Raw genomic sequence first — 208478 nt, 5'->3', positions numbered from 1 at the left:
AGGTCAGGCAGCATCCAGGGAACAGGAGAATCGACGTTTCGGGCATAAGCCCTTCTTCAGGAATGAGGAAAGTGTGTCCAGCAGGCTAAGATAAAAGGTAGGGAGGAGGGACTTGGGGGAGGGGCGTTGGAAATGCGATAGGTGGAAAGAGGTCAAGGTGAGGGTGATAGGTCAGAGTGGGGTGGGGGTGGAGAGGTCAGGAAGAAGATTGCAGATTAGGAAGGCGGTGCTGAGTTCGAGGGATTTGACTGAGACAAGGTGGGGGGAGGGGAAATGAGGAAACTGGTGAAATCCGAGTTCATCCTTTGTGGTTGGAGGGTTCCTAGGCGGACGATGAGGCCATCAATTGTAATGTTTATTTCTGGATAATGAGTGACCTGTTGTTGAAGTGCAATTTGATGCCAGTGGTAAAAGATGGATAAATCCCCAGGACCTGATCAGGTGTACCCGAGAACTCTGCGGGAAGCTAGAGAAGTGATTGCTGGGCCTCTTGCTGAGATATTTGTATCATCGATAGTCACAGGTGAGGTGCCGGAAGACTGGAGGTTGGCAAACGTGGTGCCACTGTTTAAGAAGAGCGGTAAAGACAAGCCAGGGAACTATAGACCAGTGAGCCTGACCTCAGTGGTGGGCAAGTTGTTGGAGGGAATCCTGAGGGACAGAATGTACATGTATTTGGAAAGGCAAGGACTGATTAGGGATAGTCAACATGGCTTAGTGCGTGGGAAATCTTGTCTCACAAACTTGATTGAGTTTTTTGAAGATGTAACAAAGAAGATTGATGAAGGGAGAGATGTGATCTACATGGACTTCAGTAAGGCGTTCGACAAGGTTCCCCATGGGAGACTGATTAGCAAGGTTAGATCTCATGGAATACAGGGAGAACTAGCCATTTGGATACAGAACTGGCTCAAAGGGCGAAGACAGAGGGTGGTGGTGGAGGGTTGTTTTTCACACTGGAGGCTGGTGATCAGTGGAGTGCTACAAGGATCGGTGCTGGGCCCTCTACTTTTTGTCATTTACATAAATGATTTGGATATGAGCATAAGAGGTACAGTTAGTAAGTTTGCAGATGACACCAAAATTGGAGGTGTAGTGGACAGCGAAGAGGGTGACCTCAGATTACAATAGGATCTGGACCAGTTGGGCCAATGGGCTGAGAAATGGCAGATGGAGTTTAATTCAGAAAAATGCGAGGTGCTGCATTTTGGGAAAGCAAATCTTAACAGGACTTATGCACTTCATGGAAAGGTCCTCGGGAGTGTTGCTGAACAAAGAGACCTTGGAGTGCAGGTTCATAGCTCCTTGAAAGTGGAGTCGCAGGTAGATAGGATAGTGAAGAAGGCATTTGGTATGCTTTTCTTTATTGGAACAGAGTGGGGTTCTGGGTCTGGAGTACGGGAGTTGGGAGGTCATGTTGCGGCTGTACAGGACATTGGTGAGGTCACTGTTGGAATGTTGCATGCAATTCTGGTCTCCTTCCTATCAGAAAGATGTTGTGAAACTTGAAAGGGTTCAGAAAAGATTTACATGGATGTTGCCAGGGTTGGAGGATCTGAGCTACAGGGAGAGGCTGAACAGGCTGGGGCTGTTTTCACTGGAGCGTTGGAGGCTGAGGGGTGACCTTACAGAGGTTTACAAAATTATGAGGGGCATGGATAGGATAAATAGACAAAGTCTTTTTCCTGGGGTCGGAGAGGGGAAAGATTTAAAAGACACCTAAGGGGCAACATTTTACACAGAGAGTGGTGCGTGTATGGAATGAGCTGCCAGAGGATGTGGTGGAGGCTGGTACAATTGCAACATTTAAGAGGCATTTGGATAGGTATATGAATAGGAAGGGTTTGGAGGGATAAAGGCCGGGTGCTGACAGGTGGGACTAGATTGGGTTGGGATATCTGGTCAGCATGGACAGGTTGGACCAAAGGATCTGTTTCCATGCTGTACATCTCTATGACTCTATGGTAGGACTGAATCAGTGGATGCATGGTGGATGTAATTGCCCTGATGAGGTTTCAAATGCGTAGAATTTTACTCCCCCTCCCCTTCCCCATCCAAAATATGTATGACTGACTGCACCCCTACTCTGCAATTGGGTGCCTGTCATTTTACACAGTTATTGTGCAGCGACTGGGTCAGGATGGGTGAAGTGTCAACTGAGTGTTTTTGTGAGAAAAGCAGAAATAGCTGGAGAAACACATCAAGTCTGGCAGTGTCTGTGGAGCGAAAGCAGAGTCACTGTTTTGGGTCCGTTGACCATACTTCAGAACTATTAGTAGCTTTGATAAGGTGCTCCATATGCTGCAGACACAGGGATTGGGGTGTTTCTGTGAATTAACAGCCAACTCTACCTGTGATGCCTTCCTCTCTTTATTGTTGCTGTCCCTGTGGATCCAATGATCGTTTGTCACCTCACCATTTCTGTTCATTCTCTCTCTATAGCCATTATGTCCCTAACTTCCCATCAGAGCTATGTCTTTCAGAATTGCAAAGCCCTTACTGGCCCTAACCATCTCCAATTTATTTCAATGTAAGAGGCTTAACAGGGAAGGCAGATGAACTCAGGGCATGGTTAGGAACATGGGACTGGGATATCATAGCAATTACAGAAACGTGACTCAGGGATGGGCAGGACTGGCAGCTTAATGTTCCAGGATACAACTGCTACAGGAACGACAGAAACGGAGGCCAGAGAGGAGGGGGAGTGGCGTTTTTAATTAGGGATAGCATTACAGCTGTACTGAGGGAGGATATTCCAGGAAATACATCCAGGGATGTTATTTGGGTGGAACTGAGAAATAAGAAAGGGATGATCACTTTATTGGGATTGTATTACAGACCCCCTAATAGTCAGAGGGAAATTGAGAAAAAAATTTGTAAGGAGATCTCAGTTATCTGTAAGAATAATAGGTGGTTATGGTAGGGGATTTAAACTCTCCAAACGTAGACTGGGACTGCCATGGTGTCAAGGGGTTAGATGGAGAGGAATTTGTGAAGTGTATACAAGACAATTTTCTGATTCAGTGTGTGGATGTATCTACTAGAGAAGGTGCAAAACTTGACCTACTCTTGGGAAATAAGGCAGGGCAGGTGACTGAGGTGTCAGTGGGGGAGCACTTTGGGGCCAGTGATCATAATTCTATTAGTTTTAAAATAGTGATGGAAAAGGATAGACCAGATCTAAAAGTTGAAGTTCTAAGTTGGATAAAGGCTAATTTTGACGGTAGTAGGCAAGAACTTTCAAAAGCTGATTGGGGGCATATATTCGCAGGTAAAGGACGGTTGGAAAATGGGAAGCCTGAGGCTCAGTGGTTAGCACTGCTGCCTCACAGCACCATGGTTCCAGATTCGATTCCAGCCTTGGGCGACTGTCTGTGTGGAGTTTGCACATTCTCCCTGCATCTGCGTGGGTTTCCTCCGGGTGCTCTCGTTTCCTCCCACAGTCCAAAGATGTGCAGGTTCGGTGAATTGGCCATGCCAAATTGTCTCTAGTGTTAGGTGCATTAGTCAGGGGTAAATGTAGGAGAATGTGTCTGGGTGGGTTGCTCTTCAGAGGGTCGGTGTGGACTTGTTGGGTCGAAGGGCCTGTTTCCACACTGTAGGGAATCTAATCTAAATGAGATAACGAGAATCCAGAGAAAGTATATTCCTGTCAGGGTGAAAGGAAAGACTGGTAGGTATAGGGAATGCTGGATGACTAAAGAAATTAAGAGTTTTGTTAAAGAAAAGAAGGAAGCACATGTAAGGTAGAGACAGGATAGATCGAGTGAACCCTTAGAAGAATATAAAGGCTGTCGGAGTATACTCAAGAGGGAAATCAGGAGGGCAAAAAGGCGACATGAAATAGCTTTGGCAAATAGAGTTAAGAAGAATCCAAAGGGGTTTTTACAAATACATTAAGGACAAAAGGATAACTAGGGAGAGAATAGGGTCCCTCAAAGATCAGCAAGGCAGCCTTTATGTGGAGCTGCAGGAGATGCGGGAGGTACTAAATGGTATTTTGCATCTGTATTTACTGTGGAAAAGGACATGGAAGTTATAGATTGTAGGGAAACAGATGGTGACATCTTGGAAAATTCCATATTACCAAGAAGGAAGTGCTGGATGTCTTGAAACACCCAAAAGTGAATAAATTCCCAGGACCTGATCAGGTGTTGCCTAGAACTCTATGGGAAGCCAGGGAAGTGATTGCTGGGCCTCTTACTGAGATATCTGTACCTGGAGGTTGGCTAATATGGTGCCACTGTTTAAGAAAGGTGGTAAAGACAAGCCAGGGAACTATGGACCAGTTAGCCTGACACCGGTAGTGGGCAAGTTGTTGGAAGGAATCCTGAGGGACAGGATGTACATGTATTTGGAAAGGCAAGGACTGATTAGGGATCATCAACATGGGTTTGTGTGTGGGAAATCATGTCTCATAAACTTGACTGACATATTTGAAGAAGCAACAAAAAGGATTGATGAGGGCAGAGTGGTAGATGTCATCTATATGGACTTCAATAAGGCATTCGACAAGGTTCTCCATGGGACACTGGTTAGCAAGGTTAGATCTCACAGGATACAGGGAGAACTAGCCATTTGTATACAAATCTGGCTCAAAGGTAGAAGTCAAAGGGTGGTGGTGGAGAGTTGTTTTTCAGACTGGAGGCCTGTGACCAGTGGAGTGCCACAAGGATTGTAGCTGGGTCCACTACTTTTCATCATTTATCTCAATGATTTGGATATGAGCCTAAGAGGTATAGTTTATAATTTTGCAGATGGCGCCAAGATTGGAAGTGTAGTGGAGAGCGAAGAAGCTTATCTCAGATTACAACAGGATCTTGATCTGTTGGGCCAATGGGCCGAGAAGTGGCAGATGGAGTTTAATTTAGATAAATGTGAGGACCTGCATTTTGGGAAAGCAAATCAGAGCAGGACTTATACACTTAATAGTAAGGCCCATAGAGTGTTGCTGAACAAAGAGACCTTGGAGTACGGTTCATGGTTCCTTGAAAGTGGAGTCGCAGGTAGATAGGATAGTGAAGAAGGCGTTTGGTATGCTTTCCATTATTGGTCAGAGTATTGAGTACAGGAGTTGGGAGGTCATGTTGAGGCTGTACAGGACATTGGTTCAGCCACAGTTGGAATATTGCGTGCAATTCTGGTCTCCTTCCTATCAGAAAGATGTTGTGAATCTTGAAAGGGTTCAGAAAAAATTTACGAGGATGTTGCCAGGGTTGGAGGATTTGAGCTCTCGGGAGAGGTTGAATAGGTTAGGGCTGTTTTCCCTGGAGCATCGGAGGCTGAGGGTGACCTTATAGAGGTTTACACAATCATGAAGGGCATGGATGGGATAAATAGACAAGGTCTTTTCCCTGGGGTGGGGGAGTCCAGAACTAGATGGCATACGTTTAAGGTGAGAGGGAAAAGATTTAAAAGAGACCTAAGGGGCAACATTTTACACAGAGAGTGGTGCGTGTATGGAATGCGCTGCCAGAGGAAGTGGTGGAGGCTAGTACAATTGCAACATTTAAAAGGCACCTGGATGGTTATATGAATAGTAAGGGTTTGGAGGGATATAGGCCAGGTTCTGGCAGGTAGGACTAGATTGGGTTTGGATATCTGGTTGGCATGGACGAGTTGGACCGCGCTGTACTTCTCTGTACAGCGACCTTGAAATATGCCATTTCCTTTTGCTGTCTGGAGCCTCCTACGTTCTATGAGACTCCCAGAAAAGGTGATTTGATGCTGCATTTCCTCTTTAGATCAGACTCAGGTTTCTTTGTTTACATAATTTATTAATGTATGCACGGGAGCTGTACACGTTGAATAAAAGTTGAATAAATCAATTCTTTTGAATAACAACAAATGTATTTTATTATTTTAACAGATAACAAGGCTCCATTCAATCAAACTATTACACACTAATTCACTTGTCTCTCTGCCCAACAGCATTTACATTATCTTTGTCTTCATTCCAGATTAGGATACATGACTATATTATCCAATGAGATTTAAAAGAGGGCATGGACAGAGTGAACAGCCAAGATCCTTTTCCTATCTGGGGGTGTCCAGATCTAGAGGGCATAGGTTGAAGGTGAGAGGGAAAAGATTTCAAAATGACCTGAGGAGTAACTTTTTCACATAGAGGGTGGGTGTGTGTATGAAATGAGCTGCCAGAGGAAGTGGTGGAGGCTGGTCCAATGACAGCATTTAACAGCATGAGGTCATCATGGAGAGAGATGAGGCAGGACCAGAGTAGGCCATTCAGTCCCTCGAGGCTCCTTCAGCATTCACCTGGATCAGAGCAGATTTTCCATCTGAATACCATGTTTTCTTGCAATACCCCCCCATATGTCCCTCCATATCTTTATTACCCAGAACATTATCGATCTCTGTTTTGAATATACTCAAGGCTGGAGCCTCCAGAGCTCTCTGGTGCAGAGAATTCCAACAAACCATCACCCTCTGAGTGAAGAAATTCCTGCTCATCTCAGTCCCAAATGGTCAACCCATTCTTCTCAAACTGTGTCTCCTGCTTCGAAACCCCTCCACCCAGGGCCACCTCATTGATGGGGAACTTAGAGTGCTCAAAATCATTCGTGTAAAGGCCATGATGCTCACCTAATGTTTTCGTGTAAACATTGTGACTGAAACAGAACAAATCACCAGGAGAGTGAAGAGTACCCAGCGTATCACATCCCAGGCAACGTAACTGTGTAAATTAGAAGAAATACAAAATCATTTGAAGGAAACAAGACAGCTTGATGTTTTAAACATTTATCCCATGTTTACACTGCAGTATATTGTAGCAAAGTAATGCAGCACAGCTCAGGGAGTTATGTAGGAAAATTAAATAACAGTTTAATTTATGAATGACTGAAACAATATATAAAAGCCAAATGTAACAAGTTTCAGTCCTGTCATGCTCAGCATTTTGTTGTCAATGAGGATTATTAGATGTGGATGGATAGTTACAGGAGCACTGCAGTCTGGTGCGATATTCCAGTGGATGAGATGTCTCTTCAGTGAGTGAGGAACTCAGGATATCATCATCCCACACTGTTCCTGCACCTGCTAACAGGCAAGGCTTAACCAGCTGGAACCAGACAGCCTCCCACCCTCTCAGTTTGGGAATAATGTTTAACATGAGAGAGAACGGAGGAGGAGAAGATGACAGAGAATGTCGTGTCCCTGGCAGTGATACTCCAGATGCCCTGGCTCAACAACATGTCACTTCTTTGACATATACAACACCGTGAGCTTAGATGAATAATGAAGCATTTAAATTGGGATGTGGCAGACAGAGAATTGGCATTTCTTGTTATGAATGTCCAATAACGTAAATAACAACATTGTAAATGTTACGACCTGGAAATTGAACTCCTTTGCTAATTAAACCTAAAATTAAAACACTCAGAAAATCTCGCCTTCAGCTCACCAATAAGGAAGTGCACATAATGACATTGCATGAAATCAGTGACCATTGACATTCTGATAAGTTATCACCTCAAATTGAAACTTATTGCAAGCCTATGCTAAGTCACTTATTCTCACTGGAATCAATGCTAATGGAAACATTGACAATGAAATTTTTCTACCTTTTCCTGGCAGACTTGGGTCCTGCCGATGTTCCTGTTGCTGTTGGTGATATTGTTGGTGATATTGTTGGTGAAGTTGTTGGTGATATTGTTGTGGATGTTGTTGATGATTTTGTTGAGGATTTGTCACAAGTATATTCCCTTCCTATTGAGACATAAGGTAATATTCAGCTTCATCTGAGTCTCAGTTACAGACAACCAAGAGAGCACTCTTCACCAATGGAACCTCAGGACTTGTTGTGAATAATGGATTTTGTTGAATTCGTTTGTCTCTAACTCCCCCTGTCTGGAGAGATGTGGTAGTGACCGAGTTTGCATGTAATTTGGTATTTTGTTCCTCACCCGGACTTTGACGCTACTGTATTTTTATTAAAGCATTTGAAAGCCTGAGGTTGGGTGGGACTATATTACTAAGATCACCTTTCTCATCCTTGTCAAACATAAACGAAAGTTCCAGCCACTGCGCTGGTCACTGCTCCCGCTGGACAATGTATTCCTGGGGATCCAGCAGCCCCTGCTCTGTCCTGTAATATTCTGTGATTGCTGGGTGAGCTTCCACTGTAACTTTTGCCTCCACTATTGTATTTAGACTCAATGATGTAATCTTTACGTTAGCTCCTGTTACATGAGAACAAGGCGTGGATTTTGTAGTACTGACAAATCAACAGATATTTATATCAGCGTCTGGCGAAACATATCTCACAGCCACAGACACTTCAGGATCTGGGCTGAAACTGAGGTTTTCAATTACAAACAGTAACACCCGTCCATCAGTATGTCATGCCTGATGTGACCCTGACTAAGATGGAGTCTGACACCATTATCCCCTCAGGTCACATGCTACGATACAGTGATGACTTTATCTATTAAAGGTATAACACACACAAGCTGTGAGATGTAACACAAAGCTGGAGTGAAGCACGCATGCATTTTCTGAAGCTTTATTACAATCTTGTCCATTCTCATAAATAAGTTATCACCTTGTTCAAAATTGTTCAATATCATAGAGACATAATGTGATGAGGTACAGTTATTTGTCAGTATGAAAGAAACTTAACCAATGAGCAGTTTGATTAAACATTGAATGAATGTGTCAGCCTCAGTGTTTGTATAAAACTTACCGATGCTGCTGATTTATATCATGGAACTACAGCCCCTCTCTGCTACACTGGGAACTCAGACACAAACCATTTCACTGGGTTTTGTTCCCTGAGTATTTGAGGCTGTGCAGTAATATTGATGATGTTGCCGTATGAAGGATTGACAATGTCGAACCAGTTTATTGGTGTCAGAGATCTTTGAATCTTGAGATGGGGTCTTCTCAGACCATGTGTAATGAATGGGGAGGGATCCCTGGACAAACTCACAGGAGACTGTCACTGAACCCCCAGAAATGAGACATTTGATTGGGATTAAAATTGAAGTCCAGAAACAGAGATGGCTTCATTGGGAAATAAACATTTGTTACAAAACTGACTATAATTGAAAAACCAACAACCCACAACACTTTGCCCTTCACTATCCCATTCAGTGTCATAGACACATATGGCACAGAAATAGACCCTTCAGTTTAATATGTCTGTGCTGAAAAAGTTTCTCAAATAAACCAGTCCCACTTGCTTGCATTTGGCACATTTCCCTCCAAATCTTTCTTATTTATGTACTGATCCAAATGTCTTTTTGATGTTGCAACTGCCCCTTCATCTCCCATGTCTTCTGGCATTTCATTCCACATATAAAACACCCTCTGCTTGAAAATATTGTCCCTCAGATTCCTTTCAGATCTGTCTCCTCTCACCGAGAAAACATGACCCCTCACTTTGAACTCTCCCAGCCTAGTGAAAGAAACCTTTGCTAAACACCTTATCTAGACCCCTCATGATTTTATAAACCTCGATAAAGTCACCTCCCAACCTCCTCTGCTCCAGGGGAAAAAGTCCCAGCCTATCCTATCACTCAAACCCTCCAGTCACAGCAACATCTTAGTAGAACTTTTCTGAAACCTCTTCAATTTAATAATAACCTTCCTGAAGCAGGGTGACTCGAACTGTACACACGAAACCAAAAGTGGTCTCAGCATCATTCTGTACAAGCTCAACATGATGTTCCAACTCCTACACTCATTGGTCTGAGCAATGATAGTAAGCACGCTAAATACCTTCTTAACCACCCTCTTTACCTGTGATGCAAATGTCAAAGATCCCCAGGGTCACTCTGTTTGACAGCACTACCCCAGGCTGTACTTTTAATTGTGTAACTCCTGTCCTGTTTTGTTTTACCAAAAGGCTATACCCGACATTGAACAAAATAAACTCCATCTGCCAATCCTCAGCGCATTGACCCAATTGATCAAGATCCCTTTGTAATCATAGATAACTTTTGTCACTGTCAACGATACCACCAATTTTGGTGTCATTCATAAACTTACGAACCATGCCATCTAAATTGTCATCCATATTGTTTATATAATTTACACCGATCCCTGCAGAACACCACTGGTCACAGGCCTCCAGTCCAAAAAAATGATCCTCCACACCCTCTGTCTCCTGCCATCAAGCTAATTTTGTATTAAATTCACAAGCACACCCTGAATCCCATGTGATCTAACTTTACAAATTACTCCTGAATGTGGAACCTTGTTACAAAAGTCCATGGAGACAACAATTACTGTTCCCCCTCATCAAGCTTTTTGCTTACATCCTGAAAAAAATGGAACCAAGTTTGTGATGCACGACTTCCCACGCTCTGTCCCTAATTAGTTCTTGCCTCTCCAAATATATGTCAATCCAATCTTTAAAAACCCTCTGCAACAACAGTCCAAAGATGTGCAGGTTATGTGAATTGGACACAATAATGTACAGGTTAGGTGCGTTAGACAGGGGAAATGTTTCTGTGTAGGATGCTCGTCGGAGGGTTGGTGTGGAATTGTTGGGCCGAATGGCCTGTTTCACACTGTACGGAATCTGTCATTCTATGATTCTCACTTACCCACCACTGATATCAGACTCACAGATATGTAATTCCCAGGCTTCTCCACACAGCTTTTCCTACATAAAGGGATAACGTTAGCCACCCTCACTTCCTCCAGCACTTCACCTGTGACTGTGGATGATACAAATAGCGGCGCTAAGGGGACTCACACTTTCTTCCCTAATTTCCACTTGATCAGGTCCTAGAAATCTATCTGTTGTTATATCTTTTAAGATTTTCAGGACTTCCTCTTTCTGTAATGTGGACTGTTTTCATGGCATCGATGTTCATTTACCTGAATTCCCTTGCCTCCATGTCTTTCTCCACAGTAAAATATTCAAAATATTTATTGAGTATCTTTTCCATCTCCTGTGGTTCCCCACAATGACGATCCCGGTTACTTCCTTCCCTGAATCTGAGAGTTGGTGTGTTCCATTGGGGTTTATTAAAGGGTTTGGGCTGGTAACTACGACCCAGATATACCACTTGTTTAAAACCACGGGTTTCACATGGAGCTGTCGCTTGCTGATATTGGCAGTGGTCACTTCCATCCTCTTGAGATGGTTTTCTGATCTTGCAGGAATAATGGAAAACCTCATCTACAGACACATAAGCCACCGTAAGGAGCCATGAGGCAAACAGATGAGGTTCCCCATCTCCAAGGAGTACTCAGAAAACACAGCTTGGGTGTGTTTTGCGTGAGTAATGTCTGCAACAATTATCCTGTTAGTTCTTTATCTTTTAGTCTTTAATGGCCAGCGTCTGTTGCCCATTCCTAATTGCCCCTGACTGAGTGGCTTTCTAAACCTTTTGAAGAGGGCAGTTAAGAACAAACCACATTGCTGGAGTCCCATGTAGATCAGACGTGGAAAAGGCGGCAGATTTCCTTCCCTAAAGGACATTGATGAATCAGATGGGTTTTGGCACTTTAGAGAATCTGAGGAGATCCCAAAATACTCTCCACCCTTCAGGCACTCTGCCTGTATCCCTGATGAAGGGCTTTTGCCCGAAACATCGATTTTACTGCTCCTCGGATGCTGCCTGAACAGCTGTGCTTTCCCAGCACCACGAATCCAGAATCTGGTTTCCAGCATCTGCAGTCATTGTTTTTACCTCGATATTTCATTTGTACAACTGCTCTCCACTCTTTCCCCAATATCCGTCCGAAATCTGGTCACACTAGCTACGTATTGAACTTAGTAATTCCATATGTTAGAAAAATGCAAATTGTAAGACAATCAACCACTATTTTAACTTGTGGGGAGTTTTGGAGTTTTTGCAAAGTTTTTGCATGTTGTGGGCAGTATTTTATGTACCTGCTCATTTTCCAATTACCGTACAAACCATTGGCGTAGATCAGAACTGACAATGAAAACATACATTTTATCATTTGCAATTTTCAAGTGTGGAGATAATAAGAAAGCATTGTTTACATCACACTTACCAATGTTCGGCATTTTTATTCTATAACTGCAGTTCTTCTCTCTTACATTGTTGACTGACACATGAACAATTTCACTGGATTTTGTTCCCTGAGTATTTGAGGCTGTGCAGTAATATTGATGATGTTGCTGTGAGAAAGATTGACAATGTAGATCCAGTTTATTGGTGTCAGAGATCATTGAATCTTGAGATGGGGTCTTCTCAGACCATGTGTAGTGAATGGGGAGGGATCCCCGGGCAGACTCGCAGGAGACTGTCACTGAACCCCCAGAACATGAGGCAATTCGTTTGGATAAAAATCGAAGTCCAGGAACAGAGACGGCTTCTGTGGGAAAGAAACAATTATTCTGTGAGAAAAATCAAGTATTACACAACACTTTGTCACCTTTCTTCCTGACAAAACAGACAAATCAGAAGAGAGTAATTTAAAAATGCACTGAGACATTTACCGTCGGAGATGTGCAGCTTTATATTAAACATTGAGTCAAAGGCAAAAGCCTCAATCCCACAGCTGTACCATCCTGCATCTTCCCATTGAAGATTCTTGATTGTGACAAGAAACATTCCTCGTGTTTTGTCGTCAGTGATCGTTATTCTCCCATTTGGCCAATTTGTTTTTGCTCTAACAGAACACAGATGACTCCATCCTTGACACCAATATTTCACGTGTGACTGGTACTGCTGCGCTTCGTAATGACAAGATATTGTGATCGCTCTTCCCAAAATTCCCGTTACGTGTTCCTCTGCCCATAAAGCACCTGAAACTGAAGAGACAACATTTCAAAAATTTAACTGGAAAGAATTGCTTATTACAAACAGATACATTTTAATCAGCTACATTCCATCCAGTACATGATGAATGTAATCATTAATATAAACCCTTATCAGAGCCTCAGGTGTTCCAAATTCCCAGGGAATGATTGAAACAGTCGGGATATTTTCTTACCCCACTGGTCAAGCTTTGGGACAATCTTGAAATTGGGTTTGTGCTGCCTGCTGTGGGCTCTGACTCCACCGTGTGTGACATCATCGAAATGTTGTTTCCCCCCCCCCCCCCCCCACCCCCCAGGAGAGCAGCCTGAGTGACAGGCCTGGGTTGGAGTCGGCTGAGGATCAGTGTGAAGGAGGGTACAGGTGCTGAAGGGTCCTTACTCCGACCGGAGAAGGAGGGTTTCATCCAGGGAGGAGGGGTGGGGGTGTGTGTGGTGTAGACTCATGGTGGGCTCAGAGGCTGCATTTTCAGGGCTCAAGGGGCAGATATAACAGGTGACCCAGGAAAATGATGAGAGTCCTCAAGTTGGAGAGGAAGAGAACTGAAGTTTAGCAGGGGCTGGTTCACGATGGGAGAGAGAGAGATCAATGTGCAGGATCTTGACGGCAGTAAAGGCAGGATTATTTGCAATCACACATTGTTGTCAGTGTAAGGAGAGTAAAATAATATATGTAATTTACTGATCATTCCAGAGAGATGGTACCTGAGAAAATGTTAAAATTGCTGCCACATTGTGTCCTGGGTGGGGAAGAGGTGCAGCCTGTTGATGACTGGGTAAATTTACTTCAATAATTACTGAGAGAAATGTCTTTATTAAGCGTAAGTGAAGAGGTGGAGTGGAGGGAAGAAAGGAAAAAGACACGTGAATGATTTAAGGTGGTGAAGGGCAGGAAACAGAGACCTCATGGGAAAAAAGGAAGCCTTGAAAAAAAGAGAATTGCGAAAACAGAGAGATGAACACTTCAGGTTTCTGTCTGTGATGTTTTCTGCATGAAATTGGTGGGCAACAGCCAAAAAAAAGGTTTCAGAAAGTTTTCCTGGAACAGAATTCATGGAGTTGTAGCCGAGAGTACTGCAACGTTGAGAATTTTAACCATGAGTGTTTGAAAATGTCTTGATTATAAATGGAGAGATGACAATGATGGGCTGCAATTGTATTGCCGTGTTACATTGTAATGTGAGAATCAATGGGATTGAAAGAGAGTAAGCAACTTGATTCAAGTTAATGACTGAAAGATAAAAAGCTTTTTATGGGAAGGGAAATATAAACCAACCACCTACTTTTGTGACAGAGCCTCACAAGACATTTAATAATGAACAGCACTTCAAAAATAAAAAAAAGCAAGCTCAAGATGTTTAGTTTGAGGGCATATTACCCTCCAGTTTCAGTGTGTTATTAATATTCTAAACTTTGAATAACTTAAAATTATTATGCTGGTGTGTTCACTTAAAAGAAACATTATGTTGTCCTTTTTATTTCATTCATAATTAATAATGCCGCTCCAAAGTATTTGGGAACTCTGTCACATGAGATTATAATGTGTTCAGTAGAACATACAATATTTTGTGATGTATTTCATATATTTTTACATTTGTTCATTTAAACTTCAAAGACTTCCATACATAGGGACACATGGGGCAGGCAAAGCACATGCTGTGTCTGTTTTCTGCAGCCTGTCACTCTCCTGAAGCCAGTTGCTGTAATGTGAGGGGTGTCAAACTGCATTGGATATGGCTCACCTGGGATCTCACCCAGTCCTGCTCCCTGCCCTGGGCATGTTGGAAGGATTTGCAGGTTGATAATGAACCTGTTTGGCTTTGTAAGAATACACAATCCTTTGCAAAATGTGTTGGAGTGAGAATCGAACTGTGAGCATTTGTCACAGCAATAACAATGTTACCCACTGTGTCACACGATGTTCCTTTGGCCTTTTACATATCTCCAAATACTTACACATCTAGTCTGTATAAATTAGACCGTAGATTGTAATAGACATTGATTATCTGAATACACACCTCAGATGGTAACTCACCAGGAATGGAACAAATGAGGAGAATCAAAGTCCACATCGTTTTATTGTCAAAGATCAGTTCAGTTCTTGATGTCAGTCTCTCAGCGGTTGTTTCTCACATTGAAGTACGTGTGTAATGCAATGTCTACAAGAAGTTAAATAAGGAGGAGGGTATAGGAAGCCACCTTCTGACACCACAGTCAGCCAGATGACGAAATTTAACCCTGATGAAACTTATCTACTACCAGTCATGTTTAACAGAAGAATGAAATTACTTTTAATTTTAAGAATAGAAAAATCTGAAATCAAGACAGTTAAAGAGTCTGAATGTTAAGGATGATGTTAAGGATAATCTTGACTCAAGCTCAGTATTAATATTGAAATCTCAAATGATAACAACTGGCTTATTCACCTCTGTCAGAAAATTTTAATGAACATTTTTTGACAAGGGTTTCTTCAACAAAAATTAATCCTACAACTAAAAATAGATTTAACAAAGACTATTTGGAGTCTTAGGCAGAACATGTCTCCAGTTCACACTGAATAATTATTGTGTCAGGATCTGAGCTCCTGGATGTGCAGAAGAAGGATACCCTCTGCTCCAGTTCCACAAGATCCAAGTAAACAAGACATGGGGTCGATTTCAGGCAGAAAAAGGAACTCAACAACAGAGAGACAATTCAGGGAGAAGTGAGCTGTGATTGAGTAACTGGGAGTGAGCTTCAATTCCAAGGTGAGGATCCCTCTGGTGAACCGACTGACATGGGGCTTTGTATTCACCAGGACATGGTTGATGATGAGTGAGTCTGGTGAACCAAGCTGGGTTTCACCTTTGAGCAGGTCAAAGGGGCTGACATCCTTCATCAACCGTGCTCATCCCCAGCTACATTACCCAGAGACTGAACCGACGAGGACCATCGCAATGCTCTGTCGTTTACGTTGGGTAAACTCCTGGAGAACACTTGGAAACATTTGGTGGTTAATATCCCAATGGGGATGAAACCCCTCTACTGTCAGGTCACCAGTGTCTGAGGGTCAGAAACAGAGAGCAGAGATCCCCCAGCCCCTGAATGACATGGACACTGTAGAATCAGTTGGGAAAATAGGACCAGATTGAAAAATTAGATTCTGTGATGTAACAGTGAAGACAGCAGTTATTAACAAAGTGAAGAATATCTGATCTAATTGTCAGGGATCCTGTAAAGTGACTTGCTCAGTGTCAAAGCCATATCCTGGTAGACGGTCACTCAGCAGTTTTTAAAAGACCGTTCTTCTGAGACAAACAATTGCAGGACCTGGAGCTACCACAAAGCCCCTCCCCCATTCGGATGGATGTCCCATTTGCTCTGGAATGGTGCAGTGATCCACCCACAACACGGACATGAGCCTGTCCCAGGAGGTTTCCTTCCAGAGATTGTGATCAAAGGGCTGGGTCTGAAAACTCTCAGTACAGTCTTGAATGACCCAGAGTGTGCCACCCACAATATCCTGTTGATTAACACTGATGTGGGCTCTAAGAAAACTGCCCCCTCCCTGCCTTTCCAGAAAGCCTCTCCACTGAACATTTCCGTCAGTGGCTGCGCAAACGTGGCTGCAGACATATTGCTACAGGTGACACAGTTCTCCCTGTTTACTGAGCTGTAGGCAATGGGTGCCAGGAGGGTGTTACAGTGTCTGCAGGTATGGGTTGTGGTTTCACAATGGGCTTTCCCCACAGGCTCTGGGGTTTTACCAGTGACAGAGGAGGCCAATCCCAAGTGTCTAGCAAGCTTTTCGAAAGCCTTTGGAAGAGCTGTGTAATGTCCCTGCTATAACAGTTAGTGAAATATTCCTGTGGTCTCCTGAGCTATTTGTCACACAGTTCCTGGACAATATAAAATGTTCAGTACTGTAGGAACTTTATCTCTAGTTTACAGCACAGTTTAATTAATAACTCTTCTTCTGGTCCTTTGGAATCTCCCCTGTAGATTAATCGATAAAGCTTCTCTCCCCTTTCACCTGTCCTCTTTGTGATTCATAACCTACATCCCGCTCAGGCCGGACCCCGATACATCTGTCCACTGTTTGTTCCACCCACGTCCAACAATGTCCTTCAAATGGACCAGGATCCACAACATTAGCCTCCAGCAAGTGCTGTACCAGGGCAGCTCTCTCTCCAATTTGCAGACAAAAGCAACTAACACTTACTCTCTTTGTGCATCCATGGGTATCTAACACACATCCTCCTTGATAATATTCACACTTTTTTCTTATAGTGTCAAAAGACCATGAACATCAAAACATGCAACAACTGTGGAAGCTTGTTTTTTACATCTCAACTTCTCAAAAATGGACAGCACAGTGTCTCAGTGGTTAGCACTGCTGCCTCACAGCCCCAGTTATCTGGCTTCAACTCATGCCTTGGGTGACTGTCTGTGTGCAGTTTGCCTGTTCTGCCTCGGATTCCAGCAATGTACAGGTATTGTGGAATGGTCATGCTAATTGTCCGGAGTGTCCAGGGATGTACAGGCACAGTGGATTAGCCATGGGAAATTTGTGGCTATCGGAACAGAATGGGGTCTGGGTCTGGTGGGATGTTCTTCAGATGTCTAGTGTGGACCAGATGGGCCAAATGGCCTCTTTCAGCACTGTAGGGATTCTATAATTCTCAGTTACACTCCTCATTGACCATGCACCTGTTTGAGGGTTTAATGGAATGGGCCCAAACTGAATGTGTGTTCATTTACAATGAACCATTCACACACAGCTTGCTGCAGACAGAAACATTTTGGGCGGAAGACTATTTTACCAGATTTAAATTTTAATTTGATACAAGTTTATAATTATTCAATTCCTTTCAAATTAAGTTGGATTATAATGTTTGGGAAAAAACTTCAAATTGTTTCAGAATGATAGGGGAATTTGCAGTTCTCTAAGCACAGTGAGCTGAGAAGCACATTCACTTCTTTCAAAGCCTTGCCTTGTCAGTGTGTTTGCAAATATGGCAAGTACGTTTACATAGCACCTTATGAGCAGAGATATGGGTGATTGTCAGTTAGAAGATTCAAGGCCAGCTGGGATTGTGTTGGATTGGTTGAGTGTGGAGCTAACAACATTATGTATGAGTCCAACATGTTTATTTGAAAATACAAGCTTTTGGAGCACTGCTCCCTTGTCAGGTAGCTAGTGAGACAGGATACATAGGACACAGGATTTACAATTATAAGATGAAAGTGTCATACAACTGATGCAATGTATCAGAGAAACCTAGATTGCTGTTAAGTCTTTAATCACTTAGAATGGGGATGCAGGTTTCGATTGATTAATATGTATATCCCAGAATTTCTATCATGTCACCGCGCCGATATATCTGAAAATAAGTGACATCTCAGCTCAGACAATGCATTAAAGATATGAGGTTAGAGTCTCTGTCAGACTGGGTTTTTTCCAAAGTAGGAATTTATAAAATGTCACTTTGACTGACTGCCTGCAGATTGAGTGCTTTTTGAACAAAATAGAGTATATCTGCAAATACAAATTTGCAAACGCAAATTCACGCCACAGGGTGTGTGTGTGTGTGTGTGAAGGAGAGAGATTGAGAGTGTGTATGTGAGGGAGAGAGAGTGAGAGAGTGTGTGTGACAGAGAGTGAGTGTGTGAGGGAGAGTGTGTGACCTAAAGAGAGAGACTGTGTGAGGGAAAGCAAGTGAGAGAGTGTGTATGTGTGAGGGAGAGAGAGTGTGTGTGATGGGGAGAAAGTGAAAGAGTGTGTGTGAGGGGGAGAGTCAGCGTGTGAGGGAGAGAGAATGACGGGGTGTGTGTCTACGAGGGAGAGAGGGTGAGAGAGAACATGTGAGGGGGAGAGAGGGAGAGAGTGCATGTGTGAAGGGGAGAGAGTGAGAGAGTGTGTGTGAGGGAGAGAGAGTGAGAGAGAACATGGGTGAGTGGGAGAGAGGGAGAGAGTGTGTGTGTGAGGGAGAGAGAGGGAGAAAGTGTGTGTGTGAGGGAGAGAGAGTGAAAGTGCGTGTGTGAGGGGGAGAGAGTGAGAGAGTGTGTGTGTTAGGGAGAGAGAGTGAGAGTGTGTGTGGGAGGTAGATAGAGTGAATTGTGGGAACACAGAGATGCACGCTTCAGGTTTCTGTCCGTGAAGTATTCTACATGAAGTTGGTGGGCAAGAGCCACAAAATGTTTCAGGAAGTTTTCATGGAACAGAATTCATTGAGTTGTAGCCGAGAGTAATGCGACACTGGGAATTTTAATCTTGAGTGTTTGTAAATTTCTTGCTCATGAATGGAGAAATAGCAATGATGAGCAATAATTTTAGCGTTACATTGAAATGTTTAAATCAATGGGATTCAAAGTGAGTAAACAACTTGATTCATGTTAACGACTGAAAACAAAAAGGCTTTTTCTGCAAAGTAAAATATAAACCAATCATCTACTTTAGCAACAGACCCTCAGAAAACAATATTTAATGAACAGCACTTCAAATAGAAAAGAAATAAAAGCAAACTCAAGTTGTTTTGTTTGAGGACTCATTACTACTCCGGTTTTCAGTGTACATTCAACATTAAAAACATTGGCAAAATTAAAGTTATTGTGCTGCTTTTTTCACTTAAAAGAAATATTATGTTGACCTTTTCATTTAATTCATATTAATAATGCCGTTGTCAAGTATTTGGGAACTCTGTCACATAAGATTATAAAATGTTCAGTTGAAGATAAAACATTTCATAATGTTGTTTTTTATATATTTATTCCTTTAAACTTCAAAGACTTCCATATTTAGAGACACACGGGGCAGACAAAGTCCATGCTGTGTCAGTTTTCTGCAGCTTGTCACTCGCCTGAAGCCAGTTGTTGTAATGTGGGAGGTGTCATTCTGCATTGGATAAGGCAGACCTGGAATCTCACCCAGTCGTGCTCCCTGCCCTGGGTATGTTGGAAGGATTTGCAGGTTGATAATGAACCTGTTTCAACTTTGTGAGAATACACATTTCTTCACAAAATGTACTGGAGTGAGAATCGAACTCTGAGCATTGTAACAGTAATAATAATGTTACCCATTGTGTCACAAGCTCTCCATTTATCTAATTATGTATTTTCAAATATTCAAATATTTCTACTGTATAAACCACACAGTGGACTTCAACAAACATTGATTATCGGAATATACAACTCGGATGGTCACTCACCGGGAATGGAACAAATGAGGAGAATCAAAGTCCACATTGTTTTATTCAAAGATCAGTTCAGTTCTTGATGTCAGTCTCTCAGCTCTTGCTTCTCACATTGAAGTTAGTGTGTAATGCAACGTCTACAAGTAATTACATGAGGAAGAGGATGTAGGAAGCCAGCTTCTGAAACCACAATGAGCTAGACGGTGAAATTTAACCCTGAAGACATTTTTCTCCTATCAGTTTTGTTTAACAAAAAACCTGAATTAATTTTCTCTGAAAAAATAGAAAATTCTGAAATCAAAACAGGTGCTAAGAAAATTGTTGACCCAAGCTCAGTGTTTATAAAAAAATCGCAGTTGCCTGACAACTGGATGGTTCTCTAATACAGAATTATTTTGCAAATAATAATCATGCAGCTAAACATAAAATTGTTTTGAATATTTTGTCTGTTTGCAGAATGTACCTCCTGTTAGTGCTGAATAATTATTCCATCAGAATCTGCTCTCGTGAATGTGCAGGATGAGGGCAACATCTGCTCCATTTCCACAAGATCCGAGTGAATAAGTCATGGGGCCGATTTCAGGCAGAAAAACTGGGAGTGAGTTTCAGTTCCAAGGTGAGGATCCCTCTGGTGAACCGACTGACATGGGGCTTTGTATTCACCAGGACATGGTTGATGATGAGTGAGTCTGGTGAACCATGCTGGGTTTCACCTTTGAGAAGATCAAAGGGGCTGACACCCTTCACCAACCCTGCTCATCCACAGCCCCAATGCTAAAGGCAGTGGCCCCACCTTAACCCTTAATATGGAAGGAGTGTCACTGGAGTCATTACCCAGAGACTGAACCAACGAGGACCATCGCAATACTCTGTCTGGGAAACAGAAACAACACGTTGGGTAAACTTCTGGAGAACACTTGGAAACATTTAGGGGTTAATACCCCAATGGGGATGAAACCCCTCTGCTGTCAGGTCACCAGTGTCTGAGTGTCAGAAACAGAGAGCAGAGATCCCCCAGCCCCTGAATGACATGGACACTGTAGAATCAGCTGGAAAAATAGACCAGATTGAAAAATATAATTCTGTGAAGAAACAGTGAAGACAGCAGTTATTAACAAAGTGAAAAATATCTGATCAAGTTGTCAAGGATCCTGCAAAGTGACTTGTTCAGTGTCAAAGCCATATCCTGGTAGACGGTCACTAGCAGTTTTTAAAAGACCGTTCTGCTGAGACAAACAATTGCAGGACCTGGAGCTACCACAAAGCCCCTCCCCCATTCAGATGGATGTCCCATTTGCCCTGGAATGGTGCACTGATCCACCCACAACATGGACATGAGCCTGTCCCAGGAGGTTTCCTTCCCAGAGATTGTGATCAAAGGGCTGGGTCTGAAAACTCTCAGTATAGCCTTGACTGACTCAGAGTGTGCCACCCACAATATCCTGTTGATTAACACTGACGTGGGCTCTAAGAAAACTGCCCCCACCCTGTCTTTCCAGAAAGCCTCTCCACTGAGCATTTCTGTCAGTGGCTGTGCAAACGTGGCTGCAGACATATTGCAGGTGACACAGTTCTCCCTCTTTACTGAGCTGTAGGCAATGGGTGCCAGGAGGGTGTTACAGTGTCTGCAGGTATGGGTTGTGGTTTCACAATGGGCTTTTCCCACAGGCTCTGGGGTTTTACCAGTGATAGAGGAGGCCAATCTCAATGTTTAGCAAGTTTTTTGAAAACCTTTGAAAGAGTTGTGTAATGTCCCTGCTATAACAGTTAGTGAAATATTCCTGTGGTATTTGTCACACAGTTCCTGGACAATATAAAAAGGATCAGTGCTGTTGGGCCTTTTGGCCCAGTTTACAGCACAATTTAATTGATAACTCTTCTTCTGGTCCTTTGGAATCTCCCCTGTAGATTAATCGATAAAGCTTCTCTCCCCTTTCACCTGTCCTCTTTGTGATTCATAACCTACATCCCGCTCAGGCCGGACCCCGATACATCTGTCCACTGTTTGTTCCATCCACATCCAACAATGTCCTTCAAATGGACCAGGACCCACAACATTAGCCTCCAGCAAGTGCTGTGCCAGGACAGCTCTCTCCAATTTGCAGACAAACGTAACTCACACTGAGTCTCATTGTACATCCATGGCTATCTATTACACATCCCCCCTTGATAATATTCACACTTTTTTCTTATAGTGTCAAAACACAATGAACTTCAAACCATGCAACAAGTGTGGAAACTTGTTTTTTACATCTCACCATCTCAAAAATTGACAGCACAGTGGCTCAGTGGTTCGCACTGCTGCCTCACAGTCCCACTGATCTGGGTTCGGTTCAAACCTTGGGTAACTGTCTGTGTGCCTGGGTTTCCTCGAGGTGTTTTCTCCTGCTGTCCAGCAATGTGCAGGTTCGGTGGAATGGTCATGGTGCCCAGGAAAATACAGGCTAGTTGGGTTAGCGATGGGAAATGTGTGGCTATCGGAACAGAGTGGGGTTCTGGGTCTGGTGGGATGCTCTTCAGATGGGTGGTGCAGACCAGATGGGCCAAATGGCCTCTTTCTGCACTGTAGGGATTCTATAATTTTCAGTTACATTCCTCATTGACCATGAACCTGATTGAGGGTTTAATGGAATGGGCCCAAACTGAATGTGTGTTCATTTACAATGAGCCATTCACACACAGCATTCTGCAGACAGAAACATTTTTAGAAATAAAGTAATTTGGGGAGGAAAACTATTTTACCAGATTTACATTTTAATTTGATAAAATTTTAAAATTAATCAATTCCATTCAAATTAGTTGGGATTGTAATATTTGGGATAAGTGTTCAAATAGTTTCATAATGATAGGTGGATTTGCAGCTTTTGAAATACAATGAGCTGAGAAGCACATTCATTTCTTTCAATGTCTTGCCTTGTTTGTGTGTCTGTGAATATGGCAAGTTGCATTTATATAGCACCTTCTAAGATGTAAAGCTGGAGCAGAGATATAAATGAGTGTAAGTTGATGCATGGTGGAAGATTCAAGGCCAGTTGGAATGATGTTGGAATAGTTCAGTGTGGAGCTAACAACATCGTGGATGAGAGCTCTGCTGGACAGGGAGATGGAGGAGTCAGTGGCTAAGGAAAGGTGATTGTGCTGGGATAAAGACAATGGCTTCAATCTTCAGAATTGTCAGGTGTAATTTTATTGAAGTCGTGAAAATGCCCAGACAAGCACAAACACAGCAGGTCGGTATGTCAGAGACAGTCCTTAAACTGGATCAATGGCGATGGAGGCATCAACCATCACTATCAATCCTGAGCCGTACATCTAGCTGTCTCCTTGGAGAGGTGAACAACTGTCATTCAGACTCAGGCTCAGTACTCACTGTCTGCTGGATATGACCCATTGGCAAGAAGATTCAGGATGTGGGGGGGGCTGCTGTTGGACTGGGGTGGACAAAGCTGAAAATCACACGACGCCAGATTATACACCAACAGGTTTATTTGAAAATACAAGCTTTCAGAGCACTACTCCTTTGTCAGGTAGCCAGTGGGACAGGATACATAGGACACAGCATCTATAAGTAAAAGATCAAAGTGTCACACGATGGATGCAATATATTAGAGAACCCTAGATTGCTGTTAAGTCTGTAATCACGTAGAATGGGGATGCAGGTTTCGATTGATTAATATGTAAATCACAGAATTTCTCTCAAGTCACCACCCGAATATATCTTAAGGCTTTATCAGTAAAATAAAAAAGTGACATCTCAGCTCAGACCTTGTATTAAAGGTATGAGGTTAGAGTCTCATCTCTAGTCAGACTGGTTTTATTTTGAAAGTAAGAATTGATAAAATATCACATTAACTCACTGCCTATAGATTGTGTGCTTTTTGAACGGAATAGAAAGTATCTACAAATACAGATTTGCAAATGCAGTTCACCCCATAGACTTATATATGTGTGTGTGTGTAGCAGGGGAGGTTGGGGGAGAGATGGACAGGGATGATGTTTGTGAGGGAGAGAGAGAGTGTCTGAAAATTCAGGGGAAATGTTGTCCATATCATATCTCCATTAGGATGCCTCAAGTGTGTATCCTCATTCAAATGTCATCGACACCACCAAGCACTCTGCACATTGCAGACTATCTCCTCACAGTGTGTGAACCTGGCAGCTGAGAATTGCTGTCTTCCACTGTTTGCCATGCTGTGAATTACAGAAATACCAAACCCAAGTGGCACTTTAAAATTAGCTTGTCAGATTATATTCACGTCGTTAATGAGACACCGAGGGTGAACAATGTTGTAGTCAATGATTGCTTGAGGCCATCACCTGTAATGTTTATTTCTGGACAATGAGTGACCTGTTGTTGAAGTGTAATTTGATGCCAGTGATAGGACTGAATCAGTGGATGCATGGTGGATGCAATTGCCCCGAATAGGTTTCAAATTCATAGAGCTTTGCACTAGCCCTCTCCCCCTTATCATCCTAAAATATGTATAACTGACTCCACTCCCACTCTGCAATTGAGTGTCAGTCATTTTACACAGTTATTGTGCAGCAACTGGGTCAGGATGGGTGAAGTGTCAACTGAGTGCTTTTGTGACAAAAACATAAATTGCTGGAGAAACACAGCAGATCTGGGGACACCTGTGGAGAGAAAGCAGAGTCACTGATTCACGTCTGTTGACCATTCTTCGGAAGTGTTAGTAGGTTCGATAAGGTGCTCCACATGCTACAGACATGGGGAGTAGGGTGTTTCTGTGAATTAACACCAGACTCTACCTGTGATGCAGAATGATCCTTCTTCCTCTCTTTAATGTTGTTGTCCCTGTGGATCCAATGATCTTTTGTCACCTCACCATTTCTGTTCATTCTCTCTCTATAGCCAAATGTCCCTAATTTCCCACAAGAGCTCATGTCTTTGAGAATTACAAAGCCCTTATTGGTCCTAACCCTCCCCATGTGAAGGACAAAATGGCACTGACCTGGGAAAATATCATTTCCTTTTGTTCTCTGGTGCCTCCTATGTTCTATGAGAGCCCCAGAAAGAGGGATTTGATGCTGTATTTCTAATTTAGATCAGACAAGATTCAGGTTACTTTGTTTATATGTTTATTAATATCTGCATGGGAGCTGTACACATCAACAAATGCTGAACAGATCAATTCATTTGAACAGCAACAAATGTATTTTATTATTTTAACAGATAACAAGGTTTTGTCCAATCAAACTAATACACACTAACTCACTGATATCTCTACCCAAAGATAATTACATTGTCTTCATTCCAGATTAGGACACATGACTATATTATCCAATAAGGTTTAAACGAGAGCATGGACAAGGTGAACAGCCAAGGTCTTTTTCATCTCTGGGAGTGTCCAGAACTAGAGGGCATAGGTTGAAGGTGAGAGAGAAAAGATTTCAAAATGACCTGAGGAGTAACTTTTTCACACAGATGGTGGGTGCGTGTATGAAATGAGGTGCCAGAGGAAGTGATGGAGGCTGGTACAATGACAGCATTTAACAGCATGACGTCATCATGGAGAGAGATGACGTAAGACCAGAGTAGGCCATTCAGCTCCCTCGAGGCTCCTTCAGCATTCACCTGAATCAGAGCAGATCTTCCACCTGAATACCATTTTTCTTGCACTAATTCCATATCCCTCCCTATCTTTCTTACCCAGAACATTATTGATCTTGTTTTGAATATACTCAAGGCTGGAGCCTCCAGAGCTCTCTGGGGCAGAGAATTCCAACAAACCATCACCCTCTGAGTGAAGAAATTCCTGCTCATCTCAGTCCCAAATGGTCAACCCATTCTTCTCAAACTGTGTCACCTGCTTCGAAACCCCTCCACGCAGGGCCACCTCATTGATGGGGAACTTAGAGTGCTCAAAATCATTCGTGTAAAGGCCATGATGCTCACCTAATGTTTTCGTGTAAACATTGTGACTGAAACAGAACAAATCACCAGGAGAGTGAAGAGTACCCAGCGTATCACATCCCAGGCAACGTAACTGTGTAAAACAGAAAAAATACAAAATAATTTGAAGTAAACAAGACTGCTTCATATTTCAAGTACATATTCCCTTGTTAGATTAGATTCTGTACAGTATGGAAACAGGCCCTTCAGTGCAACAAGTCTGCACTGACCCTCTGAAGTGTAACCTACCTGGACTCACTCCCCTACATTTACCCCGGCTCTGGGCAATTTATGATGGCCAATTCACCTAACCTGCATATCATTGGATTGTGGATGGAAACTAGAGCAGACACGGGGAGAATGTGCAAACTCCACACAGACAGTCACCTGAGGTGGGAATCAAACCAGGGGTCCCTAGCGCTGTGAGGCAGCAGTGCTAACCACTGAGCCACCATGCCACCCCTGTTAACCTGTGACACTGCAGTATATTGTAGCAAATTAAAGCAGCAAAGCTAAAGGAATTATGTGGGAAAATTAAATTACAGTTTTTTTATTACTAACATGAACAACAGATAAAGTTCAAATGAAAGAATCCTCTGTAGTACGTCCTGTAATGGTATTTATATCTGATGAAGCAGTCTTTATGTTAGCTCCTGTCAGGTGCAGACAAGGCGTGGCTATTGTAGTCCTGACAAATCAACATATGGACAGAACAGTTTCTGGTCTAAATGTACCTTCCAGCCACAGAAATGAACAACAGATAAAGGTCAAATGAAACAAGTTGCAGTAACATGTCCTGGAATGGTCAGCCCAATGTTATACATGAGGATTATAAGGTTAAATGGGTGGACCTGGTGCAAGTGGCCCTGCAGTCTGGTGTAATATTCCAGTGGGTGAGGTGTCTCTTCAGTGAGTGAGGAACTCAGAATAACATCATCCTATACTGTTCCTGCACCTGCTAACAGGCCAGTATTATCCAGCTGAAACCAGACAGCCTTCCACCCTCTCAGTTTGGGAACAATGTATAACACGAGAGAATGGAGGAGGAGAAGATGACATGCAGCATCAATGTGGATTTCATCAGTTTGCTCATTTCCCCTCCCCCCACCTTATCCCAGATACAACCCCTTCAACTCAGCATCACCCTCATGACCTGTCCTACCAGTCCATCTTCCTTCCCACTTATCCACTCCTCCCTATTCTCTCTCCTATCACTGTGATCCCCAACTCTATCTACCTATCACACTCTCAGCTACCTTCTCCCCAGCCCCACCTCCCTCTCATCTATTTCTCAGTCACCTGGCCCACATTCCTGATAAAGGACTCTTGCCCGAAATGTCAACTCTCCTGCTCCTCGGATGCTGCTTGACCTGCTGTGCTTTTCCAGCACCACACCCTCGACTCTGATCTCCAGCATCTGCAGTCCTCACTTTCTACTCAAGAATGTAATGTCCCTGTCAGTGATTCTCCAGAACACTCTGGTTTAAAAAGCTATCGTTGTTGATCTTTAAAAAATACCGTGAGCCGAGATAAATAATGGAGCAGTGAATTTTAATGCTGAAAACAGCATCTCAATCTGGATTGTTCCAAACAGAAAGTTGGCACTTCCTGTTATGAATTTCCAATTACATAAATAGCGACATTGTAAGGAAGGTAACAGAATAGCACTGTATAAAATCAGCCATCATTTCGATTTTGTTAAATTGTCATTTGAAATTGAAAATTATTGTACACTTTATGTTAAATCAGCGACTCTCACTTGGAATCAATGAAATTTTGACCATGAAATTGTTCTATCTTTTCCTGACAGACTTGGATTCTGAAGATGATCTTGTAGTTGGTGACATTGTTGAAGAGACTGCACAAGTATATTCACTTCCTATTGAGACCTCAGAAAATATTTAGCTTCATCTGGGTCTCACTTCCAGACAACCAAGAGAGCTCTCCTCACCAATGGAACCTCACGGCTTGTTGTGAACAATAGATTTTGTTGAATTCATTTCTCTCTAACTCCCCCTGTCTGGAGCGATGTGGTAGCAACCTAGCTTGAACATAATTTGTGTTTGGATCCTCGCCTGGACATTGATGCTCCTGTATCCTTATTAAAGCATTTGAAAGGCTGAGGTTGGTGGGACTATATTCCTGAGATCCCCTTTCTCATCCTTGTCAAATGTAAAGGAATGTTCCAGACACTGAGCTGGTCACTGTCCCCTGCTGGACAATATATTCCTGGGGGATCCAGCAGCCCATGTTCTGTTCTGTAATATCCTTGATGTGGAGGTGCTGGTATTGGACTGGGGTGATATTGTTGGTGATGTTGTTGGTAATATTATTGGTGATATTGTTGGTGATATCGTTGGTGATATTGTTGGTGATGTTGTTCATATTATTGGTGAACTCGTTGGTGATATTGCTGTTGATGTTGGTGATATTGTTGGTGATATTGTTGGTGATGTTGTTGATATTGTTGGTGATATTGTTGGTGATATTGTTGTTGATATTGTTGATATTGTTGGTGATATTGTTGGTGATACTGTTGATATTGATGGTGATATTGTTGGTGATATTGTTGTTGATATTGTTGTTGATATTGTTGGTGATATTTGTTGTTGATATTGATGGTGATATTGTTGGTGACATTGTTGTTGATATTGTTTGATATTGTTTGTGATACTTTTGGTGATATTTGTTGGTAATATTGTTCGTGATATTGTTGTTGATATTGTTGGTGATATAGTTGGTGATATTGTTGTTGATATTGTTGGTGATATTGTTGTTGATATTGTTTGTGATATTTTTGGTGATATTTGTTGGTGATATTGTGGGTGATATTGTTGTTGATATTGTTGGTGATATTGTTGGTGATATTGTTGGTGATATTGTTCATATTGTTGCTAATATTGTTGGTGATATTGTTGTTGATATTGTTGTTGATATTGTTGATATTGTTGGTGATATTGTTGGGGATATTTGTTGGTGATAGTGTTGTTGATATTGTTGTTGATATTGTTAGTGATATAGTTGTTGATATTGTTGTTGATATTGTTGGTGAAATTTGTTGGTGGTATTTGTTGTTGATATTGTTATTGGTATTGTTGTTGATATTGTTGGTGATATTGTTGGTGATATTTGTTGGTGATATTTGTTGTTGATATTGTTATTGGTATTGTTGTTGATATTGTAGGTGATATTGTTGGTGATATTGGTGATATTGTTGTTGATATTGTTGGTGATATTGTTGATGATATTGTTGGTGATATTGTTGTTGATAATGTTGGTGATGTAGTTGTTGATATTGTTGTTGATATTGTTAGTGATATTGTTGTTGATATTGTTGGTGGCATTGGTGATATTGTTGGTGACAGTGTTGTTGATATTGTTGGTGATATTGGTGATATTGTTGGTGATATTGTTGTTGATATTGTTGGTGATATTGTTGTTGATATTGTTGTTGATCTTGTTGTTGATCTTGTTGTAGATATTGTTGTTGATATTATAGGTGATATTGTTGCTGATATTGTTGTTGGTATTGTTGTTGATATTGTTGGTGATATTTGTTGGTGATATTTGTTGTTGATATTGTTATTGGTATTGTTGTTGATATTGTTTGCGATATTGTTGTTGATATTGTTGGTGATATTTGTTGGTGATATTGTTGTTGATATTGTTGTTGATATTGTTGTTGATACTGTTGGTGATATTGTTGTTGATATTGTTGTTGATCTTGTTGTTGGTATTGTTGTTGACATTGTTGTTGATATTGTTGGTGATATTGTTGTTGATATTGTTGATATTGTTGCGAATATTGTTGGTGATATTGTTGTTGATATTGTTGGTGATATTGTTGGTGATATTGTTGGTTTTATTGTTGTTCATATTGTTGTTGATATTTGTTGGTGATACTTGTTGGTGATATTTGTTGTTGATGTTGTTGTTGATATTGTTGTTGATATTGTTGTTGATATTGTTGGTGATATTTCTTGGTGATATTTGTTGTTGATATTGTTATTGGTATTGTTGTTGGTGATATTGTTGTTCATATTGTTGTTGATATTGTTGGTGATATTTGTTGGTGATATTTGTTGTTGATATCGTTATTGGTATTGTTGTTGATATTATTGTTGATATTGTTGTTTATATTGTTGGTGATATTGGTGACATTGTTGGCGATATTGTTGTTGATATTGTTGGTGATATTGTTGGTGATATTGTTCTTGATATCATTGTTGATATTGTTGTTGATATTGTTGTTGATATTGTTGGTGATATTGTTGTTGATATTGTTGGTGATATTGTTATTGGTATTGTTGTTGATATTATTGGTGATGTTGTTGTTGATATTGTTGTTGGTATTGTTGTTGATATTGTTGGTGATATTGGTGATATTGTTGTTGATATTGTTGGTGATATTGTTGGTGATATTGTTGTTGATATTGTTGGTGATATTGTTGTTGATATTGTTGGTGATATTGTTGTTGATAATGTTGGTGATATAGTTGTTGATATTGTTGATGATATTGTTAGTGATATTGTTGTTGATATTGTTGGTGACATTGGTGATATTGTTGGTGATATTGTTGTTGATGTTGTTGCTGATATTGTTGCTGATATTGGAGATATTGTTGTTGATAATTTTGTTGATATTGTTGGTGATATTGTTGTTGGTATTTGTTGTTGATATTGTTGGTGATATTGTTGTTGATATTGTTGATGATATTGTTGGTGATATTGTTATTGGTATTGTTATTGGTATTGTTGTCGATATTATTGGTGATATTCGTGGTGATATTGTTGTTGGTATTGTTGTGATATTGTCTTTAGTATTGTTGTTGATATTGTTGGTGATATTGTTGTTGATATTGTTGGTGATATTCTTGTTGATATTGTTGTTGATATTGTTGGTGATATTGTTGGTGATATTGTTGTTGATATTGTTATTGGTATTGTTGCTGATATTGTTGATGATATTGTTGTTGATATTGTTATTGGTATTGTTATTGGTATTGTTGTTGATATTGTTGGTGATATTGTTGTTGATATTGTTGTTGGTATTGTTGTTGATATTGTTGGTGATATTGGTGATATTGTTGTTGATATTGTTGTTGATATTGTTGGTGATATTGTTGGTGATATTGTTGGTGATATTGTTGTTGATATTGTTGGTGATATTGTTGTTGATATTGTTATTGGTGTTGTTGTTGATATTGTTGGTGATATTGTTATTGGTATTGTTGATATTGTTGTTGATATTGTTGTTGGTATTGTTGTGATATTGTTGTTGGTATTGCTGTTGATATTGTTGGTGATATTGTTGTTGATATTGTTGGTGATATTGTTGGTGATATTGTTGATATTGTTGTTGATATTGTTGGTGATATTGTTGGTGATATTGTTGTTGATATTGTTGTTGATATTGTTGGTGATATTGTTGGTGATATTGTTGTTGATATTGTTATTGGTATTGTTGTTGATATTGTTGATGAAATTGTTGTTGATATTGTTGTTGATATTGTTATTGGTATTGTTGTTGATATTGTTGGTGATATTGTTGTTGATAATGTTGGTGATGTAGTTGTTGATATTGTTGTTGATATTGTTAGTGATATTGTTGTTGATATTGTTGGTGACATTGGTGATATTGTTGGTGACATTGTTGTTGATGTTGTTGGTGATATTGTTGGTGATATTGAAGATATTGTTGTTGATATTTATGTTGATATTGTTGGTGATATTGTTATTGGTATTTGTTGTTGATATTGTTGGTGATATTGTTGTTGATATTGTTGATGATATTGTTGGTGATATTGTTATTGGTATTGTTATTGGTGTTGTCGTTGATATTGTTGGTGATATTCGTGATGATATTGTTGTTGGTATTGTTGTGATATTGTTTTTAGTATTGTTGTTGATATTGTTGGTGATATTGTTGCTGATATTGTGGTGATATTGTTGGTGATATTGTTGTTGATATTGTTATTGGTATTGTTGTTGATATTGTTGGTGATACTGGTACTATTGTTGTTGATATTGTTGTTGATATTGTTGGTGATATTGTTGGTGATATTGTTGTTGATATTGTTATTGGTATTGTTGTTGATATTGTTGGTGATATTGTTGTTGATATTGTTGTTGATATTGTTATTGGTATTGTTGTTGATATTGTTGGTGATATTGTTGTTGATATTGTTGTTGGTATTGTTGTTGATATTGTTGGTGATATTGGTGATATTGTTGTTGATATTGTTGTTGATATTGTTGGTGATATTGTTGTTGATATTGTTGTTGGTATTGTTGTTGATATTGTTGGTGATATTGGTGATATTGTTGTTGATATTGTTGTTGATATTGTTGGTGATATTGTTGGTAATATTATTGGTGATATTGTTGGTGATATCGTTGGTGATATTGTTGGTGATGTTGTTCATATTATTGGTGAACTCGTTGGTGATATTGCTGTTGATGTTGGTGATATTGTTGGTGATGTTGTTGATATTGTTGGTGATATTGTTGGTGATATTGTTGTTGATATTGTTGATATTGTTGGTGATAATGTTGATATTGATGGTGATATTGTTGGTGATATTGTTGTTGATATTGTTGTTGATATTGTTGGTGATATTTGTTGTTGATATTGATGGTGATATTGTTGGTGACATTGTTGTTGATATTGTTTGATATTGTTTGTGATACTTTTGGTGATATTTGTTGGTAATATTGTTCGTGATATTGTTGTTGATATTGTTGGTGATATAGTTGGTGATATTGTTGTTGATATTGTTGGTGATATTGTTGTTGATATTGTTTGTGATATTTTTGGTGATATTTGTTGGTGATATTGTGGGTGATATTGTTGTTGATATTGTTGGTGATATTGTTGGTGATATTGTTGGTGATATTGTTCATATTGTTGCTAATATTGTTGGTGATATTGTTGTTGATATTGTTGTTGATATTGTTGATATTGTTGGTGATATTGTTGGGGATATTTGTTGGTGATAGTGTTGTTGATATTGTTGTTGATATTGTTAGTGATATAGTTGTTGATATTGTTGTTGATATTGTTGGTGAAATTTGTTGGTGGTATTTGTTGTTGATATTGTTATTGGTATTGTTGTTGATATTGTTGGTGATATTGTTGGTGATATTTGTTGGTGATATTTGTTGTTGATATTGTTATTGGTATTGTTGTTGATATTGTAGGTGATATTGTTGGTGATATTGGTGATATTGTTGTTGATATTGTTGGTGATATTGTTGATGATATTGTTGGTGATATTGTTGTTGATAATGTTGGTGATGTAGTTGTTGATATTGTTGTTGATATTGTTAGTGATATTGTTGTTGATATTGTTGGTGGCATTGGTGATATTGTTGGTGACAGTGTTGTTGATATTGTTGGTGATATTGGTGATATTGTTGGTGATATAGTTGTTGATATTGTTGGTGATATTGTTGTTGATATTGTTGTTGATCTTGTTGTTGATCTTGTTGTAGATATTGTTGTTGATATTATAGGTGATATTGTTGCTGATATTGTTGTTGGTATTGTTGTTGATATTGTTGGTGATATTTGTTGTTGATATTGTTATTGGTATTGTTGTTGATATTGTTTGCGATATTGTTGTTGATATTGTTGGTGATATTTGTTGGTGATATTGTTGTAGATATTGTTGTTGATATTGTTGTTGATACTGTTGGTGATATTGTTGTTGATATTGTTGTTGATCTTGTTGTTGGTATTGTTGTTGACATTGTTGTTGATATTGTTGGTGATATTGTTGTTGATATTGTTGATATTGTTGCGAATATTGTTGGTGATATTGTTGTTGATATTGTTGGTGATATTGTTGGTGATATTGTTGGTTTTATTGTTGTTCATATTGTTGTTGATATTTGTTGGTGATACTTGTTGGTGATATTTGTTGTTGATGTTGTTGTTGATATTGTTGTTGATATTGTTGTTGATATTGTTGGTGATATTTCTTGGTGATATTTGTTGTTGATATTGTTATTGGTATTGTTGTTGGTGATATTGTTGTTCATATTGTTGTTGATATTGTTGGTGATATTTGTTGGTGATATTTGTTGTTGATATCGTTATTGGTATTGTTGTTGATATTATTGTTGATATTGTAGTTTATATTGTTGGTGATATTGGTGATATTGTTGGCGATATTGTTGTTGATATTGTTGGTGATATTGTTGGTGATATTGTTCTTGATATCATTGTTGATATTGTTGTTGATATTGTTGTTGATATTGTTGGTGATATTGTTGTTGATATTGTTGGTGATATTGTTATTGGTATTGTTGTTGATATTATTGGTGATGTTGTTGTTGATATTGTTGTTGGTATTGTTGTTGATATTGCTGGTGATATTGGTGATATTGTTGTTGATATTGTTGGTGATATTGTTGGTGATATTGTTGTTGGTATTGTTGTGATATTGTCTTTAGTATTGTTGTTGATATTGTTGGTGATATTGTTGTTGATATTGTTGGTGATATTGTTGTTGATATTGTTGTTGATATTGTTGGTGATATTGTTGGTGATATTGTTGTTGATATTGTTATTGGTATTGTTGCTGATATTGTTGATGATATTGTTGTTGATATTGTTATTGGTATTGTTATTGGTATTGTTGTTGATATTGTTGTTGATATTGTTGTTGATATTGTTGTTGGTATTGTTGTTGATATTGTTGGTGATATTGGTGATATTGTTGTTGATATTGTTGTTGATATTGTTGGTGATATTGTTGGTGATATTGTTGTTGATATTGTTGGTGATATTGTTGTTGATATTGTTATTGGTGTTGTTGTTGATATTGTTGGTGATATTGTTGATATTGTTGTTGATATTGTTGTTGGTATTGTTGTGATATTGTTGTTGGTATTGCTGTTGATATTGTTGGTGATATTGTTGTTGATATTGTTGTTGATATTGTTGGTGATATTGTTGATATTGTTGTTGATATTGTTGGTGATATTGTTGGTGATATTGTTGTTGATATTGTTGTTGATATTGTTGGTGATATTGTTGGTGATATTGTTGTTGATATTGTTATTGGTATTGTTGTTGATATTGTTGATGAAATTGTTGTTGATATTGTTGTTGATATTGTTATTGGTATTGTTGTTGATATTGTTGGTGATATTGTTGTTGATAATGTTGGTGATGTAGTTGTTGATATTGTTGTTGATATTGTTAGTGATATTGTTGTTGATATTGTTGGTGACATTGGTGATATTGTTGGTGACATTGTTGTTGATGTTGTTGGTGATATTGTTGGTGATATTGGAGATATTGTTGTTGATATTTATGTTGATATTGTTGGTGATATTGTTATTGGTATTTGTTGTTGATATTGTTGGTGATATTGTTGTTGATATTGTTGATGATATTGTTGGTGATATTGTTATTGGTATTGTTATTGGTGTTGTTGTTGATATTGTTGGTGATATTCGTGATGATATTGTTGTTGGTATTGTTGTGATATTGTTTTTAGTATTGTTGTTGATATTGTTGGTGATATTGTTGCTGATATTGTGGTGATATTGTTGGTGATATTGTTGTTGATATTGTTATTGGTATTGTTGTTGATATTGTTGGTGATATTGGTACTATTGTTGTTGATATTGTTGTTGATATTGTTGGTGATATTGTTGGTGATATTGTTGTTGATATTGTTATTGGTATTGTTGTTTATATTGTTGGTGATATTGTCGTTGATATTGTTGTTGATATTGTTCTTGGTATTGTTGTTGATATTGTTGGTGATATTGTTGTTGATATTGTTGTTGGTATTGTTGTTGATATTGTTGGTGATATTGGTGATATTGTTGTTGATATTGTTGTTGATATTGTTGGTGATATTGTTGGTGATATTGTTGTTGATATTGTTGGTGATATTGTTGTTGATATTGTTATTGGTATTGTTGTTGATATTGTTGGTGATATTGTTGGTATTGTTGATATTGTTGTTGATATTGTTGTTCGTATTGTTGTGATATTGTTGTTGGTATTGCTGTTGATATTGTTGGTGATATTTTTGTTGATATTGTTGGTGATATTGTTGATATTGTTGTTGATATTGTTGCTGATATTGCTGTTGATATTGTTTGCGATATTGTTGGTGATATTGTTGTTGATATTGTTGGTGATACTGTTGTTGGTATTGTTGTTGATATTGTTGATGATATTGTTGGTGAAATTGTTGTTGATATTGTTGGTGATAATGTTGGTGATATTGTCATTGATATTATTATTGGTATTGTTGATATTGTTGGGGGTATTGTTGTTGATATTGTTTGCGATATTTGTTGGTGATATTGTTAGTGATTTTTTTGTTGATATTGTTGGTGATATTTGTTGTTGATATTTGTTGGTGATATTGTTGGTGATATTGTTGATTATATTGTTGGTGATATTGTTGGTGATGTTGTTGGTGATATTGTTGGTGATATCGTTGGTGATATTATTGGTGATGTTGTTGATATTATTGGTGAACTCGTTGGTGATATTGTTGGTGAGGTTGTTGATATTGTTGGTGATATTGTTGGTGATATTGTTGTTGATATTGTTGATATTTTTGGTGATATTGTTGGTGATACTGTTGATATTGATGGTGATATTGTTGGTGATATTGTTGTTGATATTGTTGTTGATATTGTTGGTGATATTTGTTGTTGATATTGTTGGTGATATTGTTGGTGATATTGTTGTTGATATTGTTTGTGATATGTTTGGTGATATTTGTTGGTGATATTGTTGGTGATATTGTTGTTGATATTGTTGTGATTGTTGGTGATATAGTTGGTGATATTGTTGTTGATATTGTTGGTGATATTGCTGTTGATATTGTTTGTGATATGTTTGGTGATATTTGTTGGTGATATTGTTGGTGATATTGTTGTTGATATTGTTGATATTGTTGGTGATATTGTTGGTGATACTGTTGATATTGTTGTTGATATTGTTGGTGATATTGTTGTTGATTTGGTTTGTGATATTTTTGGTGATATTTGTTGGTGATATTGTTGGTGATATTGTTGTTGGTATTGTTGTTGATATTGTTGTTGATATTGTTGGTGATATTGTTGGTGATATTGTTGGTGATATTTGTTGTTGATATTGTCATTGGTATTGTTGTTGATATTGTTGGTGATATTGTTGGTGATACTGGTGATATTGTTGTTGATATTGTTGGTGATATTGTTGTTGATATTGTTGGTGATATTGTTGTTGATAATGTTGGTGATATAGTTGTTGATATTGTTAGTGATATTGTTGTTGATATTGTTTGTGACATTGGTGATATTGTTGGTGATATTGTTGTTGATGTTGTTGGTGATATTTGTTGCTGATATTGGAGATATTGTTGTTGATATTTTTGTTGATATTGTTGGTGATATTGTTATTGGTATTTGTTGTTGATAATGTTAGTGATATTGTTGTTGATATTATTGGTGACATTGGTGATATTGTTGGTGACATTGTTGTTGATGTTGTTGGTGATATTGTTGGTGATATTGGAGATATTGTTGTTGATATTTTTGTTGATATTGTTGGTTATATTGTTATTGGTATTTGTTGTTGATATTGTTGGTGATATTGTTGTTGATATTGTTGATGATATTGTTGGTGATATTGTTATTGGTATTGTTATTGGTGTTGTTGTTGATATTGTTGGTGATATTCATGGTGATATTGTTGTTGGTATTGTTGTGATATTGTTTTTAGTATTGTTGTTGATATTGTTGGTGATATTGTTGCTGATATTGTTGGTGATATTGTTGGTGATATTGTTGATATTGTTATTCGTATTGTTGTTGATATTGTTGTTGATATTGTTGGTGATATTGTTGCTGGTATTGTTGTTGATATTGTTGGTGATATTGTTGTTGATATTGTTATTGGTATTGTTGTTGATATTGTTGGTGATATTGTTGTTGATATTGTTGTTGATATTGTTATTGGTATTGTTGTTGATCTTGTTGGTGATATTGTTGTTGATATTGTTGTTGGTATTGTTGTTGATATTGTTGGTGATATTGGTGATATTGTTGTTGATATTGTTGTTGATATTGTTGGTGATATTGTTGGTGATATTGTTGTTGAAATTGTTGGTGATATTGTTGTTGATATTGTTATTGGTATTGTTGTTGATATTGTTGGTGATATTGTTGTTGGTATTGTTGATATTGTTGTTGATTTTGTTGTTCGTATTGTTGTGATATTGTTGTTGGTATTGCTGTTGATATTGTTGGTGATATTGTTGTTGATATTGTTGTTGATATTGTTGTTGATATTGTTTGCGATATTGTTGTTGATATTGTTGTTGATATTGTTGTTGATATTGTTGTTGATATTGTTGGTGATATTGTTGTTGGTATTGTTGTTGATATTGTTGATGATATTGTTGGTGATATTGTTGTTGATATTGTTGGTGATAATGTTGGTGATATTGTCGTTGATATTGTTATTGGTATTGTTGTTGATATTGTTGGGGGTATTGTTGTTGATATTGTTTGCGATATTGTTGGTGATATTGTTAGTGATATTGTTGTTGATATTGTTGGTGATATTTGTTGGTGATATTTGTTGGTGATATTGTTGGTGATATTGTTGATTATATTGTTGGTGATATTGTTGGTGATGTTGTTGGTGATATTGTTGGTGATATCGTTGGTGATATTATTGGTGATGTTGTTGATATTACTGGTGAACTCGTTGGTGATATTGTTGTTGCTGTTTTTGGTGATATTGTTGGTGAGGTTGTTGATATTGTTGGTGATATTGTTGGTGATATTGTTGTTGATATTGTTGGTGATATTGTTGGTAATACTGTTGATATTGATGGTGATATTGTTGGTGATATTGTTGTTGATATTGTTGGTGATATTTGTTGTTGATATTGTTGGTGATATTGTTGGTGATATTGTTGTTGATATTGTTTGTGATATTTCTGGTGATATTTGTTGGTGATATTGTTGGTGATATTGTTGTAGATATTGGTGTTATTGTTGGTGATATAGTTGGTGATATTGTTGTTGATATTGTTGGTGATATTGCTGTTGATATTGATTGTGATATTTTTGGTGATATTTGTTGGTGATATTGTTGGTGATATTGTTGTTGATATTGTTGATATTGTTGGTGATATTGTTGGTGATACTGTTGATATTGTTGTTGATATTGTTGGTGATATTGTTGTTGATATAGTTTGTGATATTTTTGGTGATATTTGTTGGTGATATTGTTGGTGATATTGTTGTTGGTATTGTTGTTGATATTGTTGTTGATATTGTTGGTGATATTGTTGTTGATATTGTTGTTGATATTGTTGTTGATATTGTTGGTGATATTGTTGGTGATATTTGTTGGTGATATTTGTTGGTGATATTTGTTGTTGATATTGTTATTGGTATTGTTGTTGATATTGTTGGTGATATTGTTGGTGATATTGGTGATATTGTTGTTGATATTGTTAGTGATACTGTTGTTGATATTGTTGGTGATATTGTTGTTGATAATGTTGGTGATACAGTTGTTGATATTGTTGTTGATATTGTTAGTGATATTGTTGTTGATATTGTTTGTGACATTGGTGATATTGTTGGTGATATTGTTGTTGATGTTGTTGGTGATATCTGTTGCTGATTTTGGAGATGTTGTTGATATTTTTGTTGATATTGTTGGAGATATTGTTGTTGGTATTTGTTGTTGATATTGTTGGTGATATTGTTGTTGATATTGTTGATGATATTGTTGGTGATATTGTTATTGGTATTGTTATTGGTATTGTTGTTGATATTGTTGGTGATATTCGTGGTTATATTGTTGTTGGTATTGTTGATATTGTTGTTGATATTGTTGTTGGTATTGTTGTGATATTGTTGTTGGTATTGCTGTTGATATTGTTGGTGATATTATTGTTGACATTGTTGGAGATATTGTTGGTGATATTGTTGATATTGTTGTTGATATTGTTGGTGATATTGTTGGTGATATTGTTGTTGATATTGTTGGTGATATTGTTGGTGATATTGCTGTTGATATTGTTGTTGATATTGTTGGTGATATTGTTGATGATATTGTTGTTGATATTGTTATTGGTATTGTTGTTGATATTGTTGTTGATATTGTTGTTGATATCGTTGGTGACATTGGTGATATTGTTGGTGATATTGTTGTTGATGTTGTTGGTGATATTGTTGGTGATTTTGGAGATATTGTTGTTGATATGTTTGTTGATATTGTTGGTGATATTGTTGTTGGTATTTGTTGTTGATATTGTTGGTGATATTGTTGTTGATATTGTTGATGATATTGTTGGTGATATTGTTATTAGTCTTGTTATTGGTATTGTTGTTGATATTGTTGGTGTTATTCGTGGTGATATTGTTGTTGGTATTGCTGTGATATTGTTTTTGGTATTGTTGTTGATATTGTTGGTGATATTGTTGATGATATTGTTGGTGATATTGTTGTTGATATTGTTGGTGATATTGTTGGTGATATTGTTATTGGTATTGTTGTTGATATTGTTGGTGATATTGGTAATATTGTTGTTGATATTGTTGGTGATATTGTTGTTGATATTGTTATTGGTATTGTTGTTGATATTGTTGGTGATAGTGTTGTTGATATTGTTGTTGACATTGTTATTGGTATTGTTGTTGATATTGTTGGTGATATTGGTGATATTGTTGTTGATATTGTTGTTGATATTGTTGGTGATATTGTTGGTGATATTGTTGGTGATATTGTTGGTGATATTGTTGTTGATATTGTTCTTGGTATTGTTGTTGATATTGTTGGTGATATTGTTGTTGGTATTGTTGATATTGTTGTTGATATTGTTGTTCGTATTGTTGTGATATTGTTGTTGGTATTGCTGTTGATATTGTTGGTGATATTGTTGTTGATATTGTTGTTGATCTTGTTGGTGATATTGTTGATATTGTTGTTGATATTGTTGGTGATCTTGTTGTTGATATTGTTTGCGATATTGTTGGTGATATTGTTGTTGATATTGTTGGTGATATTGTTGTTGGTATTGTTGTTGATATTGTTGGTGATATTGTTGGTGATATTGTTGTTGATATTGTTGGTGATATTGTTGGTGATATTGTCGTTGATATTGTTATTGGTATTGTTGTTGATATTGTTGGGGGTATTGTTGTTGATATTGTTTGCGATATTGTTGGTGATATTGTTAGTGATATTGTTGTTGATATTGTTGGTGATATTTGTTGGTGATATTGTTGGTGATATTTGTTGTTGATATTGTTATTGGTATTGTTGTTGATATTGTTGGTGATATTGTTGGTGATATTGGTGATATTGTTGTTGATATTGTTGGTGATATTGTTGTTGATATTGTTGGTGATATTGTTGTTGATAATGTTGGTGATATAGTTGTTGATATTGTTGTTGATATTGTTAGTGATATTGTTGTTGATATTGTTTGTGACATTGGTGATATTGTTGGTGATATTGTTGGTGATGTTGATATTGTTGGTGATATTTGTTGCTGATATTGGAGATATTGTTGTTGATATTTTTGTTGATATTGTTGGTGATATTGTTATTGGTATTTGTTGTTGATAATGTTAGTGATATTGTTGTTGATATTGTTGGTGACATTGGTGATATTGTTGGTGACATTGTTGTTGATGTTGTTGGTGATATTGTTGGTGATATTGAAGATATTGTTGTTGATATTTTTGTTGATATTGTTGGTTATATTGTTATTGGTATTTGTTGTTGATATTGTTGGTGATATTGTTGTTGATATTGTTGATGATATTGTTGGTGATATTGTTATTGGTATTGTTATTGATGTTGTTGTTGATATTGTTGGTGATATTCATGGTGATATTGTTGTTGGTATTGTTGTGATATTGTTTTTAGTATTGTTGTTGATATTGTTGGTGATATTGTTGCTGATATTGTTGGTGATATTGTTGCTGATATTGTTGTTGATATTGTTATTGGTATTGTTGTTGATATTGTTGTTGATATTGTTGGTGATATTGTTGCTGGTATTGTTGTTGATATTGTTGGTGATATTGTTGTTGATATTGTTGGTGATATTGTTGGTGATATTGCTGTTGATATTGTTGTTGATATTTTTGGTGATATTGTTGATGATATTGTTGTTGATATTGTTATTGGTATTGTTGTTGATATTGTTGTTGATATTGTTGTTGATATCGTTGGTGACATTGGTGATATTGTTGGTGATATTGTTGTTGATGTTGTTGGTGATATTGTTGGTGATTTTGGAGATATTGTTGTTGATATGTTTGTTGATATTGTTGGTGATATTGTTGTTGGTATTTGTTGTTGATATTTTTGGTGATATTGTTGTTGATATTGTTGATGATATTGTTGGTGATATTGTTATTAGTATTGTTATTGGTATTGTTGTTGATATTGTTGGTGTTATTCGTGGTGATATTGTTGTTGGTATTGCTGTGATATTGTTTTTGGTATTGTTGTTGATATTGTTGGTGATATTGTTGATGATATTGTTGGTGATATTGTTGTTGATATTGTTGGTGATATTGTTGGTGATATTGTTATTGGTATTGTTGTTGATATTGTTGGTGATATTGGTAATATTGTTGTTGATATTGTTGGTGATATTGTTGTTGATATTGTTATTGATATTGTTGTTGATATTGTTGGTGATATTGTTGTTGATATTGTTGTTGACATTGTTATTGGTATTGTTGTTGATATTGTTGGTGATATTGGTGATATTGTTGTTGATATTGTTGTTGATATTGTTGGTGATATTGTTGGTGATATTGTTGGTGATATTGTTGGTGATATTGTTGTTGATATTGTTCTTGGTATTGTTGTTGATATTGTTGGTGATATTGTTGTTGGTATTGTTGATATTGTTGTTGATATTGTTGTTCGTATTGTTGTGATATTGTTGTTGGTATTGCTGTTGATATTGTTGGTGATATTGTTGTTGATATTGTTGTTGATCTTGTTGGTGATATTGTTGATATTGTTGTTGATATTGTTGGTGATCTTGTTGTTGATATTGTTTGCGATATTGTTGGTGATATTGTTGTTGATATTGTTGGTGATATTGTTGTTGGTATTGTTGTTGATATTGTTGGTGATATTGTTGGTGATATTGTTGTTGATATTGTTGGTGATATTGTTGGTGATATTGTCGTTGATATTGTTATTGGTATTGTTGTTGATATTGTTGGGGGTATTGTTGTTGATATTGTTTGCGATATTGTTGGTGATATTGTTAGTGATATTGTTGTTGATATTGTTGGTGATATTTGTTGGTGATATTGTTGGTGATATTTGTTGTTGATATTGTTATTGGTATTGTTGTTGATATTGTTGGTGATATTGTTGGTGATATTGGTGATATTGTTGTTGATATTGTTGGTGATATTGTTGTTGATATTGTTGGTGATATTGTTGTTGATAATGTTGGTGATATAGTTGTTGATATTGTTGTTGATATTGTTAGTGATATTGTTGTTGATATTGTTTGTGACATTGGTGATATTGTTGGTGATATTGTTGGTGATGTTGATATTGTTGGTGATATTTGTTGCTGATATTGGAGATATTGTTGTTGATATTTTTGTTGATATTGTTGGTGATATTGTTATTGGTATTTGTTGTTGATAATGTTAGTGATATTGTTGTTGATATTGTTGGTGACATTGGTGATATTGTTGGTGACATTGTTGTTGATGTTGTTGGTGATAATGTTGGTGATATTGAAGATATTGTTGTTGATATTTTTGTTGATATTGTTGGTTATATTGTTATTGGTATTTGTTGTTGATATTGTTGGTGATATTGTTGTTGATATTGTTGATGATATTGTTGGTGATATTGTTATTGGTATTGTTATTGATGTTGTTGTTGATATTGTTGGTGATATTCATGGTGATGTTGTTGGTATTGTTGTGATATTGTTTTTAGTATTGTTGTTGATATTGTTGGTGATATTGTTGCTGATATTGTTGGTGATATTGTTGGTGATATTGTTGTTGATATTGTTATTGGTATTGTTGTTGATATTGTTGGTGATATTGTTGGTGATATTGTTGCTGGTATTGTTGTTGATATTGTTGGAGATATTGTTGTTGATATTGTTATTGGTATTGTTGTTGATATTGTTGGTGATATTGTTGGTGATGTTGATATTGTTGGTGATATTTGTTGCTGATATTGGAGATATTGTTGTTGATATTTTTGTTGATATTGTTGGTGATATTGTTATTGGTATTTGTTGTTGATAATGTTAGTGATATTGTTGTTGATATTGTTGGTGACATTGGTGATATTGTTGGTGACATTGTTGTTGATGTTGTTGGTGATAATGTTGGTGATATTGAAGATATTGTTGTTGATATTTTTGTTGATATTGTTGGTTATATTGTTATTGGTATTTGTTGTTGATATTGTTGGTGATATTGTTGTTGATATTGTTGATGATATTGTTGGTGATATTGTTATTGGTATTGTTATTGATGTTGTTGTTGATATTGTTGGTGATATTCATGGTGATATTGTTGTTGGTATTGTTGTGATATTGTTTTTAGTATTGTTGTTGATATTGTTGGTGATATTGTTGCTGATATTGTTGGTGATATTGTTGGTGATATTGTTGTTGATATTGTTATTGGTATTGTTGTTGATATTGTTGTTGATATTGTTGGTGATATTGTTGCTGGTATTGTTGTTGATATTGTTGGTGATATTGTTGTTGATATTGTTATTGGTATTGTTGTTGATATTGTTGGTGATATTGTTGTTGATATTGTTGTTGGTATTGTTGTTGATATTGTTGGTGATATTGGTGATATTGTTGTTGATATTGTTGTTGATATTGTTGGTGATATTGTTGGTGATATTGTTGTTGAAATTGTTGGTGATATTGTTGTTGATATTGTTATTGGTATTGTTGTTGATATTGTTGGTGATATTGTTGATGATATTGTTGGTGATATTGTTGTTGATATTGTTGGTGATATTGTTGGTGATATTGTTATTGGTATTGTTGTTGATATTGTTGGTGATATTGGTAATATTGTTGTTGATATTGTTGGTGATATTGTTGTTGATATTGTTATTGGTATTGTTGTTGATATTGTTGGTGATATTGTTGTTGATATTGTTGTTGACATTGTTATTGGTATTGTTGTTGATATTGTTGGTGATATTGGTGATATTGTTGTTGATATTGTTGTTGATATTGTTGGTGATATTGTTGGTGATATTGTTGGTGATATTGTTGGTGATATTGTTGTTGATATTGTTCTTGGTATTGTTGTTGATATTGTTGGTGATATTGTTGTTGGTATTGTTGATATTGTTGTTGATATTGTTGTTCGTATTGTTGTGATATTGTTGTTGGTATTGCTGTTGATATTGTTGGTGATATTGTTGTTGATATTGTTGTTGATCTTGCTGGTGATATTGTTGATATTGTTGTTGATATTGTTGGTGATCTTGTTGTTGATATTGTTTGCGATATTGTTGGTGATATTGTTGTTGATATTGTTGGTGATATTGTTGTTGGTATTGTTGTTGATATTGTTGGTGATATTGTTGGTGATATTGTTGTTGATATTGTTGGTGATATTGTTGGTGATATTGTCGTTGATATTGTTATTGGTATTGTTGTTGATATTGTTGGGGGTATTGTTGTTGATATTGTTTGCGATATTGTTGGTGATATTGTTAGTGATATTGTTGTTGATATTGTTGGTGATATTTGTTGGTGATATTGTTGGTGATATTTGTTGTTGATATTGTTATTGGTATTGTTGTTGATATTGTTGGTGATATTGTTGGTGATATTGGTGATATTGTTGTTGATATTGTTGGTGATATTGTTGTTGATATTGTTGGTGATATTGTTGTTGATAATGTTGGTGATATAGTTGTTGATATTGTTGTTGATATTGTTAGTGATATTGTTGTTGATATTGTTTGTGACATTGGTGATATTGTTGGTGATATTGTTGGTGATGTTGATATTGTTGGTGATATTTGTTGCTGATATTGGAGATATTGTTGTTGATATTTTTGTTGATATTGTTGGTGATATTGTTATTGGTATTTGTTGTTGATAATGTTAGTGATATTGTTGTTGATATTGTTGGTGACATTGGTGATATTGTTGGTGACATTGTTGTTGATGTTGTTGGTGATATTGTTGGTGATATTGAAGATATTGTTGTTGATATTTTTGTTGATATTGTTGGTTATATTGTTATTGGTATTTGTTGTTGATATTGTTGGTGATATTGTTGTTGATATTGTTGATGATATTGTTGGTGATATTGTTATTGGTATTGTTATTGATGTTGTTGTTGATATTGTTGGTGATATTCATGGTGATATTGTTGTTGGTATTGTTGTGATATTGTTTTTAGTATTGTTGTTGATATTGTTGGTGATATTGTTGCTGATATTGTTGGTGATATTGTTGGTGATATTGTTGTTGATATTGTTATTGGTATTGTTGTTGATATTGTTGTTGATATTGTTGGTGATATTGTTGCTGGTATTGTTGTTGATATTGTTGGTGATATTGTTGTTGATATTGTTATTGGTATTGTTGTTGATATTGTTGGTGATATTGTTGTTGATATTGTTGTTGGTATTGTTGTTGATATTGTTGGTGATATTGGTGATATTGTTGTTGATATTGTTGTTGATATTGTTGGTGATATTGTTGGTGATATTGTTGTTGAAATTGTTGGTGATATTGTTGTTGATATTGTTATTGGTATTGTTGTTGATATTGTTGGTGATATTGTTGATGATATTGTTGGTGATATTGTTGTTGATATTGTTGGTGATATTGTTGGTGATATTGTTATTGGTATTGTTGTTGATATTGTTGGTGATATTGGTAATATTGTTGTTGATATTGTTGGTGATATTGTTGTTGATATTGTTATTGGTATTGTTGTTGATATTGTTGGTGATATTGTTGTTGATATTGTTGTTGACATTGTTATTGGTATTGTTGTTGATATTGTTGGTGATATTGGTGATATTGTTGTTGATATTGTTGTTGATATTGTTGGTGATATTGTTGGTGATATTGTTGGTGATATTGTTGGTGATATTGTTGTTGATATTGTTCTTGGTATTGTTGTTGATATTGTAGGTGATATTGTTGTTGGTATTGTTGATATTGTTGTTGATATTGTTGTTCGTATTGTTGTGATATTGTTGTTGGTATTGCTGTTGATATTGTTGGTGATATTGTTGTTGATATTGTTGATCTTGTTGGTGATATTGTTGATATTGTTGTTGATATTGTTGGTGATCTTGTTGTTGATATTGTTTGCGATATTGTTGGTGATATTGTTGTTGATATTGTTGGTGATATTGTTGTTGGTATTGTTGTTGATATTGTTGGTGATATTGTTGGTGATATTGTTGTTGATATTGTTGGTGATATTGTTGGTGATATTGTCGTTGATATTGTTATTGGTATTGTTGTTGATATTGTTGGGGGTATTGTTGTTGATATTGTTTGCGATATTGTTGGTGATATTGTTAGTGATATTGTTGTTGATATTGTTGGTGATATTTGTTGGTGATATTGTTGGTGATATTTGTTGTTGATATTGTTATTGGTATTGTTGTTGATATTGTTGGTGATATTGTTGGTGATATTGGTGATATTGTTTTTGATATTGTTGGTGATATTGTTGTTGATATTGTTGGTGATATTGTTGTTGATAATGTTGGTGATATAGTTGTTGATATTGTTGTTGATATTGTTAGTGATATTGTTGTTGATATTGTTTGTGACATTGGTGATATTGTTGGTGATATTGTTGTTGATGTTGTTGGTGATATTTGTTGCTGATATTGGAGATATTGTTGTTGATATGTTTGTTGATATTGTTGGTGATATTGTTATTGGTATTTGTTGTTGATAATGTTAGTGATATTGTTGTTGATATTGTTGGTGACATTGGTGATATTGTTGGTGACATTGTTGTTGATGTTGTTGGTGATATTGTTGGTGATATTGGAGATATTGTTGTTGATATTTTTGTTGATATTGTTGGTTATATTGTTATTGGTATTTGTTGTTGATATTGTTGGTGATATTGTTGTTGATATTGTTGATGATATTGTTGGTGATATTGTTATTGGTATTGTTATTGATGTTGTTGTTGATATTGTTGGTGATATTCATGGTGATATTGTTGTTGGTATTGTTGTGATATTGTTTTTAGTATTGTTGTTGATATTGTTGGTGATATTGTTGCTGATATTGTTGGTGATATTGTTGGTGATATTGTTGTTGATATTGTTATTGGTATTGTTGTTGATATTGTTGTTGATATTGTTGGTGATATTGTTGCTGGTATTGTTGTTGATATTGTTGGCGATATTGTTGTTGATATTGTTATTGGTATTGTTGTTGATATTGTTGGTGATATTGTTGTTGATATTGTTGTTGGTATTGTTGTTGATATTGTTGGTGATATTGGTGATATTGTTGTTGATATTGTTGGTGATATTTTTGGTGATATTGTTGTTGAAATTGTTGGTGATATTGTTGTTGATATTGTTATTGGTATTGTTGTTGATATTGTTGGTGATATTGTTGTTGGTATTGTTGATATTGTTGTTGATTTTGTTGTTCGTATTGTTGTGATATTGTTGTTGGTATTGCTGTTGATATTGTTGGTGATATTTGTTGGTGATATTGTTGGTGATATTTGTTGTTGATATTGTTATTGGTATTGTTGTTGATATTGTTGGTGATATTGTTGGTGATATTGGTGATATTGTTGTTGATATTGTTGGTGATATTGTTGTTGATATTGTTGGTGATATTGTTGTTGATAATGTTGGTGATATAGTTGTTGATATTGTTGTTGATATTGTTAGTGATATTGTTGTTGATATTGTTTGTGACATTGGTGATATTGTTGGTGATATTGTTGGTGATGTTGATATTGTTGGTGATATTTGTTGCTGATATTGGAGATATTGTTGTTGATATTTTTGTTGATATTGTTGGTGATATTGTTATTGGTATTTGTTGTTGATAATGTTAGTGATATTGTTGTTGATATTGTTGGTGACATTGGTGATATTGTTGGTGACATTGTTGTTGATGTTGTTGGTGATAATGTTGGTGATATTGAAGATATTGTTGTTGATATTTTTGTTGATATTGTTGGTTATATTGTTATTGGTATTTGTTGTTGATATTGTTGGTGATATTGTTGTTGATATTGTTGATGATATTGTTGGTGATATTGTTATTGGTATTGTTATTGATGTTGTTGTTGATATTGTTGGTGATATTCATGGTGATATTGTTGTTGGTATTGTTGTGATATTGTTTTTAGTATTGTTGTTGATATTGTTGGTGATATTGTTGCTGATATTGTTGGTGATATTGTTGGTGATATTGTTGTTGATATTGTTATTGGTATTGTTGTTGATATTGTTGTTGATATTGTTGGTGATATTGTTGCTGGTATTGTTGTTGATATTGTTGGTGATATTGTTGTTGATATTGTTATTGGTATTGTTGTTGATATTGTTGGTGATATTGTTGTTGATATTGTTGTTGGTATTGTTGTTGATATTGTTGGTGATATTGGTGATATTGTTGTTGATATTGTTGTTGATATTGTTGGTGATATTGTTGGTGATATTGTTGTTGAAATTGTTGGTGATATTGTTGTTGATATTGTTATTGGTATTGTTGTTGATATTGTTGGTGATATTGTTGATGATATTGTTGGTGATATTGTTGTTGATATTGTTGGTGATATTGTTGGTGATATTGTTATTGGTATTGTTGTTGATATTGTTGGTGATATTGGTAATATTGTTGTTGATATTGTTGGTGATATTGTTGTTGATATTGTTATTGGTATTGTTGTTGATATTGTTGGTGATATTGTTGTTGATATTGTTGTTGACATTGTTATTGGTATTGTTGTTGATATTGTTGGTGATATTGGTGATATTGTTGTTGATATTGTTGTTGATATTGTTGGTGATATTGTTGGTGATATTGTTGGTGATATTGTTGGTGATATTGTTGTTGATATTGTTCTTGGTATTGTTGTTGATATTGTTGGTGATATTGTTGTTGGTATTGTTGATATTGTTGTTGATATTGTTGTTCGTATTGTTGTGATATTGTTGTTGGTATTGCTGTTGATATTGTTGGTGATATTGTTGTTGATATTGTTGTTGATCTTGCTGGTGATATTGTTGATATTGTTGTTGATATTGTTGGTGATCTTGTTGTTGATATTGTTTGCGATATTGTTGGTGATATTGTTGTTGATATTGTTGGTGATATTGTTGTTGGTATTGTTGTTGATATTGTTGGTGATATTGTTGGTGATATTGTTGTTGATATTGTTGGTGATATTGTTGGTGATATTGTCGTTGATATTGTTATTGGTATTGTTGTTGATATTGTTGGGGGTATTGTTGTTGATATTGTTTGCGATATTGTTGGTGATATTGTTAGTGATATTGTTGTTGATATTGTTGGTGATATTTGTTGGTGATATTGTTGGTGATATTTGTTGTTGATATTGTTATTGGTATTGTTGTTGATATTGTTGGTGATATTGTTGGTGATATTGGTGATATTGTTGTTGATATTGTTGGTGATATTGTTGTTGATATTGTTGGTGATATTGTTGTTGATAATGTTGGTGATATAGTTGTTGATATTGTTGTTGATATTGTTAGTGATATTGTTGTTGATATTGTTTGTGACATTGGTGATATTGTTGGTGATATTGTTGGTGATGTTGATATTGTTGGTGATATTTGTTGCTGATATTGGAGATATTGTTGTTGATATTTTTGTTGATATTGTTGGTGATATTGTTATTGGTATTTGTTGTTGATAATGTTAGTGATATTGTTGTTGATATTGTTGGTGACATTGGTGATATTGTTGGTGACATTGTTGTTGATGTTGTTGGTGATATTGTTGGTGATATTGAAGATATTGTTGTTGATATTTTTGTTGATATTGTTGGTTATATTGTTATTGGTATTTGTTGTTGATATTGTTGGTGATATTGTTGTTGATATTGTTGATGATATTGTTGGTGATATTGTTATTGGTATTGTTATTGATGTTGTTGTTGATATTGTTGGTGATATTCATGGTGATATTGTTGTTGGTATTGTTGTGATATTGTTTTTAGTATTGTTGTTGATATTGTTGGTGATATTGTTGCTGATATTGTTGGTGATATTGTTGGTGATATTGTTGTTGATATTGTTATTGGTATTGTTGTTGATATTGTTGTTGATATTGTTGGTGATATTGTTGCTGGTATTGTTGTTGATATTGTTGGTGATATTGTTGTTGATATTGTTATTGGTATTGTTGTTGATATTGTTGGTGATATTGTTGTTGATATTGTTGTTGGTATTGTTGTTGATATTGTTGGTGATATTGGTGATATTGTTGTTGATATTGTTGTTGATATTGTTGGTGATATTGTTGGTGATATTGTTGTTGAAATTGTTGGTGATATTGTTGTTGATATTGTTATTGGTATTGTTGTTGATATTGTTGGTGATATTGTTGATGATATTGTTGGTGATATTGTTGTTGATATTGTTGGTGATATTGTTGGTGATATTGTTATTGGTATTGTTGTTGATATTGTTGGTGATATTGGTAATATTGTTGTTGATATTGTTGGTGATATTGTTGTTGATATTGTTATTGGTATTGTTGTTGATATTGTTGGTGATATTGTTGTTGATATTGTTGTTGACATTGTTATTGGTATTGTTGTTGATATTGTTGGTGATATTGGTGATATTGTTGTTGATATTGTTGTTGATATTGTTGGTGATATTGTTGGTGATATTGTTGGTGATATTGTTGGTGATATTGTTGTTGATATTGTTCTTGGTATTGTTGTTGATATTGTTGGTGATATTGTTGTTGGTATTGTTGATATTGTTGTTGATATTGTTGTTCGTATTGTTGTGATATTGTTGTTGGTATTGCTGTTGATATTGTTGGTGATATTGTTGTTGATATTGTTGATCTTGTTGGTGATATTGTTGATATTGTTGTTGATATTGTTGGTGATCTTGTTGTTGATATTGTTTGCGATATTGTTGGTGATATTGTTGTTGATATTGTTGGTGATATTGTTGTTGGTATTGTTGTTGATATTGTTGGTGATATTGTTGGTGATATTGTTGTTGATATTGTTGGTGATATTGTTGGTGATATTGTCGTTGATATTGTTATTGGTATTGTTGTTGATATTGTTGGGGGTATTGTTGTTGATATTGTTTGCGATATTGTTGGTGATATTGTTAGTGATATTGTTGTTGATATTGTTGGTGATATTTGTTGGTGATATTGTTGGTGATATTTGTTGTTGATATTGTTATTGGTATTGTTGTTGATATTGTTGGTGATATTGTTGGTGATATTGGTGATATTGTTTTTGATATTGTTGGTGATATTGTTGTTGATATTGTTGGTGATATTGTTGTTGATAATGTTGGTGATATAGTTGTTGATATTGTTGTTGATATTGTTAGTGATATTGTTGTTGATATTGTTTGTGACATTGGTGATATTGTTGGTGATATTGTTGTTGATGTTGTTGGTGATATTTGTTGCTGATATTGGAGATATTGTTGTTGATATGTTTGTTGATATTGTTGGTGATATTGTTATTGGTATTTGTTGTTGATAATGTTAGTGATATTGTTGTTGATATTGTTGGTGACATTGGTGATATTGTTGGTGACATTGTTGTTGATGTTGTTGGTGATATTGTTGGTGATATTGGAGATATTGTTGTTGATATTTTTGTTGATATTGTTGGTTATATTGTTATTGGTATTTGTTGTTGATATTGTTGGTGATATTGTTGTTGATATTGTTGATGATATTGTTGGTGATATTGTTATTGGTATTGTTATTGATGTTGTTGTTGATATTGTTGGTGATATTCATGGTGATATTGTTGTTGGTATTGTTGTGATATTGTTTTTAGTATTGTTGTTGATATTGTTGGTGATATTGTTGCTGATATTGTTGGTGATATTGTTGGTGATATTGTTGTTGATATTGTTATTGGTATTGTTGTTGATATTGTTGTTGATATTGTTGGTGATATTGTTGCTGGTATTGTTGTTGATATTGTTGGCGATATTGTTGTTGATATTGTTATTGGTATTGTTGTTGATATTGTTGGTGATATTGTTGTTGATATTGTTGTTGGTATTGTTGTTGATATTGTTGGTGATATTGGTGATATTGTTGTTGATATTGTTGTTGATATTGTTGGTGATATTTTTGGTGATATTGTTGTTGAAATTGTTGGTGATATTGTTGTTGATATTGTTATTGGTATTGTTGTTGATATTGTTGGTGATATTGTTGTTGGTATTGTTGATATTGTTGTTGATTTTGTTGTTCGTATTGTTGTGATATTGTTGTTGGTATTGCTGTTGATATTGTTGGTGATATTGTTGTTGATATTGTTGTTGATATTGTTGGTGATATTGTTGATATTGTTGTTGATATTGTTGTTGATATTGTTGTTGATATTGTTTGCGATATTGTTGGTGATATTGTTGTTGATATTGTTGGTGATATTGTTGTTGGTATTGTTGTTGATATTGTTGATGATATTGTTGGTGATGTTGTTGTTGATATTGTTGGTGATAATGTTGGTGATATTGTCGTTGATATTGTTATTGGTATTGTTGTTGATATTGTTGGGGGTATTGTTGTTGATATTGTTTCCGATATTGTTGGTGATATTGTTAGTGATATTGTTGTTGATATTGTTGGTGATATTTGTTGGTGATATTTGTTGGTGATATTGTTGGTGATATTGTTGATTATATTGTTGGTGATATTGTTGGTGATGTTGTTGGTGATATTGTTGGTGATATCGTTGGTGATATTATTGGTGATGTTGTTGATATTACTGGTGAACTCGTTGGTGATATTGTTGTTGATGTTTTTGGTGATATTGTTGGTGAGGTTGTTGATATTGTTGGTGATATTGTTGGTGATATTGATGTTGATATTGTTGATATTGTTGATGATATTGTTGGTGATACTGTTGATATTGATGGTGATATTGTTGGTGATATTGTTGGTGATATTGTTGGTGATATTGTTGTTGATATTGTTTGTGATATTTCTGGTGATATTTGTTGGTGATATTGTTGGTGATATTGTTGTTGATATTGTTTGTGATATTTCTGGTGATATTTGTTGGTGATATTGTTGGTGATATTGTTGTTGATATTGGTGTTATTGTTGGTGATATAGTTGGTGATATTGTTGTTGATATTGTTGGTGATATTGCTGTTGATATTGATTGTGATATTTTTGGTGATATTTGTTGGTGATATTGTTGGTGATATTGTTGTTGATATTGTTGATATTGTTGGTGATATTGTTGGTGATACTGTTGATATTGTTGTTGATATTGTTGGTGATATTGTTGTTGATATTGTTTGTGATATTTTTGGTGATATTGTTGGTGATATTGTTGTTGGTATTGTTGTTGGTATTGTTGTTGATATTGTTGTTGATATTGTTGGTGATATTGTTGTTGATATTGTTGTTGATATTGTTAGTGATATTGTTGGTGATATTGTTGGTGATATTTGTTGGTGATATTTGTTGTTGATATTGTTATTGGTATTGTTGTTGATATTGTTGGTGATATTGTTGGTGATATTGGTGATATTGTTGTTGATATTGTTAGTGATACTGTTGTTGATATTGTTGGTGATATTGTTGTTGATAATGTTGGTGATACAGTTGTTGATATTGTTGTTGATATTGTGAGTGATATTGTTGTTGATATTGTTTGTGACATTGGTGATATTGTTGGTGATATTGTTGTTGATGTTGTTGGTGATATTTGTTGCTGATTTTGGAGATGTTGTTGATATTTTTGTTGATATTGTTGGAGATATTGTTGTTGGTATTTGTTGTTGATATTGTTGGTGATATTGTTGTTGATATTGTTGATGATATTGTTGGTGATATTGTTATTGGTATTGTTATTCGTATTGTTGTTGATATTGTTGCTGATATTCGTGGTGATATTGTTGTTGGTATTGTTGATATTGTTGTTGATATTGTTGTTGGTATTGTTGTGATATTGTTGTTGGTATTGCTGTTGATATTGTTGGTGATATTATTGTTGATATTGTTGTAGATATTGTTGGTGATATTGTTGATATTGTTGTTGATATTGTTGGTGATATTGTTGGTGATATTGTTGTTGATATTGTTGGTGATATTGTTGGTGATATTGCTGTTGATATTGTTGTTGATATTGTTGGTGATATTGTTGATGATATTGTTGTTGATATTGTTATTGGTATTGTTGTTGATATTGTTGTTGATATTGTTGTTGATATCGTTGGTGACATTGGTGATATTGTTGGTGATATTGTTGTTGATGTTGTTGGTGATATTGTTGTTGATTTTGGAGATATTGTTGTTGATATGTTTGTTGATATTGTTGGTGATATTGTTGTTGGTATTTGTTGTTGATATTGTTGGTGATATTGTTGTTGATATTGTTGATGATATTGTTGGTGATATTGTTATTAGTATTGTTATTGGTATTGTTGTTGATATTGTTGGTGTTATTCGTGGTGATATTGTTGTTGGTATTGCTGTGATATTGTTTTTGGTATTGTTGTTGATATTGTTGGTGATATTGTTGATGATATTGTTGGTGATATTGTTGTTGATATTGTTGGTGATATTGTTGGTGATATTGTTCTTGGTATTGTTGTTGATATTGTTGGTGATATTGGTAATATTGTTGTTGATATTGTTGGTGATATTGTTGGTGATATTGTTGGTGATATTGTTGTTGATATTGTTATTGGTATTGTTGTTGATATTGTTGGTGATATTGTTGTTGATATTGTTGTTGATATTGTTATTGGTATTGTTGTTGATATTGTTGGTGATATTGTTGTTGATATTGTTGTTGACATTGTTATTGGTATTGTTGTTGATATTGTTGGTGATATTGGTGATATTGTTGTTGATATTGTTGTTGATATTGTTGGTGATATTGTTGGTGATATTGTTGTTGATATTGTTCTTGGTATTGTTGTTGATATTGTTGGTGATATTGTTGTTGGTATTGTTGATATTGTTGTTGATATTGTTGTTCGTATTGTTGTGATATTGTTGTTGGTATTGCTGTTGATATTGTTGGTGATATTGTTGTTGATATTGTTGTTGATCTTGTTGGTGATATTGATGATATTGTTGTTGATATTGTTGGTGATCTTGTTGTTGATATTGTTGGTGATATTGTTGGTGATATTGTTGTTGATATTGTTGGTGATATTGTTGTTGGTATTGTTGTTGATATTGTTGGTGATATTGTTGGTGATATTGTTGTTGATATTGTTGGTGATATTGTTGGTGATATTGTCGTTGATATTGTTATTGGTATTGTTGTTGATATTGTTGGGGGTATTGTTGTTGATATTGTTTGCGATATTGTTGGTGATATTGTTAGTGATATTGTTGTTGATATTGTTGGTGATATTTGTTGGTGATATTGTTGGTGATATTGTTGATTATATTGTTGGTGATATTGTTGGTAATGTTGTTGGTGATATTGTCGGTGATATTGTTGTTGATATTCTTGTTGATGATGTTGATATTATTGGTGAACTCGTTGGTGATATTGTTGGTGATGTTGTTGATATTGTTGGTGATATTGTTGGTGATATTGTTGTTGATATTGTTGATATTGTTGGTGATATTGTTGGTGATACTGTTGATATTGATGGTGATATTGTTGGTGATATTGTTGTTGATATTGTTGTTGATTTTGTTGGTGATATTGTTGTTGATTTTGTTGGTGATATTTGTTGTTGATATTGTTGGTGATATTGTTGGTGATATTGTTGTTGATATTGTTTGTGATATTTTTGGTGATATTTGTTGGTGATATTGTTGGTGATATTGTTGGTGATATTGTTGGTGATATTGTTGTTGATATTGTTCTTGGTATTGTTGTTGATATTGTTGGTGATATTGTTGTTGGTATTGTTGATATTGTTGTTGATATTGTTGTTCGTATTGTTGTGATATTGTTGTTGGTATTGCTGTTGATATTGTTGGTGATATTGTTGTTGATATTGTTGTTGATCTTGTTGGTGATATTGTTGATATTGTTGTTGATATTGTTGGTGATCTTGTTGTTGATATTGTTGGTGATATTGTTGGTGATATTGTTGTTGATATTGTTGGTGATATTGTTGTTGGTATTGTTGTTGATATTGTTGGTGATATTGTTGGTGATATTGTTGTTGATATTGTTGGTGATATTGTTGGTGATATTGTCGTTGATATTGTTATTGGTATTGTTGTTGATATTGTTGGGGGTATTGTTGTTGATATTGTTTGCGATATTGTTGGTGATATTGTTAGTGATATTGTTGTTGATATTGTTGGTGATATTTGTTGGTGATATTGTTGGTGATATTGTTGATTATATTGTTGGTGATATTGTTGGTAATGTTGTTGGTGATATTGTCGGTGATATTGTTGTTGATATTCTTGGTGATGATGTTGATATTATTGGTGAACTCGTTGGTGATATTGTTGGTGATGTTGTTGATATTGTTGTTGATATTGTTGGTGATATTGTTGTTGATATTGTTGATATTGTTGGTGATATTGTTGGTAATACTGTTGATATTGATGGTGATATTGTTGGTGATATTGTTGTTGATATTGTTGTTGATTTTGTTGGTGATATTGTTGTTGATTTTGTTGGTGATATTTGTTGTTGATATTGTTGGTGATATTGTTGGTGATATTGTTGTTGATATTGTTTGTGATATTTTTGGTGATATTTGTTGGTGATATTGTTGGTGATATTGTTGGTGATATTGTTGTTGATATTGTTGGTGATATTGTTGGTGATATTGCTGTTGATATTGTTGTTGATATTGTTGGTGATATTGTTGGTGATATTGTTGTTGCTATTGTTGGTGATATTGTTGTTGATATTGTTATTGGTATTGTTGTTGATATTGTTGATGATATTGTTGTTGATATTGTTGTTGATATTGTTATTGGTATTGTTGTTGATATTGTTGGTGATATTGTTGTTGATATCGTTGGTGACATTGGTGATATTGTTGGCGATATTGTTGTTGATGTTGTTGGTGATATTTTTGGTGATTATGGAGATATTGTTGTTGATATGTTTGTTGATATTGTTGGTGATATTGTTGTTGGTATTTATTGTTGATTTTGTTGGTGATATTGTTGTTGATATAGTTGATGATATTGTTGGTGATATTGTTATTGGTATTGTTATTGGTATTGTTGTTAATATTGTTGGTGATATTCGTGGTGATATTGTTGTTGGTATTGTTGTGTTATTGTTTTTGGTATTGTTGTTGATATTGTTGGTGATATTGTTGTTGATATTGTTGGTGATATTGTTGGTGATATTGTTGTTGGTATTGTTGATATTGTTGTTGATATTGTTGTTCGTATTGTTGTGATATTGTTGTTGGTATTGCTGTTGATATTGTTGGTGATATTGTTGTTGATATTGTTGTTGATCTTGTTGGTGATATTGTTGATATTGTTGTTGATATTGTTGGTGATCTTGTTGTTGATATTATTGGTGATATTGTTGGTGATATTGTTGTTGATATTGTTGGTGATATTGTTGTTGGTATTGTTGTTGATATTGTTGGTGATATTGTTGGTGATATTGTTGTTGATATTGTTGGTGATATTGTTGGTGATATTGTCGTTGATATTGTTATTGGTATTGTTGTTGATATTGTTGTTGATATTGTTGGTGATATTGTTGCTGGTATTGTTGTTGATATTGTTGGCGATATTGTTGTTGATATTGTTATTGGTATTGTTGTTGATATTGTTGGTGATATTGTTGTTGATATTGTTGTTGGTATTGTTGTTGATATTGTTGGTGATATTGGTGATATTGTTGTTGATATTGTTGTTGATATTGTTGGTGATATTTTTGGTGATATTGTTGTTGAAATTGTTGGTGATATTGTTGTTGATATTGTTATTGGTATTGTTGTTGATATTGTTGGTGATATTGTTGTTGGTATTGTTGATATTGTTGTTGATTTTGTTGTTCGTATTGTTGTGATATTGTTGTTGGTATTGCTGTTGATATTGTTGGTGATATTGTTGTTGATATTGTTGTTGATATTGTTGGTGATATTGTTGATATTGTTGTTGATATTGTTGTTGATATTGTTGTTGATATTGTTTGCGATATTGTTGGTGATATTGTTGTTGATATTGTTGGTGATATTGTTGTTGGTATTGTTGTTGATATTGTTGATGATATTGTTGGTGATGTTGTTGTTGATATTGTTGGTGATAATGTTGGTGATATTGTCGTTGATATTGTTATTGGTATTGTTGTTGATATTGTTGGGGGTATTGTTGTTGATATTGTTTCCGATATTGTTGGTGATATTGTTAGTGATATTGTTGTTGATATTGTTGGTGATATTTGTTGGTGATATTTGTTGGTGATATTGTTGGTGATATTGTTGATTATATTGTTGGTGATATTGTTGGTGATGTTGTTGGTGATATTGTTGGTGATATCGTTGGTGATATTATTGGTGATGTTGTTGATATTACTGGTGAACTCGTTGGTGATATTGTTGTTGATGTTTTTGGTGATATTGTTGGTGAGGTTGTTGATATTGTTGGTGATATTGTTGGTGATATTGATGTTGATATTGTTGATATTGTTGATGATATTGTTGGTGATACTGTTGATATTGATGGTGATATTGTTGGTGATATTGTTGGTGATATTGTTGGTGATATTGTTGTTGATATTGTTTGTGATATTTCTGGTGATATTTGTTGGTGATATTGTTGGTGATATTGTTGTTGATATTGTTTGTGATATTTCTGGTGATATTTGTTGGTGATATTGTTGGTGATATTGTTGTTGATATTGGTGTTATTGTTGGTGATATAGTTGGTGATATTGTTGTTGATATTGTTGGTGATATTGCTGTTGATATTGATTGTGATATTTTTGGTGATATTTGTTGGTGATATTGTTGGTGATATTGTTGTTGATATTGTTGATATTGTTGGTGATATTGTTGGTGATACTGTTGATATTGTTGTTGATATTGTTGGTGATATTGTTGTTGATATTGTTTGTGATATTTTTGGTGATATTGTTGGTGATATTGTTGTTGGTATTGTTGTTGGTATTGTTGTTGATATTGTTGTTGATATTGTTGGTGATATTGTTGTTGATATTGTTGTTGATATTGTTAGTGATATTGTTGGTGATATTGTTGGTGATATTTGTTGGTGATATTTGTTGTTGATATTGTTATTGGTATTGTTGTTGATATTGTTGGTGATATTGTTGGTGATATTGGTGATATTGTTGTTGATATTGTTAGTGATACTGTTGTTGATATTGTTGGTGATATTGTTGTTGATAATGTTGGTGATACAGTTGTTGATATTGTTGTTGATATTGTGAGTGATATTGTTGTTGATATTGTTTGTGACATTGGTGATATTGTTGGTGATATTGTTGTTGATGTTGTTGGTGATATTTGTTGCTGATTTTGGAGATGTTGTTGATATTTTTGTTGATATTGTTGGAGATATTGTTGTTGGTATTTGTTGTTGATATTGTTGGTGATATTGTTGTTGATATTGTTGATGATATTGTTGGTGATATTGTTATTGGTATTGTTATTCGTATTGTTGTTGATATTGTTGCTGATATTCGTGGTGATATTGTTGTTGGTATTGTTGATATTGTTGTTGATATTGTTGTTGGTATTGTTGTGATATTGTTGTTGGTATTGCTGTTGATATTGTTGGTGATATTATTGTTGATATTGTTGTAGATATTGTTGGTGATATTGTTGATATTGTTGTTGATATTGTTGGTGATATTGTTGGTGATATTGTTGTTGATATTGTTGGTGATATTGTTGGTGATATTGCTGTTGATATTGTTGTTGATATTGTTGGTGATATTGTTGATGATATTGTTGTTGATATTGTTATTGGTATTGTTGTTGATATTGTTGTTGATATTGTTGTTGATATCGTTGGTGACATTGGTGATATTGTTGGTGATATTGTTGTTGATGTTGTTGGTGATATTGTTGTTGATTTTGGAGATATTGTTGTTGATATGTTTGTTGATATTGTTGGTGATATTGTTGTTGGTATTTGTTGTTGATATTGTTGGTGATATTGTTGTTGATATTGTTGATGATATTGTTGGTGATATTGTTATTAGTATTGTTATTGGTATTGTTGTTGATATTGTTGGTGTTATTCGTGGTGATATTGTTGTTGGTATTGCTGTGATATTGTTTTTGGTATTGTTGTTGATATTGTTGGTGATATTGTTGATGATATTGTTGGTGATATTGTTGTTGATATTGTTGGTGATATTGTTGGTGATATTGTTCTTGGTATTGTTGTTGATATTGTTGGTGATATTGGTAATATTGTTGTTGATATTGTTGGTGATATTGTTGGTGATATTGTTGGTGATATTGTTGTTGATATTGTTATTGGTATTGTTGTTGATATTGTTGGTGATATTGTTGTTGATATTGTTGTTGATATTGTTATTGGTATTGTTGTTGATATTGTTGGTGATATTGTTGTTGATATTGTTGTTGACATTGTTATTGGTATTGTTGTTGATATTGTTGGTGATATTGGTGATATTGTTGTTGATATTGTTGTTGATATTGTTGGTGATATTGTTGGTGATATTGTTGTTGATATTGTTCTTGGTATTGTTGTTGATATTGTTGGTGATATTGTTGTTGGTATTGTTGATATTGTTGTTGATATTGTTGTTCGTATTGTTGTGATATTGTTGTTGGTATTGCTGTTGATATTGTTGGTGATATTGTTGTTGATATTGTTGTTGATCTTGTTGGTGATATTGATGATATTGTTGTTGATATTGTTGGTGATCTTGTTGTTGATATTGTTGGTGATATTGTTGGTGATATTGTTGTTGATATTGTTGGTGATATTGTTGTTGGTATTGTTGTTGATATTGTTGGTGATATTGTTGGTGATATTGTTGTTGATATTGTTGGTGATATTGTTGGTGATATTGTCGTTGATATTGTTATTGGTATTGTTGTTGATATTGTTGGGGGTATTGTTGTTGATATTGTTTGCGATATTGTTGGTGATATTGTTAGTGATATTGTTGTTGATATTGTTGGTGATATTTGTTGGTGATATTGTTGGTGATATTGTTGATTATATTGTTGGTGATATTGTTGGTAATGTTGTTGGTGATATTGTCGGTGATATTGTTGTTGATATTCTTGTTGATGATGTTGATATTATTGGTGAACTCGTTGGTGATATTGTTGGTGATGTTGTTGATATTGTTGGTGATATTGTTGGTGATATTGTTGTTGATATTGTTGATATTGTTGGTGATATTGTTGGTGATACTGTTGATATTGATGGTGATATTGTTGGTGATATTGTTGTTGATATTGTTGTTGATTTTGTTGGTGATATTGTTGTTGATTTTGTTGGTGATATTTGTTGTTGATATTGTTGGTGATATTGTTGGTGATATTGTTGTTGATATTGTTTGTGATATTTTTGGTGATATTTGTTGGTGATATTGTTGGTGATATTGTTGGTGATATTGTTGGTGATATTGTTGTTGATATTGTTCTTGGTATTGTTGTTGATATTGTTGGTGATATTGTTGTTGGTATTGTTGATATTGTTGTTGATATTGTTGTTCGTATTGTTGTGATATTGTTGTTGGTATTGCTGTTGATATTGTTGGTGATATTGTTGTTGATATTGTTGTTGATCTTGTTGGTGATATTGTTGATATTGTTGTTGATATTGTTGGTGATCTTGTTGTTGATATTGTTGGTGATATTGTTGGTGATATTGTTGTTGATATTGTTGGTGATATTGTTGTTGGTATTGTTGTTGATATTGTTGGTGATATTGTTGGTGATATTGTTGTTGATATTGTTGGTGATATTGTTGGTGATATTGTCGTTGATATTGTTATTGGTATTGTTGTTGATATTGTTGGGGGTATTGTTGTTGATATTGTTTGCGATATTGTTGGTGATATTGTTAGTGATATTGTTGTTGATATTGTTGGTGATATTTGTTGGTGATATTGTTGGTGATATTGTTGATTATATTGTTGGTGATATTGTTGGTAATGTTGTTGGTGATATTGTCGGTGATATTGTTGTTGATATTCTTGGTGATGATGTTGATATTATTGGTGAACTCGTTGGTGATATTGTTGGTGATGTTGTTGATATTGTTGTTGATATTGTTGGTGATATTGTTGTTGATATTGTTGATATTGTTGGTGATATTGTTGGTAATACTGTTGATATTGATGGTGATATTGTTGGTGATATTGTTGTTGATATTGTTGTTGATTTTGTTGGTGATATTGTTGTTGATTTTGTTGGTGATATTTGTTGTTGATATTGTTGGTGATATTGTTGGTGATATTGTTGTTGATATTGTTTGTGATATTTTTGGTGATATTTGTTGGTGATATTGTTGGTGATATTGTTGGTGATATTGTTGTTGATATTGTTGGTGATATTGTTGGTGATATTGCTGTTGATATTGTTGTTGATATTGTTGGTGATATTGTTGGTGATATTGTTGTTGCTATTGTTGGTGATATTGTTGTTGATATTGTTATTGGTATTGTTGTTGATATTGTTGATGATATTGTTGTTGATATTGTTGTTGATATTGTTATTGGTATTGTTGTTGATATTGTTGGTGATATTGTTGTTGATATCGTTGGTGACATTGGTGATATTGTTGGCGATATTGTTGTTGATGTTGTTGGTGATATTTTTGGTGATTATGGAGATATTGTTGTTGATATGTTTGTTGATATTGTTGGTGATATTGTTGTTGGTATTTATTGTTGATTTTGTTGGTGATATTGTTGTTGATATAGTTGATGATATTGTTGGTGATATTGTTATTGGTATTGTTATTGGTATTGTTGTTAATATTGTTGGTGATATTCGTGGTGATATTGTTGTTGGTATTGTTGTGTTATTGTTTTTGGTATTGTTGTTGATATTGTTGGTGATATTGTTGTTGATATTGTTGGTGATATTGTTGGTGATATTGTTGTTGGTATTGTTGATATTGTTGTTGATATTGTTGTTCGTATTGTTGTGATATTGTTGTTGGTATTGCTGTTGATATTGTTGGTGATATTGTTGTTGATATTGTTGTTGATCTTGTTGGTGATATTGTTGATATTGTTGTTGATATTGTTGGTGATCTTGTTGTTGATATTATTGGTGATATTGTTGGTGATATTGTTGTTGATATTGTTGGTGATATTGTTGTTGGTATTGTTGTTGATATTGTTGGTGATATTGTTGGTGATATTGTTGTTGATATTGTTGGTGATATTGTTGGTGATATTGTCGTTGATATTGTTATTGGTATTGTTGTTGATATTGTTGTTGATATTGTTGGTGATATTGTTGCTGGTATTGTTGTTGATATTGTTGGCGATATTGTTGTTGATATTGTTATTGGTATTGTTGTTGATATTGTTGGTGATATTGTTGTTGATATTGTTGTTGGTATTGTTGTTGATATTGTTGGTGATATTGGTGATATTGTTGTTGATATTGTTGTTGATATTGTTGGTGATATTTTTGGTGATATTGTTGTTGAAATTGTTGGTGATATTGTTGTTGATATTGTTATTGGTATTGTTGTTGATATTGTTGGTGATATTGTTGTTGGTATTGTTGATATTGTTGTTGATTTTGTTGTTCGTATTGTTGTGATATTGTTGTTGGTATTGCTGTTGATATTGTTGGTGATATTGTTGTTGATATTGTTGTTGATATTGTTGGTGATATTGTTGATATTGTTGTTGATATTGTTGTTGATATTGTTTGCGATATTGTTGGTGATATTGTTGTTGATATTGTTGGTGATATTGTTGTTGGTATTGTTGTTGATATTGTTGATGATATTGTTGGTGATGTTGTTGTTGATATTGTTGGTGATAATGTTGGTGATATTGTCGTTGATATTGTTATTGGTATTGTTGTTGATATTGTTGGGGGTATTGTTGTTGATATTGTTTCCGATATTGTTGGTGATATTGTTAGTGATATTGTTGTTGATATTGTTGGTGATATTTGTTGGTGATATTTGTTGGTGATATTGTTGGTGATATTGTTGATTATATTGTTGGTGATATTGTTGGTGATGTTGTTGGTGATATTGTTGGTGATATCGTTGGTGATATTATTGGTGATGTTGTTGATATTACTGGTGAACTCGTTGGTGATATTGTTGTTGATGTTTTTGGTGATATTGTTGGTGAGGTTGTTGATATTGTTGGTGATATTGTTGGTGATATTGATGTTGATATTGTTGATATTGTTGATGATATTGTTGGTGATACTGTTGATATTGATGGTGATATTGTTGGTGATATTGTTGGTGATATTGTTGGTGATATTGTTGTTGATATTGTTTGTGATATTTCTGGTGATATTTGTTGGTGATATTGTTGGTGATATTGTTGTTGATATTGTTTGTGATATTTCTGGTGATATTTGTTGGTGATATTGTTGGTGATATTGTTGTTGATATTGGTGTTATTGTTGGTGATATAGTTGGTGATATTGTTGTTGATATTGTTGGTGATATTGCTGTTGATATTGATTGTGATATTTTTGGTGATATTTGTTGGTGATATTGTTGGTGATATTGTTGTTGATATTGTTGATATTGTTGGTGATATTGTTGGTGATACTGTTGATATTGTTGTTGATATTGTTGGTGATATTGTTGTTGATATTGTTTGTGATATTGTTGGTGATATTGTTGGTGATATTGTTGTTGGTATTGTTGTTGGTATTGTTGTTGATATTGTTGTTGATATTGTTGGTGATATTGTTGTTGATATTGTTGTTGATATTGTTAGTGATATTGTTGGTGATATTGTTGGTGATATTTGTTGGTGATATTTGTTGTTGATATTGTTATTGGTATTGTTGTTGATATTGTTGGTGATATTGTTGGTGATATTGGTGATATTGTTGTTGATATTGTTAGTGATACTGTTGTTGATATTGTTGGTGATATTGTTGTTGATAATGTTGGTGATACAGTTGTTGATATTGTTGTTGATATTGTGAGTGATATTGTTGTTGATATTGTTTGTGACATTGGTGATATTGTTGGTGATATTGTTGTTGATGTTGTTGGTGATATTTGTTGCTGATTTTGGAGATGTTGTTGATATTTTTGTTGATATTGTTGGAGATACTGTTGTTGGTATTTGTTGTTGATATTGTTGGTGATATTGTTGTTGATATTGTTGATGATATTGTTGGTGATATTGTTATTGGTATTGTTATTGGTATTGTTGTTGATATTGTTGGGGGTATTGTTGTTGATATTGTTTCCGATATTGTTGGTGATATTGTTAGTGATATTGTTGTTGATATTGTTGGTGATATTTGTTGGTGATATTTGTTGGTGATATTGTTGGTGATATTGTTGATTATATTGTTGGTGATATTGTTGGTGATGTTGTTGGTGATATTGTTGGTGATATCGTTGGTGATATTATTGGTGATGTTGTTGATATTACTGGTGAACTCGTTGGTGATATTGTTGTTGATGTTTTTGGTGATATTGTTGGTGAGGTTGTTGATATTGTTGGTGATATTGTTGGTGATATTGATGTTGATATTGTTGATATTGTTGATGATATTGTTGGTGATACTGTTGATATTGATGGTGATATTGTTGGTGATATTGTTGGTGATATTGTTGGTGATATTGTTGTTGATATTGTTTGTGATATTTCTGGTGATATTTGTTGGTGATATTGTTGGTGATATTGTTGTTGATATTGTTTGTGATATTTCTGGTGATATTTGTTGGTGATATTGTTGGTGATATTGTTGTTGATATTGGTGTTATTGTTGGTGATATAGTTGGTGATATTGTTGTTGATATTGTTGGTGATATTGCTGTTGATATTGATTGTGATATTTTTGGTGATATTTGTTGGTGATATTGTTGGTGATATTGTTGTTGATATTGTTGATATTGTTGGTGATATTGTTGGTGATACTGTTGATATTGTTGTTGATATTGTTGGTGATATTGTTGTTGATATTGTTTGTGATATTTTTGGTGATATTGTTGGTGATATTGTTGTTGGTATTGTTGTTGGTATTGTTGTTGATATTGTTGTTGATATTGTTGGTGATATTGTTGTTGATATTGTTGTTGATATTGTTAGTGATATTGTTGGTGATATTGTTGGTGATATTTGTTGGTGATATTTGTTGTTGATATTGTTATTGGTATTGTTGTTGATATTGTTGGTGATATTGTTGGTGATATTGGTGATATTGTTGTTGATATTGTTAGTGATACTGTTGTTGATATTGTTGGTGATATTGTTGTTGATAATGTTGGTGATACAGTTGTTGATATTGTTGTTGATATTGTGAGTGATATTGTTGTTGATATTGTTTGTGACATTGGTGATATTGTTGGTGATATTGTTGTTGATGTTGTTGGTGATATTTGTTGCTGATTTTGGAGATGTTGTTGATATTTTTGTTGATATTGTTGGAGATATTGTTGTTGGTATTTGTTGTTGATATTGTTGGTGATATTGTTGTTGATATTGTTGATGATATTGTTGGTGATATTGTTATTGGTATTGTTATTGGTATTGTTGTTGATATTGTTGCTGATATTCGTGGTGATATTGTTGTTGGTATTGTTGATATTGTTGTTGATATTGTTGTTGGTATTGTTGTGATATTGTTGTTGGTATTGCTGTTGATATTGTTGGTGATATTATTGTTGATATTGTTGTAGATATTGTTGGTGATATTGTTGATATTGTTGTTGATATTGTTGGTGATATTGTTGGTGATATTGTTGTTGATATTGTTGGGGATATTGTTGGTGATATTGCTGTTGATATTGTTGTTGATATTGTTGGTGATATTGTTGATGATATTGTTGTTGATATTGTTATTGGTATTGTTGTTGATATTGTTGTTGATATTGTTGTTGATATCGTTGGTGACATTGGTGATATTGTTGGTGATATTGTTGTTGATGTTGTTGGTGATATTGTTGTTGATTTTGGAGATATTGTTGTTGATATGTTTGTTGATATTGTTGGTGATATTGTTGTTGGTATTTGTTGTTGATATTGTTGGTGATATTGTTGTTGATATTGTTGATGATATTGTTGGTGATATTGTTATTAGTATTGTTATTGGTATTGTTGTTGATATTGTTGGTGTTATTCGTGGTGATATTGTTGTTGGTATTGCTGTGATATTGTTTTTGGTATTGTTGTTGATATTGTTGGTGATATTGTTGATGATATTGTTGGTGATATTGTTGTTGATATTGTTGGTGATATTGTTGGTGATATTGTTCTTGGTATTGTTGTTGATATTGTTGGTGATATTGGTAATATTGTTGTTGATATTGTTGGTGATATTGTTGGTGATATTGTTGGTGATATTGTTGTTGATATTGTTATTGGTATTGTTGTTGATATTGTTGGTGATATTGTTGTTGATATTGTTGTTGATATTGTTATTGGTATTGTTGTTGATATTGTTGGTGATATTGTTGTTGATATTGTTGTTGACATTGTTATTGGTATTGTTGTTGATATTGTTGGTGATATTGGTGATATTGTTGTTGATATTGTTGTTGATATTGTTGGTGATATTGTTGGTGATATTGTTGTTGATATTGTTCTTGGTATTGTTGTTGATATTGTTGGTGATATTGTTGTTGGTATTGTTGATATTGTTGTTGATATTGTTGTTCGTATTGTTGTGATATTGTTGTTGGTATTGCTGTTGATATTGTTGGTGATATTGTTGTTGATATTGTTGTTGATCTTGTTGGTGATATTGTTGATATTGTTGTTGATATTGTTGGTGATCTTGTTGTTGATATTGTTGGTGATATTGTTGGTGATATTGTTGTTGATATTGTTGGTGATATTGTTGTTGGTATTGTTGTTGATATTGTTGGTGATATTGTTGGTGATATTGTTGTTGATATTGTTGGTGATATTGTTGGTGATATTGTCGTTGATATTGTTATTGGTATTGTTGTTGATATTGTTGGGGGTATTGTTGTTGATATTGTTTGCGATATTGTTGGTGATATTGTTAGTGATATTGTTGTTGATATTGTTGGTGATATTTGTTGGTGATATTGTTGGTGATATTGTTGATTATATTGTTGGTGATATTGTTGGTAATGTTGTTGGTGATATTGTCGGTGATATTGTTGTTGATATTCTTGTTGATGATGTTGATATTATTGGTGAACTCGTTGGTGATATTGTTGGTGATGTTGTTGATATTGTTGGTGATATTGTTGGTGATATTGTTGTTGATATTGTTGATATTGTTGGTGATATTGTTGGTGATACTGTTGATATTGATGGTGATATTGTTGGTGATATTGTTGTTGATATTGTTGTTGATTTTGTTGGTGATATTGTTGTTGATTTTGTTGGTGATATTTGTTGTTGATATGTTGGTGATATTGTTGGTGATATTGTTGTTGATATTGTTTGTGATATTTTTGGTGATATTTGTTGGTGATATTGTTGGTGATATTGTTGTTGATATTGTTCTTGGTATTGTTGTTGATATTGTTGGTGATATTGTTGTTGGTATTGTTGATATTGTTGTTGATATTGTTGTTCGTATTGTTGTGATATTGTTGTTGGTATTGCTGTTGATATTGTTGGTGATATTGTTGTTGATATTGTTGTTGATCTTGTTGGTGATATTGTTGATATTGTTGTTGATATTGTTGGTGATCTTGTTGTTGATATTGTTGGTGATATTGTTGGTGATATTGTTGTTGATATTGTTGGTGATATTGTTGTTGGTATTGTTGTTGATATTGTTGGTGATATTGTTGGTGATATTGTTGTTGATATTGTTGGTGATATTGTTGGTGATATTGTCGTTGATATTGTTATTGGTATTGTTGTTGATATTGTTGGGGGTATTGTTGTTGATATTGTTTGCGATATTGTTGGTGATATTGTTAGTGATATTGTTGTTGATATTGTTGGTGATATTTGTTGGTGATATTGTTGGTGATATTGTTGATTATATTGTTGGTGATATTGTTGGTAATGTTGTTGGTGATATTGTCGGTGATATTGTTGTTGATATTCTTGGTGATGATGTTGATATTATTGGTGAACTCGTTGGTGATATTGTTGGTGATGTTGTTGATATTGTTGTTGATATTGTTGGTGATATTGTTGTTGATATTGTTGATATTGTTGGTGATATTGTTGGTAATACTGTTGATATTGATGGTGATATTGTTGGTGATATTGTTGTTGATATTGTTGTTGATTTTGTTGGTGATATTGTTGTTGATTTTGTTGGTGATATTTGTTGTTGATATTGTTGGTGATATTGTTGGTGATATTGTTGTTGATATTGTTTGTGATATTTTTGGTGATATTTGTTGGTGATATTGTTGGTGATATTGTTGGTGATATTGTTGTTGATATTGTTGGTGATATTGTTGGTGATATTGCTGTTGATATTGTTGTTGATATTGTTGGTGATATTGTTGGTGATATTGTTGTTGCTATTGTTGGTGATATTGTTGTTGATATTGTTATTGGTATTGTTGTTGATATTGTTGATGATATTGTTGTTGATATTGTTGTTGATATTGTTATTGGTATTGTTGTTGATATTGTTGGTGATATTGTTGTTGATATCGTTGGTGACATTGGTGATATTGTTGGCGATATTGTTGTTGATGTTGTTGGTGATATTTTTGGTGATTATGGAGATATTGTTGTTGATATGTTTGTTGATATTGTTGGTGATATTGTTGTTGGTATTTATTGTTGATTTTGTTGGTGATATTGTTGTTGATATAGTTGATGATATTGTTGGTGATATTGTTATTGGTATTGTTATTGGTATTGTTGTTAATATTGTTGGTGATATTCGTGGTGATATTGTTGTTGGTATTGTTGTGTTATTGTTTTTGGTATTGTTGTTGATATTGTTGGTGATATTGTTGTTGATATTGTTGGTGATATTGTTGGTGATATTGTTGTTGGTATTGTTGATATTGTTGTTGATATTGTTGTTCGTATTGTTGTGATATTGTTGTTGGTATTGCTGTTGATATTGTTGGTGATATTGTTGTTGATATTGTTGTTGATCTTGTTGGTGATATTGTTGATATTGTTGTTGATATTGTTGGTGATCTTGTTGTTGATATTATTGGTGATATTGTTGGTGATATTGTTGTTGATATTGTTGGTGATATTGTTGTTGGTATTGTTGTTGATATTGTTGGTGATATTGTTGGTGATATTGTTGTTGATATTGTTGGTGATATTGTTGGTGATATTGTCGTTGATATTGTTATTGGTATTGTTGTTGATATTGTTGGGGGTATTGTTGTTGATATTGTTTGCGATATTGTTGGTGATATTGTTAGTGATATTGTTGTTGATATTGTTGGTGATATTTGTTGGTGATATTGTTGGTGATATTGTTGATTATATTGTTGGTGATATTGTTGGTAATGTTGTTGGTGATATTGTCGGTGATATTGTTGTTGATATTCTTGGTGATGATGTTGATATTATTGGTGAACTCGTTGGTGATATTGTTGGTGATGTTGTTGATATTGTTGGTGATATTGTTGTTGATATTCTTGTTGATATTGTTGATATTGTTGGTGATATTGTTGGTGATACTGTTGATATTGATGGTGATATTGTTGGTGATATTGTTGTTGATATTGTTGTTGATTTTGTTGGTGATATTGTTGTTGATTTTGTTGGTGATATTTGTTGTTGATATTGTTGCTGATATTGTTGCTGATATTGTTGTTGATATTGTTTGTGATATTTTTGGTGATATTTGTTGGTGATATTGTTGGTGATATTGTTGGTGATATTGTTGGTGATATTGTTGTTGATATTGTTCTTGGTATTGTTGTTGATATTGTTGGTGATATTGTTGTTGGTATTGTTGATATTGTTGTTGATATTGTTGTTCGTATTGTTGTGATATTGTTGTTGGTATTGCTGTTGATATTGTTGGTGATATTGTTGTTGATATTGTTGTTGATCTTGTTGGTGATATTGTTGATATTGTTGTTGATATTGTTGGTGATCTTGTTGTTGATATTGTTGGTGATATTGTTGGTGATATTGTTGTTGATATTGTTGGTGATATTGTTGTTGGTATTGTTGTTGATATTGTTGGTGATATTGTTGGTGATATTGTTGTTGATATTGTTGGTGATATTGTTGGTGATATTGTCGTTGATGTTGTTATTGGTATTGTTGTTGATATTGTTGGGGGTATTGTTGTTGATATTGTTTGCGATATTGTTGGTGATATTGTTAGTGATATTGTTGTTGATATTGTTGGTGATATTTGTTGGTGATATTGTTGGTGATATTGTTGATTATATTGTTGGTGATATTGTTGGTAATGTTGTTGGTGATATTGTCGGTGATATTGTTGTTGATATTCTTGGTGATGATGTTGATATTATTGGTGAACTCGTTGGTGATATTGTTAGTGATGTTGTTGATATTGTTGTTGATATTGTTGGTGATATTGTTGTTGATATTGTTGATATTGTTGGTGATATTGTTGGTGATACTGTTGATATTGATGGTGATATTGTTGGTGATATTGTTGTTGATATTGTTGTTGATTTTGTTGGTGATATTTGTTGTTGATATTGTTGGTGATATTGTTGGTGATATTGTTGTTGATATTGTTTGTGATATTTTTGGTGATATTTGTTGGTGATATTGTTGGTGATATTGTTGGTGATGTTGTTGATATTGTTGGTGATATTGTTGGTGATATTGCTGTTGATATTGTTGTTGATATTGTTGGTGATATTGTTGGTGATATTGTTGTTGCTATTGTTGGTGATATTGTTGTTGATATTGTTATTGGTATTGTTGTTGATATTGTTGATGATATTGTTGTTGATATTGTTGTTGATATTGTTATTGGTATTGTTGTTGATATTGTTGGTGATATTGTTGTTGATATCGTTGGTGACATTGGTGATATTGTTGGTGATATTGTTGTTGATGTTGTTGGTGATATTTTTGGTGATTTTGGAGATATTGTTGTTGATATGTTTGTTGATATTGTTGGTGACATTGTTGTTGGTATTTATTGTTGATTTTGTTGGTGATATTGTTGTTGATATAGTTGATGATATTGTTGGTGATATTGTTATTGGTATTGTTATTGGTATTGTTGTTAATATTGTTGGTGATATTCGTGGTGATATTGTTGTTGGTATTGTTGTGTTATTGTTTTTGGTATTGTTGTTGATATTGTTGGTGATATTGTTTTGATATTGTTGGTGATATTGTTGGTGATATTGTTATTGGTATTGTTGTTGATATTGTTGGTGATATTGGTAATATTGTTGTTGATATTGTTGGTGATATTGTTGGAGATATTGTTGGTGATATTGTTGTTGATATTGTTATTGTTATTGTTGTTGATATTGTTGGTGATATTGTTGTTGATATTGTTGTTGATATTGTTGTTGGTATTGTTGTTGATATTGTTGGTGATATTGTTGTTGATATTGTTGTTGACATTGTTATAGGTATTGTTGTTGATATTGTTAGTGATATTGGTGATATTGTTGTTGGTATTGTTGTTGATATTGTTGGTGATATTGTTGGTGATATTGTTGGTGATATTGTTGTTGATATTGTTATTGGTATTGTTGTTGATATTGTTGGTGATATTGTTGTTGTTATTGTTGATATTGTTGTTGATATTGTTGTTCGTATTGTTGTGATATTGTTGTTGGTATAGCTTTTGATATTGTTGGTGATATTGTTTTTGATATTGTTGTTGATATTGTTGGTGATATTGTTGATGTTGTTGATATTGTTGGTGAAATTGTTGTTGATATTGTTTGCGATATTGTTGGTGATATTGTTGTTGATATTGTTGTTGGTATTGTTGTTGATATTGTTGGTGATATTGTTGGTGATATTGTTGTTGATATTGTTGGTGATATTATTGGTGATATTGTCGTTGATATTGTTATTGGTATTGTTGTTAATATTGTTGGGGGTATTGTTGTTGATATTGTTTGCGATATTGTTGGTGATATTGTTGGTGATATTGTTGGTGATATTGTTGTTGGTATTTGTTGTTGATATTGTTGGTGATATTGTTGTTGATATTGTTGATGATATTGTTGGTGATATTGTTATTAGTATTGTTATTGGTATTGTTGTTGATATTGTTGGTGATATTCGTGGTGATATTGTTGTTGGTATTGCTGTGATATTATTTTTGGTATTGTTGTTGATATTGTTGGTGATATTGTTGATGATATTGTTGGTGATATTGTTGTTGATATTGTTGGTGATATTGTTGGTGATATTGTTATTGGTATTGTTGTTGATATTGTTGGTGATATTGGTAATATTGTTGTTGATATTGTTGGTGATATTGTTGGTGATATTGTTGGTGATATTGTTGTTGATATTGTTATTGGTATTGTTGTTGATATTGTTGGTGATATTGTTGTTGATATTGTTGTTGATATTGTTATTGGTATTGTTGTTGATATTGTTGGTGATATTGTTGTTGATATTGTTGTTGACATTGTTATTGGTATTGTTGTTGATATTGTTGGTGATATTGGTGATATTGTTGTTGATATTGTTGTTGATATTGTTGGTGATATTGTTGGTGATATTGTTGGTGATATTGTTGGTGATATTGTTGTTGATATTGTTCTTGGTATTGTTGTTGATATTGTTGGTGATATTGTTGTTGGTATTATTGATATTGTTGTTGATATTGTTGTTCGTATTGTTGTGATATTGTTGTTGGTATTGCTGTTGATATTGTTGGTGATATTGTTGTTGATATTGTTGTTGATCTTGTTGGTGATATTGTTGATATTGTTGTTGATATTGTTGGTGATCTTGTTGTTGATATTGTTGGTGATATTGTTGGTGATATTGTTGTTGATATTGTTGGTGATATTGTTGTTGGTATTGTTGTTGATATTGTTGGTGATATTGTTGGTGATATTGTTGTTGATATTGTTGGTGATATTGTTGGTGATATTGTCGTTGATATTGTTATTGGTATTGTTGTTGATATTGTTGGGGGTATTGTTGTTGATATTGTTTGCGATATTGTTGGTGATATTGTTAGTGATATTGTTGTTGATATTGTTGGTGATATTTGTTGGTGATATTGTTGGTGATATTGTTGATTATATTGTTGGTGATATTGTTGGTAATGTTGTTGGTGATATTGTCGGTGATATTGTTGTTGATATTCTTGGTGATGATGTTGATATTATTGGTGAACTCGTTGGTGATATTGTTGGTGATGTTGTTGATATTGTTGGTGATATTGTTAGTGATATTGTTGTTGATATTGTTGATATTGTTGGTGATATTGTTGGTGATACTGTTGATATTGATGGTGATATTGTTGGTGATATTGTTGTTGATATTGTTGTTGATTTTGTTGGTGATATTGTTGTTGATTTTGTTGGTGATATTTGTTGTTGATATTGTTGGTGATATTGTTGGTGATATTGTTGTTGATATTGTTAGTGATATTTTTGGTGATATTTGTTGGTGATATTGTTGGTGATATTGTTGGTGATATTGTTTTTGGTATTGTTGATATTGTTGTTGATATTGTTGTTCGTATTGTTGTGATATTGTTGTTGGTATTGCTGTTGATATTGTTGGTGATATTGTTGTTGATATTGTTGTTGATCTTGTTGGTGATATTGTTGATATTGTTGTTGATATTGTTGGTGATCTTGTTGTTGATATTGTTGGTGATATTGTTGGTGATATTGTTGTTGATGTTGTTGGTGATATTGTTGTTGGTATTGTTGTTGATATTGTTGGTGATATTGTTGGTGATATTGTTGTTGATATTGTTGGTGATATTGTTGGTGATATTGTTGTTGATATTGTTATTGATATTGTTGTTGATATTGTTGGGGGTATTGTTGCTGATATTGTTTGCGATATTGTTGGTGATATTGTTAGTGATATTGTTGTTGATATTGTTGGTGATATTTGTTGGTGATATTGTTGGTGATATTGTTGATTATATTGTTGGTGATATTGTTGGTAATGTTGTTGGTGATATTGTCGGTGATATTGTTGTTGATATTCTTGGTGATGATGTTGATATTATTGGTGAACTCGTTGGTGATATTGTTGGTGATGTTGTTGATATTGTTGGTGATATTGTTGGTGATATTGTTGTTGATATTGTTGATATTGTTGGTGATATTGTTGGTGATACTGTTGATATTGATGGTGATATTGTTGGTGATATTGTTGTTGATATTGTTGTTGATTTTGTTGGTGATATTGTTGTTGATTTTGTTGGTGATATTTGTTGTTGATTTTGTTGGTGATATTTGTTGTTGATATTGTTGGTGATATTGTTGGTGATATTGTTGTTGATATTGTTTGTGATATTTTTGGTGATATTTGTTGGTGATATTGTTGGTGATATTGTTGGTGATATTGTTGTTGATATTGTTGGTGATATTGTTGGTGATATTGCTGTTGATATTGTTGTTGATATTGTTGGTGATATTGTTGGTGATATTGTTGTTGCTATTGTTGGTGATATTGTTGTTGATATTGTTATTGGTATTGTTGTTGATATTGTTGATGATATTGTTGTTGATATTGTTGTTGATATTGTTATTGGTATTGTTGTTGATATTGTTGGTGATATTGTTGTTGATATCGTTGGTGACATTGGTGATATTGTTGGCGATATTGTTGTTGATGTTGTTGGTGATATTTTTGGTGATTATGGAGATATTGTTGTTGATATGTTTGTTGATATTGTTGGTGATATTGTTGTTGGTATTTATTGTTGATTTTGTTGGTGATATTGTTGTTGATATAGTTGATGATATTGTTGGTGATATTGTTATTGGTATTGTTATTGGTATTGTTGTTAATATTGTTGGTGATATTCGTGGTGATATTGTTGTTGGTATTGTTGTGTTATTGTTTTTGGTATTGTTGTTGATATTGTTGGTGATATTGTTGTTGATATTGTTGGTGATATTGTTGGTGATATTGTTGTTAGTATTGTTGATATTGTTGTTGATATTGTTGTTCGTATTGTTGTGATATTGTTGTTGGTATTGCTGTTGATATTGTTGGTGATATTGTTGTTGATATTGTTGTTGATCTTGTTGGTGATATTGTTGATATTGTTGTTGATATTGTTGGTGATCTTGTTGTTGATATTATTGGTGATATTGTTGGTGATATTGTTGTTGATATTGTTGGTGATATTGTTGTTGGTATTGTTGTTGATATTGTTGGTGATATTGTTGGTGATATTGTTGTTGATATTGTTGGTGATATTGTTGGTGATATTGTCGTTGATATTGTTATTGGTATTGTTGTTGATATTGTTGGGGGTATTGTTGTTGATATTGTTTGCGATATTGTTGGTGATATTGTTAGTGATATTGTTGTTGATATTGTTGGTGATATTTGTTGGTGATATTGTTGGTGATATTGTTGATTATATTGTTGGTGATATTGTTGGTAATGTTGTTGGTGATATTGTCGGTGATATTGTTGTTGATATTCTTGGTGATGATGTTGATATTATTGGTGAACTCGTTGGTGATATTGTTGGTGATGTTGTTGATATTGTTGGTGATATTGTTGTTGATATTCTTGTTGATATTGTTGATATTGTTGGTGATATTGTTGGTGATACTGTTGATATTGATGGTGATATTGTTGGTGATATTGTTGTTGATATTATTGTTGATTTTGTTGGTGATATTGTTGTTGATTTTGTTGGTGATATTTGTTGTTGATATTGTTGGTGATATTGTTGCTGATATTGTTGTTGATATTGTTTGTGATATTTTTGGTGATATTTGTTGGTGATATTGTTGGTGATATTGTTGGTGATATTGTTGGTGATATTGTTGTTGATATTGTTCTTGGTATTGTTGTTGATATTGTTGGTGATATTGTTGTTGGTATTGTTGATATTGTTGTTGATATTGTTGTTCGTATTGTTGTGATATTGTTGTTGGTATTGCTGTTGATATTGTTGGTGATATTGTTGTTGATATTGTTGTTGATCTTGTTGGTGATATTGTTGATATTGTTGTTGATATTGTTGGTGATCTTGTTGTTGATATTGTTGGTGATATTGTTGGTGATATTGTTGTTGATATTGTTGGTGATATTGTTGTTGGTATTGTTGTTGATATTGTTGGTGATATTGTTGGTGATATTGTTGTTGATATTGTTGGTGATATTGTTGGTGATATTGTCGTTGATATTGTTATTGGTATTGTTGTTGATATTGTTGGGGGTATTGTTGTTGATATTGTTTGCGATATTGTTGGTGATATTGTTAGTGATATTGTTGTTGATATTGTTGGTGATATTTGTTGGTGATATTGTTGGTGATATTGTTGATTATATTGTTGGTGATATTGTTGGTAATGTTGTTGGTGATATTGTCGGTGATATTGTTGTTGATATTCTTGGTGATGATGTTGATATTATTGGTGAACTCGTTGGTGATATTGTTAGTGATGTTGTTGATATTGTTGTTGATATTGTTGGTGATATTGTTGTTGATATTGTTGATATTGTTGGTGATATTGTTGGTGATACTGTTGATATTGATGGTGATATTGTTGGTGATATTGTTGTTGATATTGTTGTTGATTTTGTTGGTGATATTTGTTGTTGATATTGTTGGTGATATTGTTGGTGATATTGTTGTTGATATTGTTTGTGATATTTTTGGTGATATTTGTTGGTGATATTGTTGGTGATATTGTTGGTGATGTTGTTGATATTGTTGGTGATATTGTTGGTGATATTGCTGTTGATATTGTTGTTGATATTGTTGGTGATATTGTTGGTGATATTGTTGTTGCTATTGTTGGTGATATTGTTGTTGATATTGTTATTGGTATTGTTGTTGATATTGTTGATGATATTGTTGTTGATATTGTTGTTGATATTGTTATTGGTATTGTTGTTGATATTGTTGGTGATATTGTTGTTGATATCGTTGGTGACATTGGTGATATTGTTGGTGATATTGTTGTTGATGTTGTTGGTGATATTTTTGGTGATTTTGGAGATATTGTTGTTGATATGTTTGTTGATATTGTTGGTGACATTGTTGTTGGTATTTATTGTTGATTTTGTTGGTGATATTGTTGTTGATATAGTTGATGATATTGTTGGTGATATTGTTATTGGTATTGTTATTGGTATTGTTGTTAATATTGTTGGTGATATTCGTGGTGATATTGTTGTTGGTATTGTTGTGTTATTGTTTTTGGTATTGTTGTTGATATTGTTGGTGATATTGTTGTTGATATTGTTGGTGATATTGTTGCTGATATTGTTGTTGATATTGTTTGTGATATTTTTGGTGATATTTGTTGGTGATATTGTTGGTGATATTGTTGGTGATATTGTTGGTGATATTGTTGTTGATATTGTTCTTGGTATTGTTGTTGATATTGTTGGTGATATTGTTGTTGGTATTGTTGATATTGTTGTTGATATTGTTGTTCGTATTGTTGTGATATTGTTGTTGGTATTGCTGTTGATATTGTTGGTGATATTGTTGTTGATATTGTTGTTGATCTTGTTGGTGATATTGTTGATATTGTTGTTGATATTGTTGGTGATCTTGTTGTTGATATTGTTGGTGATATTGTTGGTGATATTGTTGTTGATATTGTTGGTGATATTGTTGTTGGTATTGTTGTTGATATTGTTGGTGATATTGTTGGTGATATTGTTGTTGATATTGTTGGTGATATTGTTGGTGATATTGTCGTTGATATTGTTATTGGTATTGTTGTTGATATTGTTGGGGGTATTGTTGTTGATATTGTTTGCGATATTGTTGGTGATATTGTTAGTGATATTGTTGTTGATATTGTTGGTGATATTTGTTGGTGATATTGTTGGTGATATTGTTGATTATATTGTTGGTGATATTGTTGGTAATGTTGTTGGTGATATTGTCGGTGATATTGTTGTTGATATTCTTGGTGATGATGTTGATATTATTGGTGAACTCGTTGGTGATATTGTTAGTGATGTTGTTGATATTGTTGTTGATATTGTTGGTGATATTGTTGTTGATATTGTTGATATTGTTGGTGATATTGTTGGTGATACTGTTGATATTGATGGTGATATTGTTGGTGATATTGTTGTTGATATTGTTGTTGATTTTGTTGGTGATATTTGTTGTTGATATTGTTGGTGATATTGTTGGTGATATTGTTGTTGATATTGTTTGTGATATTTTTGGTGATATTTGTTGGTGATATTGTTGGTGATATTGTTGGTGATGTTGTTGATATTGTTGGTGATATTGTTGGTGATATTGCTGTTGATATTGTTGTTGATATTGTTGGTGATATTGTTGGTGATATTGTTGTTGCTATTGTTGGTGATATTGTTGTTGATATTGTTATTGGTATTGTTGTTGATATTGTTGATGATATTGTTGTTGATATTGTTGTTGATATTGTTATTGGTATTGTTGTTGATATTGTTGGTGATATTGTTGTTGATATCGTTGGTGACATTGGTGATATTGTTGGTGATATTGTTGTTGATGTTGTTGGTGATATTTTTGGTGATTTTGGAGATATTGTTGTTGATATGTTTGTTGATATTGTTGGTGACATTGTTGTTGGTATTTATTGTTGATTTTGTTGGTGATATTGTTGTTGATATAGTTGATGATATTGTTGGTGATATTGTTATTGGTATTGTTATTGGTATTGTTGTTAATATTGTTGGTGATATTCGTGGTGATATTGTTGTTGGTATTGTTGTGTTATTGTTTTTGGTATTGTTGTTGATATTGTTGGTGATATTGTTGTTGATATTGTTGGTGATATTGTTGGTGATATTGTTATTGGTATTGTTGTTGATATTGTTGGTGATATTGGTAATATTGTTGTTGATATTGTTGGTGATATTGTTGGAGATATTGTTGGTGATATTGTTGTTGATATTGTTATTGTTATTGTTGTTGATATTGTTGGTGATATTGTTGTTGATATTGTTGTTGATATTGTTGTTGGTATTGTTGTTGATATTGTTGGTGATATTGTTGTTGATATTGTTGTTGACATTGTTATAGGTATTGTTGTTGATATTGTTAGTGATATTGGTGATATTGTTGTTGGTATTGTTGTTGATATTGTTGGTGATATTGTTGGTGATATTGTTGGTGATATTGTTGTTGATATTGTTATTGGTATTGTTGGTGATATTGTTGTTGTTATTGTTGATATTGTTGTTGATATTGTTGTTCGTATTGTTGTGATATTGTTGTTGGTATTGCTTTTGATATTGTTGGTGATATTGTTTTTGATATTGTTGTTGATATTGTTGGTGATATTGTTGATGTTGTTGATATTGTTGGTGAAATTGTTGTTGATATTGTTTGCGATATTGTTGGTGATATTGTTGTTGATATTGTTGTTGATATTGTTGGTGATATTGTTGGTGATATTGTTGTTGATATTGTTGGTGATATTATTGGTGATATTGTCGTTGATATTGTTATTGGTATTGTTGTTAATATTGTTGGGGGTATTGTTGTTGATATTGTTTGCGATATTGTTGGTGATATTGTTGGTGATATTGTTGTTGGTATTTGTTGTTGATATTGTTGGTGATATTGTTGTTGATATTGTTGATGATATTGTTGGTGATATTGTTATTAGTATTGTTATTGGTATTGTTGTTGATATTGTTGGTGATATTCGTGGTGATATTGTTGTTGGTATTGCTGTGATATTATTTTTGGTATTGTTGTTGATATTGTTGGTGATATTGTTGATGATATTGTTGGTGATATTGTTGTTGATATTGTTGGTGATATTGTTGGTGATATTGTTATTGGTATTGTTGTTGATATTGTTGGTGATATTGGTAATATTGTTGTTGATATTGTTGGTGATATTGTTGGTGATATTGTTGGTGATATTGTTGTTGATATTGTTATTGGTATTGTTGTTGATATTGTTGGTGATATTGTTGTTGATATTGTTGTTGATATTGTTATTGGTATTGTTGTTGATATTGTTGGTGATATTGTTGTTGATATTGTTGTTGACATTGTTATTGGTATTGTTGTTGATATTGTTGGTGATATTGGTGATATTGTTGTTGATATTGTTGTTGATATTGTTGGTGATATTGTTGGTGATATTGTTGGTGATATTGTTGGTGATATTGTTGTTGATATTGTTCTTGGTATTGTTGTTGATATTGTTGGTGATATTGTTGTTGGTATTGTTGATATTGTTGTTGATATTGTTGTTCGTATTGTTGTGATATTGTTGTTGGTATTGCTGTTGATATTGTTGGTGATATTGTTGTTGATATTGTTGTTGATCTTGTTGGTGATATTGTTGATATTGTTGTTGATATTGTTGGTGATCTTGTTGTTGATATTGTTGGTGATATTGTTGGTGATATTGTTGTTGATATTGTTGGTGATATTGTTGTTGGTATTGTTGTTGATATTGTTGGTGATATTGTTGGTGATATTGTTGTTGATATTGTTGGTGATATTGTTGGTGATATTGTCGTTGATATTGTTATTGGTATTGTTGTTGATATTGTTGGGGGTATTGTTGTTGATATTGTTTGCGATATTGTTGGTGATATTGTTAGTGATATTGTTGTTGATATTGTTGGTGATATTTGTTGGTGATATTGTTGGTGATATTGTTGATTATATTGTTGGTGATATTGTTGGTAATGTTGTTGGTGATATTGTCGGTGATATTGTTGTTGATATTCTTGGTGATGATGTTGATATTATTGGTGAACTCGTTGGTGATATTGTTGGTGATGTTGTTGATATTGTTGGTGATATTGTTAGTGATATTGTTGTTGATATTGTTGATATTGTTGGTGATATTGTTGGTGATACTGTTGATATTGATGGTGATATTGTTGGTGATATTGTTGTTGATATTGTTGTTGATTTTGTTGGTGATATTGTTGTTGATTTTGTTGGTGATATTTGTTGTTGATTTTGTTGGTGATATTTGTTGTTGATATTGTTGGTGATATTGTTGGTGATATTGTTGTTGATATTGTTTGTGATATTTTTGGTGATATTTGTTGGTGATATTGTTGGTGATATTGTTGGTGATATTGTTGTTGATATTGTTGGTGATATTGTTGGTGATATTGCTGTTGATATTGTTGTTGATATTGTTGGTGATATTGTTGGTGATATTGTTGTTGCTATTGTTGGTGATATTGTTGTTGATATTGTTATTGGTATTGTTGTTGATATTGTTGATGATATTGTTGTTGATATTGTTGTTGATATTGTTATTGGTATTGTTGTTGATATTGTTGGTGATATTGTTGTTGATATCGTTGGTGACATTGGTGATATTGTTGGCGATATTGTTGTTGATGTTGTTGGTGATATTTTTGGTGATTATGGAGATATTGTTGTTGATATGTTTGTTGATATTGTTGGTGATATTGTTGTTGGTATTTATTGTTGATTTTGTTGGTGATATTGTTGTTGATATAGTTGATGATATTGTTGGTGATATTGTTATTGGTATTGTTATTGGTATTGTTGTTAATATTGTTGGTGATATTCGTGGTGATATTGTTGTTGGTATTGTTGTGTTATTGTTTTTGGTATTGTTGTTGATATTGTTGGTGATATTGTTGTTGATATTGTTGGTGATATTGTTGGTGATATTGTTGTTGGTATTGTTGATATTGTTGTTGATATTGTTGTTCGTATTGTTGTGATATTGTTGTTGGTATTGCTGTTGATATTGTTGGTGATATTGTTGTTGATATTGTTGTTGATCTTGTTGGTGATATTGTTGATATTGTTGTTGATATTGTTGGTGATCTTGTTGTTGATATTATTGGTGATATTGTTGGTGATATTGTTGTTGATATTGTTGGTGATATTGTTGTTGGTATTGTTGTTGATATTGTTGGTGATATTGTTGGTGATATTGTTGTTGATATTGTTGGTGATATTGTTGGTGATATTGTCGTTGATATTGTTATTGGTATTGTTGTTGATATTGTTGGGGGTATTGTTGTTGATATTGTTTGCGATATTGTTGGTGATATTGTTAGTGATATTGTTGTTGATATTGTTGGTGATATTTGTTGGTGATATTGTTGGTGATATTGTTGATTATATTGTTGGTGATATTGTTGGTAATGTTGTTGGTGATATTGTCGGTGATATTGTTGTTGATATTCTTGGTGATGATGTTGATATTATTGGTGAACTCGTTGGTGATATTGTTGGTGATGTTGTTGATATTGTTGGTGATATTGTTGTTGATATTCTTGTTGATATTGTTGATATTGTTGGTGATATTGTTGGTGATACTGTTGATATTGATGGTGATATTGTTGGTGATATTGTTGTTGATATTGTTGTTGATTTTGTTGGTGATATTGTTGTTGATTTTGTTGGTGATATTTGTTGTTGATATTGTTGGTGATATTGTTGCTGATATTGTTGTTGATATTGTTTGTGATATTTTTGGTGATATTTGTTGGTGATATTGTTGGTGATATTGTTGGTGATATTGTTGGTGATATTGTTGTTGATATTGTTCTTGGTATTGTTGTTGATATTGTTGGTGATATTGTTGTTGGTATTGTTGATATTGTTGTTGATATTGTTGTTCGTATTGTTGTGATATTGTTGTTGGTATTGCTGTTGATATTGTTGGTGATATTGTTGTTGATATTGTTGTTGATCTTGTTGGTGATATTGTTGATATTGTTGTTGATATTGTTGGTGATCTTGTTGTTGATATTGTTGGTGATATTGTTGGTGATATTGTTGTTGATATTGTTGGTGATATTGTTGTTGGTATTGTTGTTGATATTGTTGGTGATATTGTTGGTGATATTGTTGTTGATATTGTTGGTGATATTGTTGGTGATATTGTCGTTGATATTGTTATTGGTATTGTTGTTGATATTGTTGGGGGTATTGTTGTTGATATTGTTTGCGATATTGTTGGTGATATTGTTAGTGATATTGTTGTTGATATTGTTGGTGATATTTGTTGGTGATATTGTTGGTGATATTGTTGATTATATTGTTGGTGATATTGTTGGTAATGTTGTTGGTGATATTGTCGGTGATATTGTTGTTGATATTCTTGGTGATGATGTTGATATTATTGGTGAACTCGTTGGTGATATTGTTAGTGATGTTGTTGATATTGTTGTTGATATTGTTGGTGATATTGTTGTTGATATTGTTGATATTGTTGGTGATATTGTTGGTGATACTGTTGATATTGATGGTGATATTGTTGGTGATATTGTTGTTGATATTGTTGTTGATTTTGTTGGTGATATTTGTTGTTGATATTGTTGGTGATATTGTTGGTGATATTGTTGTTGATATTGTTTGTGATATTTTTGGTGATATTTGTTGGTGATATTGTTGGTGATATTGTTGGTGATGTTGTTGATATTGTTGGTGATATTGTTGGTGATATTGCTGTTGATATTGTTGTTGATATTGTTGGTGATATTGTTGGTGATATTGTTGTTGCTATTGTTGGTGATATTGTTGTTGATATTGTTATTGGTATTGTTGTTGATATTGTTGATGATATTGTTGTTGATATTGTTGTTGATATTGTTATTGGTATTGTTGTTGATATTGTTGGTGATATTGTTGTTGATATCGTTGGTGACATTGGTGATATTGTTGGTGATATTGTTGTTGATGTTGTTGGTGATATTTTTGGTGATTTTGGAGATATTGTTGTTGATATGTTTGTTGATATTGTTGGTGACATTGTTGTTGGTATTTATTGTTGATTTTGTTGGTGATATTGTTGTTGATATAGTTGATGATATTGTTGGTGATATTGTTATTGGTATTGTTATTGGTATTGTTGTTAATATTGTTGGTGATATTCGTGGTGATATTGTTGTTGGTATTGTTGTGTTATTGTTTTTGGTATTGTTGTTGATATTGTTGGTGATATTGTTGTTGATATTGTTGGTGATATTGTTGGTGATATTGTTATTGGTATTGTTGTTGATATTGTTGGTGATATTGGTAATATTGTTGTTGATATTGTTGGTGATATTGTTGGAGATATTGTTGGTGATATTGTTGTTGATATTGTTATTGTTATTGTTGTTGATATTGTTGGTGATATTGTTGTTGATATTGTTGTTGATATTGTTGTTGGTATTGTTGTTGATATTGTTGGTGATATTGTTGTTGATATTGTTGTTGACATTGTTATAGGTATTGTTGTTGATATTGTTAGTGATATTGGTGATATTGTTGTTGGTATTGTTGTTGATATTGTTGGTGATATTGTTGGTGATATTGTTGGTGATATTGTTGTTGATATTGTTATTGGTATTGTAGTTGATATTGTTGGTGATATTGTTGTTGTTATTGTTGATATTGTTGTTGATATTGTTGTTCGTATTGTTGTGATATTGTTGTTGGTATTGCTTTTGATATTGTTGGTGATATTGTTTTTGATATTGTTGTTGATATTGTTGGTGATATTGTTGATGTTGTTGATATTGTTGGTGAAATTGTTGTTGATATTGTTTGCGATATTGTTGGTGATATTGTTGTTGATATTGTTGTTGGTATTGTTGTTGATATTGTTGGTGATATTGTTGGTGATATTGTTGTTGATATTGTTGGTGATATTATTGGTGATATTGTCGTTGATATTGTTATTGGTATTGTTGTTAATATTGTTGGGGGTATTGTTGTTGATATTGTTTGCGATATTGTTGGTGATATTGTTGGTGATATTGTTGTTGGTATTTGTTGTTGATATTGTTGGTGATATTGTTGTTGATATTGATGATGATATTGTTGGTGATATTGTTATTAGTATTGTTATTGGTATTGTTGTTGATATTGTTGGTGATATTCGTGGTGATATTGTTGTTGGTATTGCTGTGATATTATTTTTGGTATTGTTGTTGATATTGTTGGTGATATTGTTGATGATATTGTTGGTGATATTGTTGTTGATATTGTTGGTGATATTGTTGGTGATATTGTTATTGGTATTGTTGTTGATATTGTTGGTGATATTGGTAATATTGTTGTTGATATTGTTGGTGATATTGTTGGTGATATTGTTGGTGATATTGTTGTTGATATTGTTATTGGTATTGTTGTTGATATTGTTGGTGATATTGTTGTTGATATTGTTGTTGATATTGTTATTGGTATTGTTGTTGATATTGTTGGTGATATTGTTGTTGATATTGTTGTTGACATTGTTATTGGTATTGTTGTTGATATTGTTGGTGATATTGGTGATATTGTTGTTGATATTGTTGTTGATATTGTTGGTGATATTGTTGGTGATATTGTTGGTGATATTGTTGGTGATATTGTTGTTGATATTGTTCTTGGTATTGTTGTTGATATTGTTGGTGATATTGTTGTTGGTATTGTTGATATTGTTGTTGATATTGTTGTTCGTATTGTTGTGATATTGTTGTTGGTATTGCTGTTGATATTGTTGGTGATATTGTTGTTGATATTGTTGTTGATCTTGTTGGTGATATTGTTGATATTGTTGTTGATATTGTTGGTGATCTTGTTGTTGATATTGTTGGTGATATTGTTGGTGATATTGTTGTTGATATTGTTGGTGATATTGTTGTTGGTATTGTTGTTGATATTGTTGGTGATATTGTTGGTGATATTGTTGTTGATATTGTTGGTGATATTGTTGGTGATATTGTCGTTGATATTGTTATTGGTATTGTTGTTGATATTGTTGGGGGTATTGTTGTTGATATTGTTTGCGATATTGTTGGTGATATTGTTAGTGATATTGTTGTTGATATTGTTGGTGATATTTGTTGGTGATATTGTTGGTGATATTGTTGATTATATTGTTGGTGATATTGTTGGTAATGTTGTTGGTGATATTGTCGGTGATATTGTTGTTGATATTCTTGGTGATGATGTTGATATTATTGGTGAACTCGTTGGTGATATTGTTAGTGATGTTGTTGATATTGTTGTTGATATTGTTGGTGATATTGTTGTTGATATTGTTGATATTGTTGGTGATATTGTTGGTGATACTGTTGATATTGATGGTGATATTGTTGGTGATATTGTTGTTGATATTGTTGTTGATTTTGTTGGTGATATTTGTTGTTGATATTGTTGGTGATATTGTTGGTGATATTGTTGTTGATATTGTTTGTGATATTTTTGGTGATATTTGTTGGTGATATTGTTGGTGATATTGTTGGTGATGTTGTTGATATTGTTGGTGATATTGTTGGTGATATTGCTGTTGATATTGTTGTTGATATTGTTGGTGATATTGTTGGTGATATTGTTGTTGCTATTGTTGGTGATATTGTTGTTGATATTGTTATTGGTATTGTTGTTGATATTGTTGATGATATTGTTGTTGATATTGTTGTTGATATTGTTATTGGTATTGTTGTTGATATTGTTGGTGATATTGTTGTTGATATTGTTGTTGACATTGTTATTGGTATTGTTGTTGATATTGTTGGTGATATTGGTGATATTGTTGTTGATATTGTTGTTGATATTGTTGGTGATATTGTTGGTGATATTGTTGGTGATATTGTTGGTGATATTGTTGTTGATATTGTTCTTGGTATTGTTGTTGATATTGTTGGTGATATTGTTGTTGGTATTGTTGATATTGTTGTTGATATTGTTGTTCGTATTGTTGTGATATTGTTGTTGGTATTGCTGTTGATATTGTTGGTGATATTGTTGTTGATATTGTTGTTGATCTTGTTGGTGATATTGTTGATATTGTTGTTGATATTGTTGGTGATCTTGTTGTTGATATTGTTGGTGATATTGTTGGTGATATTGTTGTTGATATTGTTGGTGATATTGTTGTTGGTATTGTTGTTGATATTGTTGGTGATATTGTTGGTGATATTGTTGTTGATATTGTTGGTGATATTGTTGGTGATATTGTCGTTGATATTGTTATTGGTATTGTTGTTGATATTGTTGGGGGTATTGTTGTTGATATTGTTTGCGATATTGTTGGTGATATTGTTAGTGATATTGTTGTTGATATTGTTGGTGATATTTGTTGGTGATATTGTTGGTGATATTGTTGATTATATTGTTGGTGATATTGTTGGTAATGTTGTTGGTGATATTGTCGGTGATATTGTTGTTGATATTCTTGGTGATGATGTTGATATTATTGGTGAACTCGTTGGTGATATTGTTGGTGATGTTGTTGATATTGTTGGTGATATTGTTAGTGATATTGTTGTTGATATTGTTGATATTGTTGGTGATATTGTTGGTGATACTGTTGATATTGATGGTGATATTGTTGGTGATATTGTTGTTGATATTGTTGTTGATTTTGTTGGTGATATTGTTGTTGATTTTGTTGGTGATATTTGTTGTTGATATTGTTGGTGATATTGTTGGTGATATTGTTGTTGATATTGTTAGTGATATTTTTGGTGATATTTGTTGGTGATATTGTTGGTGATATTGTTGGTGATATTGTTTTTGGTATTGTTGATATTGTTGTTGATATTGTTGTTCGTATTGTTGTGATATTGTTGTTGGTATTGCTGTTGATATTGTTGGTGATATTGTTGTTGATATTGTTGTTGATCTTGTTGGTGATATTGTTGATATTGTTGTTGATATTGTTGGTGATCTTGTTGTTGATATTGTTGGTGATATTGTTGGTGATATTGTTGTTGATGTTGTTGGTGATATTGTTGTTGGTATTGTTGTTGATATTGTTGGTGATATTGTTGGTGATATTGTTGTTGATATTGTTGGTGATATTGTTGGTGATATTGTTGTTGATATTGTTATTGATATTGTTGTTGATATTGTTGGGGGTATTGTTGCTGATATTGTTTGCGATATTGTTGGTGATATTGTTAGTGATATTGTTGTTGATATTGTTGGTGATATTTGTTGGTGATATTGTTGGTGATATTGTTGATTATATTGTTGGTGATATTGTTGGTAATGTTGTTGGTGATATTGTCGGTGATATTGTTGTTGATATTCTTGGTGATGATGTTGATATTATTGGTGAACTCGTTGGTGATATTGTTGGTGATGTTGTTGATATTGTTGGTGATATTGTTGGTGATATTGTTGTTGATATTGTTGATATTGTTGGTGATATTGTTGGTGATACTGTTGATATTGATGGTGATATTGTTGGTGATATTGTTGTTGATATTGTTGTTGATTTTGTTGGTGATATTGTTGTTGATTTTGTTGGTGATATTTGTTGTTGATATTGTTGGTGATATTGTTGGTGATATTGTTGTTGATATTGTTTGTGATATTGTTGGTGATATTTGTTGGTGATATTGTTGGTGATATTGTTGTTGATATTGTTGGTGATATTGTTGGTGATATTGCTGTTGATATTGTTGTTGATATTGTTGGTGATATTGTTGGTCATATTGTTGTTGCTATTGTTGGTGATATTGTTGTTGATATTGTTATTGGTATTGTTGTTGATATTGTTGATGATATTGTTGTTGATATTGTTGTTGATATTGTTATTGGTATTGTTGTTGATATTGTTGGTGATATTGTTGTTGATATCGTTGGTGACATTGGTGATATTGTTGGTGATATTGTTGTTGATGTTGTTGGTGATATTTCTGATGATTTTGGAGATATTGTTGTTGATATGTTTGTTGATATTGTTGGTGATATTGTTGTTGGTATTTATTGTTGATTTTGTTGGTGATATTGTTGTTGATATAGTTGATGATATTGTTGGTGATATTGTTATTGGTATTGTTATTGGTATTGTTGTTAATATTGTTGGTGATATTCGTGGTGATATTGTTGTTGGTATTGTTGTGTTATTGTTTTTGGTATTGTTGTTGATATTGTTGGTGATATTGTTGTTGATATTGTTGGTGATATTGTTGGTGATATTGTTATTGGTATTGTTGTTGATATTGTTGGTGATATTGGTAATATTGTTGTTGATATTGTTGGTGATATTGTTGGAGATATTGTTGGTGATATTGTTGTTGATATTGTTATTGTTATTGTTGTTGATATTGTTGGTGATATTGTTGTTGATATTGTTGTTGACATTGTTATAGGTATTGTTGTTGATATTGTTAGTGATATTGGTGATATTGTTGTTGGTTTTGTTGTTGATATTGTTGGTGATATTGTTGGTGATATTGTTGGTGATATTGTTGTTGATATTGTTATTGGTATTGTTGTTGATATTGTTGGTGATATTGTTGTTGTTATTGTTGATATTGTTGTTGATATTGTTGTTCGTATTTTTGTGATATTGTTGTTGGTATTGCTTTTGATATTGTTGGTGATATTGTTTTTGATATTGTTGTTGATATTGTTGGTGATATTGTTGATGTTGTTGATATTGTTGGTGAAATTGTTGTTGATATTGTTTGCGATATTGTTGGTGATATTGTTGTTGATATTGTTGTTGGTATTGTTGTTGATATTGTTGGTGATATTGTTGGTGATATTGTTGTTGATATTGTTGGTGATATTATTGGTGATATTGTCGTTGATATTGTTATTGGTATTGTTGTTAATATTGTTGGGGGTATTGTTGTTGATATTGTTTGCGATATTGTTGGTGATATTGTTAGTGATATTGTTGTTGATATTGTTGGTGATATTTGTTGGTGATATTGTTGGTGATATTGTTGATTATATTGTTGGTGATATTGTTGGTAATGTTGTTGGTGATATTGTTGGTGATATCGCTGGTGATATTATTGGTGATGTTGTTGAAATTATTGGTGAACTCGTTGGTGATATTGTTGGTGATGTTGTTGATATTGTTGGTGATATTGTTGTTGATATTGTTGGTGATATTGTTGTTGATATTGTTGATATTGTTGGTGATATTGTTGGTGATACTGTTGATATTGATGGTGATATTGTTGGTGATATTGTTGTTGATATTGTTGTTGATTTTGTTGGTGATATTTGTTGTTGATATTGTTGGTGATATTGTTGTTGATATTGTTTGTGATATTTTTGGTGATATTTGTTGGTGATATTGTTGGTGATATTGTTGTTGATATTGTTGTTATTGTTGGTGATATAGTTAGTGATATTGTTGTTGATATTGTTGGTGATATTGTTGTTGATATTGTTGTTGATATTTTTGGTGATATTTGTTGGTGATATTGTTGGTGATATTGTTGTTGATATTGTTGATATTGTTGGTGATATTGTTGGTGATACTGTTGATATTGTTGTTGATATTGTTGGTGATATTGTTGTTGATATTGTTTGTGATATTGTTGGTGATATTGTTGGTGATATTGTTGTTGATATTGTTGGTGATATTGCTGTTGATATTGTTGTTGATATTGTTGGTGATAGTGTTGTTGATATTGTTGTTGATATTGTTGGTGATATTGTTGGTGATATTTGTTGGCGATATTTGTTGTTGATATTTGTTGTTGATATTGTTATTGATATTGTTGTTGATATTGCTGGTGATATTTGTGATATTGTTGTTGATATTGTTGGCGATATTATTGTTGATATTGTTGGTGATATTGGTGATATTGTTGTTGATAATGTTGGTGATATAGTTGTTGATATTGTTGTTGATATTGTTAGTGATATTGTTGTTGATATTGTTGGTGACATTGGTGATATTGTTGGTGATATTGTTGTTGATGTTGTTGGTGATATTGTTGGTGATATTGGAGATATTGTTGTTGATAATATTGTTGATATTGTTGGTGATATTGTTGTTGGTTTTTGTTGTTGATATTGTTGGTGATATTGTTGTTGATATTGTTGATGATATTGTTGGTGATATTGTTATTGGTATTGTTATTGGTATTGTTGTTGATATTGTTGGTGATATTGTTGGTGATATTGTTGTTGATATTGTTGGTGATATTGTTGGTGATATTGTTGTTGATATTGTTATTGGTATTGTTGTTGATATTGTTGATGATATTGGTAATATTGTTGTTGATATTGTTGTTGATATTGTTGGTGATATTGTTGTTGATATTGTTATTGGTATTGTTGCTGATATTGTTGATGATATTGTTGTTGGTATTGTTGTTGATATTGTTATTGGTATTGTTGTTGATATTGTTGTTGGTATTGTTGTTGATATTGTTGGTGATATTGGTGATATTGTTGGTGATATTGTTGTTGATATTGTTGTTGGTATTGTTGTGATATTGTTGTTGGTATTGCTGTTGATATTGTTGGTGATATTGTTGTTGATATTGTTGTTGATATTGTTGGTGATATTGTTGATATTGTTGTTGATATTGTTGGTGATATTGTTGGTGATATTGTTGTTTATATTGTTGTTGATATTGTTGGTGATATTGTTGGTGATATTGTTGTTGATATTGTTATTGGTATTGTTGTTGATATTGTTGATGATATTGTTGTTGATATTGTTGTTGATATTGTTATTGGTATTGTTGTTGATATTGTTGGTGATATTGTTGTTGATATTGTTGTTGGTATTGTTGTAGATATTGTTGGTGATATTGGTGATATTGTTGTTGATATTGTTGTTGATATTGTTGGTGATATTGTTGGTGATATTGTTGTTGATATTGTTGGTGATATTGTTGTTGATATTGTTATTGGTATTGTTGTTGATATTGTTGGTGATATTGTTGTTGGTATTGTTGATATTGTTGTTGATATTGTTGTTCGTATTGTTGTGATATTGTTGTTGGTATTGCTGTTGATATTGTTGGTGATATTGTTGTTGATATTGTTGTTGATATTGATGGTGATATTGTTGTTGATATTGTTTGTGATATTGTTGGTGATATTGTTGTTGATATTGTTGGTGATATTGTTGTTGGTATTGTTGTTGATATTGTTGGTGATATTGCTGGTGATATTGTTGTTGATATTGTTGGTGATATTGTCGTTGATATTGTTATTGGTATTGTTATTGATATTGTTGGGGGTATAGTTGTTGATATTGTTTGCGATATAGTTGGTGATATTGTTAGTGATATTGTTGTTGATATTGTTGGTGATATTTGTTGGTGATATTTGTTGGTGATATTGTTGGTGATATTGTTGTTGATATTGTTATTGGTATTGTTGTTGATATTGTTGGTGATATTGTTGGTGATATTGTTGTTGATATTGTTATTGGTATTGTTGTTGATATTGTTGATGATATTGTTGTTGATATTGTTGTTGATATTGTTATTGGTATTGTTGTTGATATTGTTGGTGATATTGTTATTGATATTGTTGTTGATATTGTTGTTGATATTGTTGGTGATATGGCTGATATTGTTGTTGATATTGTTATTGGTATTGTTGTTGATATTGTTGGTGATATTGTTGGTGATATTGTTGTTGATATTGTTATTGGTATTGTTGTTGATATTGTTGATGATATTGTTGTTGATATTGTTGTTGATATTGTTATTGGTATTGTTGTTGATATTGTTGGTGATAATGTTATTGATATTGTTGTTGATATTGTTGTTGATATTGTTGGTGATATTGCTGATATTGTTGTTGATATTGTTGGTGATATTGTTGGTGATATCGTTGTTGATATTGTTATTGGTATTGTTGTTGATATTGTTGGTGATATTGTTGTTGATATTGTTGTTGATATTGTTATTGGTATTGTTGTTGATATTGTTGGTGCTATTGTTGGTGATATTGTTGTTGATATTGTTATTGGTATTGTTGTTGATATTGTTGGCGATATTGTTGGTGATATTGTTGTTGATATTGTTATTGGTATTGTTGTTGATATTGTTGGTGATATTGTTGTTGATATTGTTGTTGATATTGTTATTGGTATTGTTGTTGATATTGTGGGTGATATTGTTGATATTGTTGTTGGTATTGTTGTTGATATTGTTGGTGATATTGGTGATATTGTTGTTGATATTGTTGTTGATATTGTTGGTGATATTGTTGGTGATATTGTTGTTGATATTGTTGGTGATATTGTTGTTGATATTGTTGATATTGTTGTTGATATTGTTGTTCGTATTGTTGTGATATTGTTGTTGGTATTGCTGAGGATATTGTTGGTGATATTGTTGTTGATATTGTTGTTGATATTGTTGGTGATATTGTTGATATTGTTTGCGATATTGTTGGTGATATTGTTGTTGATATTGTTGGTGATATTGTTGTTGGTATTGTTGTTGATATTGTTGGTGATATTGTTGGTGATATTGTTGTTGATATTGTTGGTGATATTGTTGGTGATATTGTCTTTGATATTGTTATTGGTATTGTTGTTGATATTGTTGGCGGTATTGTTGTTGATATTGTTTGCAATATTGTTGGTGATATTGTTGTTGATATTGTTGTTGATATTGTTGGTGATATTGTTGGTGATATTGTTGTTGATATTGTTATTGGTGTTGTTGTTGATATTGTTGGTGATATTGTTGTTGATATTGTTGTTGATATTGGTATTGGTATTGTTGTTGATATTGTTGGTGATATTGTTGGTGATATTGTTGTTGATATTGTTATTGGTATTGTTGTTGACATTGTTGGCGATATTGTTGGTGATATTGTTGTTGATATTGTTGTTGGTATTGTTGTTGATATTTTTGGTGATATTGTTGTTGATATTGTTGTTGATATTGTTATTGGTATTGTTGTTGATATTGTTGATGATATTGTTGTTGATATTGTTGTTGATATTGTTATTGGTATTGTTGTTGATATTGTTGGTGATATTGTTATTGATATTGTTGTTGATAATGTTGTTGATATTGTTGGTGATATGGCTGATATTGTTGTTGATATTGTTATTGGTATTGTTGTTGATATTGTTGGTGATATTGTTGGTGATATTGTTGTTGATATTGTTATTGGTATTGTTGTTGATATTGTTGATGATATTGTTGTTGATATTGTTGTTGATATTGTTATTGGTATTGTTGTTGATATTGTTGGTGATATTGTTATTGATATTGTTGTTGATATTGTTGTTGATATTGTTGGTGATATTGCTGATATTGTTGTTGATATTGTTGGTGATATTGTTGGTGATATTGTTGTTGATATTGTTATTGGTATTGTTGTTGATATTGTTGGTGATATTGTTGTTGATATTGTTGTTGATATTGTTATTGGTATTGTTGTTGATATTGTTGGTGCTATTGTTGGTGATATTGTTGTTGATATTGTTATTGGTATTGTTGTTGATATTGTTGGCGATATTGTTGGTGATATTGTTGTTGATATTGTTATTGGTATTGTTGTTGATATTGTTGGTGATATTGTTGTTGATATTGTTGTTGATATTGTTATTGGTATTGTTGTTGATATTGTGGGTGATATTGTTGATATTGTTGTTGGTATTGTTGTTGATATTGTTGGTGATATTGGTGATATTGTTGTTGATATTGTTGTTGATATTGTTGGTGATATTGTTGGTGATATTGTTGTTGATATTGTTGGTGATATTGTTGTTGATATTGTTGATATTGTTGTTGATATTGTTGTTCGTATTGTTGTGATATTGTTGTTGGTATTGCTGAGGATATTGTTGGTGATATTGTTGTTGATATTGTTGTTGATATTGTTGGTGATATTGTTGATATTGTTTGCGATATTGTTGGTGATATTGTTGTTGATATTGTTGGTGATATTGTTGTTGGTATTGTTGTTGATATTGTTGGTGATATTGTTGGTGATATTGTTGTTGATATTGTTGGTGATATTGTTGGTGATATTGTCTTTGATATTGTTATTGGTATTGTTGTTGATATTGTTGGCGGTATTGTTGTTGATATTGTTTGCGATATTGTTGGTGATATTGTTGTTGATATTGTTGTTGATATTGTTGGTGATATTGTTGGTGATATTGTTGTTGATATTGTTATTGGTGTTGTTGTTGATATTGTTGGTGATATTGTTGTTGATATTGTTGTTGATATTGTTATTGGTATTGTTGTTGATATTGTTGGTGATATTGTTGGTGATATTGTTGTTGATATTGTTATTGGTATTGTTGTTGATATTGTTGGCGATATTGTTGGTGATATTGTTGTTGATATTGTTGTTGGTATTGTTGTTGATATTTTTGGTGATATTGTTGTTGATATTGTTGTTGATATTGTTATTGGTATTGTTGTTGATATTGTGGGTGATATTGTTGATATTGTTGTTGGTATTGTTGTTGATATTGTTGGTGATATTGGTGATATTGTTGTTGATATTGTTGTTGATATTGTTGGTGATATTGTTGTTGATATTGTTGGTGATATTGTTGTTGATATTGTTGATATTGTTGTTGATATTGTTGTTCGTATTGTTGTGATATTGTTGTTGGTATTGCTGTGGATATTGTTGGTGATATTGTTGTTGATATTGTTGTTGATATTGTTGGTGATATTGTTGATATTGTTTGCGATATTGTTGGTGATATTGTTGTTGATATTGTTGGTGATATTGTTGTTGGTATTGTTGTTGATATTGTTGGTGATATTGTTGGTGATATTGTTGTTGATATTGTTGGTGATATTGTTGGTGATATTGTCGTTGATATTGTTATTGGTATTGTTGTTGATATTGTTGGCGGTATTGTTGTTGATATTGTTTGCGATATTGTTGGTGATATTGTTAGTGATATTGTTGTTGATATTGTTGGTGATATTTGTTGGAGATATTTGTTGGTGATATTGTTGGTGATATTGTTGATTATATTGTTGGTGATATTGTTGGTGATGTTTTTGGTGATATTGTTGGTGACATCGTTGGTGATATTATTGGTGATTTTGTTGATATTATTGGTGAACTCGTTGGTGATATTGTTGTTGATGTTGTTGGTGATATTGTTGGTGATATTGTTGGTGATGTTGTTGATATTGTTGGTGAACTCGTTGGTGATATTGTTGTTGATATTGTTGATATTGTTGGTGATATTGTTGGTGATACTGTTGATATTGATGGTGATATTGTTGGTGATATTGTTGTTGATATTGTTGTTGATATTGTTGGTGATATTTGTTGTTGATATTGTTGGTGATATTGTTGTTGATATTGTTGTTGATATTGTTTGTGATATTTTTGGTGATATTTGTTGGTGATATTGTTGGTGATATTGTTGTTGATATTGTTGATATTGTTGGTGATATAGTTGGTGATATTGTTGTTGATATTGTTGGTGATATTGTTGTTGATACTGTTTGTGATATTTTTGGTGATATTTGTTGGTGATATTGTTGTTGATATTGTTCATATTGTTGGTGATATTGTTGGTGATACTATTGATATTGTTGTTGATATTGTTGTTGATATTTGTGTTGATATTGTTGGTGATATTGTTGTTGGTATTTGTTGTTGATATTGTTGATGATATTGTTGGTGATATTGTTATTGGTATTGTTATTGGTATTGTTGTTGATATTGTTGGTGATATTCGTGGTGATATGGTTGTTGGTATTGTTGTGATATTGTTTTTAGTATTGTTATTGATATTGTTGGTGATATTGTTGTTGATATTGTTGTTGATATTGTTGGTGATATTGTTGTTGATATTGTTTTTGGTATTGTTGTTGATATTGTTGGTGATATTGGTAATATTGTTGTTGATATTGTTGTTGATATTGTTGGTGATATTGTTGTTGATATTGTTATTGGTATTGTTGTTGAAATTGTTGATGATATTGTTGTTGATATTGTTACTGGTATTTTTGTTGATATTGTTGGTGATATTGTTGTTGATATTGTTGTTGGTATTGTTGTTGATATTGTTGGTGATATTGTTGTTGATATTGTTGTTGATAATGTTGGTGATATTGTTGTTGATATTGTTGGTGATATTGTTGTTGATATTGTTGGTGATATTGGTGATATTGTTGTTGATAATGTTGGTGTTATAGTTGTTGATATTGTTGTTGATATTGTTGGTGATATTGTTGTTGATATTGTTGGTGACATTGGTGATATTGATGTTGATATTGTTGTTGATATTGCTGGTGATATTGTTGGTGATATTGGAGATATTGTTGTTGATATTGTTGGTGATATTGTTGTTGGTATTTGTTGTTGATATTGTTGATGATATTGTTGGTGATATTGTTATTGGTATTGTTATTGGTATTGTTGTTGATATTGTTGGTGATATTCGTGGTGATATTGTTGTTGATATTGTTGGTGATATTGTTGTTGATATTGTTGTTGATATTGCTGGTGATATTGTTGTTGATATTGTTATTGGTATTGTTGTTGATATTGTTGGTGATATTGGTAATATTGTTGTTGATATTGTTGTTGATATTGTTGGTGATATTGTTGGTGATATTGTTGTTGATATTGTTATTGGTATTGTTGTTGATATTGTTACTGGTATTGTTGTTGATATTGTTGGTGATATTGTTGTTGATATTGTTGTTGGTATTGTTGTTGATATTGTTGGTGATATTGTTGTTGATATTGTTGTTGATAATGTTGTTGATATTGTTGTTGATATTGTTGGTGATATTGTTGTTGATATTGTTGTTGATATTGTTACTGGTATTGTTGTTGATATTGTTGGTGATATTGTTGTTGATATTGTTGTTGGTATTGTTGTTGATATTGTTGGTGATATTGTTGTTGATATTGTTGTTGATAATGTTGGTGATATTGTTGTTGATATTGTTGGTGATATTTTTGTTGATATTGTTATTGGTATTGTTGTTGATTTTGTTGGTGATATTGTTGTTGGTATTGTTGATATTGTTGTTGAGATTGTTGTTGGTATTGTTGTGATATTGTTGTTGGTATTGCTGTTGATATTGTTGGTGATATTATTGTTGATATTGTTGGTGATATTGTTGATATTGTTGTTGATATCGTTGGTGATATTGTTGGTGTTATTTTTGGTGATATTGTTGGTGATATTGTAGGTGATATTGTTGTTGATATTGTTTGCCGTATTGTTGTTGGTATTGTTGTTGATATTGTTGGGGATATGGTTGGTGATATTGTTGTTGGTATTGTTGTTGATATTGTTGGTGATAATGTTGGTGATATTGTTGTTGATATTGTTGGTGATATTGCTGTTGATATTGTTGGTGATATTGTTGGTGATATTGGTGTTGATATTGTTGGGGGTATTGTTGTTGATATTGTTTGCGATATTGTTGGTGATATTGATAGTGATATTGTTGTTGATATTGTTGGTGATATTTGTTGGTGATGTTTGTTGGTGATATTGTTGGTGATATTGTTGATTATATTGTTGGTGATATTGTGGGTGATGTTGGTGATATTGTTGGTGATATTGTTGGTGATATTGTTGGTAATATTATTGGTGATGTTGTTGATATTATTGGTGAACTCGTTGGTGATATTGTTGTTGATGTTGTTGGTGATATTGTTGGTGATATTGTTGGTGATGTTGATATTGTTGGTGATATTGTTGGTGATATTGTTGGTGATATTGTTGTTGATATTGTTGATATTGTTGGTGATATTTGTTGGTGATATTTGTTGGTGATATTGTTGGTGATATTGTTGATTATATTGTTGGTGATATTGTTGGTGATGGTGTTGGTGATATTGTTGGTGATATCGTTGGTGATATTATTGGTGATGTTGATATTATTGGTGAACTCGTTGGTGATATTGTTGTTGATGTTGTTGGTGATATTGTTGGTGATGTTGATATTGTTGGTGATATTGTTGGTGATATTGTTGTTGATATTGTTGATATTGTTGGTGATATTGTTGGTGATACTGTTGATATTGATGGTGATATTGTTGGTGATATTGTTGTTGATATTGTTGTTGATTTTGTTGGTGATATTTGTTGTTGATATTGTTGGTGATATTGTTGGTGATATTGTTGTTGATATTGTTGGTGATATTGTTGTTCGTATTGTTGTTGATATTGTTGGTGATATTGTTGTTGATATTGTTGTTGATGTTGTTGGTGATATTGTTGGTGATATTGTTGTTGATATTGTTATTGATATTGTTATTGGTATTGTTGTTGATATTGTTGGTGATATTGTTGGTGATATTGTTGTTGATATTGTTATTGGTATTGTTGTTGATATTGTTGGTGATATTGTTGTTGATATTGTTATTGGTATTGTTGTTGATATTGTTGGTGATATTGTTGTTGATATTGTTGTTGGTATTGTTGTTGATATTGTTGGTGATATTGGTGATATTGTTGTTGTTTATAATTTTGTTGATATTGTTGGTGATATTGTTTGTGATAATGTTGTTGATATTGTTGGTGATATTGTTGTTGATATTGTTATTTGTATTGTTGTTGATATTGTTGGTGATATTGTTGTTGGTATTGTTTATATTGTTGTTGATTTTGTTGTTTGTATTGTTGTGATATTGTTGCTGGTATTGCTGTTGATATTGTTGGTGATATTGTTGTTGATATTGTTGATATTGTTGGTGATATTGTTGTTGATATTGTTTGCGATATTGTTGGTGATATTGTTGTTGACATTGTTGGTGATATTGTTGTTGGTATTGTTGTTGATATTGTTGGTGATATTGTTGGTGATATTGTTGTTGATATTGTTGGTGATATTGTTGGTGATATTGTCATTGATGTTGTTATTGGTATTGTTGTTGATATTGTTGGCGGTATTGTTGTTGATATTGTTTGCGATATTGTTGGTGATATTGTTAGTGATATTGTTGTTGATATTGTTGGTGATATTTGTTGGTGATATTTGTTGGTGATATTGTTGGTGATATTGTTGATTATATTGTTGGTGATATTGTTGGTGATGGTTTTGGTGATATTTTTGGTGATATCGTTGGTGATATTATTGGTGATGTTGTTGATATTATTGCTGAACTTGTTGCTGATATTGTTGTTGATGTTGTTGGTGATATTGTTGGTGATGTTGTTGATATTGTTGGTGATATTGTTGGTGATATTGTTGGTGATATTGTTGTTGATATTATTGATATTGTTGGTGATATTTTTGGTGATATTGTTGGTGATACTGTTGATATTGATGGTGATATTGTTGGTGATATTGTTGTTGATATCGTTGTGGATATTGTTGGTGATATTTGTTGTTGATATTGTTGGTGATATTGTTGGTGATATTGTTGTTGATATTGTTGTTGGTATTGCTGTTGATATTGTTGGTGATATTGTTGGTGATATTGTTGTTGATATTGTTGGTGATATTGTTGTTGATATTGTTTGCGATATTGTTGGTGATATTGTTGTTGATATTGTTGGTGATATTGTTGTTGGTATTGTTGTTGATATTGTTGGTGATAGTGTTGGTGATATTGTTGTTGATATTGTTGTTGGTATTGCTGGTGATATTGTTGGTGATATTGTTGTTGATATTGTTGTTGATATTGTTGGTGATATTGTTGTTGATATTGTTTGCGATATTGTTGGTGATATTGTTGTTGATATTGTTGGTGATATTGTTGTTGGTATTGTTGTTGATATTGTTGGTGATATTGTTGGTGATATTGTTGTTGATATTGTTGGTGATATTGTTGGTGATATTGTCGTTGATATTGTTATTGGTATTGTTGTTGATATTGTTGGGGGTATTGTTGTTGATATTGTTGGGGGTATTGTTGTTGATATTGTTTGCGATATTGTTGGTGATATTGTTAGTGATATTGTTGTTGATATTGTTGGTGATAGTTGTTGGTGATATTTGTTGGTGATATTGTTGGTGATATTGTTGTTGATATTGTTATTGGTATTGTTGTTAATATTGTTGGTGATATTGTTGGTGATATTAATGTTGATATTGTTATTGGTATTGTTGTTGATATTGTTGATAATATTGTTATTGATATTGTTATTGGTATTGTTGTTGATATTGTTGTTCGTATTGTTGTGATATTGTTGTTGGTATTGCTGTTGATATTGTTGGTGATATTGTTGTTGATATTGTTGTTGATATTGTTGGTGATATTGTTGTTGATATTGTTTGTGATATTGTTGGTGATATTGTTGTTGATATTGTTGGTGATATTGTTGTTGGTATTGTTGTTGATATTGTTGGTGATATTGCTGGTGATATTGTTGTTGATATTGTTGGTGATATTGTCGTTGATATTGTTATTGGTATTGTTATTGATATTGTTGGGGGTATTGTTGTTGATATTGTTTGCGATATAGTTGGTGATATTGTTAGTGATATTGTTGTTGATATTGTTGGTGATATTTGTTGGTGATATTGTTGGTGATATTGTTGTTGATATTGTTATTGGTATTGTTGTTGATATTGTTGGTGATATTGTTGGTGATATTGTTGTTGATATTGTTATTGGTATTGTTGTTGATATTGTTGATGATATTGTTGTTGATATTGTTGTTGATATTGTTATTGGTATTGTTGTTGATATTGTTGGTGATATGGTTATTGATATTGTTGTTGATATTGTTGTTGATATTGTTGGTGATATTGCTGATATTGTTGTTGATATTGTTGTTGATATTGTTGGTGATATTGTTATTGGTATTGTTGTAGATATTGTTGATGATATTGTTGTTGATATTGTTGTTGATATTGTTATTGGTATTGTTGTTGATATTGTTGGTGATTATGTTATTGATATTGTTGTTGATATTGTTGTTGATATTGTTGGTGATATTGCTGATATTGTTGTTGATATTGTTGTTGATATTGTTGGTGATATTGTTGGTGATATTGTTGTTGATATTGTTATTGGTATTGTTGTTGATATTGTTGTTCGTATTGTTGTGATATTGTTGTTGGTATTGCTGTTGATATTGTTGGTGATATTGTTGTTGATATTGTTGTTGATATTGTTGGTGATATTGTTGTTGATATTGTTTGTGATATTGTTGGTGATATTGTTGTTGATATTGTTGGTGATATTGTTGTTGGTATTGTTGTTGATATTGTTGGTGATATTGCTGGTGATATTGTTGTTGATATTGTTGGAGATATTGTCGTTGATATTGTTATTGGTATTGTTATTGATATTGTTGGGGGTATTGTTGTTGATATTGTTTGCGATATAGTTGGTGATATTGTTAGTGATATTGTTGTTGATATTGTTGGTGATATTTGTTGGTGATATTGTTGGTGATATTGTTGTTGATATTGTTATTGGTATTGTTGTTGATATTGTTGGTGATATTGTTGGTGATATTGTTGTTGATATTGTTATTGGTATTGTTGTTGATATTGTTGATGATATTGTTGTTGATATTGTTGTTGATATTGTTATTGGTATTGTTGTTGATATTGTTGGTGATATGGTTATTGATATTGTTGTTGATATTGTTGTTGATATTGTTGGTGATATTGCTGATATTGTTGTTGATATTGTTGTTGATATTGTTGGTGATATTGTTATTGGTATTGTTGTAGATATTGTTGATGATATTGTTGTTGATATTGTTGTTGATATTGTTATTGGTATTGTTGTTGATATTGTTGGTGATTATGTTATTGATATTGTTGTTGATATTGTTGTTGATATTGTTGGTGATATTGCTGATATTGTTGTTGATATTGTTGTTGATATTGTTGGTGATATTGTTGGTGATATTGTTGTTGATATTGTTATTGGTATTGTTGTTGATATTGTTGGTGATATTGTTGGTGATATTGTTGTTGATATTGTTATTGGTATTGTTGTAGATATTGTTGATGATATTGTTGTTGATATTGTTGTTGATATTGTTATTGGTATTGTTGTTGATATTGTTGGTGATTATGTTATTGATATTGTTGTTGATATTGTTGTTGATATTGTTGGTGATATTGCTGATATTGTTGTTGATATTGTTGTTGATATTGTTGGTGATATTGTTGGTGATATTGTTGTTGATATTGTTATTGGTATTGTTGTTGATATTGTTGGTGCTATTGTTGGTGATATTGTTGTTGATATTGTTATTGGTGTTGTTGTTGATATTGTTGGTGATATTGTTGTTGATATTGTTGTTGATATTGTTATTGGTATTGTTGTTGATATTGTTGGTGATATTGTTGGTGATATTGTTGTTGATATTGTTGATATTGTTGTTGATATTGTTGGTGATATTGCTGATATTGTTGTTGATATTGTTGTTGATATTGTTGGTGATATTGTTATTGGTATTGTTGTAGATATTGTTGATGATATTGTTGTTGATATTGTTGTTGATATTGTTATTGGTATTGTTGTTGATATTGTTGGTGATTATGTTATTGATATTGTTGTTGATATTGTTGTTGATATTGTTGGTGATATTGCTGATATTGTTGTTGATATTGTTGTTGATATTGTTGGTGATATTGTTGGTGATATTGTTGTTGATATTGTTATTGGTATTGTTGTTGATATTGTTGGTGATATTGTTGGTGATATTGTTGTTGATATTGTTATTGGTATTGTTGTAGATATTGTTGATGATATTGTTGTTGATATTGTTGTTGATATTGTTATTGGTATTGTTGTTGATATTGTTGGTGATTATGTTATTGATATTGTTGTTGATATTGTTGTTGATATTGTTGGTGATATTGCTGATATTGTTGTTGATATTGTTGTTGATATTGTTGGTGATATTGTTGGTGATATTGTTGTTGATATTGTTATTGGTATTGTTGTTGATATTGTTGGTGCTATTGTTGGTGATATTGTTGTTGATATTGTTATTGGTGTTGTTGTTGATATTGTTGGTGATATTGTTGTTGATATTGTTGTTGATATTGTTATTGGTATTGTTGTTGATATTGTTGGTGATATTGTTGGTGATATTGTTGTTGATATTGTTATTGGTATTGTTGTTGATATTGTTGGCGATATTGTTGGTGATATTGTTGTTGATATTGTTATTGGTATTGTTGTTGATATTGTTGGTGATATTGTTGTTGATATTGTTGTTGATATTGTTATTGGTATTGTTGTTGATATTGTGGGTGATATTGTTGATATTGTTGTTGGTATTGTTGTTGATATTGTTGGTGATATTGGTGATATTGTTGGTGATATTGTTGGTGATACTGTTGATATTGATGGTGATATTGTTGGTGATATTGTTGTTGATATTGTTGTTTATATTGTTGGTGATATTTGTTGTTGATATTGTTGGTGATATTGTTGTTGATATTGTTGTTGATATTGTTTGTGATATTTTTGGTGATATTTGTTGGTGATATTGTTGGTGATATTGTTGTTGATATTGTTGATATTGTTGGTGATATAGTTGGTGATATTGTTGTTGATATTGTTGGTGATATTGTTGTTGATATTGTTTGTGATATTTTTGGTGATATTTGTTGGTGATATTGTTGTTGATATTGTTGATATTGTTGGTGATATTGTTGGTGATACTATTGATATTGTTGTTGATATTGTTGTTGATATTTTTGTTGATATTGTTGGTGATATTGTTGTTGGTATTTGTTGTTGATATTGTTGATGATATTGTTGGTGATATTGTTATTGGTATTGTTATTGGTATTGTTGTTGATATTGTTGGTGATATTCGTGGTGATATGGTTGTTGGTATTGTTGTGATATTGTTTTTAGTATTGTTGTTGATATTGTTGGTGATATTGTTGTTGATATTGTTGTTGATATTGTTGGTGATATTGTTGTTGATATTGTTATTGGTATTGTTGTTGATATTGTTGGTGATATTGGTAATATTGTTGTTGATATTGTTGTTGATATTGTTGGTGATATTGTTGTTGATATTGTTATTGGTATTGTTGTTGATATTGTTGATGATATTGTTATTGGTATTGTTGTTGATATTGTTGATGATATTGTTGTTGATATTGTTACTGGTATTGTTGTTGATATTGTTGGTGATATTGTTGTTGATATTGTTGTTGGTATTGTTGTTGATATTGTTGGTGATATTGTTGTTGATATTGTTGTTGATAATGTTGGTGATATTGTTGTTGATATTTTTGGTGATATTGTTGTTGATATTGTTGGTGATATTGGTGATATTGTTGTTGATAATGTTGGTGTTATAGTTGTTGATATTGTTGTTGATATTTTTCGTGATATTGTTGTTGATATTGTTGGTGACATTGGTGATATTGATGTTGATATTGTTGTTGATGTTGTTGGTGATATTGTTGGTGATATTGTTATATTGGTATTGTTATTGGTATTGTTGTTGATATTGTTGGTGATATTCGTGGTGATATTGTTGTTGATATTGTTGGTGATATTGTTGTTGATATTGTTGTTGATATTGCTGGTGATATTGTTGTTGATATTGTTATTGGTATTGTTGTTGATATTGTTGGTGATATTGGTAATATTGTTGTTGATATTGTTGTTGATATTGTTGTTGATATTGTTGGTGATATTGTTGGTGATATTGTTGTTGATATTGTTATTGGTATTGTTGTTGATATTGTTGATGATATTGTTGTTGATATTGTTGTTGATATTGTTACTGGTATTGTTGATATTGTTGGTGATATTGTTGTTGATATTGTTGTTGGTATTGTTGTTGATATTGTTGGTGATATTGTTGTTGATATTGTTGTTGATATTGTTGGTGATATTGTTGTTGATATTGTTATTGGTATTGTTGTTGATTTTGTTGGTGATATTGTTGTTGGTATTGTTGATATTGTTGTTGAGATTGTTGTCGGTATTGTTGTGATATTGTTGTTGGTATTGCTGTTGATATTGTTGGTGATATTATTGTTGATATTGTTGTTGATATTGTTGGTGATATTGTTGATATTGATGTTGATATCGTTGGTGATATTGTTGGTGTTATTTTTGGTGATATTGTTGGTGATATTGTTGGTGATATTGTTGTTGACATTGTTTGCGCTATTGTTGGTGATATTGTTGTTGATATTGTTGGGGATATGGTTGGTGATATTGTTGTTGGTATTGTTGTTGATATTGTTGGTGATAGTGTTGGTGATATTGTTGTTGATATTGTTGGTGATATTGCTGTTGATATTGTTGGTGATATTGTTGTTGATATTGGTGTTGATATTGTTGGGGGTATTGTTGTTGATATTGTTTGCGATATTGTTGGTGATATTTCTAGTGATATTGTTGTTGATATTGTTGGTGATATTTGTTGGTGATATTTGTTGGTGATATTGTTGGTGATATTGTTGATTATATTGTTGGTGATATTGTGGGTGATGTTGGTGATATTGTTGGTGATATTGTTGGTGATATTGTTGGTAATATTATTGGTGATGTTGTTGATATTATTGGTGAACTCGTTGGTGATATTGTTGTTGATGTTGTTGGTGATATTGTTGGTGATATTGTTGGTGATGTTGATATTGTTGGTGATATTGTTGGTGATATTGTTGGTGATATTGTTGTTGATATTGTTGATATTGTTGGTGATATTTGTTGGTGATATTTGTTGGTGATATTGTTGGTGATATTGTTGATTATATTGTTGGTGATATTGTTGGTGATGGTGTTGGTGATATTGTTGGTGATATCGTTGGTGATATTATTGGTGATGTTGTTAATATTATTGGTGAACTCGTTGGTGATATTGTTGTTGATGTTGTTGTTGATGTTGTTGGTGATATTGTTGGTGATGTTGTTGATATTGTTGGTGATATTGTTGTTGATATTGTTGATATTGTTGGTGATATTGTTGGTGATACTGTTGATATTGATGGTGATATTGTTGGTGATATTGTTGTTGATATTGTTGTTGATTTTGTTGGTGATATTTGTTGTTGATATTGTTGGTGATATTGTTGGTGATATTGTTGTTGATATTGTTGGTGATATTGTTGTTCGTATTGTTGTTGATATTGTTGGTGATATTGTTGTTGATATTGTTGTTGATGTTGTTGGTGATATTGTTGGTGATATTGTTGTTGATATTGTTATTGATATTGTTATTGGTATTGTTGTTGATATTGTTGGTGATATTGTTGGTGATATTGTTGTTGATATTGTTATTGGTATTGTTGTTGATATTGTTGGTGATATTGTTGGTGATATTGTTGTTGATATTGTTATTGGTATTGTTGTTGATATTGTTGGTGATATTGTTGTTGATATTGTTGTTGGTATTGTTGTTGATATTGTTGGTGATATTGGTGATATTGTTGTTGTTTATAATTTTGTTGATATTGTTGGTGATATTGTTTGTGATAATGTTGTTGATATTGTTGGTGATATTGTTGTTGATATTGTTATTTGTATTGTTGTTGATATTGTTGGTGATATTGTTGTTGGTATTGTTTATATTGTTGTTGATTTTGTTGTTTGTATTGTTGTGATATTGTTGCTGGTATTGCTGTTGATATTGTTGGTGATATTGTTGTTGATATTGTTGTTGATATTGTTGGTGATATTGTTGTTGATATTGTTTGCGATATTGTTGGTGATATTGTTGTTGACATTGTTGGTGATATTGTTGTTGGTATTGTTGTTGATATTGTTGGTGATATTGTTGGTGATATTGTTGTTGATATTGTTGGTGATATTGTTGGTGATATTGTCATTGATGTTGTTATTGGTATTGTTGTTGATATTGGCGGTATTGTTGTTGATATTGTTTGCGATATTGTTGGTGATATTGTTAGTGATATTGTTGTTGATATTGTTGGTGATATTTGTTGGTGATATTTGTTGGTGATATTGTTGGTGATATTGTTGTTGATATTGTTGTTGATTTTGTTGGTGATATTTGTTGTTGATATTGTTGGTGATATTGTTGGTGATATTGTTGTTGATATTGTTGGTGATATTGTTGTTCGTATTGTTGTTGATATTGTTGGTGATATTGTTGTTGATATTGTTGTTGATGTTGTTGGTGATATTGTTGGTGATATTGTTGTTGATATTGTTATTGATATTGTTATTGGTATTGTTGTTGCTATTGTTGGTGATATTGTTGGTGATATTGTTGTTGATATTGTTGGTGATATTGTTGGTGATATTGTTGTTGATATTGTTATTGGTATTGTTGTTGATATTGTTGGTGATATTGTTGTTGATATTGTTGTTGGTATTGTTGTTGATATTGTTGGTGATATTGGTGATATTGTTGTTGTTTATAATTTTGTTGATATTGTTGGTGATATTGTTTGTGATAATGTTGTTGATATTGTTGGTGATATTGTTGTTGATATTGTTATTTGTATTGTTGTTGATATTGTTGGTGATATTGTTGTTGGTATTGTTTATATTGTTGTTGATTTTGTTGTTTGTATTGTTGTGATATTGTTGCTGGTATTGCTGTTGATATTGTTGGTGATATTGTTTTTGATATTGTTGGTGATATTGTTGTTGATATTGTTGGTGATATTGTTGTTGACATTGTTGGTGATATTGTTGTTGGTATTGTTGTTGATATTGTTGGTGATATTGTTGGTGATATTGTTGTTGATATTGTTGGTGATATTGTTGGTGATATTGTCATTGATGTTGTTATTGGTATTGTTGTTGATATTGTTGGCGGTATTGTTGTTGATATTGTTTGCGATATTGTTGGTGATATTGTTAGTGATATTGTTGTTGATATTGTTGGTGATATTTGTTGGTGATATTTGTTGGTGATATTGTTGGTGATATTGTTGATTATATTGTTGGTGATATTGTTGGTGATGTTTTTGGTGATATTGTTGGTGATATCGTTGGTGATATTATTGGTGATGTTGTTGATATTATTGCTGAACTTGTTGCTGATATTGTTGTTGATGTTGTTTGTGATATTGTTGGTGATGTTGTTGATATTGTTGGTGAAATTGTTGGAGATATTGTTGGTGATATTGTTGTTGATATTATTGATATTGTTGGTGATATTGTTGGTGATATTGTTGGTGATACTGTTGATATTGATGGTGATATTGTTGGTGATATTGTTGTTGATATTGTTGTGGATATTGTTGGTGATATTTGTTGTTGATATTGTTGGTGATATTGTTGGTGATATTGTTGTTGATATTGTTGTTGGTATTGCTGTTGATATTGTTGGTGATATTGTTGGTGATATTGTTGTTGATATTGTTGGTGATATTGTTGTTGATATTGTTTGCGATATTGTTGGTGATATTGTTGTTGATATTGTTGGTGATATTGTTGTTGGTATTGTTGTTGATATTGTTGGTGATAGTGTTGGTGATATTGTTGTTGATATTGTTGTTGGTATTGCTGGTGATATTGTTGGTGATATTGTTGTTGATATTGTTGTTGATATTGTTGGTGATATTGTTGTTGATATTGTTTGCGATATTGTTGGTGATATTGTTGTTGATATTGTTGGTGATATTGTTGTTGGTATTGTTGTTGATATTGTTGGTGATATTGTTGGTGATATTGTTGTTGATATTGTTGGTGATATTGTTGGTGATATTGTCGTTGATATTGTTATTGGTATTGTTGTTGATATTGTTGACGGTATTGTTGTTGATATTGTTTGCGATATTGTTGGTGATATTGTTAGTGATATTGTTGTTGATATTGTTGGTGATATTTGTTGGTGATATTTGTTGGTGATATTGTTGGTGATATTGTTGTTGATATTGTTATTGGTATTGTTGTTGATATTGTTGGTGATATTGTTGGTGATATTGTTGTTGATATTGTTATTGGTATTGTTGTTGATATTGATGATAATATTGTTATTGATATTGTTATTGGTATTGTTGTTGATATTGTTGGTGATATTGTTGTTGATATTGTTGTTGGTATTGTTGTTGATATTGTTGGTGATATTGGTGATATTGTTGTTGATATTGTTGGTGATATTGTTGTTGATATTGTTGGTGATATTGTTGTTGATATTGTTATTGATATTGTTATTGGTATTGTTGTTGATATTGTTGGTGATATTGTTGGTGATATTGTTGTTGATATTGTTATTGGTATTGTTGTTGATATTGTTGGTGATATTGTTGGTGATATTGTTGTTGATATTGTTATTGGTATTGTTGTTGATATTGTTTGTGATATTGTTGTTGATATTGTTGTTGGTATTGTTGTTGAAATTGTTGGTGATATTGGTGATATTGTTGTTGTTTATAATTTTGTTGATATTGTTGGTGATATTGTTGGTGATATTGTTGTTGATATTGTTGGTGATATTGTTGTTGATATTGTTATTTGTATTGTTGTTGATATTGTTGATGATATTGTTGTTGGTATTGTTGATATTGTTGTTGATTTTGTTGTTCGTATTGTTGTGATATTGTTGCTGGTATTGCTGTTCATATTGTTGGTGATATTGTTGTTGATATTGTTGTTGATATTGTTGGTGATATTGTTGTTGATATTGTTTGCGATATTGTTGGTGATATTGTTGTTGATATTGTTGGTGATATTGTTGTTCGTATTGTTGTTGATATTGTTGGTGATATTGTTGGTGATATTGTTGTTGATATTGTTGGTGATATTGTTGGTGATATTGTCGTTGATATTGTTATTGGTTTTTTTTTGATATTGTTGGCGGTATTGTTGTTGATATTGTTTGCGATATTGTTGGTGATATTGTTGTTGATATTGTTGTTGATATTGTTGGTGATATTTGTTGGTGATATTTGGTGATATTGTTGGTGATATTGTTGATTATATTGTTTGTAATATTGTTGGTGATGTTTTTGGTGATATTTGTTGGTGATATCGTTGGTGATATTATTGGTGATGTTGTTGATATTATTGCTGAACTCGTTGCTGATATTGTTGTTGATGTTGTTGGTGATATTGTTGTTGATGTTGTTGATATTGTAGGTGATATTGTTGGTGATATTGTTGGTGATATTGTTGTTGATATTGTTGGTGATATTGTTGTTGATATTGTTATTGATATTGTTATTGGTATTGTTGTTGATATTGTTGGTGATATTGTTGGTGATATTGTTGTTGATATTGTTATTGGTATTGTTGTTGATATTGTTGGTGATATTGTTGTTGATATTGTTATTGATATTGTTATTGGTATTGTTGGTGATATTGTTGGTGATATTGTCGTTGATATTGTTATTGGTATTGTTGTTGATATTGTTGGGGGTATTGTTGTTGATATTGTTTGCGATATTTTTGGTGATATTGTTAGTGATATTGTTGCTGATATTGTTGGTGATATTTGTTGGTGATATTTGTTGGTGATATTTGTTGGTGATATTGTTGGTGATATTGTTGTTGATATTGTTATTGGTATTGTTGTTGATATTGTTGGTGATATTGTTGGTGATATTGCTGTTGATATTGTTATTGGTATTGTTGTTGATATTGTTGATAATATTGTTATTGATATTGTTATTGGTATTGTTGTTGATATTGTTGGTGATATTGTTGTTGATATTGTTGTTGGTATTGTTGTTGATATTGTTGGTGATATTGGTGATATTGTTGTTGATATTGTTGGTGATATTGTTGTTGATATTGTTATTGATATTGTTATTGGTATTGTTGTTGATATTGTTGGTGATATTGTTGGTGATATTGTTGTTGATATTGTTATTGGTATTGTTGTTGATATTGTTGGTGATATTGTTGGTGATATTGTTGTTGATATTGTTATTGGTATTGTTGTTGATATTGTTTGTGATATTGTTGTTGATATTGTTGTTGGTATTGTTGTTGATATTGTTGGTGATATTGGTGATATTGTTGTTGTTTATAATTTTGTTGATATTGTTGGTGATATTGTTGGTGATATTGTTGTTGATATTGTTGGTGATATTGTTGTTGATATTGTTATTTGTATTGTTGTTGATATTGTTGATGATATTGTTGTTGGTATTGTTGATATTGTTGTTGATTTTGTTGTTCGTATTGTTGTGATATTGTTGCTGGTATTGCTGTTCATATTGTTGGTGATATTGTTGTTGATATTGTTGGTGATATTGTTGTTGATATTGTTTGCGATATTGTTGGTGATATTGTTGTTGATATTGTTGGTGATATTGTTGTTCGTATTGTTGTTGATATTGTTGGTGATATTGTTGGTGATATTGTTGTTGATATTGTTGGTGATATTGTTGGTGATATTGTCGTTGATATTGTTATTGGTATTGTTGTTGATATTGTTGGCGGTATTGTTGTTGATATTGTTTGCGATATTGTTGGTGATATTGTTGTTGATATTGTTGTTGATATTGTTGGTGATATTTGTTGGTGATATTTGGTGATATTGTTGGTGATATTGTTGATTATATTGTTGGTAATTTTGTTGGTGATGTTTTTGGTGATATTTATTGGTGATATCGTTGGTGATATTATTGGTGATGTTGTTGATATTATTGCTGAACTCGTTGCTGATATTGTTGTTGATGTTGTTGGTGATATTGTTGGTGATGTTGTTGATATTGTAGGTGATATTGTTGGTGATATTGTTGGTGATATTGTTGTTGATATTGTTGATATTGTTGGTGATATTGTTGGTGATACTGTTGATATTGATGGTGATATTGTTGGTGATATTGTTGTTGATATTGTTGTGGATATTGTTGGTGATATTTGTTGTTGATATTGTTGGTGATATTATTGGTGATATTGTTGTTGATATTGTTTGTGATATTTTTGGTGATATTTGTTGGTGATATTGTTGGTGATATTGTTGTTGATATTGTTGATATTGTTGGTGATATTGTTGGTGATATTGTTGTTGATATTGTTGGTGATATTGTTGTTGATATTGTTTGTGATATTTTTGGTGATATTTGTTGGTGATATTGTTGGTGATATTGTTGTTGATATTGTTGATATTGTTGGAGATATTGTTGGTGATACTGTTGATATTGTTGTTGATATTGTTGGTGATATTGTTGTTGACATTGTTTGTGATATTTTTGTTGATATTTGTTGGTGATATTGTTGGTGATATTGTTGTTGATATTGTTGATATTGTTGGTGATATTGTTGGTGATATTGTTGTTGATATTGTTGTTGATATTGTTGGTGATATTGTTGTTGATATTGTTGTTGATATTGTTGTTGATATTGTTGGTGATAGTGTTGTTGATATTATTGGTGATATTGTTGGTGATATTGTTGTTGATATTGTTGGTGATATTGTTAGTGCTATTGTTGTTGATATTGTTGTTGATATTGTTGGTGATATTGTTCGTGCAATTGTTGTTGATATTGTTGGTGATATTTGTTGGGGATATTTGTTGTTGATATTGTTGGTGATATTGTTGTTGATATTGTTATTGGTATTGTTGTTGATATTGTTGTTGATATTTGTGTTGATATTGTTGATATTGTTAGTGATATTGTTGGTGATATTTGTTGGTGATATTTGTTGGTGATATTTGTTGTTGATATTGTTATTGGTATTGTTGTTGATAGTGTTGGTGATATTGTTGGTGATATTGGTGATATTGTTGTTGATATTGTTGGTGATATTGTTGTTGATATTGTTGGTGATATTGGTGATATTGTTGTTGATAATGTTGGTGATATAGTTGTTGATATTGTTGTTGATATTGTTAGTGATATTGTTGTTGATATTGTTGGTGACATTGGTGATATTGATGGTGATATTGTTGTTGATGTTGTTGGTGATATTGTTGGTGATATTGGAGATATTGTTATTGATATTTTTGTTGATATTGTTGGTGATATTGTTGTTGGTATTTGTTGTTGATATTGTTGGTGATATTGTTGTTGATATTGTTGGTGATATTGTTGATATTCTTAGTGATATTGTTGTTGATATTGTTGTTGATATTGTTTTTGGTATTGTTGTTGATATTGTTGGTGATGTTGGTGATATTGTTGTTGATATTGTTGGTGATATTGTTGGTGATATTATTGTTGATATTGTTGGTGATATTGTTGATATTCTTAGTGATATTGTTGTTGATATTGTTGTTGATATTGTTATTGGTATTATTGTTGATATTGTTGGTGATGTTGGTGATATTGTTGTTGATATTGTTGGTGATGTTGTTGTTAATATTGTTGGTGAAGTCGTTGGTGAAATTGTTGATGATGTCATTGGTGATATTGTTGGTGATATTGGTGGTGATGTCGTTGGTGATATTGTTGTTGATGTTGTTGATATTGTTGATGATATGGTTGGTGATATTGTTATTTGTATTGTTATTGGTATTGTTGTTGATATTGTTGGTGATGTTGGTGATATTGTTGTTGATATTGTTGGTGATATTGGTGATATTGTTGTTGATAATGTTGGTGATATAGTTGTTGATATTGTTGTTGATATTGTTAGTGATATTGTTGTTGATATTGTTGGTGACATTGGTGATATTGTTGTTGATGTTGTTGGTGATATTGTTGGTGATATTGGCGATATCGTTGTTGATATTTTTGTTGATATTGTTGGTGATATTGTTGTTGGTATTTGTTGTTGATATTGTTGATGATATTGTTGGTGATATTGTTATTGGTATTGTTATTGGTATTGTTATTGATATTGTTGGTGATATTCGTGGTGATATTGTTGTTGGTATTGTCGGGATATTGTTTTTAGTATTGTTGTTGATATTGTTGGTGATATTGTTGTTGATATTGTTGTTGATATTGTTGATGATATTGTTGTTGATATTGTTATTGGTATTGTTGTTGATATTGTTGGTGACATTGGTAATATTGTTGTTGATATTGTTGTTGATATTGTTGGTGATATTGTTGGTGATATTGTTGGTGATATTGTTGTTGATATTGTTATTGGTATTGTTGTTGATATTGTTGATGATATTGTTGTTGATATTGTTGTTGATATTGTTATTGGTATTGTTGTTGATATTGTTGTTGATATTGTTGTTGATATTGTTGTTGGTATTGTTGTTGATATTGTTGGTGATATTGTTGTTGATAATGTTGGTGATATTGTTGTTGATATTGTTGGTGATATTGTTGTTGATATTGTTATTGGTATTGTTGTTGATTTTGTTGGAGATATTGTTGTTGGTATTGTTGATATTGTTGTTGAGATTGTTTTTGGTATTGTTGTGATATTGTTGTTGGTATTGCTGTTGATATTGTTGGTGATATTGTTGTTGATATTGTTGTTGATATTGTTGGTGATATTGTTGATATTGTTGATATTGTTGGTGATATTGTTGGTGATATTGTTGTTGATATTGTTGGTGATATTGTTGTTGATATTGTTCTTGATATTTGTTGTTGATGTTGTTATTGGTATTGTTGTTGATATTGTTGTTGATATTGTTGTTGATATTGTTGTTGATATTTGTTGGTGATATTTGTTGTTGATGTTGTTATTGGTATTGTTGTTGATATTGTTGGTGATATTGTTCGTGATATTGTTGTTTATATTGTTGGTGATATTGTTGGTGATATTGTTGTTGATATTGTTGGTGATATTGTTGATATTCTTAGTGATATTGTTGTTGATATTGTTGTTGATATTGTTATTGGTATTGTTGGTGATATTGTTGGTGATGTTGGTGATATTGTTGTTGATATTGTTGGTGATGTTGTTGTTAATATTGTTGGTGAAGTCGTTGGTGAAATTATTGGTGATGTCATTGGTGATATTGTTGGTGATATTGGTGGTGATGTCGTTGGTGATATTGTTGTTGATGTTGTTGATATTGTTGATGATATTGTTGGTGATATTGTTATTGGTATTGTTGATGATATTGTTGGTGATATTGTTGGTGATATTCGTGGTGATATTGTTGTTGGTATTGTTGTGGATATTGTTGGTGATATTGTTGTTGGTATTGTTGTTGATATTGTTGGTGATATTGTTGGTGATATTGTTGTTGATATTGTTGGTGATATTGTTGGTGATATTGTTGTTGATATTGTTGTGGATATTGTTGGTGATATTGTTGTTGGTATTGTTGTTGATATTGTTGGTGATAGTGTTGGTGATATTGCGGTTGATATTGTTGGTGATATTGTTGTTGATATTGTTGGGGGTATTGTTGTTGATATTGTTTGCGATATTGTTGGTGATATTGTTAGTGATATTGTTGTTGATATTGTTGGTGATATTTGTTGGTGATATTTGTTGGTGATATTGTTGGTGATATTGTTGATTATATTGTTGGTGATATTGTTGGTGATGTTGTTGGTGATATTGTTGGTGATATTGTTGGTGATATCATTGGTGATATTATTGGTGATGTTGTTGATATTATTGGTGAACTCGTTGGTGATATTGTTGTTGATGTTGTTGGTGATATTGTTGGTGATATTGTTGGTGATGTTGTTGATATTGTTGGTGATATTGTTAGTGATATTGTTGGTGATATTGTTGTTGATATTGTTGATATTGTTGGTGATATTTGTTGGTGATATTTGTTGGTGATATTGTTGGTGATATTGTTGATTATATTGTTGGTGATATTGTTGGTGATGTTTTTGGTGATATTGTTGGTGATATCGTTGGTGATATTATTGGTGATGTTGTTGATATTATTGGTGAACTCGTTGGTGATATTGTTGTTGATATTGTTGGTGATATTGTTGGTGATGTTGTTGATATTGTTGTTGATATTGTTGGTGATATTGTTGGTGATATTGTTGTTGATATTGTTGGTGATATTGTTGGTGATACTGTTGATATTGATGGTGATATTGTTGGTGATATTGTTGTTGATATTGTTGATATTGTTGGTGATATTTGTTGTTGATATTGTTGGTGATATTGTTGGTGATATTGTTGTTGATATTGTTTGTGATATTTTTGGTGATATTTGTTGGTGATATTGTTGGTAATATTGTTGTTGATATTGTTGATATTGTTGGTGATATATTTGGTGATATTGTTTTTGATATTGTTGGTGATATTGTTGTTGATATTGTTTGTGATATTTTTGTGATAATTGTTGGTGATATTGTTGGTGATATTGTTGTTGATATTGTTGGTGATATTGTTGGTGATACTGTTGATATTGTTTTTGATATTGTTGGTAATATTGTTGTTGATATTGTTTGTGATATTTTTGGTGATATTTGTTGGTGGTATTGTTGTTGATATTGTTGATATTGTTGGTGATATTGTTTGTGATATTTTTGGTGATATTGTTGGTGATATTGTTGTTGATATTGTTGATATTGTTGGTGATATTGTTGGTGATACTGTTGATATTGTTGTTGATATTGTTGGTGATATTGTTGTTGATATTGTTGATATTGTTGGTGATATTTTTGGTGATATTGTTGTTGATATTGTTGTTGATATTGTTAGTGCTATTGTTGTTGATATTGTTGTTGATATTGTTGGTGATATTGTTGTTGATATTGTTATTGGTATTGTTGTTGATATTGTTGGTGATATTGTTGTTGATATTGTTGATATTGTTGTTGATATTGTTGGTGATATTTGTTGGTGATATTTGTTGTTGATGTTATTGGTATTGTTGTTGATATTGTTGGTGATATTGTTAGTGATATTGTTGTTTATGTTGTTGGTGGTATTGTTGGTGATATTGTTGTTGATATTGTTATTGGTATTGTTGATATTGTTGATGATATTATTGTTGATATTGTTGTTGATACTGTTATTGGTATTGTTGTTGATATTGTTGGTGATATTGTTGTTGATATTGTTGTTGGTATTGTTGTTGATATTGTTGGTGATATTGTTGTTGATATTGTTGTTGATAATGTTGGTGATATTGTTGTTGATAATGTTGGTGATATTGTTGTTGATATTGTTATTGGTATTGTTGTTGATTTTGTTGGTGATATTGTTGTTGGTATTGTTGATATTGTTGTTGTGATTGTTGTTGGTATTTTTGTGATATTGTTGTTGGTATTGCTGTTGATATTGTTGGTGATATTGTTGTTGATATTGTTGTTTATATTGTTTGTGATATTGTTGTATTGTTGTTGATATTGTTGGTGATATTATTGGTGATATTGTTGTTGATATTGTTGGTGATATTGTTGGTGATATTGTTGGTGATATTGTTTGAGCTATTGTTGGTGATATTGTTGTTGATATTGTTGGGGATATTGTTGTTGATATTGTTATTGGTATTGTTGTTGATTTTGTTGGTGATATTGTTGTTGGTATTGTTGATATTGTTGTTGAGATTGTTGTTGGTATTGTTGTGATATTGTTGTTGATATTGTTGGTGATATTGTTGTTGATATTGTTTGTGATATTTTTGGTGATATTTGTTGGTGATATTGTTGGTGATATTGTTGTTGATATTGTTGATATTGTTGGTGATATATTTGGTGATATTGTTTTTGATATTGTTGGTGATATTGTTGTTGATATTGTTTGTGATATTTTTGTGATATTTGTTGGTGATATTGTTGGTGATATTGTTGTTGATATTGTTGGTGATATTGTTGGTGATACTGTTGATATTGTTTTTGATATTGTTGGTAATATTGTTGTTGATATTGTTTGTGATAGTTTTGGTGATATTTGTTGGTGATATTTTTGGTGATATTTTTGGTGATATTGTTGTTGATATTGTTGATATTGTTGGTGATATTGTTGGTGATACTGTTGATATTGTTGTTGATATTGTTGGTGATATTGTTGTTGATATTGTTGATATTGTTGTTGATATTTTTGGTGATATTGTTGTTGATATTGTTGTTGATATTGTTGGTGATATTGTTAGTGCTATTGTTGTTGATATTGTTGTTGATATTGTTGGTGATGTTGTTGATATTGTTATTGGTACTGTTGTTGATATTGTTGGTGATATTGTTGTTGATATTGTTGATATTGTTGTTGATATTGTTGGTGATATTTGTTGTTGATGTTATTGGTATTGTTGTTGATATTGTTGGTGATATTGTTAGTGATATTGTTGTTTATATTGTTGGTGATATTGTTGGTGATATTGTTGTTGATATTGTTATTGGTATTGTTGTTGATATTGTTGATGATATTGTTGTTGATATTGTTGTTGATATTGTTATTGGTATTGTTGTTGATATTGTTGGTGATATTGTTGTTGATATTGTTGTTAGTATTGTTGTTGATATTGTTGGTGATATTGTTGTTGATATGGTTGTTGATAATGTTGGTGATATTGTTGTTGATATTGTTGTTGATATTGTTATTGGTATTGTTGTTGATTTTGTTGGTGATATTGTTGTTGGTATTGTTGATATTGTTGTTGAGATTGTTGTTGGTATTGTTGTGATATTGTTGTTGGTATTGCTGTTGATATTGTTGGTGATATTGTTGTTGATATTGTTGTTGATATTGTTGGTGATATTGGTGGTATTGTGGTTGATATTGTTGGTGATATTGTTGGTGATATTGTTGGTGATATTGTTTGCGCTATTGTTGGTGATATTGTTGGTGATATTGTTGGGGATATTGTTGGTGATATTGTTGTTGGTATTGTTGTTGATATTGTTGGTGATAGTGTTGGTGATATTGTTGTTGATATTGTTGGTGATATTGCTGTTGATATTGTTGGTGATATTGTTGCTGATATTGTTGGGGGTATTGTTGTTGATATTGTTTGCGATATTGTTGGTGATATTGTTAGTGAAATTGTTGTTGATATTGTTGGTGATATTTGTTGGTGATATTGTTGGTGATATTGTTGGTGATATTGTTGATTATATTGTTGGTGATATTGTTGGTGATGTTGTTGGTGATATTGTTGTTGATATTGTTGGTGATATTGTTGGTGATATTGTTGTTGATATTGTTTGTGATATTTTTGGTGATATTTGTTGGTGATATTGTTGGTGATATTGTTGTTGATATTGTTGATATTGTTGGTGATATATTTGGTGATGTTGTTTTTGATATTGTTGGTGATATTGTTGTTGATATTGTTTGTGATATTTTTGTGATATTTGTTCGTGATATTGTTGGTGATATTGTTGTTGATATTGTTGGTGATATTGTTGGTGATAATGTTGATATTGTTTTTGATATTGTTGGTAATATTGTTGTTGATATTGTTTGTGATATGTTTGGTGATATTTGTTGGTGATATTGTTGTTGATATTGTTGATATTGTTGGTGATATTGTTTGTGATATTTTTGGTGATATTGTTGGTGATATTGTTGTTGATATTGTTGATATTGTTGGTGATATTGTTGGTGATACTGTGATATTGTTGTTGATATTGTTGGTGATATTGTTGTTGATATTGTTGATATTGTTGTTTATATTGTTGGTGATATTGTTGTTGATATTGTTGTTGATATTGTTAGTGCTATTGTTGTTGATATTCTTGTTGATATTGTTGGTGATATTGTTGTTGATATTGTTATTGGTATTGTTGTTGATATTGTTGGTGATATTGTTGTTGATATTGTTGATATTGTTGTTGATATTGTTGGTGATATTTGTTGGTGATATTTGTTGTTGATGTTATTGGTATTGTTGTTGATATTGTTGGTGTTATTGTTAGTGATATTGTTGTTTATTGTTGGTGATATTGTTGGTGATATTGTTGTTGATATTGTTTGTGATATTTTTGGTGATATTTGTTGGTGATATTGTTGGTGATATTGTTGTTGATACTGTTATTGGTATTGTTGTTGATATTGTTGGTGATATTGTTGTTGATATTGTTGTTGGTATTGTTGTTGATATTTTTGGTGATATTGTTGTTGATGTTGTTGTTGATAATGTTGGTGATATTGTTGTTGATATTGTTGGTGATATTGTTGTTGATATTGTTATTGGTATTGTTGTTGATTTTGTTGGTGATATTGTTGTTGGAATTGTTGATATTGTTGTTGAGATTGTTGTTGGTATTGTTGTGATATTGTTGTTGGTATTGCTGTTGATATTGTTGGTGATACTGTTGTTGATATTGTTGTTGATATTGTTTGTGATATTGTTGTATTGTTGTTGATATTGTTGGTGATATCATTGGTGATATTGTTGTTGATATTGTTGGTGATATTGTTGGTGATATTGTTGTTGATATTGTTTGTGCTATTGTTGGTGATATTGTTGTTGATATTGTTGGGGATATTGTTGGTGATATTGTTGTTGGTATTGTTGTTGATATTGTTGGTGATAGTGTTGGTGATATTGTTGTTGATATTGTTGGTGATATTGCTGTTGATATTGTTGATGATATTGTTGGTGATATTGTTGGTGATGTTGTTGGTGATATTGTTGATGATATCGTTGGTGATATTATTGGTGATGTTGTTGATATTATTGGTGAACTCGTTGGTGATATTGTTGTTGATGTTGTTGGTGATATTGTTGGTGATGTTGTTGATATTGTTGTTGATATTGTTGGTGATATTGTTGGTGATATTGTTGTTGATATTGTTGGTGATATTGTTGGTGATACTGTTGATATTGATGGTGATATTGTTGGTGATATTGTTGTTGATATTGTTGATATTGTTGGTGATATTTGTTGTTGATATTGTTGGTGATATTGTTGTTGATATTGTTTGTGATATTTTTGGTGATATTTGTTGGTGATATTGTTGGTGATATTGTTGTTGATATTGCTGATATTGTTGGTGATATATTTGGTGATATTGTTTTTGATATTGTTGGTGATTTTGTTGTTGATATTGTTGTTGATATTGTTGGTGATATTGTTAGTGCTATTGTTGTTGATATTGTTGTTGATATTGTTGGTGATATTGTTGTTGATATTGTTGATATTGTTGTTGATATTGTTGGTGATATTTGTTGGTGATATTTGTTGTTGATGTTATTGGTATTGTTGTTGATATTGTTGGTGATATTGTTAGTGATATTGTTGTTTATATTGTTGGTGATATTGTTGGTGATATTGTTGTTGATATTGTTATTGGTATTGTTGTTGATATTGTTGATGATATTGTTGTTGATATTGTTGTTGATATTGTTATTGGTATTGTTGTTGATATTGTTGGTGATATTGTTGTTGATATTGTTGTTGGTATTGTTGTTGATATTGTTGGTGATATTGTTGTTGATATTGTTGTTGATAATGTTGGTGATATTGTTGTTGATATTGTTGGTGATATTGTTGTTGATATTGTTATTGGTATTGTTGTTGATTTTGTTGGTGATATTGTTGTTGGTATTGTTGATATTGTTGTTGAGATTGTTGTTGGTATTGTTGTGATATTGTTGTTGGTATTGCTGTTGATATTGTTGGTGATATTGTTGTTGATATTGTTGTTGATATTGTTGTTGATATTGTTGATATTGTTGGTGATATATTTGGTGATATTGTTTTTGATATTGTTGGTGATATTGTTGTTGATATTGTTTGTGATATTTTTGTGATATTTGTTGGTGATATTGTTGGTGATATTGTTGTTGACATTGTTGGTGATATTGTTGGTGATAATGTTGATATTGTTTTTGATATTGTTGGTAATATTGTTGTTGATATTGTTTGTGATATGTTTGGTGATATTTGTTGGTGATATTGTTGTTGATATTGTTGGTGATATTGTTTGTGATATTTTTGGTGATATTGTTGGTGATATTGTTGTTGATATTGTTGATATTGTTGGTGATATTGTTGGTGATACTGTGATATTGTTGTTGATATTGTTGGTGATATTGTTGTTGATATTGTTGATATTGTTGTTTATATTGTTGGTGATATTGTTGTTGATATTGTTGTTGATATTGTTAGTGCTATTGTTGTTGATATTCTTGTTGATATTGTTGGTGATATTGTTGTTGATATTGTTATTGGTATTGTTGTTGATATTGTTGGTGATATTGTTGTTGATATTGTTGATATTGTTGTTGATATTGTTGGTGATATTTGTTGGTGATATTTGTTGTTGATGTTATTGGTATTGTTGTTGATATTGTTGGTGTTATTGTTAGTGATATTGTTGTTTATATTGTTGGTGATATTGTTGGTGATATTGTTGTTGATATTGTTATTGGTATTGTTGATATTGTTGATGATATTATTGTTGATATTGTTGTTGATACTGTTATTGGTATTGTTGTTGATATTGTTGGTGATATTGTTGTTGATATTGTTGTTGGCATTGTTGTTGATATTTTTGGTGATATTGTTGTTGATGTTGTTGTTGATAATGTTGGTGATATTGTTGTTGATATTGTTGGTGATATTGTTGTTGATATTGTTATTGGTATTGTTGTTGATTTTGTTGGTGATATTGTTGTTGGAATTGTTGATATTGTTGTTGAGATTGTTGTTGGTATTGTTGTGATATTGTTGTTGGTATTGCTGTTGATATTGTTGGTGATATTGTTGTTGATATTGTTGTTGATATTGTTTGTGATATTGTTGTATTGTTGTTGATATTGTTGGTGATATCATTGGTGATATTGTTGTTGATATTGTTGGTGATATTGTTGGTGATATTGTTGTTGATATTGTTTGTGCTATTGTTGGTGATATTGTTGTTGATATTGTTGGGGATATTGTTGGTGATATTGTTGTTGGTATTGTTGTTGATATTGTTGGTGATAGTGTTGGTGATATTGTTGTTGATATTGTTGGTGATATTGCTGTTGATATTGTTGATGATATTGTTGGTGATATTGTTGGTGATGTTGTTGGTGATATTGTTGATGATATCGTTGGTGATATTATTGGTGATGTTGTTGATATTATTGGTGAACTCGTTGGTGATATTGTTGTTGATGTTGTTGGTGATATTGTTGGTGATGTTGTTGATATTGTTGTTGATATTGTTGGTGATATTGTTGGTGATATTGTTGTTGATATTGTTGATATTGTTGGTGATATTGTTGGTGATACTGTTGATATTGATGGTGATATTGTTGGTGATATTGTTGTTGATATTGTTGATATTGTTGGTGATATTTGTTGTTGATATTGTTGGTGATATTGTTGTTGATATTGTTTGTGATATTTTTGGTGATATTTGTTGGTGATATTGTTGGTGATATTGTTGTTGATATTGCTGATATTGTTGGTGATATATTTGGTGATATTGTTTTTGATATTGTTGGTGATATTGTTGTTGATATTGTTGTTGATATTGTTGGTGATATTGTTAGTGCTATTGTTGTTGATATTGTTGTTGATATTGTTGGTGATATTGTTGTTGATATTGTTATTGGTATTGTTGTTGATATTGTTGGTGATATTGTTGTTGATATTGTTGATATTGTTGTTGATATTGTTGGTGATATTTGTTGGTGATATTTGTTGTTGATGTTATTGGTATTGTTGTTGATATTGTTGGTGATATTGTTAGTGATATTGTTGTTTATATTGTTGGTGATATTGTTGGTGATATTGTTGTTGATATTGTTATTGGTATTGTTGTTGATATTGTTGATGATATTGTTGTTGATATTGTTGTTGATATTGTTATTGGTATTGTTGTTGATATTGTTGGTGATATTGTTGTTGATATTGTTGTTGGTATTGTTGTTGATATTGTTGGTGATATTGTTGTTGATATTGTTGTTGATAATGTTGGTGATATTGTTGTTGATATTGTTGGTGATATTGTTGTTGATATTGTTATTGGTATTGTTGTTGATTTTGTTGGTGATATTGTTGTTGGTATTGTTGATATTGTTGTTGAGATTGTTGTTGGTATTGTTGTGATATTGTTGTTGGTATTGCTGTTGATATTGTTGGTGATATTGTTGTTGATATTGTTGTTGATATTGTTGGTGATATTGGTGATATTGTGGTTGATATTGTTGGTGATATTGTTGGTGATATTGTTGTTGATATTGTTTGCGCTATTGTTGGTGATATTGTTGGTGATATTGTTGGTGATATTGTTGTTGGTATTGTTGTTGATATTGTTGGTGATAGTGTTGGTGATATTGTTGTTGATATTGTTGGTGATATTGTTGTTGATATTGTTTGTGATATTTTTGGTGATATTTGTTGGTGATATTGTTGGTGATATTGTTGTTGATATTGTTGATATTGTTGGTGATATATTTGGTGATATTGTTTTTGATATTGTTGGTGATATTGTTGTTGATATTGTTTGTGATATTTTTGTGATATTTTTTGGTGATATTGTTGGTGATATTGTCGTTGGTTTTGTTGTTGATATTGTTGTTGGTATTGTTGTTGATATTGTTATTGGTATTGTTGTTGATATTGTTGGTGATATTGTCGTTGGTTTTGTTGTTGATATTGTTGTTGGTATTGTTGTTGATATTGTTATTGGTATTGTTGTTGATATTGTTGATGATATTGTTGTTGGTATTGTTGTTGATATTGTTGTTGGTATTGTTGTGATATTGTTGTTGGTATTGCTGTTGATATTGTTGGTGATATTGTTGTTAATATTGTTGTTGATATTGTTGTTGATATTGTTGAAATTGTTGTTGATATTGTTGGTGATATTGTTGGTGATATTGTTGGTGATATTGTTGTTGATATTGTTGGGGATATTGTTGGTGATATTGTTGTTGGTATTGTTGTTGATATTGTTGGTGATAGTGTTGGTGATATTGTTGTTGATATTGTTGGTGATATTGCTGTTGATATTGTTGGTGATATTGTTGGTGATATTGTTGATATTGTTGGGGGTATTGTTGTTGATATTGTTTGCGATATTGTTGGTGATATTGTTGGTGATATTGTTGGTGATATTGTTGGTGATATTGTTGGTGATGTTGTTGATATTGTTGGTGATATTGTTGGTGATGTTGTTGTTGATATTGTTGATATTGTTGATGATATTGTTGGTGATACTGTTGATATTGATGGTGATATTGTTGGTGATATTGTTGTTGATATTGTTGTTGATATTGTTGGTGATATTTGTTGTTGATATTGTTGATGATATTGTTGATTATATTGTTGGTGATATTTTTGGTGATGTTGTTGGTGATATTGTTGGTGATATTGTTGGTGATATCATTGGTGATATTATTGGTGATGTTGTTGATATTATTGGTGAACTCGTTGGTGATATTGTTGTTGATGTTGTTGGTGATATTGTTGTTGATATTGTTGGTGATGTTGTTGATATTGTTGGTGATATTGTTGGTGTTATTGTTGGTGATATTGTTGTTGATATTGTTGATATTGTTGTTGAGATTGTTGGTGATACTGTTGATATTGATGGTGATATTGTTGGTGATATTGTTGTTGATATTGTTGTTGATATTGTTGGTGATATTTGTTGTTGATATTGTTGGTGATATTGTTGGTGATATTGTTGTTGATATTGTTTGTGATATTTTTGGTGATATTTGTTGGTGATATTGTTGGTGATATTGTTTGTGATATTTTTGTGATATTTGTTGGTGATATTGTTGGTGATATTGTTGTTGATATTGTTGATGATATTGTTGGTGATACTGTTGATATTGTTTTTGATATTGTTGGTGATATTGTTGTTGATATTGTTTGTGATATTTTTGGTGATATTTGTTGGTGATTTTGTTGTTGATATTGTTGATATTGTTTGTGATATTTTTGGTGATATTGTTGGTGATATAGTTGTTGATATTGTTGATATTGTTGGTGATATATTTGGTGATATTGTTTTTGATATTGTTGGTGATATTGTTGTTGATATTGTTTGTGATATTTTTGTGATATTTGTTGGTGATATTGTTGGTGATATTGTTGTTGATATTGTTGATGATATTGTTGGTGATACTGTTGATATTGTTTTTGATATTGTTGGTGATATTGTTGTTGATATTGTTTGTGATATTGTTGGTGATATTTGTTGGTGATATTGTTGATATTGTTGATATTGTTTGTGATATTTTTGGTGATATTGTTGGTGATATTGTTGTTGATATTGTTGATATTGTTGGTGATATTGTTGGTGATACTGTTGATAGTGTTGGTGATATTTCTGGTGATATTGCTGTTGATATTGTTGGTGATATTGTTGGTGATATTGTTGTTGATATTGTTGGGGGTTTTGTTGTTGATATTGTTTGCGATATTGTTGGTGATATTGTTAGTGATATTGTTGTTGATATTGTTGGTGATATTTGTTGGTGATATTGTTGGTGATATTGTTGGTGATATTGTTGATTATATTGTTGGTGATGTTGTTGGTGATATTGTTGGTGATATTGTTGGTGATATCATTGGTGATATTATTGGTGATGTTGTTGATATTATTGGTGAACTCGTTGGTGATATTGTTGTTGATGTTGTTGGTGATATTGTTGGTGATGTTGTTGATATTGTTGGTGATATTGTTGGTGATATTGTTGGTGATATTGTTGTTGATATTGTTGATATTGTTGGTGATATTTGTTGGTGATATTTGTTGGTGATATTGTTGGTGATATTGTTGGTTATATTGTTGGTGATATTGTTGGTGATGTTGTTGGTGATATTGTTGGTGATATTATTGGTGATGTTGTTGATATTATTGGTGAACTCGTTGGTGATATTGTTGTTGATGTTGTTGGTGATATTGTTGGTGATGTTGTTGATATTGTTGGTGATATTGTTGTTGATATTGTTGATATTGTTGTTGATATTGTTGGTGATACTGTTGATATTGATGGTGATATTGTTGTTGATATTGTTTGTGATATTTGTTGTTGATATTGTTGGTGATATTGTTGGTGATATTGTTGTTGATATTGTTTGTGATATTTTTGGTGATATTTGTTGGTGATATTGTTGGTGATATTGTTGTTGATATTGTTGATATTGTTGGTGATATATTTGGTGATATTGTTTTTGATATTGTTGGTGATATTGTTGTTGATATTGTTTGTGATATTTTTGTGATATTTTTTGGTGATATTGTTGGTGATATTGTCGTTGGTTTTGTTGTTGATATTGTTGTTGGTATTGTTGTTGATATTGTTATTGGTATTGTTGTTGATATTGTTGATGATATTGTCGTTGGTTTTGTTGTTGATATTGTTGTTGGTATTGTTGTTGATATTGTTATTGGTATTGTTGTTGATATTGTTGATGATATTGTTGTTGGTATTGTTGTTGATATTGTTGTTGGTATTGTTGTGATATTGTTGTTGGTATTGCTGTTGATATTGTTGGTGATATTGTTGTTAATATTGTTGTTGATATTGTTGGTGATATTGTTGATATTGTTGTTGATATTGTTGGTGATATTGTTGGTGATATTGTTGGTGATATTGTTGTTGATATTGTTGGGGATATTGTTGGTGATATTGTTGTTGGTATTGTTGCTGATATTGTTGGTGATAGTGTTGGTGATATTGTTGTTGATATTGTTGGTGATATTGCTGTTGATATTGTTGGTGATATTGTTGGTGATATTGTTGATATTGTTGGGGGTATTGTTGTTGATATTGTTTGCGATATTGTTGGTGATATTGTTAGTGATATTGTTGTTGATATTGGTGGTGATATTTGTTGGTGATATTTGTTGGTGATATTGTTGGTGATATTGTTGATTATATTGTTGGTGATATTGTTGGTGATGTTGTTGGTGATATTGTTGGTGATATTGTTGGTGATATCATTGGTGATATTATTGGTGATGTTGTTGATATTATTGGTGAACTCGTTGGTGATATTGTTGTTGATGTTGTTGGTGATATTGTTGGTGATATTGTTGGTGATGTTGTTGATATTGTTGGTGATATTGTTGGTGATATTGTTGTTGATATTGTTGGTGATATTGTTGGTGATACTGTTGATATTGATGGTGATATTGTTGGTGATATTGTTGTTGATATTGTTGTTGATATTGTTGGTGATATTTGTTGTTGATATTGTTGGTGATATTGTTGATTATATTGTTGGTGATATTGTTGTTGATGTTGTTATTGGTATTGTTGTTGATATTGTTGGTGATATTGTTAGTGATATTGTTGTTTATATTGTTGGTGATATTGTTGGTGATATTGTTGTTGATATTCTTCGTGATATTGTTGTTGATATTGTTGGTGATATTGTTGTTGATATTGTTGGTCATATTGTTGTTGATATTGTTGTTGATGTTGTTGTTGATATTGTTGGTGAAGTCGTTGGTGATATTGTTGGTGATGTCATTGGTGATATTGTTGGTGATATTGGTGGTGATGTTGTTGGTGATATTGTTGTTGATGTTGATATTGATGATGATATTGTTGATGATATTGTTATTGGTATTGTTATTGGTATTGTTGTTGATATTGTTGGTGATATTTGTGGTGATATTATTGTTGGTATTGTTGTGATATTGTTTTTAGTATTGTTGTTGATATTGTTGGTGATATTGTTGTTGATATTTTTGGTGATATTGTTGGTGATGTTGTTGTTGATCTTGTTATTGGTATTGTTGTTGATATTGTTGGTGATATTGGTAATATTGTTGTTGATATGGTTGGTGATATTATTGGTGATATTGTTGTTGATATTGTTGGTGATATTGTTAGTGCTATTGTTGTTGATATTGTTGTTGATATTGTTGGGGGTTTTGTTGTTGATATTGTTTGCGATATTGTTGGTGATATTGTTAGTGATATTGTTGTTGATATTGTTGGTGATATTTGTTGGTGATATTGTTGGTGATATTTGTTGGTGATATTGTTGATTATATTGTTGGTGATATTGTTGGTGATGTTGTTGGTGATATTTGTTGGTGATATTTGTTGGTGATATTTGTTGTTGATATTATTATTGATATTGTTGTTGATATTGTTGGTGATATTGTTGGTGATATTGGTGATATTGTTGTTGATATTGTTGGTGATACTGTTGTTGATATTGTTGGTGATATTGTTGGGGGTTTTGTTGTTGATATTGTTTGCGATATTGTTGGTGATATTGTTAGTGATATTGTTGTTGATATTGTTAGTGATATTGTTGTTGATATTGTTGGTGATATTTGTTGGTGATATTGTTGGTGATATTGTTGGTGATATTGTTGATTATATTGTTGGTGATGTTGTTGGTGATATTGTTGGTGATATTGTTGGTGATATCATTGGTGATATTATTGGTGATGTTGTTGATATTATTGGTGAACTCGTTGGTGATATTGTTGTTGATGTTGTTGGTGATATTGTTGGTGATATTGTTGGTGATGTTGTTGATATTGTTGGTGATATTGTTGGTGATATTGTTGGTGATATTGTTGTTGATATTGTTGATATTGTTGGTGATATTTGTTGGTGATATTTGTTGGTGATATTGTTGGTGATATTGTTGGTTATATTGTTGGTGATATTGTTGGTGATGTTGTTGGTGATATTGTTGGTGATATTATTGGTGATGTTGTTGATATTATTGGTGAACTCGTTGGTGATATTGTTGTTGATGTTGTTGGTGATATTGTTGGTGATGTTGTTGATATTGTTGGTGATATTGTTGTTGATATTGTTGATATTGTTGTTGATATTGTTGGTGATACTGTTGATATTGATGGTGATACTGTTGTTGATATTGTTGGTGATATTTGTTGTTGATATTGTTGGTGATATTGTTGGTGATATTGTTGTTGATATTGTTTGTGATATTTTTGGTGATATTTGTTGGTGATATTGTTGGTGATATTGTTGTTGATATTGTTGATATTGTTGGTGATATATTTGGTGATATTGTTTTTGATATTGTTGGTGATATTGTTGTTGATATTGTTTGTGATATTTTTGTGATATTTTTTGGTGATATTGTTGGTGATATTGTCGTTGGTTTTGTTGTTGATATTGTTGTTGGTATTGTTGTTGATATTGTTATTGGTATTGTTGTTGATATTGTTGGTGATATTGTCGTTGGTTTTGTTGTTGATATTGTTGTTGGTATTGTTGTTGATATTGTTATTGGTATTGTTGTTGATATTGTTGATGATATTGTTGTTGGTATTGTTGTTGATATTGTTGTTGGTATTGTTGTGATATTGTTGTTGGTATTGCTGTTGATATTGTTGGTGATATTGTTGTTAATATTGTTGTTGATATTGTTGGTGATATTGTTGATATTGTTGTTGATATTGTTGGTGATATTGTTGGTGATATTGTTGTTGATATTGTTGGGGATATTGTTGGTGATATTGTTGTTGGTATTGTTGCTGATATTGTTGGTGATAGTGTTGGTGATATTGTTGTTGATATTGTTGGTGATATTGCTGTTGATATTGTTGGTGATATTGTTGGTGATATTGTTGATATTGTTGGGGGTATTGTTGTTGATATTGTTTGCGATATTGTTGGTGATATTGTTAGTGATATTGTTGTTGATATTGGTGGTGATATTTGTTGGTGATATTTGTTGGTGATATTGTTGGTGATATTGTTGATTATATTGTTGGTGATATTGTTGGTGATGTTGTTGGTGATATTGTTGGTGATATTGTTGGTGATATCATTGGTGATATTATTGGTGATGTTGTTGATATTATTGGTGAACTCGTTGGTGATATTGTTGTTGATGTTGTTGGTGATATTGTTGGTGATATTGTTGGTGATGTTGTTGATATTGTTGGTGATATTGTTGGTGATATTGTTGGTGATATTGTTGTTGATATTGTTGATATTGTTGGTGATATTGTTGGTGATACTGTTGATATTGATGGTGATATTGTTGGTGATATTGTTGTTGATATTGTTGTTGATATTGTTGGTGATATTTGTTGTTGATATTGTTGGTGATATTGTTGATTATATTGTTGGTGATATTGTTGTTGATGTTGTTATTGGTATTGTTGTTGATATTGTTGGTGATATTGTTAGTGATATTGTTGTTTATATTGTTGGTGATATTGTTGGTGATATTGTTGTTGATATTCTTCGTGATATTGTTGTTGATATTGTTGGTGATATTGTTGTTGATATTGTTGGTCATGTTGGTGATATTGTTGTTGATATTGTTGTTGATGTTGTTGTTGATATTGTTGGTGAAGTCGTTGGTGATATTGTTGGTGATGTCATTGGTGATATTGTTGGTGATATTGGTGGTGATGTTGTTGGTGATATTGTTGTTGATGTTGATATTGATGATGATATTGTTGATGATATTGTTATTGGTATTGTTATTGGTATTGTTGTTGATATTGTTGGTGATATTTGTGGTGATATTATTGTTGGTATTGTTGTGATATTGTTTTTAGTATTGTTGTTGATATTGTTGGTGATATTTTTGTTGATATTTTTGGTGATATTGTTGGTGATGTTGTTGTTGATCTTGTTATTGGTATTGTTGTTGATATTGTTGGTGATATTGGTAATATTGTTGTTGATATGGTTGGTGATATTATTGGTGATATTGTTGTTGATATTGTTGGTGATATTGTTAGTGCTATTGTTGTTGATATTGTTGTTGATATTGTTGGGGGTTTTGTTGTTGATATTGTTTGCGATATTGTTGGTGATATTGTTAGTGATATTGTTGTTGATATTGTTGGTGATATTTGTTGGTGATATTGTTGGTGATATTTGTTGGTGATATTGTTGATTATATTGTTGGTGATATTGTTGGTGATGTTGTTGGTGATATTTGTTGGTGATATTTGTTGGTGATATTTGTTGTTGATATTATTATTGATATTGTTGTTGATATTGTTGGTGATATTGTTGGTGATATTGGTGATATTGTTGTTGATATTGTTGGTGATACTGTTGTTGATATTGTTGGTGATATTGTTGGGGGTTTTGTTGTTGATATTGTTTGCGATATTGTTGGTGATATTTGTTGTTGATATTGTTGGTGAGATTGTTGATTATATTGTTGGTGATATTGTTGTTGATGTTGTTATTGGTATTGTTGTTGATATTGTTGGTGATATTGTTAGTGATATTGTTGTTTATATTGTTGGTGATATTGTTGGTGATATTGTTGTTGATATTCTTCGTGATATTGTTGTTGATATTGTTGGTGATATTGTTGTTGATATTGTTGGTCATGTTGGTGATATTGTTGTTGATATTGTTGTTGATGTTGTTGTTGATATTGTTGGTGAAGTCGTTGGTGATATTGTTGGTGATGTCATTGGTGATATTGTTGGTGATATTGGTGGTGATGTTGTTGGTGATATTGTTGTTGATGTTGATATTGATGATGATATTGTTGATGATATTGTTATTGGTATTGTTATTGGTATTGTTGTTGATATTGTTGGTGATATTTGTGGTGATATTATTGTTGGTATTGTTGTGATATTGTTTTTAGTATTGTTGTTGATATTGTTGGTGATATTGTTGTTGATATTTTTGGTGATATTGTTGGTGATGTTGTTGTTGATCTTGTTATTGGTATTGTTGTTGATATTGTTGGTGATATTGGTAATATTGTTGTTGATATGGTTGGTGATATTATTGGTGATATTGTTGTTGATATTGTTGGTGATATTGTTAGTGCTATTGTTGTTGATATTGTTGTTGATATTGTTGGTGATATTGTTGGTGATATTTGTTGGTGATATTTGTTGTTGATGTTGTTATTGGTATTGTTGTTGATATTGTTGGTGATATTGTTAGTGATATTGTTGTTTATATTGTTGGTGATATTGTTGGTGATATTGTTGTTGATATTCTTCGTGATATTGTTGTTGATATTGTTGGTGATATTGTTGTTGATATTGTTGGTGAAGCCGTTGGTGATATTGTTGGTGATGTCATTGGTGATATTGTTGGTGATATTGTTGTTGATGTTGTTGGTGATATTGTTGTTGATGTTGTTGATATTGATGATGATATTGTTGGTGATATTATTATTGGTATTGTTATTGGTATTGTTGTTGATATTGTTGGTGATATTCGTGGTGATATTGTTGTTGGTATTGTTGTGATATTGTTTTTAGTATTGTTGTTGATATTGTTGGTGATATTGTTGTTGATATGTTTGGTGATATTGTTGGTGATATTGTTGTTGATATTGTTATTGGTATTTCTGTTGATATTGTTGGTGATATTGGTAATATTGTTGTTGATATGGTTGGTGATATTGTTGGTGATATTGTTATTGGTATTGTTGTTGATATTGTTGATGATATTGTTGGTGATATTGTTGTTGATATTGTTGTTGGTATTGTTGTTGATATTGTTGGTGATATTGGTGATATTGTTGTTGATATTGTTGTTGATGTTGTTGGTGATATTGTTGGTGATATTGTTGTTGATATTGTTGGTGATATTGTTCTTGATATTGTTATTGGTATTGTTGTTGATATTGTTGGTGATATTGTCGTTGGTTTTGTTGTTGATATTGTTGTTGGTATTGTTGTGATATTGTTGTTGGTATTGCTGTTGATATTGTTGGTGATATTGTTGTTGATATTGTTGTTGATATTGTTGGTGATATTGCTGTTGATATTGTTGTTGATATTGTTGGTGATATTGTTGATATTGTTGTTGATATTGTTGGTGATATTGTTGGTGATATTGTTGTTGATATTTTTGGTTATATTATGGGGGTTATTGTTGTTGATATTGTTGTGGATATTGTTGGTGATATTGTTGTTGGTATTGTTGTTGATATTGTTGGTGATAGTGTTGGTGATATTGTTGTTGATATTGTTGGTGATATTGCTGTTGATATTGTTGGTGATATTGTTGGTGATATTGTTGTTAATATTGTTGGGGTTATTGTTGTTAATATTGTTTGCGATATTGTTGGTGATATTGTTAGTGATATTGTTGTTGATATTGTTGGTGATATTTGTTGGTGATATTGTTGGTGATATTGTTGATTATATTTTTGGTGATATTGTTGGTGGTGTTGTTGGTGATATTGTTGGTGATATTGTTGGTGATATCATTGGTGATATTATTGGTGATGTTGTTGATATTATTGGTGAACTCATTGGTGATATTGTTATTGATATTGTTGGTGATATTGTTGGTGATATTGTTGGTGATGTTGTTGATATTGTTGGTGATATTGTTGGTGATATTGTTGGTGATATTGTTGGTGATATTGTTGTTGATATTGTTGATATTCTTGGTGATATTGTTGGTGATACTGTTGATATTGATGGTGATATTGTTGGTGATATTATTGTTGATATTGTTGTTGATATTGTTGGTGATATTTGTTGTTGATATTGTTGGTGATATTGTTGGTGATATTGTTGTTGATATTGTTTGTGATATTTTTGGTGAAATTTGTTGGTGATATTGTTGATGATATTGTTGTTGATATTGTTGATATTGTTGGTGATATAGTTGGTGATATTGTTGTTGATATTGTTGGTGATATTGTTGTTGATATTGTTTGTGATATTTTTGTGATATTTGTTGGTGATATTGTTGGTGATATTGTTGTTGATATTGTTGGTGATATTCCTAGTGAAATTGTTGTTGATATTGTTGGTGATGTCTTTGGTGATATTGTTGGTGATATTGGTGGTGTTATTGTTGGTGATATTGTTGGTGATGTTGTTGTTGATATTGTTGATATTGTTGGTGATGTTGTTAGTGATATTGTTGGTGATGTTGTTGGTGATATTGTTGTTGATATTTTTGTTGATGTCGTTGGTGATGTTATTGGTGATATTGATGGTGATGTCGTATGTGATGTCGTTGGCGATGTCTGTTGGTGATGTCCGTTGGTGATGTCGTTGGTGATGTCATTGGTGATGTCTGTTGGTGATGTCGTTGTTGATGTCCGTTGGTGATGTCGTTGGTAATGTCTTTGGTGATGTCGTTGGTGATGTCTGTTGGTGATGTCGTTGGTGATGTCATTGGTGATGTCGTTGGTGATATTGTTGAGGATTTGTCACAAGTATATTCCCTTCCTATTGAGACATTAGATAATATTCAACTTCATCTGAGTCTCAGTTACAAACAATTAAGAGAGCACTCTTCAAAAATGAAATCTCAGGACTTGTTGTGAGTAATGGACTTTGTTGAATTCAGTTTCCTATAAATCCCCATGTCTGGCAAGATGTGTTAGTGACCCAGCTTGCACATAATTTGCATTTTATTCCTCACCTGGACATTGATGCTACTGTATTCTTATTCAAGCATTTGAAAGCCTGAGTTTGGGTGGGACTATATTACTAAGATCTCCTTTCTTATCCTTGTCAAACATAAAATAAAGTTCCAGCCACTGAGCTGGTCACTGCCCCTGCTGGAAAATGTATTCCTGGGGATCCAGCAGCCCCTGCTCTGCCCAGTAATATCCTGTGATTGCTGGCTGAGCTTCCACTGGGATTTTTGCCTCCACTATTGTATTTAGACCCAATGATGTAATCTTTACATTAGCTCCTGTTACATGAGAACAAGGCGTGGATGTTGTAGTATCGATAAATCAACAATATTTATACCAGCGTCTGCCCTAAACATTTCTCACAGCCACTGGCACTTCAGGGTCTGGGCTGAAACTGAGATATTCAGTTACATGCAGTGACACCCGTCCATCAGCATGTCATGCCTGATGTGACCCTGACTAAGATGGAATTTGACACCATTATCCCCTCAGGTCACATGCTACGATACAGTGATGACTTTATCTATTAAAGGTATAACACACACAAGCTGTGAGATGTAACACAAAGCAGGAGTGCATAATTTATGCATTTTCTGGCGTGTTATTACAATTTTGTCCATTTTCAAAAATAAATCACACCTTGTTCAAAATCGTTTAAATATTAAAGAGACATAATGTGATAAGGTGCAGTTATTTGTAATTATGTAAGAAGCTTAATCCATGAGTAGTTTGAATAGTCATTAAAAGTACCTGCAGGCCTCAGTGTTTGTATAAAATTTACCGCTGCTGCTGATTGTTATCATGTAACTACAACTCGTCTCTGCTACATTGCTGACTGAGACATGAACCATTTCACTAGGTTTTGTTCCCTGAGTATTTGAGGCTGTGCAGTAATATTGATGATGTGGCTGTGTGAAGGATTGACAATGTAGATCCAGTTTATTGGTGTCAGAGATCTTTGAATCTTGAGATGGGGTCTTCTCAGACCATGTGTAGTGAATGGGGAGGGATCCCTGGGCAGACTCACAGGAGACTGTCACTGAACCCCCTGAACATGAGACATTTGGTTGGGATAAAAATCGAAGTCCAGGAACAGAGACGGCTTCTGTGGGAAAGAAACAATTATTGAGAAATTGAATTGCATCAAAAAATCAAATGCTCCCAACACTTGGTAATCTTTCTTCCAGGATTAAACAATGAACAGACATATAGTGAAAAGTAATTTTAAAAAAAATCACTGAGACATTTACCATCACAGATGTGCAGCTTTACAATAAACATTGGGTCAAGGCCAGGAGTCTCGATCCCACAGCTGTACCATCCTGCATATCCCATTGAAGATTCTTCATTGTAACAAGAAATATTCCTTGTGTTTTGTGATCAGTGATCAATATTCTCCCATTTGGCCAATTTGTCGTTGCTATAACCTGACACAGACGAGACCATCCATGAAACCAATATTTCATGTGTGACTGGTACCACCGTGCTTCGTAGTGACAAGATATTGTGATCGCGCTTCCCAAAATACCTGTTACATTTTCCTCTGCCCATAAAGCACCTGAAACTGAGGAGACAATATTTCAGAAATTTAACTGGAAAGAACAGCCTAATACAAACAGATACATTTTAATCAGCTACGTTCCATCCAGTATATGATAAAGGTAATCATTACTATAAACCCTTATCAGAGCCTCAGGGTGTTCCAAATTCCCAGGGAATGATTGAAACAGTCGGGATATTTTCTTACCCCACTGGTCGAGCTTTGGGATAATCTTGAAATTGGGTTTGTGCTGCCCGCTGTGGGCTCTAACCCCACCGTGTGTGACATCATCGAAATGTTGTCCCCCTGGAAAGCAGCCTGAGTGACAGGCCTGGATTGGAGTTGGCTGGGGATCAGTGTGAAGGAGGGTACAGGTGCTGAAGGGTCCTTACTCCGACTGGAGAAGGAGGGTTTCATCCGGGGGTGGGGGGAGGAGGGGGTGTTGTGTGGAGACTCATGATGTACTCAGGGGCTCCATTTTCAGGGCTCAAGGGGCAGATACAACAGGTGACCCAGGAAGTTGATGAGAGACCTCAAGTGGGAAAGGAAGAGAATTGAAGTTCAGCAAAGGATGGTTCACGAGGGGAGAGAGAGATCAATGTACAGGACTTTGACGAGTAAAGAGCAATATTGTTGGTGATATTGTTGGTGATATTGTTGTTGATATTATTGTTGATATTGTTGGTGATATTGTTGGTGATATTATTGTTGATATTGTTGGTGATATTGTTGGTGATATTATTGTTGATATTATTGTTGATATTATTGGTGATATTGTTGGTGATATTATTGTTGATATTGTTGGTGATATTGTTGGTGATATTATTGTTGATATTGTTGGTGATATTGTTGCTGATATTATTTGTAAAGGATTATTTGTAATCACATATTGTTATCAGTTTAAGGAGAGTAAAAATAACAGAAGTAATATACTGATTGTTCCAGTGAGATGGTTCCTGAGAAAATGCTTAAATTGCTGCCACATTGTGTCCCAGTGTGGAAGAGGAGCAGCCTGTCGATGACCAGGTAGACTTTATTTCAATAAATACCAGACCAATGGTCTTGTTGGGAGAATAATTCTTGACTAAAATAGCAGAGAGGAATTTAAGTGTAAGTGTGCAACGATGTGCTAGGTAAGTAGATTATGCATGGTAAATTGCCCCATTGTGTTCTGAGATGTGCAGGTTAGGGGCATTAGTCAAGGGAAAGGTAGCGTTATAGGGTAGGGGAATGGGTCTGGGTGGGATACTCTTCGAAGGGTTGTTGTGGACTTGCTGCACCAAATGGCCTGTTTCCACACTGTCAGGATTCTATGAGAAACTGTCCTTTCCAATGGATGGAGTATTCAAGACGAGGGGCTTTTTTTAAGGTGAGAGGAGAAAGACTCTAAAAAGACATGAAAGGCAATTTTTTTTATACAGAGAATAACTCATGTGTGGAATGAACTTTCAGATAAAGTGTTGGATACAGGTACGGTTATAACATTTAAAAGACATTTAAATAAGTGCATGAATAGAATATATTTGGAGGGTTATGGGCCAGGTTCAGGCAGGTTGGATTAGTTTAGTTTGGAAACATGGTTGGCATGGACTAGTTAGACCAAAGGGTCTGTTTCTATGCTGTATGACTCTATTATTCTATAACTGTGGATGCTAGAAAGCTGAAACAAAATCAGTAATAGGTGGAAAAACATAGAAGGTCAGGTAGCAAGTGTGGAGATGAATCAGAGTTAACATTTCAGGTCCAGTCACCCTTCTTCAGAACTGATAACAAAGAAAAGAGTGATACATATGCTCGAGAATAGGTTGGAGGGAGGGGGGTGTTGCTGAACACTATGTGGAGATGGAGTCCACAAGGAAGACATTAAAACAATTGGGCAGACAAAGAATTGGATAAAGGTCAGCCTAGGAGAATCAATAACCACTAATAGGGATTGTTAATGGCTGACAATGGGTTGTGATGTAGCAGCCCATGTGATAACAAGGCCTGGAGTGTGGGGGTTGGGGGAAGGGACTAAGGCCCTAAAATTACTGAACTTAATACTGAGTCCTGAAGAGGTGAAAATGAGCTGTTGTTCTTTCAGCTTGAGCTTGAGCTTCGCAGGAGTACTGTCAAAAGTACGAGACTGAGATGCTGGCCAGGGAACACAGTTGTGTATTGAAATGGCAGACAACAGGAAGCTTCGGGTCATCTTTTCAGACAAAATGGAGGTGTTCTGCAAAGCAGTCGCCCAGTCTGCACTTCCCCTTCCCAGTGTAGAGGAGACCACTTCGAGAGCAGCGAATGCAGCAGACTAAGTTGAGTGAAGTGCATGTAAAGTGCTGCTTCACCTGGAAGGTGTGTCTGGGGCCTTGGATACTGAGAGGGGGAGGAAGCAAACTGTTCAGTGCTACACCTTCTTTGATTACATGGGAAGGTGCCTTGGGTGTGTGGGAATTTGTTGGGAGTGAAAGAGAGGTAGACCAGAGTGTCTTGGAGGGAATGGCTGCTCCAGAAGGGTGAAAGGGTGAGGAGGTGAATTTGAGTCAGTAGTGGCATCCTGCTGAAGGTGATGTAAATGGAGGCTAATGATCCTCTGGATGTGGATGCTGGTGGGATAGTAGGTGAGGATGAAGGGGACTCTGTCACTGTTGTGGAACGGAAGTGAGGGTTTGAGTGTGGGAGATGGGACAGACACAGCTGAGGGCCCTGTCAACCACAGTTGGTGGGGAATCCTCAGTTGAGTGGATTTCTGGGAGGACCCCTTCTTGAAGTTGACATCCTTGGAAGTTGACATTCGATGGAGACAGAGGAACTGGGAGAATGGAACAGTGTCTTTTCAGGAAGCAGGGAGTCAGGATATATAGTCAAGCTAACTGTGGGTTTTTAGTGGATATTAATGGCCACCTATCTCCAGAAATGGAAACAGAAAATAAACCAACCTTCTACTTTTGTTATCGAGCCTCATTAAATAATATTTAATGAATGGCATTTTGAAAATATAATAAATAATTACCAAATCACGATGTTTTGTTTGAAGGCTTATTGCCATTCTGGTTTTCAGTGTATATTGAACAGCTGACTACATTAAAAACTTTGGACCGATGAAAATGGGCTCCTGTTTTGATGCTGCTGCTTGTGTCACTTTAAAAAAATCATATTGTCATTCTCATTTCACCCTTAATTAGTAATGCTGCTCTAAACTACTTGGTAACTATATAAAGATAAAAACAAGGATTGCAGATGTTGGAAACCAGAGGAATAGATGCTCTATTCCTGATGAAGGGCTTTTGCCCGAAACGTCGATTTTCCTGCTCCTCAGATGCTACCTGACCTGCTGTGCTTTTCCAGCACCACTCTAATCTAGACTCTACTTGGTAACTATATTCCATTTTATGATAATATTTTCAAAAGAAGGTGCAATATTTCCTGATATTATTCATGTATTTTTCCATTCGTTCCTTAAAATTTTGAAGACTTCCATATTTAGAGATATATGGAGCAGACAAAGTACATTCTGTGTCTGTTTTCTGCAGCTTGTTCTCCCAGGAATAGGTCACTAGCTCAAAGCTAATTGTTGTAATATAAGTGCTGCCACACATGTTACAGACTACACCAGAATCCCTCAAAATATTTTAAGAATCTAACCACAACGCTAACTTTTTCATATTTTAAAGGTAGATAGAGTCATAGAAACGTACAGCATGGAAACAGTCCAACTCATCCATGCCAACCAGATATCCCAAACCAATTTAAATTAGATTAGATTCCTGACAGTATGGAAACAGGCCCTTTGGCCCAACCAGTTCACACTGACCCTCTGAAGAGTAACCGACCCAGACCCATTTCCCTCTGACTAATGCACATAACACTATGGGCAATTCATCTGACCTGCACATCTTTGGAATGTGGGAGGAAACCGGAGCACACCCACGAGGAGAATGTGCAAACTCCATACAGACAGTCGCCCAAGGCTGGAATCGAACCTGGGACCCTGGTGCTGTGAGGCAACAGTGCTAACCACTGAGCCACCGTGCCACCTGCCAAAACCCAGCCCATATCCCTCCAAACCCTTCCTATTCATATCCTCTTCCAAATGCCTTTTAAATGTTGCAATTGTACCAGCCTCCACCACATCCTCTGGCAGCTCATTCCATACACGTACTGCTTTCTCCTTGAAAAAATTGCCCCTTAGGTCTCTTTAATATCTTTCCCCTCTCACCTAAACCTATGCCCTCTAGTTCTGCATCCCAGGGAAAAGACTTTCTCTATTTATCCTGTCCATGCCCCTCATGATTTTGTAAACCTCTATAAGGTCACCCCTCAGCCTCTGACGCTGCAGAGAAAACAGCTCCAGCCTGTTCAACCTCTCCCTGTAGCTCAAATCCTCCAACCCTGGGAAAATTCTTGGAAATCTTTTATGAACCCTTTCAAGTTTTGCAATATCCTTCCGATAGAAAGGAGACCAGAATTGCACGCAATATTCCAACAGTGGCGTAACCAATGTCCTGTACGGCCGCAACATGACCTCCCAACTCCTCAATACTCTGACCAATAAAGGAAAGCATACCAAACGCCTTCTTCACTATCATGTCTACCTGCAACTCCACTTTCAAGGAGCTATGAACCTGCACTCCAAGATCTCTTTGTTCAGCAACACTCCCTAGGACCTTACCATTAAGTGTATAAGTCCTACTAAGATTTGCTTTCCCAAAGTGCAGCACCTCACATTTATCTAAATTAAACTCCACCTGCCACTTCTCAGCCCATTAGCCCATCTGATCCAGATCCCATTGTAATCTGAGGAAACCTTCTTCGCTGTCCACTACACCTCCAATTTTGGCGTCATCTACAAACTTAATAACTGTACCTCTTTTGCACACATCCAAATCTTTTACATAAATGAAGAAAAATAGTGGACCCAGCAACGATCCTTGTGGCACACCAGTGGTCACAGGCCTCCATCTGAAAAACAACCCTCACCATCACCCTCTGTCTTCTACTTTTCAGCCAATTCTCTATCCAAATGGTTAGTTCTCCATGAGATCCAACCTTGCTAACTAGTATCCTATGGGGAACCTTGTTGAACCTCTTACTGAAGTCCATATAGATCATGTCCACCACTCTGCCCTGATCAATCCTCTTTGTTACTTCTTCAAAAACCTCAATCAAGTTTGTGAGACATGATCTCCCACGCACAAAGCCATGTTGACTATCCCTAATCAGTCCTTTATGAGGCGCCATGCTCCAGATGTGATGCGACTGATCAAACTACTCGACATTAAACAAAGTATAATTTATTTAAATGTTATAGTTAAAGTGCAAAAGAAAGAAGGAGGAACTAGATTAACCTAACTATTGGAAAACTTGACTGAATAATAGGTACAGAACCTATTACTAATGAACTGTTCCAATATAGTAATATCGCATAAACACACGCCTTGGTAGAAGGGAAAATTCAGACCAGATTTTCACATGTAGTTCTCCAATCCAGGAGGAAAAAATCAAGAGAAAATTCAGAGTGTAGCAGCCAGGAGACATTCACTGAAGCTCTCAAATTTTTTGAGACCCCAGTGGCTTCTGCTTAAAACAAAACCTAAAATCTACAAAAAAACCTAGAAAGCCTGGTCTGTGAGGGCTGGCCCCACCCAATCTACTTCCATTGTTCCAACTTTAAAAACAAACTAAGCCCTGACAAATTGTTTACGTTCTTAGAGACAGCTCCATACCTCTGCCTCACAATCTCTCTTAAAGAAAAACAGGATAAATAACACTTTAAAGTGACAGCATTGTCACACTCTGCATTGGACAAAGCTGGCCTGGAATCACACCCACTCCTGCTCCCCTGCCAGGGCCATGATGGAAGGATATGTAGGTTGATAATGAACCTGTTTGGCTCTGTTATCATCCACATTCCTTTGCAAAATGTGCTGGAGGGAGAATCGACTCATGGCATCTGTCACAGCAATAATGATGTTCCCCACTATGTCATAAGATCCTCCTTTGTGCCTTTACATATCTCCAAAGATTTAAACATCTCTGCTGTATAAACCAGATAGTGGACATAAACAAACATTGATTATCTGAATAACAACAAAGTATGTAATACAATGTTTACAAGAATGTAAATGAGGAAGAGGATAGAGGAAGACAGCTTATAAAACCACAGTAAACTAGATGATAAAATCTGACAGAAGAAATTAGTCTCCTGTCAGTTATGTTTTAACAGAAAAACTAAATTAATTCCTTGCCCAAGAATAGGAGGTTATGAAATCAAGATAGTTAAAAAGTCAAATGTTCTTGATAATGGTGACCAAAGTAAATTGAATTTTCAGATAAATGTGATTAGTTAAATGGTTTGTTTCATCCTGAGGACATGGGAGGATTGATATAAGTACTTCAAAAAATTGCTCATAGATATTGTAAAAAAATAAATTAATTTAATTATAAATTAATTACAACTCTTCCCTTATATTGTCTTGTCAACTACACTGTGACTGAAACAGCACAAATCCCCAAAAAATGAAGACCACCCAACATACCACATTCCAGACAGTGGAAATGCAGAAACTCTCCCTCCAATGCCATTCTTATTTCATTCTTTGGTTCCTCGAGCAGCCTTTAGTCACAGTGTCCTGCTTCAATTTTCATTATTAACTGAGGGACCATGCAGCTTGGGCAATCTGCTGCAAACTGATTGCTCTCCAACTCTGATTCTAAACATTTCTGATTCTCACATACAGATCTCACGTCCAGGTATCCACTGCTTTTCAAAAGTTTGATTTACACCACGTCACCTTTACAAAAGACCTACATTAGGACCTGTTTTCGGTAACCGAAAAATACTCGAATCAGATTTTTGCTTTAACGAGAAAAGGCAAAATTTTTCCCAAATAAATTAATATTTCTTCGCTTTACACCATTTTGGCTTATAAAAAGTTCCATAGGAATGCTCTACTTTTGGGCAGCAGGGGATACCTGTATATTGATTGATTTATTGTTATAGACAATAGACAATAGGTGCAGCCCTTCCAGCCAGCACCACCATTCATTGTGATCATGGCTGATCATCCACAATCAGTATCCAATTCCTGCCTTATCCCCGTAACCCTTGATTCCTCTATCTCTAAGAGCACTATCCATCTCTTTCTTGAACGTATCCAGAGACTTGGCCTCCATTGCATTCCGGGGCAGAGCATTCCATATATCCTCCACTCTCTGGGTGAAGAAGTTTCTCCTCAACTCTGTTATAAATGGTTTACCCCTTATTTTTAAACTGTGTCCTCTGGTTCTGGACTCACCTGTCAGTGGAAACATGCTTCCTGCCTCCAGAGTGTCCAATCCTTTAATAATTTTATACGTCTCAATCAGATCCCCTCTCATCTTTCTAAATTCAAGTGTATACAAGCCCAGTCGGCTCCAATCTTTCAACATAAGATAGTCTCGCCATTCCGGGAATTGACCTCGTGAACCTACGCTGCACACCTTCAATAGTCAGAATGTCCTTCCTCAAATTTGGAGACCAAAACAGTGCACAATACTCCAGGTGTGGTCTCACCAGGGCGGTATAGCTATAGAAGGACTTCTTTGCTCCTATACTCAATTCCTCTTGTTATGAAGGCCAGCATGCCATTAGCTTTTCTCACTGCCTGCTTTACCTGCATGCTTGCTTTCACTGACTGATATACAAGAACACTTAGATCTCATTGTACTTCCCCTTTACCTAATTTGACTCCATTTAGATAGTAATCTGCCTTCCTGTTCTTGCCACCAAAGTGGATAACCATACATTTATCCACATTAAATGCATCTGCCACGCATCTGTCCATGCACATAGCCCGTCCAAGTCACCCTGTATTCTCATAACATCCTCTGCACATTTAACCCTGCCCACCCAGCTTTGTGTCATCAGCAAATTTGCTCAAATTACTTTTAATGCCTTCATCTATATCACATGTACAGGTATGTATCCCTTTATCCAAAAACTGAAAAGCTCTGAAAACCGAAGGGTTTCATGGAGTGTGCAGCGTCAGCCATGTCTGCGTAACATCATGGGGTTTTCTTGGCGAGCGAAGGCCGCACCCACTCGACCACGTGGCGGCGTGGCCCAGCACTCGGAGGTGTCAGTTGTGTATTGTTTTTACTGTGCTAAATTGTTTAATTTTAGAGTGAAAATTTCACATAGAGATGCAGTTACATCGATGGCTAACAATAATACAAAGAAAAGGAAGCATCTGTCATTATCAATAATGCAGAAAGTAGAGTTACTGCAGAAGCTTGATCATGGTGAGACTGTGCGGTGTCATACTGAAGAATATGGTGTCGAAACTACCACTGTCTATGATTTGAAGAAACAGAAAGACAAGTTACTGAAGTTTTATGGTGACAGTGATGACCGTCAATTAATGAAAAATAGGAAAACACTGCACAGGGCAAAAAGATGAAGATCTTATCCGGTGTAGGTGGAGTGGATTAGACAACGAAGAAGTGAATGTATGCAACTGACTGGTTTGATGGTCCTGAAACAAGCTGGAAAATATCATAAAGAACTGAACATTAAAGGTGGATGTCAATATTCAGAAGGTGGGCTGCAGAAATTCAAGAAGTGTAATGGTGTGAAATATCTGAAACTCTGAGGTGAAAAAGCTTCTGCTGACCATGAAAATTATGTTGGTGAATTTGCCGAGCTGATATCTGCCGAAAGCCTTAGGTCTGAACAAATTTACAATGCTGATGAAACAGCTCTCTACTGGCGCTATGTCCTGAGAAAAACATGAGCAACGGCTAATGAGAGGGCACCAACAGGTTTTAAGGAAACTAAGGACGGATTAACTATTCTTGGGTGTGTCAATGCTACAGGCACACACAAAGTGAAATTGGCAGTGATTGGGAAAACAAACTTCCGAGATGTCTTAAAGGTGTACGCAATTTGCCTGTGCATTATTATGCAAACAAGAAAGCATGGGTAACCAGAGAAATTTTTTACGATTGATTCAGTAAACACTTCGTACTAGCGGCACGGGCTCATTGCCGACAAGCTGGACTAGAAGAAAAGTGTAAAATTTTATTGTTCCTGGACAACTGCTCTGCACATCCCCCTGCCGAACAACTTGTGAAAAGTAATGTTTTTAGCATTTACTTGCCCCCGAATGTGACATCAGTATTACAGCCTTGTGACCAAGGAATTTTAGGCTCCATGAAGAGCAAGTATAAAAAATACTTAAACAGTATACTTGCTGCAGTCAGCAGAGAGGTAAGATTTCAAGACTTCATGAAAGAGTTTACAGGGGAACCTCGATTATCCAAATGAGATAGGCGGGATTAAATGCCTTTCCTCTGGGGTTTGGAGCTTCTAAAGTCTGCTCCCCGTTCAGGAGACTGCAGCAGTACACAGCGTGCAAGGCCCTGCCCCCAACCCCGCTCCCGGCCAACACAGCATCCACGCCCATCCCCAGCCGTCCAACACCTCCCCCCGCCCCCAATCCAATCCCCCCCAACCCTGGCCAACACATCCCCCTGCCCCCCCCCCAACCATCCAGCACCTCCCCCTCCCTCCCAACACTGCCTCCCCACATCCCCACCCCCATCCAACACCTCCCCCCGCCCCCCACCCCTGGCTAACAACTCCCCCCACTCCCGGCCAACACCTCCCCCCAACCCCACACCCTCCGCCCGCCCAACACTTCCCCCCGCCCCCCCGACTACCAGCCAACCCCGCCCCCATCCCTGTCCAACACCTCCCCCCGCCCCCCCAACCCCACCCAACCCCGCACCCTCAGCCCCTGTCCAACAAAGCCCCCGCCCTTTTCTGGGGCAGCCGGACCGTACACCAACAATAAAACTGTTGCTGTTGCAGCTGCTGCAGCTGCCTTTGTGGGGTAAGTCTCCAGATAGTACACACACACACACAGCCACACACATAACTTTTTACTGCAACTTTTTGACAGGTTCCACCTCTGCCCTGTACAGGACAATGTTAGAGAGATTATCTGGGGAATGGGGGTGGTGGGCGCAGTTTAGGGTACACCCATCTGTAGAACTCCAGGGAAAGTGTGAGGAGAGAGAGAGGGCGGGAGGTCAGTCATTTGGTGACAGTGCCTGTTTAATCATTGTAAACAAAAGACGCAATCACTGTTGGAAACACGGCTTTGATGTAATTAGATTAGATTAGATTACTTACAGTGTGGAAACAGGCCCTTCGGCCCAACAAGTCCACACCACCCCGCCGAAGCGTAACCCACCCATACCCCTACATCTACCCCTTACCTAACATTATGGGCAATTTAGCATGGCCAATCCACCTGATGTGCACACCTTTGGACTGTGGGAGGAAACCGGAGCACCCGGAGGAAACCCACGCAGACACAGGGAGAACGTGCAAACTTCACACAGTCAGTCGCCTGAGGCGGGAAATGAACCTGGGTCTCTGGCGCTGTGAGGCAACAGTGCTAACTACTGTGCCACCGTGCCGCCCACCAATGTTTCTATTAGGACCTCAAGATCTCCTTCTGATAATCCAATTTTCGGATAATTGGTATTCAGATAATCGAGGTTCCTCTGTAGTCTTAAGAATGTCATTTACGTAGTTGCTAACGCTTGGAATGATGGTGATAAAGCAACATTAACAACTGCTTGGCACAGACTCTGGCCTACAATGATGTTTCTTGTAAATGAACCTGCAGATGAAGAGCTTGAAGGATTTCATGTCACTGAAGAGAAAAAGATGATAGCAAGCCTTGTTACTTACACACAAAATTTATCAGACGAAAGTGTAAATAAATTACATGAAGTTGACATCAAAGAAATGCTGACCATTGACAATGATATGCCTGACGTGCATTCCTAGAGTGATGGGAACATTACTGAAATATGGGTTCCTGTACAGGTAAGTGTGAGGATAGTAGTGATGATGACGACGACGATGATGAGTTAGTGAACACGGTTGAAAAAGTCCCCATTGATGATATGGTGACAATGTGTGATCAGTTAAATGCTGGCCTTGAACAACGTGCATTTATCAGAGAGCAAGAGATTATGGCAATTTACTCAATTAAAGAGAGATTGTTTGGAAAGGAACCCATGTTAATGAGACAGATGACACTTGAAGAAGCCTTTTAAACTGCCGCCTGCCATAGTACTGAAGCTATGTATGTTTAAGTTTTACCGAACATGTTTATTGGAATGATTTTTGTGGAAATAAAACTTTGTTGAATATTTATAGTCGATGTATTTCATGAATATGTATATAATACTCTATAAATAAGCTTTGTGCATTTATGTTTTCCAGAATGTTTTTCTTCGAATGTCTTTTCTGGAAATAAAATGTCGTTGAACATTTATGGTCAATGTATTTCATTTATTGGTACACTACTCTATAAATAAAGTGTGATAGCATTTCTAGTCTTTATTTATCCCGCTTAGTGTCAGTATTCATATGTTTTTGCTGCAGTACAGTATTTATTTTTGATTACGAGTTGCTGCCCTGCACATAATTCCGATTTCTGCAAAGCAGCTGGTCCCGAGCATTTCAGATAAAGGGATATGTACCTGTACTGAGACACAGTGAAAAGTGTTGTTTTGTGTGCTGTGCAGGCGGATTGTACCATAAGTGCATCATGGGAGCAGAACACAGTGCAGAATACTGTTACAGCCATAGAGAAGGTGCAGAAAGAGAGAGGTCAACACTAGCATGTGAGAGGTCAGTGCAAAAATCTAATAACAGCGAGAAAGAAGCTGTTCTTGAAAGTACTTGAAATACATGCATTCAATCTTTTATAACTTTTGCCTGATGGAAGACAGTGCAAGAGAGTAGAACCGGGTTTGGGAGGTGTGAGAAACGAAAGCCCACTCACATCAATAATTTCAGTCCGAGACCAAATTTCTGAATCAGCCGTTTATTTGTACACCTATAGGTGGGTGCTTTGTCTAATTGCCAGGTAAGGCAATGACAAAATGCACAGTATATCCCAAAAAACCCTTGCAATTTATACAGTTTCTTTTCCCATATGTTTTCCTTATTCCATTGTTTGTTCCCTGCTTCACTTACGTCACTCATTTCCTTAAGACTGATCCCACAACTTCTGTTTATCCTGTCTTGTCCGTGACAAACTCTTATCTCTGACTCCCATGAGGGTGTTTGACGTCAGTCTATTGTAGATTATTGATTAGGCATATCTTTTCTTCTATCAGCATCTATTTCCATCCAGAGGCTTCCCTGAGACAGCAGGAAGTATAGATGGAGTCAATGGATGGAAGGCTAGTTTGTGTGATGGACTGGGCTATGGTCATGACTCTCTGTAGTTTCTTATAGTTTTGGACAGAGCATTGCCACACCACACTGTGATGCATCTGGATAGGATGTTTTCTAAGGTACTTTCTATTTCAATCTCTGTCCTTCCCTCAGGACCCAAACCACAGCTGGTGACAACGGTCTCTGCACAGTGTGACATCCTCTTTAACCACAAAGGGATGTCCTGAGTCACTTCCTCTTGCCTCGGTTGTTGCCATGGTTCAAGTGACCACACATACCAGCTGTGCTTTGTTCTACAAGGCAGCAGAATGAGGGGAGGTTTGCTTTCAACTATATTATCCCTCTAATACAGGGACTAATATTGGTAATATAATTACAGCACGATCTGCCTGTAGGGAACGCAAAACAACACTTGACACATGTACCGAGCTACAGTGAAAATGACAATAAATAAATCAAAATATATGAAATGAAATAAATCAGATAAATAAAGCCTGAAATCAGCAGGGAAAATAGCTATCACAGGATGTATAAAGTATTTTGCTCACTGTGAGAGCTTGTAGCTACCATGGATTGCTCTCAGCTAGTTTATGTCTGGAGTTGGAAATGTAGGCCTCAGAAGGGGTGTGTTCTCCTTCATGGCATGCAATGCTTTGATGTTGAATTAATTTTCTCAGAGCGGCCCTGGCATCTTCGGGTTGTAAATTGATATCTTGTTCCATTGAAATTTTTACTGAGCTGTAAGGTACACAGAAAGGTGCCTTGGGGCAGCTCTTTCTGGATTGTTTTTCACTTAATCTTATCCTTCTGAACCTCCTCAGAACCCCCTCCACAATCTTTCTCACATTCCACTGTCACCCTCATAACAGTTTTTGCTCTAACTGCTCCAGTTTTGGTGATCAAACTCACTATCAATAATTCTGTAGCATTTGCCAATCCTATTCTAGCTTCTGGTTTCACTTAGGGGCCATTCCACATGTATTTACCCAGATGTTGAAGACTACTGCAGTCAATGAGGTGTTGATAGAGCCACAGTCAACTCAGCCCCAGAACATCTCTGGAGGAGTTCTTCAAGGTTAGAGTCTTAGGCCTAATCACTTATAGTTACATCATCAATGACCAATAAAGGAAAGCGTACCAAACATCTTCTTCACTATCCTATCTACCTGTGACTCCACTTTCAAGAAGCTATGAACCTGCACTCCAAGGACTCTTTGTTCAGCAACACTCCCTAGAACCTTATCATTAAGTGTATCAGTCCTGCTCTGATTTGCTTTTCCAAAATGCAACATTTCGCATTTATCTAAATTAAACTCCATCTGTCAGTCTTCAGCCCATTGGCCCATCTGACCAAGATCCTATTGTAACCTGAGGTAATCTTCTTCGCTGTCCACTACACCTCCAATTTTGGTGTCATCTGCAAACATACGAACTAAACCTCCTATGTTAACATCCAAATCATTTATATATGCCATGTCTAACCTACTAACCACTCTACCTTATATTAAAAATATCTCAGAAGTGACAGCCAGACTTTTCTGACACTTTAGATTCATGATAACCCATAAACTGACAACAATGCTCAGACAACAACTCACCATAACAAAAGACCCTATACCCATCATATGCAAGACTAACGTAACTTATAAGATTCCATGCAAAGACTGCATGAAACACTACATAGGACAAACAGGCAGACACTTAGCAATCCGTACCCACGATATCCAACTAGCCACAAAGCGACAGGACAAGCTGACCCAAGTAGCTACTTGTCATACACAGATGGCAAGGACCACAAATTCGACTGGGACAAAACAATGATCATAGAACACACCAAACAGAGGACAGCCAAATAATTTCTAGAAACATGGCACCCATCCACGGACTCCATCAATAAACACATAGACCCAGACCCAACATACCGGCCACTACAACAAACACCCAGAATTGGCAACTGGAAGCAGCAGGAATTGAACCGTTTATCCCTTCTTCGGTTCTGGGCGAGCCAAAGTGTTAATCCTGTTATCACTCCATAGATTTCCATATACTAGAAACTGACTCATTCAGAATTCAGATGGAGTCATGACCCTGATTCTGAATTAAGGAGGACTTTAACATGTTTGAATGTCACAGTTTAATTTTTGACAGAGGAGAAACTGTTTCTTCATCATTGATTTCAATGGGAAACAATAGGGTGGTCAGAAAAGTAGAGAAGTGCCTTTTTCCTGAGCAGCAGTACATATATCCTTACATACTCTTGACATTGACAATGACCACTTGCATTATTTGCTAGAGAAGATAACTGTCAGCAGCAGGTAAACAAAAATTCACCTTCAAACTGCATTTGCATAGTGTGGAAAGAGATCAATTGGTTGCACTCTGATTTCTGATTTCAGTGGGCTGTGAATTCAAATGCCATTTCAAAGATTCCAGTTCATATTGATACCCCTGCCTAGCCCTGATATAGTGCTGTGCTGCTGGAGGGACTGTTGGGATGTTATACTACAGCTGAAACTTTATTGCTGGAACAGCACAGCAGGTCAGGCAGCATCTAGGGAACAGAAGATTCGACGTTTCGGGCACATGCCCTTCTTCCTGAAGAAGGGCATGTGCCCGAAACATCGAATCTTCTGTTCCCTAGATGCTGCCTGACCTGCTGTGCTGTTCCAGCAATAAAGTTTCAGCTTTGATCTCCAGCGTCTGCAGACCTCACTTTCTCCATGTTATACTACAGACCCTGACATCCCTCAGCTGGTACAATTCAAGGAAGAGCAGGAAAATCCTCTCAATATCTCATAAACTTCAACCCTCGGCTAACACAATGGTAAGCAGATTATCTGGTGGTAATATATGTGTGAATTTCTCGTGTGCACAAATTAGTTTCTGTTTCCCTACATTCCAACCATGTATACAATAAAGAGAAGTACTTTTTAGGTTGTGCAGTACTGTAGGTTGTGCTGAGTTTTATGAAAGGTGCAGAATCAATACAATTTATTTTGATATTTTGAAACAAATGAATGACCTAAATCGCATTTGAAGCACTTCTCTGCACTTTCAATGGATGTGGGGGGTCTTGGAAACTAGCAACATGGAACATTATTATTCAATGACAGAAATTACTAACGGGATTTGCAGAGTGCACTACTGATGGGTAAGGTTTCCCATCAAGAACAAAATACCCATCCCAAAGACAGGAAATTAATATTGCCAATATTAGTAAGTTACAGTTCAATGTGCTCAAGCGATTATTATAAGAGCAACACTACATAAAAGGGGGAACTCATAATATTGACAATTTGTTGACTATAGAGTTATAGTGAATGGTGGTATGACTTTTGACCCTTCAGCAGCAGGAGAGTCCACTAGGATCTGAGCAAGTCCCCTGGAGAGGAGGATCTAGGTTGCAGTCGGGGACATGCTATCGGTCCTGAGAGAGATGGGTGGGACTCTGGGATGTGTTATAATAGGTGGTTCTGAGAGGTTTTAAAAAGATGTACCTACATCTTTTTGCTGGTCCCATTTGGCAAGATTATGCACATAACATCTTTGGCAGGATATCGAATCTTGAGTAAACAGTAGGTAGGTAACCAAAATGCCTCTTTAGCAGGTTAAGTTAGGAATTGTAAATTCTCTCATACATAGATTTCTGTAGTGTTGAACTTAGATTAGATTCCCTGCAGTATGGAAACAGGCCCTTCGGCCCAACAAGTCCACACCGACCCTCCGAAGAGTAACCCACCCAGGCCCATTTCCCTCTGACTAATGCACCTAACACTACGGGCAATTTAGCATGGCCAATTCACCTGACCTGCAATCTTTGGACTTATGGGAGGAAACCAGAGCATCCGGAGGAAACCCACGCAGACATGGGGAGAATGTGTAAACTCCACACAGACAGTCACCCGAGGCTGGAATCAAACTTGGGACCCTGGTGCAGTGAGGCAGCAGTGCTAACTACTGAGCTACCATGCCACCGAGAGCTAAAGTGCAGAGTTTAACTCTTGCTCACATAGAACCTTCAAAGTCCTTAAAGGAACAGCTGCTGGTCTCCATGTACCCATCTGCCAAAGGAAATTTACCTGGGAAGCTGTTTGGCTGTCCTGAGTTTGTGGAATGTTTTGCATCAATGCACATTATTTATTATATTTTAAACAAATGTTTGATTGAAGTATATTGAAGGCAATGATCTGAATGCTCACTCAAGGAGGCCACCCCTCTTCTGCCTGCAATTAGACTCACTAAAATAAAATATTCAGTAAATCCACTGCTAGTGAGTGAGGTTTCCTGCCAATGTCTGAAAAAAACAGTGAACCCACTCTTAGATGCATGATATGAGCATTTTCAATATTGCCGGGTGACAGGTTAATGTTAGATTAAATTGCTTACAGTGTGAAAACAGGCCCTTTGGCCCAACAAATCCACACCACCCCTCCGAAGAGCAACCCACTAAGACCCATTTACCCCTTCACCTAATACTACGGGCAATTTAGCATAGCCAATTCACCTAACCTGCACATCTTTGGACTATGGGAGGAAACCAGAGCACCCGCAGGCGGGATTTGAACCCAGGTCTCGGGCACTGTAAGGTAGCAGTGCTAACCACTGTGCCACCGTGCCACCCACAAATATATGCAATGTAACACTCACATATTTAAACAACAGGAAATGTATGTTTATGTAGAAACTCTCAGCAAAATTCAGTGCATGTCCACTCATGTCCACACAAAGAAACAGCAGTAATTTTTGGGAGAATTTTCCTGTGATTCAAGGTAAAACTGACCATCTCTTACCATCGTGGATATCACTCCAGGACAGAACAGTGGCTGCTGTCCTCCATTGTACAGTGGGGGCAGTGACCAGATCTGTGGCTGGAACTTTCCTTTCTGTTTAAACATGCCAAGAAAGGGGATCAAGGTTTCCATAAAGATTCGTAGCTTGGGTGCTGCAACTATAACAAGAAAGGGGATCTCAGGATTATTGTCCATGTTAAGCCCTTTAAATGCTTTTGTATTAACTGAGTATCATCAATGTTCAGACAGAGGAAAGACAAAAATTACAAGTGAAAATTAAGTTCCTGCTACATTTTTCTTTGTTACTAAACGGGGGGACCTTATACTAAAATTAATTCATCCAAATCCATTATCCTAACAAAGAACTGTGTGTTCTCTATTTGAGAAAGAGCTCTCTTGGTTGACTACAAATGGTAGACGATGAATCTAATTATTTTCCTTCTGTCTCTATAGGATCTGAATACACTTGTGAAGTTGTCATTGTTATCCATGCCAGGTAGGAGAAACATATTCCCAGACAGTTTCTGAAATGGTGAAAGTCTGAGAAATGCTGAATTATTAAGGGCCTTGGGTGGCCTTGTTCATGAATCTCTGAAGGTTAACTTGCAGGTACAGCAAAAAATTGTGAAAGAAAATGGTAAGTTGTCATTTATTGCAAGATCCCTTTCATATCTCTCTCATTCTGGGCTCTACTCACCTCTTCCCTTCTCCCCTTTCCCCCTCCATTTTCCATATCCATTTTTAGGAAAAATAAGTCACTTTTTCCGAGCTGCTAAGGGTTCTGATGAAGAGTTTGACTTGAAATGTCCATTCTACTTTCTTCCAACAGATGTTGCCAGACCTGCTGAGTTTCTGCAGCAATTAATGTTTTAGGTTCAGATCTCCTGCAACTGCCATTAATTGCTTTACTTTATTATCAGAGGAATTGAGTATAGAAGTAAAGATGTCTTCTTGCAATCATGGAGATCCTTGGTGAGACCATGGCTGGAGTATTGTGTGTAGTATGGGTAACCTTCCCCAAATATACTTGCCAGAGGGGGAATGCAACAAAAGGATGGACTGATTATCCAATGAAGAAAGAGTAAATAAATCAGGAATATAATCTCTGGAGTTTCAAAGAATCTCATTCAGTCACACAAAATACTTCCAGGGCTCCACAGGGTAGATATAGGATGATGTTTCCAAAGGTCAGGAGGTCAAGAACAAAGGGAAACAATCTCAGAATAAAAGGCAGGCCATTTAGGACAGGGATAAGGAGGAATATTTTCACTCAATCTTTGATATTCACTAACTAAGTGATGCTGATGTTTCTGTTAGCATTGCATTCAACTCTTAATAAATGAAGAGATAAATTAGAAAGGTTTATTATACATTAGTAATTCCTGATTTAAGACTATAATTTATCAGGATGGGGAAATTGGGGCTGGGTTTCAACAATGTTGTTAGCTTCCTTACAAAGCTGCTATTTTTGCTTATAGGAATTCAAAATAAAGAATTCAGTATTTTCTGTTTGCCACCTCCCAGAGGCTTTCATTCTCCATGTTAGCTCCTTCACCATTCATCGAATCCCATGGAGCTGTAGTTGTCATATTTCAGAAATTATTCATCCTGTTCATTCCGGAATATCATTGACAGGTATGTTACATGCTCTGTCATCTTCTCCTCCTCTGTTCTCTCATGTTAAATATTATTCCCAAACTGGGAAGGTGGAAGGCTGTCTGGTTCCAGCTGGTTAAGCCTTGCCTGTTAGAAGGTGCAGGAGCAGTGTGCGATGATGATATTCTGAGTTCCTCCCTGACTGAAGAGACATCTCAGCCATTGGAATATTACACCAGAATGCAGTCCCTCCCACAAATATCGATCCATGTCTAATAATCCTCATGTATAACATTGTACTGAGCATTACAGGATGCACTACAGAAATGTGTTTCATTAGATCGTCATCAAATGATCATGATAAATTAAACCGCTATTTAGTTTTCCTGCTTAAGTCCCTTATTGTGCTATTTTCCTTGGCTTTAATATTCTAAGATTATAATGCAAATTGTGAATAATTGTTTAAAACATGAAGTAATCTTGTTTCCATAAGTAATTTTGTGTGTCTTCACTGTTGCCCTGTTAAGTTGCCTGGAATTTGATGCAATGGGTGCTCTTCATTCTCATGGTGTTTACAGCTGTTTCTGATACAACATATACTCGAAAATCTAAGATGAGGATTGTGTATTTTATAAGAACCATTTTGAGCACTTTGTAAACACTCCATTAATTACATCCCACTCCATAGATATCTGGACCAGGGAACAAAGTCTCAGAACAGGGTCTCACCCCCTCCACACAGAGGGGGTGAGACTTTGAATTCACTACCCCAGAGGGCTGTGGAAGCAGACTACTGAATATGTTTAAGACAGAGAAGCTAGACTTCCAGTTTCTGAAATTTTCTAATGAAATAAAGGGATATGGGGATAATGCAGTGATATGATTTTACAGCAGCTGATTAGCCATGGTGAAGGGCTATGGGGATAGTGCAGTGATATAATGTTGTAGTAGCTGAATAGCCATGGTGAAGGGGTATGGGGATAGAGCGGTGATATAATGTTGCAGGAGCTGATTAGCCATGGTGAAGGGGTATGGGGATAGAGCGGTGATATAATGTTGCAGCAACTGATTAGCCATGGTGAAGGGGTATGGGGACAGTGCGGTGATATAATGTTGCAGCAGCTGATTAGCCATAATTTAGTTGCATGAGGCCAGAGTGACATTTTCCAGGGCACATTTTCTATGTTTCTCAGACCGTGTTTTAAACACATTCATCACAGATATTTTAAACAATATGTATCACTTTATTTTGTCCGGATGAAACAATTCTTTTTGCAGAGAGTATGAGTAATTTTAAAATGTGTGCAATTTAGATAAAATAAAATGGATTACTTTTGGGCAGCGTCAGGATTCTTGATCCTAACTTACATCCATCCAGATGTGATCGGTACCCTTAGTCCAGAATAACTCTCAATCAATGCAAGTTTCACTTTATCATTGAATGGACCATTCACAAAACGTCTATTGTCCCTGTCTTGACATCAGGACGTCGAAAGCTTTTGAAATTCATTCAGCCTTTTCTCAGTTCTGTAGTTGCACCATTCAGATATAATTGGTAGACAATCCAGAATAATTTTGACAAATAAAGAATGTTTTCCAATATCACTGAATGTTCTTGTAACAAAATGTATACATCTGTTTTTCAGACTTCAATATGTCCCAAGTTTTTTTTTAATTTTGTAGGTTTATTTGCCATGTCACTTTCATTATCCGGGCAAAAATGACAGAGAATGTGTATGTTGTTGTGCCTCAAGATCAGCAAAGTAGCTGAATACCCAGACAATATGTTTAGACCATTAGCAAAGTCCTTTACTCTTCTTCTGATATTGCCCTGGCATTTTTTGTATACCCCAGAACAAACAGATGGAACTTTCAGCTAATTCTTCACCTGACCATAGAAGGTTAGCTCTGTACAATGTTGGAGTACCAGTCAGAGTGAATGGACCAATCTGTGGGAGATGGAGCTCATTCTGGGCAGGTGTCAGTTCTTCCACATTGAATCTGAGAAAGACAAATCAGATCACATCTCATTCATGAGATGACATGAAGGAATAATGAACCTAACCATGTCCATAAATCATAAAAAGTTGCAGATGCAGAAACTAATGGAGAAAGCTGTGAGGAAGTGATGTCTCAGTTGTGTAGAACCTCCCAGAAATTCAGTTTTAGCAGCAAAACCCAAAAAAGAAATACTTATCTTGGAAAGGATACAACAATTTCTAAAGTTCTGTTTAATGGGGACATTGTTGACAGTTGAAATGATGAAGCGAATGTTGATCTTTATTTCAAGAATGGAATTCAAACATGTAGAGGTTGTATAGAGTCTTGGTGAAACCCTTTTAGGGATGAGATCAGAGTATCGGGGAAGATTATAAAGGGACATGGGCCAGTGATTGGAAAATAAAGTTGAGCTGAAGGTCAGTCCAATATAATCCAATTGATTGGTGCAATAGGTTGGAGGAGTTGAATGAGCTGCTCCTGTGGTCTCTTTCTGTTGAAGCTCCACAATACAGAACCCTCTCATCTTTTAGTCCAGTTATAAAACAGTCAATACAAGAAAAAGACAGAATAGGGAAAGGGGAAAAAGACACATCCAGGGAGACATGATTTTGGTCAAGAATACTGGAAGACTTCAAATTCTCCAGATTGCAGCAAGAGTCTCCAACCTGATGCTTTTATTTTGCTGAAAATATCAACTGGGTACACTTATAGAAAACGTATTTGATAAAGCAGTAATTTCAATATATTTCTGCTCCCATTGTTCATATCAAATGCAGTGAGACATTAACTACTTGTGATAAAGTGGCATTCAAATACCATACATTTTTATCACATATGTAAAGGGTGATGCAGAGGAAGTCATGTGATCTAGACACAGGTACAGTTCGTCTCAAGCTTCATCTCAAATTATTTCCATTTCCAGAATTTTGAATATAGACGACATGTAAAATAAGGCATTTCTCCCCATCTCAAAGAACTCTGCGACTTTTTATTTCCCCAGTTACAGACTGAACAAATATGAACAAGGTGGGAAAATGAAGATTTCTGCTACTTCAACATGGGCTGGAATTTTGCAATCTGATCAAATAATAATCATTTATCTTATTTTGAACATTTCTTAATTCTATATAATGAAAGAGATTTGTCGTTAAATGATTTTGGTGATTAAATTAAAGGAGCAAGAACCAAAAACTGAACCTCCAGGTTTTATATTGACAGCTGATTAATACTTCTCTGTCTGCCAATGTGACATGCACAATTAAACTTCTCGTTTCTTTTTTTTAGCTCTAATGTGTCCCAGTGGAACACTGATTTTATAAGAAAGGAGCAATTTGAATGATTCATTCACTGGAAATCAGTGACACCAATGAAATGTTTTATTTTTACATGGGATAGATCAATGTAAATTTTTAACAGAAGAATGGGGACACTCCTGTATAAATAGGAAAGTGGGTGGAATTTTTCTCATCCTGGAACAATTTGGTAAACAGTGAAAAGTTGGAATAAGGCAAGAATGAGAAATCAGAATCTCTTGTCAAGAAAAGACTTTCCCATAATTCCTTTAAGATTTAAACGGAAACAATAGAATTTTGCTATTAAGTGGTGACCAACATTTTCAAGCATTGTGTCTCATTCATTGCCTAACTCTATTTCTCTGTCCCTTCCAATTCTCCTCCTCTCCCTCCCACCGAAACTAGACAGTGCAAATCCCCCAACATGCAAATCACAGCAGCTAACTGCCAGCTGCAACTTGCCGATCGATTGTCTAAAACTTCATTGAAGCTTTGATTATGAAAGTTTTGAGTATTTATCGGGGAGGTCTGAGGGAAACCGTTAAGTCAAGACTGGGAAATAGCAAGGACTGCAGATGCTGGAAGTCAGAGTTGATAAAATGTGGAGCTGGAAAAGCACAGCAGGTCAGACAGCATCGGAGAAGCAGGAATGTCGACTTTTGGCTTCTCCAATGCAAGTCAAGCCTAGGGATGGGTTTTATTGGACAGCATTGCTGAGGAAATGATTACAATGAAAAGAGGCAATTTGAGACAAAAGGGATTGAAAGGGAACAAATAGTCAGTACAAGGTTTCTGCTAACCCTAAGTATGGACCTAATGATGTACTTACAGTGAGGGATGTGAACATGTTTAACATGATTCGGTAATATAATCACATGTACTGACTTGAATATGATTGGATAATTTAGTTCATATAGTTATGTGTAGTAACCTGGAAAGCAGATAGTGTTAGTAAGAGTTATGGGTGGGTAAATGTGTAACTGCTTGACTGAAAATTATAATTTGGAGGAAGTGGTGATTGGAAGCATGCTATCTGTAAGCATTGTTTTTATCCTGAAGAAGAATTAGAATCCCTATACTGTGGAAACAGGTCTTTCACCCCAACAAGCCCACACTGACTCTCCGAATAGTAACCCACCCAGATCCAGTGCCCTACCCTACATTTATCCTTGACTGAATGCAGCTAGCCAACACACCCCTGAACATGATGGGCAAATTGGTGTGGCCAATTCATATAACCTTTGGAGTGTGGGAAGGAACCAGAGCAAACCCACACAGACATATGGTGAACATACAAACTCCACACAGTCACCTGAGGTGTGGAATTGAACCCAGGTCCCTGGAACTGTGAGGCAGCAGTGCTAACCACTGTGCCACTCAAGAATTGAGTTAGTCGCCATTTTATGATATGTTCAGCCTAATGCATGACTTAATAAATGTCCAAACAAAGAAACCTGAGTCTTATCTGGTCTAAAGAGGGAAGAAAGCATTAAAATCAGTTCTTCAGTGGGCTGTCCTCAAACATAGTAGGCTCCAGAGGGCTACAGGAGGTGGGGCTTTCCTCAGTCACTATCAGTCTAGTCCCTACATGGGGAGAGTTTAGGGACAACAAGAGCTTTGCAATTCTCAAAGATCTGAGCTCTTCTAGTAATTGAGGGACATAATTACGGGCGGCACGGTGGCACAGTGGTTAGCACTGCTGCCTCACGGCGCCAGAGACCCGGGTTCAATTCCCGCCTCAGGCGACTGACTGTGTGGAGTTTGCACGTTCTCCCCGTGTCTGCGTGGGTTTCCTCCGGGTGCTCCGGTTTCCTCCCACAGTCCAAAGATGTGCAGGGCCAGGTGAATTGGCCATACTAAATTGCCTATAGTGTTAGGTAAGGGGTGAATGTAGGGGTATGGGTGGGTTTCGCTTCGGCGGGTCGGTGTGGACTTGTTGGGCCGAAGGGCCTGTTTCCACACTGTAATCTAATCTAATCTAATAATGGTTGTGTAAAGAGGATGAACAGAAACAGGGGAACATAAAAGGTCATTGTGGACAGAGGAACAGCAACACAAAAGGGAAGAGAAAGGAGCATTGTGCATCATTGACAGACTCTGCAAGTAACATACACAAACACGAGGTTGAAACCTCACATGTTTTTACCCAAAGTTAACCACAGAATGCCTTTGCAACAATGTCTGACACCACTTGCAGAGTGGGGCAGAGTCAGTTACCATATTTTTTTTCCAGTATTGAGCTTCTTGTCAGACAGCATTAATTGTGCAATGAGCAGTATTTTGTACAGCCTTTCTCAGCAAACTACGAGGCTCTAGGAGAATGGACATGTCAGTTGTCAATTGTAGATGATTCAAATGGAATCCCAGAATCCATATAGTGGGAAAGAGGCCATTTGTCCCATCAAATCTGCACTAATCTTCTGAAGAACATCCCACCCAAAACCATCCTACCCCATAACCTCCCATTTCCCATGGTTAATCCATCTAGCCTGCATGTCCCAGGACACTACGGGGCAACTTGTTCAGTCAATCCACCTGACCTGCACACCTTTGGACTCCCTTGAGAAGCTGCCAAATAGAAGGAGCCTTTCCCTCCAGAGATGTGAGAATCAGTGATTCCATACCCCTGCGCACAAGTTGGGTCCCAGACCACAGCACAATTACTGCACATTATGTTCAAACTCAGTGTTGCCCACATTAAAATGTAACACCTTGGCTGCAGTCATCAGCCTGATGTTTCAAGAACCTGTGACCCTTGATGGACCCATAGGAGTTGCTTGTGAGAAATGGGTAATTTGTGTCCATCACAATTCCTTTTGTCCTTAGGGAGTCCCCCACTATTAACCTGGAATTACCATTTACCAGAAAATGAACTGGATATAACTACAATGGCTACAAGAGCAGTTCAGAATTTAGAATTATTGCAGCGAATAACTCACCATCTGTCTCTGCACAGCCTATCCACTCTCTCAATTTATAGCTTTTCAGTTCAAAATGCACCTGCTTCTTCTTGCTCCTAAATGGATTGCCTCTCATTTATCCACATTTTTTTTTGTAAATGCCCTACATTTGTCCACTTCCTCAGCTTGTCCAAATCTCACTGAAGCATCTCTGCAACATTGTCACAGGTCACCCTCCCACTCAGTTTTGTGTTATCTGCAAATTTGGACTAACTGTATTTAGTTCCTACATCCAAATCATTAATATATATTGTGAATAGTTGGGGCCCTAGCATTGATCCTGATGGTAGCCCATTCGTCACTACCTGCCATTCGGAAAGAGACTCATTTATTCCTACTCTTTGTTTCCTGTCTGCCAACCAGTTTTCTATCTATCACAATACTCTGCCTCCAATCCTATGTTCAATTAGGCAGCACACCGTCACCTTCTCAAGAGCAATTAGGAATGGCCAAGAAAATTCCAAAAATTACAATCCAAATTAATTTGAATTGAACCAAATAATTTTAACATTTTATCAAACTAAAATTTAAATCTTGTAAAATAATTTTCATTCCAAAATTATTTGTAAATATGTTTCTGTTTGTAGCACGCTACATGTGAGTGGCTTATTCTAAATGAACACACATTCAGTTTAGGCCCATTTCATTAAATCCTCAAACACGTTCATGGTCAATAAGGAATCTAAATAAGCATCATAGAATCCCTGCAGTGCAGAAAGAGGCCATTCAGCCCATCTCACTATCCCTCTGACCAGCAGTCCACCCAGACTCAGAACCCACTTTGTTTCCATAGTCCCACATGTCACATGGCTAACCCATCTAGCCTGCACATCCCTGGACACTATGCATAATTTAGCATGGCCAATCTACCTTACCTGCACATCTTTAGACTGTGGGAGGAAACTGTAGCACCTGGAGCAAACCTACAAGGAGAACGTGCAAACTACATGTACACAGTCACCCAAGGCTTGAACTGAATCCAAGCCACTGGAGCTGGGAGGTAGCAGTGCTAACCACTGAGCTACTGTGCTGTTTATTTTCAAGAGGCTGAGGTGTGAAAATGATGTTTCCACACTTGTCGCATGTTTTGATGTTCATTGTGGTTTGACACCATAAGAAAAATGTGTGAATATTCTCAAGGGTATGTGTGATAGAAACCTATGAATGTATCATGAGACTAAATGTTAGTTACTTTTGTCTGCACATTGGAGAAGATCTGGCCTGGTATAGGATTTGCTGGAGGGTAATGTTGTGGGTTCTGGTCCACTTGAAGGACATTGTTGGATGTGGATGTGAACAGATGTATTGGGGTTTGGCCTGAGCGGGATGTAGGTTCTGAATCACAAAGAGGACAGGTGAAAGGTGAGAGAAGCTTTATCGATTAATCCACAGGGGAGATTCCAAAGGACCAGAAGAAGAGTTATCAATTAAACTGTGCTGTAAACAGGGGTTAAAGTTCCTACTGCTCTGGACATTTATATGTTCTCCAGGAACTGCGTGATAAATAGTTCAGGAATCCAGGAATATGCCACCAAGTGTTACAGCAGGGACATTACATAATTCTTCCAAAGGCCTTCAAAGAGCAAAATAGTATGTGCCAATCCAAAATGATCCCTTTAACCCAAACAAACTGGAGAAACCCCTTCCTGTAAACATTCAATGTCTTGCCTTCATCCACTTTCTGTCATAGAGAATTGTATCAGCTCACCACTCTCTGGGTGAACAAATATCCCCACATCTCATCTCATCATCCTCCCCTGACCCAACCACCAATCCCCCAGATTTAACCTAGGCTGACCAGACATTTGGGATTAGCCTCCGATGTCACTGGCAAAACCCCAAAGCTTGTGGGGAAAAGGAGTGTGGATGGATGGGTGCAGCTCCAACAACTCTCAAGAACCTCACACCATCCAGGACAAAGTAACCTGCCTGATTGGCACCACATCTACAAGCATCCACTCCCTCCACCACCAGTGCTCATTAACAGCAGTGTGTACTATCTACAAGATGCAATGCAGAAATTCACTAAAGATACTTAGACAGCACCTCCCAAACCCACAACAACTGCCATCTAGATGGACAAGTGCAGCAGGTACTTGGGAATACCACCACCTGCAGGTTCCTCTCCAAGCCACTCACCATCTTGACTTGGAAGTATACCACCATTCCTTCACTGTCATTGGGTCAAAATCCAGGAATTCCCTCCCTACTGGCCACAGGTCAAGTGGACTGCAGCGATTCAAGAAGACAGCTCACCACCACCTTCTCAAGGCAAATAGGCTATCAATGCTGGCCAGCCAGTAACGCCCAAGTCCCATAAATGAATATTAAAAAAAAATGGGATGTCCATCTGAATGAGGGAGGGGATTTGTGGCAGGTCCCACAGTACCTGTATATTGAGTTCTATGTTTTTGTCCATTTAAACCCACCAATCCTCCCATTTTCCGCTCTGTTGGGGTGAATGGATGTACAGTTAAAACTCCCTCTTTGTTGCTGTACTAGGTGGGTTGTCAAAACATGTATTTGAGGTGTGAGCCATCACTTCTTATGAGGATTTTGAGTCAGAAACAGACTCGGACAAAATCTGCTCCTGAGCATTCATTGTTTGAAATGTTACTGCTGGCAATGCTGTCCCTCAGTACTTTTCTGATCATACTTCCAGATCCATTGAAAATCTATAAGAGTTCCAGAAAATCAAAAAAGAGATGAGACCACTCAGCCCATTAGTTGGATTGGGGCTGATCTGCATTTTAATTATGGAGCCACCTAGTTTCCAGAATCCGTCAGAACCTCAATACACATTGCTGCCGAGAATCCAGGTTTTCCCTAGAGCTGTGCCCTTTTGTTAGTGACTAGCGCTGCAGCATTGTAACACGTAATCCCACTGGCCCTTCTCAGTATCCACAGCCAATCCTGCAGAGATTCCCCAGATCTATAACCAACCACCTACCGGTATCATCCTCATTGCGCAACACTTGCTTTCTGACAAATGCTGGAATAAGGTTAGTGTTTTATAGGGATTTTTACTCCATTTTAGATTAGATTCCACAGTATGGAAACAGGCTCTTCGGCCCAACAAGTCCAAAGAGTAACCCACCAGCCCCATTCCCCTACATTTACCCCTGACTAACACACTTAACATTATGAGCAATTTAGCATGGCCATTTCATCTGACCTGCACATCCTTAGATTGTGGGAGAAAACCAGAGCACCTGGAGGAAACCCACGCAGACACAGGGAGAATGTGCAAACTCCACACAGACAAGTCACTCAATGCGGGAATTGAACCTGGGTCCCCGATGCTGTAAGGTAGCAGTGCTAACCACTGAGCCACCGTGCAGTCCCAAAAGCTGCTTTAGGTGAGGAGCTTATTTCAAAGAAAGCACTTTACAGAAATATCCAAAAAGAATGTATACCCATTTTGAAATTTGAAAAATGATGTTAATATCACATACCATCCTGCATGGAACTGTATCCGTGTTCCTTCACTGTCGCCAAGTCAAAATCCTGGAACACTGAATACTACTTAATTTTAGACCAATGTAAAATCCAAGGTACAAAGGAATCAATGTGCTCTAATGCATGAGTCACATAATGTTGGAATGAAGGTACCAAAATGTGATTAAGAAGCCCAAGAAAATCCTATCCTCCTTTACAAGATGAATTAATAATAAAAGTGAGGACATTATGGTTCAGTGATAGAGGGCATTGGGGAGAGTAAATCTTAAAAATTATGTTTAATCTTCTGGGTGAGTCCCTGAGGGGTCTCTGTTTTAAAATTAGGGATCAGCTTTTAAATACAGCAATAGGAATAATTAATTTCTTCAGAGAACTGTTAGCCGCAGAAAGTAGTAGAGGTGGATAGATATTTGTGGGACAAGAATCAAAGGTTATCAGAATAAATGAGAATGTGAGATTTGGAACACAAACATATCAGGTATGATGTTTTGAATGGCAGAGAAGATTTCAAGAGCTGAATGGCCCATTTCTTCTTTATAGTTCCAGATTGTACTTCCTAATTCATAAGGTCATATATTTGTCATTGATATTTTACAGTGTTTACTCCTAGTGGAGGAGTAAAACTTATTAAGTTATATATATTTGTATTAAGAACTTAATTCTTGTTCAATTTCTGAAAAGTTGTCTCCTCAGCTTTACCATATCTGTGGACAAACAAGAAAGTAACAGGAATTGTGGAAAGATCAATCTCAATAAATTGTCGATACAACTCATTGTTCAAGCCCAACATGAAATATTGGTGTCATGGTTGGACTGTCCATTGCTCATATTTGATGAGAACAACTGATCCAGGTGGACAGCGAGGAAGAATATCAATCAAGGATTACAAGGCACAAGGAGTATTTGTTGTGACAATGGAGGATGTTCACAGGGAAGATGCAGGATGGTACAGCTGGGTATTGCTCAAACACTTGAAGATGAATTACATGCTGTGAAGCTTGAAGTATCTTATGGCATGGTTCTCATTGATGTTCTTTATTAATCTCTACTGAAATGTCTGATCAATGTTTTATCTTAGAGGAACCAGGAAAGCTCCAATATCCCAAGGTGTCCCAGCAATGCTGATACTTGTTGGAAGGAACATAGGAACAGGAGGAGGCCATTTAGCTTGTTGAACCTGCCCCACACTTTACTATGATCATGGCTGATTGAACATTGTAATACTGTTAAGCCACACTATCCTCTTAACTTTTCATACCATTAATCACCAAATACTTATCAGCTTCTACTTTAAATTTGCAACAAAAAGTCTGGTGAAACTATGATGCACTCCTTTGGCAATAATATCTTTCATGAGCTAAGGTGATCAAAACTGCGCAAAATTCTTAAAGTGTAGTCTAACTAACATCCTACACAACAACTGAAACAAGAATTCTGAATTCCAGTGCTCAAATCCTCTTGTAATAAATGTTAACATTTCATTATTCTTCCTAGTAACTTGCTGCACCTGCATGTTAGCCTTCAGTATCTTATTGGCAAGGGGATCCAAGTCTCTTTTCACATTTATACTTTCGAACATCTCACCATTTAAAAATACTCTGCACATCTGTTCTTTCTATCAAAATGGGTAACCTGACACTTGCCCATAATATATATCAGTGGCCAAAGTCTTTCTCTATCATTAAGCCTGTCCAACTCCTTCTGAAGTTGTTTTGTATCTTTCTCACAACACATAATCCTCCTTTGCTTGTATCAATTGCAAATTTGAAAAGATTATACTTAGTCCCCATGTCCAAATCATTTATATATTGAAAAAAGCTGGGGCATAAGTCCTGACCCTTGCAGTACCCCATTAGTCACAACCTGCCAATGTGAGAATGCCCCATTTATTCTTACACTCTATTTTCTATCTGTTCACTAATCATCAATCCATGCCATTGCAGTGCTTCCTGTACCGTGTACTTCAACTTCACAAATTAACCTTCTGTGGGGTCCTTATTAAAAGCCTTCTCAAAAACCAAATGCTCTCCATTCATTAACTTTCCATTAACAATTTTGTGAGTAACATCCTGAAAAAGCTCCAAAAAGTTGGTAAAACACAATTGTTCATTTATAAATCCATGCTGACGACACATAATCAAATTATTTTTCTCTGAGTGCATTCATCATGTCCTTTATGATGAAGTCCAGCATTTTCCTTATTATTGATGTAAGATTGATACATCAGTAGTTCCCTATTCTTTCCCTTTCTCTTCCCATAAATAGTGGGGTAACAGCTGCAAGCTTTCAGTCTGTAGGAATCATCCTAGAATATCTGAACTTCTGGAAGATAATCACCAATGCATTATCAATCTCTACTGACACCTCTGTCAACACATGGGAAAGCAGACAATCAGGTGTTGGGGATTTATCAACTTCCATTAATTTCTCCAGCACAACCTTCCTACCAATGCTAATTTCCTTCACCTCCTTATTCTCCCTTGCCATTTGGATCTCTAAATCAGACATAATACTCATAGTTTCCTCAACTATAAAAGTCACAATTAATCCATTCAGTTTATCTGCCATTTCTCCATTTCCTCAAATAAATTCTCTTAAATCTGCTTTTAATGGATCCTCATTTGACTTTGCCAATTTTTTTTACATACCTGCAGAAGCTGTTAATTTCATTTCATTAAAAATGACATAACACCAGGTTATAGTCCAACAGGTTTATTTGGAAGCATTAGCTTTCAGAGCGCAGCTCCTTCATCAGATGTTTCCAATATCAGTTCAAATAAGCCTGTTGGACTATAACCTGGTGTTGTGTGATTTTTAACTTTGTACACCCCGTCCAACACCAGCACCTTTTAATTTTAATTTTAATTTTATGTTTTCTTTGTTATGTGGCATTTCTATTCTGTTCTATCCTTTTCAATTCCAATGTCCTCCTTTGCCATGTGCTTTAAACAAGTTCCAATCCTCGGATTACTTATGATTTTGGTTTCTATATAAGCCAATTATTTTAATCTTATAAGCCCTTAATTTCCTTTTATCAGCTATGGTTGAATTATCTTTTTTGAGTGGAGTATTCTGTTGCTGCAAGCCATGAATTAGATCTTTAAAGACTCTCCATTGTTTACATACTATCCTGACTTTTAATGTACTTTCCCAGTCCAGCTCAGCCAATTTGTGCCTCTCTCTTTCATATGCATCCTAATTCATCCTTGCTTCAGATTTAAATGCCTCACTTCCAGACATACTGTATAATTCTGTCATATTCTGATCTTTCATCCCTAAAGGTCCTTTTACAATAAGGTCATTAATCAGCTCTTTTTCATGACATTACAGTACATCCAAAATAACCTGTTCTCTCCTCAGCTCTTCAACATGCTGCTCCACAAAATATAACATGGCCACAGCAATTTGCAGTAGCACATGTTCTGTTAGCAACAGGGTAGTTCTCAGAATTTCTGGAAGACAGCCGATTGTGGCGATGTACATTTTAGAGACATACAGTACAACAGAACGCAGAGAGGACTTTTGCCCCTTAACTTCAGTGCTGCTCGACAAATACCTATCTATCGAGATCCCAGGTTTCAGCACCTCGCCCGTAACTTTGTACGATTTGGCATTTAAAGTGATCACCTAAAAATATTCTAAAGTGTTATGCAGTATCACAGTCTGTGTGTGAAGAAATCCCATGGGAAGATGAGTTATCAATTACAGTCCGTTAATCTCTCAATTAATGCAATATTAAGAAGATATTGAAATGCAGCTGCAGAGATTCCAACATGACAAGAACTGGATGAAAGACAGAAATGTTGAAATTTGCATAGTGTTTGTTGTTTGGATCCTCAGTCAGTACCTAATCATTTGCTTTTTCCCACAGAACCTGTGTCTTTTCCTGTAATTAGATTTTTATCACCATCAAATATCTGATGTTTTGAGAACTCAGTTTCTATCTCCCGGGAATCTGTCTGAGGATCCCTTCCCATTCAGTACTTATGGTATGGAAAGACTCCATCCGAAGAATACGGATTTCTGAGAATAATAAACTGGATCTACATTGTCAATTATCCAAATGGCAATATCAGCCTCAAATACCCAGGTGAAAAAATCCAGTGAAATGGTTGAAGTATCAGTCATCCACAGATCAGAGAGGAACTGCAGTTATGTGGTACAGATTGGAAACAGTGAGAAATATTACTTTCAGCTGTAATTGTGTTGTTTTACAATTAATATCTGCATTGATCAGATACAATGTATCCTATTTCTAGTGGATACCTTTCTCCCAGATCAAATGAGTTTATGCTGTAAAAAGAGTCAATTTAACTGGGCTTTCTTAAACAAACCAAGAATAGGCTCGTGAGTTAATAATCACAAGAAATATTAATAATACAACACACATACTCAGAGATGGAGAATGTGAAGTGTGCCCAACAAAAAGAATAAAAGTTCATTAAAGATGTGTGGTTCGACCTCTGAGTTGTTTATAAAGAGTGGAAGGTAAAACATTGCAGCCATAATATTGAGTGTTGCTTGTAGAACTGAACAGTTGATTGAAATTCTTGGCATTCCAGGTTGGTCAAAACTCTTTTGTCCGAATTCCTTTTGACAGAGGCTGGCTGGCTGGTAGCACTCTGAATTAGTAGGAGTGCTACCCACTTTTTTTTACCAACAATGCAGGGACTTTTTAACTTCAATTTAAGACACAATGTCATTGACACAGAGAGAGACAGACAGAGAGACAGAGAGAGGGAGAGACCAGAATTGAAGTGCACTTTTAACTTCTGTCTATGTGTTTGACTGAAAGGGAAAGACCAAAAAATGATCTCTCACCCAAACAGCTGACTTTTCTCCCATCATGATCACAGTCAGAGATAACTCCAAGATAAGCATGTTTCTCTTTGTGTATTTCTCCCATTCAGTCAATCCTTTGGAAGCTTCCATGATACACTGTTAGGTACTATTTTTCATGATCTCTCTCCACTACTCACTGAGTTAACATTTGCAATAATTTTGGCTTGCTCAGTTCTCTTTCAAAAAATAAATATTGGAAATAAAGTTTGATATATTATTTGACATGAATTTATAATCCATGGTCATGAGACACTGCCACTCTAGTTTAACCTCTCCCCATAGAACTAGCAAATGCCCCTTGCAGAGTATGCCCCTGCTCTTTCATGACCTGTCCAAGTGTACAGATTCCATCTTCTCCAGAATTGGATCCAATGCCTCAAGAGTCTAAATCCCTCTCTGCCTACAATCAAGAAGCTGAGCAGCTCCTGGTGTTATGGACCTAGCTATCGTTGCATTCACCTGAGAACACACCTCCCCCAGCTGTATACAAAAGGGAAAACCTATTAGAAAGGAAGTCAGCCTCAGTGTATTCCTGCGCTCCCAGCCTAGTGTTTTCACTCTGTGTGGGCGGTCTCCCATTCCCTTTCTGTCAGTGCATTCTTTACCTGTGGTGTGATAACATCACTGTATGTGTTATCCACGAAGATCTCAGCCTACTGGGTGCTTCACAGAGACTCCAGATCACTGATGGCCATATCCAACACAGCCTAGCCATATACAACTGCCCGTGATCCTCACTCAAATTCACCTCTGCAGAAGCCAAGCAGTTCTTTTACCTTATTTGCAAATCTGCATTACTGAAAATCAGCAACTTGAAGATGGAGTCTACTCACTGTCTCTTTCAAAATTCAGTGAACTTCAGTATCTGTTTGTGATGTTTTAAACTCCTCTTCAGTGACCCTGAAACTGTGTTGAATGACCAACTGAAAATCCTGCAAAAATCCTCATTTTGAGCCTATTTTATAAAAGTCCTGTTGCTGGACAGGATTGAATGTTGCTACGAAGCCACTCTTCAACTGAGTGCACACTGAATGTCACATTTCTCAGACAATGCTGGTGTCCCTGGTACAATTGGATGTACAAGAAATGGATTTCATCATAAACTGTCTGAGATGATGCAATGGAGAGATTCCTCAGTACTCAGTGCAATTCATCGTAAATGTATCAGATTGTATTGAGAAGCTATTTTCTGTTTAATTAATTCATTGTCTTTTCAGGTTAAGTGCACTGCTGGCAAAATATAAAGTAACAGGAGTTTTGGGAAGAGCGATCACAATAGATTGTCACTATGGCAAAGGGTCACAATTGTACGTGAAATTTTGAAGTCGCCAGTGCTCTGTTTTAGTAAAATCATGGACATCATGGACAATGAGGAAAAACGTAAATCACAGAGAACAAGACAAAAAATACTATGGAGGATCTTCGCTCTGAAGATGCAGGATGGTACAGCTGTGGTATTGACCAATCCGGCCTCATTTCAGTGTCTGCTGTAGAGCTACAAATATCTGACGGTACATTTCTCAGTGATATCATTGATTATTCTCCATTGAGATGTAAGATCAATGTTTTATCTGTGAGAGAACATGACAGTTCCAGTATCCTGATGCCCCGCGGCAGTGAAAGGGTTTTGCAGTGAGAAGGCAGAGATCAGAATGCTTTGTAAAAAGAATTGGAACTTTGTGGTCAAGACAAGTTATCTAAAAACATCAGATTTGATTAAATGGACTGGTGTCGTTCTTATCTTCGTTGCCCACCACCAGCTAAAACATTGTGAGAATTTACATCTCCATTCTCAATGGCTACCTACAGTCATTTAACACTGAGTACAGAGGGAAGTGAATGGGGACTTTGACTTTTGGTACCTCAGCAGCAGTGGACACCACTCGGACCTGAGCAAGTCCCCTGAAGGGGAAGAGCCAGGTTCCTGTCTGGGACATGCTGTCAGTGCAGAGAGAGAGGGATGGGGCTCTGGGATGAGTAATAATAGGTTTTGAGTAGATTTTCTGCCACCAACCTCTTTGTTGGTATTAGTCCAGCCCTTCGAGTGGAATTTAATTCAGTAAAAACAGGAAACTCAACCAGCATATGGCTTAAAGCTGGAGACTTTGAAGTAGATCTGACACAGCATCCATTTACGCAGCATTTTGAGATTTCAGAATCCCAGAAAAGTAAATTCCTATCTCCCTCTGAACTTGAGTTAAAATGTCATTTCAGTCACAGTCAAATGGGATGAAGCACATTTAAACTCCCTGTTTAAGGCCATGAAATTTGTACCAGACATTTGCCTATTTATTTTTTTATTTTATTCCATGTTTATGTAACATTCTCTCCAATAACTTTCCATTTAGCCATCCAAAGCCTTGGAATCTGGCTATCTGCTACTGTAAGAAAATATTGGCTCTGATTTCCACATTGACATATGTTCATTATCATTACATTTGTCCTAATTTAGATTCTTCGTATGATCAGATGTCATTGGAGAGATGGGAATGCACTTTACTGGGAGGATGGAGAGATAGATGTGTTGAGGATATTCCAGCGTACAGGCTCTGGATGAGATGTCGAAATGTTGGAAATAGGAAAGTGAATGCTGCTCAGGCAGTAACTGAATGTCTGTTTGTTTTCCCCAGAACCTGTATCTGTTCCTATACTTAGATTTTTATCGTCTCCACCAAATGCTTCATGTTTTGGGAGCTCGGTGTCAATATCCTGTGAATCTGTCTCGGGATCCCTCTCCATTCAGTACACATGGTATGAATGGACCCTGTCTGAAGATTCAAAGATCTCCAACACCAGTAAACTGGATCTGCATTGTCACTCCTTTACACAGCAACAACATCAATATTACTGCATAGCCTCAAATCCAGTGAAATTGTTCATGTGTCAGTCACTCACAGACCAGGGGAGAACTCCAGTTATGTGGCACAAATCAGCACCAGTGGTAATTTATATTGTAAACAAACAATATAATTGCTGATTTGTCAAAATATAAATTTCTAGCAAACTACTTGCCAGTTGTATTCCTTCAGTCAGTCTGAAAAATTGCAACTTGCCAAATTTACTCAATCTGGTCTTTCAATCAATCCGAACATGGTCACTTCGTAAATATGATAAGATTAGAAAATGTCCCAAAAGCATGGATAAAGTTTGCAGAAATCCCCGTAATCCCAGAAAAGTAAAACATTAGTAAAAGTAAAACACAGAAAAGTAAGAATTGACTGAGTCTTCAATAGTTGAAATAGTTATTTTTAGCAGAAGAAATTCTGACTTCCCTCTCGTGTCCTCATTAGATTAGATTAGATTAGATTACTTACAGTGTGGAAACAGGCCCTTCGGCCCAACCAGTCCACACCGACCCGCCGAAGCGCACCCACCCATACCCATACCCCTACGTTTACCCCTGCATCTAACACTACGGGCAATTTAGCATGGCCAATTCACCTAACCTGCACATTTTTGGATTGTGGGAGGAAACCGGAGCACCCGGAGGAAACCCACGCAGACACGGGGAGAATGTGCAAACTCCACACAGTCAGTCGCCTGAGGCGGGAACTGAACCCGGGTCTCTGGCGCTGTGAGGCAGCAGTGCTAACCACTGTGCCACCGTGCCGCCCACTAGGAAGGATGTCAGGAGAAAGTGTGATATGCTGTCACTTTAAAAGGTTATTTTGTCCTAGTTTTTTTGAAGAGAGGTTGTAAGGCAGACGTGTTTATCTGTCTCTGAGATTGTAAACAATTTGAGAGGCTCTGGGTTTTTTTTTGTAAAGTTGTAACAATGGAAGCATTCTGGTTGGGGCCAGGTCTCACAGACCAGGTTTCCAGTGTTGTTTTTAGATTTAGTTTTAAACAGAAGCCATTGGGGTCTCAAAAGAGTTTGAAACTTCAGTGAATGTCTCCTAGCTGCTACTTTCTCTGAATTTCCTCTGGATGCTTTTTCTCCTCCTTGATTGGAGAACTGCATGTGCGAACCTGTGTCTGAATTTGCTTTTTTGCCCATGGTATGTATATAGGGTGTTACTATATTGAAACAGTTAATTAGTAATTGGTACTGTTTTCCAATAGTTAAGTTAGGAGAAAGTGAGGACTGCAGATGCTGGAGATCAGAGCTGAAAATGTGTTGCTGGAAAAGCGTAGCATGTCAGGCAGCATTCAAGGAGCAAGAGAATTGACGTTTCGGGCATGAGCCCTTCTTCAGGAATCATTCCTGAAGAAGGACTCATGCCCGAAACGTCAATTCTCCTGCTCCTTGAATGCTGCCTGACATGCTGTGCTTTTCCAGCAACACATTTTCAGCAATAGTTAAGTTATTCTACATTTCTTTCATTTGTGTTTTAACTATGTGTTGATTCTGATACAGTCAGTTTCTTGTACATGGAAATCTGAGACTTCTGTTTGTAATTTGTGATGATCAATATCACAGCAAAAAAAGAAGGAAGTTCAGAACTAAGGAGTGTTTTAACTATAGTGTTAAAATAAATTGTGTTTTGCTCAATATCAAGTAATTTGACCAGTTAAATTGCATCTGCAATATGGCACTTTACATCCACCTTTAAAATAAAATAAGCTTTAGGGTCTAGACTACCTTCTTAAAGTGTATAAAGGGGATTTGGTCTGGTCCATAACAAGGGTGTCAAAGACTTTATCTAAAATGGAAGTGACTCAGTAAAATTACAGGGCGTCTAAAGCATTTACAGCCATTGCTTGTTAAAGTTTCCTCACTCCTGCAATACAGGAAGTGCAGCAATCAGTGACTCAGTGGTCAGCACTGCTGCCTCAGAGCAGCAGGGACCTAGATTCGCTTCCTGTCTTGCTCAACTGCCTATGTGGAGTTTGCACATTCTCCCCATGTCTGTGTGGGTTTCCTCAGGGTGCTCCAGTTTTCTACCACAGTCCAAAGATGTGCAGGTTAGGTGGCCGGGCCATGCTAAATTGTCCATAGTGTCCTGAGATGTGCAGGCTATGTTAAAAAGCCACGGGAAATGCCGGGTTACAGGGTTAGGGTAGGGGTGGTGGGTCTGGGTGGGTTGGAGAGTTGGTAAGGATTGATGGGCCAAATGCCCTGCTTCCACACAGCAGGGATTCTATGATTCAAAGGCCCTTAAGAATTTTATACATTTCAATGAGGTTACCTCTCAATCTTCTAAACACCAGAGAATATAGGCTTATATGAAACCTCCTCATAAAACAATGTCCATCCGACTTGGGTCCAGTGGAGTGAACCCAAGGATAAGTAGGTCTTTTGAGGATACCAACACTACAAGCAGCATGGCCACTATGTATTCACAGCTTCCCTATTTTTTATCCCTTCGTAACAAAATATAAAATATTACTTGACTTTGTGTGGCTATGAATTGGAGGTCGTGTAGTACAATAATAACATCCATGCCCTTCACCAGAAATTCTGGTTTCCAGTTCCACTCCAGGACTTGATGGAAGGGAAGTGTGTTCATAACACAGCAGCTAAACAGGTTAAGTATCCGTTGTAAACCCTTTCAACTTTACCGGTAGGCGCTAACATTGGGGGAGACTCTTATTGAGGTAAAAACAATGACTGCAGATGCTGGAAAGCTGCTCGTCGGATGCTGCCTGAATTGCTGTGCTCTTCCAGCACCACTGATCCAGAGATTCTTATTGAGTAAGGTAATGGAAAGAAATTGGAGCCGCTATCATTGTGATCCATCTCCACAGCAACTAAGACTCACTGGATGGCACGGGGGTGGGTTGCGGTAGGGGGGAAACTGTTAGCACGATCAGATTGAATCAATCCCTGGCTCAATTAGTGCCAACAGCATGGGGTTCGATCCCCATTCCAGCTCAGAGTGTATTCAGGCAGTTTATTCTTGCCCTACCCATTGGATGATGGGTAATGCCTAATGCTTTCACGCACAGAATTTAAGAAGAAGAAGAGAACAAATCAATGTCAGGCTGCAACATGTCATCAGTGTCGCCTTTTTACGAATATCCATCATCCTTATTGTAATTTTCCAGGTAAAGGTGGTGTAGGTGCTGGAACAGATAATGCTTTTGAGAATCAGGTAAGGAGATCAAGTTTGAATATTTTGAATAATAATCATAAATTAACAATAATGCACCTTCAGCACAGACACGGACCAATCAGAACACCTGGTCCCTGCTGGACATTCAACACCAACATCCCCCCCACCATCTCCAACTAACCCGAACAACAGAAACTTCTCACTCTTTTGTCTTTGGTCTTTCTTGAGATTCTCCTTCAATGTATCCATGCTACTGACTGAACTAGCTCTTAGTTTGGTGAAACTTTGAACATTCTAAGTTTCATAACCTAACCTCTGAAGTCTAGGTAATGTTCATGTAAACCTACGCTGTGTCCCTTGCAAGGCCAATATATCCTTCCGAATGTGTGGTACCCAGATCTGCTCATAGTACCCCAAATGGGATCTAACCAGGGTTTTGTATAACTGCAGCATGACCAATGCATCCTTATACTCCAGTGCTCCTAGCTATAAAGGTCAGCATTTTATCACCTTCCTTGATTATGTTCTGCACCTGTTCTTGACATTTTAAGGGTCTATGTATTTCAACTCCCAACTTTCTTTTGTCATTCACTGTATTTAACTTCATATCACCCAGAAAGTATCTTGATCAATCCTTTTTTTACTCCAAAATGGATAACCTCACACTTGGTTATATTGAATTCCATCAGCCATAATTTTGCCCATTCAGTTAGTCTGTCAATATATCCCTTTGTAAATATAAGCTGTCATCTAGACTGTCTGCAAAACTGTCTAACTGGTACCTCACATGTAAGCTGGATAAGCGCACACGGTAGAAAGGACTAATTAAATACAATTCTGAGGTGAAATGAAGACCAATGTGAACAGGTTTGTGTGGATGAACTTATCAGACTGAGTTGGTTGTTTGAGCATTTGATAACTTATAAAACTTTGCAACAGTTTTGTCAATTAATTTACAATAATCTGAAAAATAGATTTCCCTTCATAGCAACAAAAATCACCATTAATCAAAAGTCAATTCAAACTTTGTGTTTTTGTTTCAGCAAATGGTAGGAGCAGAAGACAACATTGTATATTCAAATATAAAGCGCAGTCAAAGCAGGTCAGGAAAAATACAGAACACAGGAACTGTCCATTCCAAGGACAATGAAAATGGAGTCATATATGCAGATTTGCAGTTTCAAAAGAAGTCATCATCATGGAGTGGTGAGGCATCAAGTTACTCAGCTAACAGGGGCAATGCCCTGGTTCAAAGCCAGCTTCCAGAAAACAACATAGTAACTCCAACAACAGAGAATCCACCAGAATCTGAAATGGCAACTGATACTAAAGTTAAGCATTAGGAAATCTATTCATGTCAATTTGTGATGGCCATTGCTTCTTACTTTGCAATTTAATTTTATCTGCCATGAACCACAAACCTATTTTGTCTAATTCATCTATAATTTGAGTTGTTCCCTCCAGTTCCATCCTATTCCCAATATGGCGCAAGATGCCTCCTTTTCTTTTGTCTTATGGAAATGTCACATAAGACATCGAGCCTTGTGATACCCCAGTGCATACCCATCATATCACATAACCACCCCAGCAAAGTATAACAGCTCAAATAAGTCAGCTTTATCAAATTCTAGTCTCTAAGGCAGAAAGTTATGGATCTACTTCAGGATTTGGTCAAGTAACGCAGGCTAACATTTCATTTCTCCTGAGGGTATGCCACCTTTCAGGTGAACTGAGACCCCTCTCTGACATCTGAATGGATTGTAAAGTGTTCCATATATTCAAAGGTATGAATTTAGGTGAGAAAAGGAAAGCAGTTTAGGATCTTTTAGGGTAAAGACTTATATTGGCAGGTTTCCTCATTCTCTGAGTAACTGTATATATTTTACTAGCACAACTTGAACATGGTTTTATTGTGAAACAAGCTGCATCTTATTGTTAAAGCGCACAAGTGGGGTTCTCCTCCCACTGACAAGTAAAGATGAATGGTGCAGCAAGGACTACACTGACAATGACCTGGCAGTGGGTTGGTGTCACAGTGAATGCAATTTTCTTTTCTCTTGAACTCAATGAATGCCTTCCTCTGAGAGCAGATACTTCCAATGTTAAATGCTCCCAGAAGCATTTTGTAAAGAGAGTTAATTTACCTTCTTACCTATGAGGACAAATCCTAAATTTTTGTTCAGAATATTTGATGCTGACTTCTATAATTCTATTGGCCCTGGAACATGTTAAACCTACTGACTAGGAAACTTAACAACAGAATAGCTCCCCTCTTGTGTAATCCACCTAGACTATTCATCCCTGGATTCTATAGGCAATTTAGCATAGCCAATCTACCTAACCTGTACTGGACTGTGGGAAGAAACCAAAGCATGCAGAGGAAGCCCATGCGAACATGGAGCGAAGGTATTAAACGCCACACAGACTGTCACTGGAGGGAGAAATTGAATCCTGGTTCATTTCACAGTCATAGAGACGTACAGCATGGAAGCATACCAAACGCCTTCTTCATTATCTTATATACCTGTGACGATATATTTGTTTTTTTTAAATTTGATTATTTATTATTATTGTCATGTACTGAGATACAGTGAATGATATTGTTTTGTGTGCTCTACACGCAGATCGTATTGTAATGATATTACCGATATTAGTCCCTTTATTAAAGGGATAATATAGTTGAAAGCAAACCTCCCCTCACTCTGCTGTCTTGTAGACCAAAGCACAGCTGATATGTGCGGTCACCTGAACTATGACAACAACCGAGGCAAGAGGAAGTGAATCAGGAAATCCCTTTGTGGTTAAAGAGGATGTCACACTGTGCAGAGACCGCTGTCACCAGCTGTGGTTTGGATCCTGAGGGTAGGACAGAGATTGTAAAAGAAAGTACCTTAGAAAGCATGCTATTCAGATGCATCACAGTGTGGGATGGCAACTGTTATGGCCAAGACCACAATAAACTACAGAGAGTCGTGACCATAGCCCAGTCCATCACGCAAACCAACCTTCCATTCATTACCTCCATCTATACTTCCCACTGCCTCATAGAGCAGCAACATAATCAAAGCCCCTCCCATTCCTGTTGTACTCTCTTCACCTACTTCTGTCAGGCAGAAGATATATACCTTTGAATACCCAAATGAGTAGACTCAAGAACATGTTCTTCCCTGTTGTTATCAGACTTTTGAATGGGCCTCTTAAATGTTAATTCTGATCTCTGTCTTTCTGCACCTTCTCTGTGACTGTAACACTGTATTCTGCACTCTGTTCTGCTACACTGATGCACTTTGTATAGTACGATCCGCCTGTATAGCACACAAAACAATACTTTTTACTTTATCTTGGTACAGGTGACAACAATAAATCAATCAATATATGAGTTCTAATGTGCTTCTCCTCATGCAAGAATGCAAAATGTTGAGTATCAGAGTTGGAGAGCAATGAGTTTAAAGCAGATTGTACAAGCTGCATGCTCCCTCAGTTTAAAAAGAAAATTGAAGCAGGGCACCATGACTAAAGGTCTCTTGAGGAACAAAAGAATGAAATAAGAATGGCATTGGAGGAAGGATTTCTGCATTTCCACTGTCTGGGATGTGATGCATTGGGTTGTCCTCATTCTCTTGGTGATGTGCGTTGTTTCAGTCACAGTGCAGTCTACAAGACAATGTAAGGTGAGAATTATAATTAATTTACAACTATATCAATTTATAATTATTCTGAGCACTTTGCAAGTACTCTAACTATTTTGAAAACATTGTTCACAGATATTGTTAAGAAGATGACTTGTATTTATGTCAATCCTTCCACGTCCTCAGGATGAAACATTTAACCAATCATATTTCTGAAATAATTTTGATGTTACAAATGAAACATTAGGTGGATTATTTGTTTAGAATAGATCAGGCTTCTTGATCCTTGTCATAGCTGCACCATCAAGAGATAACCAATTAATGAAGCCAAGTTTTACTTAATCATTGAAGACATTTTTAATGAAATGTACAGTGTTCAAATCATCCCAAATGCATTCAAGTAATTGCACTGTTACTGTCATTATGTAGCAGAAGTAGCAGAAATTTTGCATTTGGGAAAGTCGTGACAAAGGAAAGGAAATAGATGTCCAGATAATACCTGCTGAGGCTGGTAAACTGAACAAACTCTCTTGCTCTTCTTGAAATACTCTCAGCAGCAGTGGATCACCCAGCCATTCTAGGATGTAAATTGTGTATGGGGTGGGGGGAGCAGCAATTTCAATAGGAACGTCAAAAATAGGAGCAGGAGTAGGCCTTTTGGCCCTTTAACATCACTTCCCCATAAATTATTAGCATCCAACTCAGTACCCTGACATGCGTAAGGACCTAGAAACAGCCAAATATGTATGAAAGATGCAGTTTAATATGGGGAAGTAGGAGTTTATCTGCTTTGTAGTATCTGAGAAAGAAGTGAAGTCAATAGTTAATGTCAGTCAGTTAGTAGTGTAACTTATAATTTAATTATGGTATTGAGAGAACACAACTGGAGAGAATCTGAGATGGAGAAACAGCCCCCTCCAATACTGTGTACTACAGTGTGAATAAAGAGTTGAAATTGTTTTCCTACGATTATCTCTGGATTCCTAACAGATAAGATAAGGACAGCCAACTAATTGAGTACTACAGGAACAGGGTTAAACTGAGCCAGGAAGACCATAGTCCTGATTTCCATTCCATGGTCAACCTCATCTTAAGCCATGGTGGTTACACATGGGTATCAGTTAGAGCTACCTGATGCCAGGAATTGATAAACCCGCAGGATGACCTGCCAGCTTCAGAAAAGAAGATAAGTGAGGGTGAGAGCTGCCAAAGACTTCAGAAACAAGGAACACTTTGAGATCAGGTAAACTTTGAAGTGAAAGAAAATGCATAATAATGGAGAAGCACAAGATGTTGATGCCAAAAGAATAACCATTACCACTATCCCAGCAGCTCAGAAACATCAAGCATCCTGAGGAAGGTCAGAGAAGATAGCTCGAGATTGAGAGATACAGAACAGCCTCGGGATTGCAGACAAAATCTCTCACTACCAGGTCAGTACATTTTTGTATCTAATAAGGTGAGGTGCTGATGATAACCCCTCAAAGCAAAGAGTCAATGCAGTTATCTCAGTGGATTACAATTTAGGATCCAGACAGAACACAATCTTTGGGCCTCCTTCTAAATTCAATATATTGAATGGTCAATATATCACCTTGAATCCAATGTTTTGACTTAGATTCATGAGAAATAACTCAACAGCAAATGTACTGCAGGGAAGATGTAAACAACTGCAGACACTCTGTCAAGACCTACACTTGCTGATGTTTTGCAGCAAGATGTCAGATTAATTTTTGAGGTGGATGCCTATGTTCCTATTTGACCAGCTACAGAGAAGAAAGTGGTTAAAATCAAAGGAATACAGTTAAGAGAGGATGATTTTTAAAATTTGTATTCATTCATGGGACATGGCTAGGGCAGTATTTATTGCCCATCCCTTATTGCCCAGAGAGCACTTAAAAGTCTTGTGTCTTTGTGTCTGGAGTCACATGGAGGCCAGACAAGGTAAAGATGGCAGTTCCCTTCCCGAAAGGACATTAGTAAACCAGACATGTATTTCCAACAATTGACAATGGTTCCATTATCATGATCAGACCCTTCATACCAGATTTTTTACTGAGTTTTGATTCCAAAACTCCAAGTTTTGTGGCAAGATTCAAACCTAAGTCCCCAGAATTTTACTTTTTGATTAATAGGCTCATGATAACACCAGTAGGCCATCAGCTTCTCTTTGCAACCAAGTTAGAGCCTACTGCCAGGCAGGCTGACCTGTATGTGTTTGTAACAATAGATTATGAAGATAACATTGACAGCAGCAAAACCACTGAGCATTAGTGGATGACTTGTAGGGTTTTTAATGTGAGGTGGCTGATCCTGAGATCATTGAGAAATGAGATTCTCCAGAAACTCCACAGACTCCATAATGGCATCACAAATTACAGAACAGGAGCACAACCATCTCAAAAGTGGCATGTAATCTCAGCTGCCGTAAAAACCTTTATTACACCGTGCTGTCCCTGTACCATAAACAGTCAACTACCAACAAAACCATTGATGTCATCCAGCTTTTCAGTTAGAAAAGCTAGACTGGGTATTCATTTAACTTCAGAGGGAAAAACCACATTCATGTTAATCATGTTGGGTGCAGACTAGTTGACTTTATTCCACAAACATTGATAGGATAAATAGACAGTCTTTTCCCTGGGGTGGGGGAGTTCAGATCTAGAGGGCATAGGTTTAGGGTGAGAGGGGAAAGTTATAAAAGGGACCTAAGGGGCAACTTTTTCACGTAGAGGGTGGTACGTGTATGGAATGAGCTGACAGAGGAAGTGGTGGAGGCTGGTACAATTGCAACATTTAAAAGGCATTTGGATGGGTATACAAATAGGAAGGGTTTGGAGGGATATGGGCCGGGTGCTGGCAGGTGGGATTAGATTGGGTACATGCTGTACATCTCTACAACTCTATGACTCTATGAACAGCAGATACTGTGATATATGCTTTGCAAATCAGGTTGTTCAACACTTGTAATTCTTGATAGAATAATACCACACAGTGTTCCACATTTTATTAGTGAAAGTTCCAAATTATGAGAATATGGGGTTAACTAGCTAACTAGTTTACCATGCTAACTGTAAAGTAACACTAAAGCTGTGGGTCTCTAGTCACACACAGCCAGACCAGATGTGGTAGACCAGTTCTGAAGAATATTCACTCAATTTGAAACATTTCTCTCTGATAGATGCTCCAGCTTAGATTCTCCAGCACTTTGTTTTTATGTCAGGTAAGGCAAGTAGATGTTGTTCACTAAAGGACATTTGTCAGCCAGCTGTGTAATAGCTTCATGGTCACTGTTAGCCCAGTTTTTAATTCCTCATTTATTAATGTAGCAAACCTTCTTGATCAATTACAATTCAACTCTCCCAGCTGCCATGGTAGAATTTGAAAGCATGTTCCCAGCACATTGTTGTTGACCTCTGTATTACTAGTATGATGATATTAACTCTATACCATCACCTCTCCAGTATAAAAGCACCAGAATAATACAAGGTTTAAATGATTAGGTCCTGAGAAAAGACTGAACAAATTACATCTTAGTGCCTTGAATTTTGAAGTTGCATGATTGAAGAATTGATAGTTTTTAAGGAATTGTGTGTGGTAGGTCCAGAGGAACTGATTGTTCGGTGAAATTGAGCATAGGTTCAGGTATCATCTAAAAATGGGAGGTACAATATTTTAGAGTGAAACTAGGAAGCTTTCTTTCACACACATGAATAATATAAATCTGGAATGGACCCAGCTTAAACCTGTGAATAGAGGATGAATTAAAATTACAATTTCTGAGATCACAAGGGATTGGGTAAGGCTATGGTCAGTGACTGGAAAAATATTAGGTTTAGATACTTCATAAGCAGGAGAAAGTGAGGACTGTAGATGCTGTAGATCAGAGCTGAAAATGTGTTGCTGGAAAAGCGCAGCAGGTCAGGCAGCATCCAGGGAACAAGAGAATCGACGTTTCGGGATTCCTGAAGAAGGGCCTATGCCCGAAACGTTGATTCTCCTGTTCCCTGGATGCTGCCTGACCTGCTGCGCTTTTCCAGCGACACATTTTCATACTTCATAAACAACCTGCTTAGAGACATTATTACATACCTCTGGAGCAGGTGGGACTTAAACCAAGTCCTCCTGGTGTAGGGATAGGGACCCCACCACTACATCATAAGGGCCCAAAATGTTAGCCTCATTTGATCTAATTAAGTGCTGCAACCGTTTCAGAGGATTGATGTGTTATTCGGGCTCTGGATGGTATAGGAAATTCACCGCAACCAATCCTTCTCAAGGGCTTGACTAATTGTCACTGCTAGAGAATAGACCATGACTGGTTGTTAACAGAGAGACACTGGCATTAGTTAACAAGATAGTTTGTAGCATAATAATTTGTGAAGATGACATGAACTTGTCAGGCGTAATTACCGAGGACTCTCAGGAGTTGCACAGAATATATCTCTCCACTCAAGGACTCAAGCAGAAGTTAACCATTTCTGCCCATAGATTGTGACACCGCCAGATTAGATGGAGCATCATACTACTTTAATATTAACTCCTTCAGAACTATAATCTAATACAACAGTTGATTGAGTTGTTCCTTTCGCTACATTCTTATATAGTCCACCCATTATATAACTCTCCCTTTCTTTAATCAATACTATAATACAGTTTTTTTAAAAAGTAGAAAAGAAAAGGAAATTCAGAAGGTTAAAAAAAAAGAAAAGGGTGAAGGAAAACTGATTTTGGACAATACAGGACGTCTTAAAATTACAGTTTTTCCAGATTCAAAAGATAAGTGCTACCATTAAAAATGGCCACCATGATCCAGTCACACCCCTGACATCACAATATTAGTGGGAATAGGAAAGAATTGCTTCTTAGTCAAGTTCTGAATAGAGCACTTAATTGGAACTGAGATCATTGTGGAACGCCCTTACACTCATTTTCAGAAGTGTGTTTCTGATTGATTGCTCTATTGTGGTCAAAGATTGCTGCTGAGAAGGAAGTCTTCAATCTTGTAATACAGGATATGACCTGGGAAAACTTAGGTAGATGTGCCACAACCAATCCATTATGCTGGAATTAATCTGAGCCACTGATACCATGTGGGGAAAGATGCCCTTCAGACGTCCCTGGCAGAAGACAAGCTCAATCTTGATGAACAGTAAATAGGGTTATGACATGGAGGTGCTGTGTTGGACTGGGGTGTATAAAATTAAAAATCACACAACACCAGGTTATAGTCCAACAGGTTTAATTGGAAGCACTAGCTTTCGAAGCGCTGCTCCTTCATCAACCACCTGATGAAGGAACAGTGCTCCAAAAGCTAGTGCTTCCAATTAAACCTGTTGGACCATAACCTGGTCATAGAGTCATAGAGATGTACAGCATGGAAACAGACCCTTCGGTCCAACCCGTCCATGCCGACCAGATATCCCAACCCAAACTAGTCCCACCTGCCAGCACCTGGCCCATATCCCTCCAAACCCTTCCTATTCATATACCCATCCAAATGCCTCTTAAATGTTGCAATTGTACCTGTCTCCACCACACCCTCTGGTAGCTCATTCCATACCTGTACCACCCTCTGTGTGAAAAAAGTTGCCCCTTAGGTCTCTTATATATCTTTCCCCTCCCACCCTAAACCTATGACCTCTAGTTCTGGAGGGTTAGTCCATGATACTTAATAGTGATTGGATTAAATCTAAGCTACATGATTATTTCTTGTGAAACTTCTTTAGTTGCATGTTGTATATTGTTGTGGCAGAGGTGAACCCCTCTGTTAATTAAACCACACATTCAGAAAAGCTCACTTCACAATCAGTCAAAATGAGTGACAGAACTTCCACATTCCACTATTTAAATAAATGAACATTAATTTATTTTTTAACTCTAAAAGTGAACACTAAACAACTATTCACAACTCTAAGCCCTCCTTTCTCTTAACTGCTTATTATCTGTCTCCAACTCAATAACAATATGCTATTCTGATAAGACACTTACTAAAATTACATCAACTTAATTTCAAAACTTCAAAACTGCTGTCTTTCTCTGTATCTTTGCTCTTCCAGCTGTTGATTTCCCTGGGTTGTCTTACTTCTTTTTACTGTGAGTATGGTTCATATGAAAATGAGCAATTAACTCTCTCCAGCAGTTGCTCTCTGACCAATTTTCAAAACATTTGCATTTTATACTCCCCCAACATCGGATCATCTCATTGGTTCAATGTTGGCAAAACAATAAGTTCAAACATGGTTGCATTTTAGTATCCTGGGGCATAATTTAAACTGATTGGTTAAATTCGAATTGCTGTCAAAAAAGCATCCAGAACTCAGATATCCATTTCACAGCCAAATGTTACATATTTTCAATTTCCCAGTACACTCTGGGACTGCCATCCAGTTGTACACACAGATGCTTGTTTGCTCTCAGTTCAGAACAGCATTCACACTCTCTAAAAGGTTCAGTACACACCTTCAACTTGATAAAAATATAGCTTCGGCCTTTACTCACTGGAGTTCAGAAGAATGAGGAGGGGGAATCTGGCTGAGGTTTTTAAAATGCTAAAGGGGACTGATAAGATGGACATTGAACAAATGTTCCCCCTTGTGGGACATCCTCAAACAAGAGGTCATAGATTTAAAGTGAGATGGGGGAGGTCCAAAATTGGGATGAGGAGAAACTATTTCTCTCAGAGGGTTGTGAATCTGTGAAACTCACTGCCCCAGAGTGCAGTGGAGGCAGAATCAGTCAATGGATTCAGGGAAAAAACAGACATGTTTCTGATGAAAAGCAGGGTAAAGATATATGGGGAGCAGGCAGGAAAGTGGGGTTGAGACCTGGATAAGATCATCCATGATCATGTTAAATGGGGGAACAGGCTTGAAGGGCTGAATTGCTGATTCATGTTCCTAACTCCTAGGTTCTTACATCCCTAAATAATAAGGGCAACAATTTGGGAATTGCTTAGAACACTCATCAGCTTCTCCCAGGAGCAGTCTTTTATATCTTGATGGATAGACCTTATCTTTTGATAGTCGTTAACCCTTTCAGCTGCCAACTCCCTTATATAGCGTTCTGAAACATTCTCAAAACATTTGTTACTTATTGCACTGAACAACTAAAAGAGGTTTTAAACTTACACAGAATCCAAATGAAAAGTAAAATATGGCAGATGGTGTGATCCCATGAGTTATATCTGACTAGGCTGTTTGGCCATGCAGTTGGACAATCCTAATTTGACAGTGTTCACTGAGACTATTTAGCCCCAACACTAACATTAAAGTCAATTTGGTACTGTCCTGACTAGATGCGGACACAACTAGGTTGCGTTATTCATTTCCTACAATAAGGTGAGAGTAGGAGGTGATTTAATGATGTACTTTTCAACAATAAACTGTGGACTTAGTCCTGAAAACATTTAAAATGTTTTCAGAGACCAAATGCCGATCTAATGTTATGCATAAAGGGATAGTGCGCCATCTAGTGGCAGTGTTGGCCTCAAATGCAGCCATTCAAGAGAAGGACAATTGACATTTCTTTTACCCAGCAAACATGCAATGGATGATGAGGAGGGAGGAGTTTAAACCAAACACAGCTCCATTGTTACCATTCCCAGTATTCTGATCAAAATTGACACAATAATTAATGCAGTGAATCTGATTACCTTAAATATTTTCTTTTTCAGTTCCTCACGGAATAAGACAATCATAGCTTGTCAAATATGGTAAAGTGAAGATTCACAGGTTATATCTACATGTTGGTTGTTTCACATCCTGAAGAAATATTCATTATTGATCAATTTCCATAATTGGACATTTCTTTTCACAATTCTGCACAATAAATGCAATCTTGTTATTAATTTGATGATTCTGGGGAGGAAGAATAAAAATATCAATTGTTCGCTGCAACCTTCACATTGTCTCTCTACATTTGGGTAAATGACTAGATGTTGCACAATTAAACTCATTATTCCATGCTTATCTGCAATTATTTTGTTAGCATTGATTCTTGCAATGATCTTAGTGTTATTGCTATTGCCTTGATCTGGAGATCTGTTTCAATCTGTTATGATGTGGAGGTGTCAGTGTTGGTTTGGGGTGGACAAAGTTAAAAATCATACAACACCAGGTTAAAATCCAATAGATTTATTTGAAACTACAAGTTTCCGAGATGCTGCTCCTTCATCAGGTACCCACCAGAATGTGACAGTCATGGAGATTGGTCATAACATGAATAAATAGATGGGTTTTGGTATAGTGGTAGTGTTCTTACCTATGGACTAGGAGACTCAGTATTCAGTCCTATCTGCTCCAGAGATCTGTAGTAATACGCAAAGACTCTTGATCAGATAGCCCAATGGACTGAGGAGTGGCAGATGGAGTTTAATGTAGGGAAATGTAAGCTGCTGCATTTTGGAAAGGCAAATCAGAGCAGGACTTATATGCTTAATGATAAGGTCCTAGGGAGTGTGCTGAACAAAGAGACCTTGGAGTGATGGTTCGTAGTTCCTTGAAAGTGAAGTCACAGGTTGATAGGATAATGAAGAAGGCATTTAGTATGCCTTCCTTTATTGGTCAATTTTATTGGCCCGAAACGTCAATTTTACTGCTCCTCGGATGCTGCCTGAACTGCTGTGCTTTTCCAGCACCACGAATCCAGAATCTGGTTTCCAGCATCTGTTGTCATTGTTTTTACCTTATTAGACAAGGTATTTTTCCCTGGGGTGGGGGAGTCCAGAACTAGAGGACATAGGTTTAGGGTGAGAGGATAAACATTTAAAAGGGACTTTTTTCATGCAGATGGTTGTGCGTCTATGGAATGAGCTGCTGGAGCAAGTGGTGGAGAATGGTACAATTATAACAGTTAAAAGATGCTTGGATGGGTATAAGAATAAGAAGATATGGGCCAAGTTCCGGTAAATGGGACTAGATTAATTTAGAATATCTGGTTGGCATGGACAAGTTGGACCGAATGGTCTGTTTCCATGCTGTACATCTCTATGGAACTAAGTGACCAGGAAATTGGGGTAGACCAGGGCAGTAGGTAAATTCCTCTGCCCATCTTCAAAATAATGTCATGACAGTTTTTGACATCTGAACAAACAGATGGGAATCATAGATGCCAAAGACTGAAATGTGGCAGATTATGTAGCCAAAGAGCCTCAGTCCCTATGTCCTATGTGACAGTCTCAGTTCTATGTGACATAGAAAAGCCAATATCATTGTAGAGAGGACTGTGCTCTGAATCTAGAAAGTTCCTTGGGATGGGAGAAGAACATCACAAAACAGAGAGAAAGGGCACATGCATCCAGATGGCACTCAATGTGGGGAAGTAGAAATTCATCCTCTTTGGATCTGATAAGGTCAAGTCAGAATAATTGCTTAAATAAAAACATAAATTGGTGAAGAAACCCAGTGGGTCTAGCAGGATCTATGAAGAGAAAGCAGAATCAAAATGTTAACTCTGTTTCTTTCTCCACGGGTGCTGATAGACCTGCCAAGTTTCTTCAGCATTTCTGTTTTTGTTTCAGATTTGCAGCATCCGCAGTTTCTCTGGTTTTAGTTCAAAATAATTTCTTAATGTTGAGAGACTGGAATATGTGGACAGGTAGCACAATAAGTATGCTGTACAACAATCCACACAAAAAGGAGTGTGTGAATGCAGGAAATAATTTGAGGATAATCTAATATTGGCCTTTACAGAATTGAAATTTAAAAGTGAGAAAGTGATGTTTGAGTTGTACAAAATCTTAGTAGATTCGCTCGAGAATTCTGCATTTAGATTTGTCACAGAGACCCAGAGTGAAATACTGTCATTGAAAGGGGTGCAGTGTAAATGAATGTGCCAATGAGTGAGGAGGTCAATTGGGAAGCTAAATTGAATCAATTTGGCTCAGGTTCCCTTAAGTTTGTAAAGATCACAGTTGGATTGATTGAGCTATTTCTAACTTGTTAGGGAATTGTTTAGGTACTTATAGATAATGGAGAATTTGGTTGGAATTCTAGTACAGGGGGACACAATCTGAAAGGCTGAGTTGGTAATGCAGTACCTGTACAGGGTACACAAAGTTAAAAATCACACAACACCAAGTTATAGTCCAACAGGTTTAATTGGAAGCACATTACCTTTCGGAGTGTCTCTCCTTCATCAGGTGGTTGTCCTACAGAGGGTGCTCTTCCTGCGCATGCAGTTGTAATAGCAGTGAATCCACAGAGAAAGTGAAGATATTACTAAAGACAACAAAAAGGCTAACAAGTGGAAACCGTGCTGGTCACATGTTTTAGTTTTTAATGGAAGCATGCGAAGCTCAGTCTGTATCCCCTAATCACCCCATCCTCCACATGGAATCATCTTTTTACTCAAATACAGCACAGAATTTCACACACAGACAAGATGGATGGCAGCATGTTTCCTTCCTCACATAAATGATGTTTCAAAAACAAGTGTTAGCAATTTACATTTTAACAGCAAATTTACCAGCACACATTTTGGGAACACCTGTTAAAACATCTCTGCTATAATTCTAAAAGATCTAGTGTATTAAAGACTGATAGCCTGAAGGAGAAAGTTTGTACTAGAATGCAGAATTACATATCAACTCAACAATTATTTTATCCGTTTTGAAGCACAGATGGTACATAAACAATAAAATTTCTGCAACCACTCAGGGCAGAAAATGACCTAAATTCCGAGGCCACTCTGCAAATTGAATTGAAGTAAAAGATCTCATGAGATTATTTCAGAGAGCAGTGGAGTTAGTTTCAGAATCCTCATCAATATATCTTCCGTCTTCAGCATCATAAAAACTGATTGTGTTCTTTGTCACAAGTGGGAGTTTGCTGTGAGTAAACTGGCTGCTGTATTCCCAACATTAAAGCAATGACTATACTTCAAAAGTATTCAGTTAAAAATCACACAACACCAGGTTATAGTCCAACAGGTTTAATTGGAAGCACACTAGCTTTTGGAGCGACGCTCCTTCATCAGGTGAAGGAGTGTCGCTCCAAAAGCTAGTGCTTCCAATTAAACCTGTTGGACTATAACCTGGTGTTGTGTGATTTTTAACTTTGTACACCCCAGTCCAACACCAGCATCGCTAAATCAAGATATTCAGTTGTTGTGAAAAGTATTAGGGATTGGCAATTTTTCTATATTTTTAACTTTCAATGAAGTATTTGAATGAGCAGAAATAAAATTGAAATATGAGGAGACCTTTTAAATATCATAAAGGCACTATCCACATAACAGATATTGGTTGCTGTATAAAACACATATTTTAAATAATTCATGAATGGAGGAATGCACACGTGAAATTGGAAAGCATTTTCCATTAACTGAGAAAGGATCTGAACTAGATTGGACAAAACTAAAATGCAAATGTGAAGCACATGATTTAGAAGCAAAATTGGAATTGGCTGGGGAGAAAGTAAAAAAAAGGAAAGCAAAGATTCAGAACCTACGCTGAAATATTAGGGACACCAGGAAAGAGAAACCGATGAATAAACAACAGACTGCAGCTGCAGCTGCGCAGGACCAGTAGGACAACAAAGACTGTGCCTTATACCCCGTCCCCTCTCCCAAATGTGCCGAGCCCCATGCCCTTCTCCCAACTGTTCAGCTGAATATGGATTCGGCTTACCACGAACCCGCTCCCCACTGCACTAGGAGTCAATTAAAATTAAAATGTGAAAGGAACACTGAAGAGACACCTTTGATTTCCACTGCCCCTATACTAATAAATCCTGAAGACATTGATGAATCGAAATCAAAGTTTTGGGACCTTCATATCAGTCTTTGCACTCACCCTGATGTGGGAGGGCCAAAGAGAAATTTCCCAAACAGAAGAGTTCCTAACCCACAGGCCCTGAACCCAGGACAAGCCCAATTTATGGATCTTTATCAACCATGGAAACCTCATTAAATCTCAAGCATTATCAATAAGGCTCCAGATTATGGAATGAATCCTGAGGGATTTGTTGATTACATTATTAGGACTAGGGCCATTTACAATGCTGGTAAAAACAATGACTGCAGATGCTGGAAACCAGATTCCGGATCAGTGGTGCTGGAAGAGCACAGCAATTCAGGCAGCATCCAAGGAGCTTTGAAATCGACGTTTCGGGCAAAAGCCCTTCATCAGGAATAAAGGCAGAGAGCCTGAAGCATGGAGAGATAAGCTAGAGGAGGGTGGGGGTGGGGATAGAGTAGCATAGAGTACAATAGGTCAGTGGGGGAGGAGATGAAGGTGATAGCTCAGGGAGGAGAGGGTGGAGTGGATAGGTGGAAAAGGAGCTGGGCAGGTCGGACAAGTCCGGACAAGTCAAGGGGACAGTTTTGCTGGAGGTTAGAAACTAGGATGAGGTGGGGGAAGGGGAAATGAGGAAGCTGTTGAAATCCACATTGATGCCCTGGGGTTGAAGTGTTGCCTCCCAAGACCTACTTCACTTCATAGAATGCACCATTTTCCCTGAAAAATGGGCTGAGTTGTTAGAAATTTTGCAATGTAATAATCATGTCCAGTCTGTAGTCTGGCACCAGGCCATACCTAACAGATCAGATTGGATTATTACCTGTCTCCACCAAGCAGTGCATTATGCAGTTGATGTGGGTAAAGACTTAATATGTAAACCCAGCTCAAGCGAAGGGGCTGAGGAGTTCCTTGCCCATTTTAAGGAATGCTATGGCACTTACTCAGGTGATGCTAACTCCCCACAAGGACGATCACCCCAATTTAATGCCCTATGTATGACCATCTTACCTGATCAGATACAGAAAGCCATTAAAACCCACAACATCCATTGGCAAGACACTGAGGTTACACAATTCAGCTGAGAGGTTTGTTACTTCTGGGAACTAAAGGGTCCTAACAGGAAGGCTACCGTTGGCAAGGTCAAGAGAGAACTTGCCCAAAATACAGGGACTAAATCTACACCCAGGATTCAAAATAGACCTTTCTGTCCACAAGGTCAGTCAGGCTATCAAATGGAACATCAAACTGTCATCCAGTATGGCAGGACAGTAGGACTGGTACCGTGTATTCACAACATCCCAATGGACCTTGGGGACCTCCTAAGTATCCTCCCCAACAGTCCATGATGTCCCTTACTCCCTGTACATCCTCTCACTATTTCTTCACTGCCTCCCCCACCCCAGAGTGTACCCCAACAATCACACATTTGTTTCAATTGTAATGAACCACGACATTGGTCCAGGGACTGCCCTTTCCCAAAGCAGGCCCCGGTTGATCGCTAGAGTGGAAGCAGCTGGCAACTTCTTAGTTGTCCTCCCTAGGGACCTCGGCAGGTTACCACATGAAACCCTTTTCCATCCTTGACACCTGTGCTACAGCGGTTCTCACCCAGCAACATGGCTCCTCTTGGCACTCTGTTGCCTATTATTCCACTAAGCTTGACCCTGTTGCCTTCCTGCACCAAGATTCTCCCGGCCATCCATGCTATGGTATTAGCTGCCTCTAATATAACTTTACATCAAAATGTAGAAGTCTGTACCTCCCATTATGCAGTATCCTTGCTTACCTCTAAACATACTCAACACCTCACTATGGCTCATCTAATTCACTATTAGATTTTGTTACTTCAGAGTCTGCTTCTCTCCTTTAAATACCGCTCTAACATTAACCCTGCTACACTCCTGCAGGAAGAACCTCTTGAACTGCCTGATCCTCCCATGATTGTGTCCTCATAAATGGCCTTGTTACTAAACAACATCCTGATTTTACGGATCAGACTCTTGTTAACCCAGACCTTACATTTTATGTCAATGATTCTTCTTCTATCTCTCCAGAGGGCAAACACATGTCAGGATGTGTGATTGCCACTTTGTCCCATACAATAGAAACTTATTCCATCGACCCACCCTGTTCCGCCCAACAAGCTGAACTCCTTGCTCTCACCCATGCCTGCATACTTGCTGTAGGAAAGTCCACTCATATCTATACCGATTCCCGCCACGCTTTTGGATGTGCCCATGATTTTGGTCAACTCTGGCAGCAGTGCAGCTTCCTTGCCTCATCAGGAACCCCTATCCTCAATGCTGCCTATGTTGCTAATCTCCTCAGTACTATTCAACTTCCCTCACAATTGGCAATTATCAAATGTTCTGCTCACTCCTCTGATGCTTCCGATGTTACTAAAGGCAACAACGCCACTGACGCGGCTGCTAAGAAAGCAGTTTTCGAGCAAGAAGACATGGTTACTCAAATGACGAATAGTAAACCAAAGGGAGACTCTCCTATTTTCTCTTCTAACCGCGTCCCCTCACCATGCCTGACCAACAGCAAATATGAACCCATCAAGAGGATGCCTCTGATGAGGAAAGACAAAGATGGATGAACCATGGTTGTTATGTAAAGTTAGAATAAGCTTTGGGTTATGCTGGTAGGACAGATATGTCTGCACGACTCACTTCTGCCTATTCTAGTTGATTATGTTCATACACATACGCATGTAGGTAGGGAGGGAATGGCAGAAAGAATTCTCCAAATTTGATGGAATCCCCACCTGCAAAAGAAAGAAAAACAAGCAGCTGCAAATTGCTTAATTTGTCAAAAGCATAATCCCGGGAAAGGAGTAAAGTGTCCACCAGGTGAAACTCCCTTGCCAAGTGACCTTTTGATACTATCCAGTTAGATTTTATTGAGTTACCTAGATGTCATTGTTATAAGTATTGCTTAGTGATAATTGATGTATTTAATAAATGGATTGAAGTTTATCCCTGTGCTGACTGCACAGCAACAACTACGTGTAAAGTTCTATGAAATCCTCAGATATGGAATTCCAGTAACGGTCTCTTCCAATAATGGGCCCCACCTCTGTGCAGAGCTAAACAAGGATCTATGTAAGAGTTTGAATATGAATCAAAAATTCCATTGTGCCAACTATCCCCAAGCAGCAGAAATTGTAGAAAGAGCCAATGGTACCTTAAAAGGTCAGCTAAGCAAGTTGGTAGAAGAAACAAGCCTTAATTGGCTGCAAGTACTCCCAATTTCCTTTTTAATATGAGAACCATGACACAGAAAAAGACGGGATTCTCGGCGGCTGAACTGACACACGGAAAGCCCCTGAGGACTCCCTGGTCTGCGCCATCAACTGCCCAACACCCTGCTGATGTGCATGACATGGCAGAAGAGATGCACTGGTACCTGATTAAGCTAACCAAAGCATTGCAGTCTTATCATCAACAGGTCAAAGAAGCCTATCGAGTACCAGGGAAGGAAGATGAAAGAGCTCCAACATTTAAAGACATTAACCCTGGTGAGTATGTACTATTGAAAGACTTTAATTGTGAAAAATTGGGCCCCTGCTGGAAAGGTCCTTATCAAGTTCTTTTGACAACTGAAACTGCAGTAAAGGTAGAAGGACCTTTACTACAGCTCCTCCAAGACCATGTTAGGGAACTGGAGCTGGAGTTGGATGAACTTCGGATCATTCGGGAGGCAGAGGGGGTCATAGATCAGAGTTATAGGGAAGTAGTAACTCCAAAGATGGCAGATAGATGGGTGACAGTGAGGGGGACTGGGAGGAAGCAGCCAGTGCAGGGACCCCCTGCGGCCATTCCCCTCAAGAACAAGTATACCGTTTTGGATACTTGTGGGGGGGATGACTTACCAGGGGTAAGTAACGGGGCTCAGGTCTCTGGCACGGAGCCTGTCCCCGTTACTCAGAAGGGAAGGGTGAAGAAGAGCAGAGCAGTAGTAATTGGGGACTCGATAGTTAGGGGCACAGATAGGCGGTTTTGTGGGAACGAGAGAGACTCACGATTGGTATGTTGCCTCCCAGGTGCAAGGGTACGTGATGTCTCTGATCGTGTTTTCCGGGTCCTGGAGGGGGAGGGGGAGCAGCCCGAAGTCGTGGTCCATATTGGCACCAACGACATAGGTAGGAGGAGTGCCGAGGATGTTAGACAGACTTTCAGGGAGCTAGGTTGGAAGCTCAGAGTTAGAACGAACAGAGTTGTTGTCTCTGGTTTGTTACCCGTGCCACGTGATAGAGATTCGAGGAATAGGGAAAGAGAACACTTAAATGCGTGGCTACAGGGATGGTGCAGGAGGGAGGGATTCCGGTTTTTGGATAACTGGGGTTCTTTCTGGGGACGGTGGGACCTCTATAAACAGGATGGTCTACACCTGAACCTGAGGGGCACCAGTATCCTTGGGGGGAGGTTTGCTAGTGCACTTGGGGGGGGTTTAAACTAACTCTGCAGGGGCATGGGAACCCAGATTGTAGCTTCAGGGTGCAGGGCCTGGAGTGTAGGGAGGTTAGGAACATGGCATCAATTTCCAAGGAGGGTGTCTGTAAACAGGAAAGTGGCTTGAAGTGTGTATACTTCAATGCAAGAAGTATACGAAATAAGGTAGGTGAACTTGCAGCGTGGGTTGGTACCTGGGACTTCGATGTTGTGGCTATTACGGAGACATGGCTAGAACAGGGACAGGATTGGCTGTTGCAGGTTCCAGGATTTAAATGTTTTAGTAGGGTCAGAGGTGGGGGTAAAAGAGGGGGAGGTGTGGCATTGCTTGTCAAAGATAGTATTACAGTGGTGGAAAGGACGATGGATGAGGACTTGCCATCTGAGGTAGTTTGGGCTGAGGTTCGGAATAGGAAAGGTGAGGTCACCCTGTTAGGAGTCTTTTACAGGCCTCCCAATAGTCCTAGAAACGTAGAAGAAAGGATAGGGAAGGTGATTCAGGAGATGAGTGACAGTAATAGGGTGGTGGTTATGGGGGACTTTAACTTTCCTGATATTGATTGGGAAAGCTATAGCTCAAGTTCGTTAGATGGGTCAGTGTTTGTTCAATGTGTGCAGGAGAGTTTCCTGACACAATATGTAAACAGGCCAACAAGAGGTGAGGCCATACTGGATTTGGTTCTGGGTAACGAACCAGGCCAGGTGTTAGAATTAGAGGTAGGTGAGCACTTTGGGGATAGTGACCATAATTCGGTGATTTTTACTCTCGTGATGGAGAGGGATAAGTGTGTACTACAGGGCAAGAGTTATAGCTGGGGTCAGGGAAATTATGATGCGGTGAGGCATGACTTAGGATGTGTGGCTTGGAAAAGTAGACTCCAAGGCAAGAGTGTAAATGATATGTGGAGCTTGTTCAAGGAGCAACTATTGAGTGTCCTTGATAATTATGTACCTGTCAGGCAGGGAGGAAAGGGTCGTGCGAGGGAGCCGTGGTTTAATAAGGAATTGGAATCCCTTGTTAAATGGAAGAGGGCGTCCTATCTCAAGATGAGACGTGAAGGTTCAATTGGGGCGATTGAGAGTTATAGGGTAGCCAGGAAGGACCTGAAGAGAGAGCTAAGAGCAGCAAGGAGGGGACATGAAAGGTCCTTAGTCGGTAGGATTAGGGAAAACCCTAAGGCTTTCTATAGGTATGTTAGGAATAAAAGAATGACTAGGGTAGGAATAGGTCCAGTCAAGGATAGTAGTGGGAAGTTGCGTGTGGAGGCGGAAGAGATTGGGGAGACACTGAATGAATACTTTTCTTCAGTATTTACTCAGGAACAGGGCATTGTCGTCGATGTGAATACTGAGTCACAGATAAGTAGAATGGATGGCTTTGAGGTATGTAGAGAAGAGGTGTTGGAAATCCTGGAAAAGGTGAAAATAGATAAGTCCCCTGGGCCTGATGGCATTTATCCTAGGATTCTCTGGGAAGCAAGGGAGGAGTTTGCAGAGCCATTGGCCTTGATTTTTATGTCCTCTTTGTCTACTGGAGTAGTGCCAGAAGATTGGAGGATAGCAAATGTGGTTCCCTTGTTCAAAAAGGGGAGTAGGGATAACCCTAGTAACTATAGGCCGGTGAGTCTCACTTCTGTTGTGGGCAAAGTCTTAGAGAGAATTGTAAGGGATAGGATTTATGCACATCTGGATAGGAATAATGTGATCAAGGATAGTCAGCATGGTTTTGTGAAGGGCAGGTCGTGCCTCACAAACCTTATTGAATTCTTTGAAAAGGTGACGAAGGAGGTTGATGAGGGGAAAGCGGTAGATGTGGTATATATGGATTTTAGTAAGGCGTTTGATAAGGTTCCCCATGGTAGGCTACTGCAGAAAATACGGAGATATGGCATTGAGGGTGTGTTGGAGGTTTGGATTAGGAATTGGCTGGATGGAAGAAGACAGAGGGTAGTAGTTGATGGCAAAGTTTCTTCATGGAGTGCCGTCACTAGCGGTGTTCCGCAAGGATCTGTTTTGGGACCATTGCTGTTTGTCATTTTTATAAATGACCTGGAAGAGGGGTTAGAAGGTTGGGTGAGCAAGTTTGCGGATGATACGAAAGTCGGAGGAGTTGTTGACAGTGAGGAAGGATGTGGCAGGTTACAGCAGGATATAGAGAAGCTGCAGAGCTGGGCAGAAAGGTGGCAAATGGAATTCAATGTAGCTAAATGTGAGGTGATTCACTTTGGGAAGAATAACAAAAAGATGGGGTACTGGGCTAATGGTCGGATACTTGGTAGTGTGGATGAGCAGAGGGATCTTGGTGTCCATGTACACAGATCTCTGAAAGTTGCCACCCAGGTAAATAGTGCGGTGAGGAAGGCATATGGCGTACTGGCTTTTATTGGTAGAGGAATTGAGTTCCGGAGTCCTGAGGTCATGATGCAGTTGTATAAAACTCTGGTGCGGCCGCATCTGGAATATTGTGTGCAGTTTTGGTCGCCATACTATAGGAAGGATGTGGAGGCACTGGAATGGGTGCAGAGGAGGTTTACCAGGATGTTGCCTGGTATGGAAGGAAGATCGTATGAGGATAGACTGAGACACTTGGGGCTGTTTTCATTAGAGAAAAGAAGGTTTAGGGGTGACTTGATTGAGGTGTACAAGATGATTAGGGGGTTAGATAGGGTTGACAGTGTGAACCTTTTCCCGCGTATGGAGTCGGGTATTACAAGGGGGCATAGCTTTAAATTAAGGGGGGGTAGATATAGGACTGAGGTTAGGGGTAGGTTCTTCACTCAGCGAGTCGTAAGTTCATGGAATGCCCTGCCAGCAGCAGTGGTGGACTCTCCCTCTTTATGGGCATTTAAGCGGGCATTGGATAGGTATATGGAGGATAGTGGGTTAGTATAGGTTAGGTGGGCTTGGATCGGCGCAACATCGAGGGCCAAAGGGCCTGTACTGCGCTGTATTCTTCTAAGATTCTAAGATTCTAAGACATTCAACATGAGTCTACAAAGGACATTGCAAGCTTGTGTCCTCCTCACAGTCCTAGTGTTCGCATCCGATGAAAACCCAACCCAAGTACATGTGCCCAAATGTAACCAACTCTCTGTGACATCTCAGACCAGCTAAAACTCCAATGTGACTCTATAAATGAAACCTGCACTAATACCATTGGAAGTCATGAATGCAGCTGCCCAACTGAAACTCATTTAAACTACTCACATTATGTATCTAAACTTCACTCTCAACCTTATTGTCATCCTCACAACACTTCTATGCCAGTTATCATGAGATGGCACAATTTCATAACCTCATCCGCTCTGTCAACCGAAAACTGTTAGTTTGAAATGTTTGTCTGTTTCCCTCTCAAAATGAACTGTACAGATTGCAGTATTGAGCACATAGTACTGAAATCACCAAAACCCTAACGCACATATTGCCATGAGACTGACTGCCTGTACCTTCTCGACGGAATCCTCTCCTATCTGAGCTACCGCCTCTCATAGAAATACCTTTACACGTTTCCTGTATTCAGTAGCTGTAATTAACAAGACAAGCAGGAAAGATGAAGAAAGACCAAATATACTATGCATTCCCAATCCTCCTCCTGTTACTAATGGTTTCTTTATTCAAGCTAAACCCCCTGATCCATGTGTTATCTGCTCACTCTTCCACCATTCTGATGTACAGTGTATAAATAGGACTCACCCACTTGTGCAATCCCTCATTTATGATGGAAACACCCATTCGGTAGAAGAAGCACGTCGCTGTGTGAAGTGCACTAACAAACTTAAAGGATTCAATATTAACACGGTTCCATTGTTAGAAAGATTTTCCAGTACCCATGACATGGGGCAAGTGAAACAAATACTACACAAAAATATTATCAAAGACATTGGTCATACTCCTATTCTCCATCCATTACTACACTTGGACAACCACTGTTTACAAGTTCAGCTCTCGCTTTGAGTGGACTCGTCATTCACTCACAGAAGTGCACCCTTTTAGCCTTCATTGCCTATGCGAAAACAAAGCCTACCCATATCTACCCAATGACTGGAGTGGACATTGTGCCTTAGGACACACCTTACCACCTTTCACCCTCCACCATGAAATACCTGAGGTAGCTGATGAATGGAATGCCCACCAACATGTGAATCAGTACGGAACAAAAAATAGAGGAGAAACCAAATGGGACTTACACAACTTCTTCCATCAACAAACCTGGTGGTCCAGGTTGCTGGGAGGTCTTATTCCTGGCTGGGGTGTTGAGGTGGCACTAGATCAGATAAGTGACCTTGCGTGTGAGATCGAAAAACTTGCCAATTCAACTGCCCACGCTTTGAAGCTGGTGATCACAGAGTTACAGGAGACTAGGATGGTGATACTTCAGAATCAGCTAGTGCTAGATTTCCACCTTGCTAAAGAAGCAGGTGCTTGTATAGTCATTAGCCCGCAATGTTGCACCTATATCAATGATTGCTCAAAAGACACAGATGTTATCAACAAAACAGGTCAAGATGCATGGAAGACACCTGCCCCACCATCGTCTGATTCATGTGGATGGAGTTTTACTTGCTGGCTATGGTCACTGTGCGGATGGATCGTATGGGACGCATTGATAGTCCTTGGTCTCATCATAGGAATGTACATTATCGTCCGCTTATACATGAAATGGACTGTACATTGCTTTTAGCCTAAGCCAAAGAGGAATCTCTTTCCTCATTCCTGAAGAAGGGCTTATGCCCGAAACGTCGATTCTCCTGTTCCCTGGATGCTGCCTGACCTGCTGCACTTTTCCAGTAACACATTTTCAGATCTGGTTAATTGACCCTTGTCTACCCCTGTACCTCCATGCCTGAACTTCCATGCTGAAATCTAGTATCTTTCAGACTCTGCTCCTCTGGATGATGACTCACCAGAGGAGGCATTTGACTTATTGAGAATACAAATACAATATAAGCTATGTAGTTGTCATGAAATGACAAAAGGATTGAATGAGAAAGTCAATAGCCTTAAAACTTGTCCTTAAACATTTAGACTAAAATGTAATGTTGAATTATAGAACACATTTGCTGCACACTAGAAAATAGACAGGCAGGGAGGGTAAGGCAATTAAAGAACATTTGCCGTAACATCAGTGAATCTGCATAAACAGGACACTGAGCGATAACATTCATGGCTGTTCCTTTGTGAAATTAATAGCAGTGTTTGATTCTGACCTTGAAATGAAACTCAGTATCAATTAACTTCTCTCCTGAGTTATTGTCCTTCACTGTTATCTGTCCCATTCAGAACATGCATAGATTTGTAAACTTTTGCCTGTTTGAAAGCAGGTAGCCTGTTTGTGATAGTTCAGCAGAGTAGACTGCCAGGGCTCTTGAACAGCTGATGTTCTACTCTCCTGGGTTATTAGAATCCAGTTAGCCTGGTTTATAGGTATCAGTGTTATGCTGTAATCAATGGCAAGAATAATCTCAAGAAGTTGAATTTGCTATTTGTCGCAACATGCATATATAACCCTCTGTTAGAGAACACTTTCAAATAGTAGTCTATTGCTATAAAACAACTGAGAGAAGAAATCGGAAGAAAAGAAATTTGAAAGTTGAAAAATATTTAGCACGTTACTGTTGGGTGATGGGGAGACTTGCTTTCAGACAAGAACAAGGGACTAATTTTTACCTGCTCAAACTCCAAGTTGTTCAGGCACAGACCTGATGCAATTGTTGCTGGGAATCATATAGACTGGTCTCAATAGAGTAGAATTACTGCAGCAGAGAATCAGTTTCTTCTGCTGTCAATAGCCCATCAGCATAGCGACAAGGAAATGCCGTCGACCCATGAGAAAATGATATTCTTTTAACGCAAGGTAACACCAATGACGTTTTTTCCTCACACACATTGTAACTGTTGATGAGGGAGGGGCTAGTGTGTGCTCAACACACGTCCAGTTCATCACAAACCTTTGCCTGATTTGTTGCCAGTTCTAGAATTCCCTTCAGAACTGACATGTGAAATGATACCTTGTGCTCAATGCAAGTGGAGCCTTAAATGTTTTCTTTTCCAGGCACTCAATGAAGCAGATGGCCATAATGTGACCAAAGTGGGAAAATGAAGATCACCAGACTACGTACATGTGGACTGGAGAAGGAAGAAACAAAAACAAAAACAAAATCAAAAGCCTTTTCATTGAATTGTTGTGTCTCTATCTGCACCTTAGTGTTAACCTATTGTTCTAGCACTTCCTGGTTGCACAACTGGAATGGTTTGAAACTGATACAAAAATTGCTGGTGAAACTCAGCAGGTTTGGCCACATCTGCAGGAAGAAAGCAATGTGAACATTTTGATCCAGTGACTCTTCGGCAGAAGTCTTCTGGACATGAAACATTTAATCTACTCTCCTCCCACAGACGCCACAAGACGTGCTGAGTTTCCAGCAATTTCTGTTTCTGTTTCAGATTACCAGCTTTTCCAGTTTGTTTTTGTTTTATGTTAGAATCGCTTGATATTTTTGTCATGAATTATGTCAATTGCTAAGTTTGTAAATATCATGAACACATAAAGATTGTTCCGTAATAAATACTCATTCACTGGAAGCTAATGATTCAAATAATATTTCTCACTTTTACTGAGTTGGAATGATATACTATCATAACAGGATTGTCAGTTGGTCTTGTAGTGTAATGCAGATACAGGAAGCTACATATTGTCACAACTCACTGGGATAATGCACAGGAAATCAATCACCACTATTCCTGAACACATCACAAATGTGAAAATTTAATTAAACACTCAAATTGCACAATTTTATCTCACTATCTAATTCCGATCAGAAGGAGATACACATCACATTTATTTCATTAACAAAAGGGCGAGCAAATTAGATATCACTCCATAGAAGACATATTTATCACACGTGAGTAATGTGATATATTAATTTTCATGCTAAAACAATGCCTGATATGTAGGTAAGACATTCCAAGGACTGGTGATGATATCAAATAGCATATCCTTTCTGCTGTTAGCAAAACCACAAGGTGCTGAATGTACTCCATGATCCCAGTCTTGCAAAATCTGCAACATTAGAACAGAATCTGCAATTGCTGGAGGAACTCAGCTGGATAATCTGAAGCATAAACAGAAACTGCTGGAGGAACTCAGCAGGTCTGGCAGCATTTGTCAATGTTCCAGATCCAGTGACACTTCTTCAGACCTGCTAGTAACTACAAAAGGTAGTATACATGCTGAAGACAGGGTGTGAATGAAGCTGAAAGTGTAAGTAAATAGGTAGAGAGACAAAGACAGTTAGGCAGACAAAGGGATAAATAACAGTAAGCCTTGGAGGATGGTTAGCTGATAATGGGGACCATAAGTAGGTGAAAATAGGTTGGCAGTACTGAAAGGAGCCCATGTCATGACAGGGCCAAGAGTGTGGGGGATGGAGAAAGAATACCGAGGAAGATGTTTGAGTTTTAAAATTATTAAACTTGATATTGTGTCTGAGGCTGCAGGGGCCCTGAATGGAAACTTTGATGAGATGATGAGATTTCCCGGTCAGCCCCATGGCTTCTGCTTGTTTCTGCCCCACAGAAACTATCTCTTTCTACTATGATTTGATTTTCATTTTCCCCATATCCAATTCCTTCTCACTTACAGCTGTGATTCTTGTAATACTCTACATTAGTTTCAGAATTTCCACTTTGTGGGCACCAAGCTCCTCCTCTTCACCATGGTCATGCACTTCCTTCACACGTCCATCCCCAATATTTGAGCTTGCCACCTCCTCCTGAAATGAAGGCCTGACCATCCGCCATCACCCTCCTTCACCTGGCCAAATTCTTCATCACTGTGAACAACTTCTTCTTTAACTCCCCTAAATTTCTTCAGTTAAAGGTGTGGCCATGGATACCCACATGGGTCCCAGTTCCGTCTGTCTCTTCGTGGGATACTTGGAACATTCCTTGCTCCAATCCAACTCAGGCCGTCTCACTACATCTCTTTATCTAGTACATCAGTGCTTCTCCTCTCTCTGGTTCAGAGTTGGAAAAATTTATCAATTTCACTTCCATTTCCAGCCTGCTCCCACCTTCACCTGGTCTATCTATCTTCTTCAGTGCTGTTTACCCTCCCTCGTACACCTGGCCTTTCAGCACAGTCAGCCCATTTTCATTGATCTATGGTCCTGATTATCAGCTTTTTCTCATTCCTGGGCTTACTATCATCCTTTTGTCAATCTGACTGTTTTGGTTTCTTTCTGGGTTCCACCTATACACTTAATCCACCCCTCCCCCATCCAGGTCTATGGCACATATACCACCATTTCCGAGCTACTAATAGCTCTGAAGAAGGTTACTTGACCTGAAACATTAATTCTACTTCCTGTCCATAGCTGCTGCCAGAACAAGTGTGTTTCTTCAGCATTTTTTGTTTTGTTTCATATTTCCAACATCTCATGGGACAGTCCTATTAGGTTTTATGTCCAACATTCAGACATGGATTTCTAAAACATCTAACAATTAAACATTACAAAGCCTGAAGCCATTAACTATCTGACCAACTGTTACCTATGCACTGACTCATCACTAACCCTTACCATAACTCATAGGAACAAAGGAACAACAGCAATTAGCAATGTTCTAATATCTACTGCCATTTGTGGAAGAGAGTTTCAAACATCTAATATCCTTTGTGTGTAGAAGTGCTTTCTAATATCTCCCCTGAATAGTTTGGCCCTCATTTTCATTCTGTGTCCCCTTGTTCTAGAACCCCAAACCAATGGAAAAATTTCTCATTATCTACTTTTTAACTTTATCTCTCTTGTCTAATCTCACTTACTGTCACTAAATTTCTCACCTAACTATTGTGATGGTCCCCTCCTGGGGCCTCCCATCATCTGCCTTATATCAATTTAAATCTCTCCAAACTGTCTACAATCTGAATCCTGACTTGAACAAAGTTAACTCATCAGCCCTGCACTCTCTGATTTACTTTAGTTACCAGTCCTCAGTATCTCAGTACCTCAGTTTATAAAATTATTTTTCTTGTGTTCAAATCCCTTCTTGGCTTCACTCATTCTTTTCTTTCTAACCCGGTCTGTGAAATCACTGTTCCACTTTATCATTTCAACATCCTATTGCCTCACGATTAGCAGCAAAATGTCTGAATTTGTCTAATTGCTCAACTCTAGTGTTCTCTCCCCTGAATCAGTTACACTCCTTTCGACACATTTCTGTCACTACTTTAATTTGGCAACAACATTTGTCTGATCATTTGTGAAATACTTTGCAAAGTTTTTGCAATTTTGGAAGTGCAATACAAATATAAGTTATTGCTATCATTGATCATTCCAATGATGGATCTCAAGAAAGATAAACAAGAATGTTTCTCAAGCCACTGCTGTTGTTAATGAGAGTTTTATCGCTGTAGGTTTATTAAGCAATTTTTTTTCTCCATGTGTAACAGATTGACTTTGGAAACGTTCCTCTATTTTTCATGGTTAAAGGTTTTTTTTCTATGTGGAATGTTTCTGGTGAAAGTTCTATCCTAAATAAAGACAAATTTAGTTTTAGTTCAATTCCATTAACTCCTCAAATGCTTCGATGGTTGGTGAGGATTGCAGAGAAAGAGTTGGGTTTCGAAAATAATCTGAAATGATTAAGATTCACAGGGTTCTGTTTTGAAAGGATGACTAAAAGAAGCAATGGTGACATGAGGAAATTTATTTTACATTTTGAGTAGTTAGGATCTAGAATGCCCTAGCCAAAAGTGTCGGGCGCGTTAGGTTCAAGAGGGAGTTGGATGATTACGTGAAGGGAAAACAATTTCCAGGACCTCAAGGAAATGGTGGGAAAGTGGCTTGAGGCAACATATTCTTGTAGAGAGTCAGCATGGACATGATGCCTTTGTGCTGCAATCATTCTATGGCTCTAAATGTTCAGGATTATTGCAGCTTTTAAATCTCAGGTATGTTTGAAGCAGTTAGAAAATTATATGCACATTCTTAAGGATGGTGTGAAAACGACTGGAAGTGTTAGGTACAAAATTAAGAGCTGTGTTTGCAAATGTGAAATGAAGGACTGCATTGTTAAAGGAATAAAAATAAAGTACTGCAGATGTCGGACATCTGAAATAAAAACAGAAAGTGCTGGAGAAACTCAGTAGATCTAGCAGCTTCT

General features: G+C 35.4%; 1 protein-coding gene, 1 long non-coding RNA gene and 2 pseudogenes across 3 annotated transcripts; 3 read left to right on the top strand and 1 right to left on the bottom strand.

The window, feature by feature from the left end:
• Positions 1 to 5873: 5873 nt before the first annotated feature.
• LOC122563081 (uncharacterized) lies at positions 5874 to 138891 on the bottom strand. Of its 2 annotated transcripts, none has more exons than XM_087973497.1 (5): positions 138568 to 138891; positions 12443 to 12757; positions 11995 to 12318; positions 7581 to 7725; positions 5874 to 6694 (listed from the first exon to the last, which is right to left on the bottom strand). In XM_087973497.1, exons 1-5 carry the CDS (start codon positions 138635 to 138637, stop codon positions 6604 to 6606), a joined length of 945 nt encoding a protein of 314 aa, XP_087829623.1. In that variant the 5' UTR covers positions 138638 to 138891; the 3' UTR covers positions 5874 to 6603. The 2 variants fall into 2 exon arrangements, with proteins under 2 accessions (XP_087829623.1, XP_087829622.1); XM_087973496.1 differs by lacking the exon at positions 138568 to 138891 and adding an exon at positions 19951 to 20076.
• A 12029-nt stretch (positions 138892 to 150920) lies between these two features.
• On the top strand, positions 150921 to 171854 carry LOC148145082 (CMRF35-like molecule 1; annotated as a pseudogene).
• Positions 171855 to 172100: 246 nt separating this feature from the next.
• Positions 172101 to 179834, top strand: LOC148145081 (uncharacterized; annotated as a pseudogene).
• Positions 179835 to 183449: 3615 nt separating this feature from the next.
• LOC148145080 (uncharacterized) lies at positions 183450 to 204482 on the top strand. The gene is made up of 3 exons (XR_015750891.1): positions 183450 to 183553; positions 197299 to 197383; positions 204370 to 204482. It is a non-coding gene; the product is annotated as an uncharacterized LOC148145080 (long non-coding RNA).
• The last annotated feature ends 3996 nt before the right edge of the window (positions 204483 to 208478 follow it).

This window comes from Chiloscyllium plagiosum, unplaced genomic scaffold, assembly GCF_037043375.1.
Source record: "Chiloscyllium plagiosum isolate Xiang-an unplaced genomic scaffold, Cpla_swu_hap1 HiC_scaffold_26, whole genome shotgun sequence".
NCBI lineage: Eukaryota > Metazoa > Chordata > Chondrichthyes > Orectolobiformes > Hemiscylliidae > Chiloscyllium > Chiloscyllium plagiosum.
Note: the sequence above shows the minus strand (reverse complement) of the source record. Positions and strands in the feature narration are given on the sequence as shown.

Excerpts from the sequence above, each read along its gene's own strand:
- LOC122563081 (XM_087973497.1), bottom strand. The coding sequence starts at position 138,637 with ATGGTTCATGTCTCAGTCAGCAATGTAGCAGAGACGAGTTGTAGTTAC. Across the intron at positions 12,758-138,567 it reads GATAACAATCAGCAGCAGCG|TTTCAGGTGCTTTATGGGCA; the intron begins GTAAATTTTATA and ends TTGTCTCTTCAG. Across the intron at positions 12,319-12,442 it reads AAAGCTGCACATCTCCGACG|AAGCCGTCTCTGTTCCTGGA; the intron begins GTAAATGTCTCA and ends TCTTTCCCACAG.